The sequence below is a fragment of the Pelodiscus sinensis genome, chromosome 1, assembly GCF_052426305.1.
Source record: "Pelodiscus sinensis isolate ZL-2025 chromosome 1, ASM5242630v1, whole genome shotgun sequence".
In the NCBI taxonomy this organism is placed as follows: domain Eukaryota; kingdom Metazoa; phylum Chordata; order Testudines; family Trionychidae; genus Pelodiscus; species Pelodiscus sinensis.
In genome coordinates, this window is record NC_143052.1 from 207,898,531 (window position 1) to 208,186,888 (window position 288,358).

The 288,358-nt window shown below is 41.4% G+C and overlaps 2 protein-coding genes across 3 annotated transcripts in view; one reads left to right on the plus strand and one right to left on the minus strand.

The window, feature by feature from the left end:
- The window catches only part of IL1RAPL1 (interleukin 1 receptor accessory protein like 1), a 1,174,742-nt gene extending 1,163,569 nt beyond the window's left edge, over positions 1–11,173 (minus strand). The window contains exon 1 of one of the 2 annotated variants that reach the window (XM_075913279.2): positions 10,326–11,173. The gene's annotated coding sequence lies outside the window, so the exon portion shown is untranslated. The remainder of the gene's footprint in view (positions 1–10,325) is intronic. The other variant, XM_089774688.1, reaches the window with a different exon arrangement.
- A 201,658-nt stretch (positions 11,174–212,831) lies between these two features.
- LOC149525696 (uncharacterized) lies at positions 212,832–215,492 on the plus strand. The gene is made up of 2 exons (XM_089774692.1): positions 212,832–213,756; positions 214,769–215,492. The coding sequence occupies exons 1-2, from the start codon at positions 213,234–213,236 to the stop codon at positions 215,410–215,412; spliced, it is 1,167 nt and encodes a 388-aa protein (XP_089630818.1). The 5' UTR covers positions 212,832–213,233; the 3' UTR covers positions 215,413–215,492.
- The last annotated feature ends 72,866 nt before the right edge of the window (positions 215,493–288,358 follow it).

Here is a 288,358-nt window from a genome sequence, read left to right on the forward strand (position 1 = left end):
TGTGTTGAGTAGTAATGTGTGTCAAAAGGGATCATTGATGGGAATGTATAAGTCCATTCATCAAATACAAATCCATATTTCTGGACATATGTAATATATGACTAGAACACAGACAGATACCATATAAAATATGGACTCATATGAAGGTTTTTAATTTCATTACAGTTTTATATTTTAAAAGAAAATTTTAGTCATCATTCAACTGCTGTCTTGACAGCCATGAATGCTGAAGTTCCCATTCATCCCCAGAATAAATATAGCAAAAGTAGCAGCAAACTCAGCTTCATTCATCACTGTTATTATTATTATTAGTTATTATTATTATCAATACCAGAAGCACAGAAAATAAAGTGAATTGTATGTTATATGGATTATTTAATTATTAAAGAACCCAAATCTCCAGCCACAGGATACCAGAGGGAAGTTTGGGATACCACTTTGGGGAGGAGAAAAAAAAAGAATGAAAATATTTTACAATTAATGGGACTAGACACTTAGCTAATCTCAAAAAGTATTTCACTGTTTTGTCATATCTCTTTCCCATCTCTTTCATTTGTTCCCTCACCCCTCAATTTTGAAACAAAAACAGAGCCATCCTTCAAATCAACAACTACTATTAATAGTTTGAGGAAAATTAAAGAGCCTATGATTTTAGGATTTCACTACTATTTTTGTTTCATTCTAAAATATTCTGCACATTCTAAACCTTCATTTTAAAAGAAAAAAATATATTTTCTCTTGAGAAGCCTGATAGAACACTACAAAATAATCTGACAGAAGACTCTGAAACAATGGTACTCTGGTTGGAAACTCAACCCACCCCATTCACTGTAGCAAAGCACAAACTGATTCAACAACATTTAAATGGGAATATAATACACCCAAGCAACCTTTTTTTCTTTAAAAGATGATTAAGTAAATGAGATGTGAAAATTTTCCATTGTACTAAGAAAGATTTTTATAACTGCAAATCATACCAGTCAGGTCAAGGGATGTAGAATTATGGTTTATGATGGTAGAATTATGGTTTACATAGTTAGAATTAAGGTAATATTAACTTTTCCATATTCTATACTTGCTTTATTGATTGTTTCAGTATTTCTAGTTACATGTGCAACTGGATACATTGTTATGACGGTTAAAATATAATGAAGTTGCAATAAAGATGTGCAACATATTTGCCACTACTGCTCCTATCTGAGCCTTTACTTTTGAATTGTCGTACTCTTTGCATTTATGTATAGTTTGATATCATGTAAACCTGGAGCTACTCTATTAAATGAAGGAGAAATACAATGAACCTATTCCATACATAACTAGTATAAGAACCTGGCACAATCTGGCATAGTTAAATGTATGATATGCAAGATGACCTAATAGAAATTAAAGTTGGGAGAAGGAAAACAAAACATTCCAAATATATATCAGAAACAACCAACTGTTCAGAAGACATCCCAGAAAACACCCAGGAAAACACTTCAATGAGTTATTTTGTAATCATGCCCTTGAGATGGTTGGCAAGGTTTATTTACTTTTTTCCTGTGTTGTCATCTATATTTTAAAAGATACTAGATTTTTAGTAAGAAAATCATTTGGTGCCATCATGTAATAGCCTTTTGATGGCATTGCAGGGGCTGTACTATGACTTTCCTGCTTGCTAACAATGAGTTGTTTTATGTTAATTTAATAAATATGTCTGTGATCTTTACTCATTAATATTAATGTAATAGTATTTAAATTTAAGATTCATATTTGACTCAATCTGGCAAAGTTGAATGAAACAGCTTCATGTGAGCTACATCAGGAATAAGCCTAGAGTAACACAGAACTGTATCAGGAATTTATGTGTGTGAAATCAGTTTACCCTTGCTTCACTTGCTATTATTACCCCTCATACCCACTGATGTTTTAAGAGCAGATAAAAATGTCCAGTATTACATAAACCTTTAGGGAATGTTTACACTAGGACATTATTTTGAAATAACTTATTTGGAAATAATAACTCCCCAAATAAGTATTTTGAAATAGCAGCAGTGGAGCATCCACACTAACACTATTTTGAAATAAGTGTTATTCCTCATGGAAAGCAGGAGTTACTTCAAAATAACCAGCTTGGTAGTGTGCATGTTCTGCTTGTTATTCTGAAATAACAACAGCCCTAGTGTAGACCAGGACTTAGAGAGCTGCTTACCAGAATTTGAAAGCCTCAGGGGAATAGGTCTCCCCAGGCATAGGAACTCCATGGACTTTACCCATTTGGTGTGTATCAAGCTTGCTTTGCTTCTTCAGGCTGACGGATGTTATCAGACTACCACAGTCTGATGTGACAGAGGGACTGCTTCTGGCATTATCACTGAGCTTTGTGTTCTGGCCTTCTACTGAAGCAGAGAGTTGGAATTAGCCCAAAGAGATGGCAGTCAGAATGGCAGAAACACTGGGAGAGGTTTTCTTTATTTTTTTTGTTAATGTAATACTAATAGGTAAAAAGGCTTCAAATAAAAAACAAGATCCTCTAGCTGGTGGAATGATCTCCCAAAGAAATGGAGGTAGCCCTACATCTTTTTGCATGTTTGAAAAACTGGCTTTGTCAAAAGATATGTCTAGTAAATGTGCAACAGATTACGGTCCTGTATTGCTAGGTAGGTACGCTAGCCGACCAAAACTTTAGATTTTAGATTCAGGAATCTCATCCATTACCCAGTGAAATCAATGGAAGCCTTTCCATTTACTTCAATGGACAGTGGGTCAGAATCATGGTGAATGGAAGCAAAAATATGGATGGAGTGTTGGCATCTATAACAGAAACAAAAGACCAAAATATTTTATTTAAAAAAATTTAAATAATTGTATCGACAAAGATGAGATGCTGATGCTACATATGGAAGAAGAGAAGGTGCGGTTGTTATTTTTATGCCTAACAAATACAAAATAAGTATTTGTATTCAAACTGTACTGATGCAGATGTAAGCAAACTGATTTTGAAGAAAATGTAAGACTGTGGATTAGTATTTTAAAGCAAACAAACAAAAACACATCACTCTTCCCATATTGTTTGTACTATATTTAACAGTTAAAAACTCAAACTGAGACTAAATTAATATTCTACCATAACAGATAGTCAGATATTGTCCTTTTTCCCACCCTACTGAAAATGTCTAGGAATTAAGAATGTCATCAAAATGGACAGTGGAAAATTTAAACTTTTCACTGTGGGGGAAAAAAATAAAACTTTGAGGTGAAAACCAAAAAAGTTCATTTTCAAATTAAACATCAAAATTGTTTTGGAGGAAAGCAGCCACTTTCCCTGCAAAACAAAAGCTTGCATGAACCCTGCTTTCAGTTGAAAAAAAAAATTAGACAAAATTTTGACACACAAAGGAAGACAACCCCAACTAAATAGTTGAGAATGCAGGTTGAGAACACCAGGCTGGAGAAAAATATTAACATAATTTATATTTTACAGATCAGGAACTGAGGAAAAAAGAAAAAAAGTTGCTTTTTTATCATATTGGAAATCATTGATGAGAATTAAACCTAGGCTTCGTAAATTCTAATGTAATGTCTTACTCACAAGGTAATGCTCCCTCAGATGACTGATATTTGCTAGTATTATCAACTCTAGTAGTTCCAACATGCAAACAATAACCCAATTGAATCTAATAATGCAATTGAACCTTATTTCTTAATTTGTCCTCAGTTTCATTCTCTCATTTTTAATTACTTCAACTGGAGTGCTGGTGTCTTTTATTTTGATATTTCCCAAAACTTTCCATTTTTTTCCTAATCTAGATGCTGACAAATAATTCTAGGATGTACAATAAAAAAAGCTCTTTCAATCAGATTAGTAATCTGAAGTGTAAGAGGCTTGGTCCTTTAGTACTCGATTTTCTTAACAACACACATATACAAATGCACATACACATAAAGAATGTTCCGTTGTAAGTGGGCACTAATCAATAGATGTATACTATATGCCCCTTGACATATTTGTCCTTTAATGGAATAAACATTCTAAAACACTGGATAGAGAAGGAGGAAAAAGATATGCCCATCTAACTGAAAATTTTATAGGCAGATTAATTGTTGAGCTTTTCTGAATAAACTAGCACAGTCTTTACATTTATGTTCTATATTTTTCTGTATTTTTATACTGTGCTTTTCACCATAGTGTGTGAAAGTCTTGAGAAATAGTCTATCTATGCAATGTCTCTTCCAGAACCAAAGTATTTCCCATTATGGAGGAACAGAAACGGAGAGTCTGCATCTCCTACTATGATGGATGTTGATCAAGATGGATAAGGTTTTTTGACTTCCATTAAAGTTTATAATATTTCCCTTTTTAAATTATTGCTAATGTTTAAAAAAATCAAGTGACATTAAGTTTTACTTTTTTTCCCACAGAAACTAACAAAACTCAGTGTAATTCAATATTAAAACTGTATAAAATACAGTGGGCATCTTTCCATTGATTACAATGGACTTTGGATCAGGTCTTTCAATAGCAAAATGAGTTTGCCTCATCAGCACCAATAAAACAATAATTAATTCAATCTGGAAAATGTATATAGTTAATCTAGGACAATAACTCACAAGGGTAATTGCTAACACAGATCACACCTATGGTATATATAGTCAGACAACCTGTTTCCAAGTGCCAGATTTTTCAGAAGAAACTCTCATTAATGGACAATTATAAAACAACAAACAGATTTTTCAGAAGTACATGAGGATTTAGGAGCACAAGGCCACCATCTATAAATGCCATATGTTAACATAAAGGTTATTAGCATTTGGCTTACATCTTTACGGTATAAGAGTTAATATTCTAGGTGTATTTTATCATAGCTATTGTAACTTCATGTGATATTCTTCTTATTAATGTACTTATCTAGTCATTTTTTCATTCCTACTGAACTCTTCGTTTTAATAATATCCTGTGTCAATGAGAGCCAAAGGTTAGTTATGAATGATGGCAAAGAGTATATTACTTTAACAGTTTTAAATATGCAGCAATTTAGTTTCATTGGATCTTTTCTCAATGAGAAATGGTTAACAGGAGACTCAGCTGATTTTCCCAATATCCTTCAATATTTTCATACACCACAATACAATCATTGATTCCTATCGATAGAGCAATGAAGGAGATGGTAAATAGCCTGGATGCCTCTTTGCTTCTTCTTGGCACTATAACTTCATGGTAAATTTTGCTGTTTGTTCAAGGTAATAAACAGGATCCATGCACTTTCTCTCACTCTTGATTTAAGTAATTAATTAATTAATGTTTATTTATGCAACAGTGGCTGGTGGTCCTGTTGTGCTAGTTCCTATATAAATGAAAAGATGGTCTTTGCACCAAAGAGATTACAGTAAGGAGAGACACCAGATGGTACAACATACAACTGGGGGAAACAAAATGCAAAAGTAATCCTGCCTCTTCAATATCTTCTATGCAACCTCTAACATGAGCACATCCTCTTGCCCTGTTCTCTATCTTCTCCCTCCTTTAAGTGGAGGGCTTCCAAAAGCCTATTAATGCCAGTGTCTCCTCTGTAAACTTCAGGTGAAGGGAAAAAAGAATAAAACAAGTGGAATAGAGACAACCCTTGCTGACCATTGCCACTAGCTTCCCATGAAAATGTCTTTTACTTCCAGTAAGAATGTCTAAAGCTTTCTGAATTCACAAAAGCCAGAAATACACACACATCCCTAAAGTCACTACCATAATGGAATCATGATACTGTGACCAGTAGAGTATCATTCTGTGCAATTCTTGGACATGAATTGACTCTGTACAGAGGGCAGTTGGTCCTTGTCTCATCCTGTTATACCTAGTTATTGCAGAATTTACAGTATATTGCATAGTGTCAAAAAGTGACTTGAAATCACCTGTATGACTTAAGCATAATTAAATAGGGGGGAGGAGAGGATAGAGAAAACCTACATTAATTTCTGATGTTTTTGCATCTGTGTTACATAGTTGTGGCAACTGAAATGAGTACATTTGACCATTTTGCACTAAGAATAGTGGTCTGCAAAAGACCTCAGTATAGCAATGTAAATTTAAAAAACTTCCATGAAAATACACTAAAATCCTTACATAAATATTTTTCTCATTGTAAGCTGCTACTTCTGATGTCATTGTGTATTTCTTTTAAGAAAGGGGAAAGAGTCTTTATAAAAGCATATGAAAATAACATATTAAAATTGTAATTATCCCTCCAGAGCCATTGGGATCCATCACCTAACATGGGTGCTGGAACCACGTTTATAGTGTTGGTGCAGAGAGCCATTGAATAAATGTATGAACCCTGTATATGATAGCAACCCCTTTAAATTAGTGGGTGCTGCCACACTTCCAGCATCTCTAGTTCCAGCATCTATGTCAGCTAATGCATATTTGCATTTTAAACAATACCAATAGATCATTGAACTTATGGGCCATAATGCTGCTTTGGTTATTTTATAGATGTACAGGAAAGGACTTTCAAAAATATATATTAATTACTGACCTGACTGGCTGAATGTTGCTCTAATGTTGTGCATGGTCTATATATAAATCCTCCTTATTTTGTGAGCCCCTGACATAATGGAGGATAACAAGATAGGAGTTTATAATAGAAAAGCTGACACGTCCTTATCAATAGATGCACAAATGGTTCTGCTATAATTATACTTTATAACTAGTGCACCACTAGATAAGTTGCTCGTTTTTAATCATATTAATCAGTGCTTGGATGATTCAACTGCCACCATGTAGTCTGCACTGTAAAAATGAGAGGACTGCCAAGCCTTAAATATTGTATCTGTTGTGAAACATAAAAATATTCCCAAACACTTCAGTGCAAGCATATTGGAATTGAAATCCAAATCAGGTATCTGTGAATTGTTTCAATTATAAGAGGGGTTAATTTAATAGTCTCAATAGTCTCACTGAATATTTCATCTCTGTTGCAGAATGTTGCTGATCAATATTACACAATAATATTAGGATCAGCCCTGCAAATTTTGCTATTTACCTGGTAGCTATAAACCAAGTCTGCTGCATATCAAGAAACAAAAACAGAACTTTCTTATTCAAAGGAACATCCCATGGGTTATTCCTTATGGACTGCTGTGTTCTTTAAAGGCCATCCTCCAATTGTCACCATAGTGTGAATGGCAAAATCACCACAGATTTAAATGGGAGTAGGATTGGGCCCTGCATATTTGTTTACTGAAATATTTCTCTCATATGTGTAAATAATTTACAATTTTATCTCAATAAGAAAAGTTCCCACTCAAAATATCCCAGGCATATTTAGAACTTATTGGAGGAAAAAAGCAGTAGGGTTTGAAAGACTGATAGATCATCATCAATTAGGACTCTTTAAACACCATAATATTCCATTAGACATTAAGAAAATAAGCTTGAGTTTCAGCTTGATTTCTTGCAACTTGATTTTCTTACAAAATATTTACAAATATTGGTATGATACATGATCACAATTTTCATATAGAATAGATCCCCCTGTAAATCATTTACTCACTTCCTTACACCACTGAATTTGTATTATTTTATCCTGAAAATAATATTGTTTCGAAGCTCTGCACGCAGGTATGTATAAGAAACAGTGCAAGTAATTAAAAAGAGATGAGGACCCTATGCTTTGGGAAGTATGTGGGGGAAGAAGGCAATGCCATGAGCATTTCTGAAAATTAGAAGAGGAGATGCCATAGTGTTATTCTGACCCCTGAAGGATGGAAGCAGGAGTTTACTTCACATCCATTTCCCTCCCCCCCAATTGCTCAGAATACTCTATTAATGTCAACCCCTAAACTACACTAATAAAGTCTTCTAATGTCTTCTCAGGCTTGCCACAAAGAATTATAAATATAGTCATGAACTAATGGCAAACCAACTTTAAAATACTGCTGTTTGGAGTAGATCTACAGGAATGATTTTCTAATCTGGTGCTAAAAGCTTTGCAAAGTTACTGTGAGGTAGCTAGTGTATTACAACTGGCAAACACAGTAGGACTGTGGAGATCAGGTTTATCAAGAAATGCAAAACCTCCTCTCCTCTCACCTCTTCCTAACTGAGAAGCTATTTAGCCAATTCTGGCTAGGCTGAATCCAGAGTGAAGTGGGAAAGGAGCAAACAGGTGATACGATCTTTCATTTCAGCTGAGTTAAGATTTCATCAGGTTTGTATTAAAAAAAAATGTCCCTGAAAACCGCTTAGAGACATGGGGCCTCAACAACTCTTTTACAAGCTTGTCAGGTTTAGAAGAGTAACTTTTCTTTGTGAGCACAGATAGATATGGTGATTTGAGTCTACAATACATATCAATACACAATTACTTTTTTGTGCTCATTTCAATAAAAAAGTCATTTTTCTATGTCGTTCTGAAAGGGACTACTGCCTAACACCTCTACCCCCTCTCCTGCTTTTCAGATGTATTTTAAAAAGTTGTTCATGAATTACCGCATGTATGAGATTTAGATAATTTAAGGGCTGTGTGTGTTTTTTTAAAGGTAACAGGTAGACTGGTATATTTTATCTGAAGATAATTCCCCACCCCCTCCTTGCTGATGTTGCACACATCTCTAGAATGTATCATCATGCTGCTAAAGAAAAAGCTCATATAAGCAGACAGCAATATCCATTTCAATAACTGCCAATACAAGAGTGAAACAATCATCAGTTCTACCTTCAACGCTAAAGGGAGAGTTGGAGGGGGACACATTTTTATCTTGAGAGAGGAGCACAGTTTTAGTGTTACTTGAGCGCTCCTTCCACTCAGCTGCTGACATGTATTTAAATCACAGGTTACATTGTGACCCCTTGTTGAGAGATTCAGGCTGGTCTGTTCAATGGGACCATTGTGCAATGTTGCGGGGATTTTATGTGGCTCTCTCCACGGGTGTGGCTGAGTTGGCAACTATGTAGCCTGACGCTTGTGTGAAGCCACTGTCCCAGGGAAACTCCGCTGCGAGGAAGACTCATGTTCATTCCATCCCACAAAAGGCGAAACGTTTAACTGGAGCCGAACAAGAGATCGCCCCCAGCTCTCTCCCTCTCCATTCCCAGCTGGCAGGAGCATTCCAAAGTTAACACAAAAGTAACTGATAAACAGTGTGCTTGCACTATTACACTGTCGCCGACTGATGTCACTGATAGAACCGAGTTACATAATCATCGATTATGCACAAATATACTCGCCTTCTTACAGATACATCTGCATATCTTCTGCCATCCATTATGCATGAACCCACCAGCAGTACATGGGGGCATATATTTTCGCACACACTATATAACTTTAGCATTGCAGTGCATTGCATTGTACAACGTCATCACTATTGATTCTCTCACCTCCCCCAGTCCCTCTATCAATTTTGATTTTGCAGAGAAAGATTAAACAAGGTGCATTGCTCGGGGCTTTTTCCCCCCTTGCCCTTTTGTTTTTAAATTGATCTCATTCGCTTTTTTTGTTTGGCTGGGGGTTTATTTAAAGGGATGTTCTCTTTCATCACAGTTAATAGAAGTAATTGATTTAGACAATTCCCTAGCCAGCTGCATATATATGTGGGCAATCCTGAAGCTATGATCTCTGTTGCAGATCTGCAACTCCTTTGCACGTGGGGCTCAGGTTTCAGTGGGTAAGTTACTGGGTGAAAAGATATTTTATAAAATCAGGTGGACCAGCGATTTTTAGGCTAGTGGCATTTCAGATTTTTATATTCGTAATTGTGCCCCCCCCCCACCATTTTCCAATTTGCAATTTTCTTGATTAATTTACAGTAACAGTTGTAATCCCAAATAAACAGTGACATTCACCCGTTAGAAACAGAGCCCTGTAGCATAATTAATAAGCATTGTCACCTAAAGTTGAACTTGAAAAAAAGAGGTTTCTCTACCTCCATTGCAGCTATGAAATGCAGCAGACTGCTGCACAGAGTTGCACACATTTGTTTTAACGGACGGAGGGGAACCGATTTTATGTTAAATAGATACTATCACTTAGTCCTCCTTTTACTGCCATATAGTCTTTCCAGCCATACATATTACATCCAGAGAAAGCCTGTTCGCCCAGAACGCATTCATGATACTCTCCAATAAATCAAGGGTGCGTGGGGGGGGGGGGGGAGAAGAGGACTGATGCTTTGATTTATCACAAAATGCACTCTCAAAAATACCTACTGCGGTTATTTCACTCAGCTGCCAATAATGGCTAGATACCCCACACATCAGTATAACCAGCAATCATGAAAGTACCCATTTCAATTACAAGACACCAAGTTTAGCCATGCCATCGATGGGCTTTGCGTATAGAAAATGACCTTACCCACAATAGTCTTCCAAAATATTCTGATCTTGATATCAGTCAATAAGGTAATTGCTGGTCATCACAATGCGTATTCGGTGAATCCACGTTATTTACTCCTCTTTTTTTTTTTTGCTAGCAATTAATAATTCGAACCAGATGCCCATTCACAAGTGCCAAGTTCACCATCAAAGCAGATAATTCCATATAGACTTAGATTCCCTGCAAGATTCGCCCCCGTTAGTTCTGAAAGTGCCCAGTTTGCTCGCGGAAGATACGATCCAGGTGTAAAGCAGAATAAAAAAAAAAGAGCGGGGGAGGGGGGTGACAAGAGAAGGGGGAGGGAATGAAGAGGAGAAGACTGAGAACCACACAAGTCTGTGAGCTCTAGGACAAGAAAAGGAATCTTGATTGCAAATCTCTGTGCGTCTAGCCCTTCAAAGCCTCTTGCTGCACATGCAAAATTTCCAGATCCAGGATGCAGCCATAAGAAAGAAAGAATCCTAGGTATATTTCACAAGTATCCTGCAATAACGGATCCGATGGGGTTTTCCTTGTACTGTACTGCTATGTGGAAAGCACACAGCCCCTGCTGTTTGAAAGGATGTCTCCTGGGTCCTAGCACTCCCCCCGGGCAAAAAATAAAATAATAAAAATAACAGTAATAAAAACTCCAAATAAAAAGGGGGTGGGAGATCAGATGCCGGTTTGTCCTGAATGATGTTAATCTTCAGTGAAAATGACAAGTGAACAACAAATCACAGGAGGTCTTGATTAATAACCACAATCTACCCAAAATATCCTAAGGAGGAGGGAGGGAGAGAGAGAGAGGGAGAGAAACTGCAATGCATAAATGATTCCAGTGTTTCTACAAGATCGGCTTTTTTGATTGAATGCATTCTCTGGTTTGCTGCAAGTCAAAGAAGATACTGTTACTGCCACCCAATGGATACTTTAATACTAGCCAATCCACACACGACCACCGTTTTTCACGCATTAGTTTTAGAGACCGGATTTTTCGGGGGGTAAAGAGGGAGGGAACCTCGAGAAAGGATCCTGGGGAGGAGGGAGTCCTAAATAGCAGGGATCTACTCTGGCACACCGTGACTCCAATTGCAGGGTGTAGAACACACGCTATAATGGCACCACTTGATTTTCGCTGCTTCCTCCCCCCCTCGTCCCTCCCAGGGCAGGGGTAGAAAAGGAGAGAAGCTACCACGCGATGGATGCTTTGCATATGCGCTCAAGCAGCGAGCTCAGTATATTTTTTCCTCCGGTTTCGGAGGGGAAGTGCCGTTTTAAAAGAGATGATGCATTATCTATTCTTGGGGGGGTTAAGGCAAACTGTGGGCCTCGCTGTTGCCATGGGATCTTCTTTGTGCGAACTCTCTGAACTGTGTGGGAACAGTTTTATCTGTTTCCCTCCCTTCAGCTCTCCCCCCCCCCAAACCCCGAAACTATTCTGAAGATATGTAACAAAATGCAGTAGCGTTCTTGCTAATTAGGACTAACCGCAGCTGCAAGGTGCCTCTGATTAGGAATGTTAATTACTTCACGAAAGAAATACTCTTTTGCAGATGGCTGTAGCGTTAACAATAATCTGTAACATATAACGGTGTCAAAAAAAATCTCCCCGAGGAGATGCAGCGACACACATTGATGGGTGGTTCAGAGGCATTTTGAACTTCAGCGACTGAGTAGGGGTGGGAAAGAAGAGATTGATTTCATCTCTTGCAGAGGAATACCGCTAGGATACGTATTTGGATTCATGTCGAGGTAAGTAATACTCATTAAAGGAGGAGGGACATGGGCATATAAACCCTATGAAATTATCATAATGCATACATCACCTACTTACTCTCCGAGGGGAGCTGCAGGGAAGAAGAGAATTAGATACACTCATTACAAGAGTAAGTAAAAAAAAAAACCTGGTGAGGGAGTGTTGAAGTTTATGTACTATGACAAAAGGTGGGCAGATTATATGCATTATGGGAACTGTAGGCAGCAACACTTATGGGAGTTGTGGTAAAGCTCAGCACAGCTCAGTAATAAGCATCCTCCCTTTCTGTAGCAGAATGCCACGCTTCCTGGTAAATAAAAAAGTAACATTTAGCCAAAAGTCAATTGCATATCTGGAAGTTAATAATACTGGTTAAGTGGATGGTTAGATACTACTGGGACAGGGCAATATAAGTAGGTGCATAGGGAAGACATGAAAGAAGTTGGAGAATTACTGTGACCTTTTCGCACTAGGGCACAGGACATTTTAAGTCTGCCAAATGAGCCAAACAGAAACATTGAATGTCCCAAAGTACCTTATAGTAGCCAGAATAGAGGAACTATTAGGAAAGGAGAAACAAAAGTTTTTTGATTAAGGTTCTGGATGAGTACTTATTACATGGGTTCAGTGGCTGGCTCTGTTGTAGATATTCTCTGTGACTGGGAAAATCTCTGCATATTTTAGCATCTCTTTGGTACAATGAGGATAAGCTGTCCCTAACTTGTATAGTAGTTGTACTATAGTTGTATAGTATTCATTAATGTTTAAGAAGTGCTTAGATACTCTAATGACAGGGGCCATAGAAGTGTATAGACAGATAGCAAATGCAGCCTCTATTTAAAGACATTGGGTGAAATTCAGCTTTTAGTTGCAAACTTGAAGTCCAATGTAATTGTAAGGATTTTACTAAAAGTATATTTTGGCCCATTCTCTGGACACTGTGGTGAAGCACTACTTGCCTTTGTCCAGCCATTTAGAGGTCTGTCATTTGTGCCAGCAGCAGGCAAGAAGGTGTGAGATATAGTCCTGGTAGCTGACAAGTAGTATATATGTTGTCATTATGTGTGCTGATGTGCTGTTTACAATGAGACACTTATGTGACACTTTCCATATATTATGCAGTATGTAGCTTTTAGATTGTTACTGTCTGTTCTGTATTTCAAATGCTGGGTTTCAGCACCTTCTTTAGCCTATCTTCTTCTGTTGATTACCTTCTATAAATGGACATCATTTTGCTATTCTCTTGATGCAGTTTGTTTTAGCATTCATTCAAGTTGATGAACACTGGATCATTGAGTAAATGTACCTTATTCTATGATGTGAAATCATGAAGAGACATCAGCTGCCTCTCATTCTGACTCCTAACAATAGTTTTTAAACATTTTATGCCTCTAAATGTATATTATGGAAAGAGAAATACTATTAGAAACAATACACCCAATGAAAAAAAATTGTGTATTTAAAGAAGTAATATTTAAAATGTTATGGCAGAAAAAATAAGCAACTCAGGGGGACTGTTAAATATGAAGTAGAACCTTTTTACTTTGCCAACTCCAATACAGCTCAGTTTTGGATTGACCAAAGAGTGCTGCCCTCTAGTGGATGTGTGAGGTCCTATATGGAATTGCTTTAGTAATGTCTATACAGTTCCTAGGTGTCCATATCTAAAGCTACCGTCTTCAGTAACTCTTCTAGCAGTTCTTTCAGAGTATTGAAGGACAGAATGGGCTTTACCATTCTAGGCAGAGATTAAAGTAAGCAGGTGCGCTCTGGTGTAGAGCTCTGGTAAGAACTGGCTGAGCTGCAGCAAAAGCCTTCAGAGAGCTATTTAAAAAGCTGGCAGGGACCCAGGCTGCAATAGGACAGTACCAGAAGGAAATTTTAAGTTACTTTCCCCACTAACTCTAGGGCAAAGTTCACAGATATTGACCGCACACTACGTGCAGTGACACTGCTTATTTGACACCCTCCAATTAAAAAGAAAACAAGACTGGCACTGAAATTTCCATAGTTTCTTCAGTTTCCACAAGTGGATTTGTGCTCCACAGATAAAAATCAGAGCCAAACAAATCCCAGTACATTTCACTTAACTATTCTCTTTATACATACACACAGAGGGACTGGGATTTTTAGGACTATAAAGTCTCATTAAATTATAAAAGCCGCACATTTAAGTGCTGAACACTTTTGGATGATTGTGTTCAAATCCACACTGAAGACACAATTGATGTTATTTAGGCTGGTGAACATTTACACTTGCTGAGACCACTATTATAATTAATGCATTTAAGCACATGCCTATGCAATAAACTTATTCCCCCAGCTTCCTCTTATTTGTCTATTTCCCTCTTTGTAATCTGTACTACAGAACAGATATGCTGAGAATGATTACTAACTACTGATTCCTTCTGGCCCTCTAAATTTGGAAAGGAAAAAAACTGTCCAAGCTTTTGTTTATCCAAAACATGCTCCATCTAGAGAGTAAAAACAATTAAAAAAATTCACATCACACGAGACAGCTGGTGTAAGGATCTTAGATCAGCCAAAATTAGGAGTTCCTCTTCCCCAGATTACAATTTAAAATGGCTAAGATTATTTTTAATCACTTAGGCAAGAAACTTTCATAACATGCATCTGACTTAAATCTCTTTCTTCCCTAGCCCCTCCTCTATGGAAGTTACAGGTTGAACCTCTCTAGTCTGGCACTCTCTGGCCTGGCAACATCTGAAGTCCAGCTTAATTTTAGTTAGCCAGATGTTTATCATGGGTGTGGCCAATTTTCCTGCAGTCCCATCAAGTTTATTTACAGCCACCAGTCCTGGCTCTTGGTGTTATTTAGCTCTCATTTACCCCTACATGTCTTCAAAGAGCCCAGTAAGCAGTGGAAGTGTTGGTAATGAAGTGCTGGACAATACGGACCTCCTGTGGCTTGGCAAATTCTCTGATTCAGCACCAATCAGGTCTGGAGGGCACTGGACTAGTGACATTCAACGTGTGCACAGAACTCCAAAGGTACTCTGCATTATCACTTGAGACACCTGGGTGAGCTGCCTCAGATTCAAAGGGCTTGGGATACAAGGCTATAACATACCAGTGTAGACCTTCAGGCCCTGGTTCTCTCATACACTCCCCTCTCAAGACCACTGGCTCTTTCAGCCTGAGCCCAAAAGTCTATATTGCAATTTTATACCTTGAGCCCAAAAAATCCAACTCAACTAACCCATATTTCATTGCATTATAGATGTACCCCCCAAGTTACTAAGCAAGGATAACACCCTGCTTCCCTGTGGAAAGTGGCCCATTGCACAATATGCATGGATCAACTGATGGGTAGGAAAGCCCCCAAATAAGTCAACTAGAGATGTGGATATAAGATTCAAGGTCAGTTAGGGTAAACTACCTGCTACCCCAAGAAATCCAACCCATATGTTTTCACACTGAAGTGTAAACTATTCTATGTTTAACTTGTAAATCCAATATACCAGGAAAATCCAAAATTCATTCAGAATTTCTTTGGCTTGAATCAGATATCTATCCTATATGTGAAAAACATCTCTAGTTATATTTTAAGTCCAAAATTGTGAAATGTATGTACATTCAAGAAATGTAAGGAAAATTTCTTCCAAATTTAGAAGAAAGAACTTTGTTGGTTTGCAATGTAAATAATTGTTGCTCTCTGGAAGTTTTAGGAATTACCCGGCAAAAGGAATGGTAAAAGACAAACTTTGAAATAACAAAAAAAAAAGAAAAATGCTAAAAAAGGGGCTTGCTACTGATAGCAGGGACTAATAACAAAATGCAATCCTTGAAATGAATCAGATTTTAAAAACCTCTACTAAGAAAGTGAATTGAAGACATTTTGTAACATATAACTGCTTGGTGTGGCAGTCTGTCGCCCTCTAGAGGCAACTAGACCAGTTAGAGATTGATGGACTTTGGCTAGATCTATTTTTTATATTACGCAGTGGCAGCTCATGCATTTAGTTCCAGAGGTCACAGGTTTGATCCCAGGTGACACATTAAAATTTGATCTACGCCAATGCCATCTATTGGACACAGATGAAAGCAGCAAAGCAACAGAGAACCGAAATCTAAGTACCCACTTGGCATGTGTCCAATGGGATACGTAGGATGACCCTACCCAACAAGCTCTGAAACATGGCTATATAAAACTGAGCTCCCCATGTGCTCAGAGGAGAGTTAACTGAATAAAACAAAAACAAAAAACCCATTACAGAATCCCAAGTGCACTGAGACCAGCTGTATGGAAAGGACAGTCCTCTATCAGCACTGTGAGGATCACAAGAAATGGTGAGATTCCAAAGATTTCATTTCCTCTTCTTTTCTTGTACATAAACAACAATAGATTATCTTGCTGAGTATATTTGAGATAACTATAATTTTGCTAGAGGTGTCTAGTGAGATTTCAAGAAATCGTAATGAGTTAAAATCTAAAATTGGCCCAAGAGAGATTGAGAGAGGATTATTTTTGCTTTTAATATTCTAACAGGGTCCCTTTTGGACCCAGCCACTCAAAATGTACTAACCACACACTCTTCAGAGTGCCTTAAAAACAAAGGCATCCTTGGAAGGATGAGCAATGTGTTAGTTACTGAGGAATTGAGAACTGATTATCGTAAATAAAACGAAAGAAGGAATAAAAGTAATCTGCATTGTTCCTTGATGTAGCTGCTGAGCCTCTGCTCTAGCCTGTGATAATTGCTTGCGAGACTGTATTGTCTGTGGAATACATGCCTAGAACATTGGTTATGTCAACACTCCAGTGGTGAAATGTCAATTATATATTAGCGTGTGTCTGGATTAACTAATGGATTGTTGATTAGTTAAGAACAAGTCAGTGTCCTGCTTTGAGAAATACTGTTCAAATTAAAAGTTGACCCAAAAGAACACATTAAAAATAGTAAGCTCCAGAAAAAGGGGCTAGCCTATTGGATTCAATTCTAATTGGCTACAGCATTAGCCAGTTAAACCCAGAGATCAATTTATAAGTTTGCTTTTTTCATGCTTACAACTGTTCAAAAAGGTCTCAACCTTAGATTGTGATCTGTAGAGCATGGCATATTTGTGCTATTTTTTTTTTTTTGTACAATACTTGGCAAAATCCTTCTTTGGGGTCTTACTTGCTACCTAAAGTAATGGTCTCTTGATAATCACCATATATACAGAGATACACTTGCTGAACAATGAAAAATGTTTTCCTTATACATTCATTCATACGTAGAAATAAGTTTTCTTAACCATGTCTGCAACCTCTTTTGCATTTTCTCAAATAGTATTTTGAAGGAGTTTCCTGGCAGCAATGTTCAGTAAGACAGTCATTTTGATGAATGAATATTGAAGAATATTCATGGAAGGTGAATTTCAGATTCATGCTTGTGTACTGAAGCTGGCTTCTAAAAGTAACACATTAAATTAGAAAACAGAACTCATCTTATAACTGACATGTCTAAATCATGACACCAAAAAACTCATAATAAATTGCTCCGAAAGGAGCTAAAGACCAGGAATTATACACCCAAACTCCTAAGCAAATAATTGCTATATTAAAGAATTGTGTGTTCCTGGTTAAATGGAAAATAAAAAAGCAGCTACATTTTGACAAATTATTCACTAACATTTCAATTTACCAGCTCTTACCTACTAAAATGAACTGCAAATAAGCAGTTAATAGAATTAGACAAGAACCAATATTCCCTATAATCGGAGCACTATATTTGTACTGGTGGTGGATGTCTGTATATGCCTGGGTTTGCAGAACAAAATTTATTCCACGCATGGATGGAAAAACATAGAGGAAGCATTGGCCAAGATTTGTGAAAAAAATTGATCCCAGAAAATAATCTGTTCCTATTGAAACCAAGGTCAGATTTTTACAAAAACATGCACTAAAGGACAATTAAAACAAACACCAACAAGCAGATGAATCTTTGTAAACATCGTAAGCATATAAAAGAAAATACATTTTGTTTGGTGATTAAGCATAAAAGGAAGGTACTTGTAAAAAATGTTGCTGTTACCTCTACTAGAGGATCATATATACTCCAATTTGGGGGTGTTTATCATTTTTGCTACTGCTGCAGAAGTCCTAACAATAATTTGGATGTACAGTTAGCAGTAAGAGAGAGTGCTAGTGGAGGTAGCACTGGACTCAGGAAACCTGGGTTCTATTCCAGACTTTGCAAGTGGTCTGCTGGGTGACTTTGGACATGTCTCTTCACTCTTTTATGCCTCAGTTTTCCTCATCTGTAAAATAGGGATAATGCTACTCCCCTTCTACGTAAGTCATAGATATATTAACTTTTCATTTGTAGATCTAAGAGCTAAGTACTACAATTTCTATAGCATAATATAACATTGCTGTCTATGAAGAGTTTGTTGGAAAGAAGCATTCCAGTGATTTACCATTGTTAAGGAAGATGAAATTATATAAAAGAGCAATAGCTTGGTCTTCCTGCGTCTCACTGCTTTAACCTAATTTAGTAAGGGATAAATTAAATGCTGGATAATTAAATGCTCATTTGGAGTATGTTTTTAATGTCATTGAAATGAATGGTTGTTTTCTGTTTTGCTCTCTTTGCTTCTGCCCTGGAAAACCTAAGCAACATCTGCCCATGGACTTTTCAGAAAACACATTCATAGATTCCAAGGCCAAAAGGGACACTTATGATCATCTAGTCTGCCCTCATGAATAGCCAGCCCATAGACCTTCCTCAAAATAATTCCTAGAGCACAGCTTTTAGAAAAAACATCCAATTTTCCTTTAAAAATTGCCAGTGATTGAGAATTAACCACAAGCAATGTCAACGGATAATTTCTCACTTTTAAAGTAGACCTTTTTCTCCAACTTAGCATGCCTCACTTAATTTATAAATATTATAGCTGTCTGTGAAGGTGAAAAAACACAAATAGTGAGTTCATATATTCCTTGTGAACAGGTTTTCTGTTTTTATTATTACTACATTTCCACCTCTGTGCTGCTCCTCCATGAAGGTTTATTAATGTCTGGCATTGAGTTCTCCTAATGCTAAGATGTCATTATTTTACAAATTATGCTGCAATATGGGCTGCATCCATTAAAGTCAATGGAAAGATTCCTGTTACTTTCAATGGGAGTTGTATTGGGTACTACATTACTAATGTCCTACCAAATGTTTTCATAAATCAGTGGTTCTCAAACTAATTCCCATAGTATACTACTTCCAGCACTTCAGTCTTCCATTTTTTTTCTTGAAATCTGTGATGGCCTAATTTCTAGAACTGGCTGGGAATTTTTTGACAAAATATTATTTCATTGGAAAGGGTTGCTTCATGAAAACAGAAATTGTTTGTAGGAAAGAGCTAGTTTAAATGAATTTTCCTTTTCAAAAACACTTTGAAAGACATCTAGAAATTGTTGACATCTCATACTGACATTTTTAAGAGTTCAAGGTTTTTTCCCCCATTCAAAATGACTTTGTCTTGAGAAATTTATGTAGTCCCCTTACTAAAGGGGCCTCTGACTTTTTCTGGGAGGATCCTTTGTGCTGCAATCTAGCCCTAGAGACTACAACTCCCATGAGCTCTTGGGGGAGAAAGGAGGAAATGGGGGCTTGTCCAGACATTTTGGGAGAGAGAGAGGCTCTCCATTTTTGGGGAGAGAGGAGCCAGGATGCTATGGAGGAGCCTTTGTCCAGTCCAGGAGCTGTTGTGTTGGGCCTGGATCTAGAAGGCTGTGTCAGGGGCTGCTGATTGTCCCTGGAGGTGAGAGACTCTGGCTGTGCCTGTGTAGTGGAAATGTGGAAGACTATTGTGAGGTCGAGGAAGTTAGGTGGTGTACCACAATCATTCCTTTTATGCCTGCATCTCCTATCAGGCCTGGATGCTCTAGGCAGCCATTTGTGCGTCTTGTTTCTTATTATTCTTTTGTTATTCTTAAAGAGTTAGTGGTTTGCTCAGTGTAGGAATGTACTGTTGACTTTCAACAAGTTCTGGGACAGGTCCCAAGGCCATGCACCTGGTATGGGAGTGCAGGAGGGCTTGGGAAGATCACATAGCTCTCTTTGCTGAATGTTTCCCACAAGATAATGCTAATTATTTGGCCTGGTAAAATATGCAAAGTATCAACAAGCTAATTATTGGATGTGGGAAAATATGCAATGTATCAATGATCTTGTTAGGTTCTCAAAACAACAGGGATGATTACTATAGATCCAACCATATACAAGTGCTGGAGATATTCCTAGCATTGGAACCTCGGCGTAGACTGAAGCCACAGAAGGTGCTATGCACTGGCCACTGGGATCTGTCTACTGTCCTTCTTTAGGGGGTTCCCGACAGCAGAAGGGACGTATGCATTGCATTTTATTTTGTAGCTTTCTTAGGCTTAATAAGCATTGTACTTTCTTAGTAAGCATTGCATTTTTCTTTAAGATAGGCTTAGACTTAATAAGCATTGTATCCTATCCTAAAATTTTCTTCTAAGATTTGTTTAGGCTTAATAAGTATTGTATTTTATTCTAAGATTTGCTTAACAAGCATTGTACATTATTCTAATATTAAGCATCATATTTTACTTAATATTTGCTTAGTAAAGTTTTAAGCCTTCACTCAATTTGTGTGCTTATTGCCTCCAAATCCCTTAAGGAAAGAACCATTGCCTCTTCGTAATACAGCCTGTGGCTGAGGAAAGATACATGAACCTACACACAGGAGGAAACTGCGAGTAACTGGGTTCTTTGGGAAAGTTCTGCCTGGGACAGACCTCAGAGATATTGACTAACTCTGGGTTCAAAGAGAGGCAGAGGGATCAGCCCAGTGAACCAGAGCTGCTGGCATTTGGTGAAGCCTGCTCCAGTGGGAAAGAGCTTTTGCAGCTGACTGTTCAGCTTGGACTAACACATACAGGACCTGCACAGTGCAATCTCCACTCCAGGTGCAGACCTTCAAGCATGCCCACGCAAGCGTCTGGGTTTCTGAATCCAGAGAAGTGCACACTCTGGTGTGGGATAAATGGTGGCAGTGCAAATGCCAGATAGACAAGTTCCCTTTCTTTATGTGTACTACTTAAGTGATTTTGTTCACTTTTAATCTGTTAAACCCCATTTCTTTAAGCTGTTCAGTAAAGGTCTTCTAATTCTAATACAATCAATTAGATATATCTTATTTATAATTGTTGTCTTGGAGCTAGTTCCAGGTTATTACTGGAATAATTTTATTCCTGGAGGCTCTCAAGGGACACCATAAGGGTGTACAAGGCCAGCCATGTGGAGGCACCGCCATTGTATAGTCTTCAGGAGAAAGAGGGTGGATAGGGAATCCCCAACTAAACATCATCACCACTGGGGTACTCAGTATCTCCTTTTATGTTAACATCAGGCCCCCAGGCACACTTGTGAGTGTGACCTGCTCCCGAGTAACTCAGTGAGGGGGAAAAAAAGGGAGGGGGGAGAGGTACATTTATAATGAGGATAAAAGAGTAAAAGGTTTAAATAGAGAAGGGTTAGGATTAGTCCTGATCCTCTGGACTATGGATTTGGAACTAAAGGAAGATTTTGAATTATGCATTGAAGAGCTTTCAGAAATTCAGAGACTTTACCAGCTGCAAATCTGATGTAAGGACTTAATTGTTAATAAATTACACACAAAAATGGTAAACACACTTTGTTTTACTATTAAACATTTAAGTTTTAGTTACTTAAAGTATTAGCATCATCATGATTATTGGATAAAATCTGGGTTATGTATTGAGCTGCCTAAGTGGCTGATCTTTTGGGATTAGACCTATTCTATATTTGATTAGATTGGTTTTTAGTAGCCACCTTTCATAAAATCCAGTGTCTGGGTGGTGAGTCAAGCGCTAGAAAGCCTAAGGAGATTGCATTTTTTACTTCTGGATAACCACTATGAAGATTCAGAAGTTCAATTTTGTTACTAGCTTATGTAGCGGGTTCAACTCATTTTCAGCACAGCTTCTTCCCTCAGGGTGGCTTTGGGGAAGCCGATGTGTCCTCTTCCGGGGGGAGTCATTGTTCTTCCTTCAGTCCAGGGTCCTCCCTACTCCCTAGGGCCCCCAGTTCTTCTTCCTGGGAACACTTAGCTCCCTCCAGGAACACACAGTTCCTCAGCACCCTCCAGGTCTCAGTAGCCCACTGCCAGTCCCTCTCTAGCCCTGTCTCTTGGTGGACTGCAGTCTCTCCTGGTCATTCCTCACTGGCCAAAGGCCAGTGCCTGCCCAGTTGCTTCCTACAACCCTGCCTTGTGGTCTTATGGTCTGGGGCTTCCCTGACTCGAACTCCCCAAGCCTAACGCAGCTGCCTCCTTGAAGCCCTGCCTTTTAGGGCTGCCTCCCTGCGAGCTCCAGCCTCCATGATTGGCTCCGTGCAGTCCTGGGCCTCAGACCGGGTAGCCTGGGTTTGCTAGGCTGAAGCCTATTGCAGACAGATCTCTCTCCTCATCCCAGCAGTTGCTCTTATAGTCTCCAGATGGGCTCTCTTTATTTGCCTCAGCTGGGCTTCCCCTTGACTCCAGGTCTCAGCCCCTTAAAGGGCCAGTGTAGGGCAACACCCTGTCATACTTAGTACAATCTAATGACTATGTAACCACCAATTTAGGGTGAATCTGCCATATTTCTCAGCAGGCTTTCCTGAATTTTGCATTTTCAACTGTAACACACCTGGGAATGGTGACAATACTGTTTCCAATCACTCCACACATAGTGTTAGACATATAAATATAGGTTTTCTATACCAATCCTGAGTGGGTGCATGTCCGGTTGTTGGGTGGGTGGATGCCAAGTTTAAGTTAGTCATTGCAACTTTGTAAGTTGTTCCAACATCAAAGGTTGTTATCTTGAGACATGTTCCCTGGGTATAGAAAAGTGTCTTCTTCAAAAAGACAACAGGCAAACTAGAAAGATAGGCAGGCCTGCAATTTATCAGTACAGTATTCCATGGGCTGGTGTAGGATGAAGAGAAAACTAGCTACATAGTTGTCTCCAGGAAGATGCCTTGTCTTATGCATGAAAAAAAACAAACCCTCCAGCATTCTATTTGTCTTATGTTGTCTTTTATATAATATCAACATGCACTGCAAAACAAACAAATGCAGAATTCATTTGAACACAAAGGGTTAATAATGCTGAGGGAATGGTTTTGGGGAAGAAAAAAAAACAGAATTGCCTTGAAATCTCTATGCATTTTGGAATGTCTCCGACTTCAGCAATTTACTCCCAACAATATAATTGTAGCTAAAATGTCAGTGCATTGCTACATCTGTGTCCTAAAGTACATCTTCCACTGCTTTTTCATTTGCCTCTATAATAAACATGCCTGCCATGCAATCAGATTGATTTTAACCATTTGTGGTGTTGCCACCATTTCAGGGAATTGTACCTATATCCCCTCTCTGTGCTCCTCATCAGGAATCTCAGTCAGGTCTCCAGCCATCACTCATCTTTAGGGAGGGACTCTTGTCCCAGTGTCTTCTCACTGGATTTTTTAAAGATGCACTGCCTCCCCTACACCATGATCTCCAAAAAAACAAATCAATTTGCGTAATGGCCAGCCAGCAGTTGTGTTTTGCTTTCTTTCTGAGAACTATAACTAGTGGATTGCCAACTTTCTAACCAAGAATGTTCATTTTTAAGGTAAAAGCATTTCCGAGAAGACATCACAAAAAACAATAAGCAAATGTAAAACACACTTGAAACATACTGGGAGTCAGTACATCAGTCTTATGGGGTTCTCATAGGTCAAAGTTCTTCCAACCCTTCCATAAGGGAAGAAGTTCCTCTCAGTTTGCTGGATGAGAAAAAAGGCTTTGTGCCAGTTGAAGCTCATCCTTTTATGCCAAAAAGCTATTTCTTTGGAAAACCCCAGCTTCAACCAGCAAATGCAGTGGTACCTATCTAGAATTGTTTAGTTGTGACTCACCTTAATCACCCCATTCTTAGTTCCTGAAAGAATTGTGGTAACCCAATAGAACACAATCATACATACACCCATCATATATTTAATACAACTGCTCAAAAGATACTGGATGGGATTACAATAAAGGTCTCACTGATATTAGGGATGTGAACGACTAGCCAACTATTTGACTATTCTATAAGCAGATGCTTATTGGATAGTTGACCCTAACCCCCGCACCACATACACACCTTACTGCGTGTATCAGAAAGAGGCAGCAAGGGGGCAGGGTAAAGAGGATAGGGAGCTTCAAAGTGGCAGTGCTGTGACCCCAGCTAGCCCAAGTTGTACACAGCATTTCAAAACAGCAGTACCACGTGGAGCCCAGAGTCAAAGGGGAAGTCCACAGCTGACCACATGCTCCATGCGGTATTGCCACTTTGAAACACCACAGGGAGCATGGGGCCAGCAGGGGACTACTTGAGTCACCTACTGACCCCATGATCCCTGAAGCACTTTTGCCTTTGAATTGTAGCAATAGCCCTGGGGCTGTTGCTACACTTCAAAGGCAGAAGCGCCCTTATCGACTAATCAAATAGTCAATGCAAATTACATTGACTATTCAATTAGCAAAATAATTGAAATTTTACATCCCTAACTGGTATTTGAGGAGAAGGGCAATAAGCACTGACTCCATTGCCGCTCCAGGGCTGTAATACCCATGAAAAAAGAGTGGATGCTTAGCATTCATTGACATCCAAGCTCCATCCCTCCCCTCAGTCCCTTTCACCTGCTGCTGGTCTACTGATCATTTTCTCCCATTCCCAGTTCCATGATGTGCAGGAAGCACTGGAACAGAGAGAATGGAGTGGAGATGTGGTGGCCTTGGACAGAGAGCAGAACTGGATGGGAAGAAGGAAGGTGGGGGTGGGATCTTGAGGGAGAGTGGAGTAAGTGCTGGATGAGGAGCGTAGCAGGGGCAAGAAGAGGCAAAGCCTGTGGTAGAGAGTGGAGGTGGAGTCCCCCTCCCCCAGTTAGACAGGGGCAGTTGTCAACCAGGAAGAAGAGTGAGCACGAGTAGTTTGGGGGAAAGGGATATGGGGACAACAGCACACTTGGCTGATGCTTGTTGGGTTTTGTACTTGAGGAAAATGAAACCTTTAAGCCTTCAATGCAGATTCCTTTTTGAGTGTCAGGTGATGGGGGGCGAAGAGAGGAGGAGGTAGGAACATCAAAAGCAGGACACAGCCATGCACAGTTCTGCCCAGCAGAGCCACTGCCAATCAAATACTTAGGTGTTTAGGAAAATTTTAATCAGCTGTGTGATAGTATGAGACATAATACCTCACTGCTCCCCTATCCATTCAGACTGATAGCCTACATGGAGTTTGGGTCCAATCTACGAATCTGCCAGGTCATACAGACATCAGCTACCTGGAAGAGTCTCTTTCTGACCATACCCTATGCTCTCCTGGGTGCTAGCTTTGGTCTAGTAGGTGCTTTGGGGGAGGGGGAATTGTCCACCCCTTCGTTCTGAGGTTGTATATTGTCTGGGCACTCCTGGGCAAATAGTGGTATCATTCCTAGAGGTCCTGCCCTTCAGAGACTTCTGCTGGAGCTCCTTTGGTTTGATTTGGCCCTAGGAAAAAAAACAGGATTGCTCCTCTTCTTCTATTGCTCTGAGTGTGTTCTGTAGACACTAGTGACTCTTCTCCAAGTAGCACTGGACACAGAGCCCTGTGAAGAGGGCATTGAAACTCAAGAACTCTGCAGTGGCCTAAAGAGAAGCGTAGGTGGACAGGGCAGCTAGAATGAGCATGTGAATTCACCACTCCTTAGCATCACAAAGGGGTCAATGGTTGACATTTCAACAAGGTGACATCTGCTCAAGATGAGCCCATAGCAGTGAAAGGCACACACGTACACAGAGATGCTTATCTAGTTGGGAAGCAATGAAGTGTGGAATAGCACTGGAGGACTGCCAGAAGCAGAATAGTTAGCAATACATCCACCTGCACCTTCAAGTGAACAAGCTCACTGCAAAGTGCATCCAATTGGATTCATTAATGCCATTTAAGTTGCCAAATAATTAACATTTTTAAAATTTGAGTGAAAACGCAAGGCACTTTAATGCAAACAAACTACAAATGAATCCAGTTTGACATCCTCAGAGAGGCAAGCCCCTAGTAGAGTCCTTTGAACCAGGGTACAAGCTATTAGGAGAAATCAGTGCTTGAGGATTGACAGATGATTCACCACTTTGATAGATGCACAATAGCAGGTAGTTCACCAAGTTGCATGGATTTCATAAAGTTAAATACTTGGAAAAATTAATAAATCAAAGTAGATTTTGTGCTGAATTATTAAATCCCTCTATCCCCATCCCAACATCCCTGCTTATTAGCTTGCGTGTTTCAGGAATTGTGCCGGATTTCCCAGAGACAAGGTATGTGAGAGAACTTTTATTAGACCAACTTCTATTGGTGACAGACAAGCTTTTGATCATAGAAAGCTCTTCAGATCTGGAAAACTAAGCTCATATTTACCCCAACAAGCTTACAGTGACACAATTGTACCAATACAGCTGTGCTGCTGCAAGATTGCTCATGTAGCGGCAGCATGCTGATGGGAAAGAGCGCTCCCAGCTACATCATAAAATCAGCTCAACAAGCAGTTATGTCAGTGGGAGAGCATTTTCTCCTCACATAGCACAGTGCACATGAGACCTGACATAAGTGCTAGTGTAGACATAGCCTAATTCAAAGTATCTCTATTAAATATTAAATGTTAACATTTAATCTTTAATAATTTGCATATCTATGTAACACATTTCATGGGACTGTTAACCCTCCTCCCACTCATAGGAAGGAAACAGTGCGGGTAGAGCAGATGTGTATGTGTATGTTAACCTTTTGCAGATGCTGTAATAAACCATAAATCCAGAAACCCTTCATTCTACAATTTTATAGTGCCTAGCAAAGTTATAAATATAAGCTCCTCTTTTGCAATAGTTGCGCAGATTTCCTGTGCAGAAGAGGACTGATAGAGAATCATTGCTTTGTGACAAGTGTTTACTCACAGATAAGGTGTTTTTTTGCCTTGATTTATCATCTTCCTGGGTGAGTTCATTTGAGAGCTTAGAAATGATCTGGTTTTATGCACAGTTATTGGGGCATTTAGTACACTGGATAAGGTACATCACATGTTGTGATAGGGAAGTTTAGAATCCATGGTTCTTGAAACTGTGCTGAAGAAGGGATTGTTGATCTATGTAGCAATGGAAATATGTCTGTAGGTTTCACATCTGTTGTTCTAGCAGGATCAGTGGTGCTTTGAATTGATGTGTCCTGGTCTGGAAGGAGCATGCTTCTGATGGGTTTGGAGATGTTGAAAAGTGTTTGAAGTAGTTCAGAATATTCCACTAATTAATGTAAAGTAGAGTTCTGTACTTAATCTGCTGGGTAGCCTTCTTTTGTGAGTGAAAAGAATCTAGATCCAGTCCTAGTTCTCAGTATATTCAGTACATATGGGAGTTATTTTGCTGAAGTCACTGGAGCTACACAAACATAAAAGCAGCCATAAGTAAGGGGAGAATCAAGCCCCTCGTTTGTGTGAATTCAGCTCCTACTATATGGGCCACTTTCTACATTAACATAAGGGGTGGTAGAAGTTAAACATCCAGCTGCAAGTTTTTCACCGAGTGGGTATAAATGGCTGTTCAAAAGGTAATGAGTGTAACTTTTGCTATGATTTTGCTTTTGGCAGTTCTCATTCTCCAGGGCCATTTAGTCCTATGCAAAGGGAGTGTAAAATGCTAATAAATCAACATTCTGTCACTGATTTTACACCCACTTAGCACAAGTGTGAGTGATTGTACCCTGGTTAAAGCATGTATAAGGGGACTAAGGCCCAGAAATTCTGACCAATGAGTTAACGAGTGGTGAGGGAGCAGAAAAGTTAGGAAGGGGGACTAGAGTGTGTGGGACACCTCTCAAACTTCATTGCACCAGGACTCCCTTGTCATCAAAATTACTGATCCCCAGAAGTGGGGACTGAAGTCTAAGCGAGTTTGAGCTCTGCCAGGGTGCTATAGTGAAAGACCCAGCACTTCAGCTCCAGGTAGGAGGCCTATACCAATAGTCCCGCTGCCCAGGGCTATAGCCTGAGTCTGAGGGCTTTGGACCTGGGCTCTAGAATGTCTAAGCCAGCTTTGAGAGTTTTGGAACTGCTGAGATAGAGGGTCTATCTCTATCTAGCTGTGATGCATCATTTTAATAAGACAAGTGAGTTGCATTAGATATGCACACTGATTCAATTCCAGATAGGAGTTACATTTTACAACTTTCACATTTTCTGTTAATCAGTTTTCACCTGCCATACAATCCAACACAATCACTGACAGTACTGCCATACATTCCAGACACTTTATAGATGACATGCTTATGACAGTAATAGTTAATCCCAACATTTGCTCAGTTTCAGTGATACATGTATAAATGATGGCAGCACAATGGGGACAGTCATTTACCAGCAGTAAAAGGGTTAAAGAAAACAGTATTTAAATATTGCCCTCGGGGTTCTTCACTGCTGCTTTAGTCTTTCATTGAAACAGGAGAGCCTTGGTGGAAGAGTATTGTCCCGTAGCCACCTAGCATGTTAGCAGCATACAACTTCACAGCATAAAGAAAATTCTGAGATGTCACAATGTAAGGATGCCAGCTTTTTCCTGACATGAATTTATAAACACTTTTTAAAATCCAATGTTTTTCAGTCATCTACAGATATTCATATGATCCAAGATACAACATATATTGTTCATCTTTATTTCATATGTTAATTCCGTCTCATTTCAAGAATAGTCAATGGTTATAGTTTTAGCATGAATGTTACAGAAGATGGTCACTGCACTGTACAGCAAGTGAGCTTCAGGCAATGAAAAAAAATGGTCAGCAACTATGCAGATTTGCAAGAACACGCCTATATAACTTTGATATATGAACCTCGAACAAAAGCAACCTCCATTTGAAAGTGTCGCTTTGCCTGGCTTTATCTTAAAAATGTCAATTGGTTTCAAATGCCAGTCTTCTTTCTTGTTACAGAGAGCAACAAGCTGTTTCTTACAACAGCGACTGTGTAACGTTTCTTGAAAGAAGAGAGCTGATTGGCAATGCAAGGGAGAAAGTTTTGTTTTGAGCAGTAGAGATAGATGAATCTGGACAAGAGGAGGAAGGGAAGGAAGAATAAAAGCAGAAGAGAGTGGAGGGGTTTGAAATGAAGGCAATGTGATTAGAATTTTGATGAAGAGGCATTGACAAGATGAAAGATCTCTCTCTCTCACTCCCTCTCCCTCTCATTTTCAGTGGGTAAAATCTGTCCTATTGACACACACTTGCTTTCTTTTTACAAACACAACGCTGGAACAAACAGGATTCATGATCAATAGTGGAGGCACTGCCCCAGTGACAGATTCCTGCCTGGGAGAAAGGGAGAAGCAGAGACAGCTGCTGAACTTCACTCTTCGAGAAATCTTGAGAGCTTCAAAATTTTCTGGATTTTAAAACTCGACCTTGTGGATGCCTTTCTGCTGTTCTTATTATAAGTATGCACAAACACCTAGTACTCTGAACAAAACTGTGCAGACTATACATAGCTCAAAACAACGCATTTCTCAAAATTTTAAGCTTTTTCTTCCCATAGTATGTATTAAAAAACTGAAAAAATAACTGAAATTCATTGACCAGTGTAATCAAAGAATATATGGTTATTGGGAAAGAGCAATGAACGACTAACACAGATGTCACATTCAGAGATAAATGGACATTAGTCAAACTAATTTTCTGTGAAATATTTTCTTTAGAATATAGATCAGCATATATCATTGATCAGCATATATCTCAAGTATGCATGTAACAGATTTAAATGGACGAATTATATCCATAATTACCTTACTAAATCAGGAACGCAAAATCTGACATGAGTTTTAGGCTTTGGTTTTTTTAATATCCATCCGGTATCTGATGTCCCTTCATAATAACCCTACTCTGTCAGAAACTTGTTTTGTTACTCAATATCTTAGATGAAAACCTGACTTCAATGGAATCAATAGACAAACTCCTCAAACAGAAGTGAGTGGGAGATTTGCCTAGAGTAATGAGAGACCAGACTTTCAGTATACAGACATCTCCACCTTACACAGGGAGTTAGATTGTTAGGAAGTTAACATTGGTGCAATATTTTGTAAGTGTCAGGTATGATGTGGATACTAGATTTGATTATAAGGTTATTCTTATTTCTTAGTAAAGAGTAAGCAGGTGAAGTAGATTGAGATTTTAAAAAGATTATAAAAGCATTCACCAAATAACTAAAACCAATTTTAATTCACACCATCGGTTCTTTTGGTACGATTCTGTGGGGATATTTACTGAAGAATAAACATATTCAGATGTGATTTTGCTTAAGTCCTACTTAAAGCATAAGTGTATCCACACAAAGCCTTGCACAGACAAGAAAAAAAGTGAGAATTTGGTTATTTTAGTTCAAAAGTATATGTATTTGAGGGAGAGGTGATGACTAGTCCTCATTCCCTTAGGCTGCTTCGAAAATGCCAGCCTTTGTCACAAACAATGTTCCATGTTAATCAATTAACTGACCGAATAGCTTGAAAAAAATCTAGTTCAAATTAATGAAACTATTCCTATTAAGTTCTGCCCTGCAAATTATTGCACATTTCTGAATATCTAATACACAAGTACATTGGGCCAAATTCAGGCCTGGAAGAAGCAGCCATAACATCACTGAATAGTGATAGAAATGTAGCCGTGTTAGTCTGCGGTAGCTGAAGCAAAATGCAGGACAATGTAGCACTTTAAAGACTAACAAGATGGTTTATTAGATGATGAGCTTTCGTGGGCCAGACCCACTTCCTCAGATCAAGTAGTGGAAGAAAATAGTCACAACCATATATACCAAAGGATACAATTAAAAAAAATGAACACATATGAAAAGGACAAATCACATTTCAGAACAGGAGGGGGATGCGGGGGGGGGGGGGGGAGAGAAACATCACTGGATTTCATATTGCTGCACCTGCTCATACTAAGTCTGAATTGGACCCACTTCTCTGGTCACACAAAGTTGCTAGCACTTTCGGTGAGTTTGATTACTTTTTGCAATTATATTTATGGAAACTCTCTCAAAGCAGTTCACAAGTTTTATATCACCTTAGAAACGATTGGTGACAATGGTCAGTTTAGAAGCAATGTTCTTTGCTGCCACTGGGGGGGATCTGAATTCAGGTCTTGAAGATGATTCCAGAGGCTTATGGTGGATTTATACTCTGCTGAAGCAGCACACACATTACAACACAGCATGTCTCATATTATGTTCAAGAGACCTCATCTGGCTGATACACTACTGTGGTGCAGGCAGCCTGGAGAGAGACAGGAAGAAAAACTGAGCAGATTTAGCAGGTTTTTTCTCCCCCAACAACAACAAAAAGTTCTCTCACTTTTTAATAATCCACATTTTTCTCTGTATGAGTTGGATTAGAAAGGTGACAAAATAAAGGACAATGCCATTTATTCCAAATTGTTCTGACTGACATATGTGTGACCTCAGTTTCATGGAGCTTTTAAGAACAGCTTCATTATATATGAAGTGCCTAGAAGAAAAGAAAAAAAAACCCTTAATTTTAAATCAGGGATGGAAAAAAGTGTTCCAGACCTTGTGCTGTACTTCAAAACATTAAAGATTGGATCAGATAATCCAGATGCTAAGAATAAAAATTAAATATTTATTTTAAAATGGTTTTAAAAATCAACATGGTCTGGTCCTATTCTATCAGAGGGAAGAATCCATTTGACAATTGAGGGAGTCTTTCCTTTGTTCAAGGCTCCTTCAACACTGCAGCCTGCCATTTTCTTTAAGTAATATTTAAAGTGGTTGGGATTTATTAACCATTATTTCATGCAAGCAAAAGTTTTCAAAGTACTGCTATTGTCAAGTTCTCTCTTATTTAAAAGATTAACTAATATGGTTCAGTGAAATTAATACAGTAAAAATACGAAAATGAATAAGTGCAAATGAACAAAACACTGTAGTTAGAGGAAGGATAGTTTCCAAAATTCTGACTATTTGCTTTTCATAGAATATTAGAACTGGAAAGGACCTCAAGAGATCTGAAGTCCAGTCCCCTGCCCTCACAGAAGGACCAAGCTCAGGCTAGATCATCCCCAATAGATGTCTATCTAACCTGCTCTTAAATATTTCCATCAATGGTGATTCCACAACCTACCTAGGCAATTTATTCCAGTGTTTAACCACCCTGACAGTTAGGAAGTTTTCCTAATGGCCAACCTAAACCTCCCTTGCTGCAATTTAAGCCTCTTGCTTCTTGTCCTATCCTCAGAGGGGAAGGAGAACAACTTCTCTCCCTCTTCCTTGTGACACCCTTTTAGATACTTGAAAACTGATATCATGTCCCCTCTTGATCTTCTCTTTACTTCAGTCTTCCCTCATAGGTCCTGTTTTCTAGACCTTTAATCATTTTTGTTGCTCTTCTCTGGACCTTCACATTTCAAGTTAGACGTGGAAAAACTGGAGGTGCCCAGAATCGGACACAATGCTCCAACGGAGGAAAATTTTGCTTGCATGAAATAATAGTTAATAACCCCAACCACTGTAAATATTTTATTTAATTGACAGGACTATCCGTGATGGAACATGGGGGGAGCCAGATTTTGCAAATAAGGGAAGCAATGGATCATTGGTAAGGGGGGTTAGAGAGCAAGCCTGCCCTGCACAGACCTGGCAGAAATGGCTTCTATACTGTAGGGCTGAGCCTGGCTTCCGACAGTGGGCATTACAGCTCAACACAGGAGGTAGCAGCACCTCTCAGATTTGACTCAGCAACACTTCCATGACGACAGAGGGGCTCCTGGGCCAAATTCCAATGAATTGTGTTCGAACATGACAAAAGGGGTCACAGTGGCATCAGAACCTGAGTTCCAGGTTAACTCCTAGAGCAGAGAGCTTGGTTCATTCCCTCAGGACAGGGATTGCCACCGTTGAGTGAATGTGGGGCAAGCTCACTCCAGTCCTATGTAAAGATACCACACATACAGCTATAGGCTGGTGGGAGGAGTAGTCACCTCCCTCCTCCCCTATTCGCTTGACCACTGCAAAGAAATTCTACAGGATACAATTAGTCTCTGCCAGATTTGAAGCCACTGTACCCTTCCTGCCCTGTCGAATCACTCCATGTGTGGACGTCATTAACACATTGGCATAGGAAAAAAACACTCATTTGCTTTTCTCAGAATCAGAGTTGAAAGGAGCCGTGTCTGCCCCTTCTGTGCCTTCTGAAATATTACCTCTTTATGAGTTTGTAGAACTGAAGCCCGTCAGCTTCCCTGAATCAACTTCCGTAGATTATCAAAGATTGCTAAATTTTAGCAAATATGCATCAGGGTCTACAGATACTTGTGTGTGACTACCTCAAACATCTCCCATTTGTCTTGCTATATTACATTAATATCTTCACCATTAATAAAATGTACCATTTAACAAAGATATGAAGGCATAATCGGCTCTTAATTAACTCGTGTTGATTGATATTCTATAACGTATTCATTCTTGATCAAACAAGTCCAATGATTGATGAGGCTGTAGTTACTTGGGTCCTCATATTTACCCTTAAAGTTTTGGTACAAGATGAGTTTTCTTCCAGTATGAAACTTCTGCACTGTTCCAAGAGTCATTTAAAAAACAACTACCCACCAAACAAAAAACAGAGAATGGTTCAGTGACCACTCAGCCAACCCTTTTAAAGACGCTCAGCTACAAGTTAACTAGAGCTACAGATTTTAAAATTGTATTACTTCAGGCACTTCAATTCATTATCCTTCTACATAACTATCAAAATACTAAAGAAAACAATTTTCATCATCTGATGACTACGTCATCTGACTTTTTGCCCAATATACTTAGGGAAGAGTTCTGCCTCTATGTATTATTGACAGTTCAGCCATTCCCATCCAGTAATGGACAAATACTACGGATATGCCCATGAATGCATTATTTCGGTACCTCTTTTCACATCCCAAACTTATCTCAAGGTTATTTTTCATTCTATTATTTTCACTAAGATGACAAACATCTTTGAAGGAGGGATCATATTGTCTTGGCTGTAAGATGAGGCACTTAGCATCCTATCTGTGTGAAATCACTGCTACTAAGTTATAGACCTGCTGACTAGGGAGCAAAGGAAGCAGTTGTCCCAGGGCCCAACAAGTCAGAGGGGTCCAGGGCTCCTGGCTGCCACAATAGGATCTTTAAATCACTGCTGGAGCACTGCACTGCAGGCTCCATGTAGTTTTCAGGGCTGGAGGAATGTGCTATGCTCCCAGCTATGCAGAGGGATGGCTGCTTCTGACCCCGCCCCTTCTGCCTGAGGCCCCACCATATCCAGGAGCATGAAGCCGACCCCACCAAACATCTTGCCCAGAGGCCTGCACAGGCTGTTGGCTCTTCTGCTAAAGTTACAACTCCCTCCCTCCCCTCTGAAAAAAATCCTCCCTTCTGGAAGTGCTCCAACACCTGTTGAAGCCGCTGGACATTTTAGCATTAAACTACGAAGACCTAAGGCCACTTTTCTTCCAAATCCACAAAGGCGGGTCATGTGTTTTTAGCATCAACCCTCCAGCTAGCTCATCTTGATTTTTCCTGAACGTCCTTGGGTAGGAAAGCCCTAAATTGCTCTCATCTAGGCAATGGTGATGTGGTGACAGACCCCAGGTCAGCAAGAGGCAATCAGCTCCTCTTTGATCCCCCAATGCCAGAAACAGCTAGAGATCTGGCCTACTAATTGTTAAACGGTGCAACAATGCACCGACAAGTATAGGTCACATCATTTGGGTTTTTTTTAGGTTTGGCACTGAGACTTCTTATTCAAGACATTTCTGAAAGTGTACTCCAATTTTTTGAAGCCAGTCAGCTACATTCTGGGGACATTAGGATATTTACCTCCCACAGTTGTGTCAGCTGGAAGAACTCTTCTGTTAACAGCATTATGAATAGAATCCAGAGTCTGAATGAAGTGTATTTTTGTTTTTAAAACCAAAACTATTGAATTAGATAGTCTGCTTGGGTGGCATCTTCACACAGAACTATTACATGCCTGGCAACATCACATGATATTTCAACACTTTCAACATCACATGATATTTACTTAAACTGAGCAAATAATTTTTCAGTTCAATGACTGAACTGAAAACTTGGTTTGCTTCAAACTGAAACTGAATTTTGTTTTGCTTGATATCCTCCTTTTGTCACTTCACCCACCCTTTGAAAGTTTCTTTTGTGATTCTTGATAGTGTCTCAAAATCAAGTAAAAAAGGGCAGAGAGTTCTATGGAGCCCTCATTGGAAAATGAAGGCATTTGCTTCATGATTTTCAGTAAGTAAATGAGTAGGAAAGTTAGTACATTTACCCCCTCTCTAAAGAGAAGCTATGCTTTAGTCTAATTTTGCATTTCCCTCTCTGCCTTTTGAGGGCTATACATGGTGGTTAATCCCAATTGCAGCATTAAAAAATATTTGCAGAGGCTCTCCAGTGGGAACAAAGTGGTATGTTCATTCACTTGAGCTCCTCTCTCAAACTACCTACCTAGCTGCTTGACACGCATTTATTTTGGCTTTCAACATCAGACTGAATGGGCAATTTTCCTGCAGAGCACTATTTACAAAGATCATTACTACTAGGTGGAGCCTTTGTATTAACTGTCTGACAGACATAGTAAGGATTTGGGACTCAAATTTTATTTCTGGCCCTTAGAAAAATCACCTAGGTGCAAGAGGCACATAACTTTGTACATGATAAGGGTCAGTGTCCACTGACTTCTAGGGTTACTGTTAATTATTGCACATATCTCTTCAGTGTAACAGTTTTAAGTTTATTAATTTTCACTTTCTGCCACTTCATTTCTCCATCTCCCTCCCTGTCATAAGTGTTGGAACTGGGGGGTGAGGAGGGAATGGGGGGGGGGGCGGGAGTTCTACTGCACCCACCGGCTTACTAGTTCCTATTATGCTCAAGTTTTACAGTTTGGTCCAGTAGCTCTCAGCATCCCCACTACAAATTGTTCGAGCACTCCTGATCTGCGCACCTTTGTTGCAGATGTTCTCAGAGGTCATTAAGAGAGGGAGGGAGTCTCTTTTTTAGCAATGAATCATCCTCATCCGTCACTGCCAGAAAAAAGAAAATCTTATTTAAAAAAAAAGTTTCCTGCCTGACCGAATGGACAGCCAGTTACAGCATGAACAAATCCTTAACTGTACTCTGTCAATAGACTTCTAATTTCATGAATGCAGCCAAGAGACACCAAAGCTAAGATAACAACTCACTTGCTTTGTCAGGAGAAGGTGTCAAGAGCTCAAATCAATCACCTTTTCTCTCTGATATCCACTTCCCTTTTCTCTTGCAGTTATAAATATTTGGTCAGCGATTGATTTTATTTAAGCTTGGGTAATTAAAGTCATCCAGCCAAAGTAATAAGTTCAGACTGCGGTGAGATGGGCCTGCTCCATTTAACAGAAGGTGGATACAAAAATAGTTGGTCATGAAAGATTCCAGTCCTCAGGAGCAGAGGGTGGGGAGAAGAGAGAGGAATTCCTGCCCTACATTAGAAATGAGTAAAAGCACTTCCCCTTCTTTCCCACAGCATTCACATTACACTCAATGCAATTTAAAAGCAAAGAAAGAAAAGTGCAATGATGCACCTCTCTCAGGGAAAAATATTCAATTTTTTTTTGTGGGGGGGATTGGTTAGCAGTAGATGATACATGGCTCAAGTGAATGTCATCATCTAGAAGTTCCTTTGAGAGTCACTTAGATACTATAATTATGTAGAACTGAATAAACAAATGGTTTGTGTGTGTATTTTAAAGCTTTTTGATACGTATCAGGCTTTGGACTACTTATAGAACATGGCTTGGTTTTGGAAACAAGTCAACAAATGTTTATGGTATACTGTGCTTTCACTTATATCCATATAGATAGCTTCTGGATAAGAAGGAGGTCATAGACTTATATATGTGAATCTCTTGCTTGTGCTTTCACAATGGAGGAAGAATCCCAGGCAGTTGTTTATGATGGTTGCTTATCTTACGGATGGATCTTGGAGCAGGTGAGCCCAGCTCACAACCAAGACTACAGGGAAATCATCATTATCCCATGTAGAACCATTATTGGGAGGGAGCTAATGAAAATGAACTCCTTATCCCTACAGAGAATAGGGTATGGTGAGGTCTGTCTTCCTACCACCCCTCCCCCCCACTCAGAAATATAAACATGCCTTGAAACAACATCTATAGGGAGGTAGGGCCCAGAGCAGATTTCCAACAATTACCTTTCAAAGAAAGAGGTGGTTGTGACAAGGGGGCTGCATTCTAATTGATAGGGGGAAGGGATATTTGACCCTGTGGACCTTGACTCCTCACCCGTGTTGCCAGTTCTGGTTTGCAGTGATTTAGCAGGAACATAAACTACTTTGACTCTTTTAAGGTCTTCTAGATTCCTGGGAAGCAGCTGAGAGGATCTGGCTCAATTGCATGGATCTCATGCTCAGGGAATCTCTTGTTTTGGGATGTAGATGAAATGTGCAGTCAGACCTCTTACACATGAAGAGTAGGAAAATTATAAAGTAGTCCACTGAAGAATTTTTCTTCCCTCAGCAGACAGGTAGGTCTCTGTGACCATGGGATCAAGCCAGCTTCACTTTGTTCCATATTAGGGATGTTAAATATCAGTTAATTAAATAGTTAATTAACCTCATGAATTCTTATCTGTTCGTCAACTAATCTATAGTGCCCAAGGGAGGGGCTGGCAGTCAGTGCACTCAGGCCTCATTCCTGAAAATCCTCTGCCACTTCACGCTGCTGCCTCTGTATCAGAGGCAAGAGTGTGGAATGCCAGGTGGAATCTGGTCTGCGAGGGTAGCCAGTTTAAAAACTAACTCCCCTTGTGGACTGGCTGCCTGATAAAGAGGCAGCAGCACAGGGTGCCAGCAGCCCCTATCTAGGGAACACCTAGCTCCTAGACTCATCATGAGCCAGGACTGAGCCGGGCTGCCTGCCCATGTGGCTCCTAGTACAGTTTAAATGCAGAGCTGCAGCAGGGTATGTCCCAGACTCATTGCAAGCTAGGAGTGAGCTGGGCTGCTGGCCAGCCTTCTAAAAATTTACTGGTGTGGGTGTCAGCCAATGGTCTGGTCAGGTCAGTGTGTGTGTGTGTGTGTGTGTGTGTGTGTTACACCCGAGTCTTCAACTGCTGGGACGCAAGGTCCCATCACAACGGGCAGCCTGGGGAGACTGATTGGCATCCTGAGAAGTTTAACATCCGTGTCTTTGACTGCTAGGGCCAGGGTCCCGCCGCGGCGGGCAGCCAACAGGAAGTTTGCAGGGAGAGCTTATTACACCTCAGATGTTGACTGCTAGGATACACGATCCCTTCGCAGCGGGCAGACTAGGGAAGGCTGAGAGATGCCCCACAGATCTGTCCTCTGGAAGCGACACAATCCAAATGCCCCAGCTCTCGCTATCCCCGTCCCTTATGACCGGCTGAAGTTCTTTTAAATTGTACTTGGTTTTGTTACAGCAACTGAAGGAATCAGGTAAAACTTAACCAGTTACAGGTTTATTAAAAAGGCTTATAAAGCATGTGGTTACAATGGCTATTTCTTTACTTCTTAACTGCTAGCAAATATAGATCTTAAAGTGGTTACAAAGGAAAAAGAAAGATAGAAAATAATGGTACCAAGTGACAGCTTAATCTTTAAAGAGCTCTAACGCTATTTATATATTTAAGCAAAGGACACATACAGATACAATTTTTACCCCCTTCTGTGCCTTTTGACTCCAGTGGGTCAGGCCAGGGTTGGTCCCTCAATTCCTCGGAAAGACGAATACGAGGTGGGCGTCCCCATGGAACCTCGGGAGGTCAAACACCTAACCCGGCCAGCAGGTAGATGTCAGATCGACGCTCAGAGTGAGTGTGCTGCTGGACCCCTCTTTATAACCCTAGGGGCCCGTATCCTCTTTCTTATCTAAGATGCCAAATTGTACTGGTCCATTTTTGTGGCGCCAGTTCTTACAAGGGAGTTTCAAATAATTTACACTTGTAAGAGAGAGAGAACTAAATTAGGAGTACTGGACATTCTTTGCTGGGCGGGAGATTCCTCTCTCCCCCTCCCCCCCCCGCATGATCGTATCAATATGGGTTTCAGACAAGGGCACTCCTCGGCAGCTTCTTGGTCAGCGATTAGTTCAACCACCCTCTTATCTCTGCTTACAGTTGTCCAGGGTCACTGGGTGAGCTGCCATATTTGGGCCTCCTATCAAGGTTTTCAAAGACTATGCTGTTTTTACTGCTCTGTGTGCCCTGTATGCTTCCAGGCAAGCAAAAATGGATGTTACGGGGGGGTTCCTGTCTGGCTACAGCAGGGGGCTAAGAGAGAAGGGGGAGAGAGAGAAATGCGTGTAGTCTATAGCATTAACCTATAAGCTTTTGCTTATCAGTTAATCGACTCCACTATTACACCCCTATTCCATATCATGGTTATCTCTGGCCTCAGAATTGTTCCACAACCATTTAGATTAAATGTAGCATTAAAATTGGACAGGATATATGTTCTATGAGTTCATTAATATATTCCCCTGGCACAAAGGAAGGGAAAAAAACTGTTTGAACATTCAACCGCTCAGGTCATGTTTTGTGAGCAGGACATACCCTGCAATGTCTGAAGATACTAAAATGGTATTATTGAAATAGAGTTCAAATTTGCATCTCATTTAAAAATGAATACATTGTAATGTGTATCTTTAAATTCTCACCCCCTCTTTTAGAATTTGGGAGACAGCTATTTCTCCATTGTATGTTCTTCACAAGATGTGCAATAATTTGTCCTGTTTCTATCCCCTGCTTGTCTCTTTCCCAATGAGTATGGCAAAGCAAAGTATGATTTTTCAAATTTGCCATTTTTATCCTTGATGCATATGCCTGGCTGCTGGACTCCAACCTTCAGAAAAGCTACATGGAAATCACTGTGTCCCATTCAGCTTCAATTACAGATAACTTTGCATTTATAAGCACAAATATAAATAACTATAAACTCAAACAGTTACCTCCGAATCTGTCTGAAACCCAGAGACAGTGGAGAAAGCCAGAAAAATCACATGGGACCAATATGCTACCACTTCTAATCCAAATTTGTTTACAAATCACTAAGTGACACTTTTCCCTCTGAAATATCAAGGGGAAAGCATACCACAGTGGTGGGTTGATGGCTGGAGTGGTTAGTTTTTGGATATTATGTAAAATGGAAGTTATCAAGACCTGGAGCCATTAAATATTCACAAGCACTTTACTGAAACTGAGGGTGTCGACAATCGCATCATGGCTAAATTCCATGTGTAGATATTCCACATATCTAAATGTTTTTTGTAACTATACATAATGTTCCACACGTCTTGGCCTAGATCACGGGTGGGGAACCTTTTTTGCGTTGGGGCCTGCTGACCCACAGAAAACTCTGTTGTGGGCTGGGGGATGCAGGGAGGTATGGAAGAGCTGGAGTGCCAGTGCAGGCTCCCCAATGCTGGGGAAGGCCCTAAGACTCAGGGGCCAGAGACAGGCAACCCAGGGGCCACATCCAGCCTCCGGACCTTCCGTTCCTCACCCCGGCCTAGATTCTTGTTTAGCAATGCTAATCAACACTTTGCAAATGACAAATTTTACCTCAAAGACCATTGTCTTTCAGAGATGCTTGGAGACGGATGTCTATACCTCAGATCTGGCTATCAATCCATGTTTTAGAAAACATTGCACCTGATTGAACCAACTTTAGATTGCTATAGTTGTAATTTATCATTTCTTTAAAATAAATGGTTAGCTTGTTTGGGATGAAACACACACACACCTTATTGACCATGACAAGGCACTTGCCTCACATTCTTGACCTCACCATTTCTCCCTCTGGTGGTGTTGGGTTGGAGTAAATCATTCTCACTCTGAAGGGCTTTTTTTATTCCTCACTTTGGTTTTTTTATACATTTACAGGCCCAACTAGAACTCTTCTGCCAAACATCAATAAGCCAACTCATAACACAAAAAGAAATACCCTTTTCCTTCCCTCTTGGGTTGTTGACTTAGCATGCTGGTTTCTGGGTGCTAGTTCTTTCCTAAACAGAAGTTAACTAGGTTGCTTCTCATTTATGGAGAAGAGCAGCCTTCCAGCCTGGAGAAACCTTTTTGCCATGCTTCAGCTTGTGTTTCATTTCTTCTCTCCATCTCACCAGAAAAGGTGGGATTTAAAAAAAAAAAAAAAAAAAAAAAAAAAGGTCATAGGCAGCACTTCATTGATCTAATTAACTCAGAGGAAACTTCTTTTCAGCTCATATGGAAAATGACTTTAACTATATTATATTTATATACCTGCTTTCCACCACTCTGTGTCACATTATTTATTTCTTTGCCCACTCACCATCACTGGAGCACTAGATAACTGAATGTCTAACTTAAAATAGTTTGTCTTCATAAGATCCCTGAGAGGTAGGGAAGCATTTACAGATAGAGAACTGATTCACACAGAGATTAAATACATTTTTCAGGGTTGCAGAGATAGCCTGTGACAGATCCAGGAGCAGAATCTAGGTCTAGTTTCTTAACCACAAGGCCATCTGCCTTCCCTATTAGTATCATAGATAAGAAAGCTTGTAACACATTCTCTAAAACACTATTTGAGTAGGACCTTGCAGTATCATATTTTTCACAGGTACTGGACTAGAGAAATTGTCAGGAATAGTTTGATTTGCTTATGTATTTATATTGAATTTTCACAAGTGTAAGACAATGGAGACTAAGCCTCAGACAGCTTCAGCATATTGCTAAAGCCATATAAAGTGACAGACTATGGCTACATTGCGCATTCTTACACAAGAAGATATGCAAATGAGGTGTGGTGATGAATATCGCTGCACCTCATTTGTATACCTAATGAGCCACCATTTTGCACAAGGGGTTTTTGCACAAGAAGGAGCAGTGTAGACTGCTACTTCTTGTGCAAAAGCCCCCTCTTGCACAAGAGCCATTCTGCCGCTTATTTTCAGGCAGAACAGCTCTTGCGCAAGAGGGGACTTTTGTGCAAGAAGGAGCAGTGTAGACTACTCCTTCTTGTGCAAAAGCCCCTTGCACAAAATGGCGGCTCATTATGTATGCAAATGAGGCACAACGATATTCATTACCATGCCTCATTTGCATATCTTCTTGCACAAGTATATGCAATGTAGACGTAGCCATTGTGTAAAAAGCTAAGGCTCCAATCCTTTCCTTAATTTTAAGCACATGTAATTGTTCAATCTATTCCATTGACTTCAAATAGATTCCTAAAGTTAAGTACATGAGTAATTATTTGCAGGACAATAGCCTAGTTTGGAAATCAGGAGTTCCCAGCTCACAGACTACTAGACTAGCCTTTGTAGAAAGTGCAAATTATATATCCTCTACTTCAGTTTCTCCATCTGAGAAGTGGGAAGGCTAGAATTTACTTACCGCACCCTGGTGAGGTGAGAATTAATTTGTTAAAGTTTATGCAACACTTTAATGAAGAAATGTGATAAGTAAGTGATAAAGATTAATGTGAATTAATTCACTGTGAACCTATAAAAAAGGAACTGATTCGTTTCTTAAAAAAAAAAATCAGTAAACCGTTTATCCAAAAATTAGTGTCTTTTTAAAATAAAAAGTTATAAAGTGAGTTAACAAGATGATATTCTTGCATAATAGCAGAAATATGGCATGCTGGGCCATCTACTTATTGTTTCAGTTTGTTTTGAGCAAAAAACCACAAGATACATAAATTTAAACCTTGACAAACCAGATTATAAAAACAAATGCTAGAATTTGGCCACATTTAATACTGTTCCTTATTTAACTAAGATTTCTTTTAAATTACTACTACATTTATTTTTGAAAAGAAGCCAACGACATTTTCTGTCGTGAGGGCAGCCAGTATTTGGAACTAATGTAATCATTTTCCTAAGGCAATTGAGGTGGTTAAATCCCAAATTACTGCTATTTATGTTGGGTACAGCATTCATTCAGCTCTTGGCACATTCAGAAGCCTCAGGGTTGCAGCTGAGTCTTTTGAATGATATTGGCTACCTCAGTTTAGTATCTGGTGAAGAGATGCACAGTACATTTATGGAAAACCTTATACTAGGAGACAAATATAATGCTGCTTCTACTTGCATCATAAAGTATATTACTAATATTTATCTACATTAGGAATGCTTGAAATCAGTTCTCCTCATTTATACCAACCTACATTTATGCCAGACTATATAATGTCTGGAAAGACTATGTTGACAATTATCCATGCAGTGAAATATTTGATAGCTTTACTACAGAGCTTAATAAATGCATGATAAACAATCAAAAGTCACAGGTAAAAAATACTCTAAGGCCAGGTCATCTGCTCATATTTTCATCATATTAAGAATGATGAAATGGAGTAGAAAACCTGTCTAAGGGAATTTAAGCTCAATGTCATTAATGCCCACCCTCTAATTGTGAATTCAGAATGAATTCTTAGTGTGATGTTCTAATATGATCCTTCAGTGGAAGGAAAGACAATTAAGAGTAGGGACAAGATATTCCCTTTACATAAGGCAATTATAAGACCGATGGACTACTGTGTCTGTTTCTGTTGTACACATTAACACAAGGGACATTGACTTACTATGAGAAATTTATGTCATCATTTTTGTAGCTCTTCTTTGAGCATTTCACTATTTTCCAATCTGCTTGTCTTATCAGAGAAATCTGAGACAACTTGATCGTGTTGCATAAACACACTGAAAGAAGATATCGAATATTATGGGACCACTTAGCAGAAGAAGTGATATTGAAAAAAGGCTGAAAGCTGAGGTTAGAAATGTGAAAACTGGAAGTAGAATGCAACTTTTAAAAAGTAAGGGTAATTAGACATTATCAAGGTATGTGATATAAAAACTTCAAGAAATGTAACATTTATTCTAAATTGGATGGATAATTTTCAAGAGACTATGCTCCTTTAGCCATAAGTTGTGATCAATGTTACTGATTGGTTAAGAATTACCTAAGAGACTGTTGTTTCTGGTATTTCATCAGTTTGTCTGTCTAATCTGTGTGTTATGCATTGTCATTTGGACCGTAAATCCAGGGACTAGAGAATAATTGAAATAATAATTCAGGGCTAAAAGGGACCTGGAGAGGTCTTATACCTCTGAGGTATAAACAAGTAAATGTAACCAAACACCAGGGAAGGATCATCTAACATGTTTTTAAAACTTTGAATTACTAGGATTTCACAGTCTTCCTTGGAAGTATATTATAGATACCCTTAGACTGAAAAAGGGGTTGCCAATATACAGTATAACCTAAATTTCCTCTTGCTGCAAGTTAAGCAGATGCCTTCCTGTCCTACTTTCAGGATACTCTAAGAACAATTGATCATCGTCTTCTTTATAAATAGCCCTTAACAGATATGAAGACTTATCAGGTTCCCTCCCACTCCCATCTTCCTTTCTGAGGAATCAACATACAGTTTATTCCTTTAAACCTTTCCTCATCGACCAGGATTTTAAAACGTTATTATTTTTACTGCTGTCTTCTAGACTCTTCTCAATTTGACCACACATTTCTTAAAGTGTGGCATGCCAAAACTGGGCATAATACTCAAGCTAAGGCCTCACCATGGTCAAGTAGAGAGGGGCAGTTATTTTCTTTGCCTTTCATAGAACTTCCTAGAATGATATTTGTCTCATTCAAAATTCCTAGCTCCTTTTCAGCTGCTTAGCCATTTTGGGGCATTTGATTTTTCTGATCATGACTCTACACTCAAGTCTCTTTAGGTATGTCTACACTACCCTCCTAGTTCGAACTAGGAGGGTAATGTAGGCATACCGCACTTGCAAATGAAGCCCGGGATTTGAATTTCCCGGGCTTCATTGGCATAAGTGGGGAGCCGCCATTTTTAAAACCCCGCTGGTTCGAACCCCGTGCAGCGCGGCTACACGGGGCACGAACTAGGTAGTTCGAACTAGGCTTCCTAGTTCGAACTACCGTTACTCCTCATTTCACGAGGAGTAATGGTAGTTCGAACTAGGTTTCTAGTTCGTGCCCCGTGTAGCTGTGCTGCACGGAGTTCGAACCAGCGGGGTTTTAAAAATGGCGGCTCTCCGCTTATACAAATGAAGCCCGGGAAATTCAAATCCCGGGCTTCATTTGCAAGTGCGGTATGCCTACATTACCCTCCTAGTTCGAACTAGGAGGGTAGTGTAGACATACCCTCACAGAGTCACTGCTTCCCAGGATAAATTCTTGCATCCTGTAAAATGGAGTATGCTTTTTGTTCCTAGAATTTGGATATATCAAAACACTGTTTGCTTGAGCTCAGTTTACCAAGCTATCCAGTTTGCTTGGTATCAATGTTCCATCCTCATTATTTACTATTCCCTAAATCTTTGTACAATCTACAAAGTACTATCATTGCAAAGTTTAACAGTCATAGCTAATAACATTCTAGTCGTGACTTTTCCCATGATGTTCCAAATTTATGTTAAATTAACAAATCCAATTCCTCTTGTTTATTATTGAGGCGTCTAGCATTGATTTATAGGCAATTCTTCTCTTCAAATCTCTGTGCCTTGATAATTCTTTTTCTACATTTGTGTTAAATCAGTGCTTATTTGTTCCCTCTTTTCACCATAACTTTGAATTATGACCTCCTCTCTAACTAGCTTCTCCCATTGAAGATTGGAGCCCCTTCTACTGAGATGGGGGTCCCCATTCAAAATACACACCCTTACATTCAATGTTCCACAAAACTAAAATTATCTTACATCAGTTTCCTAACCAACAGTTCACTTGCATAATCTTTGGCCTTCATTCTCTTGCAGGATACAAGTTCTGTCTGATAAGTCACTCAGTATTCACACTTTCCTTCAAAATCTGAAGTCGCATGTAATTCATACAGTTCATGTGAAGTAGCATCATTAGCAACAGTATGTTCCATTCACTAATGTTTCCTTGTCTACCCAGTAAAACAGCATATCCAATCCAATCCTGAACTTGTAGGTCATGCCTTGGCTCCAGATATTTCACCATCCTATTGCCTACCTGCCTCTTGCAGATATTCTTTCTATACTTGTTGACCCAAAGTCCCTGACATCTATCTTTTCTGATTGGCGGGAGATCTTTGTGGGCACATTTGATTTTCTTGTGTGATGGGCTTAGCAACCCTTCTGTTCCATTTGACCAACTGGATCTTTAAAGATTCTTTTTGGAAACTGTAAATATATTGTTTCTTAGTTTTTCACTGCTTCACTTTAAGACTTGCACTTTTACTTTAAGTTCTTTTTTTAAATTGTTTTGAAGTATCAATCAATACTCATATTAGACTTATTAAAAGTGTTAGGAAGTTATGTTAACAACGTATCACACTCCATCCCGATCCCTAATTCTGTTCTTTCAGCCAAAGTATCCCATAACACCTAAAATAAGTGGTTTATGTGGACAGGAAGATTGTCAGCATCAGGATATATGAGCTTTTTTAATCATAGCAAGAGGTAGGGCATTATTTTCACAGGCTAATGCTCAAATGTCTCAAGGGAAAAGCACAAGGTATCTGAATGTTTGACCTTCGTACAAACCTAAGATGTATCTTCTTACTCCTTAGTATCTGAATTGTTCACAAGGAGAGATAAGAAGCACAAAATGGTACTGAAAAACAAGGTAGAAGATTATTTGTTAAATATAACTTCAGTTGACATACTCCTTTGATGAGGAACTTGTGGGCCACATGCAACCCATGGAGATTCTAGGTCTGGCCCGGGAGGCATTGTTTACTGTTGGTTGCCAGATCCCTCTGTTTTCTGTGTGTGTGTCATTTTTTTTAACCCTACCAGTATTACCAAATTGACACAAAGCAAGGGTACATGAATCGAAGTGTGTGCTGACTGCACACATTGACTGAGAGCTGTGTATTCCCTTTGCATCCAAAGCAACTGGAATCCCGTGAATTCTAGGTACGCAAACAGAGTTAGCAAAACTTCCTTGTACTGGGAGATCATCTTGATTATTTCAATCTTGTGGCCCACGAGATAAAGGAGGACCACCCATGTAGCCCACTCACTAGCCTAGATTGCCCTTCATGAACATACACACTACCTTCATTTTTTTTAAATGCACTAACTGGTTGTTTAAAAAAAATGGGTTGTGACATTGGTAGCAAACCTGCCTTATGATGAACATAACCACCATGTGTGAGATGGCTTTCCTGGAAACTTGTATCATATTGAACCTTTTTCCTGTATTATAGTATGAGTCTGGTGGCAGTAAACCTGACCGTTATTCATTATTTGGGCTCATGACTACATTTTATAATGAACCCAAGAATGCTCATGCATTTGACAATACAGCTTATCAACTAACATGTGATAGTAGTTTGTTTGTTACAGTTGTGTATAAAACTGTCTACCAGGACTGTTACTACGTGTGCTATAGGACTAGGTGCATGTGTTGGTAGCAAGAGAATGGTAGTAGAGGGTGCTGACACAGGGGTATTGAAACAACCATGCCAGGCCAGGCCTGGCTTAGTTCATCACTCTGGGTATATCTACATTACAGTCTGGCATGAGACCGGTAAACTTTACCTATTCAAGCATAGCTGAATATAGCAACATAAATGCAGTGGAGTGGTATTGAGCTCAGACTGTATAAACATGCTATAGACCCTATGTACCTATTTGCATTGCTTAAGCCCCTCTTGACCAGTCTATACCATTACTTTTATTGCTAGCATGGGTAAAGCTGGCACAGCTTGAAGAGTAGTTAAATCCCAATTCTGTCTCTCTTCACCCCCACATAAAGAAAGGGACTTCTTCCCGCCTCAGTAGAAGGATAAGCTGCTGAGATCATGAGCTGGATCTGGGGGCTTGGAGCAATAGAGGGAGTCAAATCCACTCTCTCCCCATCTATCCTCAATCTGGTAGTTGAGGGGAATTCCTGCCTCCTGGGTGTATATGGCTGTAGTGAGATATTGCAACAGTGTTACATTTGGTGGTAACCCAACCTAGTTCTAGTTCCCCTCTTATAGCTTCTCTATGAGTCCCAGGCATTCCCAGTACAGGTGGTAGTGGGTGGGTTTTTTTTGGTCTGTTATTGCTGGGTGACTGTGGAAATGGAATGGTCTGGGCTCTTTAGAATATTTGTGTTCAGACATTATTTTTAACAGACTGCCAGGTTGCCTAGAGAAACAAAAGTGAGGTAAGGTTAACTGATTTAACAGTTTCTTTCTCAGCTAAACTGAATAGGTATTTCATGGGACCCTAAAAGGCACACCTCTAGGTTTCTTTCCGGTCACATTTCAAAGCTACATTTTGGAGGAGTTAGAGCTTCTAAAGAAAAAGAGATAAAGGCCACAAAAGAGTCTTTACACCAAAAAAGGGTTAAGGAGCTGAAGTATAGGGGTTGTGACAAGATCCTCCTATTACTGTACACACAAGTATTTATGGGACTGATAGAACCATTTATATGTTGGGCAGTGATTTACAATACAGCACAGAAGTAGTGGCCTAGTACAATGTGTGCTGTCCACAGAAGGACTGAACTGTTAGAGTGGTAAAGCAAAATCCCACGCACCCATCTATCATGTATACTCTATTTTCCCAAGATCTCTGGAAGGGATACTATGTGTTCTCTAATGGTTCACTCACCTTAATTCCTTTCACAAACCATTAACCAAGAGTGTTTCTCTTTATGTTTATCAGATATGGTAGAAGACATCTGATGCATGCAGGAAGAACAAACTTGACTATTAAAATGTTGGTAAAAGAAGTAGTTCATTGCAAAAAGGTAATTAAACTTCACCCTGAGTGACCTTTATAATTAATCATGTGTACTGTTTTTAGTATATTATTGTAGCATCAAACATGGACTAACTATATCATTTAGGCATCTCAGTGATTTTGGCTACTTTGAAACAATGTGGTGTTAAGTCAAATCATTCCTTCCCATGGTTTTATTCATTGGACTGTTTTAGCGAAACTGGATTTGACCAAAAATTCAATTTCTCTCCTCTCTGCAAAGTTAGGAGCCTGGCATTCGAAGATCTCCTTTTGATATCCATCCTAAGGGGAAAGCATTCAAGTCCAGATACTTGCCTTCCATTGAATATTACCTTTTATTGCAAATACTCACAGTCTAATCAAATTACTCATGGTCCAAGTTTCTATTCAGTGATAGAAGATGTAGCAGAAAAATAAACTGGACAGTTTAAAGTTACTTTAAGATTTCTGGGTCAGTCACCAGCTATAGGATATCATAATTTTTTTTATAATCAAGTGTGTGTGTGACAGCCCAACAATAGATTAATCCTTAGTCAGTCTTATAGATTCTACTAGAATGCAAGATTTTTTATTTTTTTTGTAAAAAAAAAAAACCAAAAAAAAAAAAAACCCTCTCTTGATTGGGCAATAGAAACAAGATCACCAGAAATTGACATCCTGTGCCACTGTGCAGGCTGCAACATGAACATAAGACTAAGTGGAATTGTGCAGTACATCCAATTATTTTAAAACAAGAAAATGTAGGTCTGCATGAAATAGACAAATGCTCATTGTAAGGCAGATCCTTTATATACATAGGTCAACATAGTTCTATCAACTACAGCAGCGGTTCACAAGACTTAAAGTAGCTGAAGATATGACTCAGTATATGAAGTGTGAACTATTATTCATATAGATAATGAAAGTTTCCATTTGTTCTATATATGGCCCCCCATTCTGAAATACTTGCTCTGGAAAAACCATCTATAGAGAAAAATAATTTAACAACCACGTCCTGTGCACTACCTGCACTTTTAAAGATAGACTTACTCCTGCTTGCATTTATTGTTTTGTAGTGTCACAATGAGCCATAATTTACATGATATCAAGCAATGTGAAAGTAACAATCAACAGTAGTATGCATACATTGTGGAAAACTCATTGATCTGTTCCATACCAACATCCACATTTCCAGGAAAAACTCCACAAGATGTGACATGGAAATTTCAAGTATTCTGAAGACAGTGGGCTGAGGTTTTTTTAAAAAATTCTTCCTTATAATGGGAAGCTAGCCTCATCTTTAATTGTGGAGTGATGATCATAATAAATACTACATTTCTTTGTATTCTTTCCTGTCACAGCCGCTTGGTCTTTTGTCTAAAGTATGGAACGTAATCTCTTTTAGGCAGCACCGTCTGTTATAGGCCTGTATAGTACCTAGTAGAATGGGAGTCTGGCCTACAGGAAGTACTAAAATACAGACAGTACAAAGTCAGGAATTGAAGGCTGACAATGGAACCCCAACCAAAGTCAATGCCCACCTATAGTCCAGAGAGCATCTTTCCCTTTTCCAACCTATTGATTCTGTACTATTTCTACTGCCTTCCCTCTTTCCTCAACATAGACCAGAGATTGCAACATCCTTTTGTTCATAAGAGCAGGTAGTATCCTACATGCCACATAACCATTTTGAGGAATGTGACTGTTTCAGGCCTTTAAAGGGATAGAGAACTTTATGCAGAATAAGAAATGACTCCCACAGTCATCTACCATTCTACAACATCTCCAAATTTCTCTCCCTTTCTGTGCCCTTTCCCGTACACATGTGCAAGAAAAAAGTGAACAGATTTTCACAGGATTGTTTTTTTATGCAGGAGCAAAAAGTGAACTAGGAATATTGTCAAGCTTGAATTCCATTCACTTAGGCTTTGATTCACATTAAGCTATTCAACTATTTCCCATCTCTATATGACACATGAATGACATATACAATACTTAGGATGTGTAACTGTAAAAATGTTGTTTAATGGCAATTCCATTATCATGATCCACTATTCCATCATTAATAGCTATGGAGCAGCCCAAAGAACAATGTCTCAGCTTCCTGCCTAAATGCAACTTTGACCCCCCCCCCACCCCCAGGAGTGCTCTCTGAAGGTTTTGGGTTCCCAACTATCACCTCTTGGGAGGCAAGGCGTGGCTTTCTTTTTCCTAGTTTGGTTTTTTAAGATCGCATAGCTCCCTGCCTTAGGCTGATAATCCTAGCAAACAAGTCTGCCCAAAGATCCGTGCCAGCACTTTGCTTTCTCTCCAAGGGCTATGGATATTTATTACCACAGTAACAAGTTACTACATACTCTAAAGAAACACATTTTTTTTCTCAGGAGGAAAGCATTACAGAGAAAATGGAAATTCCTATTATTAACGATAAAAGCTTACCAGAAGTCACCCATCAGTTTTATGGGGCCCTACTATAATGAAGTCTTTTTAGCCCTTCCAGATAGGTGTCCCTAGGAAAGGCGATAATGTTAATTTGCTGGATTAGAAATAAGACCCTGAATCAATTTAAAAGGCAGCATTTTTAAAGGTCTCTGGAGGCTAAAACTGTGGATAATTTTCACATAAGATAGAAGTTTCAATTACTTGGTATTTTTAAAGATAGCATGGCTGAATATGCTATATCAGATAATTCTTCTCCCATCTCTAATGCTACTACAGATTAAACTTCCCTAATCTGGCACTCTCTGGTCCACCAGAATCTGTGGTCTAGCATGATTTTAGTTAGCTGGATGTCCCCTTACCATGTGTGTAGTCAACTTTCCCAGTGTCTCACAAATTTTACTTTTAGCTACCATCCTGTCTCTCCGTGTTCTGACCCATTATTTATCCCAAATGTCTTCTGAGAGCCCAGTAAACTGTGGAAGTGTTGGTAATGCTGCTAGATATTATTCACCTCTCACTGTCTGGTCAGGTTCCAGACTAGAGATGGTCAACCTGTATACACAACAATGGGATTATTTGTACTAGGACACCAATTTGCTGTTAAGAAGGTAAGCAGGGGACTTTGATTTAGCAGTTTGGGAGAAGTCACCTCTCAACACTCTTTCAAGTTTAAAAATGGTAAGTTTTAAAATTAATGGTATGTTTTAAAATTTACTATAGTGACAAGATAAATGCTGTATTTAATCTGTGCCATAGAGGCTTTGTAACAGGATGCTGTCATTAACATCAATATCACATTTTGAATGAATTATTACAGCTATGAAAATATGTATTCATATTATGAAAATCATGAAGCTTATGACAAGTGAAACTAATTTTATATAAATATTAATTATAATTTTTTTATCTCTGCTGCCATCATGTTAGCCCCAGAAGAGTTAAATTATGTGAAAAAGAGTAGGCATAGCTAATTCTGCAAATTGTAAACTATTGAGTCTGTACAACATATTGAACATTTTCCACACACACAGCCTTGTTTTCAAGGGAACAGTTAGAGTATTTTCAAACTACACTATTTCATTTTGAATTAATAACTTGAGAGCTATGTTAAGATTTCTTTTATTCATAGAGATTGCAGATGTGGAACTATGTTTACAGACCCATATTGGTAACAGAGAATTAAATATCCACTGGAGTCATGGAGGTGATTGACTTTTAGTTATGTATTACGGATTGAATGCACAGACCTATTTTCTCATTTCTACTGGTCTTCTATTTTACTAGGGGAGATTCTAGCTATTCTTTCTGGCCAATGCTGTATTATTTTCCTATGCCCATCATTTTGTCTTGCACTTGCAGTGCAAGTTCTGGGTGGCATAGACTTTTTGATCTGCGTGCAGCCCATGGTATGGTATGGTCCTGCTATCTCACTACGGGCCCTCAACACCATGATAATATGAAATTAGATACTGTGCAGGATTAACTCATTAGTATTTTTGTCTTCCTTTAGATCCTGAAGAAGCCAGAAGTGTTTTTGGGACATGCCAGGTGATCATTAGAGTTGATCTTAGACTAATGCTAGTTCATAGCCTGACTCATTCCTAATGAGATGCTTCAGTAATTCCTTTTCTCCACCATGAGGAAAACCTGAAAAATTCTAATAATTTTGTTTTGACTTTTTTGGTGGGTTGCTTTTGTTAGTAGCTCTTTTCTTCTTAATGGGGTCGGGTGGCTAACGTAGCATAGATCTAAAAAAACCCATCTAGCATAGGAAGGTGAAGGGAATAGGTTACCTGAAAACAAAGCTGGGTGAAGGCATAAGCCTGAAAGATTGGCCACCAGGTGAGGCAGTTCAGCTGAGGTCTCTCAAAAAGCAACCAGACTAGCTGTGTAAATCATTACTGGAAACAGCATTATCCAAAATGATGTCAACTCTATAACTGCTATGAAAATCTACATCAAAATATGGTATCTCTGATGTAAGAAGGACCCTGGCATTAAAGCAGAGATTACCATCGGTTGCTGATGCTGCAGCTGAAGCATTCCAGGGAACCTACTATATCAATGTACAATAGGGATTGGGGCACGGTGAAATGATCTTCTGTTATTCAGACTCTGTGATCATTCTCCATCCTCCATCTCCAGAGTGGGAGGTATGAAAATGTTTTTCAGCTCGTAGGCTGCAGTAGCAATCATTTTGTTTGACAAGAAGGAGCTCCCCCATATAGCTTGGCAGCTCAGAGATGTACTGGAACCAAAAGTTGGACCTTAGGCATGTAATTCTTCTTAACCATTACTAATATTTTGAAAGTTTTCAGAGTGGTAATGGTTTGGATTAGATTTCAAAACATCTATTTGCAATCCTAGGCTGGGATTTTTAAAGGCTAGCAAGAGAATTGGGTACTCAAGGCCCATTGACTTTCAATTCCAGCCATAATTGTTAGAAGTTTTTTCTTTTTTCTTCCATCTCTGAAGTTACATATTTCTTCCTTACATAGCTCCCTACTCATTATCCTGCCATTTGAGATAATTAATTCTCAATCTAAACTTGTAGTCTTACTTTGAAGGCATGTATAGATTGTGACACTGGTCACTGTTCCGTATCATGTAAATTAATTCACAGTCTATTCATAAAAAGGATACAACAGTTAGAGGCTGTTTGCTTTATTAGACTTCTTTGCATTTGCATCCTAGGATTTGAAATTGATGAGAAGGAGACGTATTGATTATCTTCACTGATGCTTCAAATTAGCGATGGGTAAAACTCAGGAGGCTGTAAGCCAGACTAATCTTAAACAGTTACATGTCAGTCAATCCAGAATAAATTGATTTCCCTGGTGTCAGTGCCCTATTGCAAGTGGGCTCAGAGTATAATGTAGATAAGTATTCAGAAGTGTAGATGTGTATTCAAAACTTGACTGAAGAACTGACTGTCTTGAGTTAGTGAACCTGGACTGGAATTTGGGCAGGGAGGGCAAGAGGCCCTGTGGAGGAGGATTAGGGTTTTATGGGGACCTAGGTCCTTCTATCTCTCTCTCTCCACACTGCTACAAGGGAGCAGGGGTTGCTCCTGTTCCACTGCCAGAGCACTGAGCCAGGCACGTGGAGCACATCAACCTGTCCCACCCCTTCCTTGCTTCCTGGCTCATTTACAAAGTGGGGGAGTGGGATAATTCTACTCTTTCCCTAGTAAAGTTCTAAGAGACTGTTTGGGTCAAATTTATGTTTAAAAATAAATAATTACAGTTTATTCTGATGATAGAGATGTAAATTCCACATGAAAAAATTCCTATATGGAGTGTGGTGAAGAGTAGAAAAAAAATTGTGTGTGATGCAATACTGGACACAAGACTCACACCACGGGTTCTTCAACCCTTGCTTACATGAGAAGTACCACCAGCTTCAGTGGAACTACTTACATAAATAAATGCTATTAACTGATAGTCAAGGTTCTATAATCAGGGCCTAATTATGAAAGACTCTCGCAAAAGTGTTTATAACAGATGCAACATTTCCATTAGATCAACTGTAAACAATTATCTTGAAGTGAAGAAAATTGACAGGAATACATTGCCAGATGGAATCTCTCCTGGTGTATTATTCCTCTTAAAAAATACCAGGAAGCATATTTTATATACCTCAAATAACAGTTTAAATATTAATTTTAGACTCTCTTTCATCAGAAAATAAGTTTCTGTAGGCATTGCTGGAAAGGTATTTCTAAAAGTTTTCCCCTTGAGGTAATCTCACTCTCATATCACGGTTGGAGAGCCACATCCACCCTGATTTAATTAACACAAATGTTACACTCCCAGCTCTGTATTCCTGCTTTTCTTTCACTTCGAGCATCAGAGGAAGTGAATTGTATCTCATAAACTATACCCTAATAAATTTGTTAATATTGTCACAGACCTAAGCCAGCAGCCTGCCACACTTTGGTGGAAGGCAGGTACACAGGGCACTGTATAAATGGTTTTCTCTTTCCAGAGTAAGCTACTAGAGCCTGCTGCAATAAAATGAAGGCAGGAAAACACCTGGGGTTAATTAACTAGATTGCTCCCTAAGGCAAGTCACTCAACACCTGCAGCCAATTTCAGCCAATGGAGTTGCTTTAAAAGGTAAGCAGAGGGGAAAGACAAAGAGTCATAGACCAGAAGGTGAAAGGAAGGAACAAGAAGCAGCTGTGTGTGAGTGGCGAGCTGGTTAATAGTTACTAGAGGGAGATGTTTTGGAAAGGTTGTTTGAGGAAGTGCCCCGGGGAAAAGCTGCCAAGTCAGAAGGAAAAATAACATTGACTGCAGCTGTTACTTTAGGGTCCCTGGGTCAGAACCTGCAGTACTGGGTGGACCTGAGTTCCCCTTAAACTTCTGCCATGCCAACACAGAGCCTGTCCCAAAAAGGGAGACCATGACCATCTGGGATTTTTTACCCCGAGTCATGGACTAGCTTGTGATGAAAATGGCTCACTAACCTGTGGACCCATCTCCTATAAAGAGAAAGCGTTTGTGGATAGGACCACAGTGAGTCTCTGAGGCTAATATTATCTGCCAGTAGTGCAAGACCCATGGGGGTCAGAATTTTGCCACAACATTTAAGGTGCTGTTAGACTCCTTATTGTTTTTGCTGAACAGACTAACGTTATTACCTCTCAAACTAGATTAAGAAAGTTTCTCTTCATTGTTATAAGCTAAAACTTCAGACTACAGCCCTCAAATTGGGGATGGAAGAAGGCAATTCATGGCGGAAGAGGGGAAAAAGCCTTTTCACAAGGCTATACAAAAATGCCTCTGTGTAGAGGGAAGTCTAAGAGCTGAACTGCATACCCAGTACACAAATAGGTGAAATCTAACTCATTAAAGCCAACTCAGATTCAGAGACATGTATGCCAACTATATGGGTGCTCCAGTGAGGGAGCACCCATGGGAAAAAAAATAGTGGGTTCTGAGCACCCATTGGCAGACTTCTCTTCTCTGCCCCATCACCTTCCATCAGCTTGCCATACCTTCCCTCTCCCCTGCCCCAATGCCTCCAGCCACTAAGCATCTGATTGCAACAAGTGGGAGACACTAGAGGGAGAAGATACTAGAGGAGGTAGTAGAGTTAGGGTGGCCCAGATGCTGGGAGTGGAAGGGGCAGGACCATCCCCTTCCTGTCAGTGAGGTGCTGCTCTGCAGCTCTGTCTGGTGGCTGCCAGAGAAAGCCTGGCTGGGAAGGCAACTTCCACTGCCTGCCCTAGCAGCTGAGCCTGAGCAAGGAGCAGAAGCCTCCTCTGCTCCATCAGGCTCTCTCATGCAGCTACTGGGCAGGGCTGCAGAGTTGTGACTGGGAAGGGCCAGCATTAAAAGCAGTTCTCTTCTGCTCTATGCCTGCAGCCTTGCCCACCAGGGAGAGCAGCAGAACATGCCGGGGTCAGGGCAGGTGCAGTTGGAGTATAAAGCATCCCCCTGCAGGTATCATGAGTAGGAGAGAGCACAGTGGCCCTGGAGCTCATAGCACAATGGGTGGGGGAAGACACACAATATGCCCTTTAGATTGTTCCCTTCACTATATGGAGAGATCAGTTGAATATGGGACACTCTTGGGTGGGCGGGGGCGGGTGTAGGAGTGGCAGGAAGAGGTGGGGTGGGAGTGAGGCATTAGAGAAAGGGGTTAAGTGAGAATGGAGCACTCTCCAGAAAAGCTGGAAGTTGGCCTATGGTTAGAGAGGTGTCAGGTCTGTGCTGTTTATCTCATGTTGGTCTAGGACAATGTCATTCTGAAAATTAGCTAAGACATTATAGAGCTCCATATCCTAGCTAACCAAATTGATAACTTTGCTACATGTTCCTCATGTGGATTTTGACATAAGCTTATGAATAAGAATTGTGCACTACATTCAGTCAATATACTACTCAGACCTAAATGACCTGAATTCTTGAGCAAGACTCAAGAGATACATCTTAGCAGGACAATTTATTTCCTCCACTTTTAAAAACAGTTGTCCCTTTTTGTCATCTGTTGACTTTATTATTTTTATTTTAGCTATTCTTCTGTCTCCACTTGTGTTACTCTCAATTTTTAGTTAATGAAAATTCATCCCCTGGCTTTATGAGGAGGCCAATACTCTCATTCTCGTTTTTTAGGTTTAAGTGGGTTTTTCATTTCGTAGCCACAGAAGATCACCATACTGGTCTTATTTTTCTTTACAGCATAAGTAAAGGAAGCTTTCCCACACACTCCATGACAATAACCTTTTTGAACAAAACCAAATGTGCACCCCCAATTAGTATGGTTAACTGATCTCAGAAACTGTCAAAAATAGCATGCTAAGAGTCAAGCATGCAGAAACTTCAGAGGGAAGTCAGCTATTTAGGGAAAAGAACAAAATAATATCGTTAGTGATTCTAGAGCAGTGATTGTCAACCTGAAGGCCACAAACTCCATTTAAAATATCCAAAAGGGCCTGTTCTTCAATCTGAATTTTTTTAGATTTTTACAGGAAAAAATATTAAATTTTCCTTCAGGTTTCTTTAAAACCAAACAAGGTATCACAGAAATGATATGAAGAAATACACTTAATTCACAAATTATAGAATTAGTTCTCCTCCTGCTCCTCTCTAGACCAGCATAACTTCATTGAGACTAGTTTATATCACCCAATTTTAAACTGGCAGAAGAACCAAGATTATATATTAGCACAAAGAATGACTTTGGTTGGTCAGTTGAAGGTACATCATGCAAGGTCTCAACAGAATGAAAGCAAGCAGCAAAAGGAAAGCTCTATGGCTTTCCTTATCACCTACTGTGCTTACACTGTCAATAATACATTTCATGAACCATTTAAAATTTGCACAATGAGAGAAGTAAATTTTCCCACTAGCTCCCTTAGAAGTACATATTTCATCATTATAAGAACTGCGGCATCTGTTTATATCTTACCTAATAGAACTATAGTAGTCATATAAAATGATTTAGCTGAGTTAAATTGGAAGTCTCAAAAGCAAAAACAAAGAAGAGTTCCAAAACTGTTTTATAAACAGAGGGTAAAAGGCCATATATCAATACTCTTTGAACAAGTATGAGCCTTTAAACACAAATGAAACATAGAAGACTGATGCACAGTAATACCGGGGTACAAAATATATCGGAAGGACAGAGCAGGTTGTGCTGGTGAGGGAGTGACATTATACACGAAAGAAAATGCAGAATTAAATTAAGTAAAAATCTTAAATGAGCCAAAATGTTCTATAGTATCTCTATGGATAGTAATTCCATGCTCTAATAATAAGAATATAGCTGTAGGGATATGTTATCGACCACCCGATCAGGACAGTGTTTGTGACTATGAAATGCTATCAAATTAAAAAACTCAATAATAGTGGGGGATTTCAACTATCCCCATATTGACTGGGTACACATCACCTCAGGACAGGATGCAGAGATAAAATTTCTTTATGCGTTAAATGACTGCTTCTTGGAGCAGCTGGTTCTGGAACCCACAAGGGAAGAGGTTATTCGTGATTTAGTCCTTAGTGGAATGCAGTGCATGCGCCTTGTTGGAGCGGGGCAGCTTTTGTGTTATGATCCCAGGAGCTATGCCGGCGGAAGCTTAGTGCTTCTGGGAGGTTCAACCAAGCTGGAAAGGTCAAGGGGAGAGGAGCCAGAATAATCATGCATGCCAGTCCTCCAGGATTGGGGTTTTGGCTCAGGGCTAATAACCTTGACCTAGAAAAAGCTTTTGTTACGGAAACAGCAAGCTGTCCTATATGCCAGTGGGCATGAAGGACGATGATGATGATGGAGCACAGGATCTGGTTCAAGGGTAAATATAACTAGACTTCTTGGAAACAGTGAACATAATGTAATAAAATTTAACATCCCTGTGGTGGGAAAAACAGCTCAGCACCCCAACACTGTGGCATTTAATTTCAGAAAGGGGAACTACACAAAGTAAGTTAAACAGAAATTAAAAAGGTACAGTGACAAACGTAAAATCTCTGCAAGATGCATGGAAGCTTTACAAAAACACCATAATAGAGGCCCAACTTAAATGTATACCCCACATTAAAAAACACTGAAAGAGAACCAAAAAAGTTCAACCATGGCTTAACCACCAGATAAAAGAAGCAATGACAGATAAAGATATCTTTTAAAAAGTGGAAGTCAAATTGTAGTGAGGAAAGTTGAAAGGACCATAAGCTTTGTCAAATTAAGGGTAAAAATATAATAAGAGCCAAAAAGGAGTTTGAAGAATATCTAGCCAAAAACTCAAAACGTTATAATAAAATGTTTAAGTACATCAGAAGCAGGAAGCTGGCTAAACAACCAGGCTACGTCTAGACTGGCCCCTTCTCCGGAAGAGGCATGCAAAGCAGGCAAGTCAGAATAGGGAAATCTGCGGGGGATTTAAATATCCCTGAGGGATTTAAATAAACATGGCCGCCGCTTTTTTTCCGGCTTGGGGAAAAGCCGGAAAAGAGCGTCCAGACTGGCGCGATCCTCTGGAATAAAGCCCTTTTCCGGAGGATCTCTTATTCCTACTTTGAATAAAGCCGGAAAAGGGCTTTATTCCAGAGGATCGCGCCAGTCTGGACGCAACTTCAGTACTAGGCAAATTAGTTGAAACTGTCATACACATGGATGAATATAATCTGTTGGGGGAAAGTCAATGTTTCTGTAAAGGGAAATCATGCCTTACTAATCTGCTAGAGTTCTTCGAAGGGGTCAACAAACATGTGGACAAGAGGGAATTCAGTGGGTGTAGAATACTTAGATTTCAGAAAGCTTTTGACAAGGTCCCTCACCAAAGGCTCTTTAGTAAAGTAAGTTGTCATGGGATAAGAAAGAAGGTTCTTCCATAGATAGATAACTGGTTAAAAGACAGGAAACAAAGGGTAGGAATAAATGGTAAGTTTTCAGAGTGGGGAGAGTGGGACCCATCCTATTCAACACTAGTGGTGTCCTGGGACCCATCCTATTCAACTTATTTATAAGTTATCTAGAGAAAGGAGTGAGGTGGCAAAAATTTGCAGATAATACCAAACTGCTCAAGATAGCTAAGACCAAAGCAGACTGTGAGAGCTTCAAAAAGATCTCACCAAACTAAGTAATTGGGCAACAAAATGGCAAATGAAATTTAATGTTGATAAATGTAAAGTAATGCACATTGGAAAACATAATCCTAACTATACACACAATATGATGGAGACTATTTTGGCTTCAACTACTCAAGAGAGAGATCTTGGAGCCATTGTGGATCTCTGAAAATATCCACTCAGTGTGCAGCGGCAGCGAAAAAAGCAAATAGAAAGTTAGGAGTCATTAAAAAAGGGAGAGAGAATAAGGCAGAAAATATATTATTGCCTCTATATAAAACCATGGTATTCCCACATCTTGAATACTGCATACAGATGTGGTCCTCATCTCAAAAAAGATATATTGGCATTGGAAAAGGTTCAGAAAAGGGCAACCTGATTAGGAGTTTGGAACAGGTCTCATATGAAGAGAGATTAAAAAGACTTGGACTTTTCAGCTTTGAAAGAAGGAGACAAAGAGGGGAGATATAATAGAGGTCTATAAAATCATGACTGGTATGGAAGTGAATAAGGAAAAGTTATTTACTTATTTCCACAATATGAATTAATAGGCAGCAGGTTAAAAACTTCCTTTGGTTTGTTTTACTTTACTCAGCGCACAGTCAACCTGTGGAACTCCTTGCCAGAGGATATGGTGAAGGCTAGGACTTTAACAGGGTTCAAAAAAGAGCTAGATATATTCATGGAATTTAGGTCCATCAATGGCTATTAGCCATGATGGGTAGGAATGGTGTCGCTAGCATCTGTTTCTCTGGAAGTGGGAGACAGGGGAGGGATCACAGGAGGATTGCCTGTTGTGATTCCTCTGGGGCATCTGGTATTGGCCACTGTTGGCAGACAGGATAGTGGGCTAGATGGACCTTTGGTCTGACCCGATATGGCTGTCCTTATGTTTCTCAGAGACTACTATATACATATATTGTGTTGAGACTGTAATTCAAAATCACCTTCTTTCTTGGTAGCGTGCATGACTGCAAACTTAGCCCAGTCACAGCTATATTTAATTCACTTGTGCATGGAAAATAGTAGTTACTTTGTTGGTTCAAACTGCTGCCAAATCATCTTCGCTAGTTTACTCAGGTTTTACAGCTGCTTTGCATACCCAGAGTGCTGTCAGGCAGCCACTCTATGCCACTGAATCCGATCCCTTTACAAAGGGGAGAATGAGTGTCTTGGGTGACAGTTTAAGATGATGCTTTGGGTCTGCTAATTTTGTAGGTGAGACACATTGCACTGAATTTTGTAGCACACCCAATAAGTATGGATCTAGGTGCCTAAAGGAATTGTGCTTGAACCACACCTGCTTTAGGCACTTTGTATGGGGAGGACAGGTACTACTGTCTTCTGCTTAGGGAACCCATCTGCAAGGTAGAAGATCCGGGATCTAGTCTTCCCATACAAATTAACTCATTTATACATTGACGTGTTGCACAACAGGAGCAGTCCCATATCAGTGCACTCAGAAGAAGGAAACCCCCTGATCAAACCTTTTCCCTATGGGAGAGAAAATTGAACCTAGGTCTCCTATACTCCAGGTGCATACCATAACCACTCATATTTATAATCGGAGAAGTCCTGTGGCACCTTAAAGACTAAGGGTATGTCAACACTACCACCCTAGTTCTAACTAGGGTGATAATGTAGGCAACCGGAGTTGCAAATGAAGCCCGGGATTTGAATTTCCCGGGCTTCGTTTGCATAAAGCCGGGCACCGCCATTTTTAAATGTCCGCTAGTGCGGACTCCGTGCCGCGCATCTACACGCGGCACGGACTAGGTAGTTCGGACATTTAAAAATTGCGGCGCGTGCCTGGTCTAGTGTGGATATCGTGGACCTCATCCACGACCTCCACACTAGGCACAGGAAAGTGGCCGTCTAGGGCAGAATAGCTGCCAGCCTAGCCACCCAGGAGCAGGTTTGCATGAAAATCAAGGTGGTCCAGTGAGACCCCCGACTCTGAGCCCTGAGCTTAGAACATAAAAACATAAGAATGGCTGTCCTGGGTCAGACCAAAGGTCCATCTAGCCCAGTAGCCTGTCTGCCAACAGCGGCCCACACTAGGTACCCTTGAGGGGATGGACCGAAGACAATGACCAAGCCATTTGTCTCGTGCCATCCATCTTCAGCCTTCCACAAACAGAGGCCAGGGACACCATTTCTACCTCCTGGCTAATAGCACTCCATGGACCCAACCTCCATGACTTTATCTAACTTCTCTTTAAACTCTGTTATAGTTCTAACCTTCACAGCCTCCTGCGGCAAGGAGTTCCACAGGTTGACTATTTGCTTTGTGAAGAAGAACTTTCTGTTATTAGTTTGAAGCCTGCTACCCATTCATTTCATTTGGTGTCCTCTAGTCCTTCTATTATGGGAACTAATGAAGAACTTTTCTTTATGCACCCTCTCCACACCACTCATGATTTTATAGACCTCTATCATATCCCCCCTCAGTATCCTCTTTTCTAAGCTGAAAAGTCCCAGTCTCTTTAGCCTCTCTTCATATGGGACCTGTTCCAAACCCCTGATCATTTTAGTTGCCCCTTTCTGATCCTTTTCCAAGGCCAAAACATATTTTATGGGGTAAGGAGACCACATCTGAAGATATGGTGTACCATAGTTTTATACTTCCCCTCTTCCTTCTTCCCCTGGCTTCCCCCTTCCAGCTCCCTCCTTCCAGGTTTCCCCTTCCCCTCTCCCACCCTCTCTCTTCCCCTCTCCCACCTCCTTTTCCCAGTCTCCACTGAGGTTAATTCCTTCCCCCCAGTTTTGTTAAATAAACAGAGTTTCTATTTTTGAACACACGTGTACTTTATTTTTTACATCAGGAAGGGGGTCTAGGGAGGGGTAAGTGGAAGGAGGTGAGGGAGGAATGGGGTATGAGCCCCCGATGGGGAGGACTGGAGTGGCTCTGCAGGCTCCTCAGAGTGGAAACTCTCCTGCAGCCCCCCATTTGACCTCCTCCCCCGGATGGCAGCCTGCAGCAAGTGCAGCCAGGCTGATGGCTGAGTGCTGTGATGTGCCGAGTGTGGGCATTCAGGGCACTCCAAGCCAGGACTGCTTTGCTGTCCCTCATCGAGTTAGACAAGCGAGTGGAGAATCCCTGAGAACTGTCTGTCTGGGGTGGGGTGGGGGTCGGGTCCCTTTAAGCACAGCCCTCGGCTAGCCTGAAACAGCAGTTCCACGCTCTAAGTCCTAATCTGATGCCCTGCTGGCACTGCTTCCGGCCATCCTTAACCGCGGTTCAGGGTCCACTCACTGTGGACATGCTAGTTTGAATTAGCAAAATGCTAATTCGAACTAGTTTTTAGGTCTAGATGCACTGGTTCGAATTAACTTAGTTCGAATTAACTAATTTGAATTAAGTTAGTTTGAATTAGTGCTGTAGTGTAGACATACCCTGACAGTATTGGCTCCTAAAGTTGGACCAGATCTTCAGCTGATGAAAATCTACTTAGATACATAGAAATCACAAGAACCCCAGCAATTTACACAAGTTGAGCATCTAACCTCAGGTCGCAAATATACTAGACGCAATCCTGTTCTCTTTACCCTGGTGTAAATTAGGAGTATGTCAATGGCCTCACATGCCAATGAAACAGAGCAGGATGAAGACCACTCTGTTTTCTACTATACCCATTTTATTTGTTTCATTGGCCACTTTCCTCAGCACCCAATTATATTTACTAACAGTGGCAAGACTGCACCTCTCTTCCAGGCTTTCCATAACAGAATTCTGCTCATGTCAACTATTATTCATGTTATCAGCTCAGTTACGTCTGAGCCTTGAAATCCATTCTTACTGCATGCAATTGCTTGAAAGAACAACCTTGTTGCCTCATACATTCACACTCAAAAAGATCATTGTAGCTGGTTATGATTCTTGACTGGCCAGATAATGCTGAGAATTAATCTACCACCTTTCAAGTGCACTAGGCTCGGCAAACTAGCTTTGACTGAGAAACCTTCTGAGAATCTTAAATGAACCAACAGAAATTATAGAAGAGCTTAAAGAGAGAAAATGCTCCCTTTCAGCAGCTTCTTATTTTGGAGATACATTACCTCTTAGGCAGCTGCAGCTAAACTTGGCAGCTGCAGCTAATGTAAAATGATTGAATTTAACTATTACAGAGTGCTGCTGAAGTCTTGGAAGCTTTCTAGTCCATATTGGATCAGGGATGCTGCCAACCATGAGAAAATGAGCTGTAGAGATCTGGTAATTATTGCTAGACACTTCTTCTTTTCAGGATTGAATGTATTGAGGCGAGTGTGTATAAAAGCATACCTTTAGGATGCTGAATTTAATAAGAGGGTTAAGTGTATTTTCAGGGAAAACAATCCTAGTTTCTCTTAAAATTTTTCTTTACTAACTTTGCAACAGAATTGTACACTTTCAGGAAAATAAACTGATTTTAGGGACACCTTTTAAAGTACTGTGTTAAATATACACTACTGAACTCCTACATCTTGGGCAGTTTACAAATAAAATTTAGAACAAAACAGGAAGTTTGTTACAGGTTCACAACGATTTAGGGTGTCAAATTCCCCTTCTTCATATACCTAAAAGTCCAAGGGAGAACTAATTACTATGATAGCAAGAAATAATTTAACTACAGGCTTAAACTCTCTGAACTGGGATTCTTTGGTCCAGCAACATCCATGGTCCAGCATGAGCGCCCCAATGGAGTGCTGGAGGCAAGGACCCCTGCAGGTATCAGCAGGACAGCGGGACTAACAGGAGATAAGGATCTGGCCAGGAGGCCAGTGGAGCTGGTGTCAAGGGTCCAGAGATGACTTCCCACGGCTCTCGCAAAATTCCTCAACCAGGATTAGTCAGATCCCCAGGGTGCCGGAAGAGGGAGGTCCACCCTGAAGATATTACAAAAGTAGGCCTTAGTCCTACCTAGTGCAAATTAGTTAGTTCCATTGTCTTCACTTGAACTACAATAGCTTAAAGAATTGAGACTCTAACTTGAGACACATGAACATAACACTTTCTGATTATTAGATTGATCTCTCCATGACCACACAATTTATAACGAAATCAAACATTACATGAACTATGTTGTACTTTCATTTTATGGCTTCCTCTCATACTGAACAGTAGTTTTTTATAATTAGAATTGGTCTAGAATATCACTGACCTGTTTTGTCAAATTTCATAATAAAGAAGCAGCAATGACAGTGCAGCCCTATCTTTGTTTAATAACTGTTACATTAGTGATGTTTGTCTGAAAAAGAAAATGATGCTCATTAAGAACTATACAGAACATATTTAGTGCTGTAGTAGTTAATCTTCAGAAGATATTTGGAAAGTATTTAAAATCAACTGTACTCCAGCATAAATCTGATATCTTAGCACTTAGGGAGCTGTTCAGGCATAAGACATGTAAATGGGTAAAAACAGACAGTAAACCTAGTTATTTTCTTTCATTGTTTTCATAGCACATGCTTTCATTGATCTGGAAACACATTCATATGGTACTCTTTAGAAACGTGCTGTGTAAGGTAGGGTTCAAAGGTATTGTGGAACTCCCACATATTGTAATGACATCCTGTGAATGTTCTGAATCTTTTTCCTACTCAGACTCTCTGGGTTAGTGCTTCAATACATACATCTTGTTTCTCTATAAGCAGTAATATGATAAAGCTCAGTTTAAGGCTACATCTAGACTACTGGCAATGTAGATGTATAAATAGGGGAGGGGAGGTCAATAGAATGGCTGGGTCCCTGGGCAAAGTTGGAGGGCCATGCTCCTGGAAGGGGTGGGGGCAGCCAGCCAGCAAGCCATCCTGTCATGCTTCCTGGACTGCATCATGCTATTCCCCACCCCCTCAAGCCAACCCTCAGACTTCTGTCAGCAATTTAAAGGGCTTGGGCTCTCAGCAGCACTGTAGTATCACCACCCCCCCAAGTCATTCTTCAGTCAGTCTTTCTGTATCTACAGCAGGGTTTATGGTGGTATAGCTATGTTGCTGAAGGGTGTATGGATTTTGCACACCTCTGAGACCCATGACTATATTGAACTACATATTAAAGTAAGGCCAGGCCTAGGATTTCTCTGTGTTCCAGGATCACCCTAGAATTTCCCTCTTTGCTCCAGACTATCATTACCTCCCACCCCCACTTCCACTTTCCCTCCTTGTTCCAGATTATTATTCCACCTTTTCAGAGAGCCTCTCCCACTACCTTTATATCCAACATGGGTTACAGCACCTCACCTGCTGCAGTGTTTCACCAAAAATCAGTGGGCACTCCCTCAGAGTTCTAACACATGCTAACAACACAGGTTGACAAAAGGATGCTGTCTAGCTGTATACCTTCTTTCCGAGAAACACTCACCGCTTTTCCTTTTATTTCAACTTAATACTACAACGTAAAGCATAGCCTACATTTTCTCCCTTACCATAGGCTCTCTCAGCAAGAACTTACATCACAGACTTGTTCCCTCACCCAGGGAAAAAAAAAACCCACACACAGCCACCTTTCCTGGGTGGATTTTACAAGGAAAATAAAAATCTGACAGAGGCTATGTGAATAACAAAGACAATTAAAGAGTCACAACTGAAGCTAGAAGTAGATAAGTGAATAAGCAGCCCGATAAGCTATAAACTTTGAGTACCACTTGTGTACAAACTCTTGTCTGCATTAAGTATCATCTTCACTATGTTTTTATATCCTTGATTAAAAATGACACCAACACAGATGCAGGATCACATTGTGTGGTTAAGAGATAGTGTGGGAGGGTGAGGAAGGCAAATGAGAAGGCTGTCTACTATCTCATAAATATGAAGATTAAAGGGCTGAAAGAAAAACAGAAAAAAAAGACATTGAGATGCACTCAGGGTGATGCTACTGGATTTCTTTAAGTAGGAAATCCATGGTGATCAGTGGAAAGAACAAAGAAACAAACTGTCCAATTAGAGTTCAAAATCCACATTTAAAAAATGCTGCTTAGGACCCAAAGAGCAACTTGTGTAGACATCCAAATGTACCTTCCTTAGAGGATGGCTTCTTTTTAATAGTATAAGCTAAGAAAAGCCCAAGAAAATAAACTTTATTGGCCTCTCCCTTACTTTAGGTATAACCCCACTGAAAAGAATTCAAATCAGAAAGTAGTAGTAACTTTAGGACCTTAGTCATTAGAGTACTTAAAAGAAAACCCATACATACACACAACCCACCATCACTAACTTTAAGCAGCGGTCAAATGGACAGGAGAAAGCAGTGGTTCTTGTGCACTTGGGAGTAACTAAAATGAGACCTCGCAGTAGATTATGCTCTGATCTGTGATGTCATCCTCTCCCCCACACAATGTCCCCACCCTATTTCTTAAAACAAGTGAAGGAGAAGTTAATATTGACTCCTTAAATCATTATCACTGGACATTGAATTTATACTTCACCAGGATAGTGGAATCATAGAATAATAGGACTGGAAGGGACCTCGAGAGGTCATCGAGTCCAGCCCCCCGCCCTCAAGGCAGGATCAAGCTCCGTCTACACCATCCCTGACAGATGTCTATCTAACCTGTTCTTAAATATCTCCAGAGAGGGAGATTCCACCACCTCCCTTGGCAATTTATTCCAATATTTGACCACCCTGACAGTTAGGAATTTTTTCCTAATGTCCAATCTAAACCTCCCCTGCTGCACTTTAAGCCCATTACTCCTTGTCCTGTCCTCAGAAACCAAGAGGAACAAATTTTCGCCTTCCTCCTTGTGACACCCTTTTAGATATTTGAAAACCGCTATCATGTCCCCCCTTAATCTTCTTTTTTCCAAACTAAACAAGCCCAGTTCATGAAGCCTGGCTTCATAGGTCATGTTCTCTAGACCTTTAATCATTCTTGTCGCTCTTCTCTGTACCCTTTCCAATTTCTCCACATCTTTCTTGAAATGTGGCGCCCAGAACTGGACACAGTACTCCAGCTGAGGCCTAACTAGTGCAGAATAGAGCGGCAGAATGACTTCACGAGTTTTGCTTACAACACACCTGTTGATACAACCTAGAATCATATTTGCTTTTTTTGCAACAGCATCACACTGTTGACTCATATTCAACTTGTGGTCCACTATGACCCCTAGATCCCTTTCCGCCATGCTCCTTCCTAGACAGTCGCTTCCCATCTTGTATGTATGGAACTGATTGTTCCTTCCTAAGTGGAGCACTTTGCATTTCTCTTTATTAAACCTCATCCTGTTTACCTCTGACCATTTCTCTAACTTGCTAAGGTCATTTTGAATTATGTCCCTATCCTCCAAAGAAGTCGCAACCCCACCCAGTTTGGTATCATCTGCAAACTTAATAAGAGTACTCTCTATCCCAATATCTACATCATTGATGAAGATATTGAACAGTACGGGTCCCAAAACAGACCCTTGAGGAACTCCACTTGTTATCCCTTTCCAGCAGGATTTAGAACCGTTAACAACAACTCTCTGACTACGGTTATCCAGCCAATTATGCACCCACCTTATCGTGGCCCTATCTAAGTTATATTTGCCTAGTTTATCAATAAGAATATCATGCGAGACCGTATCAAATGCCTTACTAAAGTCTAGGTATATGACATCCACCGCTTCTCCCTTATCCACAAGGCTCGTTATCTTATCAAAGAAAGCTATCAGATTAGTTTGGCATGACTTGTTCTTCACAAACCCATGCTGGCTATTCCCTATCACTTTATTACTTTCCAAGTGTTTGCATACGATTTCCTTAATTACCTGCTCCATTATCTTCCCTGGGACAGACGTTAAACTGACCGGTCTATAATTTCCTGGGTTGTTCTTATTCCCCTTTTTATAGATGGGCACACTATTTGCCCTTTTCCAGTCTTCTGGAATCTCCCCTGTCTGCCATGATTTTTCAAAGATCATAGCTAAAGGCTCAGATACCTCCTCTATCAGCTCCTTGAGTATCCTGGGATGCATTTCATCAGGACCTGGTGACTTGCTGACATCTAACTTTCCTAAGTGATTTTTAACTTGTTCTTTGTGTATCCTATCTTCTAAACTTATCCTCTCTCTGCTTGTATTCACTACGTTAGGCACACCTCCAGACTTCTCGGTGAAGACCGAAACAAAGAAGTCATTGAGCATCTCCGCCATTTCCAAGTTCCCTGTTACTGCTTCTCCCTCCTCGCTAAGCAGTGGGCCTACCCTGTCCTTGGTCTTCCTCTTGCTTTTAATGTATTTATAAAAGGTCTTCTTGTTTCCCTTTATGCCTGTAGCTAGTTTGATCTCATTTTGTGCCTTTGCCTTTCTAATCTTGCCCCTGCATTCCCGTGTTGCTTGCCTATATTCATCCTTTGTTAGTTGTCCTAGTTTCCATTTTTTATATGACTCCTTTTTTATTTTGAGATCATGCAAGATCTCCTTGTTAAGCCAAGCTGGTCTTTTGCCATATTTTCTATCTTTCCTACACAGCGGAATTGTTTGCTTTTGGGCCCTTAACAACGTCCCTTTGAAATACTTCCAACTCTCCTCAGTTGTTTTTCCCTTCAGTCTTGCTTCCCATGGGACCTTACCTACAAGTTCTCTGAGCTTATCAAAATCTGCCTTCCTGAAATCCATAACCTCAATTGTGCTGGTCTCCCTTCTACCTTTCCTTAAGATCATGAACTCTATTATTTCGTGATCACTGTCCCCTATACTGTCTTCCACTTTCAAGTTCTCAACTAGTTCCTCCCTATTTGTTAAAACCAAATCCAGAACAGCTTCTCCTCTGGTAGCTTTTTCAACCTTCTGAAACAGAAAGTTGTCTCCAATGCAGTCCAGAAACTTATTGGATAGCCTGTGCCTCGCTGTGTTAGTTTCCCAACATATGTCTGGATAGTTGAAGTCCCCCATCACCACCAAATCTTGGGCTTTGGATAGTTTTGTTAATTGTTTAAAAAAGGCCTCATCCATCTCTTCCACCTGGCTAGGTGGCCTGTAGTAGACTCCTAGCATGATATCACCCTCGGTTTTTACCCCTTTTAGCTTAACCCAGAGACTCTCTACACAGCTATCTCCTACGTTCATCTCCACTTCAGTCCAAGTGTGTACATTTTTAATATACAAGGCAACCCCTCCTCCCTTTTTTCCCTGTCTGTCCTTCCTGAGCAAGCCGTACCCTTCCATACCAACATTCCAATCATGCGTCCCATCCCACCAGGTTTCTGTAATACCAATGATATCATAGTTGTATTTATTGGTTAGCAATTCCAGTTCTTCCTGCTTATTACCCATACTTCTCGCATTTGTATATAGGCATCTAAGATACTGATTTGATCTTGCCTCCCTGTTGTGCCCTGACCCTCCTTTCTCCTTGCCATTATAGGCCGTAGTTCCCCCCCATTTCCAACCCATCTCCCAGTCCCGCACATTCAGCACTTACCTGTGGGCTTTGCTCACCTGCCCCCGACAAACCTAGTTTAAAGCCCTCCTCACAAGGTTAGCCAGTCTGTGTCCAAACAAGGCCTTCCCGCTCCTGGAAAGGTGAACTCCATCTCCGCCAAGCAGTCCTTCCTGGAAGAGCACCCCGTGATCAAGGAAGCCGAATCCCTCCTGGCGACACCATCGTCGCAGCCAGGCATTCACCTCCAGGATGCACCTCTCTCTGCCCGGGCCCCTACCTTTGACAGGAAGGATAGAAGAGAATACCACCTGCGCTCCAAACTCCTTCACCCGTACTCCCAAAGCCCTGTAGTCACACTTGATCCGCTCAGTGTCACACCTGGCAGTATCATTTGTGCCCACGTGGATGAGTAGCATGGGGTAGTAGTCAGAGGGCCGGATAATCCTCGACAATGCCTCCGTAACATCTCGGATACGGGCCCCTGGCAGACAGCATACCTCTCGAGATGAGCTGTCAGGGCGACAGATGGGTGCCTCCGTTCCCCTCAGAAGAGAGTCTCCAACCACCACTACTCTACGTTTCCTCCTCGCAGTGGTGGCAGGAGACTGCTCAACCTTGGTGGTGCAAGGCCTGGTCTCCTCCACCGTGGGGAGTGACTCCTTGTCTCCTGCTGAAAGTAAAGTGTAACGGTTATGTAACAACACAGTGGGAGGGTTAGGAGCAGGGGTGGAACACTGCCTGCTGCCGGAAGTAACCAGCTGCCAGTGCTCACCCTGCACCACTGCCTCCTCCATAAGTGGCTGGTCAACAGTCCCACATCCTAGGACAGTGACCTCCGTGGACTCCACAGGAATACTGTCCAGGAATTCCTCATGGCTTCGAATGCTCCTCAGCCTGGCCACCTCCTCCTGTAGCTCTCCCACCTGCTGCCTGAGAGATTCCACCAGCAGGCACCTTTCACAACGGTTGTCTCCCCCAGCCTGGAGATCACTCAGTGGGAATTGCAAGCCACAAATACAGCAAGACCACACCAGGACCTGGGTAGAGGCATCCATGCTCAGGTTCTCTGTCTGGATACAGGCACAGGTGGAGGAGACAGGAGAAGTACTGGCACAAGCGCTTCGGGTCTTCATCACCATCAGTCACTCCCTCTGCCCAACTCCCCTGTCTGCAGTCCCCTGTCCGCTTCGCTCCCCTGGTCGCACTGCTCTGGCTTTTTAAAGCCTGCTTGCCTAGGTCAGGCCTGCCCCCTTCTGAGTCACACAGGGGAAGGCTGAGCCTGAGGCTAATCAGAGGAAGAGATCACAGCTATCAGACCTGTTATTCCAGTCTCTCTGCAACTTTACATTGTAGATCTTTCCACATCATGCATTAGGTTTAGTGATGTGAGGTGAGAATATTCTCCGGAGAATATTCTCCGAGAACGAGAATATTCTGGGAATATTCTCCAAAAGATTATTTCCTGAGAATTTTTGAGAATTTTCTAATTTTTCATTTCCTCTTGAAATAATATATTGTATTCAACTTTTAGAACACCCTGAATGTTAAAGAGCTTTCTTGATCATTCAAGATAGTTTGAGAGTGTTATAGAACATTCCAGAATGTTATGGAACTTTCTAGAACATTCATGAGTCAGGAATTCTGACTTATGGAACTTTCTGGAAGCATCACAAAAAGTATATAAAAAGGCAATAACACATTTATTCTCTTTTGTGAAAGGTGTAATTGTGTTTTCATCAGTATGAAAAGAAGAACTAAGCCTAAAAGTGATGTGTGGGATTATTTCCCTCATAAAACAGTTCAAGAAAAAGTATTATATGAATGTAAGCACTGCAAGGCTGAATACATCAGAAATGCGACAAGGATGAGAAAGCATATTTCCAATTGTTTGAAGACTCCTGCTTACATCAAGGAAAAGGCAACAAAATTCTCAGAGCCCAGAAGCAGATCACCTCAACCACCAACTGCATCAACACCTATAGAACACTGTGATAGTGCTAGTGAATTTACATCACCACCTTCCACATCTAGTTCAGCCAAGGTGTGTCACTCTTTAAGTCGCTACTTTGACTCTACGAATGAAATTGAAAACAAAGTTTTGGATGAATTTTTTGCATGAGCTATATTCTCATCGGGATCGCCTCTTTCACTAGTTGAAAATGAAGATTGGATTACTTTCATGCAAAAATTAAGACCATCTTACAAGATGCCATCCAGGTACACACTTTCTAACAAACTTTTGGAAGCTGAATATCAACGTGTTGATGCTCTTATAAAAACAAAAATTGCTGAAGCCTCCTCTCTTGCATTGCAGTGTGATGCTTGGAGCAACCAAAGAACTGAATCTGTTATAAGTTTTATTATATCAATACCCCAACCAGTGTTTTACAAGACAGTGGCAACTGATGTTGAACGCTATACTGCTGAGTATATAGCATTCTGTATGGAAGAAATAATGACAGAAATAGACACTGAAAAGTTTGGTGCTATTGTCACTGTTAATGCTGCAGCAATGGAGAAATCCTTAATGCTTAACAAAAAATATAATCACTCTACTATGTTCACTTGTGTTGCTCATACACCACATTTGTTAATTGGTGACATCATGTAGGGGTTAATTGTGGAAGAACTTTGTACATGCAAATTTATGGGTGGTGAGGCCTGCATTCTTTCCCCCCTTTCCCTATATCTGATGAGCCAGAAGCTAGTCTTTGGGAACATACGCCATTTAAGATAAGCATTGTTGCCACTATAGGAAGAACAAGCATAAGATAAGGGTAAAGGGCAGAAACGCATAAACAATTCTGTTTACCCTTTTGTACTGATCACATAAACAAGGCCAAAGAACAAGTAGAACTAGATCGGAACCAGATCCATAACTAACAGCTGAACCCTACATCAACATGTAATGAGTAACCCCTGGAAATTTCCAAACTGCAAAACAAGGCAAGAGAACTATACTTAAAGCTGCAACAAAGCACAGCAATTTGGACCTCACCAATGGGCTTTGGGTACCAGCACCTCAGAAGCTGAGACAACCTTCCACTTCATCCGCAGTCGACTCAGGATACCCGGCTAGCAGGAAAGGATGCAAGATATGCCACTTCTTTGTTATGTTGCCCTTCTAATTAAGGGGTGCAGCTATTGGCTGTCAGGAAATAAACTACTTGTGTTTGACAGATACCTGTGTGGCATCCTCTGTACTTTGAGAACCTAGTGTCAGATCTGAGACTTACTCTTGCTGACAACACATCAGTAACTTAAAATCTATTCAAGAAACTGAAGCTACCTGTAAAACTATCATGAAGGAAATTAACAAATTGCAAGTTTTATGAGCTCATTTTACTGCATTTCAAAGAGAGAAAAAGCAAACTTGTGCAAATAAATTGCCAGTTAAAACTAGGTGGGGTTCCATTTTATGTTGTTTGAAAAGCTTATTGAAATTAAAAAAAGTCTTCAAATGCCTTGCTATCCATAAAGATTTACAGACTAAACTGAGCAAACGTACCAGGAATTCAATCCTGGATGAAGATGTATTTTGGGTATGGGTCCAAAAACTGCATTCACTGATAAGTCCTGTTGTTCAATGGATTATGCTGCTTGAATCAGACCAGCCAAAAATGAGCAAAGTTCCTGAATGTTTCAGGGAATTAAGCGATCATTTTGATTGGACTTTCGGGAAGTAGCTAAAGCAAACAAGGAAAACAGGATGTGATAAAAAGTTTTGAAAAAAGAAAAGATATAGCTCTAAAAGACATTCACTATGCTGCAAATAGTCTAGATCCAAATTCAATGGCTCAGTATATGTAGTATCATGGCGGAAAGGTATTTGCTATGGATCAAAATTAGGGAAAGCAGCCATCAAGATATTGAATATGCCACCAACAACAGCAGCAACTGAAAGAAGTTTCAGTACTTATAGCATCATTCATAATGCAAAAAAAACCAAGTTAACACAAGAAAGGGCAGGCAAGCTGACATTCATAGCCCATAATACAAAGCTACTTAAAAACCCAAATGATGCTCCATTGAAATCCCCAAGAGAAAAAAGGAAACAGAACCAGAGAAATGAGGAAGAAATTGATGATGCTGAAGAGAAAGAAGAAGAAGCCAAAGAAGAGAATGGCTGCATCTAGACTGGCATGATTTTGTGCAAAAACAGCCACTTTTGTGCAAAATCTTACTGCCTGTCTACACTGGCCACGGGTATTTGCACAAGAACACTGACTTTGTAGTGTACAAAATCAGTGGTTCTTGTGCAAATACTCTGACGCTCCCGCTCAAGGATAAGCCCTCTTGCGCAAGTATTCTTGCGCAAGAGGGTCAGTGTAGACAGCAACATTAATTTCTTGCGCAAGAAAGCCCGATGGCTAAAATGGCCATCGGAGCTTTCTCGAGCAAGAAAGCGTCTATACTGGCACGGATGCTTTTGCGCAAAAGCAAATCTTCTGCGCAAAGGCACATACCAGTATAGATGCTCTCTTGCGCAAATGCTTTTAATGGAAAAGTTTTTCCGTTAAAAGTATTAGCACAAAATCATGCCTGTGTAGACACAGCTGATATGTATGAGGAAGATGGAGAGAAAAATATATGGGTCAGATTCGGAAAGTGCAGATTCTGATTGGACTTGTATTCAATCCAGAAAGTTAAAAATATTTGTATCCTGCAACAGAAGATTTGTAATAAAAGTTCTAGTAATTTAAACCTCTGTCTTATTTCTTTACTTTCCCAAATTTTCATGTTAACAATTGGAAACTTTCATGATTCTTGAAGTTATTATAAATAGTAAAATTCTTTCAAAACTATTTAACAAGTATTTAAGAGAAAATTCTCAAATATTCTCACATTGGACAATATTCTCAAGAATATTCTCCAAAAGTTTATTCCCGAGAATTTAACATCACTAATTAGGTTCACACTGAATTTTTATTCAGTCAGAAGAGCTAAAGATTTACTTAAAAAAATGGAAGCTGAGGTTTTGATTAAGAGATAGTAGTTTCAGAGAGGTGCAGGTACACCATATGGTCATGTACCATTGTTTTTCACAGACTGACTCAATTGGTTTACTAGTTTACTTAACTTTGATCACATTCTCAGGTGCTTTTCTTGGACTAGAGCCTTACATCAATATAAGCAAAAAGAAGAGTTGGTTTGTTCATATTCTGAAGTACTTTTAAAACCTTCAAAGGTGTCAGGATTAAAAAAAAAGACCTACCTGGAAGAGCAAAATTTACTGATTAAGATTTACTGACAATTCCAATACTAATATGTTTGTTTCCAAACCAAAACTTCTTCATGTATTTTTGCTGGGACAAAAAAAGGTCACTTTTCCACCCTCTTGCCATTTATGTAACTAGCAACTTTTATTGGATATTGTGAAGTTTAATTTACTGGACAACTAAAATAATTACATGTACATACAGACACAGGAGGGTGGCTTCCATTAAAAAGGAATCTGTTCACTGTCTGAAAAGCAAAGATTAGACATTTGCACAAGCAAAGTAGCAGCCTCCCTCAACAACACAATTCTCTGTATGCAGCCTGCTCCCCCAAAAAACCTCCAAACAATTGAAACAGCTTGAAGTACATGTTATATAAATACCTGATTACATGCCAATTAAGATGATAAATCATCATCATTAGACAGTGACTGATTAAACCAAAATAGCATAACATTTCTAAAACATAATTGTTTTCAATTAATTTCCCCAACTCAAGAGAAGTCAGCAGAGGTGGTTTTCCAGTGGAAACAGTTCAGTACCCTAGAGATTGTTTTTAATTAAGTGTTTATTCAGTAGAGCCTCCCTTTTCCCCCTGGAAAGAAAATATTGCAAACACATGCATTTTGGGGGTTTAAATAATTTGCGCATCTCTCTTCTGGTGGAAGAAGTTTTTTTCCTGTCATTTGGGGAGCTACACATGCTGGAACTGGCTGTGTCATTACTTGAAGTAATAATAGCAAAAACTAGATGTATGTAATTTCCATCAGCAGCCCCATGCAAACTGTTTGGGGCACTGAATCTGATACAGTTACCTAATTGACAGAACTATCAGATGTTCTTAGGACCTGAAACTTCCATTGACTCAATACACTTCTAACAAAAAAAATAAAAATAAAAAATCAAGCACATATATACAATAGCATACTCTATGTATGTAATAAGGCCCATTCCCAGCCTCTCTCTGTCAGATAAGAACTAGTTTATTAGTTAAGTGCCTGAGGTGAAATGGAGGACACTTACCCTAGAAAGTCCTTAGCTGACTGATTGTTGCTATACAGTATAACCCTGTCACAGACATCTTCTCAATAATAGAATCCATCTGTGACAAGGCAGCTCCTAAGAGGGTTATCGAAATAGTTTATTGCGCCTTCCACTCCTAATATTAAAAGCTGTTCAGAGCAGAGCGGAAACACCCCAATTCCTCTTATGTAAGATTTTACTGCAGCATGATTTCAAGGGCAAATCAAAAAGTTAAGGCTATTTATCTTTTCATTTTCCCTTTTAACTCATTGTAGTAGATCCCAAGAACAGGATGAAACACAGATGAGTTTATACTATTGCCTCCATGTTGAAAGTGAAAGGAAAAACAAACAATCTTTACCTTCTTTGGTTAATGCAGAACATACATATCCCTAATGCCACAATCAATTCTAAAGCAACAGCAGTAGGACTCTTAGGGTAAGACATCACTCACCAGCCAGTGCAACATCTCATGACCAGACATAGTGCAGCAGCCCCAACTGTTCACCCAAGCCTCCAGCAGTTTGCTCCTTTTTTCATGACTCAGCCCTTCAGTCAGGTTGCTTTATAGTCACTGTCCTTGTGAGGTAGTACAGAGTCTATCAACCAAGCAGTCTAATGACTATGGTAGGCCTTCAGCCTCACCCTAGACTCTCTCAATATTCCTCACTCCATTGCAGGTAAGTGAACCTGGGCTCTCCCTACACCCTGGGTTCTAGCCCACAGACCCTGTACTGAGCAACTTTGAGACTTGCTTCCTCAGATAAAATAATTCTCTCAAAGCTGCTCCCTACAATTACTTCCAAGCCCTCTAACAGAAAGGCTCATTCTACAATTTTGTCCCTGGAAGTTCCAACTCTTTGAGCTGCTTCCTGCCAATTTACAATGTCCACTGCAGGCTCCCTACCCATCTCTTTCTGATCTCACCACAGCTGTTGATGGTGAGAGTATAAGGAGGTCCAGTAGGAGGAGATAGTTGCTGTCTCTTAATCTCTTAGTGTTTGTGGCAGAGTGGGGGTTTAACACCTTGGATATGTCTGGTGCAATTTTGTGCCAGAAGTATGCAAATGAGGATATGTGTGGAATATCTCTGAGCCCCATTTGCATACCTAATGAGCCACCATTTTTGCAGAAGAGGCTCTTGCGCCAGAAGGAGCTGTCTATACTGCCCCTTCTTGCGCAAGAAAACCCCTCTTGCGCAATACCACTATGCTGATTATTTTCAGGAATAACGGCATTGTGCAAGAGGGTTTTTCTTGCGCAAGAAGGGGCAGTGTAGACAGCTCCTTCTAGCGCAAGAGCCTCTTCCGCAAAAATGGCGGCTCATTAGGTATGCAAATGAGGCTCGGTCATATTCTACGCTTAGCCTTATTTGCATACTTCTGGCTCAGCAACCCGCCAGTGTAGACATAGCCCATATGAAGGGCTCTGACAGAGTGATTGCAATGTGATATTTTGTGCTAAAAATTGACAGTCAATATGCCAAAAGTGACTATTAAAATAGTACTCTGACGAGGCTCCTCATTTGTCTCACCTTGATTTCTTTAGCAAATGTGTCTTCAGTTTATAAATCAACATTTCCCCCTAATATGAAAAGACAATCAACAAAGACAGAATTTGCATCTCTAATGCAGATTTGCTGGCTATTTCATCCTGAACAGAGTTTGTGAGACTAAAACTCATAACAGAGACTGAGGCCATTAACACTGAAGAGCTAACAAGGTGTGACTTACAGTTGTGGTCATTAAAGTGTCAACTTTTCACACCAGTTACGGTGCAGTGGTATCTGAGAGCTCCAGTTTACCTCTATCCTTAGAATTGTAGTAGCTGTAATAACTGGGTGATTAGCTTTTTACCATTTTGTGATGTGTGGCATGACAAACTGCATGATAAAAATATGCAGGAACCTGTGGGGTGATGTAAAGAGTAGAAGGGACACCTGCCCTGTCCCAGCAGTAGCATGTTAAAGCATGTTGTGTGTTAAAAGGTCTAATTCCTCAGTAAGACAAACCAAGAAATACAGCCAGAAAAAAACTCAACATGAGGAAAAGCATGGAATCTCCTTCCCCTCAAACACAAGCCATTGTCAAACTATTTATTCACCCTTTTATTACTTCTCCTGCTTTCTGTATCCTGGCCACCTTCTCTCCTCCTCTGATCTACTCTTACTTTGGAGGAACCATCTGTTTGTAAATAGCCACTTTTATATCAAGCTGTATTAAGAAGGCCAGATTCTGAATTGGTGTAATTCAACATAGATCCTTTTCATGGAGCTATGTCAATGTGCTCAAATTAGAGATCTGGAACAAACATCTTTAGCTGACAGGTTACAAACTAGTACTTTGCCTTTACTTCTTGAAAAAATTGTGGGAAAGTATTTTACCAGTTAACTTTTATAGCACATTTGAGCTGAAATGTGACAAAGTATAGCTGCTATAATATTTTAAACGTCTCGGGTGCATTATGCTAAAATATTTAAACATTAAATGCCGTGCTACTTTTTGCAACTATAAAAGTGAAACTGTACTGCATAGACACACTAGCCCAGCATAATGAATGAACTTGGACAGTTTTACTTATTAAGATTCTGCATTTTTGTAGATTGTCTATGGGCAGATAATCCTCCCTCATATGAAAAGTGATGGGAAGTAACTTTTAAATGAGAAAATCCTACATGGAATCCATCCTGGAAACCTTCCTCTGGAATAGCTAGCTCATTTACCTTCATTAGAGACAAGTGTGCCACTGGGCCTCAGTTTGGCCCTCTGGTCCAAAGTCTATCTCTTCTGGTAGGCTGGTATGTGATTTAATTTAGCTTTCTAGGTAATTTAGGAAGACTCCACTCCTTCCAGCCAGAAGAAAAAAAATCAACAGAGAGTCTAAAATAAACACTGACTTTGACCAGCAGTTTTTCATCCTCTCCAAGGTACACATTTTCCCCTAGAGTCTATCTGACTTTTAGCTATAAGAGCAGACCCCCTAAGAATTCTTTTTCTCTGGTTGTAGAGTTCAAATGAGGTAGTACCTGGATTACTCTCTAACCATGCTGGCTCCACAGTTTATAGTTTTCACCTGATTTCATTGAAGAGTAGAATCTTTCTGGAGGAGTTACACAGACAGTCACTCTCTCTCTCTGCCCTTATTTATAGACATACCTATAAATAAAGACAGCTCCTTGTCTTTCTCAGGTTTCTTCCTTCAGAAGAAATACAAACAATTCATTCTCAGTTCAAGTCTCTCCTAGCTCTTTCTAGGATGTATTCTGACAAAGCTTCACTACAACTTTCTGTGCTTTCCCTTGTTGACTGGTTGGCCTACAATTTCCAGGGACCTCCCAGATAACAGCCTTCTGGTGTAAGGAGACACATGAAATGAGAAGTTAATACTGATAAGAACTTCACTGTGATTTTCTGGATAACATCAGTGGGCCCAGAAAAAGGACAACAGGCATGTTCTGTCACCATCCTCGGTCAGTCATTCCTTCAGACAGGTGTCACCTTTGTTTATGTTGACTTCAGATTTCACTGAGAGTCTTTCATGTAGTTCCTAATGTGATATAGTAACAGTGCTGCAGGTGCTACTGAGCCATACCCATTGTGTAAGGAGTAGGGAAGTAGGAGAGGGCACAATCTGGGCCTTAATTTCTAATTTTACTAAACCTCTTCTTCCTGTCCCTGGGGTGTGTTTTATCTGGCTGTATTTCCTCCTTCCATAAAAGTTTGATTGTTACCCTGTTACACTATCAAACAGCTGGAACACCCAGCACTGGGTATACCAACATCTCATGTTGGAAGAGACCTTTTTGGTTATCACATCAATGTATTTGCTTCATTTTTGGGAGTTATATGAAATACATTATATGGCTGATGTTGTAAGCATCAGTTTTCTCAGAGTTATGCTTGGAAAGTTTAACAAATGAGATTCCTTTCCTAGTCAGGGTTTGTTTCACTGCTTGATTATACCCTGGTATAAAAGTTTCTGTAAACATGCTGAGAGAACAAAATTGACTTACATGCTGAAAGATGGTTGTATTTCCTTATTGCTCTAAAATGTCACTGGAGTTCTTACAGGCTCAAACCAGGCTTTTCACCAAGAATCACTTCCAGGGCTGCGAAGGAAAATAAATCCTTTTCCACCCCAGGTGATGAAGAAATAGGAGGGCTATTTTGTGGCCACAATTTCAGATTATTATAGCCTCCATTTTGCATGTTCTCTAGCAATCCTTCAACCATCTCTGGGTAGTGGCTTGAAGAATGCGTACATGCAATTCTACCCCTCTTACAGCCCATTCTTATCCTGCCTCAAATTTCTACTGTGTGGAGATTCAAAGATGTGGAATTCACTACTACTTAAGGGCAGGACCTAACGTGAATTGGAGTTAATGGGAAAAAAAACCTCCCACTTTACTGAGTATTGTCTTAGGCCTTAAATATTTATGCATTTTTTGCCCAGATTCCAAAGGAAGATTTGGAGACAAGATATGTCCCATAATGAAAAAGGAAATTGTGCATAGCTGCTTTCTTGCTTTCTTTCTTGTTTGTTTGTCATGGCTAGTTTTAAAACTTAATAAATGTCAAGTGCTTTCTGATGCTTACTTTGTGAAACACTGAACTCCTAAATTATACATTACTTTATTTTATATCTATTTACATGGTAATTGGCATTGTATAATGCATGAAATATCATTTCACTGAACTCAAATCTAATTTTCAATATTGCCCTGATATATATTGTATTATTAAAGCATTTTTAAATTGCCCTTTGTGTATTTATTCAATAGTTGTTTTTCAGAGTTAACCTGAGCCCTTGGTTTTGTGGCATTAGTGGTCTGTCTGAATTTTTCCATCTAACATTATTTTTCCTCAAGGTGGCACTTAATCTGGCATAAAAAATAGCTGGGGACCAGAATTTAAACACTGAAAACACTGTTGCTGCCCCACACTTTTCCCTTTTACTTCCAAACAGAATTTAAAAGTGAAATATAATATCCTAATCTTTGTAAACAACCCAGCCTTAGAACAGTAGATGGGGGCAATTGCTCTTCAGTTTCTGCAATCAATGCAAGCCCTTTCTGCAGGCTGTGCTAGAGGCTGAATCAAATACATTGCAGAGTCAAGAGACAATTTTCTTCTCAGGTATATAGAATGGATGAGTTGGAAGGGGGGTAATTTCACAACTGATACACTGGAGGTGTTTTTTCAATGTGAGGTGTTTTTTTTTTAACTGGCAGATTTTCAATCTCATGGTAATAGGTCACATGACAGAGTTTTAAAGATAGAGTCCAAACCCTGAATTTATCAGCTGTTATCATTTTAACTGACCTTTCTTTCCAGGATGTTGCTGAAACCTTACACTGTAATAATGTTTAGCAAGAGCCAGGCCATAATAGTAAATACTGGCAGTTATAAAATATTTAGCATTTATGACTCATCACCACTATTGACAGTTGAGCCTGACTCCATACTGAAAATGATGTGACTAAAACTATTGTGTTTTGGTAAATCCAGATATTCAGTGCAATGTACTTGATTCATTGCTGCCCATGAAGGGATGGGTTGCTTGCCTACACATTAGATTGGTCCAAACAAAGAAATGTATCATTTTATGAAAAGTGATACACGTTTCAATCTCTGAAACACACTGTGTGTTTGATTCATGTTAATCTTGTCTTTCTGCTTTTGCATCATCCCTGTCAGTCTGTTTAATCTCACAGAAACAATTCTGTTGCTGCTTCCATTCCTCCTTGGCTCTTCCCTCCTCCCATGAGAGGTGTTAAAAAATAAAGTCAAGGCCTCTATAGTGTTTGCACCCTATTTTTAAATTATTCCAGTTTCTGTACAATCAATACATTTAGTATCTCCTTTCATCAATAAAGTATTTCCAGGAAAATGGTCTTAATATCCGTTTTATTTTCTCAACAGTGCTGCCTCTCTCTTTGATTATAGTTATCAGAATACCCCTCTCCCCCCCCCCCCCCCCGCAATCGCTTACCCTGCATTATCCACATGGCAGATATTTGATACCACAAGTAGGATAAAGAATCTCTGGGACCCTGCACATGAGCCCTCTCCCCATCCACTCTAGAATGAAGACAGAAATGGGCGGGAACACAAGCAAGGGAGAAGGAGAGATTCCTCCATCTCTCTATGCTGCCATTAACTGGGCTATTTGTTTGTGTGGGATGTGGGGGAAGTGGAGTTGATTGTCTCACATGCCCAGCATATAGGTGAAGCTCATAAGGGCTATGTCTACACAGCACACTTATTTCAAAATAAGCTATTTCACAATTTTTTTCAGATATAACTTATTTCGAAATAGTACTTCTACACTACAGGGAAGTCTGAAAATTACTCCAAGGCAGGCTTCACTAATGTGGACACACTACCTCAACTTGGAGCCCCAGGAAGCACTAGGAAGTAATTACTTTGAATGGCCCTGGGGAGAAGCTATTTTGAGATAGGAGCAGTGGAGTAGCCAAACTACTGCTATTCCAAAATAGCTATTTCAAAATAAATGCTGTTCCTCATGGAATAAAGTTTACAGATTTCGAAATAAGTCATCTATTATTTTGAAATTATTTCAAAATAATGGGATTGCTGTGTAGATGCTCGCATTATTTTGAAATAAAGTCACTTATTTTGAAATAACTGTGCTGTGTAGACTCATCCAGTGGGTGTATCAGCCATTCTACTGTGGTCACTACTTCAGCCATCCTGTTTTTTAACAGATATATGGTATTAATTACATTTTTACGAACTGACTGAAAGCAGGATTTTGGAATATGGAAACAGTTTTTTTTTCTCTCACAGGAGGATTGCTTGGTAATTGGTGAGGTTTTTTTTTCTTTTTCCTATTTCTGTGCAATATCTGGAGGCCTGGCTTTAGGGCAATACAGAGTGGATTTAAAAGCTGTATATTTATAAACAAGTTTGTAATTTTGTAAACCTGCAGCCCAGGTGAAAACTAGTGCACCTTATAAACCTGGAGGGGGGAGAAGGGGCGAAGGAAATATTAAGTCTCTATAAACGGAGGTTGTCCTTATGTGTATTCTTATTCCCTCTTACTAGGGAGCACAGGAAGAGTCATCAGTGACCTGAATCCTTCAACAGGCTGAAGAAGCTAACCCTGAGTATTGGTTGTTTGGTGTGAAGGTCATTTAACAACACAATGGACCCAAATAAATGCTTGGTATTTCTTGTGGAGGGATGACTACCTGTCCCCACTTCCATTAAAGTTAAAATGTTGTAGCCTTTAATTTCAAAATGCATTCCTCTGTTTCTCTTTCCTGCATCTACATGTTTGTCATATGCCTTGGAATTTGCCTTTTGTTACAGACTAAAGAGAGGGAGTTTGTTTGGGTTTTCTTGAGAAAGAGAGAGAGATTCCTTCCTTACTAAAATGTTGGCAACACATCACCCATCTTCATGGTGTGCCATCATTATTTAACTGCAACCAGACACATCAAGAAGCATCCTTTAACAGGGCTCACTTACTAAACAGTTGAACCTTTTGTACTTGTTGATTTCTCAGCCATTTCATTCAACCAATCAGATTAAACATCATTTTTGGTTAAATTAAATTAAATGTCTGGGGGGTATTCCTCACATGCAGAAGAAGTCTGGGTTGATAGAGCTCATTCTTTCCTTCCCAGGTCCCTGGCTGGCTGACATCCAGTACTAAATATAAGGATCTCTTAAAAAAATCAAATTTGCTAAGTACAGGACAATCGGAAGTGATAAGACTTTCCAGGCGATATTTGTTGATTGTTAGCATAAAGTGGGCGTCTGATGTTTGTTTCTTTTTCAGACTGTGGGATAGCTTCCCCCCTTCATAAATTATTCAAAAAGCACTCTTTTCCCTGCTGTTAAAAAATAAATAAAACACAGCAGCAGGCCTCCAAAGCTAATTAACAATACACTCTTCCCTAAGTTAACTATTTTACTATATATGTGGTCTCCCTCTCTCTCTCTCTTTGGAGTATGAAAGAAGAGAATGAATTAGAGGTTGAGCTCCTAAGTTTCTGGCATTTATTATTCTTATTATTGTTTCATGTTTGTATGGTGGATTAAATGATGTGGTGCATTTATTTATCCTAATTATATTTAACATTTTAGACTTTCAAGCTGAAAGATTTCCTTCATCAGTTGTATTTGCAGAAAACTGTAGGATGTTTAGTTTGTGTTTGGGGAGCATTCTTTATTTTTGTTTTTAACTCAGAGGATGTCAGAAATTCACCTTTCTTGGTAAGTAGAGAATTTGAATTAAGTACTAAAATCTCTAATCCAATCTAAAGAAAGGTTGGTAGGATTAAAAGCATAACTATAGTTATTACATCTGCTAGTGCTAAATTCATTGCCCATTACTTAAATCCTGTACTCAGCAAATCCTTATTAAAATTGTCAGCTGTGTTTGTGTGGGCAGCTGAAGTGAGGTGGTAATAGAGCAAGGAAGTGAGCGAGTCTTAGAATTTCCTCTGACTGGGGATTAAGTGCCAAGTGAATGAAAGAAGAGAGGTCAGGCCACATAAGCAAAGTGACTTAGTCTCTGCCAAGGTTTCCTAAACACTTTTCCACTGCAGCTCTAGAAAATTTTTCAGGGGAAAAAATAGACAACATAGATGTGGCCATTGAAGGTTAGTGAAAATAAAATAAAAGAAAAAAAGCAAATAGGCAGGTGAGACTTAGAATTTTATGCCTAAGGTTCCTTTGAATCTTTCAGGGTATGTCTACACAGCAACTTTATGTTGAAATAACTGCGTGCTGTGTGGACACGGACTATGTTATTTCAAAATAATGCTAGTTATTTCAAAATGTAGAAATACTGTCAAGCTGGAAGACTTCTTACTCCAACTCCTATAACCCTCATTGTACAAGGAGTAAGGTAAGTTGGAGGAAGTGTGCTCTGTTTTGAAATAAGTGCTGAATGGATGCTCCCAATTTCAAAATAAGCTACTCAATTGATGTGACTCAATTTGCATAGCTTATTTCAAATTAAGTCCTGCTGTGTAGATGCACCCTCAAAGAAAAGTAACAGATAAGGAGGATTTATTAATTGGAAATATATTTGAAACTTTTCCTTTTTGAGCCAATCAGGTCTTGCCTGAGACACCATTCTTGGAAAAATGAGTCTGTTTGCCACTTGGGTATAGGAGCAGGTAAAGATACTAGACTTGGAATCACTGCATACCAAGGCTGGTCAGGAATTTTTCAATAAAATGTTTCTTCAGAAAATGCTGATTTGTCTAACTTGAAACTTTTAAAGGGATGGAAAAACTACTTCCTACCTGGCTGTTGCTACATTTCAAAGCGGAATTGCCACATGGAGCCTGGAGTCAGCGGGGGACTTCCCTCGGGCCCCGCACTCTGTGCAGCACTTCAGTCTTTGAAATGCACAAAAGCCCTTGCAGGCTCTTGCTACATTTCAAAGTGGAAGCACCCTTATTGACTAATCAAATAGTCAATGGAAATTCCATTGAGTATTCGGTTAGTTGATTAATCTAATTTTAAGATCCCTAACCCAGCTATATTCTGTGCAAAGAACTCACAGCTGAGCAAATGGCTTTTAGAGTTCGGGGGGGGGGGGGGGGGGGGGGGGGGGTAGAGATAAAAACATGTGCCAATTTCATTACATTCCAGGACTTTGAAAGCTTGTCTATTTATGGCATTCCCAAACTTTCAAGAAGAGGACTTGATTTTGAAATCCAAACCGAGGTCATCCAAATCCTGTGTCCTGAATCCATATCTATTTAGTTAAATTCTCAGCTTATGTATGTCTGAGCAGCTTCATGGAAGTCAATGATTTTATAGTCATCAGATTATCAACTCCTAAACCTTATAATAGGCTTTGTTCAAGGAATACATACAAGTAACTACTGATAACATAGTTGTGGCTGTGGTTTGCTGCCACTGGCAGGGAGTCTTTGCTCATGGAGGGAGATCAGCTGCTAGACAACTCATTATGAACTTCCCTATCTCATTTGGTACCATCTTCCCCTCCAGCACAGAATAGGATAGAGCCATGACCTTGCAATGTTCATGCCATGCCTGTTCCTCCAATCAGTGCAGCTGTGGGTGTGATAGTTTTTGAGCCTTGTGTTCATATATTATTCAAGACAAATTTAAACAACATTTCTATGGCAAGTGTGCAACCTCAGAAGGGCTCCCATGGTAGAAAGACTGGTTTTACAGACTCCTTCATGAGGTGATGTGCATAATTGGACCCACAGAACTGTTTTGCCTTAAAATTCTTATCAAAATCCTGGTTTTACAATTGCTCTGAAATCAACTAACACATGAGATAATCCACTGCCAGGTAGCCTTTTTTTATTCTTGTACAGTCTCTTCAAATAAATTATAGTCTCCTCAAAAGTATGTATTATCCAAATATACTGTACATATTTTTGCACTTTTAAAATCTCTTTTTGTGATTGGAAGCAGCCCACTGTGAGTGTTTCATTGTTAATAATTCACATCTTAGCTGAGGAGCATGGGTCATACAACAGCATTCCACGACTAGATAAGAGTAGCTCTTAGATTGAGTGGAATGGGGCTGAGAAATCCAGCCAGCTTAGAACCTCTCAAGGAAAGGCAGCAGATAAACAGGTTTTACCATTTTTAAATGTTTGAAACTCATCCTTTTTGAACCACCCAGGCCTTGCCTGAATAATCATTCTTGGGGAAACAAGGTTATTTTCTTTGCCAGGGTACAAAATTTAAATTTGTTTCTCTTTTCATGTTGACAAAAAAATGTTTCAGCCCTTTCGTAACCTTCCCCTCCCCACCCCCCCTTCCGGCGTGGTTGGAGGAATCTCTGTGCTAATGGTCTGGCAATGACAGTTGGGAAGAATATATGCAGTTCTACAGTCGGCAGATCTTTTTTCCATCTCATATTAAATGTACCATAGGTATTTTATTTACTGGACTATGGTTTTCTAGAATTATCACTGTCATTAATACAAAGCGACTGTGTATCAGTCTGAAGCTCAAGTTGTGGCAGAGATGGTGAGTTCATTGTCTGCTCATTTAATAGCCTGTTAATGAACTCATGATGAGTTTTGGGAAAAAAATCTTACCTTTTTGTTTTACCGACTTCTGCTCTGAGTATGAGAGAAGAGCCAATCACTCAAAGCAAATAAGTTATCTACTGAATTTTATTTCTTTTTCTGTTCTTAGGGTGTCTATGCTAAGACTGCAGCTTTCTGAAGAAAGTTTATTGGAGTATTCAATGCAATATTTTTGAACTATGAACTCAATGACTTGGTATTTCAAAACGGAAATTGAAATTTCCGGGTCTGTTGCTTAGTGACATTAGTCACTTATGTTTTTGTCATTGATACTATATGTATTCCTATGATAATCAGGTACAGTTGGTAAAATATTTCAACAGAATATTTTTTGTGGGGGGGGATCCCTCATTTTATCTATTTTATCAATGGAGATGAGGGGATTTTAAAAAGGAGTGAAAAGGGAAGGAAAATAATTAAAAATACAGGCAGAGAAAACTTGGCTTTCAAAGTCAAATTGAAACAAAAAATTCTATTCTAATCAAAATGAAAATTCTATTTTTATTTTGAAATATTCCATAACAAAAATCACAATATTGACCTTTCACAAAAATTTTCCAGTGAAATCACGCAGTGTAAGGGTCTGGTTAGAGATGCTTTTTTAATACTTGTAGCAAAACCTTTCTGCAAATATTTGGTTGATCAGGTAATGTAAGAGACATAAGCATGCCTGAAAGAAATATATTAAAAATAAGAATAAATCCCGATGGATTTGTTTTTCCCACATACAGACTACACCATACAACTGAAGAGTGTGGCAGGGGGCAGATTTTAAAATAAACTGTAAAACTCAAAAAAAGGATTCAAATGAATAAAAAAGGTGAACTGTTCAGACCTATAAAATAATACTCATTAATGTTAAATTAATAATAAACTAATTTGTATTACCATAACACTTTGGAGCTCTAGGTATGAAAGCTCTTTCTTTGAACTCACTCCACTCCAGTATATATTAAGCATTAGTGTGTTAGACAGGCAGCATTAAAATTGAACTGATTGTATCTTGCAAAAGAAAGAAGCTATTTTAGGGTGGGGGAATTAACAGAACAAGATTTTATGGAGATCTCCACTTATCAAGATGTTTGCAAGGAAAGTATTTCATTCTTGCAACAACTGGTAGGCCTTTTAAGATAATAGCCTGAGTATGTAAGATCAGTTGTGTGCTGTGTTCCAGAAAACCCCAAGAGTAATATAGCAATGTGAGTAACATTTTTATTGTCTTCTTTTCTATGAAAAATTCATTCTGAGCCGGCATTCTATTTCTTATAATTTAAAAACAAAGTTATTTAAAAAGTCATTAGATATATTTAACAGAGAAAGTGGAACAATATGTTTTTAATACTGGAATGATTTGTTTCAGTATCACACTGTCACAGTTATGTGAGATTTTGCATAAGTTACTTCAAAAACTCATGGGATAGCGAGTGATATCATTTATTAAAGAGGATTTCAAGGTATTCTGAGATTCACTGTGGAATTATGTGGTCTTGTTCATTAGTTCATGTAATTCCCATGGCTCATACATTCCCCCACATATGTAAAAATATGTGATTGATATGTAGACTTTAATGATTATAGCATCCCACTGCATCCTCTCCTTTTGAAAGTGAAGTTAGGAACAGACTGGTATATGGAGAAGAGTGAATGGCAGGACTGGTTTACGGAGAAAAAGAGGGTTATTTTTTATTAATATTGACGAGTCTGCATTAGCTTACGGTACGTCTACACTACAACGTTAATTCGAACTAACTTAGTTTGAATTAGTTAATTCGAACTAAGCTAATTCGAACTAACGCATCCAGACTAAAAAACTAGTTCGAATTAGTGTTTTTCTAATTCGAACTAGCATGTCCACATTAAGTGGACCCTGAACCGGGTTTAAAGATGGCCGGAAGCAGTGCTGGCAGGGCATCAGAGGAGGACTTAGAGCGTGGAGATGCTGTCTCAGGCTAGCCCAGGGCTGTGCTTAAAGGGACCCGACCCCCACCCCGGTCAGACAGTTCTCAGGGGTGCCCCGCTTGCAAAGCAGTCCTGGCTTGGATTGCCCGGAGTACCCACTCTGGGCACATCACAGCACTCGGCCATCAGCCCGGCTGCACTTGCCGCAGGCTGCCATCTGGGGAGAGGGGGCAATTGGGGGGCTGCAGGAGAGCTTCCACCGCAGAAGCCCGCAGAGCCAGCCCAGTCCTCCCCATCGGGGGCTCGTGCCCCATTCCTCCCTTACATCCTTCCACTTACCCTTCCCTAGCCCCCCTTCCTGATGTACAAAATAAAGAAAACGTGTGGTCAAAACTAGAAACTCTTTATTTAACAAAACTCGGGGAAACTGGGAAAAGGAGGTGGGAGAGGGGAAGAGAGAGGCTGGGAGAGGGGAGGGGGAAAACTGGGAGGAGGGAGCTGAAAGGGGGAAGCAAGGGAAAGAGGGGGTGGGGAAACTCAAGGATCAGGGGTGGGGATCTCGCCGGGCCAACCGCCTCCCAGCACGATGAGGGAGGGGGCCTCGGCATCCCCGGGGGGATGGGGTGGAGGGTGCCGAGGTTGAGGTGGGGGGTGTGGACATTGAGGAAGAGGTGGGGGGGGGCAGGAGTGGGAGGAGGGACAGCAGTTGGGGGGGCAGCAGGCGCAGGACCAACACGGGGCACCATGCTCTGCAGCAGGAGCTGCAGGTTGGTGCTCAGCCCTCGGACCTCAGCCAGCAGCTCGTGGCGGAACTGCAGGTCTTTCCACATTCAGGCCTGCAGTGTGTGGTGCACGGCTCTCAAGGACCCCAGGTGCTGGTCCCAATACTCCTGCTCCGTGCTGGCAGTCCGGAGCAGGCCGTGGGTGCGGGAGCATGTCCCGGGTGGGATGATGCGCCCTGCACGAGCAGCTGGTGCAGCTGTAGAGAAAGAAGAGAAGTGGTCAGTTCTCCCTGGGGACGCAGAGGATGATGCCCATCCCCCTCCCCCATCCCGCAATGTGAGGGTGACCATGTCCTGCACCGTCACAGCCGCTGTGCTTGTACAGAGGCCATGGTCAGGATGTCTGGCTCTCCCCGGGACTGGGAGCTGCCCCAAGACCACACCCATGTCCCCCCGAGGAGTAACGGTAGTTCGAACTAGGAAGCCTAGTTCGAACTACCTAGTTTGTGCCGCGTGTAGCCGCGTGGCACAGGGTTCGAACGAGCGGGGATTTAAAAATGGCGGAGCCCCGCTTATGCAAATGAAGCCTGGGAAATTCAAATCCCGGGCTTCATTTGCAAGTGTGGTATGCCTACATTACCCCGCTAGTTTGAACTAGCGGGGTAGTGTAGACATACCCTCAGAGAGTAATGTCTGTTTCCCCACACCACAATAATGTGCTTTTTGTTATATAGATTTATATTTATGTACTTTTAACAATCCTATATATATCACACAATGTTTGTGAGCAAACATAAGACCTTGGTAGTTCATGTTCCCAGACCAATATCCCTTGAATTTTGGACCTCAGTATTTGCAAGTCAACACCTTTCACAACAACTAAATTCATGAAATGATTTTCCCTCCACTACCTCCAAATCCTCTTTGGGACTGCAGTAGTTCTTTGTCTTCAGACACATTCTGATTTCTTCAGTAGTTTTCCCAGTCTAGCCTGAGAGGTGGAATGAATTACGAAAAGGTTTCTCTGTGTCAATCCAACCACCTGTTCAATTTCCTATATCCTGAATGTTTTCAAGCATCTGTCTTCAGTGTTTTTGGCACCTGGTAGTCACCACACAAACCCGGTATGGCTGGTAGAAAAATTTCATTTGACCACTTTTTTCCCAACTAAATGGACTTTTTAAAAATAATATGATTATTTTCATCGAAACCCAAGAATGTAAAGTGAGACCATTTCCCCCTATTTTTTTTTTTTTTTTTTTACAGAAAATACTTATCATTTTCTGGCCAACTCTGCTGGATGTCTTAGTCTCACACAACAGCTGCTTTTTGAATACTGGCACCCCACTGGAGCTGAACAGTCACATACCATAACAAGAACTGAACTATCAACATGCCTCGGAATTTCAGAATACACAAAACTGACTATTCCCTTCTGTGGTCCTCAGAGCCCTCCTTAAAAAATAATCTCCATGAACATGGTGCTGGGAATTGGATTTCCATGACTTTGTTTGAAACCATTCCACTGTCTTGAAGTTCTGTTTGTTATGCAGTCTGTTTCCCCCCTGCTATTTAGCCTAAGTCTGTCACTTCCTCTTTTCATCCCATATCTCCTAGTTTATACTTCTGCTTGAAAGTTAGATGTAATATTTCCACCACTTGGAAGTTAATAATACAGACAGATTAATTTTAAAATCCACGCATTTTGCATCAAAATTTTCTAGTTTAGATGGCTTACAGTTGGGTGTAGTTCCAGTGCTTAACCTGGATAACATGATAGCTAATATTTGACATAGTTAAACCAGATTTATTAGGACTAAGTACACTAATTGGTCTTCAGAATGTCAAGGTTTGATTTCAAAGTTCCTGGCTATTAAAGATGAATAAATGTCTGGCTCGCCGTTGGAAGCAAAGCCTAGAGGGTTGATACTAGTCTGATTTTTAATAATCTGGTAACATCATTTCTGTTAGTATCCAGCAAATTTTTCAGGTCTGAGTATCTTGTTTTTAATTTTTTCTTTCCATTTTTTTTTTTTTGGTCCAGATTTGGAGTTAAGAAGACCAAAAAAAAAAAGTTTTATGTTCTGCAATAGTGATCTTAGCAACAGAGACTTTGCAACTTAGGTGCCGCAGCAGGAAGTTTCAACTTAACTCACAAGATTTCCACTCTACTGTAGATAGGGACTTTTAATACATGGATTGTACAAATAATCTGTATTTATGTTCTTTTAACAGTGTTGTTATTGGTTGACAACGTGGGGGAGCTAATGCAAATGTCCATGTTGGCAAGAAATAATTGTTGTTGTTGTTGTTTTTCAGACCACAGTTCAGGACAACTTCCTTTAGCTTATATTTAATTCCTTTCCTGAATAATGATGGATGTGAACCAATGTTTAAATGCTTTCCCAAATCAAAGTCACATCCATTCCATGAGATGCCCAGACATTCATACGTTTACTCTTCTTTAAAAAAGGTGACAGAGAAAGCTGGCATCCAGAGATGTGATTTGAACCCTTCCAGCTTAAGTTGTACAGCTTGTTGGAATTTGTAAACCCTCATATGATCAAGTTTAAATTAAGTGAAGTAAAATTTTTCATCTTTTGGTTTTCTTTTATCCATTTTTTTCATCCCCCAACCTTATAACTCCCTTCCTCTTACCTCACCATACACTTATTTCAGTGATGAAATGTAAAACAAAATGGAAGGAGGGAATGGAGAAAGATAAAAGATCATGGAAAACATTTTGGTGTTTCAAATTATTAGACTTTTCAATAAATGTTGCATAAAAATCCAAACAGTGAACATTTATTTTCAAAACTTACAGAACAAAAATGTTAAATATTTTAATGACAACATGCTATTTTTTCTAGCTCTACCTCATAGTTTTAAATCTGCACAAGACTCCTTTACAATACTGTACTAATTGTTTTCTTGTTCTCCCCTCCATCTCCGGCATCCACCTGTTGTCAGTCATCTTATACTGAGGCTACATCTATAGTGCAGTGCTATTTCGGGATACCGGAAGTAATCAAAGAATACTGTCACCAAGTATGCAGTGGTTGGGCAAAGGCACAGGTAATTGTATGTGGAATTGGGGTGGCACCTTTGATTGGGAGAAAAGGGGATTTGACCTGCAGAAACATAGTCTGCATCGTTGTAGGCAAATTCTGCTTGAGAGAGAAGTGAGGCCCAATCAGTCCTCGTGGTGATTAATATGGCATTGGTTGGCCCTTTCTGACCGTCTGTTCAATTAGGAGTGGTGAGGGAGGAAAGCCTTGTGCAGACTCTCTTCAGCTGTAGGGCCTCATATAAGTATTCAGTTAAGTGGGTTTGCCTGTTATTAAGTTAGCTATAGAAATCTAAAAAACTCTAATGGGAAACTGTATAAAGAACTTCTTTACAAATATAAAATGTATTGATTTTAAAATCTAATTGATCTATTTTAAGGTTTGGGGTAGTGTCTACACTTAAAATAATAAAACCCATATTATAAATATACTCAGATTCCAAATATTTTATATTTCCTGGGGGCTATGCTTATGTTTTCATGTTTACAAAGGTAATGCTAAAAATTGATGAACTGTTGGAGCCTCTGAACTACAGGAGAGAAAGGGACTAATGCTCTTATAGTATACACATTAAAATGAGAAAATCACACTTAGTGTACCAAAGAGGAAAACATTAATTCAAAGAAGGGCTAGTCCAGACAAAGCTGCCAAAGCAGAAGCCACAGGGTGCTAGTTGAAATACTAATCTGGTGTTTACTGCACCTTCTTATTGCCACATGTTGTTGTGTATTGAACTGCTTTGTGTTGAGGGCTCTGTAATAACACAAGCTTTATCCTCTGGAGAAACATGATATCTCTGTTTTTCTTTAACCTGCTGGAGTGCATTGGAGGCAGTGTCCTTTTGTTTTGCAGTGAACAATGTTCCATCCATTATTATAATCCCATTACTGCCTCCGCTAAACTCACAATTATTCTGGACACATTGTCTATTTTCCCTGTTTAGCATGAGAGAGGAACTTGGGGGGTGATGGTGAAGAGTTGAACACTTGGGAGACTAATTATATTAAGATACTTGGCCTTTCCAGCATTGTGAACCAGGTGAATGCTGAAGGCTTCTAAAAATTATGGAGTAGACCCTCATATGATATAAACTGCTAAGCCTGGTCTATGCTAGACCAGGCAGGTCAGCTTAAAGTATGCCATACAGCCGTGCCTTAAACTGAAACACATCAGTGTCTGCACTGTGGGAAGCCAAGGGGAGTACACACTCCTGGTGGCTTTCCTTACTCCTCAAAGAATGAGGAGTATAAGATGCTGGCTCAGCATTCAATGGGGGAATCTACACTAGACCCACTAAATTGAACCTTAGACCTCTGGAGGGTCAATCTTCTCTGTAGTGTAGGCATGCCCATACACATTATTGAAGTAAATTGATCTTACCCTTCCATTCTATTATGAAAACACTTAATTACAATAGATCTTAACCTAATTTTCAAAAAAATCTGAGCATTAATCATTTTTCATGGAAAATAAGATGTAACGGGAACTTAAACATGTATAGGAGGAAGTATTTTCCTTACACAAGTGCATGTTTGAGAATTCCCCATCTGAAATATAAAGTATGTTTAATGTGTTCTTTTAAATGGCTTCTGACTTTTATTTTTCCATGTCTTAGTGCTCCTCCTCCACTCCCCCATTCAGTTGTATGGAACACTTGAAAAAATATATATATAGCATTCTATTTCCTTGTAATTCCCTTGAATAGAATTTAATAAAATCTTTTCAAACATAAAACAAACAAAAAGGCTTGTAATAGAAATTTGAACAATTAAATGTTTGTTCAAGAACTAAGAACTTTAACAGAAATGATTTCATGTCCAATGTTCAGCAAAAACCTATTAGTACTTAATTCAGGGGTGGCCAACCTGTGGCTCCAGAGCCACATGCAGCTCTTCAGAATTTAATATGTGGCTGATTGCATAGGTTCCAAATCCAGGGCTGGAGCTACAGGTGCCACCTTTCCACTGGGCCAGAGGGTGCTCACTGTTCAATCCTCAGCTCTGCCCTAGGTGCTGTCCCCCTTCACCCTTTCCCCTTAGGATCCTGCCACTTCCTACCCTCTCCACTGAGCCTGACACACCCATGCTTCCCCCCTCCGGTGTCTCCCACTGAGAAAGAGCTGATCATAGTGGCAGGAGGAAAAGGAGATGGAGGCACTGACCAGTGGGGCTGCCAGTGGGCTGGATGTAACTGTTGCTCTTTGGCAATGTACATTGGTAAATTCTGGCTCCTTCTCAGGTTTAGGTTGGCCACCCCTGACATAATTCACTAGAGAATCTAATACATAGTACCTAAAACTCTAGAGAAATTGTTCACCTATATTGCAAACATATGTAAAGTTTATCCTTTAAAGTTGCCAAGGTTAGCAAGACCTCATATAACACAGAGCTGTCATGTGGTCTGTTTTTGTTTTAATCATTGTGAATCATTGCAATTAACTTGTATGATCCAGAGTCTCCTATTTTTCTCAGCATTGTTTGTGTCATTTCAGACATATATGTCAAAGCATTTTTCTAGATGTAGTCGACACACAGAAAAGATAAAAAATATTTTCACGCAACAGATACTGTAAAATCTCAAGTATAATATACACTTTTTTCCTGTGTTTTTTTTTATAGCATTAAAGACAGGATTATCTATAGGAGGTTTTTTAAAAAAGTTTTAAACTCACCCTTGACAGGCATGAACTGGGCAGAGGCGGGGCAGGCAAAGACCTGAGTGGGAAGGACCCCCCCCCAGCAGGCCCGTGCTCGGCGCACCGGCAGCTGGCCAGGGGAGGCACCCGTGGCAGGCGTGAGCTTGGCATGCCAGCAGCTGGGCGGGGGAGGCCCCCCCCTCCTGCATGCACGAGCTCAGTGGGTGGACAGCTGGGCAGTGGGCAGGTTTCCTTCCCGTTCCTTCCCTCCCATTCTCCTGTATAATGGGTGCGCATTATACATAGGAGTTCGGGTTTTTCAGGATGTGCACTATACATAGGTGCACATTATACTCAAGATTTTACAGTACCAGTGTAGTTTTCTTTCCCATTCAATTTACATTACATGAATAACTTTCAAACTTACATGAGGCATAAGCCTGTTTTAATTAGAACTCTAAATTGGTGGCCCATAGCCCAGTCACTAAAAACCTAGCTGCCTACTGATAATGATATAATGTGTTACTCGCTCATGTTTTTTTCCTATTATCTTATTTATTATAATTTACTCTAAATACAGAACACCTGAACTATTTTGGCATTTACCAAAGGAAGTAGAAGGTAACTTTACTAAAATGACAAAAAGAAAGTACCTATATAAGGCTACGTTGAGACAGTGGCAATATTTTGGGATACCGGAAGTATCCTGAAATAGCTATTCCGCTCTTTAAACATGCCTGTTATTTCAAAATAGATTTAGAAATAACAAGTATCAGAGGGGTAGCCGTGTTAGTCTGAATCTGCAAAAGCGGCGAGGAGTCCTGTGGCACCTTATAGACTAACTGAAGTGTAGGAGCATAAGTTTTCGTGGGCAAAGACCCACTTTGTCAGATGCATGTAGTGGAAATTTCCAGAGGCAGGTATAAATATGCAGGCCAGGATCAGGCTGGATATGAGGAGGTGGATCCAATCAAGGAGGATGAGGCCCACTTCTAGCAGCTGATCTGGAGGTGTGAATTCCAAGAGAGCAGAAGCTGCTTTTGTAGTTAGCAAGCCATTCACAGTCTTTGTTTAATCCAGAGTTGATTGTGTCAAACTTGAATATGAACTGTAGCTCAGCAGTTTCTCTTTGAAGTCTGGTCCTGAAGTTTTTTTGCTGCAGGATGGCTACCTTTAGATCTGCAATTGTGTGTCCAGGAAGATTGAAGTGTTCCCCTACAGGTTTTTGTATGTTGCCATTCCTAGTATCAGATTTGTGTCCATTGACTCTTTTACGTAGGGACTGTCCAGTTTGGCCGATGTATATAGCAGTGGGGCATTGTTGGCACATGATGGCATATATTACGTTGGTAGATGTGCAGGAGAACGTACCAGTGACAGTATGGCTGATCTGGTTAGGTCCTGTGATGGTGTTGCTGGTGTATATATGTGGGCAGAGTTGGCACCGAGGTTTGTTGCAAGGATTGATTCCTGAGTTCGAGTTATTATGGTGCGGTGTGTAGTTGCTGGTGAGAGTATGCTTCAGATTGGTGGGTTGTCTGTGGGCAAGGACGGCCTACCTCCCAAGGCCTGTGAAAGTGAGGGATCATTGTCCAGGATGGGTTGTAGATCACTAATGATGCGTTGGAGAGGTTTTAGCTGGGGACTGTAGGTGATGGCCAGTGGTGTTCTGTTGGTTTCTTTCTTGGGCTTGTCCTGTAGCAGGAGGCTTCTGGGTACACGTCTGGCTCTGTCAATCTGTCTCCTCAGTTCCTTGTGTGGGTATCGCAGTTTACAGAATGCTTGTTGAAGATATAACAGGCACTCAATTCCAGCATCCCTGTAATCCTCATTCCATGAGGGTAAAAGGAAGTTTTGGAATAGCACTTTAGTTCAAAATTAAATTGAAATAAGAAATGCAATATGTGTAGCTCAAATTGCATATCTTTATTTTGACATACGTGTGCAGACTGTGCACCCCGTCCCTAAGTGATTGAATGGTGATATCTCTGATGTAATCTGACTTAACCACATCTGTTAAATATATGGGGGTATTAGAAATATAAAGAAAATAATCTTTATATTGCCATGTATGCAACTAATATTTTCAGAGAAATAAAGAATCTTGCTTTCATGAAGACTGTCTTATTCATAAATACTCTAGTCTACTTGGTGTGAACCTTTTTTGGGTTGAGGGCCACTGACCCAGAGAAAAATCAGACAGGGGCTGCAGACAAGTGAGAAGCAAAAAGGCAACCAACCAAACAAAAAAACCCTAAACAAACCTTCACTGATATTTGTAACTCATTTGGGGGTGAAGTTCATCTAGGATGGAGAGGCCTATGCATAAACTTTCTACACTGGTAAGTAGAGGGACTGCTGATGGAAGCTATAAATATATACACATACACATTGAGGTGCAGCTGCATTCCCTGCAAATATACAAAGGATCTCCCTGGTGCTGTGATTCCCTCTGAGGCCCTTTCCAGTCAATTTAACCGGAGATCCTTGTCCAATTCTGGGATATCACTTCCTCCAGGTCTCTAGGATCCAGTGATAGAAATGTAGCCGTGTTAGTCTGGGGTAGCTGAAACAAAAAACAGGACTATGAAGCACTTTAAAGACTAACAAGATGGTTTATTAGGTGATGAGATTTCGTGGGCCAGACCCACTTCTTCAGATCAAATAGTGGAAGAAAATAGTCACAACCATATATACCAAAGGATACAATTAAAAAAATGAACACATATGAAAAGGACAAATCAAATATTTGTTCATTTTTTTTATTGTATCCTTTGGTATATATGGTTGTGACAGTTTTCTTCCACAATTTGATCTGAGGAAGTGAGTCTGGCCCATGAAAGCTCATCATCTAATAAACCATTATGTTAGTCTTTAAAGTGCTACATAGTCCTGTTTTTTGTTCTAGGATCCAGAAAACTCATTTTGACTCCAGCTCATCACTCAGATTAATTTATTAATCACATAAAATTTATTTGTTCATGCTAACTAGGCCCAGAACTATGAGGTCCGGTACCAGGTAATACCCCAATTCCAATTCATGCCACACACTGTACAACTTATATACATCCTTCCTAGCTACTAACATCTATGCTGCTTGTGTGAAAAAACAAAGCTCTTTACAGATTGCGTAAGGCAAGGTGTGTCAGCATACTTTGTTTGCTATTACCATTTTCACAACAGTTAGTTGTTTCAAAGGTTAATTCAGAGGATTAGAAAGGACTGCACAGGTCATCCCATTTAATCCCTATATAGATGCAGGATTTGTTGTTGTATCTAAATCATCCAAGAGAGCTATAAGGCTTTCTTTTGAAAACATCTAGGGAAGGAGTTTATACAGTCTCACTAGGCAGCCTGTTCCATCGCCCTCCTGTTCTTATAGTTAGGAAGTTTTGCCTGAGATTTAATCTGTACTTGCTATGCCATAGTTTGAACCCATTGTCACTTGTCTTGATCTCTGTGGTAAGAGGGAACGAATGTTCTTAATCATTATAGAGTAACCTTTCAAGCCTTTCAGTTTGTTTGGCCTTTTCTTGGTTCTGCCCACATTGGTGAAGCCAGTCTCAACCCTGGAAGTCACACAGAGGTTGGTAAAAAAGGCTGTCAAATGTGGTTTGAGTAAGGACTACATAAACTGCATTTAAACCTTATGTGACAACTTGTGCTGAGGAGCTGAGACAGGGATCCTTGCCAATAGGCTGAAATAGCACCTGATCTATGGAAAGGATGTCGTGGCTCTATATCAAATGACTGGATTTCACATTGTCAGCCCGTCTGTGCTTTGTTTATATACAGCCTAATACACTAGCACTAAGTGAGTGTAGTCTTTTTGTTACTGAATCTTTGGTAAAGGCAAACTGTTTTTTGGAACACACTCCTTATTAACTATTTTTCCACAGAAATTCCTCTACTTAAACAAGCATCCAGTATATCAGGTTTGACCTCACCCCCATCCTCCAAGGAGCAGAGTTTGATGTGATCTGTGTGGTGAGTTGGAGTCATCCTTAGATGAGTTCTTGCTAGTGAAAAATGCTATGGGGCCATTGCTGACAAAGATTTAATTGCTTGCTCTTTCTTGTACACACTGATATACGTGTTAACATAATAATTTGAGGGAAACTGTATTCCTCAACAGAGTACTCAAGAATATTTGATGGAGAATAATCCTGTGTATGTAGCAGGATAGACAAGATGGCCTAATAAGTGCTCTCCTTCTCTAATTTCTAAGAAGAAAGACAAAATTATTTTCTGATTTCCATCTGCTAACAAAACTTGGAAGAATAATTCATAAACATATTTGTCAAATTTATTTATTCATTTAGTTTTACTTTTTTTTCAAATTAGCTACTCAACATTCTCCTCATTATTTGCCCAATTCTTGTCATGACTATGAATTACTCACATTTCATTTAGGAATTTAAACCAATATTCACCAAAAATGTTTTGCATTGTTTCCCAGTTTCTGCTTCAAGTCATTATGGCAAATCCCAAAGAGATGTGGACTCCTTGCAAACCTAGTACCAAAGCTAGTACAAATCTAGTGATCCTTGCAAATCTCTGGGAAGTTGCTTATGTCCAATAATGGACAGAAACTGAATATACACTTTGGTTGTACCATCAAAGTTTTTGATGCCTATGTGATCACTGGCTATCTAGCACCATTATTTGGTATACAAACTTCAAAATGCTCTGCCATTCTTACAATATGTGCACATGCCATATAAGAAAGAATAAAAAGAATTAAAACACCTCATTTAGGTGATCCAAATCATTCACAGAATATTCCTTTCTTGATGGTTATGGATATTGTACCGTGTAAGAAATTACTTTTTTGCTATTCTAGAAAGTCAGAAACCGAATTTGGTAAAAAATTCCTTGCACAAGTTGTCTGCTATTCGCAAAGCCCATTGAATGCATGTTTAGTGCTGCAAGCTGCCTTGTTGTAGACAAAATGATTCTAAGTACTGCCGCCAAAACTAATCTAATCATATTTTAAACAAAACAAGTCTGGAAAAGTTCCCCAATTACATGTGCCTGCCTTTCTAATGTATGCACCAGTGGATTAGGCTGTCTATATATGTTCACTGAGAAATGACTTCTCTGTCCTCTCTTTCTTTCTCTCTCCTCCCACTCTCTCAGAAACATCTGTGTGTGATTTCTATCGCTAGCTGGCAAAGAGATGCTGAAATAGCTTTGTGGTGTATATGCACAGATGTACAGAATGCATGCTGCTGATCATCCATCTGCAGAACAAATCACAGCTGCTTGACAGGACGGGCCAAATCCTTTCATCTTTACTGAGTTCCTGCTCAGGCTTCCATTTAATCCAATGAGCCTTATCTGAATAAGACTTAAATGAGGAATTCAAGATTTGAATGCCAGTGGGTTCATTTAGGAAACCTAGAGAAAAAGGAGAACGTATCCTGGTGGAGGAATCAATTTCTCTGTATAGAAATTTGTTCCCATTGGTTCTTTCATTTTACCTCGTGTCGTATTTGCTGTGCTAATACATACTTCACTGTGACGTGGCACACAGATGATACGTAATACTTGCTAAATCTCATTTTTAAAAATTTAGATTCAGCTCTTCAGTGGGTATGAATTTCTGTAGTTGAACTAATCAGTCCAGCTGAGGATCTGTCCTCTTTCATAAACTGACCTGCTGACCCATTTTTTTTTTCATTTTAGGTAGGCAAGACAACTTGTTTGTCATCTGGAATGACAATGATTTGGTGGCATACAGACACATTTGGGCTACATCTAGACTACATCCCTTTTTCGTAAAAAGATGTAAATTAGACGTATCGCAATTGCTAATGAAGCGGGGATTTACATCTCCCCCGCTTCATTAGCATAAAAACGGCTGCCACTTTTTTTTGGCACGGAGCTTTGCCGGAAAAAAGCGCCAGTCTAGATGCTAATCTTGAGGAAAATAAAGCCTTTTCCGAAAAATCCCTTATCCCTCTATGAAATAAGCGCCAGTCTAGACGCTGATCTTGTGGAAAATAAAGCCTTTTCCGAAAGATCCCTTATCCCTCTATGAAATAAGGGATAAGGGATCTTTCGGAAAAGGCTTTATTTTCTGCAAGATCAGCATCTAGACTGGACCTTTTTCCCGGCAAAGCTCTGTGCCAAAAAAAAGCGGCAGCCATTTTTATGCTAATGAAGCGGGGGAGATGTAAATCCCCGCTTCATTAGCAATTGCGATACATCTAATTTACATCCCTTTTACGAAAAAGGGATGTAGTCTAGACGTAGTCTTGATGTTTTGAAAAGAGTACCCTGTAGGGAAAGAACTGATTAAAACATACTTATAATTAGTTGATATCTACTAAATATGAGAGAAATATTCCATAAAAATACTTTCTAAATATAATTTATTTGCTATGACTTATTAATATCAGCTTTCACAATTCTGACTTACACATATTCATTTTCAGTCAGGCATATTGTCCTGATTTATAAATACTACATACAGAATTCTTATGACTGAATCATACATCTTAAACTTCAGTATGTTTGTTTATATAAATCTTTGCATTACATTTCCAACTTAGTTACCTGCTTTTGTAGACCTTAGATTTCATTCTATTTATGATGCACAATGTTAAAGCTCTATTTTTATACTGTAGTTACTGTAAGAAGTGTTAATACAATAGAATGTGTAATACCTAAGAGGCTGTGGTAAAACTGATCACTGATTTTTCCATATTGTATATTTTGGGGCAAATTTTCAGCCGGTGTTATTCAGAATAAATATTTTGGCTTCAGGGGAGCTATGCTGATTACACCAACTGATGATCTGAGCTTTTATTCATATGTGAAATATCCTCAGAAGCATTATCTTCTGAATGGTCAGAGAAAATAACAAAAATGTATAAAGTCCATAATAATAATAATAATAATACATTAATTAATTAATACCTCTCAGGTCTTCATTTACTAGGAAGCCAGAAAAAATGCCTCCTTTAGTCTCACCACTATGTGTGTATTTGTGCAAAAGTATTGTAGTCACTCCATGAGAGAAATTAGTATACATTCATTTCAGGTGAATGAGCTTCATGGATGTTCATCAATACAGCATTTTTAAACTCATGATCACGACCAGAAATATTTCATGGTCTTAGTTTAGTTGCACTGCAGTATGGCTATTATATTCTATTTTTAATCTTTCCCACATACAGTGATGGAATAAATTATCATCTTTTGTTTTAAATACGCAGTCTGAATTAGCCAAGCAGCAGACATTAAATCATTCTTCTGTGTTGGAAGGGATATTATAAGATCCCAGGCTGAAGTATAGTTGCACTCGGTTAGTAAAACTCCACTATAGTCAACCTCATGCAGATAGATATTTTTGTTTGTTTGTTTTTGAGCTATAGCACACATCCAGAGTCACTTTGTGTGGGGGCTGAGTTTGAAGGGTTCTTTTTCTTTCCCTCTCCCCAGCTGTGGGGTGGCTAAAGATCCACCAAAAGATGAAGTAGTTTTCCATGATTTTGTTACCTGGGGAAGAATAATAAAGAGACTGGGGGGCAAGAGGGAAGATCAGAAGATCTCCTGACTTTGACCCATTACACCTATCATTTGTGCAGGGAGCTATGGGAGCTTGGGCTCTGTGCCACATAAAGTCTTTGGGTTCCGGGGGGAGTATGGTTGCAAAGCTGAAACTTAAAGGAATTGACGGAAGGGCACCACCAGGAGTGGAGCCTGCGGCTTAATTTGACTCAACACGGGAAACCTCAAATCTCTCCCTTCAAATCAATTTTTTTTTTGTCAGTGGGGCCTAGATTTACCTCTTTGTCCACAAGTGTTTCAACTATTAATAATATTTTTACATTAATTACATTCTCAGTGAAAAGAAGCAGATGCTCTTACAGTCAGTTTCTTTATAACCGCAAATATATCTTCTTTGTAGAAGACAAAGAATGAGATTAAAGAAAAACAAATAAGGAAGCAAACAAAAAGAACAACCTCTCTCCCCCACCCAGAACTGCTCTCATTTTCTACATGTTGCCAATTCTCAGGGCAGTGTGAAACCACACTGCAAACAGAGTAGTATTTGGGGGATAAACAAAGTGGAAGCAGCACAGTAATTGGCCACTCTGGATACGTCCTTTCTTATGGCCTGACCCAAATAAAAAATGGCAAGAAAATGGTCCATATCTTCTGACTTTTACTTTTTTCCATTGTGCTGTAGTTTGTGCTGCTACGTTCCTTCTCATCCTCTTTCTACTGATATGACTGTACTACTAAGATGGTCCACAGTTCTGAGTTCGAGAATCACATGCCATATGTGTGAACAGTTAGCTGACATCTGGGTAGCGAATAGGTCCCTCAAGCAGGAGGATATACCTAGAGTATGGGTCCTTGCTGGCATATCTGATTACAGGTTTTGGGTCTGTGAAGGGTGGCAGGCGTTAGTCCTACTCTCTGGCATGAGGAGGCCACACTCCTCAGATCTGTTAGGCATGCTCCAGTTGGAGACAGTGTATAAAAGGAGGCTGCATAGTCTGCCTGACCACTGGTAGGGAAGGAAGTGCATTGCTGGCTCCTGTGAGAGGACTGCCTGCACTCCAGAACCGGAAGGCCAGACAGCCAGAGATGGACTACAAATTCCAGGATCAGGACAGTGAAGAGACTGGAGAGATCCCGGGAGCATGTAGATAACAGAGAGTCAGGTAGGAAGTAACCTGGAATCATAGAGCTGGAAGAGACCTCAGGAGGTCATCAAGTCCATCCCTCTGCCCAAGGCAGGACCAATCCCAGCTAAGTCAACTCAGCCAAGGCTTTGTCAAGCTGAGACTTAAAAACCTCTAGGGATGGAGATTCCACCAGCTCCCTAGGTAACCCATTCCAGTGCTTCACCACACTCCAAGTGAAATAGCTTTTCCTAATATCCAATTTAGTCCTCCCCCACTGTAACTTGAGCCCATTGCTCCTTGTTCTGCCATCCATCACTACTGTGAACAGCCTTTCTCCATCCTCTTTGGAGCCTCCCTTCAGGAAGTTGAAGGCTGCTATCAAATCCCCCCTCACTCTTCTCTTCTGCAGACTAAACAAACCCAAATCCCTCAGTCTCTCCTCAGAGGTCATGCGCTCCAGTCGCCTAATCATTTTGGCTGCCCTCTGCTGGACCCTCTCCAATGCGTCCACATCGTTTCAATAGTGGGGGGCCCAGAACTGTACACAATATTCCAGATGTGGCCTCACCAGAGCCGAATAAAGGGGAATAATCACTTCTCTGGATCTGCTGGCAATGCTCCTCCTAAAGCACCCTAATATGCCATTAGCCTTCTTGGCTACAAGGATACCTACCTCTGAGTCCCTCCAGCGTATCAACATTTCTCCCCATCTTAGTGTTATCTGCAAACTTGTTGAGGGTGCAATCCATCCTCTCATCCAGGTCATTAATAAAGATGTTGAACAAAACCGGTCCAAGAGCAGATCCTTGGGGCACTCCGCTAGAAACCAACTGCCAACCTGACATCGAGCCATTGATCACTACCTGTTGGGCCCAACAGTCTAGCCAGCTTTCTATCCATCTTACAGTCCATTTATCCAATAAATACTCCCTTAACTTGCTGGCAAGAATATTGTGGGAGACCGAATCGAAAGCTTTGCTAAAGTCAAGGTATATCACATCCATTGACTTTCCCATATCCACAGAGCCAGTTACCTCATCATAGAAGCTAAGCAGATTGGTCAGGCACGGCTTGCGCATGGCCCCTGGCTGGTTCCTTCAGCACTTGTACCAAGAAGTTATCCCTAACATTCTCCAGAAACTTCCTGGATTGTCTGTGTACTGCAGTATTGGTCTCCCAATAGATGTCAGGGTGATTAGAGTCGCCCATGAGAACCAGGGCCTGTGATCTGGAAGCTTCTCTCAGTTGTCCAAAGAAAGCTTCGTCTACTTCATCCACCCAATCCGGCGGTCTATAGCTGACACCAACCACATCATCACCGCCTGTTGCTTCCATCTCTAAATTTAACCCATAGACTCTCAACAGTCTTTTTTCCCTCTAAGTACTGGAGCGCCGAGCAATCATACTATTCTCTTAGGGTATGTCTACACTACAAAGTTAGTTCGAACCAACGGACGTTAGTTCGAACTAACTTTAATAGGCGCTACACTAGCGCTCCGCTAGTTCGAATTTGAATCGAACTAGCGGAGCGCTTAGTTCGAACTAGGTAAACCTCATTTTACGAGGATTAAGCCTAGTTCGAACTAGCTAGTTCGAATTAAGGGGTGTGTAGCCCCTTAATTCGAACTAGTGGGAGGCTAGCCCTCCCCAGGTTTCCCTGGTGGCCACTCTGGCCAACACCAGGGAAACTCTATGCCCCCCTCCCGGCCCTGGGCCCCTTAAAGGGGCACGGGCTGGCTACGGTGCCCGTGCCAGGTGCAAGCCTGCCAGCACCCAGCCGGCAGACCCTGCTCCTGGCACGGCACAGAGCCAACCACCCAATGTCCCCCAGCCCACCCCCTCTTCCCGGGACCAGGCTGGCGGCTCCCGGGAGCTTGCCCTGGACCGCAAGAGGCGGGCACCTTCCCGGGCTAGTGCGGACATCGTGGACCTCGTCCACGATCTCCGCACTAGGCACAGGAAAGTGGCCGTCTAGGGAAGGAGAGCTGCCAGCCTGGCCACCCAGGAGCAGGTGTGCATGAAAATCAAGGGGGTCCACTGAGACCCCCGACCCTGAGCCCTGAGCTTACAATGGCCGTACTGGGTCAGACCAAAGTCCATCTAGCCCAGTAGCCTGTCTGCCGACAGCGGCCAACCCTAGGGACCCTGGAGGGGATGGACCGAAGACAGTGACCAAGCCATTTGTCTCATGCCATCCCTCTCCAGCCTTCCACAAACTTTGGGCAGGGACACCACTCCTACCCCCTGGCTAAGACTACTCCATGGACCCAACCTCCATGACTTGATCTCACTTCCCTTTAAACTCTGTTCTAGTTGTAGCCTTCACAGCCTCCTGCAGCAAGGAGTTCCGCAGGTTAACTATTTGCTTTGTCAAGAAGAACAACTTTCTCTTACTAGTTTCAAGCCTGCTACCCATTCCTTTCCTTTGGTGTCCTCTAGTCCTTCTTTATGGGAACTCAGGAAGAACTTTTCTGAATGCACCGTCTCCACCCAACCCCTGCTTTTAGAGACCTCTATCCTGTCCCCCCTCCGTCTCCTCTTTTCTAAGCTGAACAGTCCCAGTCTCTGTAGCCTTTCTTCATCTGGGACCTGTTCCCAACCCCTGATCATGTTAGTTGCCCTCCCTTCTCCCAGCCTTTCTCTTCCCCTCTCGCACCTCCTTTTCCCAGTCTCCCCCCAGTTTTGTTCAATAAAGACAGAGTCAATGTTGGAAGAAACGTTATCTTTATTTTGTACATCAATAAGAAGGGGGGCTAGGGAAGGGTAAGTGGAAGGAGGTGAGGGAGGAATGGGGTACGAGCCCCCGATGGGGAGGACTGGGCTGGCTCTGCGGGCTTCTGGGGGTGGAAGCTCTCCTGCAGCCCCCCAATTACCCCCTCTCCCCAGATGGCAGCCTGCGGCAAGTGCAGCCAGGCTGATGGCCGAGTGGTGTGATGTGCCCAGTGTGGGTACTCCGGGCACTCCAACCCAGAACTTCTTTGCAAGCGGGGCACCCCGAGAACTGTCTGTCCGGGGTGCGGGTCGGGACCCTTTAAGCGCAGCCCTCGGCTAGCCTGAGACAGCATCTCCATGCTCTAAGTCCTCCTCTTATGCCCTGCCGGCACTGCTTCCGGCCATCCTTAAGCCCTGTTCAGAGTCCACTCAATGTGGACTTGCTAGTTCGAATTAGCAAAACGCTAATTCGAACTAGTTTTTAGTTGTAGACGCGTTAGTTCGAATTAGCTTAGTTCGAATTAACTAATTCTAACTAAGTTAGTTCGAACTAGCGCTGTAGTGTAGACGTACCCTTACATACAATGCAACTCCTTGTTCTTCTCTCCCGCCTGTTCTTCCTGAACAGTTTATGCCCTTCCATGACAGTGCTCCAGTCATGCGAGTCATTCCACCAAGTCTCCGTTATTCCAATCAAATCATAGTTCTTCGATTGGGCTAGAGCTTCTAATTCTTCCTGTTTGTTTCCCAGGCTTCTCGCGTTGGTGTACAAACACCTTAGATAACCAGTTGATTGCACTGCCTTCTCCATCTGAATTGGGGGCCTCCTTTGTTGCTCATTTCTCCTTGTGATTATTCCCAGTGTCCAACTTCCTCACTTACCTCAGGGCTTTGGTCTCTGTCCCCCAACGAACCTAGTTTAAAGCCCTCCTTACTAGGTTTGCAAGCCTGCCCGCAAAGATGCTCTTTCCTCTCTTCGTTAAATGGATCCCATCTCTTCCTAACAATCCTTGTGCCCGGAACAGAGTCCCATGGTCGAAGAAACCAAAGTCCCCTCTGCGACACCACCTGCGCAACCACACATTTACTTCCTCAATTCGACGATCCCTACTTGGACCTTTTCCTTCAACTGGAAGGATGGACGAGAACACCACTTGCACTTCAAATTCCTTGACCCTCCTTCCCAGTGCTACATAATCTGATGTGACCTGCTCAAGGTCATTCTTGGCTGTATTGTTAGTTCCTACATGGAGAAGCAGGAAGTGGTAGCGATCCGAAGGTTTAATCACTTTTGGAAGACTCTCGTTCACATCCTGAATGCGAGCTCCAGGTAAGCAGCACACTTCTTGAGATTGCAGGGAAAATTTGAAGGGTATCTCTCATGGAACTGGAGGCCAGCTCAGCATATTTTGGTAGGAGCTCCACTGAGCTACAAGAAGGTAACCCCACAACTGACAAGACCAGTGTTCTCTGTAAACTAAGCACTTGGGTGGCCACCCAGGAGAGATTTGAGTGCTGCCCAGCTGATTGGCAGAGCGCTCACAGCCAGCAGCATGTTTCTGTTGTTGGTGCACATCTGCACATGCCTTGTGCACACCATAAAATTTCTTCCACACATGCATGGAAAAAATAGAGGGAACATTCTACAGGACCCTAATTTGGAACCCACTAGAGAGGAAGGGTCTGGGTCCCTATCCTGGGTCCCTATCTTGGGCACCACTAATGCTTGAGTGATGGCCCAACTCATCAGTACTACTAACTTTGGCTATTAGGCCACACTGCCTTGATAGTAAGAGCTGAAGTATTGACTCTGGTCATTTGGCCACAGTGTCCTGATAGAAGGGCTGTGCTGTGGATTCTGGCCATTTGGCCATGTTGCCTTACTAGGGAGGGCTGTGCCATTGGCTCTGGCTAACAAGCCACTTTACTCTGTTAATTAAGTTCATACTATTTACTGCAGCCACTTGGCCACACTGCCCCAAGGCCAGGGGCAGACTTATAGGCTCATCTGAGGGGACATAATGCCCATCTTCCTCACCCCAAAGGGTGACAGGGTGTATCAGCCCTGCAACAGGGTCACAGAGGGGAAATCACTTTTGTTCTTCCAAATCCCGCCCCCCCTTATTCCCAGAGACTTGTATTTACTGTAAGAAAATAAGTTCTGTATTTACTCTGCAACATTTGATTGTCAATAACACAATTCTCTGTCCCTTACAGCTTTAGATTAGATTATACAATGTTGCTTTTTTCTCTTCTTTGCCTTCCCCACCTGGCATATTTTCCCCAGTGACCTACATTGGCTCTGCTTCCAACAATGCATAGCAGCTTAACAGTGATGAGTTGCTCCTTCCCTGCTCCATCTGTGCAAGTCATGGAAACAGACAATCACTGTCTAAAAATTCTTCTTTGGTCTGGTTGTTTGTGTACCTAGAACAAGAGTTGGCCAAAGTTGTCAGCCAAAGCTTCTTTTTATTTTTGTTTGCCACAGGTACTGCGGCATATTAAGGGACACCAATTACATTGACCGGGGAGATTGACAGCTTCCATGGGCCCTTGTGCAAAGTGCAGGGCCCTATCTCGGTGCTCCCAGAAGGGTGGTTCCTTGGGTAGAAAGGGTGGGGCTGAGAGCAGTCAGCCAGAGTGCTGCCCAGAGCACACCATGTCGGGAACTCCACAGCCCTTAGTGCTTCCTAGAGCATGTGATGTGGCCCCCCTGGTTGGCAATTTAATGTGCCCCGGGTCCTGATTGCCGCTGCTGCCATAGTACCAGCAGCAGTAGCCGGGAACGCCAGGCCCCAGTGAATCACCAGGCCCTGAGGCAATTGCGCCCTGTGTCCCGCCTGTCAGCATGCCTGATGTGGACAAATCAAATGACAGTGTCTACACTGACCCTTTGTCAACAAAACTTTATGAATAAAGTCCTGTCTCTCTTGCCTAGGTGTTTTTATTTTGTGGACAATACTCAAGACTTTTGTCACCAGAAGTGCATAAACCTACACTGCTTTATTGCCAAAAGCTGCCTTTGCCAACTAAACTTTGCAGTGCAGACAAGAGTATGAAAAAATAAAAGCCAAAATTTGATCAGTTACACTAAAAATTCTATTAAATGAGACCAATGTAATAGATTAGGATCTTCTCCCAAAGGTGCAAGAAAACAAAATAAATTTTCATGCCAAAAAAGTTAGTTTATACCTGGTAAGTTGAGAGAGAAGGTGGGTGAGGTAATAAGACCACTATGGCTACATCACTGGTAATCTGTCTTTTTAATTATTATTCTCTTCAGCTGTACAGCAGATATGTAATCTTACATTGTTGAATTTGATTTTAAAATTGGGGTAGGAAAGCCCTCAATAAAACTACAAAAGAACTGACAGACATCATGAAGACTTGTGTGTCAGGTTAAACCATGACCCTGAAAAAATATTATAAAAAGTAAACCCACAAAACCCAGCTACTTGTACAGTGGAAACTTAAACAGATGTTGCAGACCGGAATGGTTAAGACAAAGATCACATTGTCCTTTATCATTATAAATGTGCCATGCCAATAGCAAGTCAGTGACAGTACAGAATGTCTGTGTGTATGTGTGTGTGAATATAAATATGAAAGAGGGAAACAATCCTTCATGTTCATACCTTTGCTACTTTTTTAAAAAAGCAGCTATTGTATGCATTTGAATGTCTCCCATGTCAGACTAAGGACTTCATGTAATTATTGAAACGTTAAACCAGTTTCCATGTACTGCATAATAATGGTACTTTATTCAGAAGTATAGTAGTGGCTAACAGCACTGCACAACAATCATTCTAAACAGTCTTTTCAGGCATTGTCAGAGATGATTCCCCGACCAATAATTTCAGTCAGCAAAAGCCTTAATTAAATGTAACAAAAATAAAAAGGCAATGAACACGTTTAAAAGTGCTACTTTGTAAGCATGCGCTGTAAAATCACACCTCCTAATGTCAATTGTGACTCAAGCGTAAAATATGACCTTTCTAGTGAAACAAAAGTCATATTATAAGGAGACTATTTCAACAAAGAAGGGTGAGAAATCTTGTAAGTAAAAGGCACACTCATCAGTGCTTTTGTGAAATACATGCTCTATATTTCTGTGCCCTAAGAGCAGGATACAAAGATTTCCAATTCAATTAAGTGAGGGGTTGTCAGGGCCAGATTTAGGGACAGGTGACCTCCTGGGAGGCTAGGATTGGGGGCAGGGTTCTAGGTTCAGGGTGCTGTTTTTGTTGTGAGGTGCCAAAGGCAAAACTAACATGTTTGTTTTAGGTATTCTATATGTGGATTGTTGTGGACCTTCGAGACTTTCTGAGAACTACATTTTCCTTGAACCTCCTAGACTGTTGTCAGCCACGCTCTCAAGAATATAAAAAGGGTTGGGGCATCACAGGTTTGTCAGTGAGATAGAAGAACAAAAGAGAAGTGAGAGCCTAGCTGTGATATTGTGAACCCTGTTACATTGTTGAATTATAAAGGTGTACTTTATTTAAAAACTTGAAGTTTGTAAGTAGCAAATAATAATATTTAATGACACAAGAGAGATGTCTATTGCATCTCTATTTCTGCAACACTACATAGGAAATACTGTTACAGTACTTATTTACCATACGTAACACATACTTGGTAAATTTCTAAGACTGCACAAAATAGATTAATGCTCTTGTAATTTCCCCCCATACTATTTTTCCCCATAGAAAATACATGATTCCCCTGAAGAAGCCTCAGGAGGTCAATATAGGACGTGAGAAGGTGCAATCTAGTTTTCAGCAAGGGCCAAATTTGATGGGATTATATCTGAAACAGAACAACTGGACTTTAGACACTAGTGGTTGTCCTAGAGCAGAAGAAATTGAATTCATTTAATAAATGTTGGAAGTCTGATTATAGACAATGTTACAAATCTGGCCACAAATCCACTAAGTTGCACATGTGTCAATGATAACATAGGGTCAGTGAGATACAAGGGATTGTGTTTTACATTGCCCTGATGAAACGTGCAGTCAAGTAAAGCTGAGGCAGAAATCTGGTATGAGTTGCAAAGCTTGGCAACCAGATCACTGACTTCAAACTTCTGATCTCAGTTGTGGCTTGTCTTGATATCCTATTCCAAATAAACATGGCAAGCATAGCATAACAAATGTTGATGGACATTGCAATATTATGACTTTGATTAAAAGCTGCCTTGATTTCTTTGTGTCCTACAGAGGTGAGGGATTTGAAGATGCTATCACTGCTGCTGAGGAAAGACTGAAAACTTATGAGTTGAGCCTGTCTACAAAGAAACTTGTATTCATTGGAAGAAGATGAAAAGTTTGGAGCTATGAAGTATCACAAAAAGACCTGGGAGAGGGAGGGGGTCTTGTAGGATATTAGTAAGTTGCCAGGCAAGCAGCAAAACACTCACTTGAAAAATTGTATGTTCCTTCACCAGAAACTGACACATGGACATCCAAACGTTCTGCAATGATACATACAGATACATACCTATATGTCAAATGGAACAACATTCATCATGTTCTGCCACACAGAAAACACTTTCAGCTTCAAGTTCTCTAATCCATTCATAATACAGAGCTTCAGGACACTTATCTTAATGTAGGGATAGCTTTCAGGATACTTTTCACAATGCCAGCCCATGTGTGGTGAGCACATTTTTTTAAGTTTGAGCTCATTAAAATATATTTTTGATTAGTGATGGCCAGCAAGAGACTGACTGCTTGCTATTGTATTGCTTGAGAATACATAGTCCAAACTTTGGTCTCTCTCCCTGATGCTATGCTTCAGTTTTAGAACATTCAAAAGTTGGGTCAAATTTAAGATGAGAATTAGAAGGCATTCAGATATTGAAACTTTTTTCTCCAAATTTTCTCCTTTTCTCCTCCTCTTTCCCTGTGTGCACATTTATATGTGGCTGTATGTTTACATAGTTATGTAAATGTCGCAGAATAATTCAATCCTCATAAATTGTCTGAATTTGCCTGAGATTGTTCTTTACTGGTAGAACGGATGGTAGAAGCTGTGCTTTCACTGGCAGAGTTCCCTCGAGGCTGCTCAGTAATAGCCCAGGAGATGGACTCTACAGAGGCTGATTCTGTTTCAGCAGCTCACTAGGGCTGCCTCATGATGCTGAGCCATTATTGAGATAAGCGCTGAAATCAGTGCCCTATCTAGAACTCTCCTGTACAGCTGGAGAATTGTACGTATTAGGAACAACAACAAAAAAAGCCTCAGAAAAACACCCTTGTAATACTAGAGGTCTTTTGTATCTAAATGTAGGCAGCTAAGTCACTTCTGTATTGCTGGGAGATTTTGAATATAAATGAGGGGAAAAACAAAGGCCAGGAGAATTCCTTCCCCTTCTGCAATTAGTAGAGGGGCATTTTTTATTTCAATACAGAATGCTCCTTGTGTGCATAATATTACAAAGCAGGGCCGGAATATCTTTCAGTGACCTCTCTTTTCTTCCATCTCTAGCTGCCTTCCTCATTCATTATAGCCAGTGCTGAAATGGTGAGGCTTTTGGGGAAAGATAGGCAGCAACTTTAAATAGGGATGAAATTAAGTAAAATCAGATGATTTTTATATTTTGGTCCACACTTTCACAAAACACAATATTGGTCACCCAGGTGGGTCTTTTCAATCTAGAAGCTCACAGCTGGGCCTAGGGCATGAGGTAATCCTGAACTGCATTGAAGTAGAGACATGCATACAAGTGCCAGCTGATGGCCCTCATACACTGACAGCTCAAGAATAGACATCAGTTACCATCATCGTTCGCCTCAGCAAAGACAGTTTGAAAAGTAGCAAAGGAGTTGAATTGGTGCTCAAAGCTATGTGGGGCATGGGGCAGATATAGGACTTGTTCTTTGGAGCAATGATTATTTGCTTTGATATGTTGCATCCCAGGGTGGGGAAAGGAGCTGTGAAGCCTCCCTGCATTGATGGGAACAAGAGGTATGTGGATAAGGAAGTGGATAGATTCATATGTAGCAAGGGGCTTGATAATTCCTCATTGGGGTATATCTTCCTGGGTAATCAAGTTATGCAGGGAAGATGGGGTATGCCTATCTATTATGGAAGAAGATTTAATTTTGTCCGATATTAAGAAAGAAATCAGTGAATATCGGAGAATCTGGTGGATAGGGAGAGGTAGCTAAGCATATTTGCTGATGCCTACTTGTGGCATATGTCCAATGCTGATACTTCATCAAGAAGGGTTACAGCCATTGCATAAAATGTATTGAAAACAGATGTTAAGGACAACATATCTTCAGCAGCTGAATAAAGGACATTGCGGCTTCCCTCTTTTTATTGCCCTTCCCCCATTACCTCATATGAAGGAAGGAGAGCTGTGGACCAGGTTGGAGATTGTGGGTCATCTTTATTTTTTATGCTGTGCAATTTATTTCTGGGTACACACAGATGTTATATGAATGAAGTTGCAGACTAATTAAACCACATGCTTTGACTCCTGTCTTTCTTCCAGCTTGGCTGAATTTAGTTATAGGACTATTCACAGTGTATAAAATTAAGCATAAGTCTTTGCAAAGTTGGAGCCTATATTACTAAATTAAAGCACAGCTGTTTTCCTGCTGAATGAACACTATCTTAATCAAATTTTGTAACTTTTTTAGCTTACTAGATTTTTTGAAACTGAAAGTAGGACTTTCTGGTTCATCCACAGAGATACAGTTATACTCATATTATTCAGTAAAAACAATGCTTATAATTCTTAAAGGAACATCAACTGGCATGTATGGACATGTCAATAGATGATTATGTACTCTTCATTTTTGATGATGATGATGAAGAAAACAAAAAATATAACATTTTCATGATAAGATTTTTTATTTCCAAACTGTAAAATTTTGAAAATATCTCCAAAAAAAGTTAGCAAAAAGTAAAATTTCCATGACTTAGGCTTCCAAGTCACATTAGCACTTTTGAAATTTTTACTGAACTTCCAAATTTGCGGTAAAATGGGGGTGAATATCTTATAAAAGTCAATAGCACTATTTCCTTTTAGTTTAAAAATTTGAAATTGTATTAAATTATTCAGCCTATAAATTAGTTATTGCATTTGTTTGCATTGCAGCAACAATGCAGTCATAGACAAGTGTGAAGAATACCCAATGTAAAGCCCTGATGCTTCCAGGTTTTCCTCACAGATGGAATCAAGAATCCGCGCAGAACACCTCTGGACCCTTAGTCTATGTCTAGACTGCAAGCTTCTTTTGGAAGAAGCTTTTCCATAAGAGATCCTCTGAAAAAAACTTTTTTTAAAAAATAGTGTCCAATCAATGTGGACGCTATCTAGCATTTAAGTTGTGATTAGTATGGATGGAGTGGCCACCAGGGCACCTGTGTTATTTCCTAGAGGCCTCTTCTTTCAAAAGAACTCCCTCTTCTGCGTCCACAAACACCTTTTTCCAAAAAAGCTTTTTTGGGAAAAGGCTCCTTCCCCATAGAAAAAGGTTTACTGCTGTTGGAAAAACCCCTCAGTTCTTTCGACTTTCTGTTGAAATAATACAATAGCAGTGTGGACGTAAGTATAGTTTTTCTGGAAAAACAGTTGTTTTCCCAGAAAAACACTGAAGTACAGTAATTCCTCATTTAACACTATAGATGCGTTTCTGAAAGTGTTCGTGCTAAGTGAGAATGTGCTATGCGGGGTCAATATTCCCATTAAAGATAATGGAAAAGGTGCAGGTTGTGTTTCAGGTGGTGATGGCAAAGTCAATATTTTGTTGGTGCTCAGTCATCAATGTCAGCATTAGATATCTAGCAACAGAAGTCGCTGCAGTTTGTTAAAACACAAAGATAAACACGTGAGTGAGTGGAGAAGTGCTGTGAACACGTGTATTCATCCACTCATGTGTATTACCACTGTTTTCACCAATTTATACCGCCACACGAAGTAGTCGCCACTTGATTATTTTCGTATTATTTTGGGGACGGTCGTGTTATTCAAAAAACATTCCCTAAAAATAAAATTGTGCTGTTGCAAAAACGTGTTAAGCAGGCACGTGTTAAATGAGTAATTACTGCATAGACATATCCTCGTTGGACTTTTCATGATTGCATCAGCTGCAAGGTTAAAACTCATGTCCTGATCTTCAGAGTCCTGGGCACATAGGACACCAGTAATATGAGAGTGTTGAAATAATGCAGAATTGGTCAAGGCTATCCTTGACCGATGTTGGATGCTATCAGAATAATTTCTGTGATGGTCTGTATTTTCTAAGAGACAACCTACCCTAAATTCTCAATTACTGAAGGTCCATCTTCACTCATTGACATCTGCTTTCCTCAACTAATTCTCTGAATAAATGTTCATGAGTAATGTACCCAATAATTGGATGTTAACATGTCAACTGTATTATTAAAATCTGGGTTATATACTATATGTACCTATGACTTTTAAAACAAATTTTGTATTTGTGTACAATCTAAGCACTATATCCATATGTTCAGACACTCTTTTTCTAACCCATATTATGTAAATTTTAACATTAGCTTTAATAAAATTCACTTTTTCAGAACAAGCAAAATGCAGGACAATGTAGCACTTTAAAGACTAACAAGATGGTTTATTAGATGATGAGCTTTCGTGGGCCAGACCCACTTCCTCAGATCAAATAGTGGAAGAAAATAGTCACAACCATATTTACCAAAGGATACATGACATTTCTAACTTAGATCGTCTCAAGTTATTTGATCTGAGGAAGTGGGTCTGGCCCACGAAAGCTCATCATCTAATAAACCATCTTGTTAGTCTTTGAAGTGCTACATTGTCCTGCATTTTGCTTCAGCTACCCCAGACTAACATGGCTACATTTCTATCACTATTTTTCAGAACAGTTTGCAGGAATACAGAATACATAACAAAGGTGTGAAAGTATATCAGATGCTCTGTACCATGGTGAATGTTAGTGAAATAAATGTGAGCAGATAGTGAAAAGATGTATGTCTTGCTAGACCAATTACCCCTGTCCTCCCCACCCTAATAAAAGATACGTTGTTAATTGTGTACTTGCAGGAGACAGGTTGTTAAATAGGCCTTCTACTCAGAGTGCAGTCTCACACTGAGGTCTATACAGTTTATTATTGGTATCTTAAATTCATTATTTCCCATTAGGATGGTTGGTGGATTGTGCAATATGCTGATGACGCTCACCTTTGTGTTCGTAATTCTTCTAACTAGAGTGAGCACCAGAGTGCCTTTCCCAAAGTCTGGTCAAGGTAAGCAAAATGGCTGAAGTTCAATCCTGAGACGGTGGATTAAAATTTCACTGTTTCTAAAATTCCAAAATATGGAGTTTCATGATATTCTATGATGAAGAAATCCTTATCATATCTGAAATAAATAACAAAGGGTATGTCTACACTACAGCACTAATTCGAACTAAACTAATTCGAATTAGTGCATCTAGACCTAAAAACTAATTCGAATTAGCATTTTGCTAATTCGAACTAGCATGTCCACATTGAGTGGACCCTGAACCGAGGTTAAGGATGGCCGGAAGCAGTGCCTGCAAGGCATCAGATTAGGACTCAGAGCGTGGAGATGTTGTCTCAGGCTAGCCGAGGGCTTTGCTTAAAGGGACCCGACCCCCACCCCGGACAGACAGTTCTCAGGGGTTCCCCGCTCGCTTGTCTAACTCGATGAGGGACAGCAAAGCAGTCCTGGCTTGGAGTGCCCCGAGTGCCCACACTCGGCACATCACAGCACTTGGCCATCAGCCCGGCTGCACTTGCCGCAGGCTGCCATCCGGGGGGGAGTCAATCGGGGGGCTGCAGAAGAGCTTCCACCCCAAGGAGCCTGCAGAGCCACCCCAGTCCTTCCCATTGGGGGCTCGTACCCCATTCCTCCCTCATCTCCTTCCACTTACCCCTCCCTAACCTCTGTTCCTGATGTACAAAATAAAGGACACGTGTGTTCAAAAATAGAAACTCTCTTTAATGAACAAAACTTGGGAAGACTGGGAAAAGGAGGTGGGAGGGGGAAGAGAGAGGATGGGAGAGGGGAGGGCAACTAAAATGATCAGGGGTTTGGAACAGGTCCCATATGAAGAGAGGCTAAAGATACTGGGACTTTTCAGCTTAGAAAAGAGGAGACTGAGGGGGGATATGATAGAGGTCTATAAAAGCATGAGTGGTGTGGAGAGGGTGCATAAAGAAAAGTTCTTCATTAGTTCCCATAATAGAAGGACTAGAGGACACCAGATTAAATGAATGGGTAGCAGGCTTCAAACTAGTAACAGAAAGTTGTTCTTCACAAAGCAAAGAGTCAACCTGTGGAACTCCTTGCTGCAGGAGGCTGTGAAGGCTAGACCTGGAACAGAATTTAAAGGGAAATGAGATCAAGTCATGGAGGTTGTGTCTATGGAGTGCTATTAGCCAGGGGGTAGGAGTGGTGTCCCTGCCCAAGGTTTGTGGAAGGCTGGAGAGGGATGGCACGAGACAAATGGCTTGGTCACTGTCTTCGGTCCATCCCCTCCAGGGTTCCTAGGGTTGGCTGCTGTCGGCAGACAGGCTACTGGGCTAGATGGACCTTTGATCTGACCCAGTATGGCCATTGTAAGCTCAGGGCTCAGGGTCGGGGGTTTCAGGGGACCCCCTTGATTCTCTTGCACACCTGCTCCTGGGTGGCCAGGCTGGCAGCTCTCCTGCCCAAGCCGGCCACTTTCCTGTGCCTAGTCCTGTGCCTTAATTCGAACCCTTAACACACCCCTTAATTCGAACTAGCTAGTTCGAACTAGGCTTAATTCTCGTGGAATGAGGATTACCTAGTTCGAACTAAGCGATCCGTTAGTTCGAATTAAATTCGAACTAACGGAGCGCTAGTGTAGCGCCTATGAAAGTTAGTTCGAACTAACGTCCGTTAGTTCGAACTAACTTTGTAGTGTAGACATACCCTATGTTTCCAAAGGACCATGAAAAAGTAACCGGGTGTGAAACCTTCATTTAAGTAAAAAAGAGTTTTCCGGGTCACATAAACCACGAAAAGAAATGAAATTATATTTAAAAGCCAACAGAAAGTCCTTAATTTTTGATTCTCTGCTTTCTTTAGCATTCAGATGATGTTTTAGTACTGTGATCCAGCCCCCTTTAAATTCAGTTGAAAGGCTTTGTTGACTTCAGTGGGTTTTAAATTTGACCCTTATTTATTTTTTTTTAAAACTGCTACTGTGTAGAAACAGACATCAGATAGGGCAGTGAATTATTTCTGTTCATTCTAGTTCCTGAAATGGGGAGGCATCTGATCTGTCATACTAGATCTTTAAAAAGGCATTGCTTACTACATATTTGATTTACCTTTTGTTATTCCTATTGTAAAAATACATTACAAAAGCTATTTTAAAAAATTCTTACCAAAATTACTGTACACATTTTCAAAGACAATAGAAAGCAAAAATCTTTGCGTATTTTATCCTAATGGATTTATTATTTTTCTTGTTATTCTAAACATGATGTTGTCTGTGTTTTAGAAACTGTTATGAAAGACTACAATTAAAAAAATCAAAAATAAAACATTTTTAATATTTAAACATGAGTACTGGAGTTTTAATGATTGGGCATCTTAATCATTCCATGAATTATTCACATACAAATACTGGTCAAGAAAGGCAAGTGTATAAACTGAGAAAATATAACCATGTATATGAGTCAAGAAAATTAACATCTATAAACAGTTTAAAGAACCTGTGAAAGGAAGTAATTTTTTTAAAAAGATTGCCTATTTGAAGAGAAAATAACACAGAGAGACATTGTACTCATTGGAGACACAAGCCATACAAAAGGTTTTTAACTTTGAGCATTTACTATTCTGATTTTAATCCATTTCAACATCTTGCTATTATAGGAGCAAAAAGGTCAAATCCAACAATCTCCATTTAACTTGGAAAAAACCTCAGTGAAGCTTTACAAAGACTATTTCTTCTACATGTAAAAGCTTAATTTACTCCTATTCTTCACCAGGCATAGAAACCTTGTACATTTTTATTCCAGAAAACTAACATTTATTGAGAAAAGTAAATCAGAAAAATGAATCATAGCAGAAAGTCAATATTGAAAAAAATGGCTCAATACAGTACTATTGCAAAAGAGTCAATCTCATGATGTCTTATTTGCCCCTGGAACAAACAGTAAATAAATAAATATTTCAAATGTTTTAAGATATTATAAAAATATGGATATGCATATATATATATGACTAAACAGGCAACCTGGTATTTTACATAAATGAATATGATAGGACCTCTAAGATTTTAATTACTTTTGTGTCTTGTGAATTTAAATACAAGATTCTCTTTCTAGATTAAGGTCATATAGCTAGCTATTTATTGAGATATAGAACCTGACTTCTATACTAGACATCATTCAGCAAAAGCTTGTTAATTAATATACGGTGGTGCTCGATAAAATGTGTATTTACTTTAGACTCTCAAGTATCAAGGGCAGATAGATCCCCTGTCTTGAGTAAAATCAGTGTGACCATAACAAAGCTATGTTGATTTACATTACCTGGGGGATCTAGCCCCCAGTTTAGAAATCTCTATTGTCAACCTTATATCTTTTGTAAATAGGATGGATGGTGGCAGAGTCTAGCAAACTGAAATGCTGAGACATTTCTGATTAAAGGTGTGTTTTTATGTACTTGAAAAGGCATTAGGCTTTTCAACCATTTAGATTCCATACTTTTTGGTGTTTGGGTTGTATCACATGGCAAACTTCACTTGACCATATGACTTGACCACTTGACCATATGTCTGCCATTCTGATACATTCTTATTCTGTAGACAGGGAATAATGAAAAGATTCCTTCTTGTGGTGATGCCTCATAACAGAAACTCGGCACGGCCAAATACTTCTCCTTAAACTAACGTATAAGGGAAAATTATTAGCACTACATGCCAAATTATTACATATGCATTAAATGTTCTACATGGAAGCCAATGGAATTTAGGCAATTAATTCACTTAGGTGCTTTTTCAGAATTGTGCCTTATGTTAATAAATGCTGTTTTGAAAATTTGGTTCGCTGTACAGCAGTGGTCATCATTCAGTGGAGCTGGATCTACTGGTAGACCCTGGAGTCTATGGAAGGTGATCCTCATTGGTTTGGCCAGGAGACTGTCAAGTGTTATCACTTAAATTGCCCTTCCCCCACTGCCATGCTGCTCCTGCCCTCTGTTTTGGAGCTGCCCACTGGTGTCTGCTGCTTGCTGTGAAGGGTTGGAAAGTGAGAGGATGTCAGAGTGTCCCCGTCCCCCAACCCCTATACTCCATCTCCATATGGGGGAAAAAACAGCACAACAGGGCTTGGGATGGAGGAAGCTTTCTGGAAGCAGTGCCTATGGCTGACCATGTTCAGCATATTTAAAAGAGCAATTTGAATCTCTGTTCCTGAGCCTCTCCCAAACTCTCTGCCAGAGCCTGTATCCCAACCCCTGCCCCGGCCTGGTGAAAGTGAATGAGGATGGGGAAAGGACAGATGGGGTGAGCAGGGCAAGACCTCAGAGAAGAGCAGGGGGAGGGGGGAAGTCTTAAGCTGTGTCTAGACAGCACCCTTCTGTCGGAATAAGCTACACAATTTGCATTATGCAAATTGCATTGTTTATTCCGAGTATAAGTCAAAATAGCTCATTTTGGTCTACACAGGGCCAAATTTCAAAATAAGGCACCATTATGACAAATCCCTTAACCCTCATGGAATAAGGATTACAGGGATGCTGGAATAGCGCGCCCACTATTTTGGGAAATAGCAGGCACTTTTAAAGAAGTGGTGTTGGTATTGCAGGATACTTGCAGTATCCTGAAGAAGCAATGCAGTCTAGATGTACCCTTACAGAAGAGGGTATTTGGGTCTGAGGTAGATCCTGGATTGCACTTAATTTTAAAAAATAATCTTATGCTTAAAAAGGTTGGAGATCACCGGTTTACAGTATGGCTCCCTGTAGGTAGTGCATTAAGTTAAATGGATAAATCCTGAACAAGTTCAGCATAGTGCACATTGGACAGCATAATGCTCATTACAACTTCCTGAAGTTGTAATGTACACTCTTGGTAGGTACTGTGATAGGCACCAGCACATTTTTGGGCTGAGGAGAACATGACTGTAAGCTTGGCAAATATTAAATAACAGAAATATTGATGTCATGTTGGAAAGACTGGGTTTGTGGTGTTTTATGACCTTACTTATGCCCAATCTATGTTGGGCTTTTTGGTAGGTTATGAATGGACACTTCTGCATCAATTTAGAATAACAATGGATGGCCCAATGAATCATATATATACCAAAGCTGCTTCCCAGTCTGACTTTGCTTTCCAGGAATTTTTTGAGGAGACACTGTACAACAAGCAGGAGATATTTATTTACCTTCCTAAATGATTGTTGGCTGGATAAATGACTGAGTTTACCTGTATAAGTATTGTTTATTTGCTGGTACATTAAAATTACACCTGTGCAATGAACTGTTGTGTTCAGTAATGTTATTGAAGTGTAATATGCCATTTGTTTGTGATACTTTGTGTAAAAGTATTTTAAGTGGTGTTAGATTTTGAGGCGTAGGCTCATGTAATGTACAGGATTCAGTAAATAGTGCTTCCCTGTGATGTGTGTTGTAAGGCAGAAATGGATATTTAAATGTAAAGTGTAAATTATAAATGCAAATGTAAGCTATTTAATGTAAATTCTTGTGAATATTTGTACAGTGTATGGAACTGGTGTTGTGTGAATTAATATACTCTTTACTATGTATAAAACCTTAATTATAATGGAGTTCTGCAAATATCTCAAAATGGAGTCTGAAACTCCATTTTGAAACCTTAGAACTTTCTTTAGACTTCCATTTGAAATATACATTCTGTTACGTCCACAGGTAACTGTTAGATTTGAAAACAGCAATGCAGTTACCTGGTGAGATTTGAATAAACTATGAATATTCATTAGCTGTTGTGCCAGCCAATCAGCTTATAACACGCATCTTTCAGGAGCCAATCAATTTGAACCAGGCAATAAGAGCATTTCACCGACCAATCATTTTAAACCTCAAACCCTCATGCATATTCATGAGTGTTGAGTATAAAAGGGCTTTGCTGCGTAGCAGTTGCTGCTGGCCCCTAGGCTTATCCTTGGGTCAGACAGTGTTGGGTCGTGGGGTCTAGGTCGAGAGAGAGAGAGAGAGAGAGAGAGAGAGTGAGATTCTTCATTAATCTTGTCCTAGGTTGAATGAGTGGGAACTTATACAGAATTCCTCTCTTAAAAGGGACTGACGGAAAGTCATGCTCCCTCAATTTAGTCTAATTTAGTCTTTTACAGGGATAGGCTGACGGAAGGTCAGACCTACTCTGATTAGGTTAGGTATTTAGTTAGGTAGTGCTTAGTTAGGATAGCTCCTGTCATCGAGTTTGTACGTCAGGCTGCGTCGGTCCACGCATGTCGGCCGTCGTCGTGTCTGTTCGTCGGGCTCATCGGGTTTAGATAGGGTTTTTATTTTTAGATTTAGTTAGGATAGATAGGAAGGAGTCTAGCTTCCATCCTCTGATCCAGCTGCACCGAAGCGCAGAGAAGAGGCAGTGAGGACCAGAGGGCTTCGCGGAAGGTGAACCTACCATCTTCATCCTCCATCCGTGCTTCGAGGGATCTCCTAGGCTGTTCCTCTAGCCAACGGATTGTAGGTCGCCTAGTGTCAGGATCAGCAGACAAGGGACGCCTAGCTGTCCTCCCTGAAGGCTTTCAACTAGCCCGAAGGTTGCAGGTCACTAGCACCGCATCAACCGTCTATCATGGTAGGCTCTGTGTAGGTATAGGGGCCTGGAGGGACTTCCCCTCCTGTGCCATTAGTGTAAAAAGGGGACTGCCCCCTCATTTGTTCATTTGAGGTACTGCTTGTTAAATTTGTTTGTTTTTAATAATATAGTCTTGTGGTTTCCAGTTAAATCCAAGTCTCCAATTTTCATTTGAGCGCCATATAAATCTAAGATTGGCACTCCCGGTGATCAGATACGGATTTGAGAGTCACTACCTTATATGACATCCCTTGCGGATGAGCCGAGTTATTAGATAACTCTCGGGGAAGTTGTCCTTAAGACATCCTTCCTAATTCTGTCAAAAAGATACCGTAACAGTGTGTACAAATATATTTATGCATATGTTGCTACAGGATGTACTTCTTACTGCTGTGTATTAGTTTGAGTTAGTTCAAGTCTAAATTTTCTTTCTCTGTCTCTCTCTGTCATGCTATAGCAGCTCACCAAGAAAGACATATGTCTCAGGAATTGAGGTATGGGCTGGACTTAGTGGAATGTGTACTTTTGGGAGACCAGTTTAAATTTGGTTGCAACTCAGATAGATGTGTTCTCATGGCTACCAGAGGTAGGAATGTTCAGACAATAAATCATACATTATAAATAAAAACTATACCAACTAGTAATAGTTGCTAACCAGGAAACATTTTACTCAAATAATATCACTGAACAGAAAGGGGCAAGTGAGTCTGTTCTGGATGCTGCCTTCCATTTATCTGAAAGTAATGAGTCATAAACCTGTCACAACAACAGTGACGGAGTAAATACAATGTCAGCAAAGCAAAGTAATAGCAATGTGAGAAGGTATAAGGTACCCCTTAGCCCAAATACGAAAAAGTTAGGCAGCAGATAATCAATCTGACCTATCAGCAGGAGTTGGGCAAATAAAAAGGGTGCCTGGGGGTCAGCAAAGTATAACTGGACGGGAAAAGGGAAACAGAGATATGAGCTAGAGCCCTGCACACAAGCCTTCAGTACTGCAGAGACTGTGGATTATTCTTTCTGTCTTTGTTTGCTATTCATGTTTTTTTTGTTCTTATTCGTTATAAATTCCTATGAAGAGTTCTTAGAAAAAAACAGACCATAGCTGACTGACAGCTATTTGACTATCCTGTTTTCACGATAGTCAGCGAAGTAGTCCGTAGACCCAAACTCTTGTCTCAGATATTTGAGAGCCATTTCCACTGAAGTAAATAGACATTGTATGTCTCACACAACTCTTGTCTTCATTTTTATTTCTATATAATCCATTTACACCTCAATTTGCTTCAACTCTCCACTCCTTCAGTTTTCTTCCTAAAACATACTTCTTCCAATTGACCTGGGTTTTCTTTCTTTCTTTCTTTCTTTCTTTCTTTCTTTCTTTCTTTCTTTCTTTCTTTCTTTCTTTCTTTCTTTCTTTCTTTCTTTCTTTCTCAACCAAACTGTGGGTGGAGCATTTTAGGAAGTCTTGGGCATTACCTTACTACAAATATTGAATAACAATTATAATAATGAAGAATATTGATATATTAGCCAAAACACAAACAAATAATTCATAAAAGAAACAAAATGAGAATTATATTGTATTGCTATTTTTGTACTCTTCAATTTTCATTTTCATATTAAATTCTACTTTCCTTATTTTTGGCATTTCTTCCCAGTGTCCAACTTCCTCACTCCCCTCAGGGTTTTGGTCACCATCCCCCAATGAACCTAGTTTAAAGCCCTCCTCACTAGGTTGCAAGCCTGCCCGCAAAGATGCTCCTTCCTCTTTTGGTTAGGTGGATCCCATCTCTTCCTAACAATCCTTGTGCCCAGAACAGAGTCCCATGGTCGAATAAACCAAAGCCCTCTCTGCGACACCACCTGCGCAACCACGCATTTACTTCCTCAATTCGACGATCCCGGCCCAGTCCCTTCCCTTCAACAGGGAGGATGGACAAGAACACCACTTGCACTCTAAATTCTTGGATCCTTCTTCCCAGTTCTACATAATCTGCAGTAACTCACTCAAGATCATTCTTGGCCATATCGTTAGTTCCCGCGTGGAGAAGCAGGAAGGGTAGAGATCTGAAGGTTTGGTCAGTTTGGTAAGCCTCTCAGTCACATCCTGAATTCAAGCTCCTGGTAAGCAGTGCACCTCTTGAGATTCCAGGTCCGGACGGCAGATGGATGGCTCAGTCCCTCTTAGGAGGGAGTCCCAACCACCACCACCCATCATCTTCCTTTCGAGGTGGTGTTCGTGGAACACCCATCCCTAGGCCTACACATCCCATGCCTTCCAGTAGATGGTGTTTCCTTGCGGTTTCTTCCTTGTGAGGTCATAAGAACATAAGAACAACCGTACTGGGTCAGACCAAAGGTCCATCTAGCCCAGTATCCTGTCTACTGACAGTAGCCAGCACCAGGTGCCCCAGAGGGTGGACCGAAGAAAATGATCAAGCGATTTGTCTCCTGCCATCCCTCTCCAGCCTCTGACAGACAGAGGCCAAGGACACCATTTTATCCCCTGGTCCCTTCCAAAGCATTCACCACTGCAGAGCCGGTGGAGAGAGCCTGAAAGTGATTACTTACCTCTATAGCATTGGGAGATTCCAGTGCTGGCCTTTTTCCCCTTCTAGAAGTTACATGCTGCCAGTTCTCTTCCTGGTCCCATACTGCCCTCTCTGGCTCTTCCACCTGCCATACTTGCAGGATAAAATGCTGCCTTCTATCGAGGAAGTCTTCATCCTCTCTGATCAAGCATAGGGTCGACACTTGGGCCTCCAGTCCTCTAATTTTTTCTTCCAAAATGGTGACCAGCTTGCACTTAGTGCAGATGAAATCCATTCTTTCTTCCAGGAGGAAAACAAACATGGCACACATTGTGCAGGTAACCAAAGCAGACCTATCACTATCCATCCCTGCTGTCCTGGAGAAAGGATTTAAAAAAAAGGCAAGAGAACCTCACCCCCTTCTCTCTCCACTTCCCAACTCCCTCTCTAAAGTCCCTGTTAGCAGTCCCCTGTTCACAAGCTCCTTGGTCGCTTGCTCGCTACTTTATTAAGCTCTGGACTGCCTGAAAGTCCCTCCCCCTACCAAAGCTCAGCCAATCAGCAGAGGCTTCTAAAATTCAAACTTTAATTAGAAGCCAACAGTTTCCACCTGCCACTCACAATATACAATGATATTTTAAAATATGTTGTGTTTTATTTATAATAAAATAAAGACAATAATCAATAAACAAAATATTGTCAGCTGATCGAATGATTCAGAGGGGTGGGGACCTGTTAGTTACAGCCATAGTTTCAAAAGTATTTAGGGCCTAAATATGCAGAGAGGCATGCACTAGCATAAAAATAAAATGAATCAGGCTAGGTGCCCGTTATTGACTTTCTATTGAGTTAGGCATCTGGCCTGCTGAGGTACTTCTGTAATTCCATAAGTGCATAAATGCATCTTTTGATTCCTAACTAACTTTGTAAATTTGGATTTTAAGTCTTTCCCACAAGGGTTAATATTTATGAAAAGTCCATCAAAGTTGGTGTCAGTCTTTTCTTGAATTTTAATGAGCTTTAGATTCATATATTCAACCAGCCTCAAAAGTAACAAAATGAACAGAAAAAGGGCCAATTTTAAAATGAGCATAAAGATGAAAACAATAATTTAATGGGACTTTGTATTGAAACCAATGGGAGTTAATTGTTTAGGCACTCTTGAAACACACAGTAACTATTATCAGCCTAAATACTTTAAAAAAATCTGGCTCAAAGTGACCATTTTGAAGTTTTACCAGTCCTCTGAACAAAGAGGTGTAATCTTACATTTTCAGAAACTTTGTCCGTCCCCCCCCCCCAGCCTGTCTGTATCCTTCAGTGGCAGCCCATCAATACAGGTGACCTATGCAATTGCCTAGGGTGCTGAGAAAAATGGCCTTTGAGGGCTTTGGAGGCGGGGGCACTGATTGCGCGCCGATTGCGCGTTTCGCCTAGGGCACCAATTTCCAACAGCTCGTCTAGGGCTGCTCCTGGTATTCTGTGTACCCATAGCTCTTCCTCTGAGGCTTTTGATCTTGAAAAGGAGGTCTCAGGATCTTGCGCAAAAGGGTTTTTTTGTGCAAAACGGACCCATCTACACTGCTTGTTTTTGTGCAAAAACCTCTTGCGGAAAAAGCATCAGCAGAGAATATGCAAATGACAGTGTGACAAATGCTAATGAGTGCTTTATTAGTATACTTTCTTCTGGCAAAAGCCTGCAGTGCAGATATAGCCTGAATGTCTATGTAAGTATAGGGGAAACTGATATATATTTAACCTCTTATTAATTGCAGACTATGAAGTTGTGAAGACCAGGACTTTAACAGGGTTCAAAAAGAACTAGGTAAATACATGGAGATTGGGTCTGTCAATAATTATTGGCCAGAATGGGTAGAGGTGGTATCCCCAAGCTCTGTTTATTAGGGGTTGGAAATGGATGACAGGAGAGGGATCACTTGATGATTTCCTATTCTGCTCACTCCCTCTGGGGCATCTGGCATTGGCCACTGTCAGCAGACAGGATACTGGGATGGAAGGACCTTTGGTCTGATCATTCTTATGTTCTTAGGTATTGCCTTTGCAACTTGTCCAGCTATATGGTTTTCCAATATCTAGTTGGACCTTTTTTAATTAACACAAAGAAATGCTTATTTTGGTGGGGAGGAAAATATTCCTCTGGCTTATGAAATAAAACCTTTTTTAAAAAAATGTGCACAAAACTGGTTTAGGCCAATCATATTTGCATGTCTCTATGTTATACTCCTTCTCCATTCTTCAAATGCTGGTTGTTACATCTGCCTGCTGTGTTTGGTTTTCAATTCCCTTTATAAGCTCTTCGGTGAAGGCATTCATTTTCTTACGTGTGTGTACAATCTCTAGGACAATGGGGCCTATGGGAGGATGTCTAAGCACTGCCTCACCAGCCTCACCAGCTGGTCATGAAACTAAGGAGGTGAAGATCAAAAGGAAGCAGCCCAGCTTAGTCAGGGCAGACAGAGCAAAGAAGCAGTCCCATGCTGCAATGCCTATAGAGAGACCACAGGAGCTTCACACTGCCTTGATCAAATTTCACTGAATAACCACTCAAGACTCCCCACTTGAGTTCTAAAGTCACCTCATATTGTGACTTTTGATGGGCAGAAAATATGATAGGAAGTGATCCAAGGAGCAGACTTGGTGACATCCACCCCTTACTCCTAGCTATATATGGGTATGTCTACACTACCACCCTAGTTCGAACTAGGGTGGTAATGTAGACAACCGGAGTTGCAAATGAAGCCTGGGATTTGAATTTCCCGGGCTTCATTTTCATCTTGCCGGGCGCCGCTATTTTTAAATGTCCGCTAGTGCGGACTCCGTGCCGCGTGTAGCCGCACGGCATGGAGTCCGCACTAGCGGACATTTAAAAATGGCAGCGCCCGGCAAGATGCAAATGAAGCCTGGGAAATTCAAATCCTGGGCTTCATTTGCAACTCCGGTTGCCTACATTACCACCCTAGTTCGAACTAGGGTGGTAGTGTAGACATACCCTATCTGACCAGCTAGTCACAGGGCTCTGGGTTGGAATCCAATGGAGCACAGAGGTCCTGGAATCCCTGGTCACCAACCGCTGGATGACATAGTCAAAGGAATTCTTGCCACTAAGTGATACTGCTGGGCTCAGACACTAGTCCTGCCAAAAGCGCCTTTGTGCATCTTAGTAAATAATAATTAAGGCCTCTATTCAGCAAAGAAGCTGCATGTATTTAGATCTCTGTTCCCCACAAAGCCCCAACCATCTATATTTTGTTCTATTGGAATCCAAAAATTGATTAAGCAACATGGCTAGGATTTGTCTTATATAATTTCTTTTCCTTTCCTCCTTTTTTTTCCATCAAGGGGAAAATATGGTGAGGATTTACTCTTTCTTTTATTTACGTATTCAGTATTTGGCTGCAGTGCTGTGTGCATTTATGATGAAAGGCAGATCTGAGAAAAATTAAATACTCATGGGAGCTGGAGAACTGGAGCATGAGTCTTCCACTTTCAAGTTATAGAGTCATTCTCAAACTCCTTCTGCTCTAATGAATATTTAATTATTTATACACAGTGCAATAGTTTGAGAGAACCTATATCAAACTATCCCAAACCTCAGGGATTAGGGTATTCTCTTAAGAGATGGGCAGTGCATGTTAATAGTCCCTTCTTCCCAGCAGACTGTAGGGGGGAGGGATAGCTCAATAGTTTGCACATTGGCTTGCTAAACCCTGGGTTATGAGCTCAATCCTTGAGGAGGACACTTGGGACAAATCTGTCAGGGATGGTACTTGGTCCTGCTGTGAAGGCAGGGGGCTGGACTACATAACCTTTCAAAGTCCCATCCAGTTTTTTTAAAAAAACCAAACTATTAAAGAAAGAGGGGGGAATTGATCCTGAACTTTCCACATCTTTGGCAAATACTCTCACCACAGAGCTAAAAGTTATCCCAGAGCCACTGTTGCCACCTCTTCATACTGTGTTTCTTACAAAGGATGTCTCAAGCACCTAACTATGGGACAGGATTCCCAACTGTAGCTTTCAAGCAGAGGAAATCACTGGTCTTAAGCAGTTGGGAGAAAGGAGGTTTAGGACAAACCCCTCTCAATGACACCTGCTATTGGCTTAGACAGCTTCCTGCCTATTATGCTAGGTTTTGTGGATTTCACTTTTAGGCACCTATATCTCTCTATACACTGTGCAAAGAGCATAAGCATTTAAACCAGTGTTTGTATATTCCACTGGGTAGCTAGACACTTAACAGTTAGGTGCTATATTGCTCAGCACTGCAATTTCTAAACCCCATTAGGATTTTTGGCCTAAATCTCTCAGCATTAGTCCTTTATCTGTAAATTGTATATAATAGCACTTCCTAACTTCATAGGGTGTTGTGAGTATAGATACATTAAAGATGATGAGACAGTATAACACATTAATAATTAGGGAAGGTGGAAGAGAAAACAGGTCATAAAATTATGTGCACAAATCTCTTATTTGATATCAAAATTATTAAGGATGCCGCTTGGACTTGAACCCCTAAATATCTGTCCATGAAACATATGTTTAGGAATGTTTTTTCTGAATATCCACCGTAATTCAAAATATTTTTCACTTGCTTACTTGGTCTCACTACTCACCCTATTTCTATCTAGAGCTTCTATACTTCACTTGGTTAATTAAGCTGCTTTCTAAGCAATCTACCAATTCATCCTTGAAAATTAATACCTGGAGACAGCTGATCAATATAAGTTGTTTCATTGTACGCTAATGTTTTGTGCATTTTCATATTTTGATGGAGGTCAGCATTAGATGTGGTCAGGCAGTTTCTGATGTTCTCAAGCAAATGGATGACTAAACAGCTATATTATTATCATCTATGTTTTCTAGCTCCAAATAATGTATCTTGTTCAGCACTGCACTCAAGTGTAAGCCTTTACTGAAAGGCTCTCTTTACTAATCAAAACACTATTGAAGTGATAATGTGCTCTTCGGACAAAGAATGACTTCCCAAGTGGAACTGCAATAACAAATCAAAGCTTATAGGACACAGGTCTTGCTCTTATTCATTAGGGAAATATTTTAGAGCAAGATTTACCACATACGAAAATATTTTATCATGAAATCCTGGCCTTGTTGAAGTCAAAACTCTCCTTGACATTGATAGGTCTAGGATTTCCCAACCCAAGATTGCATGCCCTATGGAGCAGAGACCATCTTCTACTTGATCCTGGAATATTGCTTTGAACAATGGAGTTTGGATGCCAGAGGGTATGTCTACACTACAGAGTTTTTTTGAAAAAAAAAAGCAGCGCAGTTTTTCAAAAAAACCTTCACTTACGTCCACACTACAATCACATTCTTTTGAAAGAAAATCGAAAGAACAGAGGTGTTTTTCCCACATTGGTAAACCTCTTTCTACAAGGAAGAAACCTTTTCCGAAAGAGCTCTTTTGGAAAAATGCGTGTGTGGACAGAGAAGAGGGAGTTCTTTTTCAAGAGGAAGAAAGAGGAAAAAGCACAGGTGCCCTGGTGGCCATTCTGCCTATAGTAATCACAGCTTACATGTGAGATAGCATCCATTCAGTCTGGACTCTATCTTTCAAAAAAGCAGATTGCTTTTCGATGTGCTTTGGAAGTCTGGACCTTTTCTTTTGGAAGAAGTTTTTTCGGAAGATCTCTTCGGGAAATGCTTCTTCTGAAAGAAGCCTGCAGTCTAGACATAGCCTGAGTTGCGCTGTTAGGCCTTATAACAACACAAAAATATTAATAGTGGATATTCTCCCTTTCTATTTTCCAATAAGCCACTCTTACAAAGTTTCCTGCCTTCTTGCTGGGTAGCTTGATTGGCCTGCAGTGTCCAGTGTATACATAACACAAGTATTTGTGCAGGCAGAGGAGGAAGCAAAGCAAGAATAGAGTTAACTCCTCATTGCTGCTGACCAGACAGTGTCTCTGCACCTTGTCATATATAATCTAATGGATGAAAAGGTCACAACATATTTTATTATGCTGTGTCATATTGGAATGAAAAGCAATCAAATGTGCATGCAAAGTACCATACACTCGAGGAGTAATCAGTCAGTGCATATATATTTGATCTGTCATTTAAAAAAAAATAACAAAAATGTGCTTGACTTTAATATATTTGACAATATTAATTTGCTGCTCTGTGAGGTCGTTTGTCTTCAGTTTCACACTTCTAAATTGTTACCCAGATCAAATCATTCTGGGAAAAGAAAAGCCACTAGCTGTAAAATTTTTAACGCATTAATTCCTGAAAATATCTGGAGCTCTCAGGATACGTAATTTTGCAAATTGAAATCAAAACACACAGTACAAAAATAGTATTTCCCAGAACTGCAACAAGCTGTTTGGCAGCCTTTCACACTCTACTAGCATAATCCCTTCAGGTTCACACTCACCACCATTCATAGCAAGGCTAAGTTTGACCACAAGTGTAGTTAAAGGATATTTGGAGATATTAAGGAGAAAGAATTGCAGTCCCCAGTTGGAGTTTGCCAGATCCTGGAATTCAAGACTAAGCCTCTAGGGGGCTGAAACTAAAGGACTACAATTATAAATAAAATACAGGACTATGTAGCACTTTAAAGACTAACAAGGTGGTTTATTAGATGATGAGCTTTCGTGGGCCAGACCCACTTCCTCAGATCAAATAGTGGAAGAAAATAGTCACAACCATATATACCAAAGGATACAATTAAAAAAAAGTGAGCACATATGAAAAGGGCAAATCACATTTCAGAACAGAAGGAGGATCGGGGGGGGGGGAGGGGCATGGGGTAGCGTGGGGGGGAAGGTAAATGTCTGTGAGCTAATGGTATTAGAGGTGATAATTGGGGAAGCTATCTTTGTAATGGGTTGTGACTGTGTGACTGGGTTGTCACTATTTGATCTGAGGAAGTGGGTCTGGCCCACGAAAGTTCATCATCTAATAAACCATCTTGTTAGTCTTTAAAGTGCTACATAGTCCTGTATTTTGTTTCAGCTACACCAGACTAACACAGCTACATTTCTATCACTACAATTATAAAGGCTGCCAGGCCATCCTGGCACCATTTCTCAGCATGCTTGGAATCAGTGGTGGGGACAAAAGGAACAAGAAAATCAAGTGGAGGTTAATGTGACGGCTTCTGAATAGACTGATTTGGAGAAGTAGACAACTGGACCAATCATAAAATAGGGCTGCACAACTTCCAATGAAAGGGCAGGGTGAGTCTACACAAAGGAGACCTTAGGTGTAGTTTGGGGTTTGGAAGACAAAAGAGAAACAGCACAGTTTCAGGAGTTCCTGTATTAGTTAACCTTAACGCTTTCATTTCCCAGATCCTGTTTTCCAAATAAAGTTTCCATTTACAGTAGTATGCTGTTATTCTGGATATGCCATTCTTTGGCTGGGGTTTATTTTATTTACTCCATTGTCCCTTATGTACTGGGCTTTATGCTCCTTGCCAGCGAGTGTTAATATTAGTTTTCTCAAGTGATAGAACCTTTGTGTACATGGTGACAAGATTGTCAACATAATATAAACAACAAGGAGGAAAGAAAGTAAACCAAAATAGGGGGGGAGACACGACAATTTAAAGATGATTTAGGTAAGATGTATTCGAGTTGGCAGGGCATGATGAAATTCTTCCTTAGGTACTTAAAGAACAACTTGAGGCAATCTCAGAACCATTAGTATCTTGTAGAACTGCCATAGGACAAATAAAACTTCAGAAAATGGGAGAAGGGCAAATATAGAATCTATCTTTAAAAAGGGAAGCAAAGATGACCAAGAAAATTATAGACTAGACAGACTAATTTTGATACCTGGAAAGATATTGGAGCAAATTATTCATCAATTCTTAAGCACCCAGAGGATAATAAGATTGTAAGGAATAGTCAGCATGGATTTATCCATAACAAATTTCCATCTTTGATAGGGTTACTGGTCTAGAGATTATAAGGAAATTAAAAAATATGATTCTATTATGATTTTAGTAAGAATTTTTACACATTCCCACATGACATTCTCATAAATAAAGAAGTAAAATGTGGAATCACTGGATGGAATTTCTGTAAAATGGTTTCCACAACTTATTGAAAGCCATAGTTAGAGTAGTTATCAATGGTTTGTTCTGGTGAGTTCCCACAGGCATCAGTTCTGGGTTCCCTTCTATTCAATATTTTCATAAGTTACTTGGATAATGGATTGGAGAATATGCTTATAAAATCTTCAGGTGACATTAACCTGGGAGGACTTGCAAACATTTTGGAGGACATGATTAGAATTCAAAATGACCTTGACAAAGAAGAATTGGTCTCAATTCTATAACATGAAATTCAATAAACACAAATACCAAGTACCTCACTTAAGAAGGAAAAATCAAATGTTAAACTCATCACGGGACAGGAGAGGGCAGGGCGATGGTAGGAAGTGGTGAGGTTTGGGGGACTGGTACAGACAGACGTACCCATCAGCTGTGGGGACTGTTGTGATGAATTGAGAAAATGCTTCACCCGTAGATGGCCCAGGCTGTGAGTTTGAGGCCCCTGTTACAATGGATCACAAACTGAACATGAGTCAACATGATTAAAATGCGGTCATGATTTTCATGCAGGTAAGATGGCTTGTTAGAGGTCCAAGTGCTGTTTGCTCTCAGATTGGTAAGTCATCCACTTTGAAACATGGATTTCAGATGCATCACTCATATTCTGATAGTCCTCCAGTACTTCCCACAGTTCTGGAAGGACAGAGAGTGGCTCAACTTTCTATCCCACAAAGACCTCTGGGAAATGTCCCTAGAAGTTGCAGTAACACACATGGATAAATGCCAAAACAGTGAGTTAGATATGGCTTTGGAATATGTTAACTCACATCCAGACTATGGTAACCTGGGTGGTAATCACCTGTGTTTAATTTGCAGTGTAGAAATCCTGAAATGAGGGAAAATATTGATAAGAAAGGAATTAAAAGGGAGTACTCCTCAGATCTCCCTCTGATCCTGGTCATTTCAAAGAGATTTGAAGGTGGTCAGCACCTTGCAGTATGAGGTTTCAAATGAAACCCTTCATCTACTACAGGGGTTCTCATCCTGGGGTACGTGTACCCCCAGGGGGTACGAGAAGCTCATCAAGGAAGTATGGGGAATATTTGGTAAATAACTAGATTATCCTAATTGAAATATTCCAAAAGTAGTAGTGTTAGTGGAAAAAGTTGTGGATTCTAGAGTCTAGAATTTATTTATTTCATATTGAATAGGGGGTATGGGAAGGTTTACTAAAAGCCAAGGAGGTATGGGGACCAAAAAAGGTTGGGAATCCCTGATCTACTATATTCCTCAGTGATAACAGACAGCTTGAAATGGACTATGAAGAAGTGTGATGTCATTAATTGCATTTAGAAACAAAATATTGTTCTAGTCAAGTTAGGAAAGAGTAAGGTAAATGTAAATGATGTTTGATCATGATAAGAAAATTTAAAACATTTTATGTGACCTTTGCATGTAATTAGTGCATTATTACTGAGCACGTTGGATCATAAGAATTAGGTCAATTATTATACTTGTCAGTGTTATTCCCTCAAAAATTGTTTTTGAGACTTGACATTTTCTGTAGCCTTATATAATAACTCTAAGCTAAAAGCCTGAACAAACACATTCATTAAATTAATAAAATGCTATTTATTTAAGAAAAATAATTTGTCATACTAAAGAGAGCTGATTTTAGATGAGTTATTTATCTCCTTCAAGTAAATTTTGCTGTTGAAAATGCTATGTTTTTCAGAAAATTTAAAATCATCCTTCTTTTACAATGGTAATTGCTTAATGAAGCATATATTAGTATTTAGTTTGTGCTTGTATTGCTAGTCAGCATATTATGTTTAGTGGATAATTTTACACTAATAAAATCCACTTAATATTTTTAACAGTTTCATCTGTGAAGTTATAACATTGCAGATTCAGAGGAAGGAATCAGTGCTACTTTAAATAAACTAGTTTAGATATGCTTAGCCTTGTGTTTAATTTAGATTGCAATAAGAGGGTATATTATTTATCAATGTGATAGAATATTTACTAGGGGTTAAAACAATTAGGGTATGTCTACACTACAAAGTTAGTTCGAACTAACTTTCATAGGCGCTACACTAGCGCTCCATTAGTTCGAATTTAATTCGAACTAACGGAGCGCTTAGTTCGAACTAGGTAATCCTCATTCCACGAGGATTAAGCCTAGTTCGAATTTACTAGTTTGAATTAAGGGCTGTGTAGACCCTTAATTCGAACTAGTGGGAGGCTAGCCCTCCCCAGGTTTCCCTAGTGGCCACTCTGGCCAACACCAGGGAAACTCTTCTGCCCCCCTCCCGGCCCCGGAGCCCTTAAAGGGGCACGGGCTGGCTACGGTGCCCGTGCCAGGTGCAAGCCTGCCAGCACCCAGCCAGCAGACCCTGCACCTGGAATGGACCGAACCACCCACCCAATGCCCCCCAGCCCTCCCCCTCTTCCCGGGACCAGGCTGGTGGCTCCCGGGAGCTTGCCCGGGACCGCAAGAGGCGGGCACCCACATGGGCTAGTGCCGACATCGTGGACTTCATCCATGATCTCTGCACTAGGCACAGGAAAGTGGCTGGCTAGGGCAGGAGAGCTGCCAGCCTGGCCACCCAGGAGCAGGTGTGCATGAAAATCAAGGTGGTCCACAGAGACCCCCGATCCTGAGCCCTGAGCTTACAATGGCCATCCTGGGTCAGACCAAAGGTCCATCTAGCCTAGTAGCCTGTCTGCCGACAGCGGCCAACCCTAGGGACCCTGGAGGGGATGGACCGAAGACAGTGACCAAGCCATTTGTCTTGTGCCATCCCTCTCCAGCCTTCCACAAACTTTGGGCAGGGACACCACTCCTACCCCCTGGCTAATACCACTCCATGGACCCAACCTCCATCACTTGATCTCACTTCCCTTTAAACTCTGTTCTAGTTGTAGCCTTCACAGCCTCCTGTAGGAAGGAGTTTCACAGGTTGACTCTTTGCTTTGTGAAGAACAACTTTCTGTTACTAGTTTGAAGCCTGCTACCCATTCCTTTCCTTTGGTGTCCTCTAGTCCTTCTTTATGGGAACTAATGAAGAACTTTTCTTTATGCACCCTCTCCACCCAACTCCTGCTTTTAGAGACCTCTATCCTGTCCCCCCTCCATCTCCTCTTTTCTAAGCTGAAAAGTCCCAGTCTCTTTAGCCTCTCTTCATATGGACCTGTTCCCAACCCCTGATCATTTTAGTTGCCCTCCCCTCTCCAGCCTCTCTCTTCCCCTCTCCCACCTCCTTTTCCCAGTCTCCCCCAGTTTTGTTCAATAAAGACAGATTCCATTTTTGAACATAATTGAAGAGGGACTAGGGAAGGGTAAGTGGAAGGAGGCGAGGGAGGAATGGGGTACGCGCCCCTGAGGGGAGGACTGGGATGGCTCTGCAGGCTTCTGGGGGTGGAAGCTCTCCTGCAGTCCCCCAGTTGCCCGCTCTCCCCAGATGGCAGCCTGCTGCAAGTGCAGCCGGTCTGATGGCCGAGTGGTGTGATGTGCCCAGTGTGGGTACTCCGGGCAATCCAAGCCAGGACTGCTTTGCAAGCGGGGCACCCCTGAGAACTGTCTGTCCGGGGTGGGGGTCGGGACCCTTTAAGCACAGGCCTTGGCTAGCCTGAGACAGCATCTCCACGCTCTAAGTCCTCCTCTGATGCCCTGCTGGCACTGCTTCCGGCCATCCTTAACCCCGGTTCAGGGTCCACTTAATGTGGACATGCTAGTTCGAATTAGCAAAACGCTCTGGAGATGGTAGACAGTTATTCGGATCTTTTTTTCTCAATAGGCAGAGAGGAATTATGTTAAGTAAATGTGTTGACCACTGAGTTCACAGACTTAACCTATGTTCTGCCTGCTTTAGTTTTTGAATGGGGCTCAATTTGTTAGGTTTGCTTAGAAACTGTATATTACACTGGTGACTTGAATGACTGAATGCTTATCTTTCCCCAGTTTGTAAGTCATTCAGGGGCTTAAGGAGGAGATAGGCATCTTGACATCTATACTGTGACTTCAGTGTGAAAGCTCTATGAGTAAAACTTAGGCATCTAGACATCTTTTATAGAGGACAGTTTATGCACAAAGAGAATTCAGGCACTTACAGGGTTAAGTGGCAGCCAGCTGGGAGTTTTGTGAATTGTACTGCTATTGTGCATGAGGACATACATGCCTAAATCTGTTGTTTGGGCATCTAAGTTGTGTTGTGGATCACACTTCAAAAAACGTACATAGATAGTGGCAGTTTGGAGGATGGTGAATGGGGAATGCTGGATGAAGAGAAATATAGTTGGTGTGGTAGTAGCCTACCAGGGTATGTCTACACTGCCACCATAGTTTGAACTAGGGTGGCAGTGTAGACATACCCCCAGAGATGACACTGGCAAATACCAAATATCATCACGCACAAAAGAGAGAGCCAGAATTCCGAACTAAAGTGAAAACACAGTATGATGTAAATGATTATCTCCACCTAACTTCTGCTAGTCTCCTCAAGGACAATGGTATCATTTTCTAATCTCTCAGGCTATGTCTAGACTGCAAGCCTCTTTCGAAAGAGGCTCTTTCGAAAGCATCTTTCGAAAGAGCCTCTTTCGAAAGAGAGCGTCTAGACTGCACGGAGAAATTTCGAAAAAGCGGCTTGCTTTTTCGAAAGAAAGCATCCAGTGAGTCTGGATGCTCTCTTTCGAAGAAGCCCTATTTACATTGAAGAACGCCTTCTTTCGAAAGAGGAACTTTCGAAAGAAGGCGTTCTTCCTTGTAAATTGAGGTTTACCGCCATCAAAAGAAAAGCCACGTTCTTTCGAATTAATTTTGAAAGAACGCGGCTTGAGTCTGGACGCAGGGGAAGTTTTTTCGAAAAAAGGCTACTTTTTTCGAAAAAACCCCTGAGTCTGGACACAGCCTCAGAGGATTCCTTCAAATCTTTTCCCAGTGGTAGCACTCAATTTTAATAACCTAGGCTTACTTTTAATTGGAGATGAATTGGGTTCAAAACTCTGAGTCCCAACAACTTTCAAATGTTGCAAACATTTGGGTCCAGGTCTAATTTTAGCAGTTTGACAAATGATGTGCTATGTTATAATACTGGAGGCATAACTAGACTATAGGATGCTCAGTCATTCATATGTACCATAGACATAGGCTTTCACCCTTTTTTCATGTTCCTCTTCTCCCTTTCTTTTTAAATATTTGTTATACTCACTTGTTGCATTTTGCCCTAGTTATCTTGTACCTCTGGAGCAGGTAATTTTTTTCACTATGGCTGCATATAGATTGGCATGATTTTCTGGAAATGCTTTGATAAGAGGAACAAAAAGAACTAAAACTATTTCTGAATCTGTGACTGAATTAAGAAAATTAACAGAGCATTGCCAGTTTGTAAAGTATTTATATGATGCACTTAGGGACAAGTTACTGTGTGTTATGCAGGAAGAGCCCATCCAAAATTTGGTATTGATTGACGCTGTTTTGACTCTAAAATACATTTTAGAAATTATTGTATCAATGGAGAGAGTTATTAAAGGTGTCAGTGAGTTGCAACAGCATAATGTAATCTGTGCAACAAATAAAATGGGCATCAGTCTCAATGCACAATATGGAAAACATTCAAAGACAATGCTTTTGTTTTGGGGAAAATATGTGCCACTGACTTTTGATTTAAAGAAAAAGTACAAAACCAGCTAGAAATTGAAGCATGTGCAGAAAATCTACAGCTCAGTGCCAAAGCACAACAAGCATCTCAAGAGGCCAAATATGAGAGGATTTTAGATTATCAGTTTTCAGCAGGCAAGATAGAATGCCCATGTACCACTGGATTTCAAACTTTAGCAACCGAAGAGCCCCCCTTTTTTTTTTTTTTTTTTTTTTGCAAACTCTCAAGACCTCACTCCAGCCCCAGGTCCTGCCCCACTCCACCTCTTCTCGCAAGGCCTCACTCCTTCCCTACCTGTTCCAGTCACTGCCCCACCTCTGCTCCTCCTCTTCCCTGCATCTTTCCTCCTTCTCCCCTGCATCACCCTCCCTGAGGATGCCCTGTCTCCACTCTCTTTCCTATCTGTCAGCATCTCCTTCACACTGAGAAATAGCTGTTACATGACATACTGGAGGCAGTAGGAGGAAGAAGAGTTTATCCGAGGGGCAGAGGAATAGGGTCCATAGGCCCCGGTTTGAGAAATGCTGTACTCTGTTATAACATTGGAGGCATAACTTTTGCAATTGTACAAATGTGGGACTGAAAGTGGCCTTGTTAAGTTTCAGTCTTTCCTTGTAGGTCATGTTTTCTAGGCCTTAATTCATTTTTGTTTCTATCATCTGGCTTTTTCTCAATTTGTCCATGTCTTTCCTGAAGTGTGGTGCCCATAACTGAACATGATATTTCAGCTAAGGCCTTATCAGTGCTGAGGAGAGTGAAAGAATTACTGCTTGGCTACGTCTACACTGGCCCCTTTTCCGAAAGGGGCATGTTAATTTCACAGGTCGTAATAGGGAAATCCGCGGGGGATTTAAATATCCCCCGCGGCATTTAAATAAAAATGTCCGCCGCTTTTTTCCGGCTTTTAGAAAAGCCGGAAAAGAGCGTCTACACTGGCCCTGATCCTCTGGAAAAAACGCCCTTTTCCGGAGGATCTTATTCCTACTTCAAAGTTGTAAAGAAACTTCAAAGTAGGAATAAGATCCTCCAGAATGATGTTCACATTAGATTGTTGACTGATATTTAGTTTGTGATCCACTATAACTCCCAGACCTTTTTCTGCAGCACTCCTTCCTATTTTGTATTTCTGCAAATAATTAATAATGGAATGACCCAATAGGCCAGACTCACTGGTTAACACCCCTTCTCTTCAGTGGAAGTGCTTCTATTCAGCACATCAAAGGATCAGTACCTAGTTTTTGCTGTCTCTGATTTATTCAGTCTGTCCCGTTTCTTTTTCTTTTACTTAATTTTTTTGTAAATGTGACTATCTGTGAAATCATTTTTCAGTTATTTTAACAATCAATTAATGTAATTAAATTATAACAGGTATTCACTTTTTAGATCCTTTCCTGATAATTTGAATTCAACTCCCCACATCATTGAAGATGCAGACTAACTATGCCTCAAACAAAAACTCATGGATATTCTCTAATAGCTAGATATTTGCAGAGCTGCTTCATAGTCATTGTGTGATATCATTTCTCAAAGTATGTTTGCTTTTTTGATCAGCTTTAAATATTTTGCACATGCTTGTAAGAATTATATACAGAATAGAATCTATCTACTAGAATACCTGATGCTGCAAAATATCCACTCATCCACATCTGCAGGGTAGCTCAAAAGTTTTATGATCAGAATCAGTTTATCATTAGTGAGATGAGATACAGTAGATATTGAAGGCTTGTCATAATTGAAAAGAAAAATAGATTTGGCCTACAGAGTTTTACAAACCTTAAGAAGTAAAAAAATCTGAATTAAACTGGTTGAAAAAAGTCAAATTTTGTTTTGTTCTTTTTCCAAAAACCAGAGAAACATGATTCATAGAATTTTTTTAATTCATCCCATTTTTCAACTATCTGAAATAATGTAATTATTTTTTTTTTAAAAAAAAAGGTTTATTTTCTGACCAACATTAACCTAAACATCAAATTAGTATTTTTACGTAATATTTTCAATATGTGTTTTAATTTCCCAAAGGAGTGTTTCAAATAAGGATTACATTTGGGTTGGCAAGAGGGCACATATTGATTGATGTGTTCATGGTGCTGTAATCTCTGTTGACTGTACACATTGTATGAGGTCAGTCTACTCAAATATAGATCCAATGGGTTAGAGAAAATGTATCAGGTGGTAACCAGTACTATTAGAAAGGAACCACACAAACGCATTACAAATCAAACACCATTCACCCCTAGGTCATCATTGCAAATGGAAACTTGTTCTTGCTTCTGTTTTCTCTGGCACACATGAATGCAATAAGCAGAGAAATAAAATATCAAAGGGGCAGAAATGGCTTCTTTTTACAATCTTTTGCCATAGTAATGTCATCACACCTAGAAAATAATAAGCTTATTCACAAAAGAGGAAGGAAAATATACAAGCCCAACAATATTTGAAACAGATTTTGAAAAAATTGGAAGAGCAAAAATGGTTAGATTCACTGGTGCACTCCATCTTCTTTTTTCCTACTCTGGTAACATAAAGCTACCACAAATCTAGTTAACTAGCCAGTTAAGCTTGGAAGAGAGAATTTTTTTGGCTGCTTTGACTCACAAGATGGTAGGAAAGCAGATGGAAAGAACTGGTGAATCTGACCAAAAATATTTAAAGGCTTGTGGAGGTTTCAAAGATTTTGGTTGCTGGATTTTCAGTGTTGTTGGTTAATCTTGTAGCCCATACTTGACAGAAAACCCAGGCCAAACGCTTATCCAAAGCCTAATAAAATCAATGAGAGCCTTTTCAGTCTATTGACAGTCACTTTATCACTTTGTCAAATAATAAATAACAAGGTCATATTGTTAACACCCTGCTGTGGGCTGTGAGCTCATCAGATCATATAATCTAATATAGAGTTGAATAGTGTGGAAGGCTTCCTAAGAACTAGCGTTGCTGATGTCTTCCATGTAATATGTGGTTAGCTACATTTCAAATCATGAGTGAGCCTTATACAGAGAGCATATAATGTTCATTAGGATGCTTCTGGCTTAAAGGCATTTTATACTTATAAGTCCTTATGTATAATTCACATAATAAAAAGAGCATTAGACACGTCTTTTCTAGTGTTGTTGTAATTTGAATTTGTGCATTTTATCCTCTGTTGGTGTGAAAGTAAGTTACATTTCCTACAAGCACTGTCAAATCACAATCCCACCCTTGAGGACATCTTAGAGTAAGTTTTTGGAGAGGGCTACTTTAGAAAAGTAACTGTAAGTGTGGGGTACAGTATAAGGGGGCTCAGGGCGGGGAGCTGGGGTTTGTGGAGGATGCAGGAATCAGGTCAGGGAGCTGGGGGGGTATGCATGGAAGGCTCAGGACAGAAGGCAGGGAGTGTGAGGGTATAGGGGTTAAGACAAGGATATGTATAGGGTGTAGCGCAAGACTGGGGGTGAGGGGGCTGGGGCAATATGGGTTGGAGAATTTGCCCCATGCGGCTCCTGTTCCAGGCTAAATAGGAGCTGTGGTGATCAGGCCATAAGCATGGGAAGGGAACTAGGGGTGCCTGGGACTCTGCTGCCAGTTCCAGAACCTGTCTGCTGGCCTCTGGGGCTTTCCTGCCAGTCCCACATGCAGGGGCTTTGCTTCTGTCCCTGCAAGCTAGGGCACTGCTCCCCATCAAATCTCATGGCGGGGGGGAGGAGGAAGGCGAAGGACAGTGGTAAGAGGGCTAGATCTTAACCCGGACCATAGCTGCCTACTTCCTTATCAGTGCTCTGCACTGGAGATCACTGGCTTACTTTGACCTTTGTCCTCTGTGCAGGTATTAAGACTGTAAAGATTTTAATTTTAATCCTGCTTGGTATACATTATAATATATACCTTTGTTTTATAATTTTACTATTATCTAGAGTTTGTTACCATTTCCAGAAGTCTTTGATTTTTTTTGTATGCAAACAAAATTAAACATTACTTTTATTTACTTTTTACATTACTTGTATTTATCAGATTATTACGTTATTTAGAAATTAATGTAATTAAGGTCTGGCTTTAGAAAGTGCCACTGTCTAAAATTGTATGGGGTTATGAAGAACCAATCTACTGTTATTTATGGGGGAAAGTATCATGCAAGTTTATGCCTCCATTCTTTGGAAGTCGATGTTCGGTTCACATGATTAAGTGTTTTTGTTTGTCAGAAAGGAAGTGTCTGAAAATATAAAGGCTAAGTAACCTCATTCACTTTGCTTAAACCCCTGCATTGGTGAGAGAATGGGAGAGAATCAAACTATGGGAAAGGTGCAAGAGGGAGACCAATGACTGGCCATGCCTTTGGAAGGGGAAGAGGTGAGGTGAGGTGAGGACTGGGCCTCGGAGAGACAAGACAAGGCAAGGGGAGAGTCTGGTGCTCCCATGGAGGCACAAAAGTATGTTTGGCATCAGGCCCACTAAATGTTAATCTGGCGCTGTTCCCTGCACTGATTAGCAGCTTTCCCTTCAGGATATAATCTAGTTAGGAGCCTTCATTCCCACCTTTTCTCCCCTCATCCTCCTCATAAATAAGGGATTCTTCTGCTTCTGCAGATGAACTACTTTAATTTTAAAGTGTAGTTGTATTGTAAATGATTAATTTCATTAGGGAAGAAGAAAAGCATGTCTGTTGGCAAATACTGCTAGTCACAATGGCTAAGTTGCAGAAAGAAGTGTAAGGCCTCTAGATCAAAGGATACATCTACACTGCATGACTATTTTGGGATACTGGTGGTATCTCGAAATAGTTACCCCATGGCTACACAAGCCGCCCGTTATTTCAAAATATTTTTCAAAACAATGGAAGCATTATTTTTCCATCCTGGTAAACCTCGTTGCACGAGGGATAAGGGATGTCTTGAGATAGCATGTTATTTCAAAATTTGGCACTGTGTAGAGATGCCAAATTTCAAAATAAGCTATTTCAAAATAGCTTCAAGATAAGATACGCAATTTGCGTAGCACAAATTGCATATCATATTTCAAGTTTAGAGTGTTGTGTAGACACACCCAAGGGGTTGAAACATTAGTGACTTACAGAATGTACTTAGCATTAGCAATGATCAGGAAGGAAAAAAAGTAATGTTGGCCAGTGAATGGAACTTTCGAATGAGACTAGGAAGAAAGGACTCGAAGCTGAGAGAGGAACTGAACTTTACTGATAAAAGCAGTCATATCAGAAAGGGAAGATACAAAGAACATCATCGAAGCCACTACCAAAACTAAACATCATTGAACAGCATTTAACAAAATATAAGCAGTGATAAAATGCAATGGTTCAACAGTGATATTCTAACCCCTGCAGCCATCATGTCCTTCAGGACAGGAGGACAATTAAGGGGCGGGGAAGTGTTTAGGCTGAATATACACATTAGAATATTTTCACAATTCAAAACAAATGCCATATGAAGAGGAAAGAGTGGCTACATTAACTATACCACATACAGTAGAAAAAGGCAAACAGTGCATAGAGAAGGGAAAAAAGAATGAAGTGGGCTCTGAAGAGAGAGAGAGAGAGAGAGAGAGAGAGAGAGAGATGGAATTTTACATAATGTGCACTATATGACAATTCACGAGAGGTTATTTCAATAGGTAATTTAAAAATCATTTCACAGTAGAACTGGGTGAACAGTCAGTACTAGGATAATGAAGGCATTTCTTACAGGAACCACCAAAGTTGTGAGACTATTTGGTTTAAGATATGATCTTTTTCTCTCTTTTTTTCCTTCTTTTTGGGGAGTTTTTTCTGTCTCACTCAGGCTAGGTCTAGACTCTGACGTTTTTGCGGAAAAAGGTAAGCAAAATGTGCTCTGCATTTTGCGTAGCTTTTTCCCCTCTCTTTCGGAAGAGGCTTTTGGTCTAGATGGAGCCAAAAGGAGGAAAAGCCTCCTCTTTCAGCACAGCCCTTATGCCTTGTGAAAAAAGGTATGCAGGGCTCCCCGAAAGAGTATGTTTGCTCTTCCACAAAAAAAAGCAGAAGAGTAAACGCATTCCTTGGATGCGGCAGGTTTTTGTGGGATACCAGAGGTATCCCATAAAAACCCCATAGTCTAGACGTAGCCTCAGGGAAAGGACAAAGTTGGATGTTGATAGTAACATGTTCTTACAGTGTTTTCAGGGAATTAACCTGGAAAATGTCCTTCTCACAACATTTTGAAGAAGGATCAGCAGTAAAGTCAACACATAAGCCGATGTGAAAAGATAGGGAGAAGCACAAGAATAGACCAGTAGAAATAGATGAGAAGAAATAGAAGATATAGGAGCAGAGAAGAAACAGGGAGAGACAAAGAAAAATAGAGAAATAATGGAAGAGGAGAAAGAAAAGATTAAAAGAAAAGAAATAAAAATAATAATAGGATAAAGTCTTCTAAGGCTGTTTTTCGGAAAAACTTCAATTATGTCCACACTGCAGTCACATTCTTCCAAAAGAAAACTGAAAGAACAGAGGGAGTTTTCATAGAATCATAGAGCTGGAAGAGACCTCAGGAGGTCATCGAGTCCAGCCCCATGCGCAAGGAAGGACTAATCCCAACTAAATCAACCCAGCCAGGGCTTTGTCTAGCCGAGAATTAAAAACCTCTATGGATAGAGATACCACCATCTCCCTAGGTAACCCATTCCAGTGCTTCATCACCCTCCTAGTAAAAGAGTTTTTCCTAATATCCAAACTAGACCTCTCCCACTGTAACTTGAGACTATTGCTCATTGTTCTGCCATCCGTCACTACTGAGAACAGCCTTTCTTCATTCTCTTTGGAACCTCCCTTCAGGAAGTTGAAGGCTGCTATCAAATCCCCCCTCACTCATCTCTTCTGCAGACTAAACAAACCCAAATACCCCAGTCTCTCCTCATAGGTCTGACACTGGTATACCTCTTTCTATGAGGAAGAAGCCTTTTTCTGAAAAAGGAGTGTGTGGAAGGGGAAGAGAGAGTTCTTTTGCAAAAAGAGGAAAGAGGAAAAAGCACAGGTGCCCTGGTAGCCACTCCGTCCATAGTAATCACAGCTGAAATGTGAGATAGTGTCCATTCAGTGTGGATGCTATTTTTCAGAAAAGTAGATTGCTTTTTCAATGTGCTTTTGCAGTGTGGACTCTCTCTTTCAGAAGAAGTTTTTCCAGAAGATCTCTTCCAGAAAAGCTTCTTCCGAAAGTAGCCTGCAGTCTAGACATAGCCTAAGTGAGAAGACTAAGGCCTATTGACTTTCAATGAGATTTCCGCTAAGTCCATGTCTCTTTTGAAAGTGAGAGTTGGACTTTTTAAAAATTATACCTATAAGGTAAAGAATAGGGGTAGAACTGAAAAATGGGAAGGGAAGGTACAAGGAACCATCTATTACCATACACCTTTTACAGGAGCTGAACATAAACAGAGCCCTTGAGTTTAGTGTATGACTCCACATGCAACACTAGGCTTTGAAAAGGTCAGACAATAAAATGGCTCTGATAATCTTACAAACCAGCCAGTAGAGTTGGCCTTATCTTCATGTGGTTACATGGCAGCCAAAATAGAGATAATTTCCTTCCTTATGGCACCCTGTCTCCAAAAGATCCTTCATGGGATGGGAATAAACTTCCACACTGCCATAAACCCAATATTAAAGGATATCTTGTCATAATCCAGTCCATAAGAGCAGGGAAGACACTGAAAGGGGTAGAGGATGACATAAATAGATTCAGATTCAAACATAACTCCCCACACCAGAATATGAATACCTATTTTCAAACACATTAGATAACTATACAGAAATGATTGTGTTAACATTACAAATATAAATATTTGCTGTTGATACCTTAAGTTAGATTTTTTTTAAGTTTCTACATGTTTCCATTTCTGAGAGTTATGTACAATATTTACTTATCCTAGAGTTACACTCTGAGGCCTGGTGTACACTGCACTGGAAGGTCAAATTAAGATACGCAAATCCAGCTGTGACAGGGTGAGGCAACCCCGCACTAAAGGTGTCCCCCCCAGCGAGGCAGGTAAAAGTGGCGCGGCTTTTCTCGCCGCTGCCGAGGACGCAGTCGGCAGGGTAGCCGGGACGCGCCGCTCGGCAGGCGGCTTAGCCGGCGCGGCCCTGAGCAACGTGGGGGGCGGTGGGGTGAGGCAACCCCACACCGAGGGTGCCCCCCCCAACGGGGAAGAAAGAAGCGCCATGGCTTTTCCCGCCGCTGCTGAGGAGGCGGTCAGCGGGGCAACCAGGACGCGCAGCTCGGCAGGCGGCTTCACGAACGCAGTCCCGAGCACCGCGGGGGAAGGACCCCCCACGCTGGGGTCGGCAGGGGCAACAGGGGAGGAACGCCACCCCACCAGCCTCAGGACGGGCGGCCCCACAGACGCCCCCAGTCAGCCCTATTCCCCGCTGCTGCCGGGAGTGAGTAGAGACAGCTGGGGAGGAGAAGGTGGAGCCGCGGGGGAATGCAGGGGCAGGTGTTCTGGAGGGGCGGGGGTGGCACCCTCCCCAGGCATAAAACCAGCAGAGACAGAAGAAGAAGGGGGAAGCGAGGAGGAGGATGTTGGAGGAAGGGACTGAGAGGCACGAGGAGGCAGCGGGAAAAGCCGGCTGGTGAGCGGACGAGCGAGGACGTGAGGAAGCAGCCCAGGGCGGGTGTACTGGAGCCCGTGGGCTGATGTGTTGAGGCTCCGTGCCCCATCAGCCAGGTTGGGGGAGAGAGGAGCGTCTCCCCCGCCTTAGGGCCCTGGGCTGGGGTCTGGAGAGAGGGAGGGCCCGGACCCCCCTCACCTCCTCGAGGGATCGTCTGGGCGACCGAAGGGAGGGTTGACCGGGCACCGCTTTATGGAGACTGGGAGCGTCTGGGATGGCAACCGGGGCAGCAGGGTTGCATAGCTAGAGTCGTATCTTAAATTGTGTTTCCAGGTCATCCACACAGTGGGAGGCCGACTGGAGTAAATGCTCCCATTGGTTTCCCTTATTTCTCATGAGGAATAGGAGTACTGGCACCAACTGGTTCATGCTCTAAGTTCAATTTAGTGGGTCTATACTACACCCGCTAACTCAAACCCCAGGAGATCGACCATGGCAGCATCGATCCTCCATGTAGTGTAGACATGCACTGATAATTTGTGTTTTTTTTCATACGCTGAAAAAAGGGTTATGGTTAAAAATGATTGCTTAAAGGAGTACTGTTTCTAATTTCTATATATTCTTTCATTTTCTATTAGTAGTTTCACCATATGTTTTGCATTTACAACTTCAGTGTTATATTTTCTTAAATGCTTCTCTTAGTAATGTATAAAATAAATGAGGACATTACAGAACAAGATAACAGAACATAGCCAGAGAATTTATCTCAAAATGATGTATTTTCTCCATGTCTCTCTCTGTCTCAATCCCTGGTTAATCAAATTGTGGACAACATACATTTTTCGGATTCCAGGGGGAAAAAATTAACTTTATAATGAACTATATGTCAAAGCCCTCAAAACCATTTATTTTTAAAAAATAGGTATTTATGTTTAAAGTTGGACAAAACATAGGCCCCCAAATGAAAAATACAGACTCGATGACAAGAATTTCACTAATTCATGATGTTGATTTCACTGAATCCCCAAAAGTTTAAAAGTTTTTTTTAACAATTTAAAAATGAAATATTCAATTTTTACTTCAAATGACTTTTATTTTGAAATTTCCTTCAATTTTATAAGAAAAAATAATTCAAAACGATTACAAATTGAAATCTAAATTAAACTTTCATTTGACCCAAAATCTATATATTTTTTAATCTTTGGTTTCATGAAATAAAAAAAATGGTTTAGGTTTCACACAAAGCTATTTTTTTTTTTTTTGAGAACTGCTGGCAAACTGAAAATTCTGGTATTTTCAGAACTCTTTTTATGACGTTGGCACATGAAAATACTATTTTTTTTCCATTTTCTCCAAGTTAATTCCTTTCTTTATATGTAGCATTTATATTTTTCAATGGATAACAACATATATCATGATATATATTTATGCTTTGTTAGCCTCCAGATTGCAAAATATAATTTGTTCTTTTCCTTGTCCTTTGGAAATGAAACAGTAGTTTAAAGGGGACATATTTTAAATTCGGAATTTTGAATTATGAATTTTATTTAATATTTGTATTGTAACATAATGCTGAAGAGCATCCATTGGGATCACACTTTGCTAGGCCAGATGCAGTACTGACACATATAAAGCCGTGACCCCATCCTAAAGTGTTTACAATACAAACAGGTAAGACCCATAGTGATATGGCATTATATATGTCAATATATTGGCAAAATCCATGTATCTTTTAGGTACAATTTCTATTTTTATTTCCCCTCAGAATCTGTACTCCCCTTTATCCTGAGATCTGTTCAGGTGGTTCAGTTAATTTTAATGTTGGTTTGACATTTGGGGTAATTTTTAAATCCATGCATTTTATCCAGCAAATTAAGAATTCTATCACTAATTTGTCATTATTCCTTGGCAATGATTTATTTGCCAAGTCATCAAAAAATCAAAATCTGTTTTCTAAAAAAATACAAAAGAGATCTAATTACTTCAGCCACAGCTTTATGTGCCTATTTAAAGGGAAAATGTACTCCTTAGACATGTGTCAAATGGAAAAATGGGAAATTTAGAAAAAAATATAGGTGAGTGGAAACATACACGACACACAAGTTAGCTTCCTTTATGGCAGTATTTCTCAGTGTGTTCTGGGGACTTGCTTTGGGAGAGCCACTAGCAGGCCCAGGACACTTTTTATCTAGAGGCTCCATTACCACTGGACATGCTCCCCTTGAAATTTGTGAACTGGAGCAAATGGGAGCCATGAGGCTCCAGGGATACAGACACTTTAGGTCAGGGGTGCCCAAACTTTTTTCATAGAGGGCCAGATTTGATGAAGTGAACATTTTGCCTGACATTCTTTGACCATTAAAATTAAATGCAAATTAACTATTTTATGCAAAGTTTATTGCACACGGCATACTTTTCATTTCGTCACATGGATGACAAATCTAAACAGGTGTTAAATCACTCTGCCTTTCATATCTGAAGGCCAGATGAAAAAAAATCCAGGAAGTTGAAATATATGTCAGGAACATTGTAAAGTACATTACATATTATTGGTAATAAAGGTTGTCTGTCAACTTTTAAGTTCAAAAAATATGAACAGGAACATAACACCAAGTATACATGTTGTGTCCAAATATATTTATAACTGATTTAGACCAACTGACATTAACTGAGATTTTACAATGTATTCATCTCAATACATATGGATTCGTTGGGGGCCATAAAAGATAGATATTGCCAAATTACCTGTGGGGCCGTATTAAACCGGAACACGGGCCGCAATTGGCCCCCGGGCCAGACTTTGGACATGCCTGCTTTAGGTAAACAAAGTGGTGTGGGCCCACTAGCAATTTTCCCAAAGTGGGCTTGCAGAACACTTTAAGAAACACTGATTCATGGCAATAATCTTGAGGCAGCTCAATTTGGATCTAAGAACAGAATAGTGGTGAGATTGGCAATGTAGCAGAATATGGAATAGAGTTTTTAACATTTGACCTGGATGATCAGACAAACTCTGATGTGTTAGGGGAAGTACCAATGATCATTTTTACTCACCTATCCTATTATTTTTAATCATATCGTGTACCAAAATGACCTCTTGGCTGGTAATAAACATTTCACAATGTAAAACAAAAATAGCCCCAAAGTAATCATCATTAAATTAAATTAAACACAATGGATAATAGCCTGGTTCCATTGACATCAAAGGCAAAATGCTCGTTTGCTCATTGACCTCTTGAGGTAAGATTTCACAATATACCTTTGCCTGATCAGTAAGCTCAGTGATGCAAGACATTCTCTTATATTGATTAATATTCTCTTCCAGATAAAACTTGAAAACCCCATATATTGACCTGATGATCAAACATCATACAGCATATACTATACATTATATCTTTTTGGGTGTAGACATAAAACAAAAAAACATAGCTGAAACTTACTGCATTCCTTTCATACTGAGATACCATGCTGTGATCTAAGCTAGATGGAACAGAGCTAGGTCTATCATTAGAAACATCCCCCTCCCCCCACAAAAAAAGAGTAACAGTAGTTGAGGAAGATTCTTAATTCACTTACTTGTTATAAACAATATAAAACAAATATATGTATATAAAAATTGTCACTCTGTATGTCACTCTGTATATCATCACTTTTCTTCTTAAGCCCCAAACCTGAAAACATATGTTTAACTTCTAACCATGTGAGTGGTTTCACAGACTTCAAAGTTAGCTTGTGTGCAAATGTTTTCAGGATCAGGGATGCAAATTCTTCAGAGCAGTAAATGCTTCTCTCATGTGTTTGCACAATGCCATGCATAATGCCTTTCCCACTTCTGATTGGAATATCAATATTCAGTAAAAAAAAAACCCACAATGATTATATACATTTCAGCTACGTCTACACTGGCATGATTTTCCGGAAATGCTTTTAATGGAAAAGTTTAAACTTTTAAACTTAAACCCTGAGAAATCTTAGTTTCCTGTGTTTCTGATTGTCTATTGGACAAATATCCATTTAATTTTCAGCTATGAAATATTAAAATGCATTTTTAATTCAATATTTTTGCTGGCAATTTAGTTCTAATTGTTTTAAAACAAGCTCCAGTGCAATTATTAAAATAAATCTTTACTTGCCTGAGGTAGATACATATAATTTCTGAATCTATACAAATTAGTTATCATTGATCTAGTTGACATTCATTGCATTTTTTTTTACTTTAAATCTTCTTGCTTATGAGCCGAAGGCTGTTAACATAAAGTCATGATCATTATGATTGATGGTGCAGATTGATGGATTCCTCAGTAGCAACTAATACTGATTTATAGATAAAGTAAGAATTATTGCTGCTACAAATGTGTATGAGTAAACAGCACTAGCCCTGTTTTAAGATAAAATAATGCCTTGACAGTCAACGTTATTTCTGAAACAGGACCAAATTAGGTTGATTGAAGTTCATATCTCAGCAGCAAACAGCACTGTGTTCTTTTGAGAATGTTAACATTTAACATTATTTATGAATATGAGTTTTGTGGGTTCTTATTATTTTGCATGATGTGTACAAATACTAGTCCATTTTTCTTCACACCATCTTAATTTGTACATAGCATGCACACCAACTGATCTTCTGCATAACCATCATCAGAGCTAATTGAATATGATATTTTTCAACATGTGGATCACCTGTAATCTTGTTGTATGTAAAAAACTTGTGCTAAGTTCATTTTAAATATAAAATATTTTACTAGCAAGAAGTGTAATGTCAAGTAGCCAATGTTTCAGGACCAGGCCCATAGCATTTCTCTTCCAACTGAGTGACCAGTCTGTGTATTTACTTGTATTGTAATGTAAGATGGTGGCCAGTAGCTACATCCCCTCAACAAGAAAACCATGTCAGAAGGACTCATTTATGAGAAAATCATGATTCATTCTTTGCCCTTTGGGAGAAAAACTGTGGCTAATTGGCCTTACAAATGTATCTGAATTTGGAGCTCTACTGTAAAAACCAAGTGAGAATTATAAATATCCTAATAACTTATAACAACAACTATTGATTGCAAAAGTGACAAAAGCAAAATAAAAAGACTGAATTAGTTCAAACAAAAGAGATTACTGATAGAATTTCAGGTACTGTATTAAGACCATGCTTAGCAAACAAGATGAGTATGAAACCAGAAATCAGAGAACCAAAATTGGCATGCCAGAAACTAGTCCAAATTAGTGGACAAAATTTCCTCTTTTTAAAAAAAGAGACTTTGGGAGAAAAACTGGCTACTGCAGTGAGCTTTGCCATCATGGCTTTCATCTCCATGGTCGCCTGGACTCTGGTTCTTCCCTACCCTGATCCTGAGAAATGTGTTGACCATCTCAGGCAGAGAAAGAAATCCAGATGACATCACCACCTGTATTAGCTCTGGTGAAATCCCAATCCCCACATGGGATTGGAAATGTTGTTTGCCACTTCCCCCATTTGTCCTCGGCCTTTCCAAGTATATTTCATCTCTTTCCTCTCTCTTTCATTCCTTCTATATAATAAAAGTTCATTTTAGCTAGTCAAGTTGGCACATCTTGAAGTACTTCTGTAAGCTTTTGTCCAAACAGTCAGCTAAATGAAATCCCCTAAGTAGCCTGATGCTGGTATACATTCTGCCAGGTCTTGGAGTGGCTAATATGTGCTTTGGCAATGCTTTTTCCTGCCCACGAAAGCTTATGCTCCTACACTTCAGTTAGTCTATAAGGTGCCACAGGACTCCTTGTCGCTTTTTCCTGTAGTGAGGTTGCAAGTGATCATCAATATAAAAAACAGAAATTGCATTTTCTTTCTTTACTATTCTTCCTTTCTTTGATGTGTGTTTGTTTTATTTTGCTTTTTGGAGTGAAAATTGGACTTTACCTAAAGAATGTCAACTCCAGCCCCTGACTTCTGGTTCATCCCCAAAATGACAGTGATTACCGTCTTTATCACTGTATAAAAACTATCAAACAAAGGGGATTTTCCTCCAAGATTATTTTCAGATAAAAGAAAAGAGAACAAGGGTCTTGTTAAAATGGAAATTTTTAATCCTTTGCATTTCAAATGTTCTAATAATTTTTCTTTACTTTTAAAAAATTGTTAACAAGATTTTAATGGAGTGTTTGCCATGGTACTAAACAGGCTAATGTCCCTGTTTATCAAACCCCAAACCTTACTTTTCAATGTAAGTCAGTAAATGTATTGTGTTAACACCTTTGACTCTTTTAGCCCTTATTTTCCAGCTGACTTAATAGAAAAGAACTTAACCAGAAGTGATAGACAACAGATCCCCCTTAATTATTCACTTGCATTGGCAATTAACCGATTGGATGACTGAAATCTTGTTTGTCTACAGAATAGATTTATCCATACAACAGATATATAACTACATTTCCCACAAAGGAACTGAAACATATATTGTAAATGCAAGCAACATCACTGGGGGCTGTGTTATGTTTTATGTTTAAAGCATGTAATCCTCAAAAAAAAAAGTGGCTGTGATCCAACAATACATGTATCCACAGGGGTATGAAGAGAACTTCTAAACATATAGACATCTGCCTATTTTTAAAACATGCTACATAAAAATCACAAGCAAAGTTTCTAAAACAAAATACAGGACTATGTAGCACTTTAAAGACTAACAAGATGGTTTATTAGATGATGAGCTTTCGTGGGCCAGACCCACTTCCTCAGATCAAATAGTGGAAGAAAATTGTCACAACCATATATACCAAAGGATACAATAAAAAAAAAAGTGAACACATATGAAAAGGACAAATCACATTTCAGAACAGAAGGGGAATGCGGGGGAGAGGGAGAGGAAGGTAAATGTCTGTGAGCTAATGATATTAGAGGTGAGGAAAGGTAAATGTCTGCGAGCTAATGGTATTAGAGGTGATAATTGGGGAAGCTACTTCAGTTTACACGAATCAAGGAACTGACCCAGTATTTTTAGAAATACAGAAATCTTAATAATGTCAGCTACACATAATGTGGAATGAAACTACATTTTCCAGTGACTATCTGCTTCTATAAAGCTGCCAGTCACTAAGATAATAGTACACAGTATATTATTTTTTTCAGCAACATAAATTCCATGACTTGAATTATTCTATTTCTTTTTTTAATTTCCCACTGGGATATTATATGGTAACTTAGGAAGTGTAGCAAGAACTCTCATTTTCACTTACAAAAACAGAGCACTTACATAATTGGAATATAAAGAGATTTAGCTAATTCATAACTATTTTCAAGGTAACCATCTTATAATACTATGGAAACAAAGAAGGGAGTGGAGCTGCTTGCCTATTTTAGCCACAATGGTGAATTATTATATGAAAGACTTATAAGTGAAATGTTTTAAATAAAATGCTTAGCCAGCTCCTGGGCTCATTGTAGTTGCTTTGCACTAGTGATGCAAAAAAGCTATAAATTTGGAGCCACAACATCCAGCACAGAATCGCCAAATCAGCATCTATGCTCTCCTTCCTTTTGTCCTCATTGTAGGGGGTCATGAGATAAAATATAACTTAGTGCAGGTTAACAGAACTTGTTTCCCCTCCTTGGGGTCCACTGATGGCATCCAGTCTTGAATTCCTAACTTCCCAGTTATCACTTTTCTTGGATGGAGATCTGTTTTTCTCTCCCTCTGGACTGGGATATTTCCAGGCCTTGCAGTTGCCTATGTAAACTCTTAGGTCTCAAGTAACACAGACTATCAAAACACACTAGCGTCTGTCTCTCATTTTCCCCTGAGAGCTCAGAAACAGTTATGATACTGGTCCTTCTAAATATTATTAATGTGAAAGCACTACAAAGAGAATGTATTAAAACCCAGAAAACTACCTACACATGTGCTAATGTGTTAAGAAGTTCATAACCACTTCATCTCAGAACAAGCACATCCAGCAGGAAGTCAGTCTTTCACTTACACAGTTTCACATAAAAACAGCCATAGTGAGTAAGACTAATTGTCTGTCTAGTTCTGTATCCTGTTTTCCAACAGTGGCCAGTGCCAGATGCTTCAGAAGGAATGAACACAGCACGCCAATTATCAAATGAACCATCCCATCACAGAGTCCCAGTTTTTGCAAGAGGCTTGCAGACACCTAAAGGATGGGCATACATCCCAAAACATCCCTGAACATCTTGGCTAATTCCCTGTGATGGATGTAACTTCCATAATTCTTACTTGATTGAACCCAGTTATTCAATTTTGTATCATCTGCAAAGTTTGCCAGCTTACTGCTTGTGCCTTTTTTTCCATATTATAGCTTTGAGAGCTTTGGGAGCAAGTAGTCTGCAGATAATCGGTCTCTCTTCAGGTAGTAACATCAAAAGATTGGATCCAGAGGTTGGAATTTGCATTCACCTCTCTCTAACTCATGTCCTTAGAAAACCACTTAACTTTGTCACAAACATGTCTTCTTGTGTGGCACATTGTTTAAAACATTCCCTTGGTGCTCTTTTAAAGATTTCCCTCCTTGACATGTTATCTTAATTATCACAATAATAGATAAGCTTTTTTTGCAATATAATGGATTTAGCAGATACTTAAACTTCGTTCAGTATGTCCTTTTTCCCCCAAAGATATTGCAGGAAATTTCCCTGTCTGTCACAATCTGCTATTTTGCCTTTATGCAAGCAAATATTTACTGAGTTGAATTTCATTTAGAACAGTTGTGGGTTGGTCACATAAATGGATATTGTTGCCCTTTCTCCCAAAACAAATGTTACTAGCCAATTTCTCTAATTAACTAAAGGTTTATTAGCTAAGAAAAGGGGATATGAGTTATTGAGGGGTTAAAAAGGGCACAATGCAATAATTCGTGAGTTCAAGTTTGTAAATCCAAAGTGACAGCAGAGATGTAGTAATCTGCTAATCTCTCAGGGTTAGCTAAAATAACTTTGGAGATGTGCCTTGCATCTGAAATGCTCCCTGAAAATATCCAAGCAGCAGATACAAGACCATTTTCTGGATCCATTCTTATAGCTGTGTACTTCATGGAGTTTTAGAAATATTTATTTCCTTTTATTTTAATTTCTTTCTGGTTTTTTTTGCTTTGTTTCCATACTATCATTGAGCCCCCAAAGTGGCAAGACATCAAGCACATGTCCTTCAAATTCTGCAATGAGGTTGAATACAGGAAAACGTGTATTTTCACGTGTATTTACATAACCAGTAAACATGTGCTTTGGAATGTGAATAACCCTATTGACTTCAGTGGGGCCATTCATGTATTTAAAGTTAAATATGTGATTAAGTTCTTGCTTGTTCAGGTCCTAAATATGGAATAACTGTAAGGGTCACCAGTGCAGGTTGTCTAGATTAGGGTGGTGTAACATTGAACCATTCCTAGCGGAAACCTCAGTTTTGTAGGTCACAAGATTTCAAAAATAATTAAATTTAATTTACTGTTTAGGAAAGCTATTCAAGACTACTTTAGGTCTTGTATCATTATGACTGATTGATTGTTCTATCTTAAGCCATAGCTACATATGGGTGCCCTATAGGATTTGCAGTTTAAAGAGAGATATTTAAAATGGGTGCTGTAGTCATTTTGACAGGTGAATAGTGATAATTTAATAATCACATTGTGGATAGGCAGAGAAGAATGACATGGGTGTCTCGTCGGCAGCAACCAAAGTAGGAGGTAAGGGCAAGATTTTTAGATGACAGGGGAGAGAAAAGGAATTAGAATTTCAGTATGTTGTGGATGAAGAAATGGCAGAATTTGAGTACTTGTCTGGATGTGTTAAATATATCAAAAAAATTCAGATGGCAAAAGGGGCCAAATTGTCCACAGTATAACAGGGGTGCCTACTAAGAGGCATGTGTACCAGCTCTGTCTTCAGAGCCTTGTGTTTCATGAGCTAATCAGTTATGGTAATTGTCCTGCACACATCTATTTACCATTGCAGTATGTCATTCCAAAAACAACTGTGACATTCAAGTAGTCCTAATGATTTTTTTTTTTACACAGACATTTGAAAATTTGCTCAGATAATTTCTTCTTTATAACAAAAATATACAGTAAACCAAATTATTTAGGGAAGGCCAATCCATACTTGACTGTAGAAGAAAATGAGAACATTCCATATCTTGGCCCCAAAGAGCATTTAATAGGATCTGAAAATGTCCCCTTTTCCAAAAGTCCTATCATGTTCCTCTCCGTTATTCTTGCTTTTTCAAACATAACATTCCTGACCCAAAATATGGGTGATTGCTTCTCTTCACATTCATGTCAGTTTAACCAATCAAGTATTACTCCGTAGGTGAGTGATGATTGTTGTTTGTTAGTCTCTCAGAGCACTGCTAAATGCTGCATAAATGTTGGCATAAAACTGCCTTTATTTTTAGTAATATGTTCAACTCATTAAATGTGTCAGGCACAGTACAGATGGTGGGGAAGTGGCCCAGATTAGCAAGTTATTTGTGTTCTTATGTTCAATGCCTTAACAAAAATATAGATACCTAAATGGCAGCTACCCACAAGACAGCTTTATTTGTGTGACCTGATAAAATTGTCACAGACTCATTCACCTTGGCAGCAGCTTAGAGGCCATTTCCTCACACAGCATAAGTAGTTTCCCTATATTTTAGACAAATTACATTCCATTCAACACTGGCCAAGTGGCATTCTTCTTCCATCTAGTTTTCACTTCTACACATATATTTCATTGAAAATAAATTTTTCCATATGTCTGCCTCTAGCTAATGATGGAGTATATAGGTTGAGGTTTTGCACTTGTATGAAATTATACTTATTTGAAAATATTAAGGATATGGAGACAATATAAATAGTTCTCATGGTTCTTAGTGGCTTTAAACAGCCCTTCTCAAAGGCAGTTTCTCATCAAGGGCCAAATTTAAAGTCATGCTGAGCTTAATAGATCTTAAGCACTTTACTGAATTGGAACCTTAAAGTTCCATCAACCCTGAACAACTGATATCTGGGTTTCCTGGGGTTTGTCCTGAATGAGTGTCCTGTTTCAGAATGGGTCATACCTGAATAGAAGCATGACAGATGGTGTGAAACTACAATGAACTTCTGTGACTATTTTTTCACAGAATCCTCAACAAGTATCATTCCCTTTTTCATCCAATAGGCCTCTAATTTCTTCCTCTCGTTGGTTCTGCAATGTCATAGAAGTCTCAGTATTGAGTATATGAGGGAATCTTTAACATTACTTTTCTTTCTTGAGCTACAGCAACATTTGCATGCAAGCCCCAATGAAACACACACACATACTTGAATTAGGAGCACTGGACAAATTGCCTCTGTTTTCAGCTCTGTGACACAGAGGTCCACTACTCACGACTGACATACTCAGTACATCTAACACACAATTGTCACGTCTAGATCAAAATGGTAGCATGTAATATATCACTGGAAAAGTAATAGCTCATTGATAATTAATATTCTTATATATCATAGAATCATAAAATCATAGAATACTAGGACTGGAAGGGACCTCAAGAGGTCCTCAAGTCCAGTCCCCTGCCCTCATGGCAGGACCATATACTGTCTAGACCATCCCTGATAGACATTTATCTAACCTACTCTTAAATATCTCAACAGATGGGGATTCCACAACCTCCCTGGGCAATTTATTCCAGTGTTTGACTATGTTGACAGTTACAAACTTTTTCCTAATGTCCAACCTAAAGATCCCTTGCTGCAGTTTAAGCCCATTGCTTCTTGTTCTATCCTCAGAGGCCAAGATGAACAAATTTTCTCCCTCCTCCTTTTGACAACCTTTTAGATACCTGAAAACTACTATCATGTCCCCGCTCAATCTTCTCTTTTCTAAACTAAACAAACCCAATTCTTTCAGCCTTCCTTCATAGGTCATGTTATCTAGACCTTTAATAATTTTTGTTGCTCTTCTCTTGGCCCTCTCCAATTTCTCCACATCTTTCTTGAAATGCAGTGCCCATAACTGGAGACAATACTCCAACTGAGGCCTAACCAGCACAGAGTAGAGCAGAAGAATGACTTCTTGTGTCTTGCTCACAACACACCTCTTAATGCATCCCAGAATCATGTTTGCTTTTTTTGTAACAGCATCACACTGCTGACTTATATTCAGCTTGTGGTCCACTATAACCCCTAGATCCCTTTCTGCCATACTCCTTCCTAGACAGTCGCTTCCCATTCTGTATGCGTGAAACTGATTGTTCCTTCCTAAGTGGAGCACTTTGCATTTGTCTTTATTAAATTTCATCCTGTTTACCTCAGACCATTTCTCCAATTTGTCCAGATCATTTTGAATTATGAACCTGTCCTCCATAGCAGTTGCAACCCCTCCCAGTTTGGTATCATCTGCAAACTTAATAAGCATACTTTCTATGCTAATATCTAAATCGTTGATGAAGATGTTGAACAGAGCCAGTCCTAAAACAGACCCCCTGCGGAACCCCACTTGTTATACTTTTCCAGAAGGATTGAAAACCATTAATAACTACTCTCTGAGTACGGTTATCCAGCCAGTTATGCACCCACCTTATAGTAGCTTCATCTAAGTTGTATTTGCCTAGTTTATTGATAAGAATATCATGCGAGACCATATCAAACGCCTTACTAAAGTCTAGGTATACCACATCCACTGCTTCTCCCTTATCCACAAGATTCGTTATCCTATCAAAGATAGCTATCAGATTGGTTTGACATGATTTTTTCTTTACAAATCCATGCTGGCTGTTCCCTATCACATTGCCACCTTCCAAGTGTTTACAGATGATTTCCTTAATTACTTGCTCCATTATCTTCCCTGGCACAGAAGATAAACTAACTGGTCTATAGTTTCCTGGTTTGTTCTTATTTCCCTTTTTATAAATGGGCACTATATTTGCCCTTTTCCAGTCTTCTGGAATCTCTCCTGTCTCCCATGATTTTCCAAAGATGATAGCTAGAGGCTCAGATACCTCCTGTATCAGATCCTTGAGTACTCTAGGGGTACTTCTAGACTACATGCCTCTGGCGACAGAGGCATGTAGATTAGGCTACCCGACAGAGTAAAATGAAGCGGCGATTTAAATAATTGCAGCTTCATTTAAATTTACATGGCTGCCGCTTTGAGCCGACAAACAGCTGATCAGCTGTTTGTCGGCTCAGCGCGATAGTCTGGACGCTCCCCTGCCAACATCAAAGGGAGTTGTCGACAACCCAGGTATGTCTCCTGGGATAAGGCATACCTGGGTTGTCGACAACTCCCTTTGATGTCGGCAGGGGAGCGTCCAGACTATCGCGCTGAGCCGACAAACAGCTGATCAGCTGTTTGTCGGCTCAACGCGGCAGCCATGTAAATTTAAATGAAGCGGCGATTATTTAAATTGCCGCTTCATTTTACTCTGTCGCGTAGCCTAATCTACATGCCTCTGTCGCCAGAGGCATGTAGTCTAGACGTACCCTAGGATGCATTTCATCAGGCCCTGGTGACTTGCAGGCATCTAACTTTTTTAGGTGATTTTTAACTTGTTCTTTTTTTATTTTATCTTCTAAACCTACCCCCTTCCCACTAGCATTCACTATGTTAGGCATTCCTTCAGAGTTCTCAGTGAAGACCGAAACAAAGAAGTCATTAAGCATCTCTGCCATTTCCAAGTTTCCTGCTACTGTTTCTCCCTCCTCACTGACGAGTGGGCCTACCCTGTCCTTGGTCTTCCTCTTGCTTCTAATGTATTTATAAAAAGTCTTCTTGTTTCCCTTTATTCCCGTGGCTAGTTTGAGCTCATTTTGTGCCTTTGCCTTTCTAATCTTGCCCCTGCATTCCTGTATTGTTTGCCTATATTCAACTTTTGTAATTTGTCCTCCTTTCCATTTTTTATATGACTCCTTTTATATTTTTAGATCATGCAAGATCTCGTGGTTAAGCCAAGGCGGTCTTTTACCATATTTTCCATCTTTCCTATGCAGTGGAATAGCTTCCTTTTGGGCCCTTAACAATGACCCTTTGAAAAACTGCCAACTCTCTTCAGTTGTTTTTCCCTTCAGTCTTGATTCCCATGGGACCTCACCTATCAGCTTTCTCAGCTTACCAAAATCTGCCTTCCCGAAATCCATTTTCTCTATTTTGCTGTTCTCCCTTCTACCCTTCCTTAGAATTGTGAACTCTATGATTTCATGATCACTTTCACCCAAGCTGCCTTCCACTTTCAAATTCTCAACCAGTTCCTCCCTATTTGTTAGGATCAACTCTAGTACAGCTTCCCCCCGGTAGCTTTTTCAACCTTCTGAAATAAAAAGTTGTCTCCAATGCAGTCCAAGAACTTATTGGATAGTCTATGCCCCACTGTGTTATTTTCCCAACATATATCTGGATAGTTGAAGTCCCCCATCACCACCCAATCTTGGGCTTTGAATGATATTGTTAGTTGTTTAAAAAAAGCCTCATCCACTTCTTCCACCTGGGTAGGTGGCCTGCAGTAGACTCCTAGCATGACATCACCCTTGTTTTTAACCCCTTTTAGCCTAACCCAGAGACTCTCAACACTTCCGTCTCCTATGTCCATCTTCACCTCACTCCAACTGTGTTCATTTTTAATATATATGCAGGGTCTGTCAAGCACTATAAACATGCCTAAATTATGTGCTGAAAATGTGTTTGGCACAGCGATGCAGAAGCACAGTCTGTCTTAGACAAAGGAAGGCTTATTTGCTAATCTGATCAGCCTAATTGTCATAAAGAGAGAAGGAAGGTACATTTACATATAAGGTAAAAGTTACTAAGGTAACAAGGGGAGGAGGAAATGATTCCATTGTCACCAACAGGGGAGGAACTAACATGAAGTCTTCATCAAACATTAGGAGCCTCATTGCAGCAGGAGAAAAGGAAATTTGAAACATATAAGGAAATATGGGTATTGTGTGATTTTATGCTTTTAATTCTGTCACCCAACACAGGGAGAAACTATTTTTTTCTCAGAGGGTATGTCTACACTACAGCACTAATTCGAACTAACTTAATTCGAATTAGTTAATTTGAACTAAGCTAATTCGAACTAGTGCATCTAGATCAAAAAACTAGTTCGAATTAGCGTTTTGCTAATTCGAACTAGCGCGTCCACACTGATTGGATGCAGGGGCGCATTTAAGGGTGGCTGAAACCGGTTCCGGCAGGGCATCAGGTCAGTAGTTGCTTTGTGCGGCTGCTGTCTGAGGCTATCTGAGGCTCGTGCTTAAAGGGACCCCCCTGGACAGCCGGTTCTCAGTTTTTCCGCTTGCTTGCTTACCTCACTGAGGGACAGCAAAGCGTTTTTCTCTGCGCCCGTCTGTGTTGGTGCTTCCCTTCGGGGACGCTGCCGCAGGTGGCAACATGGAGCCAGAGTTCGCCCTGCACTTTCTGGTGCAGTTTATGGACTTGCTGCTGCAAGCCTGCCAGCAATGGCTGGAGGCTGCCTGGTTCCACCTGGTGCACGTCAGCCCGCTGCCTCTCCGCCTGGCCACCCTGGGTGCCATGGAGCAGCTGCGGCAGTGCCCGGGCGCCGGCGTGCCCCGCCGCATCTGGCGTCTGGACACCAGCAGCGATTGGTGGGACCGCATCATCCTGGAGCGCTGGGGAGACCAACAGTGGACCCAGAACTTCAGGATGCAGAGGGACACCTTCCTGGAGCTCTGCGAGTGGCTTGCCCCTGCTCTGCGCAGAAGGGACACTCGCATGAGGCCCGCCATCCCCCTCCAGAAGCATGTGGCCATCGCCCTCTGGAAGCTCTCCACGCCGGACAGCTACCGATCTGTCGGGAACCAGTTCGGCGTGGGGAGATCCACCGTTGGAGCGGTGCTCCTGTAGATACGGCACTCGCCGGCCACTGGGCTGGGGGTGAGGAGGGCTTCAAGGAGGGGATGGGCCGCCCCAGGGAAAACGGGGGGCCGATCTCTCTCAGCTGTACTACACGCTGCCCAGGGGGGTTGCTCCCGGGAGTGGGGCGCGGGGCACTGCCAGGGCATGAGCGCTCCCAGCCACCCGGGCACCCCACTGATTCGCGCTTTGCTGTGTCTCTCCGCAGGTGGTCAAGGCCATCAACCGGGTGCTGCTCCGTAGGGTGGTCCGCCTCGCCGACCCAGACGCCGTCATCAGGGGGTTCGGCGCCCTCGGCTTCCCCAACTGCGGGGGGGCCATCAATGGGACGCACATCCCCATCCGTGCCCCGGAACACCAGGCCTCCCAGTACATGAACCGCAAGGGGTACTTCTCTGTCCTCCTGCAGGCTGTGTCTGACCACCGGGGACAGTTCACAGACATTAATGTGGGCTGGTCCGGCAAGGCACACGATGCCAGGGTGTACGTGCCCGTCTGCCTGGTGGGGGATGCAGCCTACCCCCTACAGCCCTGGCTCATGAAGCCCTACACGAGGCACCTCAACCCCTCCCGCTAGGCCTTCAATGCGAGGCTGACCAGGGCCCGCATCGTGATTGAGGGGGCCTTCGGGCGACTGAAAGCCTGATTTAGGTGCCTCCTCACCCGCCTCGACCTCGCCGAGCACAACATCCCTCCCATGGTGGCAGCATGTTCTGTGCTGCACAATTTGTGTGAGAGGAAGGGGGAGGCTTTCCTGCCAGCCTGGATGGCTGAGGCTGACCACTTGTCATCCACTATGACCTCTAAATCCCTTTCAGCAGTACGCCTTCCTAAACAATCACTTCCCATTTTGTATGCATGAAACTGATTGTTTCTTCCTAAGTGGAGTACTGTGCATTTGTCCTTATTAAACTTCATCCTGTTTACCTCAGACCATTTCTCTAGTTTGTCCAGATCATTTTGAATTTTGAACCTATCTTGCAAGATTCTTTTAAGCAAGAAATCTGCTTAGGAAAATATTATCATTTGCTGAAAATATATTTTAGTCTTAGAAGTATGGTTTTACTTCTCTGTGTAACTTTTTATAATCTATAGTTGGTATCAGTTAATCTTATATCCTTTTGGGATATAAAGCTGCTTCCAGGCTCAGTATACCTAGAAAGGACAGAAGTGTAATAAAATAAAATAAAATAAAATAAAATAAAATAAAATAAAATAAAATAAAAAGTTAATTGAAAATTTTCCAACAACATTATTTTCATATGAAGATTTGATTCTGTTCTATCTCACTCATTTTCAAAGAATTTTGTCTTTACCTAATTTAAAACCCTCAAATCTTCCTTCAGTTTCAGTTCTTCTTCAAGTGCTTGCTCATGTCTATTCCAGGTGGGTGAATGTATGCCTCGTGCACAGGTTCCAGAACTTTCTCCCTTAACAGTATCCATCAGCTCAGACAGGGAGCCCCCTGAAGTGGTGCCGACTGTTCTTATCAGGGGAAGTTTCTCGTTTTATCTCTCCCCTCCTAGGGAGGGATTGCCCAGGCTGCATGGTTTTAAAACATCTGCGAGGTGCTCTAAACCTATGCCCTGTGGCTCACCTATCAAACCTCAGAACCCAAAGTATGTTTTCCCCCAGCAAGAGTGCTCGCCATATAAATGTCAGAGAGCTCAGGGCTGTCAGGCTATCCTGTTTGGTGTTCCTACCCCACCTGCAGGACAAGGTAGTGTCTGTGCTAGTGGACAACACCGCAGCCAGGCATTATATTAAAAAACAGGGTGGAACTCATTCCTTTCCCCTACACAAAGAAGCCCTCCACTTATGGGACCTGTGTATTGTTCACAGGTTTCACCTGGAGGCATGCCACCTACCACGGGATCCGCAACATCTTAGCCGACAGACTAAGCAAGTCATTCAGGGCCCACAAATGGTCCCTCAGGAGAGACATCTTGGAGATTGTTTTCCAGAGGTGAGGTTATTCCCTTCTCGACCTGTTTGCTTCCCAGGAAAACTTCAAGTGCCTGAGCTACTGCTCTTATCTGGTGCAGGGGAAGAGGTTGGGGCCTTCGAATTATTTGAAGGCTTCAATATCTGAGATATAGGTGAGAGGATTATTCTAGGAGGGGTGGGTGAGATTCTGTGGCCTGCACTGTGCAGGGGGTCAGACTAGATGATCATAATGGTCCCTTCTGACCTTAAAAGTCTATGAGTCTATGAGGTTGTTAGGGGAGGTTCCTCTGGTTCAAGTGGAGCTCCCCTCCCCTCACTTCTACATGTTCCTGCCCTTCCCTCTAATGCACAGTGGTCTCCTGACAATCAGGAGGTGCACAGCATCAGTCATATTAATAGCCCCAGTCTGGCTGCACCAACACTGGTATCCCATGCTCCTAGACCTAGTGGTGGAGGAGCCCCTCATATTACCATTGGTTCCAAACCTGATCACCCAGGACCTGGGGGAGGAATGGCTATGCCACCTGAACTTGTCATCCTTCTACCTGGCAGCATGGAACCTTCATGGTTAACTGGCAAAGAACAACTCTGTTTGGAGGCAGTTAGGAGGGTCCTGGTGGAGAGCTAAATGGAAGAGCTTTTTTCTTTGCTCTAATGAGGCAGGGGTCCAATGAGGGCCCCATTCCCCTCATCCTGGATTACTTCGTTCATCTTCAGCAACAAGGCCTATCAACATCATCCCTTCAGGTCCACCTGGCTGCCATTGCAGCATTCCACCTGGGTAAAGAAGGCATGTTGGTGTTTGTAAACACGCTAATTAAGTGATTCCTGAAGGGCGTAGATAAACTATATCTGTATGTGTGCCAACTCTTGCCCATGTGGGACCTTAACTTGGTCCTTACAAAGCTCCTGAGCCCCCTGTTCAAACCCTTAGCCACATGTTCCCTGAAATGCCACTCGGGGAAGGTAGTGTTTCTGGTGGCCATTACCTCAGCCAGGAGCAGGTCAGAGCTGAGGGCTCTCACATCAGAGCCTCCTTATACAGTTTTCTTTAAGGACAGGGTTAGGCTTTGCCCCCACCCATCATTCCTGCCCAAGGTTGTGTCACATTTCCACATGTTCCAGGACATCTGCTTCCCTGTTTTCTTCCTTAAGCCCCACACAACACCAAGGGAGCAGTCCCTGAATTCCTTAGATGTGAGGAGGGCCCTGGCCTTTTACATTGATAGGACAAGGGAGTTTAGGACCCGTATCAGGTTCCTGTATCAGAACCTGTTATGAACTTGTGGGGCAAGAGGTGCCCCTGCTCTGGTCCCTCTCTACAATGGCGCAGAGCTCGTTGACGGCGTTCGTCTTTCAAGTGCCCATTCTTGAGATCTGCATGGCAGCCACATGGTCCTCCATCCACACTTTTACAACCCATTATGTAATTGTGCAGTAGACTAGGGACAATGCAGCCTTTGGTAGTGCTGTGTTGCAGTCCATTGTGCATATGGCTTTCGACCCCACTTCCTGTGGTACTGCTAGAGAGTTGCCTAACTGGAATGGACATGAGCAAGCACTCGAAGAAGAAAAAATAGTTACTTATCTCGTAACTGTTGTTCTTTGAGATGTGTTGCTTGTGTCTATTCCACATCCCACTGACCTCCCCTTTGTCGGAAGTCTCTGGCATGAAGGAACTGAGGGGGTGGAGGACCAGCTGATATGTCTGCGCCACTCAAGGGCTCCCTGGCTGGCCCAATGGGTAGTGTTAAAGGAAAAGGCTGCTGCATCCATGCATATGGCACATGCACACCTGACTGGAATGGACATGAGCAACACATCTCGAAGAACAACAGTTACAAGGTAAGTAACTGTTTTTTCCTCCAAGAAGTCCAAAATATCCAATCCATTAGTGGTAGTGAGATAATGCATTTAATAATAAAATTTCATTTAGGGAGGTTGTGGGGTACGTGAATGGTCAGATGAATGTGAATTTCCATGAAACAGGTATCATCCCATTTTTAGCTCTTTTATATACACTATGTTATTTTCCTTTTCACAGAAAACATTTCATGAAGTAGCATGTGATCATTAATCTGTGCACAACCCGAAAAAGGAAGATTCATGCTTGCATTAACAACCTCATTTTCAAGGAGGATTACTCTCATATGCGAAGATCAATGAAAGTATTATTAAACCTACTAGCCCTTTTGCTTTCCTCTGAAAGCTGATATTGCCAATTATTTTAAAGACATCTAACTCTAATTTTAGTGGAATATTTTTAGCTGGAAGTGGAGATATGTTGCATATTTTATAGCAAGCTGGGTTCTGAAACAGTTCTAAAGTATTTTTTAAGACCACATATGAAGTCATTGCACTAAAGGCAATCATTTTAATAACAATTCATTTCACTATCAAGTTTGTCAACTACATAGACTTTTTTCCTCAACAAAAGCTTTTTTCTTTCCCTCTGACAAATAAAAACAAAATCAGTGAATCAATTGAACTTGGTTTGCTTATATGTCCATATCAATTCTAATTCTGGTGTATTTCAATAATCTAGTTCATATTTTACCTCAAACAATGAGTTGGCTCCTTCTCTTCTTCAGTTTAAAATATATATTTTTCTCTCCAAAGTTGGATCAAACATGTTGCACACAAATACATGACACAATAGACAGTGAATGGCTTGTACTGTACTACTTAGGGTCAGTCTCACCTATATGTTCTTGTTCTTCTGGAGTGACAAAATAATACAAAACTATGGTGTAGCTAGTCAGTTTCAGTTGGAATTACATATGCTTTGTACAGCCAGAACAATGCAAAACAGTTACAGGGTACCAGTACATTTTTCAGATAACTTATATTTGAATATAGTATAATAAATCAGAGTTAATTTCATTATTTTTAAGCTTACCATTTTCTCCTGACTTCTGGCTATGAATGTAGGTGCTTTTGTAACAACTGTGGTATGCTGAAAACTGCACATAATATTGTAAGTTATTCTGGTCCTGAGAGTCCCTCAATGCCAGACAATGGGCCCATATATTGTAACTCATATAAGGGTGTGACATACTCATTGTTGTTATAATAGGTGTCTCAAAGGTGTTGTATGAGGCGGTATATGTAAATTGGTAACAATAAGGTCCCGAAAATCATTGTGTCACATATGTATGGATTTTATATACTGAGGTATTGGTATGTGCTGGAAATATTATTGAAATATTTTTGGCACGCAAAATAGGAACCAGGCTGACCTAGACAAAGGACCTGACCTTACCTGTGTCTGACCTGGCTATGGGAAAAGATCAAGAGAAGTGAATTTACATATAAGGTAAACAAAGCCATCAAGCTAAGCAACCAAGGGTAAAGATAATTTAACAATTATACCAGGGGACAGATTTTGTATCCCAGGAAACCTCTATGGCTGTTGAGGCAGAGAAAATAGACTCTGAATAATATAAAGGGAATGAAAATACCTTTTAGTTATCCATCACAGAGTGAACAATAAGGTACAGTACCCTTTGAGCCTATGAAAGCAGGATCCTCTGGACTTCAAGGGCTAGTGAGAAATTGCTTAGGTAACGATTTTAACTTGCTAAAATTATGTTTTAGTTACAGAATACCTGCTGTGGTTTTTATAAACATACCTGCCTTCTATTCCGACTTAGTATCAACTAAATATCTGTTCTTTCTTAATAAACTCATTTTTATTCTTTTTTATACAACCATTTTAGTATACTTCGTATTAAACTGGAAGATAAGTCTCCGGCTAACTGGTGCATACTTTGTTTTTTGGAGATAGAAAATGTAATAAAATCTGTGAATATCCAGTGACAGGGACTGGGCATTGCAAAGACATGCCTTTGGGGAACACAGGGTTTGGGGTACACAGAGTTCTGAAAACTCTTGCAGCAAAACTTGCAGAGGCTCTGAGGGTTAAAACAAGAGCTCACAATTCTGGATACCCCATTTAGGTACTTCACAACTATCACTTTAAATTCCATGGAGTTTTCCTGATCCTGCTTGCAAGCCCGAGGGCTCTTCAATGAAGCACAAGATGTGGGGTCTAGGACAGTTTGCTATGAGCAATCCTATAGGAAGATGACATGAGTTGTGATCTGTATCAAAGGGATCAGCCTGCTTTCTCTGTCTCTCAGATTTTGCTTCATGTGTGTTAACATTCTGGAGGCTAAGAAATAAATATTATGGGTGTTATGTTGCACCTTTCCAGCAATAGTATTTACTTTGTATCTAGTGTCTCTATTTATGTGCTGTGAACATAACATGAAGTGATGATCACAGAGTGCTCTAAATAATAATACTCCAATACTGCTATAGCATATTGCTTCTCCTCATCCAGACCTTACATTACCACTTGAACAATCAGAGATGTCCTGCCCCATAAAGTGAATTCCAATGAATATTAATGAGTTGCTATGATATCGCTAGTTACAGAATAGGAGGTATGCACAAAGACTGTGTTCCAGATCCTCACTTGTTGCTCTCTGATCATGGGAAATGTTTTAAAATGGATTTCTACAGAAACTCAAGGGCCATCATGCCAGCTGAAAATAGTTTCCATTAGCACTCTAGATACCTCCTGCTTGGCCTAACAGGAGTGGGGAACCTCTGGCCCAGGGATGGGATCTGGCCCTCAGACAATTTAATCTGGGTTCTAGGGGATGGGAGTGTCTAGTGGCTGTGCAATGCTGCAAGGAGAGGGGGGGCAGGAGCCGTGTATGGAGACTTCACCATGTCTAGAAGAGGAGGTGCGTGCAGGTGAGGTGGATGGAGGGGGAGCCATGTGGCTAGAGGCCCTCTTCCACGCTGAGCAGACAGGTGGCAGCACATCAAGCGCTGGAGCTCCTTCCCTGTGAGGTGGCCAGGTGGTGGTGGAGAAACAGCTGGAGTCCCTTCCCAGCCATGGGTGGCTGCAGCAGGGAACCACATGAGTAGGGTAGCTGCTTCCTGCAGTATCCAGCCCCAGCCAGATGCTGCCAGCAACTCCACCTCCTGCTGGTAAGGAGGTGTGCAGGAGTAGGAGGGAAGGAAAGGCACCAAGTCCCTTCCTCTGCATGGGGTGCCCAGAAAAGAGAGTCTCTGCAAGGAAAAGCAAATTTGGCCATCATTCTAAAACATTAAATAAAAAAGAACGTCACATCAAGGGATTGTGTGTGTGTGTGAGTGAGTTTGCGTTTGTGTGCATATGCGCGGGCACGGAGTCCAAACTACCGGGGCTTTAAAAATGGCGGCACCTGGTAAGATGCAAATGAAGCCCAGGATATTTAAATCCCAGGCTTCATTTGCAACTTCGGTTGCCTACATTAACCACCCTAGTTCGAACTAGGGTGGTAGTGTAGACATACCCCATGTGTCTCAATTTGGGCTTTTTTTTTTTGCTTCTCACTTTTGTGTGGCCTCCAACTGACTTTACTGTGGGTTAGTGGTCCCTGGCTAAAAAAAGGTTTCCCACTGTAGGGCTGTAAAATATCATTTGTAACAAAGGCTGGAGGGAGAAGGTGGTGTGGTGTAAGAGCCACCTATGCTGACTGTTTTCTGTGTGGAGACTTCCTCATTCTGGGAATTTCTGTATGAGGCAGTGTGGAAGCTTTGTAGGTCCTCTGAATCAGCTGAGTGGCTCAAAGAGGGTATAGTGAAAAAGAAGAAACGCATTTTTAAAGCATTAGCTCTATTTTGATAGTTAAAGAATACAAGATCTTTATAATATGTTGTGCTCTGTATCTTACTGTCTATAGAGGAAAGTAATGTCACTTCAGATCTAGTAGAAGTGAAAGCAGCTCAAGCAAGTCAGTTAATTCTTCTCTTTTCATTTTTCTTTTAGGGTGTAATATCCTTAGAAACTCAGGTTAATTGACTTGGCAGGCTGGTTTAGGTCAGCAGGAAGAAAACCTACAGTTTTGTCCCTCACCTGCAGGTTTTATTGGAGCAGTGGGATATTTCAAGGGATTATAAGGATTTGAGTGAAATAATTTGTGAAGCGAAAGGATTCAATAAGCCTTTTAAAATGGGTCTTCTAAGAGTTGGGATTTGATCTATTTACCATATAGTCAAGGCTGCTTTTAGATAAATTATCCAGATAAGGATTTTATTTATTTTTTCCTTTTTTAAAAATGATCATCTGTTGAAAAGAGCTTCTTCTTGGTTATCTATCTTTTTGCCTGTAGGGCTGTTCTCCCTAGGAGTGCTTTTACAGAGAATGTGATCAATTTGTCCTATCCAGATGAAGGTACAGTATGCACGATGATAATATCCTTTATATCTGCCATCTGTTCTGTAATTCACTGCTATCTGTTGCACCATTTATTACCTTAATAGAATTCAAAAGTCAAACATAGGCTTTTTATACTATACTTGGCATTCCAGAGAAAATGCTAGCTTTCTCCCACTTTTTTATGTACTTCCAAGTCTTCACTATTGAAATCGCTGGCATTTGCAACATTACTTTCAGCAATTCCTTGACCTTTTGAAGAATTGTATGTTTCCCTTTGGGATCAATAGCCATCTAGTTACAGAGTAGGAGGAATCAACCTTGTATGACTATAGAAAAGGAGTTGCTGTAGTCAGCAATTGGTATAGAAGTTTAAAAACCTAAGTGTAAAATGTCCAGAGTGTGTCATAGTATATTTTATTCAAGGTTAAACTTATGCCTTGACTTTTTTTTAGTTAGTCACACCAATTACTGGAGCTATGTAAAATTCTGCATTTCTTTTTTTGTGGGACTTCATGAGAACATTATGCCCAGTTTTGCTTCCCATCTGTTCAGACCCTGGCAATTTCATTCTGATTTCAGATTTGAACATAACAAAAGATTAACTGAAAACAAAAGTTGACCTTACCTTGTTTGCTGGTTGGTAAAACTTGGGGAGCTTCTTTCAAGTTGTTTTCAGGTTGTACTGCTTCGTTACAACAGTTTTGTATGGTTCTTTCATTATATCTATGAAACACGATCTGTGAGAAATAGTGCATGTGCCAACATTGATTGCCATGAAGCACAACAGGTTGAATTATTCATTGTGAATAAATTATCCAACAAGTTGAGTTATGTTTATCTGCTGGTATTTTTTTAGGAGCACTTCCTGACAGATATATGCAAACTACAGAAAAGGAAGGCATGTCTTCAGAGTGCTCAATCTTTGTGGTTTTGTACTTACACTACTATTTTTTAAAAAATAATAAAACAAGTCACAGCAACAGTGACCATAATTCCTTGAATAATTTGTTGCAAATAATGGTTATTCTGTGTAGACTCAAGCAACTGTCAAATAGTCAAGGCTTGACTTTTTCAGTAATTCTACTGAAATCCGGGCAAAGAATTTTGAATCCGCTTCAATTTTTTAATCAAAATTCATCACTGGAATCCTCTAGGAAAGGCTTGGCCAAGATTTTCAAACACAGATTTCTGAAATCTGGTTCCTAAATCCATACTGATTGCATTGGCAGGTTTGGGGAAAGCAACACTTCTGAAAATTAAGCCAGTATTTAGGTGCTTGAGTATAGATGTGAATGTATACATTTAAATATCCATTTTAAAAAATCTTCGCCATGTCCTTTTCAACACTACACATTTGACGGAGTTATCATATGTGGTATTAGAAGCTGTACTTTTAGGGGCTGAGCTTTCCAGGTAAAAAGTCTGGGCAAGAAGTTGTGAATTTCCTGCCACTACACACAGCCAGCTGGAATGAGGCATGGAATAAAGTGGAGCTTTTAAAAGTACCTTTAATACTGTACAAACAGTGAACACACACTGTATGCCAGAGCTCAGTATTTCAAGACGATGGATAAGAAAACTTTCACTAACTTCAGTGGAGCAAGCAGTTCAATCCACATTTCACATTGATGCTAATCATTCATCAATTGCCACTTCATAAAACAGGAATAAATATTTTAGTATACAAAATGAAGAAGGAAAGAAAAAGGGAAGAAACAACTGAGATGAGAGTGTTAAAACTGAATTAAAGTGAACTGATTTTATTAAAGCAAATAGAGTTTTAAAACTTGCTGTTTCTCCACATCTAAAGGGAAGAAAATGCAAGTCAGAAGAACACCCTGAAACACCATTTGAATGGATTTTCAATAATGATGCTATATAAAATAATTCAAAAGATTTTTAGGGGGGTTTTCCTCCTTCCCACACATTCATATCAGACAAGAAAATGCTAAGGGAAATGACAGTCTTTAGCTGTCTCTTCAATAATGTAATGTTTAAGCTGAGTATCTTTTAACACAAGGAAGAACACTCTTCATGGATAACTCTTGAATAACTCTGCATTTATCGTCCACCCAAATGTCTCACTGAAATTAGTTAATACATTAATTAATAAAAATGAATTAAATAAACAAAATTTAGTGGTAGTTAAAGGAAGGCAAATGGGTCCATAATATTTAGTTTTGTATCACCAAAGAGGAGGCTGTGTATTATAGGTCATTTGCTGTCCTTTAATTGTATTGATGCTGCTAGAATCCTGCATCAATCAACACAAAAGGGAGAAAGCAACATCCTGAGAATAAAGAAATACATCTATTTTGTCTAGAACTGGTCTGGTTAAATGTCAGGAAGGAGAGGGGGCAGAGAGCAAGGATATGTGCTGCTAACAACATTCTAAAGAATTCTTTACTGGATTCTTACAGAGTGTTTCCATTCCCATTTTATGAGCCTTCTAAAAGTATTTCTGCTGGCAATTTTTTTGTTTATGAGGATTTTCAAGGACAATATGCATTTCCTGGTGAGAAAGTATTTGAATATAGGAAATACTCACACAATTATTTTAGATTCTCTTCCTGTCTTGGGAACAACACCAACACATAGCATGGAGAAAATGAAGAGACCATTTCAGCCCAAGCACCAGTAACAAAAGATTCCATCCTCTGAAAGTTCTTCACTTTTGTTGAAGAGGCAGAACATGAGATGTTTGCAGAATACCTGGGATTTATATGGCATAGGAATCAACGCTCAAGAATAACCCTCAGTTTAGACATGGACATTTACAGCACTGTACCCACATAGCTCTCCTCTACCAGCAGGACTAAAGGGGCTGATCAGCCCAAAATTCAGCAGTAGAAAAAAAAAACCCAGTGAGCAGGCTAATGAGGAGCGAAGAAATGGAACCACACATGCAGCATTAACTACATAGGCAACAGCTGCTGAAAAGAATTAAGAGGACCTTGCTGCAGAAGGTGGTTTATGTGATAGATGTTGTTCTCAGAACCCTGTCCTCCAATGAGAATTGTGTGAATGAACTCAGTAAGTTCATTCTCAATAAGAACATTGAAAGGCTCCTACTGGGTCAGACAAATGGTCCATCTAAGCCAGTATCTCAGGGTATGTCTACACTACAGCGCTAATTTGAACTAACGCATCTAGAACTAAAAACTAGTTCGAATTAGCGTTTTGCTAATTCGAACTAGCAAGTCCATATTGAGTGGACTCTGAACAGGGCTTAAGGATGGCCAGAAGCAGTGCCGGCAGGGCATCAGAGGAGGACTTAGAGCGTGGAGATGCTGTCTCAGGCTAGCCGAGGGCTGCACTTAAAGGGACCCGACCCCCACCCCGGACAGACAGTTCTCAGGGGTGCCCCGCTTGAAAACCAGTCCTGGCTTGGAGTGCTCGGAGTGCCCACACTGGGCACATCACAGCACTTGGCCATCAGACCGGCTGCACTTGCCGCAGGCTGCCATGTGGGGAGAGGGGGCAATTGGGGGGCTGCAGGAGAGCTTCCACCCACAGAGGCCCGCAGAGCCAGCCCAGTCCTCCCCATCGGGGGCTCGTACCCCATTCCTCCCTCACCTCCTTCCACTTACCCTTCTCTAGCCCCTCTTCCTGATGTACAAAATAAAGATAACGTTTCTTCCAACATTGACTCTGTCTTTATTGAACAAAACTGGGGGAGACTGGGAAAAGGAGGTAGGAGAGGGGAAGAGAAAGGCTGGAAGAGGGGAGGGCAACTAACATGATCAGGGGTTGGGAACAGGTCCCAGATGAAGAGAGGCTACAGAGACTGGGACTGTTCAGCTTAGAAAAGAGGAGATGGAGCGGGGACAGGATAGAGGTCTCTAAAAGCAGGGGTTGGATGGAGAGGGTGCATACAGAAAAGTTCTTCATGAGTTCCCATAAAGAAGGACTAGAGGACACCAAAGAAAGGAATGGGTAGCAGGCTTGAAACTAGTAATAGAAAGTTGCTCTTCACAAAGCAAATAGTTAACCTGTGGAACTCCTTGCTGCAGGTGGCTGTGAAGGCTAGAACTAGAACAGAGTTTAAAGGGAAGTGAGATCAAGTCATGGAGGTTGGGTCCATGGAGTAGTCTTAGCCAAGGGGTAGGAGTGGTGTCCCTGCCCAAAGTTTGTGGAAGGCTGGAGAGGGATGGCACGAGACCAATGGCTTGGTCACTGTCTTTGGTCCATCCTCTCCAGGGTCCCTAGGGTTGGCCGCTGTCGGCAGACAGGCTACTGGGCTAGATGGACCTTTGGTCTGACCCAGTACGGCCATTGTAAGCTCAGGGCTCAGGGTCAGGGGTCTCAGTGGACCCCCTTGATTTTCATGCACACCTGCTCCTGGGTGGCCAGGCTGGCAGCTCTCCTGCCCTAGACGGCCACTTTCCTGTGCCTAGTGCGGAGATCGTGGACGAGGTCCACGATGTCCGCACTAGCCCAGGAAGGTGCCCGCCTCTTGTGGTCCAGGGCAAGCTCCCGGGAGCCGCCAGCCTGGTCCCGGGTAGAGGGGGTGGGCTGGGGGACATCGGGTGGGTGGCTCTGTGCCGTGCCAGGTGCAGGGTCTGCTGGCTGGGTGCTGGCAGGCTTGCACCTGGCATGGGCACCGTAGCCAGCCCGTGCCCCTTTAAGTGGTCCAGGGCCGGGAGGGGGGCATAGAGTTTCCCTGGTGTTGGCCAGAGTGGCCACCAGGGAAACCTGGGGAGGGCTAGCCTCCCACTAGTTTGAATTAAGCGGTTACACACCCCTTAATTCGAACTAGTAATTTCGAACTAGGCTTAATCCTCGTAAAGTGAGGTTTTCCTATTTCGAACTAAGCGCTCCGCTAGTTCGATTCAAATTCGAACTAGCGGAGCACTAGTGTAGCGGCTATGAATGTTAGTTCGAACTAGTGTCCGTTAGTTCGAACTAACATTGTAGTGTAGACATACTCTTACCTTCTGATAGGAGCTAGTACCAGAGACTCCAGAGGGACTGAACAGAACAGAGAAATCATTGAGCATTCTATCCCCTGTCATCCAAGTAAACCAAGATTTAGTAATCTCCAGAGCAGGGGGTTATATTTCTGACTATTTTGGCTAATAACCATTAATGGATTTGAACTTATCCCAGTTATTTTTTAATCCAGTTACATGTTTGGCCTTTACCATCATCCTTTGGCAATGAGTTCCATAGTTGACTGTGCGTTGTGTGAAGAAGTCAAATCAGGGCTTCAAAGCATAGAGTGATGTTATGGGGGGCAGCTAGAATTGAGGGAATGGAGTGGCTCATGAATAAGGGCTAGAAGGTGCTGCAGGAAAATGAGAAAAGCATGATGAGGATCTATGAGAAGCTGTAAGAGTATTTCCAGGTGCAAAAGCAGACCAGCTGTAAAGATTTTTTTCTCTTATACTGCTTTTTGTTAATAATCTGAGTGCCTGAAGTTTACAATGTGGATAAAAATCTACTCTCTACATTGCCATCCATTGTCTGCCACCAGTACATATATTTCTTTCTTTCTGTCTTTCTGTCTTTCTTAGAAAAAATAAGCTTATATTTCTAAAAGTCAACAAGGAAAGTTTTGGAACACTAAATTTAAAACTTATCCAATTATTTTCTAAACTGCCTGATATATATTATATCATGGAATAAGATGCATCACAAGTTATTCCAGAAAGTATAGTTTCTTTTTGTAGAAATCAGTCTGATTGAAGGTGAAAGTTATAATAATGGGAAGCTAGATCACGCCTTCGTTTTGTAGGAACACAAAATAAACTTCTGCAAGTGATCAGAGGAAAAAGAGAAAGAGAATGTGCATAGATTGTATTTCTTCATTTTAAAACAAATAAAGCATGCCTCTGATTATTTGCCCTTAAAGACAACCTGGTTTGTGTTTTTGTGATTTGCCAAGTATCCTGGCAATCATTTTTCCATGACAGAAGAAACTGCTATTGAATACTTTCCCTTCCCCATTTCTGATACATCATTAAAAAGGAGACCATTTTATGTATAAGTGTTTGAATTTTCCTGTTCAGATAATATATTGACTGTATAATATATTAAACCAAAGGACTAAAGTAAAAATTCTCTCCCAAGGGATAACATTTTAAAATTTATCTTGGCATCCATATACTACAAATGCAATATACAAATTAAATGAAATGAACTACGTTGTTGATATGGAGCTGGTAACCTTGATTTTTTTTGTAGCAACTTCTCCCTAGTCAGTAATATTAAGGAGAACAAAATAAAAAATCCAAGAAATACTGTTTATATGTTTATGAATAATGTCCCTATCTTTAATGCCTGTTAAAATACACTCAAGTACTATTGATTTAAAATATGGAATTTTTTTTCATTATCTTAGTCCCCTAGTGGTATTTTGTTATCTACATACATTAGGAATTGACGTGATGGCTACATTACAGTATGCTATGTCACAGATACCACTGATGGTTGTCAAATGTGTCTTAAAGTATATAGTCCTGTGATGTGGTAGAAAGCTGAAACTATGCTAATTCTATCTCAACAAGTGTGGCTTTAATTTTGTATTACAGAGATTGTATTTGTTCTATTCCTATTGTCCCTCTGCAATGTATTACCCTGAGTATAAAATATTTTAATTATCTAAGGTAGTATGAAAGGAAAACTAGAATATATCTTAATTATGTTGGCCACTAGACAGACACATTCTGAGGTTAGGAGGACTTCATAAACAAATTTTGAGTGGGAGAAACAATGTTTGCATATCTGCAGTATCTGCAGTTGATATAAAACCTTCTACAAAAAGAAAATAAAAACAATTAAACTTGCAAAACGCAACTTTAACAACAAATATGATTCATCCAATTTTGCTCACTTTACTCATGCTAAGCTCAGTGGAAAATAGCTGAGGAGTAAGGTCCTACTCAGCTTGAGTAGGGTGTAGTATTGGACCTTGTCCTTGGGCATTATATATCAAGCAGAAGTGAAAGCAAGTGGGTGCACACAGGCACTCAGCTCTGGCAAGAACCGGCTGAGCTGCAGCAAAAGACAACAGGGAGCTATTTAAAGAGCTGGCAGGGACCCAGGTTGCAACAGGACAATGCCTGTAAGAAAATATTAAGTTACTTTCACTGCTGGAAAGTACAAACATATTTACAATTTAGGATAAGATTCTGGTGCCCATAACCAGTTTCATAGCACCTTCTTGCAAAAGTAGTTCCTGGGGCTAGTTTTGTTATAAAGTGCTATTCAATCATAAGAGGCAGAATGTTACTCCTGAGGAAAGTCTGAATGACCATACATGCATAGTATTTATGTCCCCCACAAATTTATTTCCTTCCATGCAGAAAAAATAACTTTCTGATGAGAAAACAAACAGAAATCACAAGAACAGTCCCGTGGGCTTCCCCAGCAGAATGTTTTGAGTTCCCAGGGCAGCTGGCACACAGGTAAATCAATAGGGAGCAGGATTGAGGAAGAGCCATCTGGTGGCTCCTACCCTCTGCCACTCAGCAGCTAAGTCCCAGATGGACTGAGGAGATTGGGACTTCCACTTCCCCTGCATGGCATTACGTCTCACCTCCAGATTTCTTCTCCAGCAGCAGGGAACTCTGCAAAGTCATCCTCCTGGTTAGAATAATAGAATCCTATGGTTGGAAGAGACCTCAGGAGGTCATCGAGTCCAATCCCCTGCCCAAAGCAGGACCAGCCCTAACTAAATCATCCCGGCCAGGGCTTTGTCAAGCCAGGACATAAAAACTTCTAGGGAAAGAGATTCCACCACGTCCCTAGGTAACTCATTCCAGTGCTTCACCGCCCTCCTAGTGAAATAGTTTTTCCTAGTATCCAACCTAGATCTCCCTCACTGTAATTTGAGAACATTGATCCTTGTTCTGCCATTTGTCACTACTGAGAACAGCCTGTCTCCAGCCTCTTTGGAACCTCCCTTCAGGCAGTTGAAGGCTGCTATCAAATCCCCCCTCACTCTTCTCTTCTGCAGACTAAATAAGCCCAAATCCCTCAGCCTCTCCTCCTAGGTCATGTGTTCCAGTCCCCTAATCATTTTGAATGCCCTCCACTGGACCCTCTCCAATGTATCCATATCCTTCCTATATTGAGGGACCCAGAACTGAACACAATACTCCAGATGTGGCCTTACCAGTGCTGAATTAAGGGGAATAATAACTTCTCTAGATTTGCTAGAAATGCTCTTCCTAATAGACCCTAATATGCCATTAGCCTTCTTGGCTATAAGGGCACACTGTTGACTCATATCCAGCTTCTCATCCATTGTAATCCCCAAGTCCTTTTCTGCCTAACCACTGCTTAGCCAGTCAGTCCCCAGCCTGCAACAGTGCTTGGGATTCTTTCATCATCAGTTGTTGAACCTCATCAGTTTTCTTTTGGCTCAATTCTCCAATTTGGTCACTCTGGACCCTATCCCTGTCATCCACAAACTTGGGGAGTGTGCAATACATCCCCTCCTCCAGGTCATTAATAAAGTTGTTGAACAAAACCAGCCCTAGAACCGATCTTTGGGGCACTCCACTTAAAACCAGCCACCAACCAGACATTGAGCCATTGATCGCTACCTGTTGGGCCCGATAATCTAGTCAGTTTTCTCTTCACCTTACAGTCCATTTGGCCAATCCATACTTCCTTAACTTCCTAGAAAGAATATTGTGGGAGATCATATCAAAAGCTTTGCTAAAGTCAAGGTATATCAACTTCCCCACGAATTTCCCCGTGTCCGCAGAGCCAACTACATCATCATAGAAGCTAATAATGTTGGTCAGAAATGACTAGCCCTTGGTGAATTCATGTTGACTATTCCTGATCATTTTTCCATCTTCCAAGTGCCTCAAAATGGATTCCTTCAAGATCCTCTCCATGATTTTTCCCGGGACTGAGGTGAGGCTGACGGGTGTATAGTTCCTGGATTGTCCTTCTTCCCTTTTGTAAAGATGGGTATTACATTTGCCTTTTTCCAATTGTCCAGGACCTCTCTTGATCTCCAAGAATTTTCAAAGACAATGGCCAAAGGCTTTGCAATGATTTTTGCCAACTCCCTCAGTACCCTCGGATACATTAAATCTGGACTCATGGATTTGTGTATGTCTAGGTTTTCTACATAGGTCTCAATCTGTTCTTTCTCCACCAAGGGCTACCCGCCTCTTTTCCATACTGTACTGCCCAGTGTAGTAGTCTGGGAACTGACTGAATGATGGCATTCATCCAAGGGGTCTAAAAGAACTCAAATGGGAAATTGCTGAACTATTATCTGTGGTTTGTAACCTATCCTTTAAATCGTCTTCCGTACATAATGACTGGAAGGTAGCTAACGTGACATCAGTATTTAAAAAGGGCTCTAGAGGCGATCCTGGCAATTACAGACCGGTAAGTCTAACTTCAGTACTGGGCAAATTAGTCGAAACAATAGTAAAGAATAAAATTGTGAGGCACGTAGAAGAACATAAATTGTTGGACAAAAGTCAACATGGTTTCTGTAAAGGGAAATCATGCTTACTAATCTATTAGAGTTCTTTGAAGGGGTTAACAAACATGCAGACACAGGGCATCCAGTAGATACAGTATACTAAGATTTTCAGAAAGCCTTTGACGAGGTCTCTCACCAAAGGCTCTTGTGTAAATTACATTGCCATGGGCTAAGAAGGAAGGTCCTTTCTTGGATTGAGAACTGGTTAAAAGACAGGAAACAAAAGGTAGGAATAAATGGTAAATTTTCAGAATGGAGAGGGGTGTCCCCCAAGGGTCAGTCCTGGAACCAATCCTATTCCATTTATTCATAAATGATCTGGAGAAAGGGGTAAGCAGGGAGGTGGTAAAGTTTGCGGATGATACCAAACTGTTTAGGATAGTCGAGACAGAAGCAGACTGTGAGGGACTCCAAAAAGATCTCACCAAACTGAGTAATTGGGCAACAAAATGGCAAATGAAATTTAATATGGATAAGTGTAAAGTAATGGACATTGGGAAAAATAACCCCAACTATACGTACAGTATGATGGGGGCTAATTTGGCTATGACAAATCAGGAAAGAGATCTTGGAGTAATCGTGGACAGTTCTCTGAAAACTTCCACACAGTGGATACCTGGACACCCCTGCAAGTACTATTATAATTGCACCCAGAATCCCCAGAAAGCCCCTGTGCATCCAGAACCTTCCTTTCCCACCTGCATCAAGGACCCAGGTCCCACACTGAGCTGTCCCCACCTAGATTGCACCACACAGAATCCTCCCAACTGACACCTGGATCATCATACACTAAGCCCCTCCACACTTGGTTCCTGCCTTGCTGAGCCTGCTTGCCCACATCTGGTTCAGTTGGTATAGGTGGGCAGTCTCCCAGGTAGTTTCTGCGGCAGGTTTGGTCCTTGTATTGTGTCAGGGTTGGTTACAGCCTCACCACTGGGTCTGTGTTCAGTGGGGTGAGAGCTCCCAGTAATATCCTCTGTGCAGCCAATGGCTTGGGCTCCCCAATGCAATGCTGGAACCTCCACATTTATTTGACAATACAATTTGCATAATTTTAAAATATTGTTCACAGAATTTGCGGGGGAGGAATGCAGAATGCCCTTTGAGTAGTATGTAGTTCTTAGTTATCACATTGGTATTTTACAAAACATGTAGAATACATTTGATCTGATGATATACTGGTGTTTGTTTTACTACATTAAGAGAAGTTTTGCAAGCTTTGAAAAAGCTGACATTTTAAATTTATACCACCTATGGTTTTGACTGATGATGCACTTTCCTTGCATTTGTCAAGGGTTAAATCAAATAGACCTGTTGAAATTTCATTGGGTACAAAAGGCATCTATAGAGGAAAACAATTTGCAGTTAGGCAAGGAAATGCTAACAGTAACGTTTGGAATAAATACATTTATTCGGCATTTATACTGGCACCCTAGGTAGCATGTACTAGGGCTGTAGCATGCACTTTAAATTCACTGTCTCAATTTATTGGTTTTTCAATAAATGTATTAAGGGAAGAAATTTTCCATGATTTGTCTCAATGCAGAGATGATTTTTAAATGACCATTTTGAGAGTAAAATAAGCCAGCACAAAAGATACAAAATATACTCTCTCTTCAAAATACACAAATGGGTAATTCAGCAAAATATAGAAATATCAAACTCAGCTCATTCAGTAGGTCTAAAGAAGAAGGAAGGAGGGTTTTTTAAGTGGTTTTGTAGAGTTCGCTGTTAATATTTCAATCCTCCTAAAAAGTTAGAGTATCTTATAACTTTTGGAGGTACTAAAAATAACTTTACATTACTTTTTCTATCCTCTAGTGTTAGTTCTTTGTCATGACGGGACAGTTTGCATACTTTGACAATCCCCAGAGTCTGGGTTGAAGGGGGCTTTTTGCTCCTGGCAGGTTCAACCATGCCAGATTGATCTGTGGATGAGGGGCCAGAGAAAACAGACACCCTGGTCCTCCAGATTAAGAATTAGGCACAACAACCCTATAACATTAAAAACAAAATACATTATGGAAAGAGTGGCAGAGAAATCAACCAGTACTGTGTGTGATGATCTTCAGGAATCATACATGTATGACTTCAGTAGTGAAAACCCAAACAAAGCCATTGCCATGAACACTGAAGTGTTCAGCTATCTCTAGATTGCAGCGTTTTTCTGGGATACCTTCTGGTATCCCATAAAAGCAATACTGCATTCAAGGAACGTGTCTGCTTTTCTGAAAAGATTTTCAGGAAAGCAGACACGCTCTTTCACAATCCATATAAACCTCATTCTATGAGGCATAAAGAATGTGTTGAAAGAGTAGGTTTTTCTGAAATTTGGCGCTGTATAGATGTGCCAAATTTTGGAAAAACCTCTTTCGAAAGAACATCAGAAAAAGTTATGCAATTTGCATACTGCAAGTTGTGTATCTTTTTCTGATTTAATTCTTCAGTCTAGACATCACCTTCACTACCAAGACAAAAATCACACTTGGTTTTTGGAATGTATAGACAAAGTACAAAATAGGGAAGCTAACTAAGAAGACAGAATAGATGAGATGCTACAGCTTACACTTACTGATTGTTAGTGAGAGCGGATAAACAGGATCAGAAAAGTTTACAACAGCCCCCAAAGAAACTTTGCTATATTCTGGATGTGGTGGTAATGTACATGCCCATGATTGTCATTCTTTTGCTTTCATCCTTTTGAAGGGAGTGGAACAGTGAATGCTGATCTAAGGAGATTTCTATCAACCTTCTGATCCATTCGGCAGGTTTGGAGTTTGAAAATGGATTGGCCCTGTGCTTCAGATAAAAAGCCATCTGTCCACCAGCAGAAGAACAATACAATGGACAGCTAAAGACAAGCAAAAACAAGACCTCTCAAAAACAACACAGCAAAGAACTGTAGAAGCTGAGCTGAAAAAAATGCAGGTACAGTTGAGGAACCATTGAAAGATCTTTCAGTAACAGACAGAAGTGGAGGATCTTCATCATTGCCCTAAATGCCAGAGATATAACGGGAGCATTATGATGATAACTTCATATTTTAAGATACTGTAAATACTGCAATCATTTCCTTGTATTGGAACTGAACCATCTCTGACATCTTTTGAACTCTGTTGCAAGATAAAGTATTATAGAATACTGAATTTGAGACAGATGAATTCTTTGATACCTAAGTGAAAAGCATGGTGGATTCAGTAGCTATTGGCATAGCTCTGGTTGGGAGATACCAAAAAGAATAGTGCTTAGGTAAGTAACTTGAAGGATCTCTATTAACATCTTTAATTTATCATTTTTAAAGGATATGGATGAGAGGTAGCTGGCTTAAGTTCAACTCAAGTCAGAGAGGTGGAAAGATAGGTGTGGGTGCAGGTAGCTATCAGAAGTTGTGAAATAAATTTCCTTTATCATTATTAATGCTGTCTGAAAAATATGATCATGTATTTTATTGTGAGATTGTGAAATTGTGCATACAACCTGGACTCTATGGAAGGACACATGATATACATAAAATAAACATTATAAATATAATAATTTATTTGCTTTAAAAAAATGTAAGCCACCTTGAATATTTTAAATAGAGAAGCAGGGTAAAAATAATTTAAATAAATAAATAAATAAATAAATAAATAAATAAATAAAATATATGCACACATTTGAAAAGTGAAGAGCTACTAATAAAATACAGAAAATAAGCATGTGTCATAATTTCTTAGGATTTTTCTAGTACATGTTACTGTATAGTTTTTAAATTGTCAAAGATAGTTAAATAACAACAATATCAAGACAAGTCGGAAACTGACATTTCACAAAATTAATATTCTATATCTCATCTCCAGAATCTCACATTAATGCATTAGATGCAGTCAGGATGAGTGCTATGTATGCACAGGTTTATAAGAAATTACATTTTTATGTAACTGCTGAAAATATTAAAACATATTCTTAGTCATATTCACAAGAGGACAAAGTTAATGACCTGAACTCACCATTCCTTGACTTTTGGGTACTTGTATCTTTAATCTTATGGCTATATTATTGCTGCATTTTTATTTTCTTTTTCTGGAATTGTAATTAATGAACACCCTTTTTTGGAGGGTGAAAATAATGACCCTTCCCTCCTCCCACAGCTTAAGGAAAGGTTAAAAATCCATTAATATTTGTGAAGTGCTTAGGTACCATGTTTATGAAAGCCATAAAAAGATCTAAATAAACAGAAGATTGTTACATTTTTGTTAGTGTTTCATTTTGTATGCCTGAATATACTTCTGACTTATGTTTCAAGTACTACATACATATATAAGACTTATTTTATTGATAGTAAGATTAGGGCATACCTTCTAAGAAGGATGATTCATTACCATATTTATATGCAAAATGGACAGCTCAGACTTTTTTTTAGAAGTTAATTAACATGTAAATGTGAGTTGCTCACTGGCACTCAAAATAGCTAAATTGTGTAATGTTGTAAGGAACAGTGGAGACATACAGTAGAAATCAGCATCAAATAGATATCACGGTGATTAAAAATTGAAGAGGCTGATGATTTTTATCACATATAGCATGTTTTATTGTTGATCTTCTTCATTATTCATTGTTTTGAATCTCTGGTTTAATGGTGGTTTCACAATTTTCATTAAAGAAACCCAAACCTAAAAACCATGATCCTCTCTAACCTGGTGTAAATTGGTGCAGTTCCATTATCTTCAATGGAGCTATGCCAATATACATCAATTGAGAATTTGGCCCTAAATATTTTTATTTTGAAAAGGTGAGTGGTATAGTTTTATTAAAAAAGGTCTGAAAACATGCTAGTTCAAGCTTCCAGTGAAGTTCACTGAAAACTATGTGAAGTACAAATAAATTTGACAAAGCCTTGATCATTGATCCTTAGTGAGTCTTTTAAGTGAATGACAAGTCTCCCCCTAATGATACAGGGCATCAGAAAGTAGTGAGTGAAGATTTTAGCTACCTTCTTTTATGAAACCAAATAGTGTCTTGAAAGGATGAGAAGAAAGTACATTCAGAGGTTTGTCTTTGATCTTTTGAAATTTATTTTCATCCCCAATAGCATCTACTGTCACCAGGAGAGAAACCTGCTAAGATCCAGAATTAATATATGATTTATAGTGAATGCAGAATTGGTTCTAGAGCAGTTGTTAAAACAAGGTTTCCTTCCAATTGCATTTGAGATTATTAGTCCACACAATGCAGTACAGGTTGAACCTCTCTAGTCTGGCACCCTCTGGTATGGCAACATCTGTGGTGCAGCATGACTTTAGTTAGATGGATGTCCACTTATCCTGGGTGTAGCCAAGTTTCCCATGGTCCCATAAAGTTTGTTTTCAACCACCAGACCTTACTCTCACTGTTTTGTGCTGCTATTTAGCTCTAATTTACCCCAAAGCTGCATCTAGACTGGCAAGTTTTTCCGCAAAAGTGGTCGCTTTTGCAGAAAAAACTTGCCAGCTGTCTATACTGGCCGCTTTGAATTTGCGCAAGAACACTGACGAGCTAATGTAAGATTGTCAGTGTTCTTCCGCAAATACAATGACTCTCCTGTTCGGGAAAAAGCCCTCTTGCACAAATGATTTTGCACAGGAGGGCTAGTGTAGACAACTGAGAACTGTTTTGCGCAAAAAAGCCCCGATGGCGAAAATGGCGATCGGGGCTTTCTTGTGCAAAACCGCGTCTAGATTGGCACGGATGCTTTTCTGCAAAAAGTGCTTTTGCGCAAAAGCGTCCGTGCCAATCTAGACGCTCTTTTCCACAAATGCTTTTAACGGAAAAACTTTTCCGTTAAAAGCATTTGCAGAAAATCATGACAGTCTAGACAGAGCCCAAATGTCTTCTAAGAGTCCAGTAAGCATTGTACATGTTGGCAATGCTTCTAGATAATATTGACTTCCCGTGGTTTGGCAAATTCTCTGATTTGGCCTGAGAGTGCCAAGTTAAAGAAGTTCAGCCTGTATTAACCTGAGATTTTAACTTGAACTACTGCACTAGACATATCAAGTTATACAGTACTGCTTGGGACTGCTAAATTTAGCCTATTGATAACATATCACCAAGTACAATAGATTTTCTGAAGAGAAGACAAACGATGTGGTATAACCTCTCCTGATGCATTCATGAGAAATGCCAGTGACACTACATAATTGTATTGGAGATTTTTTGTAAAAAGTTGCTATAATATTGTGGATATACACCACAAATTGCTAGAGAGTTGAGAGTATAAATGATTTCCAGCTAGAAGCCACTCTCATTCTGCTTGTTCATATTTTCCTGTTTTTAAGGCTTTTGAAATTTTTGTCATGAAAAAGTGGAGCTAGTAAAAAATTGGAGTGGTGGGGGGAATTATGAATGTTTACAGAACTTTTTTTCCCATAGAAAAAAGTGAATGTCTGTTAATCAATTCTAGTGTCTATTTGTATAGGAATAGCGTATGTTATATTTAAGACATGTATGGAGTACAGTGTGATCTAGCACTTTGGAGCTGTATCATGGGGCATGGCTCCTCCCCTGCTTTCTTCCTACACAAATTACAGAGACTCCAGTAGTTTTGTCTTCACAGTATTCTTTATGTTCCTTCCACTTTTTCTACAACAAAATTCCCATACAAATGGTCTAACAGCACTTTTGGTCCTCTCCACAGGATCTGAGGGGGACTGAGATCTCCCTTTCACAAGGGTCCTATATTACTGAGCTCAGCTTCTCTCCCCTTTCCAGGGCTTCCTTCTTTTCTTTTTATCAGCTTTGGGCTGATGGGGTAATTAGACCATCCAGCCAGCCATTCTAATGGATCATTTCTGATTGATCAGAGTGAAGATAAACATATTTTCACCGTGCATCCTGTCACAGGCTCTGTGCTTGCAGACACTTGGGCTTCGTCTACACTGCAGGGGTATGTCTACACTACCCTCCTAGTTTGAACTAGGAGGGTAATGTAGGCATACCGCACTTGCAAATGAAGCCCGGGATTTGAATTTCCCGGGCTTCCTTTGCATAAGCGGGGAGCCGCCATTATTAAAACCCCGCTGGTTCGAACCCCGTGCAGCGCGGCTACACGGGGCTCGAACTAGGTAGTTCGGACTAGGCTTCCTAGTCCGAACTACCTAGTTCGAGCCCCGTATAGCCGCGCTGCACAGGGTTCGAACCAGCGGAGTTTTAAAAATGGCGGCTCCCCGCTTATGCAAATGAAGCCCTGGAAATTCAAATCCCGAGCTTCATTTGCAAGTGTGGTATGCCTACATTACCCCGCTAGTTCGAACTAGCGGGGTAGTATAGACATACCCCAGGGTTTTTGTGCAAGAAGCCTTTTGTGGAAGAGTTCTTCTGCAAAATCTTCTTGGGAAAAAGCGTGTCCAGACCTCAAAGTGCATCGCAAAAGCAATGTGCTTTTGCACAAGAGAGCATCCACACTGCACGGACACTCTTGCGCAAGAAAGTTCTGATGGCCAAGAACTCGTGCGCAAAAAGGAGTTATTCCTTGTGGGCAGAGGAATAACTGTACCGCCAAAAGCCTTCTCTTCTACTGGTTTACTTGCACAAAAGCACACTTGAGGTGTGGATTCTCTGCCATCTTTTCCACTTTACACAAAAACTTAGTAGTGTAGATGTAGCCTAAGGTAAACAAAGCTTCTCATCACCTGCCCACAGCTAACCATGATGAACTGCATGTAGCCTGCATGCCAGAGGTTCTTCACCCCTAGTCAGGACCAGAATTTTAATAAATATTATTAATTGCATGTAGGAGTTACTTAGAATATATAGGAAGGGGAGGTGGCAGAGATATGCAGTGTTTGTGATCTTTTGTTTAAATAAGAATCCTAAACATAAACTAGAAAATACAGATTTTTTTAATTTGCTTTATTTTTTGTTTAATCTGAACTTCACATGAACTTTTTCTCCAGACCATAGGGCCTCCACATCAACCTGAACCTGTACTCCTTCCGTAATGTTCTATTTTACTGACTGTCTATATATATATATATATATATATATATTAAATGAGGGCCAAAAATAAAATAGAAATAGTAACACACACACACACACACACACACACACACACACACACACACACATATTCCTTACTTTTAATGGTCAATTAGCTATTTTATTCTGATATACTTGTTTTAATATCAGTCTATAAATGTGAGTTACTATTTCCATTTTATTTTTGGCACTCATATAAAGACCGCAGTCATTGTTTTACGTGGACAATAACTGTGGAATGAATGTAAACTCATGTATGTAAAATGTGATTTAAAAGATATGGGAAAAAAAAGACATTATAGTTTCCTGCAGCTATCCCAGTTTTAATGTCCTCTACTCTCACTAGGTTTGGAAAATTACTGAGTTATTAAGCATTTGTATATAAGCCCATCTGGGTTTTACAATAATTGTCCTCAGGGCCTCTGAAATGAAAAAAAGCAAACTCTCAAAAATGAACCAGTGTTCTGAACTAGTGCTGTGGTAACCTCTGAACCATTTGTTATAGCTTAGATTATACTAAGAGAGTGCTGGGATCTTCACTAAATGGCTTGCCTGGGCTCCCCTTGACATCAGCTTGTTCATCTGTGGGACAGTTAAAGCTGGATATGCCTTCAGGAACTCAGTTTTTAACTCTGATAATAAACATATATAGCTGATTTTGTATAAAAGTTTCCTGCATTGGCTTCAGTAGTGAAAAAAAAATCCTGATGAGCCTTTACATTTGTCTGCATGCTCAGGGTAGCTTCAAAAATCCTCATTAGCTTTTGGATAATGTTTCTAAAATTCCAGCAAAATACTTTGCAAATGGTTTATAAAAAAAAATCAATCGACTCTTTTGAGACTTGGCTTATTACATTGCTTTAACAGATCCACAAAGGGTTGTGATTTCTGATCAAGGCTTTGTGGAAAATGAGTTTTGGAAAGGAAGAAACAGAGTAAATATAATGATTAAAAATTCAAAGTGGTATTATGTAATGCTTTCGATCTTCAAACATTAACTAATTAAAGTTTACAGCACCTTCGGTAGGGTATAATTGATTTGTATTATATCTCACTTTTAAAGAGGGGGAAGTGATGTAGAAAGGCTTAGGAAGGGTATGTCTACACTTGCAGCCTATTTCAAAATAGGGCTGCAAATGCAGGCATTCGGAATTGCAAATCAAGGCCGGGATTTAAATATCCCACGCTTGAGTTGCATCTTCCCGGCCGGGCGCCATTTTTGAAATTTACAAGCCCGAATAACTGCCCGCGTCTACACGCGGCAGTGAAACGGGCATTCAAAATAAAGCCCTATTTCGAACTACCTGATATTCCTCCTGCAATGAGGTTTAACAGGTAGTTCGAAATAGGGCTTTATTTCAAACGCCCGTTTCACTGCCGTGGGTAGACACGGGCAGTTATTCCGGGCTTGTAAATTTCAAAAATGGTGCCCAGCCGGGAAGATGCAAATCAAGCCCGGGATATTTAAATCCCAGGCTTGATTTGCAATTCTGAATGCCTACATTTGCAGCCCTATTCCGAAATATTTCACGGTTGCCAAACGATGTTCAGCTGAAACATTTAGCATAGCTCTACCCCACAAGCTCTTGAGTTCTACTCTTAGATCACTAGACAGGATATCTTTCTAAAAGTCATTTTATTTTTAAATTTCAGAAATGAATGGCATATAAAGAAGGAGAGTTGTAACATTGATTACATGTATCATTCACTACTACAAACATCATAATGCAATTGGTATTACTTAAGTCTCATGATGAAAGTTTTTTTCTTTGAAAAAGATTTCCCAATTAGCAATTTATTTCTTGTTAAAATATTATGGTTACTATGTTGAGAAATTATGTTCCTCTTCTACATACAGAAATTATTATTCTATTCCATAAACTTTGAAGCTACTAGGGCAGATAGGCAAAATGAAAAAAAGCCAGATGCTATTTTCTGCAGACCTGCAGGAGAAAATGACTAGTTCTTGTCAAATTTAAAAAGTGGGATGTCTTTTTTAATTGAACATATGACCGGTCAGCCAAGGAGCTTATTAACATACTAGCACTTTTTGGCTATTAACTCAGACTATCTTCTCTCATTGCAAAGGTAACTGTAATAAATTTTAATACTTGGACGTAATCACTAAAGAAAATTGGGACTCTGACCTAGGAAGCAACAGCTTTGAAAAAAGATTTGAAGTCTTGTTGGATAATCAGTTGAACATTAGCTCACAGTGCAAGTGATTTTTGAATGCATAAACAGGGGAATCTCAAGAAATAAGAGAGGTTATTTGACCTCTGTCTTTGGCACTGGTGCAATAGCTGCTGGAAAACTGTGTGCAATTCCGGTGTCTGCAATTTGATAAGGATCCTGATAAACTAGAGAGGCCTCAGACAGGCATTATGACTTTTGTGGGCCCTAGGCACTTTTGCCTTTGTGGGCCCCTTCCTCCATAAAAAAATATTAAAAATTATTTTTGATATAACTTTAAATACTTCAACATTTTATTTTTTTTCTGTTTTAGGCAAAATTTAATAGATTTTCGTGGGTCCTAAAAGTTTCATTTTATCCTGATGTGAGAAAAAAATTAAAACCTTTTCTTCAACCCTAAAAGTTCATTTTTTTTCTTCTGATTTTAAAAGAAATTAAAACATTTTTATGGGCCCCTAAAAGTACCGTGGGCCCTAGGCACTATGCCTACTTTGCCTAATGGATAAGTCGGCCCTGGCTTTAGAGAAGATCTAAAAGACTGAGTAAATGGTTAGAAACCTTTCTTTATAGTGATAGACTCAAGGAGCTCAGACTACTTAAAATGATAAAGAGAACGGTAAGAAATGATGTGGTTACAGTCTATCAATAACTACATGGAGAACAAATGTTTGATAATAGTCTCTTTAGTCTAACAGAGAAAGGTATAACACAGCCCAATGATTGAAAGTTGAATCTAGACAGATTAAGACAGGAAATAAGGTGCACAAATTTAACAGTGAGGATAATTAAACATTGGAACAATTTAGTCAGGGCTGTTGTAGAGTCTCCATCTTTGGGAACTGTTGTTTTTTTGAAAGACATCCTTTAAGAATTATTTTGGGGAAGTGTTACTCAAGAGGTAAAAGGAGATGATCACAATGGTCCCTTCTGGCCTTTGAATCTATGAAAATCCGAAACGCTAACAAAATCTTTGTATAGTCACACTAAAGGTTTCAAAGTGCAATTAAATGGACAGCATACCTTACACATGCAACAGGTCCACCATCCCAAATATTTGAAACAATTAAAATCATATGCTACAGTTACATAAACAATTCTAACAACAACCAGAACACCCATGCATACTGACCATGAACAGAAAAAAATCAGAATGACTAAACAATCTTATTTTTCCCTGTTATTGTGTTAATATTTTAGGATCTAAATCAAATTTTGCAGAAGTCAGTAGCAGTCTTCTTTGATTTCAGTGCCATTGGACTGTGCTGTTCTATGACATTTTGAAGTTCTATTTGTGGATAATTTAATATATGTATATATGATTTTTCTATAGTTTCATAGTTGATTTATTTTTATATAATTCTTCCTTGTTTAAAATTATAATAGATTCACTATTAAAATAAGATACAAACTTTATTACAGTTTATTACTAGTATTAGAGTGCAGATCTGAGAATCTAAGCAGGGTTAGTGTACCATTGTTGTAGATGAGGCTTATATACATATTAATTTATGTTTATACAATAGTCATTCTAATGCTATTGGGCAAATTAGGAATAAATTTAATGTCAGTAGCAAAATGCATGATATTGAGATATCATTGTGAGGGTCATAAAAAATCCTTAAAGAGACACTGAGTCCATTATGCAGATTTTTATTTGGCATAAAGCCTCACTACTTCAAGATTCCACCTTATTCTTCCAATGAGATCTGCCATTTGGCAGGAAAAGATTCAACAGCCTTAATCTACTGATCTCAGATAGAAGAGGTAATGGCTAAGGTGTGGTGTCTCTGCATTGCCCTCAGGTTTGGCCACTTTAATACTCCATGACAGCATGGTTCTAATAAAGGCACATTGCCCGTGCAACCTCTCTTTGGGTATGTCTACACGCGGCACGGGCTAGATAGTGGAACGAGGAGTACAGATAGTTCGGAATGGCTACGTAGTTCGAACTATCTAGCCCGTGCCACGTGTAGCCGCGCGGCATGGGGTTTGCACTAGCCAGCTTTTAAAAATGGCGGTGCCGGCTTTATGCTAATGAAGCCCGGGAAATTCAAATCCCGGGCTTCATTAGCAAGTTCGGTATGCATACATTACCCCGCTAGTTCGAACTAGCGGGGTAGTGTAGACATACCCATTTGTGAAGAGAATATAACAGCATAGGTAGAGTGTCCATACCATTTACTATAATGATAATTTGTTCAGCACTGAATTAAGAATAGTTAACTTGCCAGTTTTGGGATGAGAAAACAATCCTTTGATAATGTTTTGAGAGGATTAGAATTCAAAATGACTTTGGTAAATTCAACAAGATGAAATTAAATATAGACAGGTGCAAAGTGCTATTCTTATGAAAGTAAAATCAAATGTGCAAACACAAAATGGGGAAACTGGCTAGGTAATAGTTATGCTGCAAGGAATCTGAGGGTGATAGTTGATCACAAACTGAATGAATGAACTAGGTGATGCAGCTGCAGAAAAGGCTAATATCATTCTAGAGTATATTAAAATGAGTTTTAGGTGTACACAAGAGTGGGGGAGTATCTTTTTCAACTTGGCACTGCTGAGGATTCAACTGGAGTGAGTGTCCAATTTTGGGTGACATACTTTAGGAAAGATGTGGACAAAATAGAAATAATGCAACAGAAATGGCAATGGTTTAGAAAACGCGATCTATGAAAAAAGGTTAAAAAATGGGCATGCTTAGTTTTGAGAAAAGATGACAGGGGAGACTTGATAACGATTTTATAAAGAGGATGGTAATCAATTGTTCTCCATTTCCACTGAACATAAGTCAAAATGTAATGGGCTTAATTTTCAGCAAGGAAAATTTAGATCAGATAAGAAAAAAAATCCTAACTTCAAGAGTATCTGAGGGGTAGCTGTGTTAGTCTCTAACTTAAAAAAAAAATCCAAGTAGTCCTGTTTCACCTTAGAGACTAACATATAACTACATATATATATATATATATGGTATCATGAGCTCTCATCTGAAGAAGTGGGTTTTACCCATGAATGCTCATTATGCCATATATATATATTTGTTAGTCTCTAAGGTTTTGTTTCTTAAACTGTGTTCTGTGGAACACTGGTGTTCTGTGGAGAATTCACAGGTGTGCCACAGCCATTTGAAGAAAAAAAATGGCTGCGAGAGCTGCTGAGATGCAGCGGGTGATGTGAAGAGGTGAGCAAATGATGATGCGGCAGGAAATGAGGCGGGGCTACCCGGGTTCCTCACGTGCTTCTGCGCCCAGCTTGCAACCGCCTGGGAAAACTCCAAGCCTTGGTTGTGCCCTTTGCCAGAGGGGAGGAGAATTGCAGGGCCAGCAGCAGGGCCAGCTCTGATTGGCTGTCTTTGCTGCTGGTCTGGGGATTCTGCCTGCCAGGGGAGAGAACTGCCCTAAAGCTGCCACCCCGACTGGATCTTTGCACTGCTGACTTTAGCCCTAGCTTATTACCCAGGACAGATGAGGGGGGGCCAGCACTTTCCACCCTCTTGCACAGACAAGGCCCTTCCCTTCAGTATTCTATGTCAAAAATAACAGAGCCAGGGGCTAGAACTATTGAAGAACAAAACATGAAACAGTAAGGGACCCTCTGTGAATTGGAGGGCATGGTAAGGCTCTCGGTGCTCTTAATGCTGGAGTGGCTGTTATGGCTGCTGTCACTCAGCTGATTAACATTAACCCATGCTTGATAAGGTATTGAATTTATAATTTCCACCAATATGAATAAACAGAGTAAATTACATTTCCCTTATCAAAAAGGCAGAAAAGTCTAAAAGGCTTCATAGGGCAGTGAACTAATATTGTTGTTGTCAGTAAAAGCGTCATCTGATGTTCAAGGGGAAAACTTTTTTTTTTCTCAACAAAAAATCCTTGGTGTTAAAAAAATTATTGTTTGGTATTCCTCAGTCTTAAAAAGTTTAAGAAACACTGCTCTAAGGTGAAACAGGACTACTCATTGTTTTGTGATATTTTTATAACTTCATGAGTAGTTAAAATTTGGAATAACCATCCAAAGGAGGTTGCAGAATCCTTTCATTGGAAGCTTTTTTTTTAAAAAAAAACCAAACAGTCTGAACAAATGCAAACCTGTCAGGGATGGTTTAGGTTTACTTGGTCCAGTGCAAGGTACTGGTCTTAAGGATTTCTCAAGGTCCCTTCCAGCCCTATATTTGTATGGTTCTATGATTCTAGGTGTGTGCTCGTCCACCCTCACATAGACTAGTCCCTTTAAAAGTGCAGAGGCTAAGCCTGGAGTAGAAGCACACACAGAAGAAGTTCTGTGTTGTTTGAAGGAGGAAGGACTAGGTATGTGTATGTATATCAGAATTATCTATATTGATGTGTATGTATCATGGTCAGATTGCTGGAGCAGGTCTTGAGGAGAGGACAACTGTAAGACTGACTGAGTGTTTCTGACTCTGGAATATTGGATTACTCTTCAAGGGGAGGAGCTAAAGGGAAGGATCATCTTGTCTTCCGTACAACAGGGGTGGAAAACCTATGGTCCATGGGCTGGATCCAGCTTGTGAGGCTCAGGGTTCCCCTCCTCCTGCAGCAGTGTGACCCAGCACTGGTGCTCCAGACATGTACTCCCTCCTTTCCAGAAGCCACACACACAACATATGCCTACACTATCCTTCCTACCCAGACTCCTCCCACACACACCCACAGTCCACTTCTGCATCCTACCTCTTGCCCAGACTGTGCACTTTCCCCCCAGTCCTGTACCCTCTTCTGTCTAGACCCAGCCTCCACACACTACTCCTCAGTGGCCACTTGAAAAAGCGATGAGGAGTCCTGTGGCACCTTATAGACTAACAGATTTATTGGAGCGTAAGCTTTCGTGGCCAAAGATCCTCCATGCATCTGGTGCAGTGGGACTTTGTCCACAAAAACTTATGCTCCAATAAATCTGCTAGTCTATAGTGTGCCACAGGACTACTCATTGCTTTTGCAGGTTCAGACTTACACGGCTACTCCTCTGATACTTCCCACATACTGAAACCCCTAGGCTGTGTCTAGACTGGCAAGTTTTTCCGCAAAATCAACTGATTTTGCGGAAAAACTTGCCAGCTGTCTACACTGGCCACTTGAATTTCCGGAAAAGCACTGACGATCTCATGTAAGATCGTCAGTGCTTTTCTGGAAATACTATGCTGCTCCCCTTTGGGCAAAAGTCTTTTTCCGAAAGACTTTTGCGCAAAAGGGCCAGTGTAAACAGCACAGTAGTGTTTTCCACAAAAAAGCCCCGATCGTGAAAATGGCGATCGGGGCTTTTTTGCAGAAAACTGCATCTAGATTGGCCACTTTTCCATTAAAAGCGTTTTCAGAAAATCATGCCAGTGTAGACGTAGCCCTAAGGTTTAGCCCCACCGAAGAGCCTAGGAGCTGGAGCTAGGTAAAAAGATCTACTTGAGATGTTGGAAATAGTTTAGATAAACTCACAGTAAACAGAATATTACAGGAATCAGAGAAATAGCTCTGATATTGACTCCGATAAAATCAATGCAGTGCTTGCTATTTAGTAAAAAATGCCCTTCAGTCAATAGTGTTATGCCAATTTATACCAGCTGAGATCTAGACCGAGAGCTATTTATCTATGTGGATTATTGGTGATTTAAAAAACCACTTGATTTTGTGCATTTCAACCACTTAAAGGCTATGTCTACACTCGCGGATTCTTGCGCAAGAATATCATGTGCAAGGATTCTTGTGCAAGAAGTCTTGCACAAGAAGAAGTCTTTGCACAAAAGCACCCATGACAGTGTGGATGCGCTTTTGCGCAAGAAAGCTGTGATGGCCATTTTAGCCATAGGGCTTTCTTGCACAAGAAATCCCTGCTGAGCGTCCACACTGACCTCTTGCAGAAGAGCTCCTGCGCAAGGCGGCTTACATCTGTTAAAAAAGAACATAGCTCTTGCGCAAGAAGCCCTCTCTTACCACGCTGTACTGTAAATTTCCTTGTCCAAGAGAAGGCGGGCAGTGTGGACGCTCTGTAGATTCTTGCGCAAGAACAGCCCTACTTGAGCAAGAAGCCGCAAGTGTAGATATAGCCAAACTGTACCTGGTTCAGCCTCCATCCACTAATGTATCCATTTAATGCCAATGTTTAGAGTGACATTCTTAAAAAAAAACTATAGTGGTAAAAAACATAAGTACTAAACATAGTATGACAGAGTTAGGCCAGAGGGCTACAGGAGAGTAGTGGCAGGGAAATATATTAGCCTCAGCTTAAATAGGTCTCTGTTCCCTGAGTAGACTAACAAGGGCTGATCCAGACCCAGCAGGAACCTGCTAGGATCAGTCAGAGCAATCAGGCCAGTTATATCACCTGGAACCAATTAAGAGGCTTCTAGACTCAAGAGAGCCAGACTAATCAGAACTCCTGGGGGCCAATTAAGAATCAGTTGAGACTGGTTTAAAAAGGCTTCCCTTCTGTTTGCTGTCTGTATGTATGTATATATATATATATGTATGTATGTATATATATATATATAAAAAAAATAAAGAGCTGATGACAAACTGTGAGAAGAAAGTGCAAGCTGGTAGCAGGGACAAGAACTTCCATTGAGGAAGGTGCCTGTGGAGAAGTAGCCTAGGTGTTTGAGGAGAAGTAGCTGTTACCAGAAATACTGTAGACAACTGCTATTATATGATCTCTGGGCTGGAAATCAGAGTAGAGAGTGGGCTTAGGTTCTCCTCGCCACCAGCTTCCTATTTCAGTACTGGGGCTGGTTTTGGTAATGAATTTGTCCTACCCTGTACCACTAGAAGGGGCCACAAAGACTATGACATTTAGTTTCCTTTCTTTTCCCCATGGTGTCCAAGGATAAGGGTAGCTCATTAAACAGCAAGCCAGTGTCTAAATTGAAGTCTATTGTGAGCTTCTGAGTCAAGTAAGCCACCTGAAAGTATAATAAACCCCAAGATTAAGGAGGAGTTTTTTCATAATACATTGATTGTCATTACAAAAAATCATGTGCTCTCATTGCAACATTGAGTTTTCTACAAAATTTCTAGCCAATCCTGCATAATCTACAGTACAGTCAAATTTCACAGCATGGCTAATACTGCTTTTGTAAGCATGCTGACTGTATTCATTAATCTGATGATTTAAAAACTTGAATAGCTTGGTGGTTTTCTTCTTTTCACTCTCAAAATGGAAAAGGGACTTGAAGTGTTTATTAAATGACTCTATCCTTAAGTCATAGATTTTTATGAAAGAGCACCTGAAAAGAGGTCCTTTTGGCAATTTTAATTCCCAAACTATTAATTGCTTATTCTTCGTTAAAGAAAACCAAAGCCAAATAAATGAAAAAATAAACAACCCAAATCTTACTTCAGTGTACAATGGTTCAGACTAATGTGATTAGAAATAACCAAGCTAATTTACCTAGGGATATAGATTTGTAACAGAAATATCAAATGAACTTTCACTATAGCAGCCCAGCTATAAAAGGGGGAGCTAATGAGAGCTTTTTAGAGAAGTAAGGTAAAGATCCAATCTATGTAATTTGATATATGCTTTACAATGACATTAGAAAAGAATTTGAAGTTTTAGCCATGTTACATAATCCCTATGTTCTGCTTCATGCTCTGAAGTTCTACTGATGAGAGAAAAAATGTGGAGGAAGTGAAGATTTTGCTAGAGGACCAGTATGGAAATTTTTCTGCTGTCCTACTATCAAAGGCCTTGTTTTAGAAGCTAAAGAATTTATAACTTCTTTCATTCTAAATCTTTGATGTAAAAAAGTAGAATTACTGAGATATCATCTTTCACTACTTAATGTAATATTATTTCACTTATCTAAATAATCTAATTTCTAAATAATGTTCTGGGTGAGTATTAGTGGGTCTGGCATTCTGTGATAACTGAACACAGAATTCTTTTCAACAGATGCCATCCTGCATAGCTCAGCATACAAGCCAGCTTGTAGTGCTACTTAGAGTTCAACTAAAAAAATTAGGCTTTTGCATACTAACTACTAAAGATGTTTTAGATTCCCTTATACAACAATTTCAAGTGAGCCTTTTGGGTGTGTGGTGCTGGATATTATATGGTTTTCTTGGGAAAAGAAGTAGAATCACACTAGTGCAGTTTTACCCTCCTCAGAATATTTTTTGGGGTCCAAGAGAAAGTAATTGACTAATAATATGTGTTCAATACAGATAAGTTATAGGTTATTCTATATAAACTGGGCTGCCCAAGAAGGTTTGTATAAATAATTCCTCTGTTCCATGACCGTGCAAGTGCAAGTACTCAACAGTGGTAATTTCTCTGATGCATTTGAAATCTTGAATGGAGTGAAGCAAAGCTGCATACTTGCTCCAATGCTGTTCAACTTGTTGTTTGTTTTTGTTCTCAGCCATGCAAGAAGGGATTTGAATCAGGGGATATAGGTCCACAACCGACTTGATGGCTCCCTCTTTGATCTTAGAAGACTCATTGCTAAGATCAAAACTCTTTTGAGGCTTCGTGTCAAGACACTTTTTGCAGATGGTGACGCCTTGATAGCTTATAGACAAGATGACCTTCAGGTCATCATTGATAATTTTTTTTAAGCATCCCATGTCTTTGACCTCATCATCAGTCTTAGTAAGAAAAAGGGTTTGTTCTAACCAGCCCCTCATTCCAAAGCTCCCATGCCAACCATCTTCATTCAAGGTGCACAGTTGAAAACTATGGATCAATATAAGTATTTGGGCAGAATCATCTCAAGTGACAACAACCTTGATAATGAAATATTCTCCTGAATTAGTAAGGCCAACTAGAGCCTTTGATGACCCTGAACAAATTTCTTAAGCAACACCACAGCCATCTCTACACCAGTCTGAAGATCTACAGTGCAATGGTTCTAACATCTCTCCTGTATGGATCTGAGGCCTGGGCAATTTATAAGCATCACATTATACAGCTTGGGGAATCTCACATGTACTCCCTCTACTCAATAATGAGCATTTGCTATCAGGATAGAATGATCAATATTAAGGTGCCTAAGAGAGCAAATACAACCAGAATAGAAGAAATGTTGCTGATAGCACAACTTAGGTGGGCCAAGTATATCATCAAAATGGAAGACGACCATCTCCCAGAGGAGCTGAGTCAGGGCAAAAGAAGAAGGGGTCATTCATACAAGTGCTCTAAAGACACTCTTAAGAACAGTCTCCAGTGAGCTAGCATCAATCCCAAAGAACTTGAGTAAATGACTGAGAACAGCACTCACTGGCAGTCTCTGATAACACCATCATGTGATAAGTTTGAGTGGGGTGGACGAAATTATCTCTAGGCTGCACGTGAAAGGTGCCATAGAGCTACATCATCAAACATCATAGATACAGTCTTCCCATGCCCTCGCTGTGGCTGACTCTGTGCATCAGGAATCAGACTGCGGATCATACCATAGCTGTATATGATAGGTGCAACAATATCGTCATCATCATCATCATCATCAGTGATACCAATACAGATAACGTACTTTCTATCTCTAACTGAAATCATAATTGGGGATCAAGTAAAAAATTTCCACATGATCAAATATATCTAAGAAATAATAAACTAACTTCTGTAAATTGCATTAAATCTCTCAGCCATAAATTAAGTCAGAATTGCAACAGTCACAGCAAGTGAATGAAATCAAGAGTTAAAAACTGGAAGGTTTATATCCAGTGAGAGAAATACTAATGGTGACAGGCTCCAAGTAAGTTGGTCAAATGAGACTGCAAATGTTATGCATGAGAGGTGCCTATCTCAGGAGAGGAAGAAGTATCATACACGTGTATATAATAGCAGAATTCAGACTCTACTCCTACCAATCAGATAAAACTATTGGTGCTGACATCAGTTAATGAGGAAAGTACCTTTTATACTCTCTATAAAAGTGTAGGTATGGAGAAGTAGATTGCTTTTCCAAAGGGAATGGCAAAACAATTTATGTTCATTTTCAAAGAAATGGTAATGGCTTGAACAGTAGCTACTACCCAAATTTATAAAACAAAAGATCCCAGGGCAAGGGGGGAAATGATCTAATTAACTGATCTGATTTAAGTTTATAGTCTCTCTCTCTCTCTTTTACATGCTACTGTATATTTTCACCTTCTGAATGCCTGAAAGTTCATTTCTGAATAATTCTCCATGCCAGTTAGTTTACTACATATGCTGACTCTGGATGACAACAGCATGCCTTGTATGAATGGACCTGATGTTTGAGAACCAGATAGAACTGTAAGGAACTCTTTTCTCAGTGCATGAGAAGGCTATGTACAGTGACTAATGCTCATGAGAATAGTTCACATAAATCTCCCATGTATCTTAAAGAGAGTAGAAACCTGATTCTTTTCTCACATATATTACCTTGTCTTCAGTGGAATTACACCAGATTCAGGGAGAGAAAAAACAAGGCTTTGTACAGAAAGATATTTTCCTTTTCCCACAATGTCTTTTATTTAGAACAATATTAGTAGTTTTTAATAAGACAGAGTCACTACATCATACACTGCATATTCAAGATCAGGTTAACATTCATTTAAAAATAAATATGGAGACAACCTAATTGTGTGGGTCAGTTTAACTTCCAGACCTTTAGGGAGGCAAATTTTCTAAGAAGTGTATCATATCAGTTCCTTTATTTCCTAACAAGGTTTGCACATCTGCATTCTGTGCAACACTTCAGTGATCTTCAATCACTGGCACCATCTTTATTACATTACACTGGTCACATCTAGGGGATAATCATAATACAGGAAAAAAAATTCTAAATCTTATGAAAATCTCAGCTCACTTGCAAAATTTGTCATTGATGCTGGCAGTTGACAGATCACTAGAAGTTGACTTAGCTACCTGTGACCTAGGGACACTGCATGCAAATTAACACATGTATTTTTTTTTTTAATATACCACAGCTACTGTGTCCATTACCTAGCATGCTCAGCACATTTGTTTTAAATTATTTTTGGCTCTTAATCTACGTCTCCATATTCTAACACCTTTGCCTTACCATTGTGAATATGAAATCAAAGCATGGTAGCAATAAAATGTAAAGACATTATATAAGTTTCAATGCTCATATACTTTAAAAAAAATCAGTGAATTTAATATTATAAAGTGACAGCACCATCGAGTGAAGACCTCTGTTTACTAAGGAGAAAGGACTGCACAAGTGGGACTATCTTTTTTCTGTGTTTGTTCTGCACCTGACACCATCAAGTTCTAGTACATGACTATAGTTCCAAGGTAATAAATGAATACAATAATTAATAATAAATATTTAATAAATTTACATAAACATACAATAGGAAGACCAGCTTCATGAGTGTCTCTCTCAAATTTGACCTTCATTGATTACAGGAATCATAGAAGCACAGAACTGGAAGGGACATCAAGAGGTTATCATGTACTCATGACAGGACCAAGCACCATTTTAATTTTAGACCATCCCTGACAGGTGTTTGTCTAACCTGCTTTTAAAAATTTGGAGATTCCACAACTTCCCTATGGTGACAGACTATTCCGCCCTAGTTAGAGTTAGAATGCTTTTCCCAATGTCTATTCTTAATTTCTCGTGCTGCAATTTAAGCCCATTGCTTATGTCCTGTCTCCAGAAGTAAAAGAGTATAATTTTTCTCTTTCCTCCTTGTAACAACCTTTTAGGTACTTGAAAGCTGTTATCATGTTCTCTCTCAGGCTAGGTATACACTATCTGGGGGTATGTCTACACTACCCCGCTAGTTCGAACTAGCGGGGTAATGTATGCATACCGCACTTGCTAATGAAGCCCGGGATTTGAATTTCCCGGGCTTCATTAGCATAAGCGGGGAGCCGCCATTTTTAAATCCCCGCTGCTTCGAACCCCGTGTAGCGCGGCTACACGGGGCTCGAACTAGGGTAGTTCGGACTAGGGTCCTATTCCGAACTACCGTTACTCCTCGTGAAAATGGCGGCTCCCCGCTTATGCTAATGAAGCCCGGGAAATTCAAATCCCGGGCTTCATTAGCAAGTGCGGTATGCATACATTACCCTCCTAGTTCGAACTAGGAGGGTAGTGTAGACATACTCTAGATGGAGTCAAATGGAGGAAAAGCCTCCTGTTTTGGTAGAGCCCTTATTCCTCATAGAACAAGGTATACAGGGCTCCCTGAAAGAGTGTGTTTGCTCTTCAACACAAAAACAAACAGAAGAGCAAATGCGTTCCCAAGATACAGTGGAGTTTTTCCGGGATACCTCCGGTATCTCGGAAAAACCACGGAGTATAGACATACCCTTAGTTTTCCCTTTTCCAGACTAAACACACTAAATTCTTTCAGACTTCCCTCATAGGTAATATTTTCTAAACCTTTAATCAATTAGTTGCTCTTCTCTAGACATTCTCTGATTTATACATACCTTTCCTGAGATGTGATGCCAGAATTGGACACAATATTCCAACTGAGTGCAAAGTAAAGCAGAAGAATTACGTTGCATGTCTTGCTTACAATACTACTGTTAATAAATCCAAGAATGATTATTTTTGTCACACTGTTGACTCATATTTAGTTTGTGGTCCACTATGACCCCTAGATAGTTTTCTGCAGTACTGCTCCCTAGAGAATCATTTCCTATTTTGTATGTGTGCAACTGATTGTTCCTTCCTAAGTGAAATAATTTGTATTTTTCCTTGTTGTAGTTCATCCTGCTTATCTCACACCATTTCTTCAATTTGTCCAGATCTTTTTGAATTATAATCCTAGTCCCCAAGACATTTCTAACCCCTTCCAGGGCATATCTACCCTTATTTCAAAATAACAAGGTGAGTGTTCACAATACCTTGCCTGTTATTTCAACATAATGGGCTTATTTCAAAATAATATCTCCTGCTTGTGTTGAGAAATAATCTTATTTCAAATTACTTATTTTGGGAGTTATTTGAAATATATAACCTGGTAGTGTAGACATAGTCGTAGATTGGTATAATCTGCAAAATGTTATAAGTGTACTCTCTATGCCATTAACTAAATAATTGATGATGTTGAACAGAATTGGCCCCAAAACTATCACTGTGGAACCCCACTCATAATGCCCTTATGAGTACATGATGGTGTACCATTGAAAATTTGTCTCTGTCAATGGTTATCCAACCAGTTATACACCCACATTATAGTGGCCTCATCTACACTGTACTTCCTTAGTTTAATGAGAAGGTCATGTGAGATTGTATCAAATGCTTTACTGAAATCTAGGTATACCACATCTACTTCTTTCCCCTTTATTCACCAGGCTTGTTATCCAATCAAAGAAAAGTATCAATTCAGGAAGGTCAGGTTCCATCTTAAATTCCTATCGTTTGCCTTCTTTAAGTAGTTTGTTAATTGCTTGAGACATGTGTGATGTGAGATATGAACTTGTGCTCTAGAGAAAAAATAAAACTTTGCCCTGGAATTTCACTACAAGTATCACTGCAACTACATAACTTGAATTGGTGAAAACCTCTCTGTAGTCATGCTGTACTCATGCAAACTATTTGCACTAGTGCACATTTCAATGGTGTTTACATTGGTGCAGTTCATCTTCATACTAGGTGTTCACACCTGTGGTCAAAAATCACTCTTTAGAGAAGGCACAAGGCAAGTTTTTTATTTAGGCCAGCAAAAAAATAAATAAAAACAAATCAATATAACTGTTGCTTCTTGTAGCAATTTAGATCTCTTTCCATATGGGCACACAACATTGACATCAGTGGTGCTTTTGAACCTTAACTGATTTTGTGGTTTTGGCGGCTCTCTTAGGGATTGCAAATCAAGCCCAGAATTTAAATATCCCACACTTGATTTGCATGGTCCCGGCCAGTCACCATTTTAGAAATTGACTAGGCCGAAGTAACTGTCTGCATCTACATGTGGCGGTGAAACGGGATTCCGATGTAAAGGCCCTAAATCGAATTAGCTGGTAAACCTCATTGCAGGAGGAATACCAGCTAATTCGAGTTAGGGCTTTAAATTGGAATCCCGTTTCACTGCCACGTGTAGACATGGGCAGTTACTTCGGGCTAATCAATTTCTAAAATGGCGACTGGCAGGGAACATGCAAATCAAGCGTGGGATATTTAAATCCCGGGCTTGATTTGCAATTTTGGTTGCCCTCATTAGCCTCCCTAGATCGAACTAGGGGGCTAGTGTAGACGTACCCTTAGAGTCTAGTGTATTAGCTATCTGTGCAGAGCTGATATAATATACAGAGGGAACATATGCATGCAGCTGAATTGTTGTCATCATTAAGACATCACACCAGTGACTTCTAGTAACCACAGTGTCCAGCTGAGATTTGTCTAATTAATCCCTGCTCCCTGGCTTCTCCTCCAGATACAGCTTGGGCAGTTAATTGGCCCACCTAGCCACATTAACTTCTTCCAGCCTTCTGTCAGGTAGACACCCCATCACAGAGACATTTGATAGACTTCTAAGATCTGGGAAGCTGTATATACACAGCAAAATAATAAGGCTTGAACCTAGTTCCTAGCTTGACTCAGGCTCGAATGCTCCACCCCAAGGATGCTAGAGCCTTAGGTCTTCATCTGAGTTTGAGAGATTTGTTTGCAGACGGAGAGGGGTTTGACCTTAAGACTGAGTGTGAGCCCAGGCTTACGCTGCAGTGTGGAAATACTCAAAAATTACTGTGAATTAGCTAATATAATCCGCGAGTTATACATGTTTTTACAACACCCTCCCCCCTGTGGGGTATACATGTCCACATCATATACAAGCTGATTTTTACTCAAATTAAAAGACGACAAGACCAGCATGATACTGCATGTTGGCTACCTCTCAGTACAAGAGCCCACTTCACCAGGTTTTCTTGTAGTTTTAGCCACGTGGCTTTCTTTCCTTGGCACGCTCTTTTCATGCTCCACTTGAAGCAAGGAGGGAACTTGGGAACTGTGAGTTGTCACTTACTCAGGGCTTGTGGCAAAGTTCCAAATCGGCTCTAGAAAAAACAAATCAGGGAACAGAAAGGCTCATCAACCCCATTTTGCAGAAGTGAGGAAACAATATAGTTTGGGTGGGGTCACTTCGGATCCTTGTAGCAGAGACATGAATGAACCTAGAGATACTGAATGAGAGTCTAGTGCTGTACACAGCCTTTGAAAAAGATTAGCTAAAGTACAGCCATTGCTTATAATGGCCAAAGTATTTAAACCTTTAACATATATACAATCATACCAAGAAACAAAACATGTCTGAAGCTCATTAGATGCTTTTTTACTTTAAGTATCACCAGTTCATTTCCTGGAGATATCACACCATCCCTGGAAAAAATTCATGAGTAGGTGATATTGAAGGTAGTAACTCATTTGAAGAACAAGAAACAAGCCCAGGAACTGCCATGTAATAAGCAAAATATAACACTTGAAATAGTCATCTTTTTTTTCCAAAAAATGTAATCTGGGTTAATTTCTTCTCATGTCTTGCAGTTCTTATACTTCTAATAAGAGTGGCAATGATCAGTTGACTGTTTCTCAGTGAAATGAAGAGTAGTTGCATTAGCAAATCTGTGCATAGACAATGCTCAGAAGGTTTTGAAATTCAGCTACAAAATGTGGATGCTTTCACACAGTTATTCTGAGCCACCTGAACTTCTTGAGTTTGTAGAAAAAAATAAAGGAAATCTTCTGAATAAATTGTTAAAAAATCATGAAATATTACTATCATTAAAATAAGTTTTTCTTAATTAGCTTAATAACATTATTCATTATTATTATTCCTCAGATGTACAACAAGGAGTACCATGAATGCAATCATAACATCATCCATAAGCAACACAATGTCAAGATTTTAGTGGATTTTTGTTTATCTGCTTCTGTTATATCAAGTCTACAGTCATACAGAAATTTTAAGAAAGTAAAAAAATGCCTAACCAAACATTGATTGAGATTTTGGTTAATGTTCTGGTTTTGTTCAGACATTGGGCAAATGTTTAGCTACATTCACTAATCTCAAAGGAAATCTCAACATAGCAGCTGAAAATGTCATTCAATTACTAAGCAAAAACTGGTTTAACAAAATTAGTAAAATAAATTACCGGAAAGATGAAGATGATCAGAATAGCTGGAATAGCTTTCAGGGTATCATTTTCTTTTAAATAGAGTGTTTGATGTTGCTTCTGTTAAAGTCAATGGGAGATCTGCCACTGCCTTCATCTGGAATATGGTCAGATGTTCAGTGCATGGATGGAATTAATGGTTCACAGGCAAATACAAACTTCCACTTGAATAATGAGTTCAGAATTAAACTGAGGATCTAAAGTATTTCCATTTTTAGCCAGACTCCCCCCCCCAAATATATATATATATATATATATATATATATATATATATATATATATAATCTGAATAAAAGTCAACCAGCTCAAATATAATATAATGTATTTCTGTTTACCCAGTTTACCTGTAATGTATAGGAATATCTACAAACAGAGAGAGAGAGAAAGTAAAATTCCATGTAATAAATTTCAAATAGTTTAATTAATGGGTTAGTAAAAATGGCATCAAATGGTTTTCAATGACCTTCACATCAAAATTCTATCAAGAAATTGCTGATGAAGAGCCCAATTTCATAAATAATGCAATGTGAATAGCACAGATGATGTTGCAAACCAAACTGATCTGTAGATATCACAAAATAATTTCAATGCATTAAAAGCACATTCAACAACCATTCTACACCTGCTGAGATTGTAATTTAACTTCCTTTTGCCGGGGCCTTGAATATCAGGGTAAATTTCATAGATCAAGGGGAAAAAAATCTTGAGTCATAAGCATGCAACTGTTAGGGGGTGTACTCCACACCGTGCCTCAGTGATCCACTGACTGTCTTCATTTAGCCCATCTCAGGGCAAGCTGCAGTCTGTACGGGCCGCTCATCACCAGCACAGGGGCTACGTCTACACTGGCATGATTTTCCAAAAATGCTTTTAACGGAAAACTTTTCAGTTAAAAGAATTTTCGGAAAAGCACATCTAGATTGGCAGGATGCTTTTCTGCAAAAGCACTTTTTGCGGAAAAGTGTCCGTGGCCAATCTAGACGCGGTTTTCCGCAAAAAAGCCCCGATCGCCACTACTGTGCTGTTTACACTGGCCCTTTTGCGCAAAAGTCTTTTGGAAAAAGACTTTTGCCCAAACGGGAGCAGCATAGTATTTCTGGAAAATCACTGACGATCTTACATGAGATCGTCAGTGCTTTTCCGGAAATTCAAGCGGCCAGTGTAGACAGCTGGCAAGTTTTTCCACAAAATCACATGATTTTGCAGAAAAACTTGCCAGTCTAGACACAGCTAGGGTGTATATCTGCTACCCCGCTTACCTGGGTTATGTTGCTACCACCCTCCAAGCCCCGGGCCTTGCCCCAGACCCTACAACCAGGGAGCACCTTAGCTGGCACTCCCCATGCCATGCCTGGCCACCCCAATACTATTCTCCCTCCTGGAAGCCTCCTGCTTCCTCCACTACCAGCTCTTCACTGCTCTCTTCCCCAAAGCAAACCGTTCTTCCTTATATAGCCCCCAGCTGGGCTCTCATTAGCCCTAATGGCCTCAGCTGGGTCTTTGCTTTCAGCCCCTACTCCGGGCCTGAGTTTTGCCCTTAAAGGGCCAGTGCAGGACAGTAGCCCTGTCACAGCAACCTATGTTGGCTTTCATAAATCTACTTTTTCCATCTATCAGAATATATATACAAATGTGGTAGTACTCTATTATATATGCACTTGTATGCTCCTTGAGGAGGGCACATTAATCCCATCAAAGGCCCAGAACAGTCTGGTAACTCCAATCTCTTAAAGACAGCACTTACCCCAGGAATATATTTTATGTCTGCCTCTTTTAGAGTAAACCACAGGCCTGATGACCTTAGAGACCTCTGCCACCACTTTATTCAGAGTCTACTATTCAACATCAAACTCGTTAGCAAGAAATCTGTGTCATTCAGGGTAGCCATTGTGATAGCAACATACCTCTGGGCCAGCAAGGATGCTTCCATGCATGTGTCTTTATGCTGAAGAGTCAGGACAAGCTGCTCACAGAGCTCAATAAATGCAGTTTTCTTTATTCATGATGATGTGATCCCATCATTCTATGCTTGTGACCCTGCTCTAGAAGCTCCAGGGGGGGAGGGAGGGGGGAAGGGATCAGCTGCTATTCTGAGTATCATGAACAGCATCACTCAGTTTGAGTTTGCCATGTCTGTGTCCTCTTTCTCTTCCTCCTGATCCATCATAAGTTCTGTCAGGTGCTTTTGGTGGGTCAGAAAATCTCACTGACATGTTCACCAGATCTTCACAGAAACTAAGACCACTACCTGAAAAAAGAGTCAAAGTACAAACTAGAGAAGTTCTTCGTATGGTACCTCTTTCATGGGAACATGCAGATCAAAATGACTGCTCAGAAGGATGTGTTGATGGGCTGTGTAAACTCTCTGTTAACATATGAGGGGAATGCAGGGGGCAATCTGTTTTCCCCACACTGTATCTCAGTCAAGGAACTAGTGTGATCATATTTCAAGATGGTACTAAGGAGTCTGGGGATATGACTGGTTTTACACTGGTCTGCCTGCTGCTGTGTGAATGGCAGAGTCCTAGGTTCAAGCTGGGGTTAGAAAATTCTTAACCTGGAGTTGACAGTCAGTGTAGATGCTCAAGCTTGAGATTCTTTAGCTCAGGGTCTACTAAGGAGATTTCAACTAACCCTTGGCTCACACTGAAGTGTATCCAGACCCTGTGTCAGCACCATGCCTGGTGTAAATTACTTCCCCTTCCCTATTGGAAGTGCATTTGGGGGTGGAACCATTGTCCTGCAGATGTTTCTCTCCTAACACTTCGATATATGATACAGTAAACCAACATAGGGCATAAGGGGGAGTGCTTAGTATTTCATTACACATTAAGGACCAGACTGTGCTCCATCTAAGTTCATTAGGGCAGGGGCTATAAATTATTCTTTGTTTGTCTAACACCTAGCGTCAGGGAACCCTCATCACAGATGTATCTCTCAACACTACTGGACTGCAAATAAGAAATACTGTTCTTTTTTTATCAAGGGATTTTGACCCAACACAGACTAATGTTCACAGATTCAAAGCATGGGATTTATTTATTTTTTACCAGCCTGCACACTCCTACCTTTCACAGATTATTCAGAAAGTTATTTTCATCTAGTTTTTGCCTTCCAAAACAAAACAGTGAACTATAAATAAAATCATTAAGAAAAAATTCTATTACATGCTTTTGTTCCTAGGCTGATCAGGGCTTCAGTGGTTCTGTCTGTTTTTAATTCGTGTGTGTTGTGGCAGGAAAGCTTAAGAGAACTATAGAACTAATTAGAATATTTTTTGATTAAATGAATTTCATAGAAATTTATTATAGGAGAAAAACTGGGCAAACGGCTTAACAATGTCAAAATGTTTCAAATGTTTTGAAAATATTTTGTTTTTTAAAACATTGTAATAAAGATAAGTGTTTTGATTTTGACTAAAGAATGTCCATCTACCCCCAACTTTTTTTTCCCTCTGAGATAGTTCTTTTGAGGAGAATTTAGCAAAATATGGAGTTTATTCCTAATTAAAATGATGACAACTGAAGATCAATTTAAAAATCCTTCATAAACCAGACTTTCCATCATCTGCACAACACTGCTTTAAATATTTATTGACTTAGAGTTGCAATCTCTTCTGTGATGTCTTAACATATAAAAAAACAGCACTTGGATGTGGCAAATGTAAAATAGAGTCTGTAAAGGTACTGGGCTCTGTCTGCTCTGTTGGATCAAAACACAAGAAATGGGCCTTATTACGTTGAATTCTTTTTATAATCTGAAATGGACAAAACCCCAAGGGTGTGTCTACACTGGGCCACTTATTCCGGAGAATCAGCCGCTTTTCCGGAATAAGCCGCGAGCTGTCTACACTGGCCCTTGAATTTCCGGAAAAGCAACGATGCTGTACTGTACAAAATCAGCCGCTATTCCGGAAACCGTACGATGCTCCCGCTCGGGCATAAGTCCTTTTTCCGGAAAAGCTTTTCCGGAAAAGGGCCAGTGTAGACAGCTTTTCCGGAAAAGCAGAAGAAACGTAAAAAAGCGGTTTGGACGGCGGGAGACCCCGTAGAAGCCACGGACTTCCGCATTACCCGAGGGCTTAAAGAGCCAGCACGCTACTGGCCGCACGTGGCAGGAGGCCCTCAGAGACCTCCCTTCCCAGCTCTGCGACGTGGCAAGTGTGCTGCCCAGCCACCTCAGCGGAGGCATGGCAGCTCGAGGTGGTCAGCCACCGTCACCCGGGGCAGAGGAGGAAGCCCCCAGGGGCCGGAAGCGCAGGGCCCCATCCTGGACCCCCAGGGAGCTGGAGGCCCTCCTGGACCTGTGGGAGGAGGAGGAGGGTCTCCATGACCTCCAGTCCCGCCGCCGGAATGCTGAGCTGTACACCCGGATGGCCCGGAACCTCGCCCAGCAAGGGCACCCCAGCCGCAACTGCGAGCAGGTCCGCTCGAAGGTTAAGGAGTTGCGGCTGGGGTACGTGCGGGCCACGGAGGGGAGGGGAGCAGGGCCTGATGCCTGCCCCTATTTTGAGCGGCTGAACTCATTTTTGGGCGAGCCAGCCCCGCAAGGCCCAGCTGTCCCCGTTGACACCTGCCAGCACCCCCCGATCATTCGTCCCACCGAACCGGAGGAGGAAGACGACAGAGGCGGCGCTTCGGGAGAGGAGGCCAGCGTTGCCACCCAGCAGGCCCCCTCCAGCAGCTCCTCTGTGGCCGGGGAGGAACCCACTGGTGAGTCTTTGAAGGTTACACTCCCAAAGGGCGGGGGGCGGGGGGGAGCGAGACCCAAGTGTCCGGAGGGGGGAAGGGGAGAGCATGTCACTCAGGCCACGTGAGCTGCACGCTGCATAGCATGCGGCAGTTAGCAGCACGTGCAACCACGTGCAGCCTGGTGACTGAGCGGCAGGTGGCCGTGGCAGGCAGCTGCGGGCACGGCTGGGACCGTGCTTCTCACACACATTTCAGCGGGATCAGGGGGAAGGGTGGATGCCGGCTGGAACCGGCCAGGGCCCGAGGGACTCAGCCCAGAGCCTGCTGCTCCACCAAGGGGTGCAGCACAGGGAATGGCACACTGTCCCAGGCCTGGCTGTGAGGCACAGCCAGCTGCTCCTGGGATAAGTGCAGCGTCACAGTCCTGTGACCGTGGACCGCCACCGAGCCGCTCACCTGCTCCCAGTGCCTTGGCAGGTTCCCCGAGGGAAGTCCCCACTGCGGCCACACCTGTCCCTGGGCTACCAGGCTTGCGGGAGGGATAGTGGGAGGGAGATGGGCCCCTGAGTTTTGCTGCAAGGATGGGACATCCCCCCACCCAGTCACCCTTTCTGGTTCTGACCAGGAGATATCGCACGCAATGGGATCTGAGAGCCCAGACCGCCACTGACAGGTGTGCTCCCAGGCACTGCGTGGGGATGCATCTCGCTCCCTGTCAAACACCAGTGATTAGCCCTAAGCTTTTCACAGTGTCCACCGGCAGGGAGTTCCACAGGTGAACGCAGCACAAGCACCCTCCTGCCCTGCACGGAGCCAGGATACAGACCGGTGCTTACAATACTGCAAGGAGGACCCTACTCCCAGGGGTGGTCCTTCTTGCCAACATACAACACCCCCCGGGAGCAGGAGGGGAACTGAGTGGGCCCAAGCCACAACTGTGCGGTCACCTGGGGCTCTGGGGTGGAGGGCATGGAAGTGTGGGGACAGTGGATGGCCTGCCTGACTGACCCGTCCTTTCTTCTCTTCCCTGCAGCGGGACCCAGCACCAGACCAGCGACTCCAGCAGCAGCGGCACCCCCAGCTGCCCAAGCCCGGAGGACCAGGCTCCGACACCGGGACCAGCTGCTTCGGCGTCATGTCACCGCGGTGGAGGGGATCCAGACCTCCATTGCGGAGCGTGTGCAGGGGGACCAGGAGTGGCGGCAGGAGGGATGGGCTGCGTTCCTGGAGGAATGCCGCGAGATGCGTGCCACAATGGGCACCCTGACGGCACATTTAATACATGCCATCCACTATGGCATGGCCGGACCGCATGCCCCCGCCATCCCTCCGGGAGCACAGCCCATGCCCCCTCCTATCCCTGCTCCTCTCCCAGCTCCTGCTCCTCTCCCTGCTCCTGCTCCTGCTCATGCTCCTGACCCTGACCCTGCTCATGCTCCTGACCCTGACCCTGCTCATGCTCCTGACCCTGACCCTGCTCATGCTCCTGACCCTGACCCTGCTCATGGTCCTGCTCCTGACCCTGAAGACCGTGCTCCTACTCGTGCTCCTACTCGTGCTCCTACTCGTGCTCCTACTCGTGGGCACCTCAGCGTGCAGGCTGCCCCAACGCGGTCTGCCCAGCGTGGGCAGGTCCGCCCCCAGAGGGGCGCTCGCAGGGGCCACCCGTCCCAGTAACTGCCCCCCCCTCCTTCTCGCAGTTAAAGCTCCCCCCCCTCCTTCTCGCAGTTAAAGGTCCCCCCCTCCTTCTCGCAGTTAAAGCTCCCCCCCCCTTCCTTCTCGCAGTTAAAGGTCCCCCCCTCCTTCTCACAGTTAAAGCTCCCCCCCCCTCCTTCTCGCAGTTAAAGGTCCCCCCCTCCTTCTCGCAGTTAAAGCTCCCCCCCCCTCCTTTGTAAATAAAAAGTTCTGTTTTCATTTCAATCTTGTGTGGTTATTGTGTTCCTCTAGTAACTGTACAGAAATTATGTGAGATGCCAATTAGCCACTTCAATTTAAAGAGGGTTACAACTGTGGACAACAAATTCATGACTCTATCACCGGGGGGGGGGGGGCTTTTTCAGTGGTCATTGGTTCGCGGCGCATAAAGAAATACTTGAGACTTTTCAGTAAAGATGTAAACCAGAAACTATATTTACATAGCAACAAACAAGCAGAAAAAAATGGTTACAATATGCAGTACAGTACACATTCAAAAACATAAGTTAGGCGCAGGGAGGACGATTGTGGTGTTGCTGGCCACCTCGATCCTTTGGTCCTTCCGGGCCTCAGGAGAGGAACAGCCAGGAGATCCCTCGACGGATGACTGTGGTGTTCCTGGCCATGTCAGTCCTTTGGGCCTTCCGGGCCTCAGGAGAGGAACAGCCAGGAGATCCATTGAAGATGGCACTGATGTAAGCCTTCGACACAAGTCCCAAATCCTGTTGGCTGTTCCTCAGGACGGCGATGGTGGCCTAAACCCTAGCCTAACTTAAAAGAAAAACCCTAACTACACCCGACGCACCCGACGAACAGACTCGATGACGGCCGCGATGTGCTGTGACCCGACGCTTTACTATACTATGGGGAGGGGGGAGGTAAGGGGAGGAGGTGGGGAAGGGTAGGAGCTGGGACGGAGTACTCTGGGGTGACCCAAGCGACCCTGCTACGGGGCTTGGGCAAACATGTCCACCAGGGCCTCTCTAATGCGCACCGCCTCCTGGCGCGCCTGGCGGATGGCAGCTGTGTCGGGCTGGTCCAAGGTCTGTGCCTCAGCTGCCACCCATGCAGGGAGGAAGGCCTCCCCACTGCGCTCCACAATATTGTGGAGCACGCAGCACGCGGCCAGCACTTCTGTTGCATTCTGCTCACCCATGTCGAGACGGGTGAGCAAACAACGGAAGCGGGCTTTTAACCGTCCAAACGCCAGCTCCACTGGGTTTCGGGCCCGGTTGAGGCGGTCGTTGAACCGGGCCCGGTTCTGGTCCGGCTGCCCCGTGTAGGGCCGCATGAGCCAGGGCATCAGGGGGTAGGCCGCATCCCCGACGATGCAGATGGGCATCGGCACATTCCCGACAGTCAAGTCCCGCCAGGGGAAGTAGGTGCCCGCCTCCAACCTCTGAAACAGTCCTGAGTTCCGGAGGATGCGGGCGTCGTGTGCCCGGCCGGACCAGCCGCCGTAGATGTCCAGGAAGCGACCCCGGTGATCCACGAGGGCTTGCAGGACGATGGAGCAGTACCCCTTGCGGTTCATGAAATGGCCCGCTCGATGCTCCGGGGCCCGGATGGCGATGTGGGTGGCGTCCAGGGCTCCCCCGCAGTTGGGGAACCCGAGGGCAGCGAAGCCGGCCATGGTCTCATCGACATCGCGCAGGCGGATGATTCTTGGCAGCAGGACGTCGTTGATGGCGTGGACGACCTGCAGAAGGGTGCAGAGAAACACAAGGGAACACATTACATACAGCCAGGGGTGAGTGTGCGCTCCCTTGGGTCCCCCCCTTGATTCCCTCTGTACACACACACACACACACACACACACACACACACACAGGGCCCCCCTCGCCCCACGCCCCCCCCCCACCAGTGGGCCGGTGCAAGGGAGGGACGGTCGAAACCCCTGAGCGACCCAGCCTGGAGTCTTGGGTGTCCCTGGGCCTGGAGTGGAGCACCCTCCCCTATCTCACTCCCCCTGGGACTTACCTGGATGACGATAACACCAACGGTGGATCTTCCCACCCCGAACTGGTGTGCCACCGAGCGGTAGCTGTCCGGTGTGGCCAGCTTCCACAGCGCGATGGCAACCCTCTTGTTGACGGGGATGGGTGCCCGCAGCCGGGTGGCGGTTCTCTGCAGCGCGGGGGTCAGCCAGGTGCACAGCATCAAAAAGGTCCGCTTTCTCATTCGGAAATTCCGGACCCACTGGTAGTCGTCCCATCGTCCGAGGACCACACGGTCCCACCAGTCGGTGCTCGTTTCCAAAGTCCAAATGGGCCGGTCTATCGTTGGGTGCTGATGCCACGCGGTTGCCAGGACCTCCCTGGTGAGGGAGTCCAAGGCAATCTCTGCCTCCTGGTATGTGTACAGCAGGGCACCAGCCTGCAGCACGAGCTCCAGGCACCTGTACAGGTCTAACAGGGGCCCGAGCAGGTACATGGCCATCCACGGCTCCATAGCAGACAGTGCAGAGCAGAAAAAATAAAATGCCAGGAAAAGCTGGTGGGGGGGCCAAAGGGTGGTGTCCCCAAAACTCACAGGGCAGCCACCGACCCTGTGAAGGGTGCCAGTCTCTGGCAGAGGTCACAAGGCACGGGAGCACGAGACAAACGGCTGCCCGGCGAGACCCCTTTAACCACGCGTCTGGACGGAGCTCCGGCCCCGCCCCCGGAAAGGTCTGGTGGCCTTTGCCCTTTTCAAAATGGTTCCGGGCTTTTTGCTTTTCCGGAAAAGCGTGCCGCCAATGTAGACGCGCTTTTCCGGAAAAGCGCATCGTTATCGCGGAAACTCCGTGGCCAATGTAGACGCTCCTTTTCCGGAAAAGCTGAAAACGGAATGTATTCCGTTTTAAGCATTTCCGGAAATTCATGCCAGTGTAGACGTAGCCCAAAAGAAAATAAGACAAGCTTTGAGATTTAGGCTTAAAAATAACTTGAAGAAACATTGGGTGTCTGACAGAAACATGATTTATCTAGGAAATCTGCTGTATTCCTTTTTAATAGTGTTGGTCATCCCTTACTTGCCTACTGGCTCCATACCTTGTTCATAGTGGGAAAAGAGGTGATTACTAGTGAATAATCTATGTTTCTACATTATGATTATTACTACTACTGTCTGAAATGGTTGCTGCATTTTAAAAAAATCACAGTTCATTCTGCAGATGGTGATAGCTCTACTAACACTTCTATTGTTAGTTTGAAAGTCAAGTGATCATTTGTGTAGGTGTATGTGTGGGAGCAGTGCAAAGAATTACAAGGATTTTCTCCCACACGCAATCCACATGGAAAAGAGAGCCATTTAAAACAATGTTCTGCTCTTCCGGTATTTTTACTTATTCCATTATTTAATACAAGAGTTCTAGTGCACAATTTATCTTCCCACCCAGATTGTATCTGTTTAAAATAACATGATCTTTTCTGTTTGTATCTTTGATTTTTTGTTCAGTTTTAAATTTTTATAAAAAGCTCATACATTTTGTCAAATCCTAAAATTTAGAAAACCTGCTCTTTATAAATTAGTGATTATATTCCATTTGGCAAGAATATAAATTGCTTGCCAAGTGGTTGTAGTTGTATTGGTCCCAGGATAACATAACTGAGGAAAAACTCTGTGCAGTTTGAAAACTTATCTCTTTAACAAATAGAAGTTGGTCCAATAAAAGACATTATCTCCCCCACCTTGTCTCACATTTAATTTATCCTTCTATTGTTTATCAATAATTATACATTAGTTTGACTTCGTGGTAAGTGGTAGTTCCATAAAAAAAAATCCTGTGAGTTTTGTAGTCTCTTCAGTTTCAGTGGTGGCTGCACAAACAGGAAATGTAGCTTAACTGGAATATAAATATGTCTTTTCATTGTACTGCTGACACAGTTTAAGACAGACATATGTTGTCTGGACAATTCTACTAAGTTAAATATCTGCATAGTTTGAGCCATTGTTTCAGTAGTAACCTTTATTTTATAATGCCACTATTATGACTGAAAATTTCCAAGAAATAAACAAAATAGTATAAACTGGGTCACAAATGAAATAAATCATCCAACAAAGTGTCTAAATATAACATTCCAAGCTCTAGAGCTGTCCAGGTTGCAACTAAAAACATTTAGTTTTTCTGCAGGAAGATTTGTTCAAACCAATTGAGAAGGGATGTTAATATTCCATGAAATGAGGTTCTTGGTCTAATATTTTCTAAAGGAAAATTAATTCCTTTAAAAATTGGAATTGATATTTTCCCATGAAAATTCTAATTTCAACAAAACCATGTTGTTTATTTAGGAACTTTCCAGAGGAGGAATGTTGACCAACTTTAAAATACGGCTACGGTAAATGGTTCAATAGGTAACTTGGAGTTGTTAGAATCAGCAATTCATTAGGGACTTCCTACAGATATCATATGTTACTGAACCAAAGTACCAGTGAAAGAATGCACACCCACATGACCAAATTGTTGACTTTTAGGCCATCTTTCACTGAGCACTGATTTCATTTGTGAGGGAATTATGGGTTTCCAGCAAATCTTTCCTAACAGCTAGGGGCTAATGTGACATTTTACCAGAGACCTTCTTCAAAGGAGTTTTTCATCTACTTGTCTATACTTCTACCTTGACCTAGACAAATATGATACATCAGTACAGACAATTATATCACCAAGCCACACCTCGATATCCTCTCCTGTCATCACTATGCCAATTTCATGACAAAATGTTTCCCAGGGCACATTTCCATTTCTTCTTTAGTGTGCATTTTACAAATGAGCATGGTGAATAACATACAGTGCACATTGTTTTCAACTGACCTCACCTTATTTTTTATAATTCAGCTCTGTAGTCATATGCATCCCTTGCACAAAGGCTGGTATGCTCCTACTTGACGAGCTAGTGGAATAGCGAATCAGTGAGGTTGTAGGAGAAGGAAACAGGCTTTTGGGAATATGGGGAGGAAAAATTTACAGGGAAAATGCTTTCTTGGGAGAGAGCAGGACAATGGATGGATGGTGGATTTTGATGGCAATGTTGAAAAGTGAAAGTAGCCTAAAAACTGAAGGGTGATTAAATGAAACTATTTTTTCCCACCAACGGGTATGTCTACACTACAGCGCTAATTCAAACTAACTTAGTTCGAATTAGTTAATTCGAACTAAGCTAATTCGAACTAATGCATCTAGAACTAAAAACTAGTTTGAATTAGCGTTTTGCTAATTCGAACTAGCGCGTCCACACTGATTGGATGCACGGGCGCATTTAAGGGCGGCTGAAACCGGTTCTGGCAGGGCATCAGGTCAGTAGTTGCGTTGTGTGGCTGCTGTCTGAGGCTATCTGAGGCTCGTGCTTAAAGGGACCCCCCCCCCCGGACAGCCGGTTCTCAGCTTTTCCTGCTTGCTTGCCAACCTCACCGAAAGCGTTGGTCTCTGTGCCCGTCTGTGTCGGTGCTTCCCTTCGGGGACGCCGCCGCAGGTGGCAATATGGAGCCAGAGCTCGCCCTGCACCTTCTGGTGCACTTTCTGGACTTGCTGCTGCAAGCCTGCCAGCAATGGCTCGAGGCTGCCTGGCACCACTTGGTGCACGTCAGCCCCGGCACCGGTGTGCCCTGCTGCATCTGGCGTCTGGACACCAGCAGCGACTGGTGGGACCGCATTGTCCTGGAGCACTGGGAAGACCGACAATGGACCCAGAACTTCAGGATAAGGAGGGACACCTTCCTGGATCTCTGTGAGTGGCTCGCCCCTGCTCTGCGCAGAAGGAACACTCGCATGAGGCCTGCTATCCCCCTCCAGAAGTGGGTGGCCATTGCCCTCTGGAAGCTCTCCACGCCGGACAGCTACCGATCCGTCGGGAACCAGTTCGGCGTGGGGAGATCCACCGTCGGAATGGTGCTCATGCAGGTATGGCACTCGTCAGCCACTGCGCCGGGAGGGGAGGAGGGCTGCAAGGAGGGAATGGGCCGCCCCAGGGACAAAGGGGGGGGCTGGAGGAGGCAAAAGCGCCCCACACCGGAGGGGTCGGTCTGTCCCGGCCGTACTACATGCCGCCAGGGGGGTTGCTTCTGGGAGTGGGGCGTGGGGCGCCTCCAGGGCACGAATGCTCCCATCCACCCAGGCGCCCCACTGATTGGCGCTTTACTGAGTCTCTTTCCGCAGGTGGTCAAGGCCATCAACCGGGTGCTGCTCAGCAGGGTCGTCCGCCTCGCCGACCCAGATGCCGTCATCTGGGGATTCGGCGCCCTCGGCTTCCCCAACTGTGGGGGGGCCATCGACAGGACTCACATCCCCATCCGTGCCCCGGAACACCAGGCGTCTCATTACGTGAACCATAAGGGGTACTTCTCCATCCTCCTGCAGGCCGTGTGTGACCACCGGGGACAGTTCACAGACATTAATGTGGGCTGGTCCGGCAAAGCACACGACGCCCGGGTGTACCGCAACTCCTTCGTGTGCCAGCGGCTGCAGGACGGGACCTTCTTCCCCGACCGCCACAACAGGGTCGGGGACGTGGACATGCCCATCTGCCTGGTGTGGGATGCCGCCTACCCACTGCAGCCGTGGCTGACGAAGCCCTAGATGGGGCACCTCAATCCCTCCCGCCAGGCCTTCAATGCCAGGCTGACCAGGGCCTGCATCGTGGTGGAGGGGGCCTTCGGGCGACTGAAAGCCTGCTTTCGATGCCTCCTCACCCGTCTGGACCTGGCCAAGCTCAACATCCCTCCCATGATGGCAGCATGTTGTGTGCTCCACAATTTATGTGAAAGAAAGGGGGAGGCTTTCCTGCCAGCCTGGATGGCTGAGGCTGACTGCATGGCTGGCCACTACGGTCAGCCCCACACCGCCGCCGTCCGGGAAGCCCAGCGGGGGGCCGTCCGGATCCAGGAAGCCCTGCGAGAGAGCTTCCTGGTGGAGGAGGAGGACTGACCTCTCCCTGCATGCCCCACTGGGGCCTTCTTCCACCCAACCCCCCTTCCCCTTTCCCCTCCCTACCTACTGTCAAATAAAGACACCTGTTTTTCAAACAAAAACGTCTTTTTATTTTACATAACTGGGGTGGGGGGAGGGAGGAAGGAGGGTGGGAGAGAGGAGGGGGAAACCTGGGACGAGGGAGCTGGAAGGGGAGGGAAGGGAGGATTGGAAAGGAAAACTCAGGGGTGGGGGTCCGGCTGCCTCTCCTGTCTCGCAACACTGCGGGTCCGGGGGCGTTGGTGGGGAATGGTTGTGGAGGGTGGGGCAGGAGGGACGGGGGGTGTGGAGGAAGCAGGAGCAGTGCTCACAACCTCCTCCGGCGCAGCCTCAGGTCCTCCTGGATCCAGTGGTCCTGGATGCGGAGCTGGTGCTCCAGGAACCGGAGGTGCCGTCTCTGGTAGTCCTCTTGGTTCCTTGGTGTCACTGGTTAGATTGTGGATATTCTCCAGCAAGCCCATAAATTTTCATATTGGGCATTCTGCAACAATGTGGTGCATATTTCTCAGACTGCCACAATCACAAAGTGGAGATGGCAACAAATTCCACTTATGCAGTAGGTAACTGCACCTGCACTGACTGGTCCTAAGCCACTTTAGAACACACCACAGTCTCCAGGAAAGATCGAAACCTTTCTGCTTAGTGGTGGGATCCGACACAAAATGTTTGTTTGGGACGTCTACTTACCGCCATTCAGCTTGCTATAGTTCCTTAACATTGGTCGTGACTTCCTTCGCTCACTGCCAGGGGGGCTTGTGGATTTTAGACATGGTATTGAGGCATTTCTGTATGGGAAGCGATTGCTAATACTGTTGTTGAGGTGCACATGAAACCGGCATTCACTAAGCATTGCTGTCAATCGCCAAAGCGTCTGCTGGCACTGAATCAATCTCGATAGTTTGCATAGTAGTCCCTTGTACCGCACTGTATTGTATGCAGCTGACAGATTGACAAGAGCTGTGCTGGTCTTTCTTTTTGCCAGGTAGCCGGCTTCAATTGTGGTTGTGCGGGCCAACACCTGGTTGCACTTACTTCTGCCTGGCCTGAAACCAGCCTGATCTTTTGATAACCCCGCCTCTATGGTGGCAGACCAACGAGCCAGCACTGCATGCTACATCACTTTGCTGGTAGTGGAAAGGAGCACTATCGGTCTGTAGCTTGAAGCACTATCTGGTGGTTTTCCATTGTTAAGTATTGCAATCACCTTTGCTTGTTTCCAGTTTGTAGGAAGAGAGCTTGTTTGGTGGATAGACACGAAGAGTGCAGCCAGTAAGTTCCTCCCCTTTGATCCTAAGTTCTTCAGAAACTCAGGGAATATCCAGTCTGCACCAGAGACTTTCTTGTTCTTTGAAGCCACTAATGTTATTTTAATTTCTTCTTCTGTGTATGGAGTGGAGAAAGTGATGGATTTTGGGCATCACTAGAAGTTTTGGTTACACTCCCTTTTGATCTCTCGCCTACTGTCTTTGTCTGATGACATCTTTGATGTTCTGAGGAGATGGGAAGCAATTTGTTTGGCAGTTCCCGCTGACGGTTGTAGCTTTGATGGTACAGCTGGGATGCATTAACAGGTGTGTTGTGAACAAAACACAAGAAGTCATTCTTCTGCTCTACTCTGCGCTGGTTAGGCCTCAGTTGGAGTATTGTGTCCAATTCTGGGCACCTCATTTCAAGAAAGATGTGGAGAAATTGGATACGGTCCAGAGAAGAGCTACAAGAATGATTAAAGGTCTAGAGAACATGACCTATGAAGGAAGCCTGAAAGAATTGGGATAGAAATGTAGCCATATTAGTCTAGTGTAGCTGAAACAAAATACAGGACTATGTAACACTTTAAAGACTAACAAGATGGTTTATTAGATGATGAGCTTTCGTGGGCCAGACCCACTTCCTCAGATCAAATAGTGGAAGAAAATTGTCACAATGCCAAAAGTGTCCGTCTGCTATGTACATTGGACAAACGTCTCAGACACTTTGCCAAAGGATCAATGCCCACAAAACAGATATTAGACAGGATTACAAAGAAAAAACAGTTTCTTGCCATTTCAACCAGAAAGGACATTGTCTCAACGACTTAATTACCTGCATCCTGCTTCAAAAGCCTTTTAAGACTGCACTTGAAAGAGAATCCTCTGAACTGTTATTCATGCTAAAATTCGACACTTTACACCTGAGTTTGAATAAAGGATCTAGTTATCTTACCCATTACCCATCACCTCTAATATCATTAGCTCACAGACATTTACCTCCCCCCCCCACATCCCCCTTCTGTTCTGAAATTTGATTTGTCCTTTTCATATGTATTCATTTTTTTATTTGTATCCTTTGGTATATATGGTTGTGACAATTTTCTTCCACTATTTGATCTGAGGAAGTGGGTCTGGCCCACGAAAGCTCATCACCTAATAAACCATCTTGTTAGTCTTTAAAGTCTACATAGTCCTGTATTTTGAAAGAATTGGGTTTGTTTAGTTTAGAAAAGAGAAGATTGAGGGGGGACATGATAGCTATTTTCAGGTATCTAAAAGGGTGTCATAAGGAGGAGGGAGAAAACTTGTTCATCTTGGCCTCTGAGGATAGAACAAGAAGCAATGGGCTTAAACTGCAGCAAGGGAGGTGTAGGTTGGACATTAGGAAAAAGTTCCTAACTGTCAGGGTAGTTAAACACTGGAATAAATTGTCCAGGGATGTTGTGGAATCCCCATCTCTTGAGATATTTAAGAGTGGGTTAGATAACTGTCTATCAGGGATGGTCTAGACAGTATTTGGTCTTGCCTTGGGGGTAGGGGACTGGACTCGATGACCTCTCGAGATCCCTTCCAGTCCTAGTATTCTATGATTCTATGATTAAATGATAAAGCAAGGCCCATGCTTTCCTGCTGGAATATGTGAAGTTTAACCCCTCCACTGTTTCCTTCCATCTCTCTAGGCACTCTTGGTCCATCTGTTTTAAGAGTGCCATGGCTTGCTCAACAGTACCATCCTTTTCATATTGCTTTAGTAGTTCTTCTGTGGTGGACAACCAGCAAGGAGTGTACTTTTTTGAAAACCACGCCAGATATTTTTCTTTGCCTCGTTCTTGATAAGTCCCATAAAGCACTAGTAATTTTTGGGAGATGGCTCTATCCGATGGAGGCAATCATTGACTGTCTTTCTGAAACCTTCCCAGTTGGCCTTGCAGAAGTTCCATCGTGGACTTGGAAGTGCTTCAGTGGCAAGAATTTCCAGGCCAATTAAATGAACCATAGGGCGATGCTGATTATGTGGGAATGGCTCAAGCACAGTCTTTGTAGTAGCGAGCGGTAGTCCCCGGTGATCTTTAGTGATGAAGGACAAATCTGGATTGTGCGTTGTGTTCCAATGTGCAGAGAGGAACGTCGCTGACTGTTTGGAATCCAAGAGCAGTTCTACATCTAATGCTGATACCTCGTTTGTCAGCTGTTTGCCTGCCCTGCCATTAATATGGTAACCCTGGTCGATATGGTGGCTGTTAAAGTTGCCACTGTAGTGTGCTAGATGGGTCAGACTAGGAAGTGCTAGGTTTGGCCATTCTGAATTAAGTGGCTTGTATACATTTGTGATGGAGAGTGCTCCAATCTGGATGGCTGCAAACACCACTCCTCTTGTTTCTTTGTGTTCCCTTTCGCATATGATGCTTGCAATCTTAATGCCACTTCTGACATAGGTGGCAATGCCATGTTTAGCAGCGCTAACGCTTTCTTTGAGGTCATACCCAATGATCTTCAGGTGAGAGTTGTTTTTGCAATGGGTTTCCTGGAGAAGCACAACACGGATGTGATGTTCTCTCTCAGTCTGCACTGACCACTGTTCATGGTGGCAAAGTGTGGTATAAGGGGAAAGTGGGTGGGGACACAGGCCCACCCACTACTCTGGGTCTTGGCACGGAGACCCTCTGGCAGCTGCCTTGTCCTGCCCTCCTTCTCTCCCTTTTACTTACTGCCTCTTGTTCCCTTGGCTACTTACCCTGTGACTCCTGCATCTCCTTTGGCCCTAATGTCAAGGCCTGCAGTCCAGCAGGTGTCAGGCTGGAGCCTCCCTGATCTTAGTTCTCTTGAGGCTGCTCAGCATTGCTTTCTCTCCAAAGTGCTTCTCAGGGAAACAGTGCACCCTTCCTTGTCAGGACCCAGCTGCCTCTCTCTGCTGGCCAGCTTCTTATATGCAGGGGTGGCCCAGCAACCGGACATCTGATTGGCTTCTTAAATGTGTCTCCCTGATTGGCTAGGGCTATATGCCGTCTCCCTCCAGCCTGCTTAACCCCTTTCCAGACGGGGGGGCAGACACCCCACTGTAGTGCTCATTCTGCACCCTCCTTATGTTTACCTTCCTCAGTGAGATGAATTCTAGTTGTGTATTACAAACTCACACTCATCCTCGTACCAGGCAATATTACATTTAATTTTCTTACTGTGGCTAACATTCTGCCACTGTTTGCCCTAGAGTAGCTTGAACACACAACACAGTCTTTTGTATCTTGGGATCTTGTTACTATATTAACACAAAGTCATACATTTCCAAAAAACAAACACAAAATAAAATTTCCTCCCAGAGCCTTAAACAGGGCACCGTCTCTTCCTACCCCCTGAGATGGAGTCCCATTCTGGTGTCTAAGCAGTTATCTCCCTTCTTAAAGGAGAGCACCCTACAGTTTCACTGTACCATCCTCCTTCTAAGCTAATTCTATGCTCATTAAGCTGCCTTTGACCTTTTATAGCCCAGGTAAAATCCTGCCCTCTTAACTGACTCAACTGGAGCACCTGATCCAGGACATGGTGCTGAATCTGCTTTAATCATAGCCCCTAGCCACCCTGTGACAGGCACTAGGAGAGAACTGCGCTTAAAATTATAATACCATTGTAAAAAACTCTAACTGGATTGGGTTATCAAAATAGGTCATTGAAGCATTTACAAATTAAATAATGATTCCTTGTTATAAAAATCTGTGCACTGTGAGACTTGTAGAAGAAATACAGGGTTGGCTTAGCTGATGTGAGTAGGCCTAAGAAAAAACATGCTTCAACAAGTAATTGCTGGACAAACCAGAAGAAATCAAAGCTGAAACAACTGGCTATTGTGAATATAATTTATTGTAAATAAGGAAAATGGAATGTAACTAAACTGTCTATTGTTGGGTACGTGTAGAATAAATAAAGGAAGCAGAAGCACCCTGAACTGATAAACTTGCCTACTGCAATTTGCAGAGCAGTTGATCTTTATATGCAAAGAGTGTAGCTCTTAGTAGCTAGGGAAAGATGCCTCTAAACTGTGTAGTGTCTGACATAGAGTCAAATTATTCTATCCTCCTTTACATAATCCCTTACAGCTGCCGTGTCCAGACAGGGCAAAGAGTTGTTACACCCTCATATAAAAGCTGTTATATGCCCCTAATCTTTTTTGTTGATCTACTCTATACTTTTTCCCAGTTCTAATGAATCTTTATTTATTTTTTGTCATGTGGCAAATAGAACAGTTCAAGGTGTAGTGTACTATGAATTTACATAGTGACATTATGATATTTTCTGTCTTGCTATATATACAGATATAATACCCTTTTCACTCTTCACAGGAAGCCTTGGATGTAACTTTTTAAAATAATTTTGTATTGTTTGCAAATTTGCCACCTCACTGGTTAACCCCTTTCCCTAGTAATTTATGAATACATTGAACAGCACAGACCCCCAGTACAGATCCTTGGGGGACTATGCTCTCCATTCTGAAAACTGATCATTTAATCCTACTATTTGTCTTGTTATTTAACCAATTAATGTCCTATAAGAGGATCTTCCTTCTTGCCCAAACACTGCTTAGTTTTGCTTAGGAGTCTTTGATGAGCGATCTTATCAAAGGCTTTCTGACAGTTCAAATATACTACGTCCTTTGACTTTCCCTTTTCTACTTGGCTGCAGACACTTTCAAAGAATTCCGATATATTGGTGAGGCATGACTTCCTTTTACCAAAGCTGTATGGACCCTTCTCCAACAAATCATGCCCATCCATGTTTCTGATCATCATTTTCCTTATTACAATTTCAACCTATGTGTCTTGTACTGAAGTAAGGCTTACCAGCTTGTAATTGCCAGGATCACTTCTGGAAATGTTATTAAAAAATCAGTCTTATATTAGCTATTCTCCAGTCTTCAGGTACAGATGCTGATTTAAGCAATAGGTTACTTTCAACTATTAATAGTTTATAGTTTTATATTTAATTTTTTTTCAGAGAAGTCTTGAGTAAATACCATTGGGTCCTGGTACCTTATTTCTATTTAATATATCAATTTGTGCAAAAAATCCCATATTGACACATCAGTCTTGGACAGTTCCTCAGAATTGTGACCTAAAAGAATGGTTCGGGTGTTCAAATCTCCCTCACATCCTCTATAGTGAAGACTGATGCATATTTAGATTCTCTGCAACAACCTTATCATCCTTGAATATTTCTTTAATACTTTTATTTCCCAGTGTCCCCACTGATACTTTGGCAGGTTTCCTACTTTTGATGTACTAAAAAAATATTACTGTTAGTTTGTGTGTCTTGCTGGTTTCCCTTCAAATTCCTTTTTGACCTATCAAATTATACTTTCACACTTGACCATCTAATTAAAACTGTGTTATAATCCATAAGCAGAAGGCAGCAAAATTAACACTGGACAGCCTCAATTCTGCCATTTTTCTTACATCTTTGACTTTTAAAAGTTTTTGTAACAAAATATTCTCCTTTATATGTAGTGATTTTGTTGTTTTTGATATGACTGTGGTTCACACAGTATGAAAGTAGCTTACTGTAAAATAAGGAAAGCCAGCAGACTGATTTTCAAAGGTGTTGAGCAGTACAATTCTCTTTGAAGTTTATGAAAGATGCATATGCTCAGCATCTCTGAAAAAACTGGCTAGAGCTTACTTCATAAGCTGGCTAGACAGGAAGTCTTAGCAGCATGATCTGATCCAGTAAAAGGAACTTGCGTTGCATATAGAGTAAACTAACCATTCCACTGGATGATGTCCGTCCCCACATTGCACATCAAACAAGGTCATCAAATAAGACTGGGTCATCTACAAAAAAATACACCATGCATTTTTCTTTTCTTTCCATCATTTTATTGAACACTGTGTACTATAATCATTAGAATCATATTTCTGGCATATTTGAAATGAATGCAAAGAGTCTGCAAATTGAGATTGTCATTACACTCCTGTGAAATGGCTGTCATTTCAGCTTTGAGACTGGAGGATGTGCCATTTATTTTTAACCCAGAGTGAGGAGTAAAATGGTAATTAAACTATGTTAAGAAGCATTTCCTACTGTGCTAAACTTTCATGAAATAAACAGTAGACAGAGCAGCAGAGGTCAATAGTAAGAAGAGAAAAGTTGGCAATTATCAGAAGATAATTTATATGGTTCTGTTGATAAGTACAAACCAAAATCATTCTTTTGTGACTAATATAGCATACAATCAGAATCTAAATAAATTTTAATTAAAATAAATCCCAGACATATGACATATATTCAAGAAGATGTGGGCTGAAATAAATACAGTCTAAATACTGGAGTCATACATAAAGAGGCTATACAGAGAGGTCTACAGATGGAGAAATAAAGAGGAGAAAATAAACACAAATGGTTTGCAATCACAGAGTTATTCACGTAGCTAAACTATGTACAATAACTTCACAATTTCTTTTGTCTTCTGAGGTAGCTGGCACTTACTTTTGTCTCGTATCGTGCTGCATTGTAAATATTTGGTGGCAGTTTCAGTGGTACCTCCTAAAAGGGAAGGTCCAGTTCTCATTAGGACTTCTTTTTTTATATATTAGCCATAAGTACCCCCAGGGCTGGGAAGAATCGACTCACGGTTCAATGAGTATAAAATTAAAATCTCACTTCGAGCATTGCCCCCATGTCTAATTTCAACATACACACCCCCATGTGTATCTTCATGTCATTCTCAACTCCAAGCTTCATCTTCATCCCTCTAGAATTTCCTGCAATGCTATTTCCTCTTTGGATTCTCCTCCTATTCCTGATCTGCACAGAATACAGCTTCTGGGTGGCTTGTGGAAAGAGAGAGAGAGAGAGAGAGAGAGAGAGAGAGAGAGATTGATTACTGGGACTCTCCATGGAAGAGAATTAATTCTTTGTAGCCAGGTGGGGAGCAACTAGAGCTGATTCTTAATCACCAGTGTATTGTCAGGGTCCTAGGGAAATTAGACATCTTTTTTTTCCCCTATGCAAGCTATGTCTACACTACAAGGTTTTTGCACAAAAACTGGAAGAGCATCCACACCTCAAGCATGTTTTTGTGCTAGAAAAGCGACAGAACAGAGAGCTTTTGCTGGTAGAGTTATTCCTCCCCCCACGAGGAATAACCCCTTTTTGTGCTATAGCTCTTGCACAAAAAGGCAGGTGTGGACGCTCCGGAGAGGTTTTTGTGCAAGAAACCCCTATTGGAAAAAGCACAGGTGCTTTTGCAATCTGCTTTGAGGTCTGGATGTGCTTTTGCGCAAGAAGTTTTTGCACAAGAACTCTTCCGCAAAAGGTTTCTTGAACAAAAACCCCGCAGTGTAGACAAAGCCTTACTGGGTTGGAACACAGCAAATATTCATCCCCTGCTGATGGGGACATAGGGTATGTCTACACTACAGCGCTAATTTGAACTAACTTAGTTCGAATTAGTTAATTCGAACTAAGCTAATTTGAACTAACGGATCTAGACTAAAAAACTAGTTTGAATTAGTGTTTTTCGAATTCAAACTAGCATGTCCACATTAAGTGGACCCTGAACCGGGGTTAAGGATGGCCGGAAGCAGTGCCAGCAGGGCATCAGATGAGGACTTAGAGCGTGGTGCTGTTGGCTCAGGCTAGCCGAGGGCTGTGCTTAAAGGGACCCAACCCCTACCCCGGACAGACAGTTCTCAGGGGTGCCCCGCTTGCAAAGCAGTCCTGGCTTGGAGTGCCCTGAGTGCCCACACTGGGCACATCACAGCACTCGGCCATCAGACCGGCTGCACTTGCCGCAGGCTGCCATCTGGGGAGAGGGCGCACTTGGGGGGCTGCAGGAGAGCTTCCACGCCCAGAAGCCAGCAGAGTCAGCCAAGTCCTCCCCATTGGGGGCTCGTAACCCATTCCTCCCTCACCTCCTTCCACTTATCCTTCTCTAGCCCCCCTTCTTGATGTACAAAATAAAGAAAACATGTGGTCAAAAATAGAATCTCTCTTTATTGAACAAAACTGGGGGAGACTGGGAAAAGGAGGTGGGAGAGGGAAAGAGAGAGGGTGGGAGAGGGGAGGGCAACTACAATTATCAGAGGTTTAGAACAGGTCCCATATGAAGAGAGGCAAAAGAGACTGGGACTTTTCAGTTTAGAAAAGAGGAGACTGAGGGGGAATAGGATAGAGGTCTATAAAAGCATGAGTGGGGTGGAGAGGGTGCATACAGAAAAGTTCTTCATTAGTTCCCATAATAGAAGGACTAGAGGGCACCACAGGAAAGGAATGGGTAGCAGGCTTCAAACTAGTAACAGAAAGTTGTTCTTCACAAAGCAAAGAGTCAACCTGTGGAACTCCTTGCTGCAGGAGGCTGTGAAGGCTAGAACAGAGTTTAAAGAGAAGTGAGATCAATTCATGGAGGTTGTGTCCATGGAGTGGTATTAGCCAGGGGGTAAGAGTGGTGTCCCTGCCCAAAGTTTGTGAAAGGCTGGAGAGGGATGGCACGAGACAAATGGCTTGGTCACTGTCTTCAGTCCATCCCCTCCAGGGTCCCTAGGGTTGGCCGCTGTCGGTAGACAGGCTACTGGGCTAGATGGACCTTTGGTCTGACCCAGGATGGCCATTTTAAGCTCAGGGCTCAGGGCTCAGGGTTGGGGGTCTCAGTGGATCACCTTGATTTTCATGCACACCTGCTCCTGGGTGGCCAGGCTGGCAGCTCTCCTGCACTAGACGGCCACTTTCCTGTGCCTAGTGCGGAGGTCGTGGACGAGGTCCACGATGTCCGCACTAGACCAGGTGGGTGCCCGCCTCTTGCGGCCCCGGGCTAGCTCCCGGGAGCCGCCAGCCTGGTCCCGGGAAGAGGGGGAGGGCTGGGGGGCATCGGGTGGCTGGCTCGAGCCATGCCAGGTGCAGGGTCTGCTGGCTGGGTGCTGGCAGGCTTGCACCTGGCATGGGCACCGTAGCCAGCCCGTGCCCCTTTAAGGGGTCCGGGGCCGGGAGGGGGGCAATAGAGTTTCTTTGGTGTTGGCCAGAGTGGCCACCAGGGAAAGCTGGGGAGGGCTAGCCTCCCACTAGTTTGAATTAAGGGGCTACACACCCCTTAATTCGAACTAGTAAGTTCGAACTAGGCTTAGTCCTCGTACAATGAGGTTTACCTAGTTTGAACTAAGCGCTCTGCTAGTTCGAATTAAGTTCGAACTAGCGGAGCGCTAGTGTAGCACCTATCAAAATTAATTCGAACTAATGTGGAACGAGGAGTACAGATAGTTCGGAATGGCTACGTAGTTCGAACTGTCTACCCCGTGCCGCGTGTAGCCGCGCGGCACGGGGTTCGCACTAGCCGGCTTTTAAAAATGGCGGCGCCGGCTTTATGCTAATGAAGCCCGGGAAATTCAAATCCTGGGCTTCATTAGCAAGTTCGGTATGCATACATTACCCCGCTAGTTCGAACTAGCAGGGTAGTGTAGACATACCCTGACTGAGCAGTTAAGTGACTCAGCACATTCTTTACCATATCATCACGCATCCTTGGCTTTTTAAAAATTAGTTGGCATACTCTGTCTGATAGTGTCCAACATGGCTGAGTCCTCAAGGTCAGTCTGAAAAAGTAATCATTAACAATACAGTGAATGTACTTTCATGATATAGATTGTTACATTTCACTAGTATGCATGCCCCGGAAAAAAACTTCCAACTTTGTTGGATCATCTTGTAGGCAAGCAGATCTCTGCAGACACATATATCATGGTGAGTTTTGAAATTGGGGGAGGAGAGAAGTGAGGGAAGGAAGGATTGATTATAACTCCCCAAGAAAGTACAGACAACGGTTGTGCAGCACTTGTACAAGGCAACATTTTTTGACAATTCTACACTTGTCCATAGGCTGCAATTGCTAACATATCCTGCTAAAGATGAACAAGCAAACCTGAGCTGAGTTTTTGGAGATGAGAGAGAGGTTCCCTGGTCCTTATGCAGGCAAACTGTGTGCTACTTTGATTCCAGAAAATCTCATTGAGGGCTGATTTGGGAAAGCATTGTACCAGGGGGGTGAAGCAAAGGCAGCCCTACCATGGAATCTCTGTGACTAAATTAATAAGTATATCAGACAAATATTCAATGCCATTTCCCAGGAAGAGTCTATTGCTATCCATGTGTGCATCAAAGCTGTGTTTGGCCACAGTGAAATACAGCCTCTGGTTGTTCCAAATTGCCACCCCACCTCCTGACTGCATAGACTGCCCTGATAGTCACTAGCCACTCAGCACCCAAATCACCCCACCTATTCTTGCTGGGACACCACCTCCATCCTTCCCCGCATGATTGCCACAACTTTGCTCGCCTGCACAGCAACATACCCTGTGTCCCTTCTGTTGCTTCAACAGGCTGAGTCTCTTCAATTATGAGTTGTGTATCCTCACAAAGATTGTTTGAGAACAGTTCCTCATTGCCGGGTGCAGTTTGCTACCAGATTGACTCTTACTTCCTGGCCCTCTTCAGTCTCTTCACCTTGTGTCTGCTGTGTGTCCTGGACAAGTATTCCTGGCTCTTTTCTCTCCTGAGAATTATCCACAGTGTCCTGAGATTTGGTTGTGCTGTCCTCACCCAGAATTCCATCCAGTTCTTTAGAAGACTGGTAAGTTTGGGTGCATCACCAGACTGGCTGTTTGCCTCCTTTGCCTTATGGTGGGCCTGCCAGAGTTCCTTGATCTTGCCTCTGCATTGTAGTGTGTCTTGCTCAAGCCCCTATTCTTGGAGAGCTGCAGAAATGTGACTGTACGTGTCTCAGTTCTTATGAGTTACTTGCAGTTCTGATTACACTGAATCATCACCTCACACACAACAATTAGATACAAAAGCTCCTCATTGCTCCAAGCTGGAGAGTGTTTGCATCGACAGCCACCACTCCTGTTTCCTTGAGAAGATGTCAGGAGGACCACAACACAATGTCCCACAAACATAGGAAATTGATTTCAATTTCCCAGGGTTTGCAGGTGGGAGGGGAGAATCTTGTTACCTGTACACATTGTGTGATTGAAGGGCACCTGATTCAAGGTGATGTCCAGAGTGGTTAAAGAGGGCATTGTGGGATACATGCTGGAGTCCAATAAACTACCTGATACATACTGCATGTTTGTTGACAGTGTAGAAACAAAAATCTTTTATGGAGCTGGAAGTTTTCTGTCATGAAAGATAGCCATATGTCGCAACATTTGTTGTACTGTAACGTGGATGTGCATCCAAAGATGTTTTTTCTCAACAAAATGTGCCAGAGTAGATAAGGCCCCATTCAGAGGCAACTCTATTTACACTGACTAGTAAAGCTAATTTGTTCTTCATCTTATATATGATACCCATGTGCTTGATTTCTGTAACTCATCAACCCCAGAACTTCCCTTGGTCAGCATCCAACCACCACAAGCAATCCATAGCCTTACCCTGGGAGAAGAGAGGGGAATAACAAAACTAAAATTGGACTTATGCATGACAGCTTCATTCCCTGCCTCCTTTCAAACAGTCTGTGTAACCTAGAGAATGTTACCTAGCCAGCACTGTGACTCAGTTCTCCATCTGTAAGTCAGGCTAATGCTTCCCCATCTCAGAAGGGTGCTGTGAGGATAAATCTGTTAGGGTATGTCTACACTACAAAGATAATTCGAACTAACGGACGTTAATTCGAATTAACTTTGATAGGCGCTACACTAGCGCTCCGCTAGTTTGAACTTAATTCGAACTAGCGGAGCACTTAGTTCGAACTAGGTAAACCTCATTGTACAAGGACTAAGACTAGTTCGAACTTCCTAGTTCGAATTAAGGGGTGTGTAGCCCCTTAATTCAAACTAGTGGGAGGCTAGCCTTCCCCAGCTTTCCCTGGTGGCCACTCTGGCCAACACCAGGGAAACTCTATTGCGCCCCTCCCGGCCCCGGACCCCTTAAAGGGGCACGGGCTGGCTACGGTGCCCGTGCCAGGTGCAAGCCTGCCAGCACCCAGCCAGCAGACCCTGCACCTGGCACGGCACAGAGCCACCCACCCGATGTCCCCCAGCCCTCCCCCTCTTCCCGGGACCAGGCTGACGGCTCCCGGGAGCTTGACCAGGACCGCAAGAGGCGGGCACCCGCCTGGTCCAGTGCAGACATCGCGGACCTCGTCCACAACCTCCGCACTAGGCACAGGAAAGCGGCCATCTAGGGCAGAAGGGCTGCCAGCCTGGCCACCCAGGAGCAGGTGTGCATGAAAATCAAGGTGGTCCACTGAGACCCCCAACCCTGAGCCCTGAGCTTAGAATGGCCATACTGGGTCAGACCAAAGGTCCATCTAGCCCAGTAGCCTGTCTACCGACAGCGGCCAACCCTAGGGACCCTGGAGGGGATGGACCAAAGACAGTGACCAAGCCATTTGTCTCGTGCCATCCCTCTCCAGCCTTCCACAAACTTCGGGCAGGGAAACCACTCCTACCCCCTGGCTAATACCACTCCATGGACACAACCTCCATGAATTGATCTCACTTCTCTTTAAACTCTGTTCTAGTTCTAGCCTTCACAGCCTCCTGCAGCAAGGAGTTCCACAGGTTGACTATTTGCTTTGTGAAGAAGAACTTTCTGTTATTAGTTTGAAGCCTGCTACCCATTCCTTTCCTTTGATGTCCTCTAGTCCTTCTATTATGGGAACTAATGAAGAACTTTTCTGTATGCACCCTCTCCACCCCACTCATGCTTTTATAGACCTCTATCATATCCCCCCTCCATCCCCTCTTTTCTAAGCTGAAAAGTCCCAGTCTCTTTAGCCTCTCTTCATATGGGACCTGTTCCAAACCCCTCATCATTGTAGTTGCCCTCCCCTCTCCCACCCTCTCTCTTTCCCTCTCCCACCTCCTTTTCCCAGTCTCCCCCAGTTTTGTTCAATAAAGAGAGATTCTATTTTTGAACACAATTGTCCTTTATTTTGTACATCAGGAAGGGGGGCTAGGGAGGGGTAAGTGGAAGGAGGTGAGGGAGGAATGGGGTACGAGCCCCTGATGGGGAGGACTGAGCTGGCTCTGTGGGCTTCTGGGGGTGGAAGCTATCCTGCAGCCCCTCAATTGCCCCCTCTCCCCAGATGGCAGCCTGCAGCAAGTGCAGCCGGTCTAATGGCCGAGTGCTGTGATGTGCCCAGTGTGGGTACTCAGGGCACTCCAAGCCAGGACTGCTTTGCAAGCGGGGCACCCCTGAGAACTGTCTGTCCGGGGTGGGGGTCGGATCCCTTTAAGCACAGCCCTCGGCTAGCCTGAGGCAGCACCTCCACGCTCTAAGTCCTTATCTGATGCCCTGCTGGCACTGCTTCCGGCCATCCTTAAGTCCGGTTCAGGGTCCACTCTGTGTGGACATGCCAGTTCGAATTAGCATTTTGCTTTTTTTTTCAGTTTTTTAGTCTGGATGCGTTAGTTCGAATTAGCTTAGTTCGAATTAACTAATTTGAACTAAGTTAGTTCGAATTAGAGCTGTAGTGTAGACATACCCTTAGTGATTTAGTTTCTCAGCTATGCATAGATGAAAGAAAAAGAGAATCTCTCTTAATTGTTGCAATTGGGACTGATGCAGCCCTTTGCATTCATGTCAGTTTTATTGCTTGTTGCATTACTGGTACTGTGGGTGGATGTGGGACTAGAGCCCTCACTTTTCAAGGTGCCCCAGCCAGAATCGCCCCAGCTGCATTAGCTGCAATAGAGTTAAGAAGAGCTATATGGCCCCTTGTATTTATTTTTGTGATGCAGCTGAAAGAACTATGCAGATAATTTCCCTAACTTTGACTCATAATTGTACTTTAATTTGTTGAGTCCACATTCACTCACTATGCTTCCCTTTTCATATGTTTTACATAGATGTGTAACTAAATTAACACCAATAATTTATCTTCACATTTTGGTTTGTTCCAGAGCTACAGCATAGTAATATCAAGCACAAATTAATTAGTTATTTAGCTTATTTTGTAGTGCAGCTGAAGAGAAACCATGCAGTTTACCCAGGAGAGTCTGCGAGCAAATATTTAATTAAATCATTTTCTGTGACATTATTACCTTTGGGATAAAAGGAAGAAAAGAAATGAGATTCTGGGGAGAAGGGTTCTTTTTTTCTTTTTCTTTTTCTTTTTCTTTTTCTTTTTCTTTTTCTTTTTCTTTTTTTAATGTGTGAAGGGGATTGTATTTGACATTATGGGCTCAGCATTCAAAATGTTATTCTCTGGTCTTAGGCCTAATCCTGAACTGATGTAAACTCAAATAACTCCACTGTGTGTTCCCTATATGCCTAGAAGCCTATACCTCTGGAATTTTAAAAAAATCTTTTGTTTGTGTGTTAAAAAAATGTAAACAATGGGCACAAAATGCATTTTCCAACAGCTTGTTAATCTTTGTAGTTAATGCTACTTCTGCGTCTCATGAAAATGAGGAAAGAAAACAATAGGAATTCAGAGATGGAAATGAAATCATTATTAAATACATTTCTGATGCACCTTGTGATAGATAGGAGTACTGGCTAGCACATAGTTACTAAAGGGTTCAACTCAGCTAGCTAAGGGTGTTGCGAGAGGGCCAAAAGAACCAATGGGATACAGGGGTGAAATGTAAATCCTGCTGCCCTTTCTCTTTGTGTGAGTTCTAAGTTGAGAGCTGGAGGAAGTAATATGAAGTAATCAGAAAGAATTATCATGCCTACAAGGAATATTGGGCATGACAATGAACTGGGTCTTGAAATATGAATCAGTATGGATCCTGAATAGAGAGAAAAATGAATATTTAGTCACAATCAGAGTATTTTTCTTTGTTGTGGTTGTTTGGTTAAGTTTCTCTGTGTGAATTTCATGTGCTTTCTCTCTCCCATTCACCATACATGACCTGTGCCAAAAATAACATTTTTTTCTCTGCTCATTTTTTTAGTTATCTGTAACACCTAGGAATCAATTATGCTTTATCAATTATACCTTTTTGTTTTATTATTAAAATCACCTTTTTTAAGGTGATGATTTGATTCTTGTGTCCTGGAAAGTACCAGGAAGTCTGTGTGTGTGACTGCCTAGCTGGAAAGGTCAGCTATCAAAGACACTGTTTGTTTTCTGTTTTTTTTTTTTTTTTTTTTCAAGCTCTCTTGTGGGAAAAGAGCTTGAAATTCCCATTGGGAAGAAATTCAAGTGTTTCTTCCTGGTTATAAGGGATTAAATCACTTGATGGAGGCAGCTACCTCCCAAGGCCAGGAAATCTGCATCCTTGGGGAGCTTTTAAACAGAAACCTTAAGAGGCAAGGTATTTAATGTCTTTTGTGGGCCCCTACCTTCTGCTCTCAGACTGCCAGAGTGGAGAACAGCCCTAACACACCTATATTTGAATAATATTGTACCAACAATGTTTCCTAAAATTAAAACATATGCAATATCCAACAACAATAGGATTACTAAAATAGATTTCACATGAATTTACAAAGGTAATCCTTGGGTTAGAGAGATCAAAATCTAGTGGAGTGATCTAGTAGCATGGCCCTAAGTGCTGTAAAAGCCCATCATTCTGATTCAGGAGTATTTTACATCCTGGCTGTGTCTACATTGGCGTGATCTTGTGCCAAAGCGGCCGCTCTTGCGCAAAAACTTGCTGCCTATCTATACTGTCCGTGTGTTCTTGCACAAGTAAACTGACATTCTACTGTATAAAATCAGTGCTTCTTGCGCAAGAACTATGATGCTCCTGCTCAGGAATAAGCCCTCTTGCACAACTGTTTTGCGCAAGAGGCCAGTGTAGACAGGCAACATGAATTTCTTGTGCAAGAAAGCCCTATAGTTAAAATGGCCATCGGAGCACACAGTATAGGAATCAAGTGGTGAGAGAGGTCATTGTCTTCCATAAGAGAAGGGAATATAAGAATATAAAATGATACTAATTAAAACTATTAAAACAATGACTGGTCTAAAAGAAATTGTGGCCAACATTTTCAAGATTGGGTGACTAAGATAAGAAAAAAATGCATTATTTCTAAACAGGATGAGTCATTGATTGATATTGCAATGTTGTATATTGCCATGTAATCAAGTATTTTCCAAACACATTGGCAACCCCCTAAATTCACTTATGCATCTCTATAAAAATTTAGAGATGGTGAGCACCCCACATGGGAGCTTGAAGACCTTGGCATGTCTAAAAAAATCACTTATTTAGCTTTCCAAAATGGATTTAGAGGCCCAGTTGTAAGAACCCAAGTTTGAAAATTGTGGTCTATATATTGAAAAGATGATTAGCTATGAGTATAACTAGTCATACAAATACATAGCTCTTTAAATATCTTTTGATTAGCTTAATTATTTGAAAATAAAATGTTGGTGTATCTGATAACCAGAGTAGTCTGTGAAAATGATTTAAATGATCTCTGGAAAATTCAGCCATTCCGGCAGTTAAAATATGAGGTCATGAAATCCTCAGAACACATAATTAAAACTTTATGAACAGAGGTTTTGAACTTTGAAGTAATTCCTGGTTAAATTATACAACTCCCTGAGAGAACAGTCTAGCTTTCACTTTGCATTGAGGGCATTATTTAGCAAGTGAAATAATGATTGAGTTACTTCATGCCCCTACTTGAAATCAGTAGTAAACAATTCAGTGACCTAACCTTTCCTCCTCAGTGAGTTCCCCTCAATAAGAACAGTATAAACGTGTCTAGTGAGGATACAGTGGTTGCTACTAAATTCTTTACGATTGCTTCAACAAGTAATTAACCTTACCATCACATTATCTCTATGACACATGGAGAATGTTGCAAATACTCTGGTACAGCAACAGATATGATTGAATAACGCGAACCATTATTTGTGACTTATATTGAAGACATGTAAAATCTGCTGGATAAATTATTCAGTCAATTCTCTTTGACTAACTTATAGAGTTGACTGAACTTATCAGGAAGCTACTTAATGTATTTTATTTCAGATGTTACAATGGCAAACATTATGTTTTGCTTTACATAGCACACTATTTGCAATTAGATAATGTCAATATTTCCAGCATTTCAAATATTGACGAGGCTGTGTATATGTCTCTTGTGTAAAATGGGCAAGTTTTTTAAGGGCCACTACTGTATGATTCTTGAGAATTGATTAGTCCATATTAAAATGCAGAGGGCAGATTATTATTCTGTATGAATATGCATGGTATGCATTCTGAACAGTCCTTTTATTTGTACAGGAGATATCCAAAATACATGTTATAGTATGAGATAACTGTCATTTTATCCTCTCAGCTGGGTTATACAATTATATCACTTGCCAAATTAGTTGTTTGATTGTTGTGACATAGATCAGATGTTCACAAGTACTAAACTGAAGAATTTATGCAACAAGGAAAATCAGTTGAGATTATTGAGTGATCCAATAGTTCTGAAGCATATACTAAATTTACATATACTAAACACAGAGAGGATGACATCTGGAGTACTTACTGGAAATAAAGGATCATTGATCGTAACAGCATATGAAATCCTCTGCATTTGGTCAGTTTGTATGTTCCCATCTTCTCATAACCTGTATAAAAGTAAACTGTGCACTGAAAATTATTTTAGTTTTAAAAAATTACATTTAATTTTATGAAAGAAATTTATTTAAAATTATAGACTTTAGCGCAACAGGGAAATGCAGTTAAAAATGCCTTACCTATTACTTTGTTTTCCAGTGTATTTACATAAGTAAATGGACTATGTGCAGTAATAAAAATGTTTGTGAATTTCTGCACATCCCTAGGCAAAGAATAGTGTGTAAACTCCACCATCCTTCAGGCTGCCCTAAGAAGCAGCGTGACTCACACATGTCTGAGCAACAATTTACTCTCTTCTCATTCCATATGCTAAAATGGTAAAAATGTACTAATGGCCTAAATTATTTTTCTACTTCTGCCCTGGCTCCGCTGAATAGGTCGGCAAATAGGGAATTGGAATAGGGCTCTGACTACTCTCCAGTGATCCCCACTCATTCCCTGACCACCTCCTCCTTGAAAGAAGCAAGTAAGAAGTGTGACTACTTATTTCCCGCATGCCTTCACCAAATTTTAGGGTAGGCTCACTGGGTGTTACAGGGACTTTCTCTTCCTTACACCATACTGAAAGGCTACGTCTACACTGGCCCCTTTTCCGGAAGGGACATGTTAATTTCAGAGATCGTAATAGGGAAATCTGTGGGGGATTTAAATATCCCCCGCGGCATTTAAATAAAAATGTCCGCCGCTTTTTTCCAGCTTTTAGAAAAGCCGGAAAAGAGCGTCTACACTGGCCCCGATCCTCCGGAAAAAGCGCCCTTTTCCGGAGGATCTTATTCCTACTTTGAAGGATAAGATCCTCCAGAAAAGGGCGCTTTTTCCGGAGGATCGGGGCCAGTGTAGACGCTCTTTTCCGGCTTTTCTAAAAGCCGGAAAAAAGCGGCGGACATTTTTATTTAAATGCCGCGGGGGATATTTAAATCCCCCACGGATTTCCCTATTACGATCTCTGAAATTAACATGTCCCTTCCGGAAAAGAGGCCAATGTAGACGAGCCCAAAGAGTCTAGTCCAAATCCAGATCTAGCCCTACAAATATAATATACATGGGTATGTCTACACTACCCCGCTAGTTCGAACTAGCGGGGTAATGTATGCATACCGAACTTGCTAATGAAGCCCGGGATTTGAATTTCCCGGGCTTCATTAGCATAAAGCTGGCGCCGCCATTTTTAAAAGCCGGCTAGTGCGAACCCCGTGCCGCGCGTTCCACGAGGAGTACAGATAGTTCGGAATGGCTACGTAGTTTGAACTATCTAGCCCGTGACGTGTGTAGCCGCGTGGCACGGGGTTCGCACTAGCCAGCTTTTAAAAATGGCGGCACCGGTTTTATGCTAATGAAGCCCGGGAAATTCAAATCCCGGGCTTCATTAGCAAGTTCAGTATGCATACATTACCCCGCTAGTTCGAACTAGCGGGGTAGTGTAGACATACCCCATTTGTCTGTCTATCACCTGGACAGGATTATAGACATTAGAGATGGAAAATGGATCATTGAGGCTAACTTGTGCATGATCATCAAAACTAAGTTGTTAAACAATGAACTCATAAAATAATGATTGACCAAACCATATTTGGGGAAGGCTAAGAACTGGCAGTATCAGGTACATAATGCAGTGTGGCTGAGAAGGAAAATATAATGGGGAGTCTTGTAGCACATTAAGACTAACTGATTTATTTGGGCATAAGATTTTGTGCTTTAAAAACACTTTGTCAGATGCCAGGAGAGTAATGACTTCACACTGTACAGGTGAGAATGTTGGGATAGAGAACACTGCTGACCTGAAGTATAGTACATCCATCATAACTCTCAATACAGGAAGGAATGGACTGATGTTCTGTTTGCATAAGTGTGAGTGATTAAGAATAAATCCGTTTGAAAAAAAGAGACAGAATCATTGATTAAGTGACATTTAAATTTAGGGAAATGTAATATAGTGCAGGTATAAATAGCTAGACTTCTATCTAAGTGAAGACTCAAAGGGTATGTCTAGACTACATGCCTCTGCTGACAGACGCATGTAAAATAAGCTCCCCGACATAGTCAATGAAGCGCGGATTTAAATATCTTTGGCTTCATTAAAATAAAAATAGACCCCACACTGTGTCAGCTCAGCTGATTGTCGGCACAGCACTGCAGTCAACACATGGATTGGTCAACAGGGGAAGCCTTTGTCGACCGCTCCTGTAAACCTCATTCCACGAGGCATGAACGCTATTTTGGCATGCCACTGTAAACCTTGTTGCAAAGGGTTAAGGGATGGCTCAAAATAGTGCATTATTTCAAAATCTGGCACTGTGTAAATGCACCACATTTCAGAATAAGCTATTTCAAAATTGATTCACCATAAGATATGCAAGTTACGTAGCGCAAATTGCGTACCTTATTTTGAGTTAGGGTGCTGGGTGGATGCACCTTAGTATGGCTTTCTTAAAGACTGTCTTTCTGTTATCCACTGTGACCCTAAACACACATATATCTTATTTCAAATCTAATTTGAAATAGCTTATTGTGAAATTTGGTGCATCTATGTAGTGCCAAATTTTGAAATAATATGCTATTTTGAGCCATCCCTTATCCCTCATACAACGAGGTTTACCTGGATGGCGAAATAGTTTGCCTGTTATTTTGAAAAATATTTTGAAATAATAGTTGGCTTGTGTAGACGCAGCGTAGATGTACACACAGCTGCACCTAAAAGGAAGATCATCGCTAATAGAGTTCAGGTAGCAACACAAGCATTAGTAGTCAGGCATTCTCTATGGTAAGTCTTTGGCTGTGTACAATTCTTGTAACTGTGAGTGAATCTTTGGAATATGTATTCCATTTCATAAACACTGAGTGTGTTCAAGTACTCCTTGTGTTCACTTTATGTGAGTATTAAACATTAAGAATGGCAACATCCAAAAATCCAGTAGGGCTTTAACCAGCATGAGCACATAGTTTTAGACTTGTAAGTTGCCATTCTCAAACAGAAAAACTTCAAAAACAGACTGCAGAGAGAAACTTCTGAATTGGGAATCATATGCAAATTTAACACCCTGAACCAAGGTGGAGTAGTTCTCACATTATTATAGGTAATTTTCCAGTCAGGTGCACTCACCTTCTCTCCACTATTGGAGATGAGCCACATCTGTTCGTATTTAATTAGCACTGACATCACACTCCCATCTCTGTATCCTTTTTCTCCCTGTCTTTCTTTTTCTTTTTAGCATCTGAGGAAGTGGTTTGTAGCTCACAAAAGCTTATGCTCTAATACCCTAACAAATTTAATAGTCTTTAAAGTGCCATCGGACTCCTTGGTTGTTTTTTTTCTAATTCAAAGTATCATGTTTCTTTAATCAGGGAACAGAAATGTGCCACACTGGACTTAGATGTCCATTGTAAATAGTTCACAGTTTCTGACTGTGAAATACCTGCAAAACCTGTTCATGTACAAATTAGATAACAAAGGCCTAATTCTGATGTCACCCAGTTTTAAATCTGTCTAATTACCTTGACTACCAGGAGATTACCTCTTACTAATCTACTGTAAATGAGATCCTAATCATAGCCCACAAATTATTTGAAGAAATTATTCTGTGACTAATTCTAAATAATGTGTAAATAGGAGGAAATTCTGTTTGTTTGCAGACAACTTGTGAACACAATAAGAAGCCAAATTAGTCAAATCGATGTGTGTTGAATTATTTGGCTTACCCTACAACAAATGACAAAACTGAAGAAGGTAAAAAATAAGCAGATAGGGGTAAATTTCTAGTGATTTAAGGGTACCTAAGATTTCAGATGTCCTATCCAAAATACCTCCAAAAATTGATTATTTTTAGGTCTCAGGCTGAGCATATGAAAACTGGAGTTACGCATATTACAATTCGCTTTTGATAATTCAAGCCATAAAAAATTAAAACAATTTGTTAACCACGTCTCCCCTACTTAACTACATTCCTGAGACCGAATGATATATCAAGGTGCATATTTGTCATAACAAAAGTGTTTCTGCAGAGAACTACTTATGCAGATTTCAGCGACTGCCTTCAATTTTCATGAACTAATCATCAATGTTCATAACTTAACTCTACGTGACTTTAAAATATCTCCTGCTCTAATGAGAATCACACAGATAAGAGATATTTTCAAAATGTGTGTAAGGCTACTTGTTAGCATAACAAGCTAAATAACACTTTCCTTAGTTTATTCCCACTCTCTTACCGCCTAATATTGTGGCTTCTTTCTCTAAACTTAGTATCGAAATGCCAAGATGTTCCCTTGGTTACCTAATTATATTAATAAAATATTGTGACTTCTCTGACGAGACACTGAAGTACCATGAGGCTATGTAAATGGAAGGAATGACCTTTACGGCAATGTTCAAATGACTGCATCTCTGTTAATATAATCTTTTTTGCTAGGGTTACCTGAATACTGACTTTAAGAGCCTTTTGGGAGACGTGATTCTGTTCTTCTTGACTAAATGCCTAAAAATACCATCGTTGATTTAGGGCTTTCTGTTTTCTCCTTTGTCTAATTTAATGGGTATCTCCTGCAGAACAAGCAGACTTCTGACATAGAGAGGTTGATATGGGGCTAGTCTCATCCTTTGTCTCCTGCTGCAGGGGCTGAGGAAAGGCTTGAGAGTACTAGGGCAGCAGGGGGCAACCAAGATATGATAAGGCAGCAGATTTGTCAATAATGAGTGGCCATTGCAGACCAATAATTTGTGGGTTATGATTAGAATCTCATTTACAGTGGATTAGTCAGAGGTAATCTCCTGGAAGTCAAGGGAATTACATAGATTTAAAACTGGGTGACATCAGAATTAGTCCTCTGTTATCTAATTTGTTCATGAATAGGTTTTGCAGGTATTCTACATTCAGAAACTATGAGCTATTTAAATTGGACAATTAAGTCCAGTGTGGCACATTTCTGTTCCCTGATTAAAGAAACATGATACTCATGCTTCAGTTCTAGACCCAGACCACATCATCCGCTTCAGAACACTGCCCTCCAGCAGTGCCCACTCCACTGTCTCTCGGCCCCTTTCCGGGGGAGGTGTTTTATCAGTAGTCCTGTCTTTGCACTCTGGGATCCTCCCTTCCCAGGGAACCCTCAATTCCCCTATACCCACCTTGCCTCAGTGACCCACTGTCAGTAATCATCTAGCCCCTTATCTCAGGGACAAACTGAAGTCTGCAAAAGTGATGCGGAGTCCTGTGGCAGCTTATAGATTTATTGGAGCATAAGCTTTCATGGGCAAAGACCCACTTCGTCAACTACATGTGAACCATGGCCTTCCTTGCTAATGACCATGCTCACCAAAAAACTGCACTCAAGGCCAATGTCCAGCTTAGCTGGAGCTAAGTTTAAACCAAATTCATAAGATGAGGAGTTAGCCGATGGTCAGGGCTGTGCGTGGTGTCTGTGTGTGTGTGTTACACCCAAGTCTTTAACTGCTAAGACAGGGTCCCTTCGCAGTGGGCAGCCGAAAAGACTTACGGGTGCCCCAAAGATTTACACCCAAGTCTTTAGCTACTAGGACGTGGTCCCTTCGAGCGGGCAGTGTGGAGAAGGCTGACAGGTGCCCCAAAGGTCTGTCCCGTGAAGGTGATAGAACCCAAATGACCAGCTCTGCCTGTGTCTGTCCCTGTGGCCGGCTGGAGTTCTTTTAATTGTGTCTGGTTCTTCTACAGCAACAGGAGGAGTCAGGTAAAGCTTAAACAGTGAGGGTGTGTCTACACTACAAAATTAATTCGAAATAACAGATGTTAGTATCATAGGCGCTACACTAGCAAACCGCTAGTTCGAACTTAATTCGAACTAGTGGAGTGCTTAATTCAAACTAGGTAAACCTCATTCTACGAGGACTAACGCCTAGTTCGAATTAAGTAGTTCGAATTAAGGGCTGTGTAGCCACTTAATTCAAACTAGTGGGAGGCTAGCCCTACCCAGCTTGCCCTGGTGGCCACTCTGGGCACCACCAGGGAAACTTGTCTGCCCCCCTCCCGGCCCCGGAGACCATAAAGGGTCACAGTCTGGCTACGGTGCCAGTGCCAGGTGCAAGCCTGCCAGCACCCAGCCAGCAGACCCTGCACCTGGCACGGCACAAGCCAGCCAACCGCAGCCACCCAGCCCTCCGCCTCTTCCCGGGACCAGGCTGGAGGCTCCCAGGAGCCTGCCCAGGGCCGCAAGAGGCGGGAGCCCACCTGGTCTAGTGCAGAGATCGTGGACTTCATCCAGGTTTGGGGGGAAGCCTCCAACATCCACAACCTCCGCACTAGGCACAGGAAAGGGGCTGACTAGGGCAGGACAGACCAAAGACAGTGACCAAGCCATTTGTCTCGTGCCATCCATCTCCAGCCTTCCACAAACAGAGGCCAAGGACACCGTTCCTACCCCCTGGCTAATACCATTCAATGGACACAACCTCCATGAATTTATCTAACTTCTCTTTAAACTCTGTTATAGTTCTAGCCTTCACAGCCTCCTGCAGCAAGGAGTTCCACAGGTTGACTATTTGCTTTGTGAAGAAGAACTTTCTGTTATTAGTTAGAAGCCTGCTACCCATTAATTTCCTTTGATGTCCTCTAGTCCTTCTGTTATGGGAACTAATGAAGAACTTTTCTTTATGCACCCTCTCCACACCACTCATGCTTTTATAGACATCTATCATATCCCCCCCGTCTCCTCTTTTGTAAGCTGAAAAATCCCAGTCTCTTTAGCCTCTCTTCATATAGGACCTGTTCCAAACCCCTGATCATTTTAGTTGCCCGCCCCTCTCCCACCCTCTCTCTTTCCCTCTCCCACCTCCTTTTCCCAGTCTCCCCAGAGGTTAATCCCCCCCCCCACTCCGAGTTTTGTTAAATAAAGAGAGTTTCTATTTTTGAACACACATGTCCTTTATTTTGTACATCAGGAAGGGGGGCTCGGGAGGAGTAAGTGGAAGGAGGTGAGGGAGGAATGGGGTATGAGCCCCCGATGGGGAGGACTGGGGTGGCTCTGAGGGCTCCTCGGGGTGGAAGCTCTCCTGCAGCCCCCCGATTTACCTCCCCCCCCCGGATGGAAGCCTGCGGCAAGTGCAGCTGGGCTGATGGCTGAGTGCTGTGATGTGCCGAGTGTGGGCATTCAGGGCACTCCAAGCCAGGACTGCTTTGCTGTCCTTCATCGAGTTAGACAAGCAAGCAGGGAACCCCTGAGAACTGTCTGTCCGGGGTGGGGGTCAGGTCCCTTTAATCACAGCCCTCAGCTAGCCTGAGACAGCAGCTCCACGCTCTAAATCCTAATCTGATGCCCTGCCGGCACTGCTTCCGGCCATCCTTAACCTCGATTCAGGGTCCACTCAATGTGGACATGCTAGTTCGAATTAGCAAAATGCTAATTCGAACTAGTTTTTAGGTCTAGATGCACTAGTTCGAATTAGCTTAGTTCGAATTAACTAATTCGAATTAAGTTGGTTCGAATTAGTGCTGTAGTGTAGACATACCCTTACAGGTTTATTGAAGAGGCTTATAAAGCATATGGTTACAACGGCTATTGTTCTACTTCTTAACTGCTAGCAAATACAGATCTTAAAGTGGTTACAAAGGAAAAGGAAGATAGAAAATAATGGTACCAAATGACAGCTTAATCTTTAAAGAGCTCTGTTCTATGCATGCACTTAAACAAAAGTACACATATGGGTACATTTTTTACCCCCTTCTGCGTGTCAGGCCAGGACCGGTCACTCAATTCCCCGGGAAAGACGAATACAAGGCTGGGCATCCCCATGTGGACCTTGGGAGGCAATCACCCAACCCGACCAGCAGGTAGATGGTAGATTGACACTCAGAGTGAGTGTGCTGCTGGACCCATCTTTATACCTGTGGGGTCACATATTCTCTTTCTTATCTATGGTGCCAAATTGTGCTGGGTCGTCTTTGTGATGCCAGTTCTTACAAGGGAGTTTTGACGTAATTTACACTTGTAAGAGAGAGAGAACTAAATTGGGAGTACTGGACATTCTTTGCTCAGCGGGAGATTCCTCCCCGGGATGCTTGTGTGTGATTGTATCAACATAGGTGCCAGTCAGGGCGGTTTCTCCCAGCCTCTTGGCTGATGACTAGCTTGGTCACCCTCTGATCTATGTTTACAGTTATCCAGGATCAGATGAGCCAGCATATCTGGGCCTCTGTCAAGGCATCAAAGACTATGCTGATTTTATTGCTCTCTATGCCTTGTGTGCTCTGAGGCACCTTAGAGGAGCAAGCAAGATGGATGTTGCAAGAGGGGGTGCTGTCTGGCTACATGAGGTTTATGGTATCCAAATTCCACAAAGGAAAGGCCTATACATCATCCTGATTCTCTTCTCAGCTTCTGTCCTTCTCTTAAAATTCCTTCTGCCCTGTCTCTCACTATCAAATGAAGCTCCACACACACCACAGCACATCATACAATAACAAATTATAAAATACAATGATAAACTAGCAACAAGTACAGAATTCATTTACAAGTTAACTAAGGCGGCAGAAATGCAGTCCAGATCCCATACCTTTGTGTCTGCTTGTCATAGAGCCAAAGGCTTTGGGGGATTGGACACTGCGACCTACACTGGCAGACAATGATTTACTGTGAACCCAGCATGTAACTATCTACGGCTGACTGGTCCCCACATGGCTTTCTTAACCTTATGGAATATGATCATATACCCATCATAATTAATATCAGGACAATTAAGTTATCGTAATCTGAGACTTCTTTACACCAGAATGAAAGCTACCACATAGGGATAAACATGTGTTAACTCTTGAGCATTTCCTTATACCTTTGACTGATTCACTATACTTTTGCATACCTGTGTTAATAAGTCCAAGGAAATTCTCTCTGACAGAAGATCAAAGAGGAAAGAAGAGGGTTTAGGTCTCAAGTTCAGACAGTATATACGCAGGGTGGCTTCCCCATGTTGCCGCTCACCACTTCCTTTGCTACTGAAGCTACATTACTGCTTTTAGCACATCAGCACGGTAAGAGCTAGCATAGAGGTGCCTACACAAGCTGGGAACCACAGCCCAGCTCAGTGTAAACATGTCCTACTAATTACATTCAAACTTACATTATACAGCGTATATCAATGATGTGGTACTGTTTCTTTTGAAGATGAGTGTAAGGTATTATTAACAGCTACATTATGAGTGTTGAATAAAAGAGCCCTGAGTTTGTCTGTATAAATCTCTTCAGAAAGTTCTAAACAGAAGGAATGGTAGTGAATGTAATCAAGCACTTGCATGTATGGGGATGTCTACACTTGCACCTTCTTTCGAAAGAGGGATGCAAATGTAGACATTCAAAACTGCAAATGAAGCCGGGATTTAAATATCACATGCTTCATTTGCATATCCACATTATTGCATTATTTCAAAATAGCGCTATTTCGGAAAAAAAAACATGTCTAGACACAGTTATTTCAAAAGAAAACACTTCTTCTGATATAACCTTATTCCTCCTACATCGAGGTTTACTAGTTATTTCAGAAAAAGGGTTTTCTTTCAAAATAACCACGTCTAGACAGCATTTCTTTTTTTGAAATAGCGCTATTTTGAAATAGCGCCATAATGTGAATATGCAAATGAAGCGTGGGCTATTTAAATCCCAGCTTCATTTGCAATTTTGAATGTCTACATTTGCATCCCTCTCTCGAAAGAGGTGCAAGTGTAGACATACCCAAAGAGGCCAGATCCTCATGTGCCATAAGTCAATGCTGATATGGAGCTGTGGTTATGACTCACGATATCTGGCTGGCAATTGATAAAATGGCAATGATTGCTTTTCTGTGCATCTCAAATAATGTCTTGTGAGCAGGTGAAACCATTATTCATAAATAATGTAGTGGTGATTATATTTGCCTTCATTCGTGGGAATAGGAAGAGACCACAATCATTTATTCATTCACTGATGACCAAAGCATGGAACTAGAGTCTTCAGAAGCTAAAATCGATCAATCAATCAACCAAAAAATACTGTTTCCTTAGGACACCTCACTCACCTTAATTGTTTTATTAAGTGAGGCATCACTTAATAAAACAATTAAGGTAAGTGAGGTGTGCTAAGGAAACAATAGTGTAGGCTATGTCTACACTGAAGGCTTTTTCGGAAGAACCGTTTTTTGGAAGAGATCTTCTGAAAAAACTTCTTCTGAAAGAGAGCGTCCACATACAAAAGCACATTGAAAAAGCGATCTGCTCTTTTGAAAGATAGTGTCCATGCTGAAATGATGCTATCTCAAATTTAAGCTGTGATTACTATGGATGAAGTGGCCACGAAGGGCACCTGTGCTTTTTCCTCTTTCCTCTTCCTTTGAAAGAACTCCCACTTCCCCATCCACACACGCCTTTTTCTGAAAAAGTCTTCTTCCTCATAAAAAAAGGATTACCAACACTAGGAAAACCTCTCTGTTCTTTCTTTTTACTTTTGGAAGAACGTGATTGCAGTGTGGATGTAACTCAGATTTTGTCCGAAAAACGGCTGTTTTTCCAACAAAACCCTGTAGTGTTGACATACAATGAGATACATAAGACCCGGACAGGCATTACTCAATGAAGCTTCTTCTTTTCCAACTTTTATTTTTGAAGAATAACCACCCAAAACTAGTCTTACATGGCAATCATGAGTCAAAATCTGCAGCCTACTCAGAGGTAGGAACATAAGAACATAAGAATGGCCATATTGGGTCAGACCAAAGGTCCATCTAGCCTAGTATCCTGTCTGCCGACAGTGGCCTGTGCCAGGTGCCCCAGAGCAGGTAGACTGAAGATAATGATCAAGCAATTTGTCTCCTCCACCCTTCTCCAGCCTTTGACAAACAGAGTCCGGGGCACCATTCCTTACCCCCTGGCTAATAGCCTTCAATGGACCTAACCTCCATGAATTTAACTAGCTCTTTTTAAAACTCTGTTAGAGTCCTAGCCTTCACAGGCTCCTCTGGCAAGGTGTTCCACAGGTTGACTGTAGGCTGTGTGAAGAAGAACTTTCTTTTATTAGTTTTAAACCTGCTACCCATTAATTCATTTGGTGTCCTCTAGCTCTAATATTATGGGAACAAGTAAATAATTTCTTTATTCACCCTCTCCACACCACTCATGATTTTATATACCTCTATCATAACCCTACTCAGACTCCTCTTTTCTAAACTGATAAGTCCCAGTCTCTTTAGCCTATCCTCTTATGGGACCTGTTCCAAACCCCTAATCATTTTATTTGCTCTTTTCTGAACCTTGTCTAATACCAAAATATCTTTTTTGAGGTAAGGAGACCACATCTGTATGCAGTATTCAAGATGTGGCTGTACTATAGTTTTATAGAGAGACAGTAAGGGTATGTCGAGACTACATGGCTCCAACGGAGCCATGTAGATTAGTTTACTAGACACAGGAAAATGAAGCAATGATTTAAATAATCGCTGCTTCATTTACATCAAAATGGCTGCTGCGCTGTGCCAATAAGCTGTTTGGCGGTACAGCAGGTCTGGATGCGCCGTGGTCAACAAGGGAAGCTTTTGTCAACCACTCCATTATGCCTCATGAAATGAGGTTTACCGGAGTGGTCGACAAATGCTTCCCTTGTCGACCACAGCACGTCCAGACTGCCCCCGCTGTGCCACCAAACAGCTGATCGGCACAGTGCGGTGGCCATATTTATTTAAATGAAGCGGCGATTATTTAAATCGCTGCTTCATTTTCCTATGTCTAGTAAACTCATCTACATGGCTCCATCGACAGAGCCATGTAGTCTAGACATACCCTAAGATATTCTTCCTCTTATTTTCTATCCCTTTTTAAATAATTCCTAGAATGCTTTTTTGACTGCTGCTGCATACTGTGTGGACGTTTTCAGATAACTATCCACAATAACTCCAAAAGCTCTTTCCTAATTAGTTGTAGCTAAATTAGCCCACATATTGTATGTATAGTTGAGGTTATTTTTTCCAATGTGCATTACTTTACACTTATCCACATTACATTTCATTTGCCATTTTGTTGCTCAATCACTCAGTTTGGTAAGATCTTTTTGAAGGTAATGGACAGTCTTAGATAAAACTCTACAAGTAACCATTTTTATTTTCAGTGTAGCTCAAAGAAGGGTACAAATTACAAAGGAGAGCAATATGCTATCTGATTATAAAAGCAATCCCCTTATTACAAATACAAATATGGCTATATTATAGAGCTAATAATAATAACAACAAGAAGAACCGTAATAAATTGCACTAATAGCTTTAGTGTTTTCTAATACAATTTATTTTTAGCTGGAAATTACATTTTTTTAATGTGAGATGAAAACAAGGGCTTTCCCACATTGTTTTATCTTTAATGTTTATTTAAAATAAGAATGTTTACAAGGCTATGGTAGTCTACATATTTTTTCATAATTTATTTTCTTTAGTGAAGCTAAATACCATACACTTTTATTGCTTTATGCCACATAATACTTTTATATTCTTGAAAGAAAACTCTGGGTATTTTTTCTATTATAATCTGCAATTATAATACTGAATTCTGGAAGGAGTTCATCCAGAATTGCATTATTATATGAAGTGTTATGCTAGTCTACTTCAGACTTCACAGTGAGAGAAGGAGGTAAGTAGGTATGTGAGTAAGAAGTGCTAGGAAATGTCCCTGCAGTGGATACAAACATTTCTTAAATGATAAACTACAGAAACACCTAACAGAGTAGTATAATTTTAATGTAAGTTTTTCAAGAAGTAAATTGGATGCGCAGCATCTAATTTTAAAAATACCTGCAAAATATAAATATAGACACTAGAGACACAAACACAGGGATTGCTTCTGATTTCAGGTCAGTGTATATCCAGTGAAGTTTATAGAGTCACATGAGATTGAGGGCTAGTGACATTAGAATAAATTTCACTATCAATCAGGCCTGACTCATATGTTCATTGTCACTGTAGCTAACAGTTTGATTATAAAAGGAAACTATTTTCCCCATGGGGAAATAATAACTTAGTATGAAATTTACCGTGAATGAAGAGATTGCTAGTAAGTATAGTTTGTATATTTAATTGGCTATTCCTTCATGAATCTTCAGAGTTCTGTCTTTGGTCCATTCATCTTTTCCATCTACATCCTTTCATTAGTCACAGAGAGGTAGCCGTGTTAGTCTGATCTTGGTAAAACAAAAAAAAGCAGTCATGTAGCACTTTAAAGACTAACAAGATAGTTTACTCCGACTCGAAACTATCTTCCCACTCTTAACATCTCTCCCTCTGTTCAATCTTGCATCTCACCACATCTTTCTCAGATCTCCTCCTACATGAAACTTTAACAAGTAAATGTAACATCCCCCCCATAAAGATTCCTTGACTTTCCTATCAAGACCTTTCTGCTTCTACCTTTCTTTGTTACTGTTGACAGCACCTTCATCCTCCCTTACATTCAGGTCTTTGATTACTAACTCTCCCTTACCCCACATATTCAGGTTATGTCCAAATTTTGCAGTTTCTTCCATAGTATTCCTTAGTACTTGCATTTTCTATGGGAGGTAAGTAACACTTTGGTCCATGTGCTTGTCTCTCAGCTAGCCTTGATCCTCCCTGGCTTCCTTTGCCCCAACATCACAAATACTACTTGCAAATCCATTCTCATACAGCTGTTACTATCTTGCTTGCTATTCAGACTGTGGCATTTCCCCTTTCCGATCCTTCTGCATCAAATTCATACTATTCTGCTCTGCCAGGGATATCAGTCTCTACCATATGATTGTCTACTTTTCTGAACCTTCTTCCATACTTCCTTCTGTGTAGGATTACCTTCCCTAAACACTATAAATAGCCACTATAAATATCCTTTCCTCACTCAAATCACTTCTCATGATCCATTTCTGCTGCCAAACCAACAGAAAAGTGCCCATGGGAAATGTCTAGGCAGAAGGCCAGTAGAGATTGGTATATCTTTATGTAATCATTGAAATGCATATAATTGTCTTGGAACCACACACACAATAGGAAGGCATTCATAGAACTTTCCTATAGAATCACTTATTTTCAATCTCTCTTATCTTCCCTTTTCCATTCTCCCTTATTGCTGTACCAACTTCCTGCATCTTGTCTGAGATTCATAGAGTGGAAGGCCAGAAGGGACCAACAGATCAACTAGTCTGAGCTTGTGTGTGTGATAGGACACCTACACCATCCACATACTAAACCTGACTATCAAAATTAGACTGAAGTATTACAGCTGATGGGAGACTAAATTTTTAAGTGCCGTAGGAGGAGAATAGGAGGTACTTATGCCCTCCATCAATATACAAGTCTCCTGAAATGGCAGGGAAATGATTAAGATAGACGCCCATATAAGCTCAGCATCTAGTACTGCAGAGGAAGGTGAAAACCCCTCAATGTCACTGCGAATCTCAATAGGTGAAAATTCCCTCCCAGCCCCATACTCGGTAATCAGAACCTGAGAACTCAGCTCTAAACAGTGACAACTACCTTTTTCCTGAGAGAGAGACAACATAAACATGTGGCCTGTTAAATGTTTTTAAAGGTTCTGCATTGTTCATGAATCCTACAGAATACGCTGGAAAGAAAAAAGCAAATATTAAAAGCAAAGTTCTCACCAGTTTCTTTTCCAAGGTCACATCAGTCCCCACGTGCTTTTCTTTCAGTTCCTGTTTGGTAATATATTTCCATTTCCTGTCAGCTCCCCAGTCAGAGGGAGTCACATGGAAGTGAAGACCCATCAATATCAATCTCCAACAATTTATACAGCTTATTTATTTCACTTTTAATCTATGAATGCATCACCATCAAACCAAAGGCAACACCTCCATAATTATTGATATGTCAAACTGAAGTTTCCTAGCAGTAATACTCTACAATGTGTCATAAAATTAGTTTGCAAAACCTTTGGGGCAGGGACCACATCTTTCCATGTGTTGATACAGATCCCACAAGATTTCTAACTAATACATATGTAATAAATACATTAATTGATTAAATAAAAATATTTAAATGTACCTTTTTACCTTCTGTTTCTTTAAAATATAGTTATTTTAATAGAAAAACTTTACAAATGTATGTCTTTAATTCAATTTACAAGTGAACAAGAGAGTCATAGAATCATAGAACACAAGAACTGGAAGGAACCTTGAGAGGTCATCGAGTCTAGTTCCCTGCACTCAAGGTGGGACCAAGCGCCATCTAGATCAGGGGTCAGCAAATAGGGCTAAATATGGCTCAGTATGGAACCAAATATGTCTCTTGTGTCATTCCCAAAATGCACACAACATTTTAAATTAAAATGAAAAATTAATTCAAAATTTTAAAAATGCTTAAATACTCATTCCAAGGTGGTCTTTTTTTTTGTCTATTTCACCTTTAACCAGAGGTGAAAGTAAGGTGATGTGCCCCAGTAAGAACTGGCTGTGCTCTGGCAACAGCTCGCAGGGGCACTCTGCTTGTTTAAAGGGCTGGTGGAGGGCATGCTGTAGGAGACACATGCGCCCTCCCAGCTGGGATAGTGAGAGGGGCTGGCGGTGGCAGATCCATCCATTTGATCAGTGGTCCAGCTCCAGCCCTGATCTGACTGCCGCAGTCTTTCCCTAGCCCCCGTGCTTCTGAGGCACACTCCATGGCCCAGCCCCAGTGGTCCTGCAACTGCTGCAACAGCCTGGCCCCAGTGGCCCAGTTTGGGGTCTGTCCACGGTAGCCTGGCCAAAAAGGCCCCATTCAGGGCCAGGCTCCCATCTAGCCATAGTATTCTGTCCCAGCCTCTATCCTAGGGTAGGTCCCACAGTCTGGCCCCCCATATGACCACAGGAAAGGCTAGTGGTGCCCCTTCTCCCCTACTGCGGCATGGGTTGGAGGACACTCCATGGTCTGGCTGTGGTGATCCTGGCCCAGCTCCTCATCCAACCACTGCTGTCTGGAAGCAGCAGCCCATCTTCAGCCAGGTAAGGTAATCCAATTCCAGGACCCCCCATATACTCTACTTCCCACCCCTAGCACCCTGCCCTGCCTCCTGCATCTCCCACACATCCCAACCCTATCCTGAGCCCCTCATAAACCTCAACTCTGACTCCTGCACCCCACATCCCCAGCCCACTCCTGCACCCCCCACATCCCAGCCCGGAGCCCATCTTACACCTGAGCTCCTGCCATGAGTCCTTCATACACTCCAGCCTAGACTCCTGCACTGCCACATCCCCATGTCCCTGCCATAAGATTGAGAGAAGAAATCCGGAATGTGTGCATGAAGTCAGATTTGACCAGTTATGATGTAAACCTCAAAGAAATGTGCAAAAAGAAGCAGCAGCAGAAGTACAATTCAATAAAGTCTATGAGTATGATGTTTCATTTATGCTCTTATTAATCATGTCAATTATCAATAATAGTAAGTTGAATATTTTCAGTCATGGAAATGGGCATTCTTATAAGGCTCGTTGCTGATCATTTGTTCTGAATTTTGATGTAGTTTGGCTCTTTTGTTTAAAAAGGTTGCCAACCCCTGATCTAGATCAGGGATGATAGATATCTTTACAACCTGATCTTAAATATCTCCAGTGATGGAGATTCCACAACCTCCCTAGGCAACTTATTCCAGTGTTTAGCCACCCTGACAGGAAGCTTTTCCTAATGTCCAATCTAAACCTTCCTTGATGTAATTTAAGCCCATTGCTTCTTGTCCTATCATCAGAGGCCAAGGAGAACAATTTTTCTCTCTTCTCCTTTTAACATCCTTTTAGATACTTTAAAACTGCTATTATGTCTCCTCTCAGTCTTCTCTTTTCTAAACTAAACAAGCCCAATTCTTTCAGTCGTCCCTGTCACTGGTTCCAGCTCGGGGGGCTGGCGTCAGGCTCCCGGGGGCAGGGTCGAACCCACCCCCCAAAAGTCCCTTCCTACCCCGAGTCCAAGCCCACTGGCTCTTGTCCTCCCGTGTCCCGCGGGGTAAGTCCTCCAGGCAGCCGTACCTTGCCTCTGGCTTGCCGTCCACCCCGACCTCAGCGGCCGCTAGCTCTGGCCTCCACCCCCTGCCACGGCTCGTCCATCCCTGCCGGTCTCTCGTCCTGTTCCTGGCCTCCAGCCCCACTCAGGTCGTCTCGTGGCCTCAGTGCCGCCAACTCCTGCAGGGGGAAGGGGAACTGCCCACCGGCCGACCACCCTGGCCCATGCTCCCGGTCTCCTGCCCCCCCCACTCTGGCCTCTGTAGGCCGCTTTTTAAACTCCCCGCCCAGCGGGGATTGCCAGCTTCCTCCCGGCCGGCCTCACTCCCCAGCTCCGGGGTCCTCCTGCCCGCCGGCTTGCCTGCCGCCCTCCGCCACCTCTGCACCATGGCAGACAGCGTTTCCCCACCCCGGTCGCAGGAAGGGGTTTCCTGGCTCTTGTCCCCCCCTCCCAGGGGGCTGGCTGCCCTTCCCTGTGCCAGGGTCGAGTGCGGGGTCGGATTCCCCATCACACACCTCCACCCCGGTCTCTTGTACCTCTCCGGCTTCCGGACACCTAGACAGAAAATCCATGTTCATGTGATCTCGCCCCGCCCAGTGTACCACCCAGAAGGTAAACTGCTGCAGGAATAAGTACCACCTCATTACACGGGGGTTAGCCTCCCGCATGTTGTGCATCCACGTCAGTGGTGTGTGGTCCGTGACTAACACGAAGGGGCCTCCCAGCAGGTAGTATCATAGGGTACGTCTACACTACCACCCGAGTTTGAACTAGGGTGGTAATGTAGGCAGCCGGAGTTGCAAATGAAGCCTGGGATTTGAATTTCCCGGGCTTCATTTGCATAAAGCCGGGCGCCGCAATTTTTAAATGTCCGCTAGTGCAGACTCCGTGCCAGTGCAGACTCCGTTTCACGAGGAGTAACGGTAGTTCGTACTAGGAAGCCTAGTCCGAACTACCTAGTCCGTGCCGCGTGTAGCCGCACACCCTAGGGGCTCATACCCATATTCTCCACCAGTGTCACTGGTTCCAGCTCGGCGGGCTGGCGTCGGGCTCCCGGGGGCGGGGTCATACCTCCCCTAGAAGTCCCTTCCTACCCCGAGTCCGAGCCCACCGGCTCTTGTCCTCCCGTGTCCCGCGGGGTAAGTCCCAGTCCCTCATAGCTCATGTTTTTTAGAACTTTAATCTAAACCTTTATTCATTTTTGTTGCTCTTCTCTGGACCTTTTCTAATTTCTCCACATCTTTCTTGAAATGTGGTGCCCAGAACTGCACACAATACCCCAACTGAGGCCTAACCTGTGCAGAGTAGAGTGGAGGAATTACTTCTCGTGTCTTGCTTCCAATGATCCTGTTAATGCATTCCAGAATAATGTTGGCTTTTTTTGCAACATTGTCACACTGTTGACTCACATTTAGCTTGTGGCCCACTACGATCCCTAAATCAATTTCTGCTGTACGCCCTCCTTGACAGTCACTTCCCATTCTGTTTGTGTGAAACAGATTGTTTCTTCCTAAGTGGAGTACTTTGCATTTGTCCTTATTAAACTTCATCCTGTTTACCTCAGACCATTTCTCCAGTTTCTCCAGATAATGTTGAATTATTACCCTATCTTCCAAAGCACCTGCAACCCTTCCTAGCTTGGTATCATGTGAAAACTTAATAAGAGTACTCTCTATGCCAATATCTAAATCGTTGATGAGGATATTGAACTGAACCAGTCCCAAAACATACTTCCATGATTCTCCATTTGTTATGCCCTTCCAGCTGGACTGTGAACCATTAATAACTATTCTCTGAGGGTATGTCTACACTACCCCGCTAGTTCGAACTAGTGGGGGTAATGTAGTCATCCACAATTGCAAATGAAGCCCGGGATTTGAATTTCCCGGGCTTCATTTGTATGAAGCCAGCCGGAGCCATTTTTAAATGCCGGCTAGTTCGAACCCCGTGCCGCGCGGCTACACGCGGCACAGAGTAGCTAGTTCGGATTAGGCTTCCTAATCCGAACTAGCTGTACTCCTCGTTCCATGGATTAGAAGCCTAATCCGAACTAGCTACTCCGTGCCGCGTGTACGGGGTTCGAACTAGCCGGCATTTAAAAATGGTGCCGGCCAGCTTCATGCAAATGAAGGCCCGGGAAATTCAAATCCCGGGCTTCATTTGCAATTGTGGATGACTACATTACCCCCGCTAGTTTGAACTAGCGGGGTAGTGTAGACATACCCTGAGAATGGTTATCCAGCCACTCTATAGTAGTCCCATCTAAGTTGTATTTCCCTAGTTTATTGATAAGAATAATCATATAAAATATATCAGAGACCATACCAAATGCTTTGTACTAAAGTCTAGTTATACCACCTCCACTGCTACTCCCTTATCCACAAGGCTCGTTATCCTATCAAAGAAAGCTATCAGATTGGTTTGACATGAAATCAGAGAGCAAATTAAACATTGTTTGTGTTATGTTTTCTGGGTGGACTAAAAAAACCCAGGAAAAGCCATTTGTTAAGTAATAAACAGTTTATTCAGTGCTTTAGTGTGGTAAAAGGATTGCTGTTTAATTGTTTTCACTTTGAACATATCAACTGAAGGCACCATTTCTAAATATTAATCTGCAAAAAAATGCTCCAGAGGTCTACTATACAGATGAGATTGCTTAGTAAACCATTATGCCCATTTCATTCTAAAGGTCTGAAACACAAGAGACATGTTTATACTTTCTTGCCTTGTGAGTCTGTTGCTCAGTTTTCCTCTGCTACATTCATTGTTAAAGTAATAATTTACATAGATAACAGTCTCTTTCATAAACATGCTTTCACATACAGCTAGATTTCTTTGTTTCAAAAACAGAATGAAAAATGACAGTAATACAAGGTGTAAATTCATGATATCATCATCATCTAGCTCTGGTTCAGCAATTGTCATATACAGATTAAAGTGATTTAGAAAGGAAGGGAAGAATCAGTCTGGAGAACAATAATTCCATTTTGCAGCATCTTGTGGGATTTGAAATTTGATTTCAATCCGCATTAAATGAAAGTCAATTTTTTTCACAGTTTTCATAAAACAGAATGGTGTCAAAAGGTCAATTTGTCAGTTGTAAAAGGTCAGGTTTTCTATTCAGGTTCTCTTCTCTCTGGAAGTGACTGGAGAGTCACCATAGACCTCAAAACCCTTCCCATCACTGTGAAATAGAGACATCCCTGGAAATTATTTTGGCATCAATAAAAAAGGATATTTTGCTGAAAAAAAAGTTCAACCTCAAATGTGTTCCCACCACTGATAGTAAATTAATATAATTAGTTCTATTTTACTAATAGGAAAACTGAGTCATAGAGAAGTAAAGTAACCTGACAAAGATTTCACAAGAGGTCAGTGACAGAATGGGGATTTAAAAACACACACACAGTCAAAACAAACAAAAAACGCAGATCTTTGGCTCCTTGGACTCCATTGGCCCACACTACTTCCAAAGATATCTTTAAATTAGTCGAGTGGTTTAGAAGCTCTAAACAGACAACTCAATAGATGGAGGTAGGTTCATTCTGTAATGCTGTGAAAGAAGTAATTTGATAATAAAATAATACCACTGTAAGGAATCTTCCTAAATGGGAATACGAAGAGAAATTGTTGAGTGTTATCCATTAAAAGGTGTATCCAACTGATTTTTACTACACTTGTGATCTGATATTAAAACCCTATTGGGTACATCTACGCAGCAACATGATTTCAGAATAACTAGTGTTATTTCAAAATAACTTAGTCTGCATCTACACAGCGGCAGTTATTTTGAAATAATGTTGAAATATTATCTAGCTGGAGGAATTCTTATTCTAACTCCTGTAACTCCCATTGTACGAGGAATAAGGGATATTGGAAGAAGAGTGCTCTATTTTGAAATGTGCTGTGTAGATGCTCCCTATTTCAAAATAAGCTATTTTGAAATAAGCTACACAATTGACATAGCTCAATTTCTGTAGCTTATTTTGAGTTAAGACCAGCTGTGTAGACACACCCTTTGAGATCAAGCCAATTTATTATCTGTAGACAAAACAGAAGAACATAAAAAGGGGACATATATACCCTCTTTCCGGGAAGCAAATCTGATCTTGCAGCATATTCACTTTACATGGAAGGTGTACTTTGGAAATAAAAATATTAAAAAGCTACATTTTCTCAAAGTACAAAACGCTGTGTCACTAAAAAATTCTAGTCCACCAGTTTGCAACAGTTTTTTAAGTTTTTTTTATCTGTACTTTTCTTATCTCTGTTCTGGTTAATTCATTCCAAACCATTTATCTCTGAATATGCCTTAATTAGCATAGGATATGTCTACACTACAGTGTTATTTCAAAATATCTTATTTTGAAATTGTTATTTCAAAATAGCTTATTTCGAAATAACGCGTCGACACACAAAATGCATTTTGAAATAGCATTTTTCTGTTTTGAAATAGCACGTCCACACTAAGTGGACGCTGAATCACATTTAAGGCTGGCTGGAACCAGTTCTGGCAGGGTACCAGGTCAGTACTTTCTGTGTTGGGCTGCTCCTGAGGCTATCTGAGGTCAGTGCTTAAAGGGACCCCCCTGGACAGCCAGTTCTCAGGTTTACCTGCTTTTTTGTCTACCTCAATGAGGGACAGCAACGCATTTTGTCTCTGAGTGCTCTGGTTGCCCTCACTCGGGACACTATAGCACTCAGCAACATGGAGCCAGAGCCACCCCTGGGCACTCTGGTGTTTCTCTTGGACGCGTTGCTGTGAGCCTGGCTGCACTTTCTGCAGGCTGCCATCTGGGAGGTCCGTCGGGAGACTGTCAGTGCTGATGCCCCTGATCGAGAAGAAGAGACAGGCACTGGCTGCATACAGGTCCTCTCCCAATGAGGAGAACCTGCAGGTGCTCCGGTTTGCTCGGAGTCAAGTGCAGCAGATTGCTCGGCGGTGTGCCAATGATTACTGGCTCCAGCTTTGCTCCAAGATTCAGCAGGCCGCGGACACTGGTAACATGCGAGGAATGTACGATGGTATCAAGCAGGCCATTGGTCTGTCACAAATGAAGACTGCCCCACTTAAGTTGGCTACAGGTGAGGTTTTGAAGGACAGAACCAAGCAGATGGAATGTTGGGTGGAATACTATTCACAGCTGTACTCCAGAGAGACCATAGTTACAGAGAGCCCTGAATGCCATCGAACCTCTGCCCACCATGACTGAACTTGATTCTGAATGCACCATGGAAGAACTTAGCACGCGCTAAAAGCACTCTCTTCTGGAAAAGCCCCAGGGAAAGATGGTATTCCCTCGGAAATCTTTAAATGCGTTAACAGTACCCTAGTCTCAGAGCTGTATGGAATACTCTGCCAATGTTGGAGAGAAGGCAGCATACCACAAGATATGAGGGATGCTAACATTGTTACTGTCTACAAGAACAAGGGTGACAAAAGCGATTGCAACAACTATTGCGGCATCTCCCTTCTCAGCACCGTGAGGAAGCTATTTGCACATGTTGTCCTGAAAAGGCTCCATGTTCTTGCATGTCCCTGAGTCTCAGTGTGGGTTCAGAGCTGAATGGTCCACCATAGACATAGTTTTCTCTGTTAAGTAACTACAAGAAAAGTGCAGGGAAGAGAACAAACCTTTGTATACTGCTTTCATAGATCTGACCAAAGCATTTGACCTTGTCAGTAGAAAAGGTCTGTTCGCGATTCTGGCTAAGATCGGCTGTCCTCCAAATCTGCTTAGCATTGTTAGGACCTTCCATGATGGCATGAGGGGGACCATCGTATATGATGGATCTACATCCGAACCCTTCGAGATTCTCAGCAGTGTGAAGCAGAGGTGCGTGCTGGCTCCAACACTGTTCGGCATCTTCTTTGCAGTTTTGCTCAAATATGCCTTTGGAACTGCTACAGAGGGCATCTTTCGCCACACAAGAACGGACGGCAACCTCTTCAAACTGTCGAGGCTTAGAGCAAAGGCCAGGGTGCTTACAAGGCATCTAAGGGAGTTCCTTTTTGCTGACGATGCAGCTATTGCTGCTCACACTCAGCAGGAACTGCAGTCACTCATAACTTGCTTTGTGGATGCATGTATGAAATTCGGCCTCGCAATCAGCTTAAAGAAGACCCAGGTGATGGGCCAAAGCGTGGGTAACAAGCCATTTACCAGTGTGTTAAATTACGAACTGGAAGTCATCCATGAGTTTGTGTACCTAGGCTCTACGATCTCAGACAACTTGTCATTTGATAGTGAGATTAACAAGCACATTGGAAAAGTTGCCACAATATTCTCCAGGCTGATGAAGAGAGTATGGGCCAATAATAAGCTCACTGTACACACCAAGGTGCAGGTCTACACAGCCTGTGTTTAGAGCACACTGTTGTACGCCAGTGAAACATGGACTTTGTGCTCAAAACAAGAGCAGCAGCTCAACACATTCCATATGCGCTGCCTTAGGCGTATACTCGGTATCTCATGGCAGGACAAGATCCCCAATAGCGCAGTACTTGAGAGGGCGGGCACTGTCTCCATGTTCACCCTTCTCAAACAGAGGCGTATGCGCTGGCTTGGCCACGTCTCACGTATGTTGGATGGCCGAATACCGAACGACATTCTCTTTGGTGAACTGGCGTCTGGAAAGAGGCTGAAAGGGCGACCTAAATTGCGCTATAAGGACACATGCCAGCATGACCTCAGCACTCTATCAGTGCGAACACCTGGCATTCGCTCACCTTAGACAAGTATGCCTGGAAACAGGGAGTGAAGGAAGCTCTTGCTATGTATGAAACTACCTTGGTGAAGGAAGCGGAAGACAAAAGAGCCCTCAGGAAGATCCATGCCCATGATATCAGAGCAACATCTGCCTACTGCTGCTCACAGTGTGGAAAGGACTGCCATTCCCGGATTGGATTGCACAGCCACAGAAGACGCTGCTCGAATCAGTCCAACAGGGGTGAAAACCCATGATCCTTCGGGATCGAAGGATGCCTATGATTGATTGTGGATATGTGGAAATGATGCTTGCCTGATTTCCATACATATATGCATGTATGGCCTCATACAGTACATTCTAGTATGCAAACCAGCAAGTCTAGCCACCAGCTAGAAACACTCTCTCTTCATGTCAAAGCTGTAGGCTTTGGCAAATAATTGTGGCCCCCCATAAAATATTTCTGCCCAGAAAAAATGTCAGAGGATAATAGATACATACATCAAAGAGTATTAGTGTTTTACTACTGGTAGCCCCGTCAATTTCACATAGATGAAATAAATTACAAATAAAGCACAGACAAAGAAAACCAATTATAAAATAAGACCAAGATCCATAACAAAGGAGGGAGTACGGAAATAGAACAGACAATGCTGTAAATCAGTATTTCAAACACAGACTGGAGGAATATGACAGCATGCATATTAATAGGGTACACATGATGATCACAATTATCACTGAAGAATACATAATACTACTTTCCATCTAGCATTTCAGAACAAGGCATTTTAATTATTCATTATAAAATGACATCTCCATCTCCCTAGAATTTGATCTGGGAGAAGCAGAATTATAAATATATAAATTCTAGATTAAATTCAAATTGAATAACAAAGTTGAAAACAGCAAAGAAAAGAACAAGTTTTCATGTTTTTAGATTCAGAAGAGAGGAAGATCAGTTAAACAAACAATTAAAGAAAAAAGATAAATATTATGGGTATTATGTCAAACCTGTTATGAATTGCTTTCAATATATTATTGCATCTTATGGAAGATCCTTCTTCCAAGATTTAGTTTAGACGACGATTCCCTTGATGGAAGAAATGAATCAACAAATTATAGTTTTTTCCATATTTGCACTAGAGTTGCATTTTCAAGCAAAAATGCAGTTTGGATTATGAAAGAGATAATCAAGTTAAACTACTAGATACTGAAGCATCAGAGCACTTAAATACACACATAATTACATGAGATTGAAGTCAATAGGATAAATCACATGCTTAAAGATATGTACATGCTCAAATGTCTTGCTGGATCAGGACTCTGTTGAGTACTGGAAAATGATTAAATGTATAATAAGCTTTCTGATGATAGGACCTTAGGCTCATTATTCAAGTAGAGCTTCAATGTGGTGCTTTGTTCTTGAGTGGAGTGTCCCATTTTTAATACCACCACCTCAAGGAAAACAGATAGCATGAAAAGGAATGACAAGTTAAACCTCTCTTGTCCGGCACTCTTGTCTGGAAAAATTCATGGTCCGGAATGAGTTTAATTAAACAGATGTTTGTTTATCATGGCTGTGGCCAAATTTCTTGCAGTCCCATAAAGTATGTTTACAGCCACCAGTTCTGGCTCTCAGTGTTCTGTGCTGCTATTTAGTTCTATTTTACCACTAAATGTCTTCTAAGAGCCCAGTAATCAGTGGACATGTTGGTAATGCTGCTAAGCATAAACGTGTTTTATGCGTTATCTACTTCTTTCCTTGTGCCAATACAGCAAAATTGTGTAACACTACAACTTGGTTATGAAAAAAGCTGATTGATAAGCCTCGGGTAGGCCTAGGCTAATATGGGGTATATCAGCCCAGTCATACATTAGTAAATATCATTGAAAGGGTTATTCTATTTATTACACCCTGTAAATAAAAACTAAAGAGAGAGAGACACTACAATAGTGACCTTCTCTGGTGCAGCACCAGTCAGGTTCTGAGGGTGTCAAACTAGAAATTTCAACCTGCAGAAGAAGGGAGAATCAGGAAGTGTGATTAGTGAAAAATAAACTAATTTCTGTAGTTTTGTCCCAATGAACTGTTCATTTTCTGCATGGAAAGTTGACATTTTGGATCTCTGAATACAACCGGAATAGAAATTGTAGTGTTTTCCCAATCTTTGTTAGATTTTCCTATTTTTCAGCAAGCAAACCTGCTTTGTGCCTATACTATTTGTAGGGCAGCCAAATGTGCTTTTTGACACAGTTGCCTTACTTTTCCTACCTTGATGCAAAGTCTGTGATAAAAGTAGGAAACGTTATGCAATTCTGCAGACATAGTTAAAATAAAGAACATTATTTAGAATTTCTGTTGTGGCTTCTGTAGTTCTTAGAGTAAAACAGTTGACAACATTCTAGCCAGAGGGGAATAAAAGGACATGTTGGGAAATTTGTTTAAAAAAGAAAATTGCCTGATTTCTCTTTATCTTGCCTGCTTACCAAGATACTCTGTATGGAAAGTGGATTCTGTCTATATTTAAAAGAGAAAGAGAAATCATCCAGTAATGAGCCTATTCTGGAGATATCAGTGAAGATTACCATTGACATCACTGGGCATTGGACTAGGCCTTTTCACAATATGGTTTCTTGCACAAAAGATCTTTGTCTTGGTAAGCTTAGATAATGTCCTTTTTTTATTAAAAAAAAGTGTTCTTACTGTATTAGTAAACAGTCACTATTTTAAAGTGTGTACTACTTTGTGCCGTATTGATCTTTCATTAGTAATTTCAGAACAAGAAATATCTGAATTTGAAAGTTTTTATTCTTCCCAGACTTCGTAACTTTTTTCATATACTGATGCAATGCCATTTTTGAAATTCCAGCAGGCATAAATAGGTGTCCTACTTTTTGCTCTAGCCATCTGGTTATCCTAGGCAGGAAAATGGAACTTTTTCACATTGGATCTAGCACAACAGCTTGAAATGAAGCATCTTGCTCTGAATGAGATAATTGCATCCCAATCTATTTCTAAATTCAGTTTCATTCTAAAATTTTGAAGACTTACACTGTAGTAATAATAATTCCATCTTAATATAACTATCCTTTTTATGCATAATGACGAATGTAACTCAGAAGAGAGGGACTGTGGCTCATGACAAAATACACTAATATTGTGTGTGTGTGCAAAATACTGTATATGAGGGCACTAGAGAGAATAATAGAGCATAAAATGAGCTTTCAAAACATTGAGACCCTTGCCGAAATATGTCACATTGAAAGGGAAAGAGAAGAGACCCCACCATTGACTTGTTAGGTGATCCATTTGAATAGAAAAACAGTTTCAAATGTACTATGAATAATTGCTCTGTTACAAAACACAGCTGTTATAAATGGTTCTCTCATGCTGACAAATATAATCTAATTTCTTGTACTCCCCCCCCCCATCTCTCTGTCTCTGTCCATGTAATCACTGTTGTCTTATACTTAGACTCCAAGCTTTCTTGGAGCTGGAACTGTATTCCTGTTCTGTGTTTGTACAACACCTAGTTCAATGGAGTCCTGTCCATGACTTGGGTCCCTAAGTTCTGTGCTGATACAAAATAGTATATCATAACTACCACGCTAACCCTTCCAACCTGACGCCATAAGGAATTTAGAGTCTGTGATTTCAATTGTTTCTCCCATCCTTTACTATAGACAGTTGTTAAACATGTTGTTCATACACTTGTATCCAATACCCAGAGGTGAAAGTAAGTTAGTGTGTCCGAGTACTCCATATAGGCAAGAAAGTGGCTGGCAAGGTCTGATATGCCATACAAGCTATTTATAGTCGGTATGTCTGATGATGTGGGAATTGTATTCTCTTTGCTATGTTGCATGTGAGTTCTGTTGTCCTATAGTAACCCCATGTGCATGCTTCAGTTTCCTGGGGCACTGTATTAATATCAAGATGGTGGAAACTACCCACATCATACCCTGTTGATGCCCTTTGTAAACTAAGCTCATCAGGGGGTGTAGCCAGGTGACACCTTCTCCTCAGGAAGGAGAACAAAAGGCAGGGAAGGAGCTTGAGGGCCAGACTGGTAGGTGGGGACTGAGTCAGTCTTGGCAAGCTTGGAGGTGCTGGGAGAGGGTCAGAGGCCTTGGCTCTGAGCCCTCTTCTCCCAAAGATGCTCCTGCTTCTTCTCTGCTTCTGGTTTCTGTGCTGATAAGACTGTTCTACTCCGTGTCCTTGTTGGCTAATAAACCTTCTGTTCTACCTGCTGTTTGAGAGTCACATCTGACTGTGGATGGGGGTGCAGGGTCTGGTGACTCCTTCACACCTCAGTGACAGTACAGAGTACCAGAAAGACACTGTATGGCTGCTAGCCCCTCCACAGAGTTGCCTTTATGAAAACAGGGCTGGAAGGGAGGGTGCTGGGAGCTGTACAGCTACTGGAGGAGCTGCCAATGTTCTCTTTCTTTCGCCATGCACTGCTGCTCCTCTCAATGAGGAAAGGAGCAGAACTCCTAGCCCCACTCCCATAACCCTCTAGCAGGGCTGAGACTGCATGGAGCTGAAGGAGACCCAGCTCTGTGGAGGAGGAAGCGGCAGAGCTGGGGCTTCTGCTCCTTTCCCCACTGGCAGGGGCAGAGCAGGGAAATCATCAGAACTGTGGTCAGGTCCTCCAACTGTGGCACTGCCCCCAGGTAACATGGGATGGGGAGGGTATGAGAACATGGGGGCCTAGGCTGGGAGTGGGATAGAGTCATGTGGAAGGTCATATGGGGAGGTCATATCACCCCCTTTAGCTACTGTGCTCTTCTCCTCTCCCCAGTACAGGGGAGACGTTAATTTTACTTTCACCCCTTTAAATGCCATATACTATGGCAATAGGTTATGCTACTGGAGAGGGTTTAATTGTGCAAGTATTCTAGAAAGAAAAGCTCTGACAGGATTATGTTGTTTCAATTGTTGCAAATATGTAGCACAGTTTAAGAGAACTGTGAAACAAGTAAGCATAATAAATGGATATGGGTGGAATCCCTCTTTACTAAATGCATATGTTTTATTGCTTACATTTTCTTTTGTGAAGCGACTGAATAAAGCAGTGTTAAATGATTCTGTCAGTCATTCAGAAGAGAGAAAATGGCCTCAGGCAGAAGAGAGTCCTTCAAGTCTTAGTTGATGGAAAGTAGTTAGAGGCAAAACCAATGTGTGTGTTTTTGCTTTTGATTTCATGGTTTATTGCAGTTCATATTGTGCGACAAACAGTTTTGAAGTTTGAGAGTACTAATTTCTTAAGTTAAGCTTCATTTTAAAAGGTTAGGGTCATATAGAACTAAAGACCAAGTTTCTGCCTTAAAAATGAATTCATTGTTGGCTGTGTTTTTTTTCCTCATTCTCTACATTTTTCCTTTCTTTCAGCTTGAGGGGTAATACCTAAAACTCTCCCTTCCCTCCTTCCTCTACTCTCATTGCTTACATATTAGGCAGTTCTTCTGGTAACACATAGGAGGCAGCAGGAGGCAGCACTTATACTGACTTATTGAAAGCAGTGAGAAAATTATGAGATGTCACTTTAAATGTGTGGGAAGCATGCAGTCAGGACCCAAAGCGGACATTTTTTAAATAGACAGACTAGAGTAAGGTGGCTTTAATTGTGCCTCCTGTTTCAGGAGCAGTGTGCTTTGTTTTTGCTTTGATGCTCATGTGTTCTGGATTCTAGGAAATAAAGTAGGACTACATTGTAACCTTCCATCAGGAGTATCTTATAGTTTTTAATTTAAATTGTATTTCTGTGCCATGATCAAAGCAAATGAAGGTGGAAAATATTGGAGGTTTAGTGTAAAGAATAGCTTAGTGAACTCACTATGGGTGTGTCTAGACTACATGCCTCCTTCGACGGAGGCATGTAGATTAGCCAGATCGGAAGAGGGAAATGAAGCCGTGATTAAAATAATCGCGGCTTCATTTAAATTTAAATGGCTGCCCCGATCTGCCGATCAGCTGTTTGTCGGCAGATCGGGGGAGTCTGGACGCGATGCCCCGACAAAGAAGCCTTTCTTCATCGACACAGGTAAGCCTCGTGAAACCAGGTTTACCTGTGTCGATGAAGAAAGGCTTCTTTGTCGGGGCATCGCGTCCAGACTCCCCTGATCTGCCGACAAACAGCTGATCGGCAGATCGGGGCAGCCATTTAAATTTAAATGAAGCCGCGATTATTTTAATCGCGGCTTCATTTCCCTCTTCCGATCTGGCTAATCAACATGCCTCCGTCGAAGGAGGCATGTAGTCTAGACACACCCTATGTGTTAGAAGGCAGAACACATAGTGTGGGTTTTCACCAGGTCACAATTATATTGGTCAAATTAAATCCAACGTTTCCATTTGGGGATGACCCAGTGTAATCCCTTACACTCCATTGATACCAATTCTCTGGATGCTCACTGCTGGGGGGGATGTGTTACCACAGAAAGTGCTTCTCTGGGTGCCTCCACCTGCCTACTAGCATCCCTCTAGTTTGGGGGATTGCAGTACCCTGCCAGCACTGCTGTAAAGAGCATTGGTAGGGATGTTCCCCCTGGGAGTCATATCCCAGACTCTGGTTTGCATGTGCCCAGAGGGGGTTGGACACATTGCCTTCATCTCATCAGAATATGCCATCGAGTTCCTTGTTATGTTTCCCTTTTTGGATCTGGAGCATAAATCAGCAAGTTTCTCCACTACTTCTGACAAAAGTTGCAGAAACTAAAAGACTCTCAGATCCAAATTGTGACCTCCAGGATACGCAGACCTATGGATGTGTTTCATTCTGAAGATAGAGAGGAGGGAGGTAAATAAATCCCCACTAAGCTTGGCCAATCTGATGGTATATTGAAAGATTTCTTACCAGATCCAAAGCTGCTACTGGCATTGAGATAAGGCATTGAAGGTATCTTGGCTGCCAGGCAAGCTGCCACATGAGAAGTGGCCCTTAGTGCATGGCTCTCTTTATGGCTCCAAATCTTGTGCTAATTCACTGAAAATTTCCAGGCAGGTCATGGAAACTATGTAAGGGCTGGAAATTTCACAATGATCTTGACTGCTCACTTCTTATCTGCCCTCTCCTGTCACAAGAGCCACTAAATTTACCCCTTATTAATCCAGGGCCCCAATTTTCAGAAAACGTGCGAGGAGAGATGTGGAATAAAATTCTGTGGGCATCTGTCTCCCCAGTGAGACCTATGGTCCTGAAAGGGTTTTCAAGACAAAAATTTAGCTGATTCCAAAAAGAAAAATCTTTTCACCCAAGTTTTTTTTCTAATAGTACTCTCATTCCCACAGACTGACTAAAACCACCTGAAAACCCTCTGTATTCTTCTAGAGTCTTAGAAGGAATACAAATAAAAAGATCATGTCATTAAAACTGGATGAGAAATTGATATGTTTTCAGTGAATAAACATCAACCTTTTTCATTTTCATGAGTATTTTTCTTTGAACATTGTTGTCTGAAAAATCTGAAGACTGAAAATTGATCAATTTTCATTTTAATTAAAAAATAGGAAAACTGAAAGTATAGAAAATACTTTTTCATTGATATTTTCATTTTGTTCTACTGCCATTTTTTTGGCTATTTGATGGAAAAATTTCAACCAGTTCCCATTCTCATCCCTAAATTTAGGTTAAGTGCTAAGTGACATATAAATACCAGTATAGCTAGATGGGGGGTGGAGGCAGGGGTTTTAGAAAAGCCAAAGTAAAGAAAAACCAATAAGTATGCAGATATATTTTAATGAAACAAATTATGTTTGTGTACTTAACATGAGAGGCAGAGAGAGACTGTTGTGGAGACTGTTTGCCTATTTTATGCTTTTGACAAATCTTCTACTAGTAATAATTCTGTCTCCAAATGCAAAGTGTAATATCATTATTAATTTGAACAGGCCAGATTTCCCTCTGGACAGGTGAAGTCCCTGTGATTCCTGGATGATTTTATTTTGTGTAGGGTAAACGAAGTTGTCCCACCTGACATATGCTATATGTGACAAATTAACACCTTCCCACCTGGCAGATTTAAAAGCTGGGATGCTACTCCTAAAATTTTCCTCCCCCACACACAAATACAGAGAATTACTCATATTAAAAAAATGGAGGGTATTTCAATCTATCTTTTTAAGGATTAAATACAAAAGAAAAACACTTGTATATCAGTAAATGTCACTCTTGTCCTTTCCTTTTCTTCTTCCCATATAACAACATGTTTTCTTTTCATAGAAAGAGCTCTGATATTTTTCAGGATTTCTGATGTGATTGAGAAAAAAATTACTGGGACTAGATGTAGGAAAGGAAAGGATGAGAAATCATTTCCATAATCTTTGCACAGGCTGCTTCTTTGCAGCAGAAGCCTTCGTTATATAAAAGCCTTCAGGTAGCAACTTTTTGGCTCATGATTCTACATGGCTAAGTCATCCTGTTGCTGGAGGCATGCACAAACCAAGCTCTAAAGCTCATCACAACAGCTAGTGCTGGCACGTACAGTTCTTTTACTATTCCGAAGGAGAAATGATATTAAGAAAAAAAAAACAGAAAAACAATTTGATTCCACCCCAGCTCTAAAACCATAGGGAAATAGCCTATATAAGAATAGCTACAGAAAGGTATTATAGGATAACAATGTAAGAGTATTACAGGTGGGTAATCAACAATATCAGCTTTTTCACACAAGGACTATGGAGGCAGAGCAGCTTGCTGCTGTGTTGTCTTCTCTTTTATCGCAAATAGAAGGCAACATAAGGATATTATTCCAAAATAATGGGGGGTGTTTCCAACACTATGTCTACTCACTCATATGTGTGACTACCCAGGATTACATAAAACTGGAAAACAAATGAATTCATATTTCCCCTATCAACTGATAAACACATAAGTGAATATTAAAGGCTCTTTTGTCAAGCAAGACATCTGTCTCATAAACATTAAATCTCATTGGAAGTGAAGCGAATTTTGTGAGGACAGTATAAGAGCTAAATTGGCAAAAGCAGAGTTCATTCCCAGGTTTCACTTACTGTCATTTGGTTCAGTTCTACAGAAAGGCTATCTCTCAGTGTCTCTTATTCTGCTCACAGTTAGTGAACTAGTAATTATTTCAGATTGGAGCACGGAAGAAACTTTCTCAAGAACTTTCCTCAGTCAGGGTTTATTAGTTTCCCTTTGATGTTCAATTCTAGTGTCTCTGATTGGTTCTTCAGAATTTTGGTGCTTTTTATCTTCATCCTATGGATAGAGAGGCTTTATCCTCATCAAGACACACCTTCACATTAGTATGAAGGAAAAGCGTGTGATAGACACCATTAATCATTTCTTTGTGTGACACCTCTAGAGCATTTATTTAGTGCCTCAGCTGTTCCACTGTTGATTATTCTGATCTCTGACTCATCTCTTGATTTTCTAACATGAGGAACAACCAAATACAATTAACATTCTAATAGAATGTAGAATTACTATGTTCCAATGGGCACTACATATCTGATCTTCTAGTGTTATATACTCTGTCATATTTCCTGAGAGCTCTGTGTAGTGGAGACTGTAAGTTCTAAAAAGTTCTTATACTTTCCCCTTCTTTCATCATGAAACTTTGAAAAGAATATTAGAGTTTTAACAAGCAGTTTCCCAATTAATAAATGTGATTTTTATAATGCATCTTCTACACTATATTTTGTCCTCAAAACTATCTTTAACTCTTCTTCATAGAAACAGTTGAAAGCTGTTCAGAAAGCGTTGGAAACTCAAAAAGTGACAATTTTTCCTCAATAAAGGTAAGCATAAAAAATATTAGGATATCCACACCAGAAACTGGATGATATGAGCACCCTTAATTGTCGTCAAGTTTAGAAGCCTTTTAAATAAACCCTAAAAATGATTTGTGTCTGAGTCTATGCCTACACTTGACAGCTTTCAGTGATGGCTATATCGACAGAATCGTGTCGCTAAAAGTCAGGCAGTGTAAACACTGACAATAAATTTTCAGCCACTACAAATGGTGTTTGCTTTGTCAAGAGGGGCACACTCCTGCCAACAAGGTATTGCTTACGCTAATATTTACCATGGCAAAGCTTTTGAAATTCAATTTTTTTAAGCAATATGATGAATGACAGTCATCTGGGGAAGTAGGCTGTACCCACGAATGCTCATGATACCATCTACATGTTTTGTTAGTCTATAAAGTGTTACCAGATTATATGTTATTTTTTAAGTTTATCCTGTACAGACTAATTCGGCTCGCCCCTGAAGCGTCAAAAACTTTTTCACTCAATTGTCAGTGTAGACAAAGCCTGAGAAGAAGAACCCACAGAGAGAGTGGAGCCAAGTGAGTTAGGTCATCTGGAGTACAAATTGAATTCCAGTCGTTAAGGAGATGATGGATTGATGAATACTGAGTTAAAGACAAATTGATCACTTCTAGTACCTGAGAGAACAAGAACATTTGGTAATATCTGTAAGAGTGAGAACCTGTTATGTACTATCTGCTGTACCTGTGTTGAAGGGTTAGCACTGACTAGCCTAAATTGGACTTGCAAAATGGCACTCTATTCTGCTTCTTTCTGAGCAGTGACCCCATGCTCCATAAAGTTGTTTGACACATGCCTGTGTGACCCTTACTGAGATCTATCAAGATGCGATCTAGGACCAACAAGTTCTAAAGACTTCGAACTTTCATGGAAAAAAGGTCTCAGCATATGGGCATACAAGGGAAATAGACAAGCAGGATTTGTTGGCAGGGAATTTTGCCATTTGGACGCTGGAAGTTTGAACACATGGCAGAGCAATAGGGAACTATTTGTAAGGGGCCCAACTATAAAAATGGAAGGACTTCCAGGAGAGACAGGATGGAGTGACTTTGCCCGATCTGGAACAGTGTTGGACCCAAGAATCACAGAAGTGATGAGCTCTGACCAGGAGAGGATATGTCTTAGGATCTTTTTTGGTTCTGAGACATCTGTAACTTTCTCATGCTTTCGAAATAAAGTCCCTATAGTAAGAAAATTGCATGTATGAAACATCAATATGGCTTAAAGTGGTATCATTTGATATTATTTCATCTAGATTTCACTGATGACATCACTCTTCTATATGAAAATACTGAAGGATGACAAGCATTCACAAATGAAGTTAAAGAAATGATGAAGGTAGGACTGTGATTTAATGTAAAGAAATGTAAAACCATCATAATTGGAGATACGGATTTAAACATCAAAATCAATGATGGGCTACAGAGGGTAGATCAATTCAAATATCTGGGAAGCACAGTAAGCCAAGATGGAACATGCTCTGTGGAAATAAGAATCGGGATCGGCAAAGTGAACAAAGCCTTCTTTAAACTTAGGAACCTTTGGAAACTTAATACTGTATCCTTACCTACAAAACTAAGTGTCTACTACGCTGTTGTTGTAGCCATAGCAACCTACAACAGTGAAACCTGGCAACTTAAGAAAACAGATGCTCAGAAGTTAGATGTTTTTAATCATAAGCACTGGCAGAGAATATTAGGAGTAAGCTATGAGAAAAGAAAAATGAATGATGAGGTCAGAAAAATGGCTTAAGTGAGGTCTGTATCACAACTAATTTGTAATAGAAGACATTAATGGCTAGGGCATGTGTTACACATGGATTATAACTGACTGCCAATTATGGCTCTCATTTGGAAACCAGACTATCCAACAAGAAAGAGGAAAAACAATGAGAAATCTTGTGGCGCCTTAGCCTTGGTCTACACCAATAACTAGAGAGTTATTTTGAAATAACTTCCCTTATTTCGAGATACAAGAGGAGCATCCATACCACTATAATAATAAGCCCATTATTTCAAAATAAGAGATTGGTTATTTCAAAATAATAACTCCTGCTTTCCACAAGGAATAATGCTTATTTGGAAATAAGCATCCCCAGCTTCTGGTTCTGCCACACCTCCCATTCTAGACTCTGCCCCACCTTCCATGTCAGCCCCTGATCCACCTCTCCTGCCTGACCCTGTTCCAGCTCCACCTCCTGCTTCTTCCCATACCCTCCCCCACTGCCGTGTCATGACGCAGTGGAACCAACTGAAACAGGTGCCAATCCCACTTTCAGCCCAGAGCCTCTCCTCACCCCTCCACTACCCTCAAAGTTTATCATTCCCTGACTCTCCGTCCCTGCCTCCTTTCTCGGGTCCTTTCCCTAGTCCCTTCCAAGTTACTTTGACCCCCAAATAAAAACCACCCACAGATTATTGTTTCAAAAAAAGTCTGTTTTACTGTCTCTGCAGAGGAGGGGGAAGGAGGGGAGGGCTGTGGGAGAAAAGACGATTCATATGCCCCTTGTGGGGGGGGGGGCAGGAGAGAATGTCACTGGGGTCCAAGTGAGAATCTCTCCCTCAGGGCCTCCGCTACACTAGCGCTCCGCTAGTTCGAATTTGAATTGAACTAGCGGAGCGCTTAGTTCGAACTAGGAAAACCTCATTTTACGAGGATTAAGCCTAGTTCGAACTTACTAGTTCGAATTAAGGGTGTGTAGCCCCTTAATTCGAACTAGTGGGAGGCTAGCCCTCCCCAGCTTTCCCTGGTGGCCACTCTGGCCAACACCAGGGAAACTCTATGCCCCCCTCCCGGCCCCGGACCCCTTAAAGGGGCACGGGCTGGCTACGGTGCCCGTGCCAGGTGCAAGCCTGCCAGCACCCAGCCAGCAGACCCTGCACCTGGCACGGCACAGAGCCACCCACCCGATGTCCCCCAGCCCACCCCCTCTTCCCAGGACCAGGCTGGCGGCTCCCGGGAGCTTGCCCTGGACCGCAAGAGGCGGGCACCTTCCTGGGCTAGTGCAGACATCGTGGACCTCGTCCACGATCTCCGCACTAGGCACAGGAAAGTGGCCGGCTAGGGCAGGAGAGCTGCTAGCCTGGCCACCCAGGAGCAGCTGTGCATGAAAATCAAGGGGGTCCACTGAGACCCCCGACCCTGAGCCCTGAGCTTACAATGGTCGTCCTGGGTCAGACCAAAGGTCCATCTAGCCCAGTAGCCTGTCTGCTAACAGTGGCCAACCCTAGGGACCCTGGAGGGGATGGACCGAAGACAGTGACCAAGCCATTTGTCTCGTGCCATCCCTCTCCAGCCTTCCACAAACTTTGGGCAGGGACACCACTCCTGGCTAAGACTACTCCATGGACCCAACCTCCATGACTTGATCTCACTTCCCTTTAAACTCTGTTCCAGTTGTAGCCTTCACAGCCTAATGCAGCAAGGAGTTCCACAGGTTAACTATTTGCTTTGTCAAGAACAACTTTCTATTACTAGTTTCAAGCCTGCTACCCATTCCTTTCCTTTGGTGTCCTCTAGTCCTTCTTTATGGGAACTCAGGAAGAACTTTTCTGAATGCACCCTCTCCACCCAACCCCTGCTTTTAGAGACCTCTATCCTGTCCCCACTCCATCTCCTCTTTTCTAAGCTGAACAGTCCCAGTCTCTGTAGCCTCTCTTCATCTGGGACCTGTTCCCAACCCCTGATCATGTTAGTTGCCCTTCCCTCTCCCAGCCTTTCTCTTTCCCTCTCCCACCTCCTTTTCCCAGTCTCCCCAAGTTTTGTTCAATAAAGACAGAGTCAATGTTGGAAGAAACATTATCTTTATTTTGTACATCAATAAGAAGGGGGGCTAGGGAGGGGTAAGTGGAAGGAGGTGAGGGAGGAATGGGGTACGAGCCCCCGATGGGGAGGACTGGGCTGGCTCTGCGGGCTTCTGGGGGTGGAAGCTCTCTTGCAGCCCCCCGATTGCCCCCTCTCCCCAGATGGCAGCCTGCGGCAAGTGCAGCCGGTCTGATGGCCGAGTGCTGCGATGTGCCCAGTGTGGGTACTCCGGGCACTCCAAGCCAGGACTGCTTTGCAAGCGGGGCACCCCTGAGAACTGTCTGTCCGGGGTGGGGGTCGGGACCCTTTAAGCGCAGCCCTCGGCTAGCCTGAGACAGCATCTCCACACTCTAAGTCCTCCTCTGATGCCCTGCCGGCACTGCTTCCGGCCATCCTTAAGCCCTGTTCAGGGTCCACTCAATGTGGACTTGCTAGTTCGAATTAGCAAAACGCTAATTTGAACTAGTTTTTAGTTCTAGACGCGTTAGTTCGAATTAGCTTAGTTCGAATTAACTAATTCGAACTAAGTTAGTTCGAATTAACATTGTAGTGTAGACGTACCCTATGAGAGTGAGGGATCATTTTCCAGGATTGGTTGTCGATTGTCAGTGATGCTCTGGAAGCGTTTGAGCTGGGGGTTGTAGGAGATACCTAGTGGTGTTCTGTTTATTTTCCTAGATGGGCTTGTCTTGAAGTAGGTGATTTCTGGATACTCAACTGGCTGTGTCAGTCTGTTTCTTTGCTTCCCCAGGTGGATATTTAATTTTTAAGAATGCTCGATAAAGATTTTGTAGGTGTTTGTCTCTCTCTGAGGGACTGGAGCAAATACGGTTGTATCTCAGGGCTTGGATAGACAATGGATCGTGTGATGTGTCCTGCATGAAATCTTGAGACACCATAATAGAGGCCCAGTAATAGCAAAATGTTTTTTAAGTACATCAGAAGCAGGAAGGAGTGGAGCCCTTGGCCAATTGAGATGCTAACGGAGCACTCAAAGATGATAAAGTCATTGCAGAGAAGCTTAATCAATTCTTTGCTTCAGTCTTCATGGCTGAGGATATTGGGGAGATTCCCAAACCTGCGCCATTCTTTTTAGATGAAAGATCTGAGGAATTGCCCCAGACTGAAGTATCATTAGAGGAGGTTGTGGAACAAACTGATAAACTTAGACAGAGACACAGAGTTAGGCTTCAAAGGTGCAGGATGATCACAGGAAAATAAATATCTTTGGAACAAGTAATATGGTAAAGAACATCAAGTAAACTAAGACATCTTTGTGAATGGCCCATTTCAGGACTCACTTTAAACAACATATGGAAATGAAATGTGCATTCATTTTTATCAGTAAACAATAAAGTCATAGATAGGGGAAACTGAGTTTTGAGAATATATTTTGTCTTGACATATATTCTGTTCTCTTGGTATTTTCTCATTATAGATAATTTCATAAAGCTATTGGAAAATATTTCCTATTTTTCCAATATATTTAAAATTATTGGACCAAACTAGGCTATCAATTTTTAAATGGAACTTTCTGTTGGAACCAATTCATGTTCTGCTTTTAAATACTGATGACACATATAGCCCATAATTATTATTGAAAAAGGAAAGTAATGAAACCTTATATTAGTAGATACTTATGAAAATGATAAAAGAGCATTTAAATTTAATGATCTGAAGAAAGAATTAGTTTCCAGATTTTATCATACCTTATAATATTTCAGTACAAAGGGTACAGAAAGGTATATGAATACATTAGGAAATGGTATAAATAAAACATGAATGTGGTAGTGCCGCCGTGACTTTTGCAAGGGTATAGGTAGCAGCTCAATAAACAAACGTATTTTACATAATAATGTGTTTGCAGCATCTGGCAGTACAAAAGATTAAAGAAATATATAGAAGAAACTCTGTCAGATAATATGTGGGGAAGTGAAATCTTTTATTGATAGCTGATGGAACTGTCTCAGCATTAGGGAGTTTGGGCAAATTGAATTGCAACAGCTTGTGACCTGTCAGTAGAGACTTTAGCTTTGCTACTGGGTCTCTCAGTAGCTAGGGTTTTAAAATGGAGAGCGAATGCATTAGCAATTCACTTGCTGATAGCCATGGTATGGAAACAGATGTCTGCCCTAGACATTCTGAGATGGTTTTTCAAAGTTTGGGAATGAGATTGAGAATAAAATTATTTAGACAAGAGGACAAAAGCAAACCACTTTTTGTAAGACATGGCCCATCTGAAAAATATTAAGATTCACCTTCCTCAAAATCCAGAAATAGTTTAGTCCCTACTTTAGTGACTGAGGCACAAGACTGCTACTTCTGGGCATCCCAGAGCCACAAGACAACCCAAAAGGGAAAGCAAAGCTTGAAATTGTGCCAGGAAACTCAGGGAGGGTATGTCTACACTACAAAGTTAGTTCGAACAAACGTTAGTTCGAACTAACTTTCATAGCGCTACACTAGCGCTCCATTAGTTTGAATTTAATTCGAACTAACCGAGCGCTTACTGTATATTCCGGCGTACAAGACGACCTCTGATGTTAAAAAACATCCCCCAAAAATCGGGGGTCGTCTTGTACACCGGATGCCCCCCCGCCGGAGCCCCTCCGCGGCTTTGAAAGCCTCGGGGGAAGCCGGCGGGGGGGCATCCCAGGCGCGCCTGGGCTGCGCCCCCGCCGGAGCCCCTCCGCGGCTTTGAAAGCCTCGGGGGAAGCCGGCGGGGGGGCATCCCAGGCGCGCATGGGCTGCCCCCCCCGCCGGAGCCCCTCCGCGGCTTTGAAAGCCTCGGGGGAAGCCGGCGGCGGGGCATCCCAGGCGCGCCTGGGCTGCGCCCCCGCCGGAGCCCCTCCGCGGCTTTGAAAGCCTCGGGGGAAGCCGGCGGGGGGGCATCCCAGGCGCGCATGGGCTGCCCCCCCGCCGGAGCCCCTCCGCGGCGGCGCGGAGGGGCTCCAGCGGGGGGGCAGCCCATGCGCGCCTGGGATGCCCCCCCGCCGGCTTCCCCCGAGGCTTTCAAAGCCGCGGAGGGGCTCCGGCGGGGGCGCAGCCCAGGCGCGCCTGGGATGCCCCGCCGCCGGCTTCCCCCGAGGCTTTCAAAGCCGCGGAGGGGCTCCGGCGGGGGAGGGGGGGGGGGGGCGCCCAGGCGCTCCTGGCGGCTTTGCTCCCGGTGCCTCTGGTCTGCTGGGGACCATCTCCAGCAGACCAGGGACACCGGGAGCAAAGGAGGCGGAGGGGCGCTGGGGTATAAGATGAAACCCTATCTTTTAATTAAAAAGATAGGGGGTCGTCTTATACACCCAGTCGCCCTATACGCCGGAAAATACGGTAGTTCGAACTAGGAAAACCTCATTTTACGAGGATTAAGCCTAGTTTGAACTAGCTAGTTCGAATTAAGGGGTGTGTAGCCCCTTAATTCAAACTAGTGGGAGGCTAGCCCTCCCCAGGTTTCCCTGGTGGACACTCTGGCCAACACCAGGGAAAGTCTTCTGCCCCCCTCGTGGCCCCGGATTCCTTAAAGGGGCACGGGCTGGCTACGGTGCCCGTGCCAGGTGCAAGCCTGCCAGCACCGAGCCAGCAGACCCTGCACCTGGCACGGATCGAGCCACCCACCTGATGCCCCCCAGCCCTGCCCCTCTACCCGGGACCAGGCTGGCGGCTCCCGGGAGCTTGACCAGGGCCGCAAGAGGCGGGCACCTGCCTGGGCTAGTGCAGACATCGTGGACCTTGTCCACGATCTCCGCACTAGGCACAGGAAAGTGGCCATTTAGGGCAGGAGAGCTGCCAGCCTGGCCACCCAGGAGCAGGTATGCAAGAGAATCAAGGGGGTCCACTAAGACCCTCGATCCTGAGCCTTGAGCTTACAATGGCCGTCCTGGGTCAGACCAAAGGTAAATCTAGCCCAGTAGCCTGTCTGCCGACAGTGGCCAACCCTAGGGACCCTAGAGGGGATGGAGCGAAGACAGTGACCAAGCCATTTGTCTCGTGCCATCCCTCTCCAGCCTTCCACAAACCTTGGGCAGAGACACCACTCCTACCCCCTGGCTAATACCACTCCATGAACCCAAACTCCATCACTTTATCTCACTTCCCTTTAAACTCTGTTCTAGTTCTAGCCTTCACAGCCTAATGCAGCAAGGAGTTCCACAGGTTGACTCTTTGCTTTTTGAAGAACAACTATCTGTTACTAGTTTGAAGCCTGCTACCCATTCCTTTCCTTTGGTGTCCTCTAGTCCTTCTATTATGGGAACTAATGGAGAACTTTTCTGTATGCACCCTCTCCACCCAACTCCTGCTTTTAGAGACCTCGATCTTATCCCCCCTCAGTCTCCTCTTTTCTAAGCTGAAAAGTCCCAGTCTCTTTAGCCTCTCTTCATATGGGACCTGTTCCAAACCTCTGATCATTGTAGTTGCCCTCCCCTCTCCCAGCCTCTCTCTTCCCCTCTCCCACCTCCTTTTCCCAGTCTCCCTGAGTTTTGGTCAATAAAGACGGATTCCATTTTGGAAGACACGTTATCTTTATTTTGTACATCAAGAAGATGGGCTAGGGAAGGGTAAGTGGAAGGAGGTGAGGGAGGAATGGGGCACGAGCCCCCGATGGGGAGGACTGGGCTGGCTCTGCGGGCTTCTGGGGGTTGAAGCTCTCCTTCAGCCCCCAATTGCGCCATCTCCCCAGATGGCAAGTGCAGCCAGTCTGATGGCCGATTGCTGTGATGTGCCCAGTGTGGGCACTCAGGGCACTCCAATCCAGGACTTCTTTGCAAGAGGGTCACCCCTGAGAACTGTCTGTCCGGGGTAGGGGTCGGGTCCCTTTAAGCACAGCCCTCGGCTAGCCTGAGGCAGCAGCTCCACGCTCTAAGTCCTCATTTGATGCCCTGCCGGCACTGCTTACGGCCATCCTTAACCCCGGTTCAGGGTCCACTCTGTGTGGACATGCTAGTTCGAATTAGCAAAATGCTAATTCGAACTAGTTTTTTAATCTGGATGCGTTAGTTCGAATTAGCTTAGTTCCAATTAACTAATTCGAACTAAGTTCGAAATAGTGTGCTGTAGTGTAGATATACCCTATGTGAGGTGATGTTGCAAACAGTAGAGAGGACAAAGATATTCCGGAAGACATATATACTGACCCTTAAGAAACCCATAAGGGTTCTTAGACTATGGAGTGATCTTCCAAAAGTTAAGGAAGAAACTATCTTATAAATCTAATTAAATTTAATGTCCAGCTTTTCAGTGGCTTTAAAAATGTAGACAGTACAGGTCTACAATACAATACAGTACAGTAACAGGTTATCACAGTTCAAAGCTTACCAGCCATTATGATTTGACTGGTTTAGGGTTGTAAAATGTCGATTATTTGGCTAATCAAATAGTCAATTAAATTTTTATTGACTATTCAATTAGTCGATAAGGACGCTTCCACCTTTGAAGTATAGCAACAGCTCCAGGGGGGTTGTTTCTTTCAGATAGAAGCAGCGGGGGGGGGGGGGGGGGGGAGATGGGAGCAACTAGTCGACTATCTAACAAGTATTTGCTTATCGGATAGTCAATTAGTCATTCATATCTCTAGACTGGTCTAGCACTGTTAGGCCACTACAGAAAATATTAAAGCAGCCACAGTTTAACTTCTCGGATTCATATTAGCGGGTCTAGTGAATACCCACTAATTCAAACTGAGAGGATGCTCCTGTCAATGCCAGTAGTCCTGCTTCTCTGAGGAGTAAGGGACGTTGAAAGGAGAGTGTGCTCCCTTTGACTTCCTGTAGTGTGCACAGCACCAAAATTCAAGTTAAGATACTTAGGGTACGCCCAGACTACAGGCTTTTGTCAACAGAAGTTTTGTCGACAGATACTGTCGACAAAGCTTCTGTCAACAAAGAGCGTCTAGACTACATTCAGTTCTGTCGACAAAGCAAGCTGCTTTGTCGACAAAACCCTGTAGTCTAGAAATAACCCTAGATGAAATAACACCTTCTGTCGACAGAACTCTGTCGACAAAAAGCGTTATGCCTCATAAAATGAGGTTTACCAGCGTCGACAAAACTGCTGAGTTCTGTCGACGTTATGTCGACAGAACTCAGTGGTAGTGTAGACGCAGGTTTAGTTTTGTCGACAAAAGTCCACTTTTGTCGACAAAACCCTGTAGTCTAGACACACCCGTAGATTTAACCTATGCAAATAATGTTTCATATCTTAATTCAACCTAACCCCTTGTGTATACCAGGCTTTAGGTATGAGAACAGATTATTTTTCATATCTACTTCATTTTTCTTCTTGGCTTGCTAACATTTTTAATTAGTGTTGGTAATATTTGTGCTGTAGACATCTGGCATTACACTCTTTTAAAAAAGGATTTGACCAGTTATTAGAAAGTAAAGGAAAAACAATAATAAGAATATACTTTGAGTAGAAGATCTGCATGTTTTACCCATCAATATTGCAAATATATCCTGTTGAAACCTTACCCTCATTTCCCACTATTTGCTTAAATGAAAAACAATGAGCAAATTTACATACTGCACATATGAGCTTCAGTAGCATGATTTTCTCTTGGCTTAATCAAATCATGAGAGTATTTATAAAATTATTTGCTCTCTTTTAACTTTAAAAAGGCTGTGGGTCTAGGGAGAGAGGGAGAAACTGATCACTTTTGAAGGACATTGTGAAAGATAGCCTTCTCTGTTTATGGGTAGAAGGAAGGTCAGAAATTTAACTCCTTAAGTTATTATCTATTGTCTTCAGTGTGGATACAACAGCAGGGAATTCAACATTCAATGATTAATTCTTTGTTTTAATGGAGTACTACTTGTAAAAAACTCTTCCAGAAACATACACCAACTAATTGTGCTTAGCAAAAGTAGCAAACCCTAGAATATGAGGTGAGCACTTAAATCAAAAGGTTAACAGAGAAGCCAAAAAGCAGCTTTTTATCCCACATAAAGGTCAAGTTAGATAATTCAATATTTGTTTGAAATATTAGATATAACAGTCTTCTCAGCCTATGCATTATCTGCATGCTTATCTGCCACTGACTGGTGGTAAACAGACAAGAGAAGATCAGGCAAGACATAAATTCAAGATCAGTGAGAGACTTTCTCATTTTTATTGGAATTATATGAAGCATGAAAACTTGCTGCTGACAGGGCAGAGAAAGATCAGGGTGATAGATATAGGTCTTCAGGAGTTCTCCAAGACATTTATCAAACCTGCAGTCATGTTTCTGGTGTTTAGCACAATAATATATTGAACTACACAGTGATCCCAGTTCTGCTGTGACTCTAACTATAGTTAGGAAAATCTAATACATAATTTAGAAATCTATACATGTAACTGGGGAAACACAGAACACATAATGTACTAGTTCTGATTTTCTGATGTATTGTTCCAAATATTCCAACCAAGAGATTTACAGGGAAAGTTAATCTCATTGGTGTTCAGAATGCAGGTGTATTTATTATCTGAGTGTTAAAAGCACTTTTATTGATTTATAAAGGCAGTTTTCATTTATTTATTTTATTTATAATGCAATAGTGGTACTTTGCCAGTCCAAATGTGTTTGCCTCTTTCTCTTCTTATATTTCATTTTCCCAAACCACAATAAGATATAAACATTTATCTCAGTTGGGTAACTGTTCACTACCAGATTGTCCATGACACTGACATATATTTAACACACTATATGGTTTATATTCTTTGGTTTATCTTCTGTCCCTTCATGCTAGCTGGTGACGAAACAAGGAGCTGTGTGTGCATCATAATAATTAAGATGCACTATAACTCTAAAAAAATGTTCATTTCCTGAACTTATGTATTCAATACTGTTTGCGAGAGAACACTTTACTGTGCCTTGGGGAATCATGCAGATAAACTGGATGAGCTAAGACATCTGTAAAATATAAACTTCATGGCTAGAACCCGGATTCTTGGCAAACAAAACAGTGATGATGATATATGTGATTATTTTACTTGCATATTCATGCTGTGATGAAAGCTTCCTTTTTTTTTAGGAAAAAGGCAACATTCGTGTAATCACTGTCAATACGTAGAGAAGCAGCCTAGCAAATTAAATCTATTTTTATTTCCTAGATAATAGCTAAATTGTGCACAACTGCTGCAAATTATATGTATGTAAGTGAATTCCTGTGTTCGTATACTTTTTGGTTACCTGTGGGGGGAGAAGCCTACAACATTTTTAGTTTCTTTTATGACCCATGTATGCTCCTTTGTTTAGTTTTTATCACTAATTGCAATCTATATTTAGGCATTGGCACATTGAGTTGAAAATGCCTCTAGTACTTTGACCTCATCCCCCACTCCTTCTGTGTCACATAGTTAATTGTTCTGCTTTTTATTTTGACTAATTCATATTTTGTTTACCTTCAAAGACATAAATAATTTCATCCCTCTTCATCTTGCTCCCTATACTCCCCCCTCCCCAAATCTTCTCTTTATTATTCCTTTAGTCTCCTTCTCCAACTCTCAGATTCACACCACCATTTATGTTGCCTCTATGCATCTATTTCTATGCTTGGAACAGTCTTCTTTTTAAAAAAAAATTGAGCAAAAATGTTCTCACTACAATGTTTGCTTTTTAAGCGTGCCTACTAATCCAATATTTAGTTTGTTTTACCTTAGATTCCAGTTTTAGTTTTAGCCTAGATTGTAGTATTTTAATCTAGGTGTCATTTAAATTTATGAGATTAATAATAAATCAAAACCAGCCACCTTTATTGGATATTCTTATGCTTCATACTGTGTGGTCCACCCAGGGCACCCACTTTTAGGCTTCCATTTCCTCACTCATTACCCCTCTTTGGCGGAGATCCCTGTCCCTCTCCCTCCTGAATGGTGTATTTCCAATCTGCACAGTTCCCTGTATACATTATGAATTGTCCAGAATGCCAGACTGCCTATGCAGGTCAGCTTTACCCATTCCTCAGAGCCTATAAACAGCATAATTACCTGAAGTTAATACATTCATAGATTCCTGGGCTAGAAGAGACCCATGTAATCATTTAGTCTGAACTCTTGTATAACACAGGCCATAAAATTTCCTGAAAAGTTATTCCTAGAGCATATCTCTTAGGAAAAAAAACTAATCTTGATTTAAAAATAGTCAGTGATGGAGAATCCATCACAACACTCTGCAAATTGTTTCAATGGTTAATTAACCTCCTTATTAAAAATATGCCTTATTTCCAGTATGTACTAGTCTAGCTTCAATTCCCAGCCTTTGGATTGTGTAATGCATTTCTCTGCAAGACCAAAGACCCTATTGAATATTTGTTCCACATGTGCATACTTAGGGTATGTCTATACTACCACCCTAGTTCGAACTAGGGTGGTTAATGTAGGCAACCGGAGTTGCAAATGAAGCCCGGGATTTGAATTTCCCGGGCTTCATTTGCATGTTGCCGGGCGCTGCCATTTTTAAATGTCCGCTAGTGTGGACTCCGTGCCCGTGGCTACACGCGGCACGAAATAGATAGTTTGGACTAGGCTTCCTATTCTGAACTATCTGTACGCCTAGTCCGAACTATCTAGTTCATGCCGCGTGTGGCCGCGGGCACGGAGTCCGCACTAGCGGACATTTAAAAATGGCGGCGCCTGGCAACATGCAATTGAAGCCCGGGAAATTCAAATCCCGGGCTTCATTTGCAACTCCGGTTGCCTACATTAACCACCCTAGTTCGAACTACGGTGGTAGTGTAGACATACCCTTCTTGACTGTAATCAAATCACCTCTTAAACCTTATCTTTCTTAAACTAAATAGGATGATTTTCTTGAGTGTAACACTACAAGGCGTTTCTAATCCTTTAATTTTTCCTATGGCTCTTCTTTGAATCATCTCTAATTAAAGACCATGCTTCTTGAATTGTAGGCAAAAGAACTGGACACAGTATTTTAGAAGCAGTCAAACCTGTGCCAAGAAAAATAACACCTCTTAAATTGAGATTCACCTATTTATGCATCCCAAAATCTCA

Excerpts from the sequence above, each read along its gene's own strand:
- LOC149525696 (XM_089774692.1), top strand. The coding sequence starts at position 213,234 with ATGGCAGCTCGAGGTGGTCAGCCACCGTCACCCGGGGCAGAGGAGGAA. Across the intron at positions 213,757-214,768 it reads GGCCGGGGAGGAACCCACTG|CGGGACCCAGCACCAGACCA; the intron begins GTGAGTCTTTGA and ends TCTTCCCTGCAG.